The 288,358-nt window shown below is 40.1% G+C and overlaps 1 protein-coding gene across 1 annotated transcript; it reads left to right on the top strand.

Annotated features, from left to right (window-relative positions):
• Window positions 1–67,348: 67,348 nt before the first annotated feature.
• EFHC2 (EF-hand domain containing 2) lies at window positions 67,349–189,289 on the top strand. Its single transcript, XM_057495350.1, has 14 exons — window positions 67,349–67,357; window positions 67,798–67,948; window positions 79,725–79,948; window positions 83,071–83,322; window positions 94,718–94,834; window positions 95,233–95,371; window positions 101,352–101,514; window positions 108,324–108,466; window positions 110,885–111,081; window positions 113,723–113,850; window positions 143,144–143,341; window positions 145,048–145,140; window positions 156,314–156,419; window positions 187,719–189,289. The coding sequence occupies exons 1-14, from the start codon at window positions 67,349–67,351 to the stop codon at window positions 187,818–187,820; spliced, it is 2,022 nt and encodes a 673-aa protein (XP_057351333.1). The 3' UTR covers window positions 187,821–189,289.
• Window positions 189,290–288,358: the final 99,069 nt, after the last annotated feature.

Genomic DNA, 288,358 nt, shown 5'->3' with positions numbered 1-288,358 from the left:
TACCCTGAGTAACTGTGGGATGTCTCAGTAAGGAGGTGTTAGAAAAGACTTACTACACGATTTGGGTTTGTGTTAGCTAATCTTGGGGAGGGCTTGAGGAAGCGGGGTCTTGCTCTGCATTGGATACTATCAGGAAGTGAGGAGGTACCTCTCTGGTGGTATATTTTAATAAATTTCATTTATAGTGAGAGCAGGCTAAGAGAGAGGCTACAGCTGTAATGGGGAGAGAAGCAGGTGTCACTCTTATCAGCTAGGAGAGGGACATGTTTGGCATTTTGTGGTTTGGACAATGTTGATGTTCTGTCTGTGTTCAGATGTGATGGAATGGTCTTGTTTTTGTTTTGATCCATTGCTGTTACAGAGTGGCCTTGTCTGAGGCTAATGTTCTCTGGAAGAGGTCATGTTCCACAGGACACCAAGGCCCAGCTATGGCTGCTAGGCCAGCTGATAGTGCCATGCTGCCTCCTGGATGTCAGGGGCTGCTTTTCTCTTTCTCACCCCATACCAGCCAAAATGTTTAATTTTCCTGCAGGGGTATCAAGAAGTGCTCAAGTACATTTGAGTTTCATATGGTTAGCAAAGAAATACACATGAATACAGATTTGCCCAATGCCAATTAGGAATATTATAAGATACAATCAGTACATAATAATAAAATGCAATTCGATTTTTAAAACTAACTGGAAAATTTGTCTGATTTACCTTTAAGCCATACCCAGAATTGCAAATGAAAAACTTTCCATAGGTTTTTATTATTTTCAGGTTATCTGAATCCTGTTAGAATCATTTCTTAAAAGACACCAACAGGTATGTATAATTGTAACACAATGTAATTACGGTACATTGGAATTTAAACCCCATGTTTTATATCACAAGTACATAAATCTTCAGCTATTTAGTTTTAAAGAAATCAAAAGGCTTGCCTGAAGTAAATATGTCATGCCCCAAATTCTTAACAATATATTCTGTATTTATAAGAACGAGTAAAACACAAAATTGCCTTCTTTAAATTTATGTTAAAGTGATAAAGTTTCTAATTTTATCACACAATATGGGTTTCTCTAATCTTTTGACATTCAAAAGGCATTTAATTTAAAAAGTGCTGAAATTTGGAATAAATGTTTTTGGACTAAAAAGAATGAGATTCACAAATAAATCTCTTACCAAAGAAGAGAGAGTTCTTCTTCCCCTCTTTTCTAAAACCTAGAGTTTAGAAAAAATTTTAAGACCCTTCCCTCAGGCCTAAATTTTTTTTATTAGTAACTAGACTTGTGGCTTAGTCTCATTAGCCCAAAGTTAAAATTGTCGTTTTGAGCTTAAGCTTGAGTAGATACCATGACATGCCCATTAGAATTAGAATGGCCCTAATTTAAAAAGACTGGCAATACCAAGTGGTAGCAAGGATGTGGAAAAACTGGCACTTTCATCCATTCCTGGTAGGGATGTAAAATGATCCTGCCATTTTGGAAGACAGCTTGGCATTTCCTTAAATAGTTAAACATATACTTAGCACATGACTCAGTAATTCCACTCCTGTATATCTTTCTAAGAGAAATTAAATATGTTCACCCCATAACTTGTATGTGAATGATTATAGCATCATTTTACACAATAGCCAAAAACAGGGAACAACCCAAATGGCCGTCAGCTGATGGATGGATAAAAAAAATGTGGACACTATTCAGCAATGAAAAGAAACTATTGATATATATTACAACATGCATGAACCTCAAAAACATACTAAGGGAAAGAAAGCAGATGCAGATGACTTCATATTGTATGATTCTGTCTATCAGAAATCCTAGAAAAGGAAAATACATCAGGGAAAGCAGATCATTAGTTGCCTGGGGCTGGTGATCGGAGAGGGAACTTATGGGGGGTGATGGAAATATTCTAAACTGGATTGTGCTGATGATTACACAGCTCTCTAAATTTACAAAAAGTTGTTGAACTGTACACTTAAGGAGAGCTAAATTTTACGGCATATGTAGTTTAGTATATTGGTTTGCTAGGACTGCCATAACAAAATACCAGAGACCAAGTACCTTAAACCACAGAAATGAATTTTGTCACAGTTCTGGAGGTTGGAAGTCCAAGATCAAGGTGTTAACAGGCTTGCTTCTCTTGAAGGGCTCTTTCCTTTGCTTGCAGATGTCTACCTTCTTGCTGCCTCTTCACATGGTTGTCCTCTGTGCACACTGATTTTTCATTTTTGAACATAAAATCTTTGTCATGGGTAACATTTCAGTTCACAAATTAGGAGCTAATAGGTACTCTTTTGGTTTGTTGACTTGTATTTTAGACTGACTTATTTTTTATTTTATTTTATTTTTTTAGAGGGCATCTCTCATATTTATTGATCAAATGGTTGTTAACAAAAATAAAATTCTATATAGGGGACTCAATGCACAATCATTAATCAACCCCAAGCCTAATTCTTAACAGTCTCCAATCTTCTGAAGCATAACGAACAAGTTCTTACATGGTGAACAAGTTCTTACATAGTGAATAAGTTCTTACATGGTGAACAGTGCAAGGGCAGTCATATCACAGAAACTTTCGGTTTTGATCACGCATCATGAATTATAAACAATCAAGTCAGATATGATTATTTGTTAGATTTTTATACTTGATTTATATGTGAATCCCACATTTCTCCCTTATTATTATTTTTTAAAATAAAGTGCTGAAGTGGTAGGTAGATGCAAGATAAAGGTAGAAAACATAGTTTAGTGCTCTAAGAGGGCAAATGTAGATGATCAGGTGTGTGCCTATAGGCTAAGTATTAATCCAAGCTAGACAAGGGCAACAAAACATCCACGGATGCAGAGATTTCTCTCCAAACAGGGGAGGTGGGGTTCTAAGCCTCCCCTCTGTTGGTCCCCGATTTCTCTCCTGATGGCCCCCCTGCGACTGTGCCTGTCTTAGGTTGTTCCTCCCTTGAGGAATCTTACCCGTCTCTGGCTAACCAGTCATCTTCCGGGGCCATACAGGGAAATGTAAAGTTGGTAAGTGAGAGAGAAGCAATATTGTTTGAAAAGGTTAGCTTTTTACTTCTTTGCAGATTTATGCCCTGTGGCTTCTATGCCCAGCATTTGTCTTGAGGTATCTTTACCACCTGGAAGAATTATGATACTCGGTAATTTTCTATATGAGGCACGAATTCTACTTAGGGGTTGTAATTATGAAGGAAGAAGAAAAGCTATAGAAGTAGCAGACGGAAGAAAACATGGGAAGATTGATTATTTCTTTGACATACCTTCTTGTAGAGTAACTTCAGCATGTATAGGTTTTAAATTACTAATTAAATTGCGTGCACACATTAACATAATAGAAATACAGCTACATAACCAAAGCAGACCTACAATTACCAGCCATATCCAGTGAAACCAAGAAAACCAGTTAGGCAACCTAGGCATTTGTGAAAACTTATTATGATATGATGGATATTGTCTAACTGAATTTGAATAGTTTGAGAAAAATCAGGCAAATTAAAACAACACATTCCTGGGAACTGTTCACATCCCATATGTTCTTTTAACAGTAGGTAGTCTATAGTGGCAAGATCTTGGAGCGCTGCAACTTGCACTTCTCCTAATTCTTGGTTGTGTTCTGACAGTATAGATCCAGTCAAATTTGTTGTTTTACTGTATGCACAGGTCAGCTTAGATATCTCCTTCTTCATTCCAATGGCAAGACCAGGAACCGGTGGGATGAATGCAGCTACGACTGCAGCAGTGCCAGGATCTTTGTTGAAGTTTTTTGATGATCATCTTCTGGAATGACTCTTCCAGAGGATGTTGATGTTGGAAGTTCTTCTTCATATCGTATCTTAATTCGTTTTCTGGGTAGCCAAATTAGGCTTTGATCCTCTGTATAAACACAAACAAACCCTTTGCCCACACTTTGATATGACCTTTATACCATTGTGAAGAACTTATTGGAGTTCACCGCACAGGAACTGCTTTTTTTTTTTAAGAGAAAGGAATATTATCAGAAAAATGTACTTCCATAGCTGATCATCTGACACCCTTTAAATGAACAAAATTAAGGATATTTAAAGCATGCATTAATTGGTGATTTGCAGTTAGTTTTATCCTATGAGGGAGTAATCCCCCTTTTCTTTCTTTCTTTTTTTTTTTTTGTTATCCTTAATCTACAATTACATGAAGAACATTATGTTTACTAGCCTCTCCCCTACAGTAGGTCCCCCCCACAAACCCCCTTATAGTCACTGTCCATCAGCATAGCAAAATGTTGTATAATCACTACTTGTTTTCTCTGTGTTGCACAGCCCTCCCCTTTCTCCCACCCCCCAATTATGCATGCTAATCATAATACCCCCTTTCTTCTTCACCCCCCTTATCCCTCCCTATCCACCTATCCTCCCCAGTCCCTTTCCCTTTGGTAACTGTTAGTCCATTCTTGGGTTCTGTGATTCTGCTGCTGTTTTGTTCCTTCAGTTTTTCCTTTGTTCTTATACTCCACAGATGAGTGAAATCATTTGATACTTGTCTTTCTCCACCTGGCTTATTTCACTGAGCATAATACCCTCTAGCTCCATCCACGTTGTTGCAAATGGTAGGATTTGTTTTCTTCTTAAAGCTGAATAATATTCATTCTGTATATGTACCACGTCTTCTTTATCCATTCATCTACTGATGGACACTTACGTTGCTTCCATTTCTTGGCTGTTATAAATAGTGCTGCGATAAACATAGGGGTGCATCTGTCTTTTTCAAACTGGAGTGCTGCATTCTTAGGGTAGATTCCTAGAAGTGGAATTCCTGGGTCAAATGGTATTTCTATTTTGAGCATTTTGAGGAACCTCCATACTGCTTTCCACAATGGTTGAACTAATTTACATTCCCACCAGCAGTGTAGGAGGGTTCCCCTTTCTCCATAACCTTGCCAACATTTGTTGTTTGTCTTTTGGATGGTAGCCATCCTTACTGGTGTGAGGTGATACCTCATTGTAGTTTTGATTTGCATTTCTCTGATAACTAGCAATGTGGGGCATCTTTTCATGTGTCTGTTGGCCATCTGAATTTCTTTTTTGGAGAACTGTCTGTTCAGTTCCTCTGCCCATTTTTTAATTGGATCATTTGTTTTTTGTTTGTTGAGGTGCGTGAGCTCTTTATATATTTTGGATGTCAACCCTTTATCGGATCTGTCATTTATGAATATATTCTCCCTTATTGTAGGATACCTTTTTGTTCTATTGATGATGTCCATTGCTGTACAGAAGCTTTTCAGATTGATATAGTCCCACTTGTTCATTTTTGCTTTTGTTTTCCTTGCCCGGGGATATATGTTCATGAAGAAGTCGCTAATGTTTATGTCCAAGAGATTTTTGCCCATGTTTTTTTCGAAGTTTTATGGTTTCATGACTTACATTCAGGTCTTTGATCCATTTTGAATTTACTTTTGTGTATGGGGTTATACAGTGATCCAGTTTCATTCTCTTACATGTAGCTGTCCAGTTTTGCCAGCACCATCTGTTGAAGAGACTGTCATTTCCCCATTGTATGTCCATGGCTCCTTTATCGAATATTAATTGACCATATATGTTTGGGTTAATGTCTGGAATCTCTATTCTGTTCCACTGGTCTGTGGCTCTGTTCTTGTGCCAGTACCAAATTGTCTTGATTACTGTGGCTTTGTAGTAGAGGTTGAAGTTGGGGAGTGAGATCCCCCCCCCATTTTATTCTTCTTTCTCAGGATTGCTTCGGCTCTTCGGGGTCTTTGGTGTTTCCATATGAATTTTTGAACTATTCCAGTTCGTTGAAGAATGTTGCTGGTAATTTGATAGGGATTTCATCAAATCTGTATACTGCTTTGGACAGAATGGCCATTTTGACGATATTAATTCTTCCTAGTCAGGAGCATGGGAGGAGTTTCCATTTGTTAGTGACCTCTTTAATTTCTCTTGAGTGTTTTGTAGTTTTCAGGGTATAGGTCTTTCACTTCTTTGGTTAGGTTTATTCCTAGGTATTTTATTCTTTTTGATGCAATTGTGAATGGAATTGTTTTCCTGATTTCTCTTTCTACTGGTTCATTGTTAGTGTATAGGATAGCCACAGATTTCTGTGTGTTAATTTTGTATTTTGCAACTTTGCTGTTTTCTGATGTCAGTTCTAGTAGTTTTGGAGTGGAGTCTTTAGGGTTTTTTATGTACAATATCATGTCATCAGCAAATAGTGGCAGTTTGACATCTTCTTTACCTATCTGGAGTCCTTGAATTTCTTTGTTTTGTCTAATTGCCATTGCTAGGACCTCCAGTACTATGTTGTATAAAGGTGGGGAGAGTGGGCATCCCTGTCTTGTTCCTGATCTTAGAGGAAATGCTTTAAGCTTCTCGCTGTTCAGTATGATGTTGGCTGCGGGTTTGTCATATATGGCCTTTATTATGTTGAGGTACTTACCCTCTATACCCATTTTGCTGAGAGTTTTTATCGTGAATGGATGTTGAATTTTGTTGAATGCTTTTTCAGTGTCTATGGAGATCATGTGGTTTTTGTCTTTTTGTTTATGTGGTGGATGATGTTGATGAGTTTTCGAATGTTGTAACATCCCTGTATCCCTGAGATGAATCCCACCTGATCATGGTGTATGATCCTTTTGATGTACTTTTTTTTTTTTTTTTTTTTTTTATTGAAGGGTAGTTGACAACAGTATTGCATTACATTAGTTTCAGGTGTACAACACAGTGATTCAACATTTATATACATGATAATTCTAGGTACCAGGTATCACCATACCAAGTTGTTACAATATATTGACTATATTCCTTATGCTCTATATTACATCCCGGTTACTTATTTATTTTACCATTGGAAGTGTGTTTATGTATATATATATATATATATATATATATATATATATATATATATATATATATAAATATTTTGTGAGGGCATCTCATATTTATTGATCAAATAGTTGTTAACCACAATAAATTTCTGTATAGGGGGGTCAATACTCAATGCACAATCATTAATCCACCCCAAGCCTAATTTTCGTCAGTCTCCAATCTTCTGATGCATAACGAACAAATTCTTACATGGAGAACAAATTCTTACATAGTGAATAAGTTACATGGTGAACAGTGCAAGGGCAGTCATCACAGAAGCTTTTGGTTTTGTTCATGCATTATGAACTATACACAGTCAGTTCAAATATGAATATTCATTTGATTTTTAAACTTGATTTATATGTGGATACCACATTTCTCTATTATTATTATTTTTAATAAAATGCTGAAGTGGTAGGTAGATACGAGATAAAGATAGAAAACAGAGTTTAGTGTTGTAAGAGAGCAAATGTAGATGATCAGGTGTGTGCCTGTAGACTATGTGTTAATCCGAGCTAGACAAGGGCAATAAACATCCATGTATGCAGAAGATTTCTCTTAGAACATGAGGGGGGAGGTTCTAAGCCTCATCTCTGCTGCTCCCCATTTTCTCACCACATGGCCCCCTGCGACTGTGCCTGTCTTAGTTTGTTCCTCCCTTGAGGAATCTTACCAGTCTCTGGCTAACCAGTCATCTTCCGGGGCCATACAGGGAAATGTTAAGTTGGTAAGTGAGAGAGAAGCCTTATTGTTTGAAAAGGTTAGCTTTTTACTTCTTTGCATATTTATGCCCTGTGGCTTCTATGCCCAGCATTTGTCTTGAGGTGTCTTTACCACTTGGAAGAATTATGATACTCGGTAAATTCGACATGTGGCACGAGTTCTATTTAAAGGTTGTGATTAGGTAGGAAGAAGAAAAGCTATAGAAGTAGCAGGCAGAAGAAAACCTGGGAAGATTGATTATTTCTTTGACATATCTTCTTGTAGAGTAACTTCAGCATGGATAGGTTTTAAACTCCTAATTAAATTGTGCACACACATTAACATAATAGGAATATAGTTACCTAACCAAAGCATACCTGTAATTACCAGCCATCTCCAGTGAAACCAAGAAAACCAGTTAGGCACCTTAGGCATATGTGAAAACTTATCTATGATATGGTGGATATTGTCCGACTGAACTTAAACAGTGTGAGAGAATTCAGATAAACTAGAACAACCCATTCCTGGGGACTGTTCATATCCCATATGTTCTTTTAACAGTAAATAGTCTGTGGTTGTAAGATTTTGGAGTGCTACAATTTGCACTTCTCCTAATTCTTGGTTGAGTTCCAACAGTATAGATCCAGTCCAATTTTTGTTTTACTGTATGCGCAGGCCAGCTTAGATATCTGCTTCATCATTCCCATGGCAAGTCCAGGAACTGCTGGGATGAGTGCATCTACACCTGTGACAGTGCGTGGATCTTTGTTGGAGTTTTTTTTTTTTTTGCTGATCATCTTCTGTCATGAGTCTTCCCGAGAGTGCTGATGTTGGAAGTTCTTTTTCATATCGTATCTTAGTTCATTTTCGGGGTAGCCAAATTAGGCTTTGATCCTCTGTATAAACACAAACAGACCCTTTGCCTACACTTTTATATGCCCTTTATATCATTGTGTAGAACTCATTAGAGGTCACTACATAGGAACTGCTTATTTTTTTTTTTAATCATTAATCTACACGTACATGACGAATACTTTGTTTACTAGGCTCTCCCCTATACCAGGTCCCCCCTATATACTCCTTTACAGTCACTGTCCATCAGCGTAGCAAACTGTTGTAGAATCACTACTTGTCTTCTCTGTGTTGTACAGCCATCCCCTTTCTCCCACCCCGCTATGGATGCTAATCTTAATACCCCTCTTTTTCTGCCCCCCCTTATCCCTCCCTACCCACCCATCCTCACCAGTCCCTTTCCCTTTGGTACCTGTTAGTCCATTCTTGAGTTCTGTGATTCTGTTGCTGTTTTGTTCCTTCAGTTTTTCCTTTGTTCTTATATTCCACAGATGAGTGAAATCATTTGGTATTTCTCTTTCTCTGCTTGGCTTGTTTCACTGAGCATAATACCCTCCAGCTCCATCCATGTTGCTGCAAATGGTTGGATTTGCCCTTTTCTTATGGCTGAGTAGTATTCCATTGTGTATATGTACCACATCTTCTTTATCCATTCTTCTATCGATGGACATTTAGGTTGCTTCCAATTCTTGGCTATTGTAAATAGTGCTGCGATAAACATAGGGGTACATTGGTCTTTCTCATACTTGATTGCTGCATTCTTAGGGTAAATTCCTAGGAGTGCAATTCCTGGGTCAAATGGTATGTCTGTTTTGAGCATTTTGATGTACCTCCATACTGCTTTCCACAATGGTTGAACAAGTTTACATTCCCACCAGCAGTGTAGGAGGGTTCCCCTTTCTCCACAGCCTCGCCAACATTTGTTGTTGTTTGTCTTTTGGAGGGCAGCCATCCTTACTGGTGTGAGGTGATACCTCATTGTAGTTTTAATTTGCATTTCTCTGATAATTAGCGATGTGGAGCATCTTTTCATGTGTCTGTTGGCCACTTTTGATGTACTTTTGAATTCGGTTTGCTATTATTTTGTTGAGTATTTTTGCATCTATGTTCATTAGGGATATTGGTCTGCAATTTTATTTTTTTGTGGGGTCTTTGCCTGGTTTTGGTATTAGGGTGATGTTGGCTTCATAGAATGAGTCTGGAAGTATTCCCTCATCTTCTATTTTTTGGAAAACTTTTTGGAGAATGGGTATTATGTCTTCTCTGTATGTCTGATAAAACACTGTGGTAAATCTGTCTGGCCTCGGGATTTTGCTCTTGGGTAGTTTTTTTATTACTTATTCAGTTTCTTTGCTGGTAATTGGTCTTAGATTTTCTGTTCCTTCCTTGGTCTGTCTTGGAAGGTTGCATTTTTCTAGGAAGTTGCCCATTTCTTCTAGGTTTTCCAGCTTATTAGCATATAGTTTTTGGTAGTATTCTCGAATAATTCTTTGTATTTTTGTCGGGTCCGTCGTGATTTTTCCTTTCTCATTTCTGATTCTGTTGATATGTATAGATTCTTTTTTTCTTTTTATAAGTCTGACTAGTTTTTCTTCTTTTTCCAATTTCAATAATTGTGTCTTTAGACTATTCATTTGGGATTGTTCTTCCTTCTTTAAATATGCCTGGATTGCTATATACTTTCCTCTTACAAATGTTTTGGCTACATCCCACAGATGTTGGGGCTTTGTGTTATTGTTGTCATTTGTTTCCATATATTTTTTGATCCCTTTTTTGATTTGGTCACTGATCCATTGATTATTTAGGAGCATGTTGTTAAGCCTCCATATGTTTGTGAGCCTTTTTGCTTTCTTTGTACAATTTTTTTTTTTTTTTTCTTTTAATAATTATTTTTTATTGAAGGGTAGTTGACACACAGTATTACATTACATGAGTTTCAAGTGTACAACACAGTGGTAGAACATTTATATACATAATTCTAGGTTCCAGCTATCACCCTACCAGGCTGTTACAATATCTTGACTATATTCCTTATGCTATACATTACATCCCGGTTACTAATTTATTTTACCATTGGAAGTCTGTCCTTCTTTTTTTTTTTTTTTTTTTTTTTGTGAGGGCATCTCTCATATTTATTGATCAAATGGTTGTTAACGACAATAAAATTCTGTATAGGGGAGTCAATGCTCAATGCACAATCATTAATCCACCCCAAGCCTAATTTTTGTCAGTCTCCAATCTTCTGAGGTTGTCGTTCGTTTTTCTTTATTCTCCGGTGCCAGCCTCAGGCCTCTGCTCACCGGTCTTTCTGCCCTGTTTCCCTAGTATTGGGGTCCCTGTCCCTTTAAGACTTCCAAAAAGCGCTCGCCAAAACAAAGCAGCAAAAAAGCAAAAAAAAAAAAAAAATGGTCGCGCGCTTTTCTTATGTCCTCTGGCGCCCAGCCTCCAGTGCCTGCTCACTGTTCTTGCTGCCCTGTTTTCCCAGTATCGAGGGCCCTGCACTCTGGCCCGGATGGCTGGGGCTGGGTGTTCGGCAGTCCTGGGCTCCGTCTCCCTCCCGCTCTGCCTGCTCTTCTCCCGCCGGGAGCTGGGGGGAGGGGCGCTCGGCTCCCGCGGGGCCGGGGCTTGTATCTTACCCCCTTCGCGAGGCGCTGGGTTCTCTCAGGTCCGGATGTTGTCTGGATATTGTCCTGTGTCCTCTGGTCTTTATTCTAGGAAGGGTTGTCTTTGTTATATTTTCATAGATATATGTTGTTTTGGGAGGAGATTTCCGCTGCTCTACTCACGCCGCCATCTTCCGCCCCTTCTTTGTACAATTTATTTCTAGTTTTATACCTTTGTGGTCTGAGAAGATCGTTGGTAGAATTTCAATCATTTTGAATTTACTGAGGCTCTTTTTGTGGCCTAGTATGTGGTCTATTTTGTAGAATATTCCATGTGCAGTTGAGAAGAATGTGTATCCTGTTTCTTTTCGGTGTAGAGTTCTATAGGTGTCTGTTATGTCCATCTGTTCTAGTGTGTTGTTCAGTGCCTCTGTGTCCTTATATATTTTCTGTGTGGTAGATCTGTCCTTTGGAGTGAGTGGTGTGTTGAAGTCTCCCAAAATGAATGCATTCCATTCTATTTCCTCCTTTAATTCTGTTAGTATTTGTTTCACATATATTGGTGCTCCTGTATTGGGTGCATATATATTTATAATGGTTTTATCCTCTTGTTGGATTGGCCCCTTTATCATTATATAGTGTCCTTCTTTAACCCTTGTGACTTTGTTTGTTTTGAAGTCTATTTTGTCTGATAGTAGTATGGCAACACCTGCTTTTTTCTCCTTGTTGTTTGCATGGAATATCTTTTTCCATCCCTTGACTTTTAGGCTGTGCATGTCTTTGGGTTCGAGGTGGGTCTTTTGTAAGTAGCATATAGATGGGTCTTGCTTTTTTATCCATTCTATTCCTCTGCGTCTTTTGATTGGTGCATTCAGTCCATTTACATTTAGGTTGATTATTGAAAGATATGTACTTATTGTCATTGCAGGCTTTTGGTTCGTGGTTAGCAAAGGTTCAAGGTTAGCTTCCTTAACTATCTTACTGTCAAACTTAACTCACTTATTGAGCTATTATAAACACAATGTGATGATTCTTTATTTCTCTCCCCCCTTTTTTCTCCTCTTCCATTCTTTTAATGTTAGGTGTTTTTATTGTGTATGTGCTCTTTTGTGCTTCCTTTGAGTGCTTTTGTGAGTTGTTGATTTTATTTTTTGCCTGTAATTAGTATTCGATTGTTCCCCTTTCTTTGATATGATTTTATTTTCTCTGGTGACATCTGTTTACCCTTAGGAGTGCTTCCATCTAGAGCAGTCACTCTGAATCCCCTGTAGAGGTGGTTTGTGGGAGGCAAATTCCCTCAACTTTTGCTTGTCTGGGAATTGTTTAATCCCTCCTTTGTATTTAAATGATAATCGTGCTGGATACAGTATCCTTGGTTCAAGGCCCTTCTGTTTCATTGCATTAAATATATGTTGCCAATGTCTTCTGGCTGTAAGGTTTCTGTTGAGAAGTCTGATAATAACCTGATGGGTTTTCCTTTGTAGGTGACCTATTTTCTCTGTCTGGCTGCCTTTAATACTCTGGTCTTGACTTTGATCTTAACCATTTTAATTATAATGTGTTTTGGTGTTGTCCTCCTTGGGTCCCTTGTGTTGGGAGTTCTGTGTGCCTCTGTGGTCTGAGAGGCTATTTCCTCTTCCAGTTTGCAGAAGTTTTCAGTAATTATTTCTTCAAAGACACTTTCTATCCCCTTTTCTCTCTCTTCTTCTTCTGGTACCCGTATAACGCGGATATTGTTCCATTTTGGTTGGTCACACAGTTCTCTTAATATTTCATTCCTGGGGATCCTTTTGTCTCTCTCTGCATCAGCTTCTCTGCATTCTTGTTGTCTGATTTCTATTCCATTAATGGCCTCTTGGATCTCATCCATTGTGCTTTTAAGTCCTTCCAGAGATTGTTTTATTTCTATATTCTCCCTCCTTCACTTTTGCATATTTCTATGCAAGTTCATCAGCATGGTATGGCTTTTATTTTGAATTCTTTTTCAGGAGCAGGAGGAGTGGTTAAATCTATCTCCCCAGATTCCCTCTCCAGGGAGGATGTCTGGGTTAGTCTGGTCTGTATCAAATTCTTCTTCCTTTTCATGGTGATAGAGGTGGTCGTAGGCAGTTGGTATGTGTGTCAGCTGGGAGAACCAAGTCCCTTTCCACTTGCTCCTGGCCTTCCTTTCCTGGGAGAACAGTGACCCCTAGCAGCTTGTGGTGGGCAGTTTCGCACAGACACAGTCTCTGATTCTTGCCCGGCCGCTGTGGGGTAAGCTCCACGTGGTTGCTGTGGGTGTGTCTGCTTTCAGGCTCCTGCTCTGCTATGGCGGGGCTGCGCCGGAGGGTGATCGGGCAGGAGGCTGTTTATCGCTGTGAGGGGCCTCACAGCTGCACTCCCGCCTAGTGTGTTAGGGCACCCAGATTTCCCTGGGATTCCCAGCAGCTGGGTTGAGTGCGCCAGGATGCTTCTGTCCAGCTGTGAGGTCCCTGTCCCTTTAAGACTTTCAAAAAGTACTCACTTTTCCTTTGTTCCAGGGGCGCCGGCTCTGGAGACCTGCTAGCAGGTTTTACTGTTCTGTTTCCCTAGTATCCAGCACACCACGCACTGTGTGTCTGCGCTCCTGTTTGGATGGCTGGGGCTGGGTGTTTAGCAGTCCTGGGCTCCCTCTCTGTCCCCGCTCCGACTCCTGTCCTTCTGCCAAGAAGCTGGGGTGAGGGGTGCTTGGGTCCTGCCGGGCTGCAGCTTGTATCTTACCCCCTTCGTGAGGTGCTGGGTTCTCGCAGGTGTAGATGTAGCCTGGCTGTTGTCCTGTATCTTCTGGTCTCTCTTTTAGGAATAGTTGTATATGTTGAATTTTCAAAATTATATATGTTTTTGGGAGGAGATTTCCGCTGTCCTACTCATGCCACCATCTTGCCTCCTCCCCACTGTGTTCTTTTTTGAAAAATATTTTTGGAATTAATTTTAGAAGAGATCACAAAAATGGTACAAGACGGTTCCTGTGCCCTCTTTATCTAGCTTTCACCAATGACAACATCTTATAAGTGTAGTATGTGATCAAAACCAGGAAATCAACATTGGTTGAATATTAAAGTTACCGACCTGATTTGAATTTCACCTGTTTTTACATGCACTCATATTTTCCCCTTAGTTTATAGTTCTGTGGGATTTTATCACATCTATAGATTTATATAACGATCACCACAATCAGAATGGAGAATAGCTGTATTCCTTTAGGATTTTATTAATTGACTCCATTTTTATCGACTTTATTGAGGTAAACCTTCAATATTTAAAGTCAGCTTGGTTGAGGCATAATTTATGTACCATAGAATGTTCCCGTTTTACGCATCCAGTTCCCTGAGTTCTGACAGATTTGTTCATCTGTTTCACCACCACCCCAGAGACCATATAGAACATCTCTACCACCTCAGGAAGTTCCCTTATGCTCTCTTCATTCAGCCCTTGTCCATTGCTCTGACCTCCATCACCATAGATGAGTTTTGCCTGTTCTTGAACTTGATATAAATGGAATCTCACAGTGTCTCCTTTCTGGAGTCTAGCTCTGGGATTTAATTTTTGAGGCACAGCTTTGATAATATGCATGTATGTAAACAATGTGCAGCCAATTTTTGTAATAATTCACCATGGTGGATATCCAGGTATTTTTATATCTCTTTTTCATCCTCTAGATTGCTATTCGTTTATTTTTAAACATGCTGCTTTTATTCTTTAAGTAAGTTACTTTCCTAATTCCTTTCAGAGGTTTTTAAACATTTTAAGATGTTAGAATGATCTATATCCTACTTATTTTCATTATGCTCCTCCATTTAAATACGTGTTCCAAATATGAAATTGCTTTTGCTGTTTAGCATGGTAATAGTTCTTTTAATAAAGAAGATTCTCCAAGGACACATGTCATTATCATACACCTTTTATCAGAAGTATAAATGAAGGAGCATGGTGGTTCATTCTAGGACATCAGAAACGGGAAGGCAGTAAGGAGGGTACAAATGCCACATTATTCAGAGGGAAGCAGAAATGCTTTTATACATTCTTTTTTCAGTATTGTCCCATTTCCTTCTTTTTGTCCCGTCTGTCAACCTCCATAGCCTTTTAATTCTTTTGGCCTTTTCTCTATTTTTCATTTGTTGGACCTACATCTGTCTCTTCATCTTCATTCTTTTTACTCTCACCCATTTTTATTCATCTTCCATCATGAGCGCCCTATGATAACCTTCTCTTTTCCTACTTTCTGTTCTGTTTCAGGCCTTGCAGGTGCTGACTTCTCTTAGGAGAGCATGACCATCGTCATTATTATTGCTAGGGTATTTTGTCTTTCCTTTACCCCTAAGGTTGGACTCAGGGTGCATATGGCTCCCCAAATAGAGTGCTGTTTGAAATGAGCTCTATACAGTGGTGGAGTATCTCTTAGGAACATGGTTCCCCCTACAACTACTCCCCACCACCATGGGAGGCTCTTTGGTGTAGTGGAGATAGCAAAGCTTTTCAGTCTGACAGATGGGTTTAGAACCTGGGTTTGCCATTTACTACCTATTTCATTTTGACTGTTTATTTTTAAAATTTTAATCAGAATATAGTTCATATACAATATTGGTTTCAGCTGTGTAACATAAGGACTTGACAATTATATACATTAGTAAATGCTCACTATAGTAAGCATACTTGCCCTATGTCAACAAAGATATTACAATATTATTGACTATATTTCCTATGCTGTACTTTCATCTCCATGACTAGTTTATTTTATAATTGGGTATTTATATCTCTTTATCCCCCTCACCTATTTTGCCCATCCCTCCACACCCTTCCTAATAAAGAGAGTCTATTTCTGTTTTGTTTAGTTTTTTAGATTCTATATATAAGTGAAATCATATGGTATTTGTCTTTCTCGGACTTATTTCACTTACCATAATACCCTCTAGTTCCATCCATGTCACAAATAGCAAGATTTCATCCTTTTTAATGACTGAGTAATATTCCACTTTATGTACCACCTCCTCTTTATCCATTCATCTACTGATGGACACTTAGGTTGCTTCCATATCTTGGCTATTGTAAACAGTGCTGCAGTAAACAAAGGAGTGCATATGTCTTTTCAAATTAGTAATTTTTTTTTGTTTTCTTCAGGTAAATTTCCAGAAGTGGAATTACTGGGTCATATGGTATTTCGATTTTTTGTTTTTTGACAAACCTCCATACTGTTTGCCATAGTCACTGCAACCTTAGCTATGTTTTTAACCTCCTTGGTCTTGATTCCCTAATCTATCAAGTGAGAATAATAAATCCACTTAGAATTTCTGTATCAGATGAGCCATGCATGTCAATACCCAGCTCATAGTAGGTAGTCATGAAGAATTAACTCTTTTCCTTTGCCTAAAATGTAGCTTATTTTCTTATATTGGGTAGGGAGGGCGGTGTTCTAAGGAAAGTGACACATAAGCTGTGACTATCCCAGTTGTCACCTTTACTGCATGATTCTTGTATTTTTCGTCAGCACTAATTCTGGCATATTCCAGAAGAGTAAGTTTGGAGATGCCAGCATTGAGACCAGTGAGTGCTAAAAAGTAACCATTAAGCTATTGATTCATTGCTCTTCCCAATTATTCCCTGGTGTTCCATTTATGCTATGGGCACTAGGATAGTAAAAAAGTCATCTATTATTTAAATAAGAGATTCTTGTCATGTCTCTTCTCTTCTAGCAAATGCACTTAATGGTCTTCTAGGAGGAAAGGTGATAAATAACTACCTTTATTTTTTTTTTCCTTATTTGGAACTAATATCAGTCAGTAATAGGCTACTATAATTGTTTACATTCTGATTATTCTGAACTTGTACTTAAAAGATTTTACACCATCATCATCTAGGTTCTAGAAACTTTATCTTTTTATGTTTAATCAAAATTTACTTCCTTTGCAATCCACCCTGTTCTTTTCCTTTTTAGTTTAAAATATGAAATCTGCTTTGAGTGTGCTTCATTCTCTCTCCCTGGTTCTACTTGAATTTTTTCATCTAGTATTTCAGGGCATTTATTTTTGCATTTGTGTTTGAATACCAAAAATAAAGCTGTATTTTCAATTCTTGTCTAGTTGGCTTTTAGCTTAATGGAAACTTTGTTTCTCACCAATACATAATAGAGATAACATTATTGTGTGTCCCCAGCTGTGTTCTTTTCCCCACGCCCTGCCTGGTGAACAGAAATTTGTCTTTATTCCTCTTTTCCCCCTCCTCTACCTTCTAAGGATTCTTCTGAGTTTTTCAGTCAGATTCTCAGACTTTGGGGTATGTATGAAAGGGAGAGGGACTGGAGAGAGATAGATATCAGAGCTGATGGTGAGGAAATGGGAGACTTGTGAGAATCAAAAAAGGAAGGAAAGGCATTTTTTTGGAAAGTGTAGATATGGTACATAAATTGGATCAACTTTCTAAAATCTCTTCAAAGGTCTAAGATGAGATGGACTTTTCAATTGCTATTGGTTACTGGCCTTTTGTCTGAATATACTTCCATGCTGAAACTGGTTCATGCTGGCTTTTATTTGAGTTTCATTTAAGTGTTAAATCACTCAATTACATACTTCTGTTTTTAAGCAAATAGGAGAACCACTGTTACCCTTTCTCTGTCACCAATCAGTTGACCTAAGTTGTCCGCCTCTGAAATCTCCCTTTCATCAGTCTAGTTATGACATAGCCACTGCTGCTGCCATTGTTTGTTTTACCTAGAGTGTAGCCTCTTCAGTGGCATCCTTGCCTTCAGTCTGATTCCCCTTCTCAACTGCCCCCTCTGCTACAGAGTTAACTTTCTAAAATATTTAGAATCCTCTGACCTAGTTTTGCATAGTGTGGGGACCACCTATCTTTTGGCTCTTGGACCTTGCTAATCTTACCTCCTCTGCTGTCCCTTCCTGACTCAGCCCTCAGCCACAGGGAATGACTTGTAGGACCCCACATCCTATACACTACTGTGCTGCCCCGACTTTGCACATGCTGTTCCCTTCCCCATTTGTCTATGTGTGCAGTTCTTGCACCATCTCTCAGCCTTGAAGACCCATTTCAGATGCCACTTCCACTGTGATGCCTTCTTGATTCTCTCATGTGGGTTGGCACTTCTACTGGATCATTTTCAAATCCTTGTTAGAATAGCTCTGTCACTCTTTTCTGTGTCCTCCACTGAGCTGGGGAACAGTGGGGATTTTGAAGCAGTTTATGAGATATTGGTTAACTTGTGGCCTGAAGTTAGGCAGTTTGAGTTCTAATCTCAGCTGTCCCTTTCTCTTAATTTGAGGTCTTGGGTAAATTACTTAACCTCCCTTGACTTCTATAGAACAAGGATCACAATATTACCTACTTTACAGATGTTTTACAGGAAGTAAATAAGAGTGTAAAATCACTTAACACATTGCCTGACCCATTATAACTACTTAATCAGTGTTGGCTATTTTTGATTTCTCAGAGCCTAGCACAGTACCTGACATATAACAAGAACTTAGCAAAGTATACAGAATAAATTTTAAAAAATACTTTCCAAATGGCTTTTAGCTTTATCTCTAATGCACTGTAATATTTGGAGTACCATACACTGTTTTGTGGTTATTTGCATATAGTTTAATCTTGACTATACAATCCTTGCATCTGTAGAGATTGTCTTATAGAGTGTAGTGCCCTCCACAGAGAGCTTTGAGCTTAGCAGGTGCTCTGTAACTGGGTTGGTCTGTATTACTTTGTTTTGGATAAAGAAGCCTTTCTGTGTTAAGCATCCATTTCATGATCTCAGCTGTTAATGCACTTGTGGGAAATAAATAACATACTTTGAAGCAGGAAGATAATCCAGTGAACTGGGGAGTAGAGTTTATTGGGTAATTACTAGAATTACAGAATAGATTCTTTTTTTTGGAACTAAAATTGCAATTTTATTTAATTCATTTAAATTAACATATAAATAGCTATATGTGGTAATAGCCACTATATTGACCAGTGCAGATGTACAGTATGCAAATCAATAAGAAGCACAGAAAACTGATTTTAAGTGAGCCAAAATCTTAAAAATGTAATTCAAAGAACCTAAAGCTTGAATAGCTTATAAGTAAGAGAGTCTCCAAAAACACTGGTAATCAGAAAAAGAACAAATCAAAGCAAGAAGATACTATTTTATATGGGAATAAAAACTTAGACTAATAATGTTAAATTTTTTTTTTTTTGAGAGGGCATCTCTCATATTTATTGATCAAATGGTTGTTAACAGTTAACAACAATAAAATTCTGTACAGGGGACTCAATGCACAATCATTAATCCACCCCAAGCCTAATTCTCAACAGTCTCCGATCTTCTGAAGCACAACGAACAAGTTCTTACATGGTGAATAAATTCTTACATAGTGAATAAGTTCTCACATGGTGAACAGTACAAGGGCAGTCATCACAGAAACTTTCTGTTTTGATCACACATTATGAACTATAAACAATCAGGTCAAATATGAATATTCGTTTGATTTTTATACTTGATTTATATGTGAATCCCACATTTCTCCCTTATTATTATTACTATTATTATTATTATTTTTAATAAATGCTGAGGTGGTAGGTAGATGCAGGATAAAGGTAAAAAACATAGTTTAGTGCTGTAAGAAAGCAAATGTAGATGATCAGGTGTGTGCCTATAGGCTAAGTATTAATCCAAGCTAGACAAGGGCAACAAAATATCCACAGATGCAGATGATTTCTCTCAAAACAGGCGGGGTGAGGTTCTAAGCCTCACCTCTGTTGATCCCCAATTTCTCACCTGATGGCCCCTCTGTGACTGTGCCTGTCCTAAGTTGTTCCTCCCTTGAGGAATCTTACCCGTCTCTGGCTAACCAGTCATCTTCCGGGGCCATACAGGGAAATGTAAAGTTGGTAAGTGAGAGAGAAGCAATATTGTTTGAAAAGGTTAGCTTTTTACTTCTTTGCAGATTTATGCCCTGTGGGTTTTATGCCCAGCATTTGTCTTGAGGTATCTTTACCACTTGGAAGAATTAAGATACTCAGTAAATTCGATATGAGGCACGAATTCTATTTAAGGGTTGTAATTAGTAAGGAAGAAGAAAAGCTATAGGAGTAGTAGACGGAAGAAAACATGGGAAGATTGGTTATTTCTTTGATATATCTTCTTGTAGAGTAACTTAAGCATGTATAGGTTTTAAACTACTAATTAAATTGCGCACCCACATTAACATAATAGGAATACAGTTACATAACCAAAGCAGACCTACAATTACCAGCCATCTCCAGTGAAACCAAGAAGACCAGTTAGGCACCCTAAGCATTTGTGAAAACTTATCTCTGATATGATGGATATTGTCTAACTGAATTTGAATAGTTTGAGAAAAATCAGACAATTTAAAACAACACATAGAATAGATTCTTTTGATTGGAGAATATAAAAGGCATCTTATCTAAGCACCTATTTCGGGTGGAATCAGCCTTTTGAAATACGATCTCAAAATGCTGGCATGAAGGAGTTTTTTTTTTGGCCTCAGTTCTTATATTATTCCCTCTGAATATATATACACACACATATATGTATATATTTGGTAAATTTCATACACACACACACACACACACACACACACACACACACATACACACATGAGCACCCCCCCAGATATTTTTCCTTTAACTTCTATAGGTATTTTTCTTCATAACTGTAATAATTTTGAATATTTGAGTATTCAGTTTTCTCCATTCATTTTATGAAACTCCCATGATTAGCAATGTGATTTCTGTTGGTTAGGGTAATTTCCTTCCTCTAGTCCTAATTTTTTTAGAAAGTCTGATTTTAAGCAGTGAGTCTGAACCCACATCTCTTAGTAATATCAAGTATTTTTTTAGTTGCCTTTCTCATTAGATTCCGTAAGTGAAAAGACTATTTTAGATGTGGTTTTGACAGTATTTTTAAGCTTCCAGCTTTGTACCCTGCACTGATATATTATTCAGTATTTTTGTACTCATTTCTCTTCAAAGCTCTGTTATATATACATAATTTCTTAATCCTTTGAATAGTGCTACACTTTCCTGTGGATACCAGTTGTTGATTTTCAAATTTTTGCTTAAAGGTTAGCCATTGAACAAGGAGTTTAGGTGGTTTGCACCAGTTACGTGGTTAATCAGTGGTAAAACTACAAGAATAATATTGTCACATTCTAGTCATATCTTTTTTCCCTTTTATGCATCATAAAATAGGTCTTAAGAAGCAGACAAGTAAAAATAAATTTGATGACTGCTTATGCTGTCTATATAGGTGCATTTCATTTTAAGCCCTAGATTTAGTCATGAAAATTTGAGCATAAATTGTAAATAGATTTATGAAAAAAAATTTAATACATTAAATTCTTTGGAAGTCATCTTTCTACAATTTGTATTTTTTGTCATTTTTTCAACTGACCTCTATTGACCATCTCTTACATTCCACAAGCTAAATGAGATCCAGCTTTGGTAAAACTTGAACCTTCTTAAAATAAAAAATACCTATTTAAACATAGTACCCATAGGAACATAAATTTATAAAAATAAAATAATTTGAAGTGAGATTACAGCTTGAGCATTGTTATTTTGAAGAATTTCACCTACACAAAATGACTGCAAAGTTCTAAAATGTAGAGAAAACCATATTAGTGTTGGAGGCCAGAGAGGAGTTACATTTTAATCCTGCAAACCTTGAAGGATTCCCAGTAGAAACAGTGCAGATGGGATTAGACTGAAGAAATACACTAAACCAACTTGCAATTTCACTGCCTAAGAAAGTGACAGGAAATGAGTTGGAGGTTAGGCCACACTGTAGGGGCTTCCACTTGACTTACTTTCACAGTGGTTGATGGATTAAGTGTCACCAGGAGGCCTAGGAATAGTCACACTGAGGGAAATGCTGGTCCTGCATTACGTAGGACATTTTTCTGAGCGACAGGCTGTGTACATGAAGGACTGGTGATGCATTCTCTGCTCCTAGAGTAGAGGTCAGGTCAAATTATAAAATATTTATGTGGAAGTTTTTCCTGCAGGGGACTACCCATGGCCCAGCTCCCTCCCTACTTCCATTAACAGGCTGCATATGGATTTCTGTCAACCAGCCTCCCACTGGAAGGAGGAATCAGAACTTCAGAGTGGATGGTGGAGAAGGGAAAGAGGACGTTACCCTCCATACCTCCCACCCTGCCATTTTGTGGAAAGCACCAGCCTGGATGGACTGCTCTTTGTTAAGAATGAACAAAGAAACCCAACATAAGGTTTCTAAAAAGACTCTGCAACATAAGTGGAGAACATAGGATTTAAGAGGCAGAGGAAGAAAAATATTTTCTATAGGAAAATGAGTAGTTTTGATAACGGTTTGCTTTGTGCTTTCTATCAAGTTCAAGGAGGGAGTAAGAAAAGAAAGGAAGCAGTTAAAGCAAACTCTATGAAGTGAGAGCTAAAAGGACAAAATAGAACAAGAGAGTAAACCAAAAATATACCTGAATAAAACTATAAGGGAAAAGAGCTTGCTGAAGAAGGAAGAAATGTGAGGAAACAAAAAAATGCATTCTATGTTGTAAAGAAAGAAACAAACTGGAGAAAACAGGAAGAGTGATGGAGACGGCAAACTTGAGAAATTCTCCCAAAATGCAGAGGAAAAAGTAAAATACAAGAATGATGAGGCAGATAATAAAAGGCTGGAGGGAAGACAGAGCTCTAGTATACAGACAACTGTTCCTAAAGAATTGGAAGATAATTAAAAACAACCTAAGCAATTTAAGAATACCATAAGAAAATAATAAAAACAAACCCAACAGATTGGATTAAAAATGGCGGCGTGAGAGGAGAGACAGACGCTTCCTCCTAAAAGTGGATACAATTAGAAAATATAGTTGGCACAACTAATCCTGAGAGTGCAACAGGAAAGAGGATGGTGCCAGACTGCATACACCTGGAGAAAAGAGCAGACTTCATGGAACAGGGTAACGTACCAAAGCTGTGGCTCGGAGGGACCCAAGCCCTTCCCCCACCCCAGCTCACCAGTGGGAGGAAGAGAAATGGAGCAGGGAGGGAGTGGAAGGCCTGGGACTGCTGAATACCTAGCTGCGGAGATCTGCTCTGGGAGCATAAACCTACATTTCATGGTGCTTTCATGATACTTGCATGACTACTAGGTAGGAAAGTTAATACAGGCAGAATTCCTGGAGAGACTGAGATTCCAGCCACTTGTGGAAAGCAGGGATCCATATCTGGCTGCTCTGGGACAAAAGCTTATACCTATGTGCTCCGCCCACTGGTTTAGACAGTGGAGACAGGCACAGCAGCCGCAAAGCGGGGAACAGCTCTTTCCTCCCCCTAGGCACCAATACCGCTACCCTGTGACACCAGACATTGCTTCAGGGGCTGAGCAGCTTCAGAGTAGAGTTTCTGGACACTAGAGGGCGCCATATACAAATATGAAATGCCAAAGAAATCTGGTCCAGAGTAAAATTACTAATACAATTCCCGAGAAAGATTTAAATGATATGGACCTTGTGACTCTTCCTGAAAGGGAGTTCAAAATAAAAATCATCAACATGCTAATGAAGGTACAGAAAGATATCCAAGAACTCAGGAATGAATTCAGGTCAGAGATCCAATTGCTGAAGAGGACGACGGAGGGTATTAAAAGGAGGTTGGATACAGTGGAGGAGATGAAAAGTGAAATAGAAACTAGAGAAGAGGAATACAAAGAATCTGAGGCACAGAGAGAAAAAAGGATCTCTAAGAATGAAAGAATATTGAGAGAACTGTGTGACCAATCAAAACGGAACAAATATTCACATTATAGGGATCCCAGAAGAAGAAGAGAAAGAGAAAGGGATAGAAAGTGTCTTTGAGGAGGTAGTTGCTGAAATCTTCCCCAGTCTGGGTAAGGAGATAGTCTCTGAGGCCATGGAGATCCACAGATCTCCAAATACAAGGGACCCAAGGAAGACAACACCAAGACATACAGTAGTAAAATTGGCAAAGACCAAGGATAAGGACAGACTATTAAAAGCAGCCAGAGAAAGAAATAAGATCACATACAAAGGAAAGCCCATCAGGCTAACATCAGACTTCTCAGCAGAAACCTTACAGGCCAGAAGGGAGTGGCATGATGTATTTAATGCAATGAAGCAGAAGGGCCTGGAGCCAAGAATACTTTATCCACAAGATTATCATTTAAATTTGGAGAAGGGATTAAACAATTTCCAGATAAGCAAAAGCTGAGAGAATTTACCTCCCACAAACCATCTCTACAGTCTATTTTTGAGGGAATGATATAGATGGAAGTGGTCCTAAGGTTGAATAACTGTCAACAGAAGAAATAAAACCACAGTAAAGAAAGTAGAACAGCTAATTCCTAAGCAAATGTAAAATTAAATTAACTATCCCCAAAGTCAATCAAAGGATACACAAAGAATACAGAATATGATCCCTAATAGTATATAAATAATGGAGGAGGAAGAAAAAGATGGAGAAAAAGAAAAGAACCTTTAGATTGTGTTTGTAACAGCATATTAAGTGAGTTAAGTTAGACTCTTAGATAGTAAGAGTCTAACCTTGAACCTTTGGTAACCATGAATCTAAAGCCTGCAATGGCAATAAATACATACCTATTGATAATCACCCTAAATGTAAACGGACTGAATGCACCAATCAAAAGACATAGAGTCACTGAATGGATAAAAAAACAAGACCCATCTATATGCTGGCTACAGGAGACTCACTTTAAACCCGAAGACATACACAGACTAAAAGTGAAGGGATGGAAAAAGATATTTCATGCAACTAACAGGGAGAAAAAAGCTGGAGTTGCAATACTTGTATCAGACAAAATAGAATTCAAAATGCAGAAAGTAACAAGAAGAGACAAAGAAGGACATTACATAATGATAATGGGGTCAATCCAACAAGAAGATGTAGCCATTATAAAACTATGCTCCCAACACAGGAGCACCCATGTATGTGAAACAAAAACTAACAGAAATAAAAGGGAAAATAGAATGCAATGCATTCATTCTTGGAGACTTCAACACTCCACTCACTCTGAAGGACCGTTCAACCAGACAGAAGATAAGTAAGGTGAAAGAGGAACTTAACAACACAGTAGAATAGATGGACCTAACAGACATCTACAGAACCCTACACCCAAAAGCAACAGAATACACATTTTTCTCAATTGCACATGGAACATTTTCAAGAATAGATCATATACTAGGCCACAAAAAGAGCTTCAGAAAATTCAAAAAGATTAAAATTGTACCAACCAGTTTCTCAGATCACAAAGGTATGAAACGAGAAATAAATTATGCAAAGAAAATGAAAAATCCCACAAACACATGGAGGCTTCACAACATGCTCCTAAATAACCAATGGGCCAATAACCAAATAAAAACAGAGATCAAGCAATATATGGAGACAAATGACAACAACAATTGAACACCACAAAATCTGTGGGATGGAGCCAAGGCTGTGCTAAGAGGAAAGTATGTTGCAATACAGGCCTACCTCAAGAAAGAAGAACAATCCCATAGAAGCAGTCTAAACTCACAATTAATGAAACTAGAAAAAGAACAACAAATGAAGCCCAAAGTCAGTAGAAGGAGGGACATAATAAAGATTAGAGCAGAAATAAATAAAATTGAGAATAATAAAACAATAGAAAGAATCAATGAAAGCAAGAGCTGGTTCTTCAAGAAAATAAACAATAGATAAACCCCTAGCCAGACTTTTCAAGAAAAAAAGACAGTCTACACACATAAACAGAATCAGAAATGAGAAAGGAAAAATCACTATGGACACCATAGAAATACAAAGAATTATTAGACAATACTATGAAAAATTATATGCTTACAAACTGGATAACCTAGAAGAAATGGACAACTTTCTAGAAAAATCCAACCTTCCAAGGCTGACCAAGAAAGAAACAGAAAATCTAAACAGACCGATTACCAGCAATGAAATTGAACTGATAATCAAAAACCTACCTAAGAACAAAACCCCTGGACCAGATGGCTTCACCGCTGAATTTTATCAAACATTTAGTGAAGACCTAATACCCATTCTCCTTAAAGTTTTCCAAAAAGTAGAAGAGGAGGGAATACTTCCAAACTTATTCTAGGAGGCCAGCATCACCCTAATACCAAAACCAGGCAAAGACACCAGCAAAAAAGAAAATTACAGACCAATATACCTGATGAACATAGATGCAAAAATGCTCAACAAAATATTAGCAAATCGAGTTCAAAAATACATCAAAAAGATCATCCATCCTGATCAAGTTGGATTTACGCCAGGGATGCAAGGATGGTACAGCATTCGAAAATCCATCAACATCATCCACCACATCAACAAAAAGAAAGACACAACCCACTTAATAATCTCCGTAAATGCTGAAAAAGCATTTGACAAAATTCAACATCCATTCATGATAAAAACTCTCAATAAAATGGGTATAGAGGGCAAGTACCTCAACATAATAAAGACCATATATGACAAACCCTTAGCTAATATTATACTTAACAGCGAGAAGCTGAAAGCTTTTCCTTTAAGATCGGGAACAAGACAAGGATGCCCACTCTCCCCACTTATATTCAACATAGAACTGGAGGTCCTAGCCACAGCAAACAGACAACAAAAAGAAATAATAGGCATCCAGATTGGTAACGAAGAAGTTAAAATGTCTCTGTTTGCAGATGACATGATATTGTACATAAAAAACACTAAAGAATTCACTCTAAAACAACTAGATCTAATATCTGAATTCAGCAAAGTTGCAGGATACAAAATTAATACACAGTATTCTGTGGCATTCCTATACACTAGTAATGAACTAGCAGAGAGAGATCATTAAAATAATTCCATTCACAATTGCATAAAAAGAATAAAACACCTAGGAATAAACCTAACCAAGGAAATGAAAGAACTATCCTCTAAAAACTACAAGACACTCATGAGAGAAATTAAAGTAGATACCAATAAATGGAAACACATCCCATGCTCATGGATAGGAAGAATTAATATTGTCAAAATGGCTATCCTGCCTAAAGCAATCTATAGATTCAATGCAATTCCTATCAAAATACCAACAGCATTCTTCAGTGAACTAGAGAAAATCATCCTAAAATTCATATGGAACCACAAAATACCTCGAATAGCCAAAGCAATCCTGAGAAGGAAAAATAAAGCAGGGGAAATTATGTCCCCCACCTTCAAGCTGTACTACAAAGCCACAGTAACCAAGACAATTTGGTACAGGCACAAGAACAGACCCATAGACGAATGGAACAGACTAGAGAGCCCTGATATAAACCCAACCATATATGGTCAATTAATATATGATAAAGGAGCAATGAACATACAATGGGGAAATGAAAGCCTTTTCAACATCTGGTGTTGGCAAAACTGGACAGTTACGTGCAAGAGACTGAAACTGGATTATTGTTTAACCCCACACACAAAGGTAAACTTGAAATGGATTAAAGACTTGAATGTAAGTCATGAAACCATAAAACTCTTAGAAGACTACATAGGCAAACATCTCCTGACTATAAGCATGAGCAACTTCTTCCTGATCCCATCTCGAGAGAAAGGGAAACAAAAGCAAAAATGAACTCATGGACTACATCAAACTAAAAAGTTTTTGTTTGGCAAAGGACATCATCAACAAAACAAAAAGGCATCCTACAGTATGGGAAAATATTTTTGTAAATGACATATCTGACAAGGGGTTAACATCCAAAATATATAAAGAACTTACACACCTCAACACCCAAAAAGCAAACAACCCGATTAACAAATGGGCAGAGGATATGAAGAGACGGTTCTGCAAAGAATAAATTCAGATGGCCAACAAACACATGAAAAGATGTTCCACATCACTAATCATCACGGAAATGCAAATTAAAACTACAATGAGATATCACCTCACACCAATAGGGATGGCCAGCCTCGAAATTACTAAGAACAACAAATGTTGGCAAGGATATGGAGAAAGGGGAACCCTCCTGCACTGCTGGTGGGAATGTAAGCTAGTTCAACCATTGTGGAAAGCAATATGGAGGTTCCTCAAAAAACTAAAAATAGAAATACCATTTGACCCCAGAATCCCACTTCTTGGAATATACCCAAAGAATACAACTTCTCAGATTCAAAAAGACAGATGCATCCCTAAGTTCATCACAGCACTTTTTACAATAGCCAAGATATGGGAGCAACCTAAGTGTCCATCTGTAGAAGAATGGATAAAGAGGAGGTGGTATATACATACAATGGAAACCTATTCAGACATAAGAAAGAAACAAATCCTACCATTTGCAACACTATGAATGCAGCTGGAGGACATTATGCTCATTGAAATAAGCCAGGTGGAGAAAGACAAATGCCAAATGATTTCCCTCATTTGTGTAGTACACCAATGAAGCAAAACTGAAGGAACAAAATGGCAGCAGACTCAGAGACTCCCAGAATGAACTAGTGGTACCAAAGGGGAGGGGTGTGTGGGAGTCCGGGTTGGGAGGGAGGGACAAGGGGACTGAGGGGTATTATGTTTAGTACACATGATGTGGGAGATCACGGGGAGAACAGTGTATCTCACAGAAGGGACATAGTGGATCTCTGACAACTTACTGCACTGATGGACAGTGACTGTATTGGGGTATGGGTGGGGACTTGATAATATGGGTAAATGTAGTAACCACATTGTTTTTTCATGTGAAACCTTTATAAGAGTGTGTGCCAATCATACCTTAATAAAAAATTAAAAGAAAAACCCCCCAAAACCCAACTTTCTACAGAAAGGCATTAGATCTGCATATTGAACACTTACTATGTATCAGAGAGAATCAAAGAAAAGGGACTTAGATATACTTTGGAAAATTTTTTTTTTTTGGCAATCTCTGGCCTTTATTTGTGTGAGTACAGTTTTCCTTGAACATAGCCCCACTCATCTGTTTATATTGTCTATGGCTGCATTCATGGCTACAGTGGCATTGAGTATGTTTGATGGGGACCCTATGGCTTCCAAACGTAAAATCTTTTATTATCTGGCCATTTACAGGAAAAGTTTGCTGACCTCAGCTGTAGATAGTCCTGTTGAAAGTATTTTTAATCCCAATTTTATAGGTGAGAGAAAAGGACACAAGCTATCAAGTAGCAGATCCATGATTGCACACCCCATGGAGTCTCTAAAACCCACTTTTTCTTTTTCTTTTTTTTGAGAGGGCATATCTTATATTTATTGAACAAATGGTTGTTAAAAACAATAAGATTCTGTATAGGGGACTCAATTCACAATCATTAATCAACCCCAAAACTAATTCTCAACAATCTCCAATCTTCTGAATTATAACGAACAAGTTCTTACATGGTGAACAAATTCTTACATAGTGAATAAGTTCTTACATGGTGAACAGTGCAAGGGCAGTCATCACAGAAACTTTCGGTTTTGATCACGCATTATGAACTATAAACAATCAGGTCAAATATGAATATTCATTTGATTTTTATACTTGATTTATATGTAGATCCCACATTTCTCCCTTTATTATTATTATTATTATTATTATTATTATTATTAATAAAATGCTGAAGTGGTAGGTAGATGTAAGATAAAGGTAGAAAACTTAGTTTAGTGTTCTAAGAGAGCAAATGTAGATGATCAGGTGTGTGCCTGTAGACTATGTGTTAATCCAAGTGAGACAAGGGCAAGAAAACATCCACGGATGCAGAAGATTTCTCTCAAAACGGGGGGAGAGGTTCTAAGCCTCACCTCTGTTGATCCCCAATTTCTCACCTGATGGCCCCCCTGCGACTGTGCCTGTCTTAGGTTGTTCCTCCCTTGAGGAATCTTACCCGTCTCTGGCTAACCAGTCATCTTCCGGGGCCATACAGGGAGATGTAAAGTTGGTAAGTGAGAGAGAAGCCATATTGTTTGAAAAGGTTAGCTTTTTACTTCTTTGCATATTTATGCCCTGTGGCTTCTATGCCCAGCATTTGTCTTGAGGTATCTTTAGCACTTGGAAGAATTATGATGCTCGGTAAATTCGATATGAGGTATGAATTCTATTTAAGAGTTGTAATTAGGAAGGAAGAAGAAAAGCTATAGAGGTAACAGACGGAAGAAAACATGGGGAGACTGATTATTTCTTTGATATATCTTCTTGTAGAGTAATTTAAGCATGTATGTGTTTTAAACTACTAATTAAATTGCGCACACACATTAACATAATAGGAATACAGTTACATAACTAAAGCAGATCTATAATTACCAGCTATCTCCAGTGAGGCCAAGAAAACCAGTTAGGCTCCCTAGGCATTTGTGAAAATTTGTCTATGATATGATGGATATTGTCCAACTGTACTTGAACAGTCTGAGAGAAATCAGACAAATTAAAACAGCCCATTCCTGGGAACCATTCACATCACGTATGTTCTTTTAACAGTAGATAGTCTGTAGTTGTAAGATTTTGGAGCGCTACAACTTGCACTTCTCCTAGTTCTTGGTTGAGTTCCAACGGTGTAGATCCAGTCAAATTTGTTGTTTTACTGTATGCACAGGCCAGCTTAGATATCTCCTTCTTCATTCCAATGGCAAGTCCAGGAACCGGTGGGATGAATGCAGCTACAACTGCAGCATCATCTGGATCTTTGTTGAGGTTTTTTGATGATCATCTTCTGGTATGATTCTTCCAGAGAGTGCTGATGTTGGATGTTCTTCTTCATACCGTATCTCAGTTCATTTTCTGGGTAGCCAAATTAGGCTTTGATCCTCTGTATAAACACAAACAGACCCTTTGCCCACACTTTGATCTGCCCTTTATACGATTGTGTAGAACTCATTGGAGGTCACCACACAGGAACTGCTTTTTTTTTTTTTTTTTTAAGAGAAAGGAATATTATCAGAAAACTGTACCTCCATAGCCGATCATCTGACACCCTTTAAGTGATCAAAATTAAGGATATTTAAAGCGTGCATTAATCGTTGATTTACAGTTAGTTTTATCCTATCATGGAGTAACCCCCTTTTCTTTCTTTCTTTTTTTTTTTTTTTTGTTATCTTTAATCTACACTTACATGAAGAATATCATGTTTACTAGGCTCTCCCCTATACCAGGTCCCCACTATAAACCCCTTTACAGTCACTGTCCATCAGCATAGATAAATGTTATAGAATCACTACTTGTCTTCTCTGTGTTGTACAGCCCTCCCCTTTCTCCCCCCCATGCTTAATACCCACTTCTCCCTCCCCCCCCCTTATCCTTCCCTACCCACCCATCCTCCCCAATCCCTTTCCGTTTGGTACCTGTTAGTCCATTCTTGAGTTCTGTGATTCTGCTACTGTTTTGTTCCTTCAGTTTTTCCTTTGTTCTTATACTCCGCAGATGAGTGAAATCATTTGGTATTTCTCTTTCTCTGCTTGGCTTATTTCACTGAGCATAATACCCTCCAGCTCCATCCATGTTGCTGCAAATGGTAGGATTTGCCCTCTTCTTATGGCTGAGTAGTATTCCATTGTGTATATGTACCACATCTTCTTTATCCATTCATCTACCGATGGACATTTAGGTTCTTTCCAATTCTTGGCTATTGTAAATAGTGCTGCCATAAACATAGGGGTGCATTGGTCTTTCTCAAACTTGATTGCTGCGTCCTTAGGGTAAATTCCTCAGAGTGGAATTCCTGGGTCAAATGGTAGGTCTGTTTTGAGCATTTTGATGAACCTCCATACTGCTTTCCACAATGGTTGAACTAACTTACATTCCCACCAGCAGTGTAGGAGGGTTCCCCTTTCTCCACAGCCTCGCCAACCTTTGTTGTTGTTTGTCTTTTGGATGGCAGCCATCCTTACTGGTGTGAGGTGATACCTCATTGTAGTTTTAATTTGCATTTCTCTGATAATTAGCGATGTGGAGCATCTTTTCATGTGTCTGTTGGCCATCTGTATTTCTTTTTTGGAGAACCGTCTGTTCAGTTCCTTTGCCCATTTTTTAATTGGGTTATTTGTTTTTTGTTTGTTGAGGCGTGTGAGCTCTTTATATATTCTGGACGTCAAGCCTTTATCGGATGTGTCATTTTCAAATATATTCTCCCATACTGTAGGGTTCCTTTTTGTTCTATTGATGGTGTCTTTTGCTGTACAGAAGCTTTTCGGCTTAATATAGTCCCACTTGTTCATTTTTGCTGTTGTTTTCCTTGCCCGGGGAGATATGTTCAAGAAGAGGTCACTCATGTTTATGTCTAGGAGGTTTGTGCCTATGTTTTCTTCCAAGAGTTTAATGGTTTCGTGACTTACATTCAGGTCTTTGATCCATTTTGAGTTTACTTTTGTATATGGGGTTAGACAATGGTCCAGTTTCATTCTCCTACATGTAGCTGTCCAGTTTTGCCAGCACCACCTGTTGAAGAGACTGTCATTTCGCCATTGTATGTCCATGGCTCCTTTATCAAATATTAATTGACCATATATGTCTGGGTTAATGTCTTGATTCTCTAGTCTGTTCCATTGGTCTGTGGCTCTGCTCTTGTGCCAGTACCAAATTGTCTTGATTACTATGGCTTTATAGTAGAGCTTGAAGTTGGGGAGTGAGATCCCCCCTACTTTAATCTTCTTTCTCAGGATTGCTTTGGCTATTCGGGGTCTTTGGTGTTTCCATATGAATTTTTGAATTATTTGTTCCAGTTCATTGAAGAATGTTGCTGGTAGTTTCATAGGGATTGCATCAAATCTGTATATTGCTTTGGTCAGGATGGCCATTTTAACGATATTAATTCTTCCTAGCCACGAGCATGGGATGAGTTTCCATCTGTTAGTGTCCCCTTTAATTTCTCTTAAGAGTGACTTGTAGTTTTCAGAGTATAAGTCTTTCACTTCTTTGGTTAGGTTTATTCCTAGGTATTTTATTTTTTTTGATGCAATTGTGAATGGAGTTGTTTTCCTGATTTCTCTCTCTGTTGGTTCATTGTTAGTATATAGGAAAGCCACAGATTTCTGTGTGTTGATTTTGCATCCTGCAACTTTGCTGTATTCCGATATCAGTTCTAGTAATTTTGGGGTGGAGTCTTTAGGGTTTTTTATGTACAGTATCATGTCATCTGCAAATAGTGACAGTTTAACTTCTTCTTTACCAATCTGGATTCCTTGTATTTCTTTATTTTGTCTGATTGCCGTGGATAGGACCTCCAGTACTATGTTAAATAACAGTGGAGAGAGTGGGCATCCCTGTCTAGTTCCCGATCTCAGAGGAAATGCTTTCAGCTTCTCGCTGTTCAATATAATGTTGGCTGTGGGTTTATCATAGATGGCCTTTATTATGTTGAGGTACTTGCCCTCTATTCCCATTTTGCTGAGAGTTTTTAACATGAATGGATGTTGAACTTTGTCAAATGCTTTTTCAGCATCTATGGAGATGATCATGTGGTTTTTGTCTTTCTTTTTGTTGATGTGGTGGATGATCTTGATGGACTTTCGAATGTTGTACCAATCTTGCATCTCTGGAATGAATCCCACTTGGTCATGGTGTATGATCCTTTTGATGTATTTTTGAATTCGGTTTGCTAATATTTTGTTGAGTATTTTTGCATCTACGTTCATCAGGGATATTGGTCTGTAGTTTTCTTTTTTGGTGGGGTCTTTGCCTGGTTTTGGTATTAGGGTGATGTTAGCTTCATAGAATGAGTTTGGGAGTATCCCCTCCTCCTCTATTTTTTGGAAAACTTTAAGGAGAATGGGTATTATGTCTTCCCTGTATGTCTGATAAAATTCCGAGGTAAATCCATCTGGCCCGGGGGTTTTGTTCTTTGGTAGTTTTTTGATTACCTCTTCAATTTCGTTGCTGGTAATTGGTCTGTTTAGATTTTCTGTTTCTTCCTGGGTCAATCTTGGAAGGTTATATTTTTCTAGGAAGTTGTCCATTTCTCCTAGGTTTCCCAGCTTGTTAGCATATAGGTTTTCATAGTATTCTCCAATAATTCTTTGCATTTCCATGGGGTCCGTCGTGATTTTTCCTTTCTCGTTTCTGATACTGTTGATTTGTGTTGATTCTCTTTTCTTCTTAATAAGTCTGGCTAGAGGCTTATCTATTTTGTTTATTTTCTCGAAGAACTAGCTCTTGGTTTCATTGATTTTTGCTATTGTTTTATTCTTCTCAATTTTATTTATTTCTTCTCTGATCTTTATTATGTCCCTCCTTCTGCTGACCTTAGGCCTCATCTGTTCTTCTTTTTCCAATTTCGATAATTGTGACATTAGACCATTCATTTGGGATTGCTCTTCCTTTTTTAAATATGCTTGGATTGCTATATACTTTCCTCTTAAGACTGCTTTTGCTGTGTCCCACAGAAGTTGGGGCTTAGTGTTGTTGCTGTCATTTGTTTCCATATATTGCTGGATCTCCATTTTGATTTGGTCATTGATCCATTGATTATTTAGGAGCGTGTTGTTAAGCCTCCATGTGTTTGTGAGCCTCTTTGCTTTCTTTGTACAGTTTATTTCTAGTTTTATGCCTTTGTGGTCTGAAAAGTTGGTTGGTAGGATTTCAATCTTTTGGAATTTTCTGAGGCTCTTTTTGTGGCCTAGTATGTGGTCTATTCTGGAGAATGTTCCATGTGCACTTGAGAAGAATGTATATCCCGCTGCTTTTGGATGTAGAGTTCTATAGATGTCTATTAGGTCCATCTGCTCTACTGTGTTGTTCAGTGCTTCCGTGTCCTTACTTATTTTCTGCCCAGTGGATCTATCCTTTGGGGTGAGTGGTGTGTTGAAGTCTCCTAGAATGAATGCATTGCAGTCTATATCCCCCTTTAGTTCTGTTAGTATTTGTTTCACATATGCTGGTGCTCCTGTGTTGGGTGCATATATATTTAGAATGGTTATATCGTCTTGTTGGACTGAGCCCTTTATCATTATGTAGTGTCCTTCTTTATCTCTTGTTACTTTCTTTGTTTTGAAGTCTATTTTGTCTGATATTAGTACTGCAACCCCTGCTTTCTTCTCACTGTTGTTTGCTTGAAATATGTTTTTCCATCCCTTGACTTTTAGTCTGTACATGTCTTTGGGTTTGAGGTGAGTTTCTTGTAAGCAGCATATAGATGGGTCTTGCTTTTTTATCCATTCTGTTACTCTGTGTCTTTTGATTGGTGCATTCAACCCATTAACATTTAGGGTGACTATTGAAAGATATGTACTTATTGCCATTGCAGGCTTTAAATTCGTGGTTACCAAAGGTTCAAGGTTAGCCTCTTTAGTATTCTACTGCCTAACTTAGCTCACTTATTGAGCTGTTATATACACTGTCTGGAGATTCTTTTCTTCTCTCCCTTCTTGTTCCTCTTCCTCGATTCTTCATATGTTGGGTGTTTTGTGCTGTGCTCTTTCTAGGAGTGCTCCCATCTAGAGCAGTCCCTGTAAGATGTTCTGTAGAGGTGGTTTGTGGAAAGCAAATTCCCTCAGCTTTTGTTTGTCTGGGAATTGTTCAATCCCACCGTCATATTTGAATGATAGTCGTGCTGGATACAGTATCCTTGGTTCAAGGCCCTTCTGTTTCATTGTATTAAATATATCATGCCATTCTCTTCTGGCCTGTAGGGTTTCTGTTGAGAAATCTGACGTTAGCCCGATGGGTTTCCCTTTATAGGTGACCTTTTTCTCTCTAGCTGCCTTTAACACTCTTTCCTTGTCCTTGATCTTTGCCATTTTAATTATTATGTGTCTTGGTGTTGCCCTTCTTGGATCCTTTCTGTTGGGGGTTCTGTGTATTTCCGTGGTCTGTTTGATTACTTCCTCCCCCAGTGTGGGGAAGTTTTCAGCAATTATTTCTTCTAAGATACTTTCCATCTCTTTGCCTCTCTCTTCTTCTTCTGGGACCCCTATAATACGGATATTGCTCCTTTTAGATTGGTCACACAGTTCTCTTAATATTGTTTCATTCCTGGAGATCCTTTTGTCTCTCTCTCTGTCAGCTTCTATGCGTTCCTGTTCTCTGATTTCAATTCCATCAATGGCCTCTTGCATTCTATCCATTCTGCTTATAAACCCTTCCAGAGTTTGTTTCATTTCTGCGATCTCCTTTCTGGCATCTGTGATCTCTTTCCGGACTTCATCCCATTTTTCTTGCGTATTTCTCTGCATCTCTGTCAGCATGTTTATGATTCTTATTTTGAATTCTTTGTCAGGAAGACTGGTTAGGTCTGTCTCCTTCTCTGGTGTTGTCTCTGTGATCTTTGTCTGCCTGTAGCTTTGCCTTTTCATGGTGATAGGAATAGTCTGCAGAACTGGGACGAGTGACGGCTGGAAGGACTTCCTTTCTTGTTGGTTTGTGGCCCTCCTCTCCTGGGAGAACAGCGGCCTCTAGTGGCTTGTGCTGCGCAGCTGCGTGCAGACAGGGTTTCTGCTTCCTGCCCGGCTGCTATGGAGTTAATCTCCGCTGTTGCTGTGGGCGTGGCCTGGCTCGGGCAGCTACTCCAAAATGGTGGAGTCGCGTTGGAGCAGGAGCTGCTGGGAGGCTATTTATCTCCGTAAGGGGCCTCCCTGCTCTCTGCAGCCCAGGGGTTAGGGTGCCCAGAGATCCCGGATTCCCTACCTCTGGATTAAGTGACCCGCCCTGCCCCTTTAAGACTTCCAAAAAGCACCCGCCAAAACAAAACAACGACCACAAAAAAAAACAAGAAAAAAAATTTTTTTAATTAAAAAAAAAAATTTTTTAATTAAAAAAAAAAAGGTGGTCGTTTGTTTTTCTTTATTATCCGGTGCCGGCCTCAGGCCTCTGCTCACCGGTCTTTCTGCCCTGTTTCCCTAATATTGGGGTCCCTGTCCCTTTAAGACTTCCAAAAAGCGCTCGCCAAAACAAAGCAGCAAAAAAGCAAAAAAAAAAAAAATGGTCGCGCGCTTTTCTTATGTCCTCTGGCGCCCAGCCTCCAGTGCCTGCTCACTGTTCTTGCTGCCCTGTTTTCCCAGTATCGAGGGCCCTGCACTCTGGCCCGGATGGCTGGGGCTGGGTGTTCGGCAGCCCTGGGCTCCGTCTCCCTCCCGCTCTGCCTGCTCTTCTCCCGCCGGGAGCTGGGGGGATGGGCGCTCGGCTCCCGCGGGGCCGGGGCTTGTATCTTACCCCCTTCGCGAGGCGCTGGGTTCTCTCAGGTGTGGATGTGGTCTGGATATTGTCCTGTGTCCTCTGGTCTTTATTCTAGGAAGGGTTGTCTTTGTTATATTTTCATAGATATATGTTGTTTTGGGAGGAGATTTCTGCTGCTCTACTCACGCCGCCATCTTCCGCCCCCTCCTCTTGTTTACTTTCTTTATTTTGAAGTATATTTTGTCTGATACTCGTATTGCAACACCTGCTTTTTTCTCTCTGTTTTTTGCGTGAAATATCTTTCTCTAACCCTTGACTTTTAATCTGTGCATGTCTTTGGGTTTGAGGTGAGTCTCTTGTAAGCAGCATATAGATGGGTTTTGCTTTTTTATCCATTCTATTACTCCGTGTATCTTTTGATTGGTGCATTTATTCCATTTACATTTACGGTGATTATTGAAAGATATGTACTTATTCCGGTTGCAGGCTTTAGATTTGTGGTTACCAAAGGTTCAAGGTTAGCTTGTTTACTACCTTATTGTCTGACCTCACTCGCTTATTGAGTTATTATAAATATAGTCTGATGTTTATTTCTTTCCCTTCTTTTTCGTCCTCATCCATTCTTCATATGTTGGGTGTTTTGTTCTGTGCTCTTTTTAGGAGTGCTCCCATCTAGAGCAGTCCCTCTAAGATACCCTCTATAGGTGGTTTGTGGGAGGCAAATTCCCTCATCTTTTGCTTGTCTGGGAATTGTTTAATCCCTCCTTAATATTTAAATGATAATCGTGCTGGATCAGCATCCTTGGTTCAAGGCTCTTCTGTTTCATTGCATTAAATATGTCATGCCATTCTCTTCTGGCCGGTAAGGTTTCTGTTGAGAAGTCTGATGATAGCTTGATGGGTTTTCCTTTGTAGGTGACCTTTTTACTCTCTCTGGCTGCCTTTAATACTCTGTCCCTGTACTTGATCTTTGCCATTTTAATTGTTATGTGTGTTGGTGTTGACCTCTTTGGATCCCATCTCTTGGGAGTTCTGTGTGTCTCCATAGTCTGAGCAACTATTTCCTCCCCCATTTTTGGGAAGTTCTCAGCAATTATTTTTTCAAAGACACTTTCTATCCCTTTTTCTATCTCTTCTTCCGCTGGTTCCCATATAATATGGATATTGTTCCTTTTGGATTGGTCACACAGTTCTCTTAATATTGTTTCATTCCTGGAGATCCTTTTATCTCTCTCTGCATCAGTTTCTATGCGTTCCTGTTCTCTGGTTTCTGTTCCATCAATGAGCTCTTGCATTTTATCCATTCTGCTTATAAATCCTTCCCGAGTTTGTTTTTCTTCTGTAATCGCCCTCCGGACATCTGTGATCTCCCTCTGGACGTCTGTAATCTTCCTCCGGACTTCATCCCTTAGCGCTTGCATATTTCTTTGCAGCTCTGTCAGCATGTTTATTATTTTTATTTTCAATTCTTTTTCAGGTAGACTGTTTTGGTGTGCCTCTGCAGATCCTTTCTCAGGTGTGACTATCTTAGACTGGACCACATTTTTTTGCCTTTTCATGGTGATTACAGTGGCTGTAGGCAGGTTACGGGTGTGTCAGCTGGGAGATGAAAGTCCTTTCCTTCTTGCTGGATGCCTTGCCCTTCTCAGCTGCCTGTGACGGCTACCTGCACTCCTGGAGTAGCCACCCGGTTAATCTCCTAAGCTGCTCTGGGTGGGGTGTCCGTCAGAGCAGTGCGGAGCCCTGCGCGTAGTGACAGGCTCGCCAGCTGTGCTCCTCTGTGTTAGCGGTGTCCCTGCCGGGCAACTGTGTGGCAGCAGCAGCCTTTGTGTCTGTCCCGGGCGGCTGTGCATTGGGCTGGGATTCCAGTCAGCTCCTGGGAGCATGCCTGCTCCCTCTGGGTACCCTGCCGGTGCACGCACGGCTTTTCCGCTCTGGGTTCTACCAGGCTCTGGCTTCATTGCGTCTGGTGCGTGCGAGCTGCGCCTGGGCTGTTCGGTCACACTGCTGCTGGCTAGCACAAACCTGTCCTGCAGCGCACGGTTCTGCTCTCAATTCCTTCCAGCGCTTCTTCCCCCGGCGTGCACTCCCACTCTCCTGCTACTGGGCCCGTGTGTCAGGGTCCGCGCCAGTTGGAGGAACGACTGGCAGGCTGCCTATTCCTGTGAGGGGCTTCAGAACTGCACTCCCTCCATTTATTGCGCCTAAGTTTCCCCGGTTTTCCCAGCTGCTGGGACAAGTTTGTCCAGCAATGGGGTCCGTGTATCTTTAATACTTGCAGAATGCAGTCACTTTTCTTTTGTCTTAGGGGCACCGGTTGCTGGGACCTGTCCACAGGTTTTGCTTTTCCATTTCTCTAGTATCCAGCACCCCATGCACCTTGTGTCCGTGTTCCGGGTGTGGATTTCTAGAGCTTGTTGTTTAGCAGTCCTGGGCTTTCACTCCCTCCCCGTTCTGACTCCTTTCTTCCTGCCAGGTTTTGGGGTGGGGGAGTGTTCAAGTCCTGCCTAGCCGCAGCTTGTATCTTACCCCCTTCGTGTGGTACTGCGTTCTCGCAGATGTATATGCATCCTTCCTGCTGTACTGCATCCACTGGTGTCTTTTTAAGGAGTAGTTGTATTTATTGTATTTTCGTAAATATATATGTTTTGAGGAGGAGATTTCCTCTGAAGTACTCATGCTGCCATCTTCCCGTGATCCTTGGGGATTGGTTTTTATCACAAACTGTAGTCCCAGGCGATCTTTCTTCCCTGCTCCAGAAGCAACCACACTTGCCTCCCTTTTCTTTTGGCATCAGTTTTTCTATGATACCCTGGACAGCTGTCATACAGACTGATGAACAGCCTTGGCTTTGCTTTCTATACCCCTCTCTCTGGGCCTTTTCTGGGTTTAGTTCCTCACTATTGCCATTTTGACCCTCAGCATTGGCTGCAAATTTACAATTAATGAAGTTATGGAAACTACTAGAATTAGTCTCAAAATTGCAGATATCCTCTGGAGAAGCCATCTTTTTCTAGTAAGGGGTAGGTGGAGTGCAGAGGGGATGGGGCAGAAAAGATTCCAGTCAAAGATAACCCCAAGTGCTCCGAATCAGGCAGTCTTTGGAGGCTGTCCCACCCACACCTGGGCCTGAAGAAAGTGAGGTGCAGGAGGAAAATTTCCCTGGCAGAATGAGCACCAGGAAAACTTTGGCTTAAAGTCGACAAGGTTCACTGCAGTTGCAGCTATAAGCTGGCCAGGTGGAAGGGCCGTATCACTGCCCGCCCAAAGGCATTCGCGTTTATGGGGGACCCTTCCTATGTGCCACTCCTGTGGCCGCTCCGATGGTGTACAGACCTTTCGCCTTTCACACGCCCACCACAGTTCTCAATTTCCCAGAGATGTCAAAGTCCTTCCATTGTGGTTGTAATTCCAAAGCACGTTGGAAAAATCCCAGAGCCGAGATTTACTGGCGGCTCAGTATGGCATCCAAGCCAGCAATGGGCGCAGTTACTACTGTGCACTTTCATTTTTAGATGGAAGTGCTTCTTGTACATAAGGTCAAGAAGCACTTCTGGTACATCAAAGCATTTTGGGTTCTATAAAGCTCTTGTACATGATCCTTTGGAAACGTCGGAGTCCGTGAAAAGACTGCACGGTGCCTTAGAGGATACACAAAAGGCACCCTGGAGATGGGCTTCTGGCCCAGAGGTCCAGGCTGTCAAGGGTGCAGAGGAGGGTAGGACCGAACCCAGCATGGGGGCAGAGCGGGGAGAGCACAGCTCATCCTGCCCATCAGATGCACTCCCCACCCAACATCCCCCCTACCCCCGCTGCCTCCACCTCAGTTTAGTCCTCCCACCAGCCCCCTCCCCCACTTCCCAGAGGCCCACCAAAATCCTGTGGTCCCACCATGTGTTCCTCCTCCCTGCGCAGCTGCCGCCATTGCATGGACTTTCCATTTTTCCCCCCATTGTTTCTCAGAAACAGAGTTTGACTTTTGAAGCATAATTTAAGTATATGTGCTGTTAAAAAACATACTTAAAATTGTAGTACTTTAACCATTTTCAGTCCTGTGTTTTTCTTGCTCAACATTTCTGCATATCCTGAGTATTTTTCTTACCATGCCTTCATAATATGCCAGAGTACATAGATGTGCTGTAATTCACCGAACCTTCTCCTTTTGGTAACTTTCTGTTCCTTTGCTCAATTTTTTTTTTCTGTAAGGAAAATGCTGCAAAGAACATCTTTGCACATATGTTTCTCCATGTTTTGGTTTGTTTCTTTGGGCTACCTGCCCAGAAATGGGGTGCCTGAGAAGTATAGCAATTTAAAAATGGCTCCTGATAAAACTGTATTGCCACAGAATTGTACTGAAATAATTTAATACCATATCCATGATGAATAATCCTACCACTTGCACCTCCCACCCCATGCCTCACTTTTATTTTAATTTGCACTTGTCTGCTAATTTCTTTAGGAAAACTTTTATTTAGTATCCCTCTCATGAATTTTATGGTTTTTTTTTGTTTTTTTTAGTCTTTTAAAAGTTCAAAAAATTATAAAATAAACCTCTCATATTTCTTAACAATTTTATATTAGTGTGTTGTTTTTTATGTTTTAGTCTATTGAAGCTATACTTATTTTTGTAGTTAAATCTTAATTTTTTTTATTTATAATTTTCTCTTTTTCTCCTAAGCCCAGAATGGCCAACCTCCCTTCCACAGTTTTGACATAGATATATTATACATAGAATTTTTTGGAGGGTAAAAGGGATTGATTTGTTATATTTAAGCTGATACTCCATCTGGTACATATTTTGGGCCATAATTTATTTTGGGAGGGGATATATTCTGATACTTTTCTAAGTTAGTACTTTTTTTTACTTACTACTATGTGACTCTTCTTTCATCACACATTAAATTCTTATATGTAATACCAAGTCTATTTTCAGACCATCTATTCTTTTCCATGTACTATTTTGTCTCTTGGTACTGTCGTGTTGCACTATTTTAATAATTGAAGCATTAATGTAAGGTGTAAAATCTGGGAGATTTAGGTCTCCTGTAGTAACCTTTACTTTCCTAATTATTTTTAGTAGGCTGACCTATTTATTTTATCAGGTGGACTTAGACTTATTTTTTTCAGCTCTCTCCAAGAATCAATGAAATGTACACTTGAAAAATGTTATTTTAGTTTGCTTATCCAAATATACATTTACTCAAGTTTGTCTCTATCTTCTAGTAAATATTTTTAGAGTTTTATCTGGGTCTCAGAGTTTTCATTAAAACTATTTTTAAGTGTTTTGTAATTTTTTATTCTATTGCGAAACATACTTTTTTCTTTTATGTATTTTCAGCTAGTTATTGTTAGGATTTCTTTCTTGCTAATATATTTACTTCATACCTTCTTACATTGTCCAGAACTAAAAACAGTATTAAATAATGATGTTGGTAGGGGCATTTGTGTTGTGTTTCTCATTGTAGTGCATGTAGTTTAATTAAGTATAATGCCAGATATTTAGGCTGTTGTTTTAAAGCATATTCTTTTAGAATCTTGGTAAGGAGTTACTCTTGTAATTTAAAATGTATGTGGTAGGAAACCCTAGAGATCATTGTATATTTACTCTTATTTTCTAATTTGGAAGCATCTTTGCATCCATGAGGAAAATGCTTTTTGTTTAGGTGACTTAAAACTGTTACAGACTATTGAATTCTATTTGCTTGTATTTTAGTTAGGATCTTTGCTCCATAAATTGTAAGAAGTGGAATTGCTCTAGAGCAGTAGTTCTCAACCTTGGCTTGCACATTGTAATCTCTTGGGGATCTTTAAAAATCACTGATGGCTGGGCCCATTCTGAGAGATTCTGATTTCATTTTTTGTGTATGTGTATGGGTGGGTATGCATATGTGTGGATATGGAGATGGCCGAAGCATTAGGAGTTTAAAAAGCTCTATAGGTGATTCTAATAAGCAGCCAGGGTGAGAACTATTGCTCTACAATTTACTTCTTTAATGGTATGTTTATCAGGTACTGGAATTCACCTTTGAGGCTTTCCATCTTTTTTTAGTATCCCAGAGGAGTTACATAATGTGGTAATTTTTCCGTGAAAGTTTGAAAGAATCCATTAGTGAATCATCCTCGTCAGAGCCCTTGTTGAGGCAATTCTTCTGTAATTTTTTAACTTTTTGCTTGGATATTAATTTATTCATAATTCATACAGAAAATCACTTATTTAATTGTGATTTTTAAATTTATTTTCATGAAAGTTTGCTAATTTATTAGAATAAGATCATTTGTATTTTATACTTTATTCCATCTATGTCATGCACTATCTTATTTCTGATTTTATTCATCTTTCTTGATTATCTTTGCTAGAATCTTATTTTATTTGAAAAAACTCTTGGATTTCTTTATTGTAATTGTTTTCTCCTTTCAAATTCAACTATATATGCTTTTCATCCTTTTTGCTTTTTAGTTGTTTTCCAATTTTTGCACTTCCAATAATTTTTGTTCATACTGTTGCTCATTAATTCTGTTGGGAGAGGGCGTTGTGTATTTTCCTTGGTTCTTGTCCCCATCGCAACAAGGAATTGAAGGGCAGAGACACAGTAGTGAAGCAGAGTAAAATTTTTATTTAAAGTTTCTCAGAGAAAAAATGCAGGTTTTCTCAGAGAGAGAGAAGCACCCTGAAAAGTTGGGAAAAAGTTATAGTTATGCACTCAGACAGTGCGGGTGACTTCAGAGAGAGGAGCACACTGAAAGGTTGGAAAGAGAGTTTAAAGTTAAAAGGTTATTCACTTAGAAAGTGCGGGCAACCTCAGAGAGATGAGTGCCCTGAAAGGTTAGGGGTTCCCCCTTTTAAGGATTCTTCAGGAATGTGACTAAGTGCTGGGGGTGCAGACTTGTTGAGTGGTCTTTGAATACTTACAATTAACTTAACAGAAAGAACTTCCTGCTCTGATTTCTCCCTGGGATACTGGTGTCTTGGTCTGGGAGCATACCAAACAAGACTGCCTGCCCAGCCCCCAAGGTGGACTGAGTTATTGTCTTTTTGCTAAAGAGTAAGTTAAGAATCTTACTTAACTTCCTGCCTTTTACTGTGTTGTTTACATCTGGGCCTGCATGCTAAGTTAGTTGCCTAGGTTGCAAACTACTTGATTAGGGCTGAAGGAGAAAAAATAAACAGCATTTATTAAAAATAAGCTGGGCCTGCATGATTAACACAATCAAGACTTGGGCTATGCCGAGTTACCCTCCTTTATCTGGGGAATATTCAAACATTCCAGGCCAAGTTGCTCCTGGCTTTTTGAGCTTTAACTGATTAGCTCTGGGTCTTTTTAGTGGCTTTCCTGGCCTTATTCTCTTTCTACTCCACTCATATTTATTTTCCAGCCTAACAATTCAATTCTGCATTTCAGAATTAGTTAGGGAGTTTTTAAAAAATACGAATCCCCCTCTTAACCTGCCCCCAGGGCTCTAATTTAATTTATTTAGGCTTGGGTCTTGTCTTTTTTTTTCTAAGTTCCAAATGTGAAGCCAAGGCTGAGAATCTCTTAGGACATTTAACTGAGCTCTCTTTAACTCCAAAAACTTATGTAATAGTCTAAGCCAATAATTCACCCAAGATTACAGATTTGCCTGTGCCTTGTAGGTTTGTACATCTTTAAATTTTATTTGAGTCTATACTTATTTTTTTGTATTTTAAAATTTATTTTCAGCACAGTAATTATAAGGAATGACAATTTTTGTTTATACCTATATGATATATTTCTAGTTGCATTACATTGTGGTCAATGACTATAACTTGTATAATTTCTGTGTTTTAAGTTTATTACAATTTTCTCTAAATTAGCCTATGTAGGAGAGGAAGAAAATTTTCTTTCTACCCCATAATAAAAGACAGATTAACAGGAAAGAAACAAAGGTTTAATAACATTTACACCTCCTGTATACATAGGAGGGACCCAGGAATACGAGTAATTCCCTGAAATGGTCCAAGCCACTACCTTAAATACCATTTCCAGTTAAAGACGAGAGATGTTGGGAGCAGGGAGCCAGCTATAGGAGGTTATCAGACAAAGCACAGTAAACTAGGGTAAAGTTGTTATGCAGATTGAAGTCCAAGCCTTCTCTATTGATAAGTTTCTAGCTATTTAGTCCTCTTCCTCTTCTTGGTTCCTAGAGGGAGACACCCTTACAAATGGAGATTTCGCTTATACATGTACATGTCTCTTTCAAAAGGGTAACTTCTACTCGGTTTCAGAGCTTCTTCTTTGTTCTTATAATCAGGGTCAAGATAATCCTTATATCAAAGAGGCATATTTTAGGGTGTCATACTCTGCTTTCTTTTACATATGAGAAATTTCCACAAATATGCCATTGTCATGTATAAAAGAGTCATCCTCTGTATACAACCCACAATTGATTGTGTATTTCCTTAATTCTAAACTCCTTAATGAAAAGAGAAACCATTGACTTAATAACAGCTTTCTTCAGAAAGAATAAACAATACCACACTAAATGTACAAACATTTTTGTTGCCTACTAACTAACCTATAATAGTATGCATTTATTTTTACTATTGTGTATTTTCTTCTTCCTTATTACCTCACAATTTAAGTCTCAGTCTTTTTTCTTCATCAAACAGAACCTAAACATTTTAAACTGAGACTTTTGTGATGCTGATCTTTTTATAAAATGTTGAGCCTTATTGAGCATTACTGGTGTTTAACCTCTGTTTCCTAACAGCTTCTCTAGAAATTCAGCCTTAAGTTTTTGACATTTAGATGTTTGGTTCCTGAGTAATCGTCTTTATGACTCATGCACTGGTCACACCAACCTCACTGTTGTGGGGGGATGTTATGTATTTTCCTCAGTTCTTGTCCCCATTGCAACAGAGAATTGAAGGGCAGAGACACAGTAGTGAAGCAGAGTAAAAGTTTTATTTAAAGTTAGAGAGAAAGAGGTGACCTCTGAGAGAGAGGAGCACCCTGAAAGGTTGGGAAAAGTTAAAGTTTCACACTCAGAAATTGCAGGCGACCTCAGAGAGAGGAGCGCACTGAAAGGTTGGGGGTGCCCCCTTTTAAGGATTTTTCAGGAATGACAAAGGGCTGGGGGTGCAGATTTGTTAAGTGGTCTCTGAATATTTAAAATTAACACAGGAAATTTACTGTTCTGGCCCCATCCCGGGATAGCAGCATCCTGGTTTGGGAGCATATCCTTTAAGCCTGCCTGCCCAGCACCCCAAGGTGGGCTGCACTATTGTCTGTTTGCTGAAGAGTTAGTTAAGAATCTTACTTCTTAACTTATGGGGTATTAAAATGCAATCTTGTCTTTAAGATGGAATCCTTCCTGCCTTTTACTATGTTGTTTATGGCTGGGCCTGCATGCTAAATTAGTTGCCCAGGTTGCAAATTACTTGATTAGGGCTGAAGGAGGAAATAAAGAGCATATAGGTAAAGTTAAGAAATAAGCTGGGCCTGCATGATTAACACAGTAAAGACATGGGCTATGCTGAAGTATCCTCCTTTGGGGAATATTCAAACATTTCAGGCCAAGTTACTCCTGGCTTTTTGAGCTTTAACTGATTAACTCATTAATTCTGGGTCTTTTTTAGTGAGCTTTCCTGGCCTTAATCTCTTTCCACCCCGCTTATATCTATTTTCTTGCCTAACATCAACATTTCAAAAAAGTCTATGATTTATTCTGAGAGATTAGGCTTTGCTTTTGACTTAGTATTGCATTGCCTATCCTGCAATGAACAATCTTCTACACACAATTATTTTTTCTGTCAATGTTGTATCAGACAGTAGTCATTTTAAAAACATTTTTTAGTAAAAATTAGGAATCCACATTAATGTTAAGATCCAGCTATTTGGGATACACAATGCAAAGGAATAGCTCAACTAACATGAAAATAGGATGAACTCCTTTCCCACAAGACTAAATTTGTGTCTTATATAAGGTTCCAACTATGTGCTTGCCGCACTAAAATGTACTCTTGACTACTTTGAGTTTCTTTTGGCTTTAATTTTAAGAAGATCCTGATTTCAGAAATACTAACATTAAAAAAACTTTTTTTACAGTGAGTAAATATTGCATATCTACTACTTAAAACTAGTTGATTTCAGATTTTATTTTCTCCAGACGAGTATCAAAAATCCAAATGTCTTGCAGATAAAGCAGGTAACCTGTGATTCCCACTCATCCAATACCAAATGCTATGGTGTCTTTTTTTACATATATGTATAATAACAATAATATTACACATAGCAGTAATAGTAGTATAACTCCATTTGGGTTCCTGGACCTGATTCCAATGTGTGTAAGTATGTGGGAGGTGGCTTTCCACACACACAACACCAAGCAATTCTCAAACACAAGCAGGGTGTCCGAGAACTCAATTGTGATGCTATCTGTCTGGAGACAGCACCAGATTCCCCAGGTTAAGGGCTCCACCATCCTAGGACTTCCCTCAACCCCCACTCCAGACACTGGTCTCAAGCCCCAGGCAAAATTACCTGTGCTTCTGACCTACCAGCTATAGGTTGGAGGTCCCCTCAACCTCCCCCTTTGGTTCAATTAATTTGCTAGAGTGGCTCACAAAACTCAGGAAGACACTTAGGTTTACCAGTTTAATAAAGGATACCATAAAGGATACAAAACAGCCAGATGAAGAGAGGCATAGGTCAAGGCCCCAAATAAAGGAGCTTCTATCCTCGTGGAGCTTGGGGCCTGGCTCAGTGGCACATGGAGACTTTCTGGTTCCCCAAGCATAGAAGCTCTCTCTGACCAAGAAGCAGGATCTAATGTGGAGAGCTGAGAGAGCGCAATAAGCTCTTCACGGGGGTTTTTGTGTAGGCTTCATTGCATAGTCATGATTGACTAAATTATCGGTCATTGGCTGATTCAGCCTCCAGCACCCCCCTTGAGTGGGGGGTCCAAAAGTCTCTCATTAACATGACAAAACACCCATATTATCTTTAAGACTCTGCAGTGTTTTCAGAAACTGTGGCTGAAAACCAAATATACCTGGGAAATACATATTTGGTTGTTTAAATGACCAAATATGTATGTATTATGACTCATTATAGCGTACCTTGAGTGCATTAAGCTAAGTGAAATAAATCAGAGAAAGACAAATATCATATGATCACACTTATATGTGGAAGTTTAAAAAAATAGAAATGAGCTATTGGATACAGAGAACAGATTGGTGTTTGCCAGAGGCAGGGAGGGAGGTGGTAGGTGAAATGGGTAATGGAGGTCCAAAGGTACAAACTTACAGTTACAGAGCAAATAATTCCAGGTACGCCCTGGTGACTACAGGTAATAATACTGATATAGGGCAGGGACCTGAGACAAGCATCATAATTGTTAGGGTCCAGAGTCGACGAACTCTCAAATAGACAGAAGACACTCATGATAATGCAAGTCACACAGTGAGGTTTATTTCCAGCTAGCTGGGGTCCAAGTGTCTGCCCGACGCAGCGGGTTTCAACAAGGACCCAGAGCACTCAAAGCCAAGGGTTTATATAGCATTTTCAAAGCACTTAACTCACAGTAATTTTCCACAGTTACATATTATTTTTGCAAGTCACACATCCTGGGGGTTAAGCAAGAGCAAGATAAGACCACTCCTCAATTAGACAGAGTGGTTTTGCAAGATAAGCTGGCCAGGGTCGTAGCCACCCACAACCCGGTGTCCATGATTAATTTGTTCTTCAAAACCTGTTTATCAAGCCTTACCCAGTTCCTCCTCCCCCGAGTCACGTACTCAGAAAATGGCTTTTCGGCCCTTAAGATGGCCGTTCTCATGCTAACCCATTCTTACAATAATTAGTTTTCCAAGCAAGCTGAGATATAAACAGTATAGTAAGAACAGGAGAGATTCCATCTTAAGGCTAAAATGCTATTTTAAAAGCCAGGAAGTTTGGAAGGTTCTTAACATATTCTTCAACAAACAGACAATAACTCAGCCCACCTCAGGGGTAGGGCAGGTAGTTACTATCCACAGTTAGTCCTCTAGATAATTCTGTAAGATAAACTTAACACATGGAATTTATTGATGTTGTTTCTCTCCAAGATAGTGGCTTCCCTTAAGCACTGGGAACATATCAGTCGAGACTGCTTGCCCTGCCTTAAGATTGGGTGGGTTATTGTCTGATTACCAAAGAATATGTTAGGAATCTTACCTCCTAACTCGCTGGTTTTTAAAATGAAATCTTAGTCTTAAGACAGAGTCCCTCCTGTTCTTACTATTATATTTATATTGGCATTTTTCATCATAGACAGGGAAAGTTAATCAGGATGCTTGGCCTGTGTCCCTGCTGTACTTCAATTCTTCTTTTCTGCTTTTTATAATTTCCTCTCTCTCTTCCTATTCTGTCTTTCCATCTCTACTGCTCTGACTTGTTCTCTCCTTTTTGTGGGGGAGTAAAAATAATTTTCCATCCACCTTTCTAGGTCTTGGCAGAGAACCCCTGTAATAAAAAGACCGATTAACAGGAAAAAAAGTAAAAATTCAATAACATGTATACCTCGTGCATATACATGACAGACCCAGGAAACTAAGCAACTCCCTGAAATAGCCAAAGACCCAACCTTAAATACCATCTTCACCTAAAGACAAAATAGGTTGAAGGAGAGGGAGGCCAGTTACAGGAGGTTATCAGGAAAAGCATAGTAAACCAGGGTAAGATTGTTATTCAGATTTACATTGTTGTCTTCTCCATTGATAAAGAGTTTCTAGAGATTTAAAGTCATCCTTTTCCTGGGGCCAGAAAGATGAACACCCTTACAAATGGAGATATCCTAGTAAATGTAAATATCTCATACAAAGGAGTAACTTATACTTGGTTTCTAGATCTTTCTCTGTGTCTGAAGTTTCTTAATAGTAAGCAGGCTGAAATAATTCTTATGCCAGATAGGCGTATTTTGGTGTGATAAATTCTGTTCCCTTTTAATTTCACTCTGTAATTCAGCAACCCTGTGTTCTCACGGAACCTGAGCATGAAATATCACTCTATCCCTTTTCTAGAAATGTTGAAGCCCAAGCTAAAATATTGTCTTTTTTCTCTCCTTATTTCCATCTAGAATCCTTTATTCTGTTTTAATGCCTCAGTTGATTAATATTAAAGGACTACGTATAGGACAGTGTTGTCAACTGATCTATAACAGTTTGGCCATTCACAAATTTATACCAGTAGCATTCAATTAATAGAGGTAGGTGAGAGCTTTGAATATTTTCTCCACTTCTGGAGCCCCATAGGAATATGAGACTCCCTGGCAGTCAGGTAATTGATGCTTATATACCGTCCTGAGCTATGGAGAAGGGTGTAGAAGTCTGGAGCATGAAAGGGGAGTATAAGTCTGATGAAAGGAAATCCTGGGGCAAAATACCTCTAAAAACCGAAATCAGTCAAAGAGAGAAAGAAAGTTTAAAATTGTTTATTGCTCACCAACTGCAGTCCCGGGCTGTCTCTCTTTCCTGCTCCAGCAGAAGCAAAACGGGCCCTCCCCCTCATCTCTCAGGTACAGATAAGCCATCCTTGCCCAGGTAATCACCCATTGATATGGAGATGAACTTCTCTCCACCCCTGAGGAATGTTGCAAATGCACTAAAGCCATACTTCTTTTCGCCTCTGAATGCCTATTGATATGCAGATATACTAAAGCCAGGTGAGATATTCTGGAAATATTACAGTTTTACCCACAGGGAGGAAGACAGTTAACAGAAAGATGAAAAGAGCAAATGTTTGGTAAACAAATGTTTGCTATGTGATGCAGATAGGTCTTCCTGATATAAGAAGATACCTCTGATAATAGCTCTTTTCCTTCTACAGGCCTCCTGTGTAAATTCTTTTAGGCAGTTAAGGGGGAAGAAAAATGTTCTTCCTAAGTTGGCTGGGCCCCAGTTGTGTTCAACTTGAAATAATCTGCATGCCAAAGTGGCACATTCTGGGGTGACATATTCTTCTCCCCCTCACTACTTTTAATGAAAATTCAATTGAAGGCCCAGCTTTCTTGTCCTTTTAGGTCTTCCAATAACATCTTTTCCCCCTACTTTTTTATTAACTGATATAATTCATTATAACATAAAATTCATCATTTTGACATGTCCAACACAATTCAATGTACATCTTTTTTAAAATTGAGGTAAAATTTACATAACGTAAAATTAACCATTAGACATTTTATTTATTCATTCGTTTAAAAAAATTTTAATGACATATAGTTGACACGAGTTTCAGGTGTATAACATAGTGATCTGACATTTATATGCATTATGAAATGCTTACCATAAGTGTGGATACCATGTCGCCATACAAAATGATTACAATACTATTGACTGTATGCTGTATGTTTATACTTTTCATCCCCTGTGACTACTTATTTTGTAACTGGATGTTTATGTCTCTTAATCCCCTTCATCTATGTCACCTAAACCCCTAGCCCTCTCTCTGCTGGTAACCACCAGTTTGTTTCCTGTATGTATGAGTCTTTTGTGGTTTTTCAGTCTGTTTGTTTTTTGGTTTTAGATTACAAAAGTCAGTGAAATCATGGTATTTGCCTTTCTTTGTATGACTTGTTTCACTTAGCATAATACTGACGACATCTCTCTGTGTTGTCATCAATGGCAAGATTTCATTCATTTTCTTTGTGGCTGACTAGTGCTCCATTGTGTATATTTACCACATATTTATCCATTCATCTACTGATGGACACTTATGTTGCTTCCATATCTTGGCTATTGTAAATAACAATGTAGTAAACATAGGGATGCATATATATTTCCAAATTAGTGTTTTCATTTTCTCTGGATAAATACCCAGCAATTATTGGATTGTATATTTCTATTTTTAATTTTTTGAGGAGCTTCCATTTGGAAACAGCCGTTGTTTTCCATAGTAGCTGCATCAGTTTACATTCTGACCAACATTACACAGGGGTTCATTTTCTCCACATTCTGACCAACACTTATTATTTCTTGTCTTTTTAAAAAATTGAAATATTGTTGATATACAGCATTCTTTTGGTTTCAAATATACAACACAGTGGTTCAACAGTTACCCATATTAATAAATCTTGAACCACTCTAGTGTGGTTATTATCTGTCAATGTAGAAAGATGTTACAGAATAATTGAATATATTCTCCATGCTGTTATTACCGTCCCTGTGACCAACTTATATTGTGATTGCAAATTATTGTGCCCCTTTATCCCCTTCACCTTCCCCTCCCCCCGGCCCCTCCCCCTTGGTAACCACTAGACACTTCTCAGTGTCTATGAGTCTAGTGCTATTTTGTTCCTTCTGTTTTTCTTTGTTTTTATATTCCACAAAGAAGTGAAATCATATGGTATTTGTCTATCTCTGCCTGGCTTATTTCACTGAGGATAATACCCTCTAGGTCCATCCATGTTGTTGCAAATGGGAGGATTTCTTTTCTTTTTATGGCTGAATAATATTCCATTGTGTATATATACAACATCTTTATCCATTACTGATGGACACTTAGGTTGCTCCCATATCTTGACTATTGCACATAGTGCGGCGATAAACATAGATGTTCATGTATTTTTTTGAATCAGGAATTTTGTTTTCTTTGTGTAAGTTACTAGCAGTGGAATGACCTGGTCAAATGGTATTTCTGTTTTTAATTTTTTGAGGACCCTCCATACTGCTTTCCACAGTGGTTGCACCAGTTTGCATTTCTACCAACACTGTAGGAGGGTTCCCATTTCTCCGCATCCTTGTCAGCATTTGTTATTTTTGCTTTTTGGATGTTGGCCACCCTAATTGATGTGAGGTGATATCTCATTGTGGTTTTGATTCGCATTTCTCTGATGATTAGCTATGTGGAACATCTCCTCGTGTGCCTGTTGGCCATTTGTATTTCCTTTGGGAAGTGTCTGTTTGGGTCCTCGGCCCATTTTTTAATTGTGCTAAGGTGTATGAGATCCTTTATATATTTTGGCTGTTAACCCTTCATCAGATTAGTCATTTATGATGGTGTCCTTTGCTGTATGGGAGCTTTTTACTTTGATACAGTCCCACTTGTCTATTTTTTATTTTGTTTCCCATACCCAAGGAGATGCGTCCAGGAAATAGTTGCTCATGTGTATATTCAAGAGACTTTTGCCTGTTTTCTTCTAATAGTTTTATGGTTTCATGACTTACATTCACATATTTGATCCATTTCGAGTTTACTTTTGTGTATGGAGTTAGATAATTATCCAGTTTCATTTTCCTACATGTACCTGTTCAGTTTTGCCAACACCAGTTGTCAAAGAGGCTATCTTCTCCCGATTGTATATCCATGGCTCCTTTATCATATATTAATTGACCATATATGTGTGGGTTATATCTGGGTTCTCTATTCTCTATTCTGTTCCACGGAGCTGTGGGTCTGTTTTTGTGCCAGTACCAAATTGTTTTGATTACTGTGGCTTTGTAATAGAGCTTGAAGTCAGAGAGCATAATCCCCCCAGCTTTGTTCTTCTTTCTCAGGATTGCCTTGGCTCTTTGAGGTCCTTTGTGGTTCCATATGAATTTTAGAACTATTATTAGTTCATTGAAAAATGCTGTTGGCATTTTGACAGGGATTGCATTGCATCTGTAAATTGCTTTGGACAGGGTGGCCATTTAGACGATATTAATTATTCATATTCATGAGCACCGGTTGATTTCTATTTATTGGTGTCTTCTTTAATTTCTGTCATGAGTGTCTTATACTTTTCAGAGGATATGTTTTTCACCTCTTTGGTTAGGTTTATTTCTAGGAATTTTATACTTTTTGATGCAGTTTTAAGTGGAATTGTTTTTCTGATTTGCCTTTCTGCTAGCTTATTGTTAGTGTATAGGAATGCAATGGATTTTCTGTGTATTAATTTTGTATCCTGCAACTATTCTGATAGCTTTTTGGTAGAGTCTTTAGGATTTCCTATGTATAATATCATATCATCTGCAAATAGTGACAATTTAATTTCTTCCTTAACAAGTTAGATGCTTGTATTTCTTTGTATTGTCTGATTGCCGTGGCTAGGACCTCCAGAACTATGTTGAATAAAAGTGGGGAGAGTGGGCATCTTTGTCTTGTTCCTGATCTTAGAGGAAAAGCTTTCAGTTTTTTGCAGTTAAGTATGATGTTGGCTGTGGGTTTGTCATATATGGCCTTTACTATGTTGAGGTACTTGCCCTCTATACCCATTTTGTTGAGAGTTTTTATCATGAATGGATGCTGAAATTTGTCAAATGCTTTTTCAGCATCTATTGAGATGACCATATCCTTTTCATTGATGTGGTTTATGATATTGATTGACTTATGAATATTGTACCATCTTTGCATCCCTGCAATAAATCCCACTTGGTCTTGATGGATGATTTTTTAATGTATTTTTGAATTTGACTTGCTAATACTTTATTGAGGTATTTTTGCATTTAAATTCATCAGGGATATTGATCTATAATCTTCTTTTTTTGCAGTATCTTTGTCTGGTTTTGGTATTAGAGTGATGCTAGCCTTATAGAATGAGTTTGGAAGTATTCCCTACTCTTCTTATTTTTGGAATACTTTAAGAGTGATGGCTACTAGCTCTCCTTTTCAAAATTATTTATTTATTTATTTTATTAAGGTATTATTGATATACACTCTTATGAAGGTTCCACATGAAAAAACAATGTGGTTACTTCATTCACCCTTATTATTGAGTCCCCCCATACTCCACTGCAGTCACTCACTGTCCATCAGTCTAGTAAGATGCCACAGAGTCACTATTTGCCTTCTCTGTGCTATACTGTCTTCCCCCTGATTCCCCACACACCATGTGTGCCAATCATAATACCCTTGAATCCACTTCTCCCTTGCTCCCCACCTGCCCTCACCAACTCTTCCCCTTTGGTAACTGCTAGTCTCTTGGAGTCTGAGTTTGTTGCTGTTTTGTTCCTTCAGTTTTGCTTGGTTGTTATACTCCAAAATGAGGGAAATCATTTGGTACTTGTCTTTTTCTGCCTGGCTTATTTGACTGAGCAAAATATCCTCCAGCTCCATCCATGTTGTTGCAAATTGTAGAATTTGTTTCTTTCTTATGGCTGACTAGTATTCCACTGTGTATGAGTACCACATCTTCTTTATCCATTCATCTACTGATGGACGCTTAGGTTGCTTCCGTATCTTAGCTGTTGTAAATAGTGCTGCAATAAATATAGGGGTACATCATGTTTTCTTGAATCTGAGAAATTATATTCTTTCAGTAAATTCCTAGGAGTGGAATTCCCAGGTCAAATGGTATGTCTATTTTTAGTTTTTTGAGGAACCTCCACATGCTTTCCACAGTGGTTGAATTAGCTTACATTCCCACCAGCAGTGTAGGAGGGCTCCCCTTTCTCCACATCCCCACCAGCATTTGTTGTTCTTAGTCTTTTTGATACTGGCCATCCTAACTGGTATGAGATGTTATCTCACTGTGGTTTTGATTTGTATTTCCCTGAAAATTAGTGATGTGGAGCATCTTTTCATGTGCCTGTTGGCCATCTGAATTTCTTCTTTGTAGAATTGTCGGTTTATATCCTCTGCCCATTTTTAATTGGATTATTTGCTGTTTGGGTGTTGAGGCATGTGAGTTCTTTATATATTTTGTATGTTAACCCCGTGTCAGATATGTTGTTTACAAATATAGTCTCCCATACTGTAGGATGCCTTTTTGTTCTGTTGATGGTGTTCTTTGCTGTACAGAAGCTTTTAAGTGATGTAGTCCCATGTGTTCATTTTTGCTTTTGTTTCCCTTGTTCGAGGATATGCATTCAGAAAAAAGTTGCTCATATTTATATTTAGGAGATTTTTGCCTATGGTGTATCTTCTAAGAGTTTTTTATTTTATTTTATTTTATTTATTTGGGTATCATTAATCTATAATTACATGAGGAACATTATGTTTACTAGACTCCCCCCGTCACCAAGTCCCCCCCACAAACACCATTACAGTCACTGTCCATCAGTGTAGCAAGATGCTGTAGAATCATCACTCATCCCCTCCATGCTGCACAGACCCCCGGTGGCCCCTCCACACACCACACATGCTAATCATAATGCTTCCCCCTATTTCCCCCATCCCTCCCCTCCCACCCATCCTCCCCAAACCCCCTCCCCTTGGCAACTGCCAGTCCATTCCTGGGCTCTGTGATTCCACCACTGCTTTGCTCCCTCAGTTCTCTCCCTGTTCTTATACTCCACATATGAGTGAAATCATTTGGTACTTGTCTTTCTCCTCCTGGCTAACCCCACCGAGCACAACACCCTCTAGCTCCATCCATGCTGCCGCAAATGGCAGGACCTGTTCTCCTCCCATAGCTGAACAATATTCCATTGTGTAATTGTACCACATCCTCTCCATCCATTCATCCACTGATGAATACCTAGGTTGCTTCCATTTCTTGGCTATTGTAAATAGCACTGTGAAAAACACAGGGGTGCCCCTGTCTTCTAAGAGTTTTGTGGTTTCATGACTTACATTCAGGTCTTTGATCCATTTCAAGTTTACTTTTGTGTGTGGGGTTAGACAATGATCCAGTTTCATTCTCTTGCATGTAGCTGTCCAGTTTTGCCAACACCAGTTGTTGGAGAGGCTATTTCCCCATTGTATGTCCATTGCTCCTTTATCATATATTAATTGACCATATATGTTTGGGTTAATGTCTGGAGTCTCTATTCTGTTCCACTGATCTGTGGGTCTGTTCTTGTACCACTACCAAATTGTCTTGATTACTGTGGCTTTGTAGTAGAGCTTGAAGTCCGGGAGTGTAATCCCTCCAGCTTTATTCTTCCTTCTCAGGATTGCTTTGGCTATTTGGAGTCTTTTGCAGTTCCATAGTTTGCTGAAGAATGCTGTTGGTATTTTGATAGGAATTGCACTGAATCTGTAGATTGCTTTAGGTAGCATGACCATTTTGACAATATTAATTCTTCCTATACATGAGCACGGGATGTGTTTCCACTTTTTGGTATCTTCTTTAATTTCTCTCATGAGTGTCATGTAGTTTTCAGTGTATAGGTCTTTTACTTCCTTCATTAGGTTTATTCCTAGGTATTTTATTCTTTTTGATGCATTTGTGAATGGAATTGTTTTCCTGATTTCTCTTTCTGTTAGTTCATCATTAGCATATAGGAGTGCAATAGATTCCTGTGTATTAACTTTGTATCCCACAACGTTGCTGAATTCAGATATTAGATCTAGTAGTTTTGGAGTGGATTCTTTAGATTTTTTCATGTACAATATCATGTCATCTGCAAACACTGACAGTTTAACTTCTTCCTTACCAATCTGGATGCTTTTTCTTTTTGTTGTCTGATCATCGTGGCGAGGATCTCCAGAACTATGTTATATGAAAGTCGGGAGAGTGGGCATCCTTGTCTTGTTCCCGATCTTAAAGGAAAGGCTTTCAGCCTCTTGCTGTTAAGTATGATACTGGCTGTTGGATTGTCATATATGGCCTTTATTATGTTGAGGTACTTGTCCTCTATACCCATTTTGCTGAGAGTTTTTATCATGAATGGATGTTGAATTTTGTCAAATGCTTTTTTGGCATCTATGGAGATGGTCATGTGGTCTTTGTCCTTTTTGTTGATGTGGTGGAAGATGTTGATGGGTTTTCAAATATTGTACCATCCTTGCATCCCTAGAATGAATCCTACTTGATCATGATGGATGATCATTTTTTATGTATTTTTGAATTCGTTTTGCTAATATTTTGTTGAGTATTTTTGCATCTATGTTCATCAGGGATAGTCATCTGTAATTTTCTTTTTTTGTGGTGTCTTTGTCTGGTTTTGGTATTAGAGTGATTCTGGCCTCATAGAATGAATTTGGAAGTATTCCTTCCTCTTCTACTTTTTGGAAAACTTTAAGGAGGATGGGTATTAGATTTTCACTCAATGTTTGATAAAATTCAATAGTGAAGCCATGTGGTCCAGGAGTTTTGTGTTTAGGTAGTTTTTTGATTACCAGTTCCATTTCCTTGGTAGTAATTGGTCTGTTCAGACTTTCTGTTTCTTTCTGGGTTAGCCTTGGAAGATTGTTTTTTTCTAGAAAGTTATCCATTTCCTCTAGGTTATCCAGTTTTGTAGCATATAATTTTTCATAGTATTCTCTAATAATTCTTTGTATTACTGTATTGTCTGTAGTGAATTTTCCTTTCTCATTTCTGATTCTGTTTATGTGTGTAAACTCTCTTTTTTTCCTGATAAGTCTGGCTAGGGGTTTATCTATTTTGTTTATTTTCTTGAAGAACCAACTCCTGCTTTCCTTGATTCTTTGTATTGTTTTATTCTTCTCGATTTTGTTTATTTCTGCTCTAATCTTTATTATGTCCCTCCTTCAACTGACTTTGGGCCTGATTTGTTCTTCTTTTTCTAGTTTCGTTAATTGTGAGTTTAGAGTTTTCATATGAGATTGTTCTTCTTTCCTGAGATAGACCTGTATTGCAATATAGTTCCCTCTTAGCACCACCTTCACTGCATATTGCAGATTTTGCATCGTTGAATTATTGGTGTCATTTGTCTCCATATATTGCTTAATCTCTGTTTTTATTTGGTCCTTGATTCATTGGTTATTTAGGAGCATGTTGTTAAGCCTTCATGTATTTGTAGGCTTTTTTGTTTTCTATGCATAGTTTATTTCCAGTTTTATATCCTTGTGGTTGATACAATTTAAGTCTTTTTAAATTTACTGAGGCTCTTTCTGTGGCCTAGTATATGGTCTATTCTTGAAAATGTTCCATGTGCCCTTGAGAAGAATGTGTATTCTTCTTCTTTTGTTTGTAGAGTTCTGTAAATGTCTGTTAGGTCCGTCTGTTGTAATGTGTTGTTCAGAGCCTCTGTGTCCTTACTTATCTTCTGTCTGGTTGATCTGTCCTTCAGAGTGAGTGGAGTGTTGAAGTCTCCTAGAATGAATGTATTGAATTCTATTTCCCGTTTTACTTCTGTTAGTATTTGTTTCACATATGTAGGTGCTCCTGTTTTTGGTGCATAGATATTTATAATGGTTATATCCTCTTGTTGGATTGACCCCTTTATTATTATGTAATGTCCTTCTTTGTCTCTTGTGACTTTATTTTGAAGTCTATTTTGTCTGATACAATACTGCAACTCCATTTTTCTCCCTATTAGTTGCATGAAATGTCTTTTTCCATCCCTTCACTTTTAGTCTGTGTATGTCTTTGGGTTTGAAGTGTCTTATAGGCAGCATATAGTTTGGCCTTATTTTTTTATCCATTCACTGACTCTGTCTTTTTATTGGTACATTCAGACCATTTACATTTAAGGTGATTATCGATAGGTATGTTCTTATTCCATTGCAGTCTTTAGATTCATGGTTACCAAAGGTTCAAGGGTAAATTCCTTACTATTTATGAGTGTAACTTAACTCACTTAGTATGCTATTACAAGCACAATCTAAAGGTTCTTTTTTTCTCCTCCATTCTTTATATATTAGGTATCATATTCTGTACTCTTTGTCTATCCCTTTTATTACATCTGGTGACAGCTATTTAACCTTAGGAACACTTCCATCTATAGCAGTCCCTGCAACATACACTATTAGAGATGGTTTGTGGGCGCTAAATTCTCTCAGCTTTTGCTTATCTGGAAATTGTTTAATCCCTCCTTCACATTTAAATGATAATCTTGCCGGATAAAGTATTCTTGGTTCGAGGCTCTTCTGCTTCATTGCATTAAATATATCATGCCACTCCCTTCTGGCCTGTAAGGTTTCTGCTGAGAAGTCTGATGATAGCCTGATGGATTTTCCTTTGTATGTGATCTTATTTCTCTCTCTGGTTCCTTTTAGTAGTCTGTCCTTATCCTTGATCTTTGCCATTTTAATTATTACATGTCTTGGTGTTGTCTTCCTTGGGTCCCTTGTGTTGGGAGATCTGTGCACCTACATGGCCTGAGAGACTCTCTCCTTCCCCAGGTTGCGAACATTTTCAGCAATTACTTCCTCAAAGACACTTTCTGTCTCTTTTTCTCTCTTCTTCTTCTTCTGGTACCCCTATAATAAATACGAATATTTTTCAGTTTGGATTCGTCTTGAAGTTCTCTCAATATTCTTTCATTTTTAGAAATCCTTTTTTCTCTCTGTGCCTCAGCTTCTTTGTAGTCCTCTTCCCTAGTTTCTATTTCATTTATTATCTCCTCCACCGTATCTAATCTGCTTTTCATTCCCTCCATTCTGCTCTTCAATGATTGGGTTTCCGTCCTAAATTTGTTCCTGTGTTCTTGAATATTTTTCTGTACCTCTGAGCATTTTTATGATGTTTGTTTTGAAATCTCTTTCAGAAAGATTTATTAATTCAGTCACTCAGTCCTTTCTCTGATGTTGAGATTTTGCTTTGAGCCAGGTTCCTTTGAATGTTTCATATTTGTATGTGGTGCCCTCTGGTGCCCAGAAGCTCTGCTGCCTTTAGCTGCTCAGCCAGTGGAGCGATGTCGGGTGTCGTGCGGGAGTGGTGCTCATGCCTGAGGTTTAGAAGGAGCTGTTTCCTGTCTTCCGGCTGTTATGCCTGTCTCCACTGCCAGCACCAGTGGGCCAAAAACACAGGTGTAAGCCTCTATAGTTTGTGTTTGTAGCTGCCGTACACGGGTCTTCCCTCTGGCTGGCATGACACCAGGGGAGGGGCTGCCAGTTTGCGAGGCAGGTGCAGAGTAGCCAGGAGGAAGACACAGCCAGTTGTGTATCATGGTGGGGTGCTTTGGAGCTGTGTAGCCAGACAGGGGTATGGAGCACCTGAAGATCATTTAAGTTCCCAACCTGCTGGGCAGAGTGCACCTGGACAATTTTGTTTACCTGTTCTTCCCACTGAGCAGTAAGCTCTGTACAATCCTTGCCACTTTAGCAACCTCCTTGCTGTTAGGAAGTCTCTCAGACTGCCCATCCAGCTCAGCCAGATATGAATTCCTGTTTTCCACAAGCACCTGGAATCTCTGTCTCTCCAAGTATTCTGCCTGTCTTAGCTTTCCAACCCTACTAATCACCAGAGCACCATGTAATGTATGTTTGTGCTTCCAGTGCAGATCTCCAGTGCTAAGTGTTTAGCAGTCCAAGGCCTTCACTGCGTCCCTGCTCTTTTTGTCTTTCTCCTGCCAGTGAGGTGGGGTGGGGGAAGCGCTTGAGTACTGCTGGGTCATAGCTTTGGTACGATACCCTGTTCTGAGAGGTCTGCTCTTTTCTCCAGGTGTATGCAGTCTGGTGCAGCCTTCTTTCCTGTTGCTCTTTCAGGATTAATTGTATTAATTACATTTTCATATTATATGTGGTTTTTGGACGAGGTCTCTGTCTTGCCTCTCATGTCATCATCTTTAATCCCTAACTCTTCTTTAAATGTTTGTTAGAATTGAACTGTGAAGACATCTGGATATGGAGTTTTGTTGTGGGGGAGTTTTTCTGTACCAATTTGATTTCATTGCTGGTAATTGGTCTGCTCAGATTTTCTGTTTCTTCTTAGGTCAGTCTTGGAAGGTTGTATTTTTCTAGAAAGTTGTCCATTTCTTCTAGGTTGTCCAATTTATTGGCATATAATTTTTCATAGTATTCTCTAATAATTCTTTTTGTTTCTGTTGTATCCATTGTGATTATTCCTTCTTCATTTCTCATTTTGTTTATGTGTGTACTTTCTCTTTTTCTTGATAAGTCTGGCTAGAGGTTTATCTACATTATTTTGTCAAACAACCAACTCTTAGTTTCATTAATTTGTTAAAGTGTTTTATTCTCCTCTATATGATTTACTTCTACTCAGATCTCTATTATGTCCTCCTGCTAGTAATTTTGGGTTTCATTTGTTCTTTTTCTTGTTTCTTCAATTGTGAGTTTACACTGTTTACTTGGGATTGTTCTTGTTTCTTGAGATAGGTCTGTATTGCTGTGTACTTCCCTCTTAGAAGTATCTTAGCAGTGTCCCACAGATTTTGGGCTTTTGAATTTCTCTTTTCATTAGTCTCCCATGTAATTGATTTCTGCTTTAATTTGTTCACTGATCCATTGATTATTTAGAATCATGTTGCTCAGCCTCCTTGTAATTGTAGACTTTTCTTGTTTTCTTTGTGTAATTTATTTCTAGTTTCATACCACTGTGTTCTGAGAAGGTGCTTGATACAATTCCAATCTCTTTGTATGTATTGAGGCTCTTTTTGTGGCCTAGTATGTGATCTATTCTGGTGAACATTCCATGCACACTTGAGAAAAATGTGTATTGTCCTGCTTTTGGGTGGAATATTCTGTAGATATCTGTTAAGTCCTTCTGATGTAATATATTGTTTAGTGCCTATGTTTCCTGAATTATTTTGTTTCTTGTTGTTCTATTGATATGAGTGGTGTGTTAAAGTCTCCTAAAATGAATGTGTTGCCATTTCTTTCCCTCTTCAATTCTGTTAGTATTTGGTTTATATATTTACATTCTCCTATGTTGGGTGCATAGACATTTATAATGGTTATATCCTCTTGTTGGAGTGACCCCTTTATCGTTATGTAATGTCCTTCTTTGTCTCTTGTTACTTTTTTTGTTTTGAAATATATTTGGTCTGATATAAATACTGCTACTCCTGCTTTTTTCTCCCTATTATTTGCATGAACTATCTCTTTCCATCCCTTCACTTTGAGTCTGTATATCTTTAGGTGTGAAATGAGTCACTTGTAGGCAGCATATAGATGGGGCTTGTTTCTTTATCCACTCTGCTGTTCTGTGTCTTTTGATTGGTACATTCAGTACATTTACATTTAAGGTAATTATTAATAGGTATGTAATTATTGCCATTTTATTAATTGCTTTCTAGTTGTTTTTATAACTCCCCTCTGTTCCTTTCTTCCTCTCTTATGCTCTTCTCTTGTTATTTGATGGTTTTCTTTAGTATTGTAATTAGGTCTCTTTAAATTTTTTTGTGTATGCATTGTAGCCTTTAGTTTTGTGGTTACCAAAGGTTCAAGGATACCTTCCTTACTATATAACAGTCTATATTAAGTTGCCAACTACTCTATTTCAAACACAATCTAAAGGTATTTTTTTCCCCTTCTCTTCCTCCTCCACACTTTATGTATTAGATGTTATAGTATGCACTTTTTGTATATCCCTTGGCTGATTTTGTGTATAGCTGATTTTGCTTCTTTTGTTTTGTTTTAATTTCATATGTGCTTGGTAACTAATTGGTCTACTACCTTTACTGTGTGTTTATTTTCATTGGTGAAAGCTATTTATCCTTAGGAACATTTCCATCTATAGCAGTCCCAGACATATCCTGTTTTGCTGGGTTAGTGTCGGTGAATTCTTTCAACTTTTGTCTATCTGGAAATTGATTAATACCTGCTTAAAAATTAAATGATAATGTTGCTGGTAGAGGATTCTTAGTTGAATTTCTTCTGTTTAAGTACATTAAATACTTCATGCCACTGCCTCTGGCATGTAAAGTTTCTGCTGAGAACTCTGCTGATTGCTTGATGGGGTTTCCTTTGTATGTGGTCTTTTTTTTCTCTCTGGCTGCTTGTAATAGTCTGTTCTTATCCTTGATCTTTGCAATTTTAATTATTATATGTCTTGGCATTGTCTTCCTGGGGTTCCTTTTCTTAGGGGCCCTCTGCATTTCCATAACCTGAGTGTTGTTTCATTCCCCAGATTGGGGAAGTTTTCAACAATTATTTTCTCAAAGAGACTTTCTATCCCTTTGTCTCTTTTTCCTTCTGGTACCACTATTATGCAAATATTGTTTCATTTGGGTTGGTCACACAGCTCTCTACCATTCATTCTTTCTTAGAGGTACTTCCTTTCTTTCCCTCAGCTTCATTGTGTTTCTGTTCTCTAATTTCCATCTCATTGGCTATCTCCTCTACTTGCAGTAATCTACTCTTCAGTCCCTCCATTGTATGTTTCGTTTCAGTTACTTTATTCTTCAGCTCTGAGTGGATCTTTTTCAGCTCTTCAATCTCTTTGTTGTCCTCCCTGGGTTCTTCAATACTTTTTCTGTAGATCTATGAGCATGTTTATGGCTATACTTTGAAACCTTTATCAAGAAGTTTGGTAATCTGTGTTTCATTTAGTCCTCTTTCTGGTGTCTTGTCCTGTAGTTTTATTTGGAGCCTTTTCCTTTGCCTCTTCATTTTGTCAAGGTCTGTCTTTCTTCCTTTGTGTTAGATGACTCTGCTGTGCTTCCTGCCTATGGAGTAATAGTTTTATGAAGGAGGCTTCCTGTGGTTCCCCTTGTGATCAGCGCATAAATCTCTCCTGTATGTGCTGTGGGTGGGGCCACCCTCCTCTCTGTCTTCTTTAGAGGCATGAGTCTGAGCTGGCAGTTTGTTCCACTGATCCCATTGTGATCAGCATAGAAGTCTCTGCTGGAACCGCTGTTGGTGGGGCTACCCTTCGCTTGCCCTACTGCAAAGGCAGGGCTGCAGGGTTAATGGGTAGGCGGGCTGATGTGTGGCCTTGACCAGGCCTGTTGAATAGTACTAGGGTTTGACATCCACTTGGAGGAGGGAGCCCCTGGGACTGGCTCCTGCAGGCCTCTCCCCATTTGGCCTGAAAAAGATTCAAGAAAGGTGGGGAAGTCTCCTTCTTCTTGCCAGGCAGCAAAATCTAATGCTGCTGCTGGCCTGGGTGGGTTTGCTGTTAGTGGGTATAGGGCAGAGCTTCAGGGCTGTGTTGCCAGAGAGGGGATGGAGTGTCTGGGGTTCCGAATAGTTCCCAACCTGTTGGGGCAAGGGAGGGCTGTGGTTGTATCATCCACCTGCCCTTTCTCCTGAAAAGAGAGGTCCATCTGGCCCTTGCCCCTCTGGTATCTTTCCTGCTGCTGGGAAGTCTTTCAAACTGCCTTCTCTGCTTTTTGTCTTGGGGACCGGTGGAGCATGCATGTTCTCCACATGTGGCTGGAATCTCAGCCTACCCTAGTGTTCCAATTGTCCTTGGTGTCCAGCCCTGCTGATTACCAGAACCCAATGTCATGTGGGCTCATGCTCCCAGAGCAGATCTCCAGGGCCAGGTGTTCAGCAAATGGGGCTCCTATTCCTTACCCTCTCTGTTCCTCTTCCACATATACGCTGGGGTGGGGGAAGGGCTCGGGTCCTCCTTGATTGCAACTCTGCCACTTTACTCTTGTTTTTGATGTCTTCCCTTTTTCTCCAGTTGTAGGTAGTCTGTTTTGAAGTCTTCAGTTGTTTTTAAGTTTAGTTGTATTTGCTGTATTTTCTTTTTTTATGTGTTTTTGGGAGCAGGTTTCCACTTTGCCTTCCTACTCTGCCATCTTTTTCTCCACCTCTCTATTTCTTGTCGTTTTGATACTAGCCATTCTGACTTGTATGAGATTTTGATTTGCATTTCCCTGATGAGTAGTGATGTTGAGCATCATTTCATGTGTCTGTTGGCCATCTGTATGTCTTGTTTGGAAAAATGCCTGAATTCAGTTCCTCTGCCCATTTGTTAAGTCAGATAATTGAGTTTTGTGAATTCTTCCAAGACTGAATCAGGAAGAAATAGAAAATCTATACAGACTTATTACTAGTAACAAAATTGAATCAGTAATCAAAAAACTCCCAGCAAACAAAATCTGATACCAGATAGCTTCACAGGTGAATTCTACTAAACATTTAAAGAAAAGTTAATATCTGAACTTCTTAGTATCTGAACTTCTTAAACTATTCCAAAAAACAGAGGATGAAGGCATTCTTCCAAATTCATTCTATGAGGCCGGCATAACCTGATACTAAAATCAGACAAGACACTACAAAAAAAGAAAATTACAGACTAATATCTGTGATGAGCATAGATGCAAAAATCCTCAACAAAATATTAGTGTAAATGAAATAAAAATATATTAAAAGGGTCATTTCCCATGATTAAGTTGGATTTATTCCAGGGATGCAAGGATTGTTTAATGTCTGAAAATCCATCATGTGATACATCACATTAATAAAATGAAGGATAAAACCATATGGTCATCTCAATAGGTGCAGAAAAAGTCTTTTGCAAAATTTAACATCCACTGATGATGACAAAAAAAACCTCTCAACAAAGTGTATATAGAGGGAGCATACCTCAATATAATAAAGGCTATCTATTGACAAACCCATAGCTAGCATCATACTTCATAGTGAAAAGCTAAAAGCTTTCCCTCTAAGATCAGGAACAAGATAAGTATGTCCACTTTCACCACTTTTACTTAACATAGTACTGATAGTCTTAGCCACAGCAATAAGATAATAAAATAAAATGCATCTAAATTGGTAAGGAGGAAATAAAATTGTCACTATTTGCAAATGACATATTATATGTAGAAGACCCTAAAGACTCCACTGATAAACTCCTAGAACATACAACTGAATTAATCAAAGTTGCAGTATAGAAAATCAGTACACAGAAATCTGTTGCATTTCTATACACTAATAATGAACTAGCAGAAGAGAAATTAACAGTTACATAAAAAAAATAAAGTACCTAGAAATTTACAGTTGTACCATAAAAAATAAAATACCTAAGTATAATTTTAACCAAGGAGTTGAAAGATCTGTACTTTGAAAACTGTAAGACATTCATGAAAGTAATTGGAGATGACACAAATAAATGGAAAGATATACTGTGCTTATGGATTGGAAGAATTAATATTATTAAAATGTTTATACTACCCTTAGCCATTTTAAAGTGTACAATTCAGTCTAATCTATTATATTCACAGTCCCTGGTGCCACTGGCTATGAGGTTTGGCTGTGGCTGCTACAGGTGTGCTGGTAAGTGTGGTTGTCCCCCAGTCCATCCAAATGAGAGGCCCAGCTGTGACTGTTGTAGGCATGCTGATGTGTGAGATTGGCCCTCTGGGGTGGGTGTGCTTGGGAGGGCTAGTGTGCCAGTTGAGGATACCTGTCAGGAATGATGGGGCAGGAAACCTTTGTATTATTTTTAATAATGACAAAACCTTTATCTCTTGAGAAAGACTATTTTGTCTGTACAGTAGTTCCCTCTTATATGTGGGGAATACATTCTATGACCCCCAAGTGGATGCTTGAAATAATACATAGTAGAGAACCCTATTTATGCAAGATTTTTTTTCTGTACATACATTACTATGATAAAGTTTAATTTATAAGTTTGGCACAGTAAGAGATTAATAACAATAATAAAATAGAACAATTATATTGTGATAAAAATTTTGTGAATGTGGCCTCTCTCTGTTAAAATATCTTGTACTGTACTCACCCTTCTTTTGTGATAATGTGACATGATAAAATGCCTGCATGATAAGATGAAGTGAGATGAATGAGGTAGCATTGTGATGTAGCATTAGGCTATTGTTGACCTGATGATGTGTCAGAAGAAAATCTGCTTTGGGACTGTGGTTAAATATAGGTAACTGAAACTGTGAATGTAAAACTGTGGATAAGTGGGGGACTATTATAACATACATATAGAATACCACTGTGAAATTCCAAAGACAGATGCTAGTTCAATTTATAGTAGAGCTGAATAATAGATTTATTTCCTGAATATCATTTCCTCATGGTAATCAGTTGTGATGAAAATATAATCTTTATATATTACAATCCAGATTGTATATCTGTTCTCACAGCTGATGTGTAGAATGTCTTCTTGCAAAAATCTCAACTTTTTTCTTTACATTAACAAAAATTAATGCAAGCAGTAGCTTTATTGATTTTAAGTTTGCTGATTTTTTTCATTTCTTAGATTTTAATTATCCCAACAGGTATTATCTTTTGATGCCTATGTAGAAGATGAAGTACCTGATATGAGTGAAGAAAAATATAGAATAAGACACTATAAAATCTACTTCTACCCTGAAGATGACACCATTCAAGTAAATGAACGAGAGTTGAAAAATAGTGGACTGCCTCAAGGTACCTATTCAAAGTGGAGTTATACTTACTTCATTTCTAACTCCTACCTTTATACACTGTCTTTCTCTAGCTTTTTAAAAGACCCCGTGCTACTGCTTGGTATCAAACTTATTGGCGATGGTGAATATAAACATGCTATTAGCTTGTAGTTATTGATGGTGACTTACCAACTTTCTGCCCCCCACACCTCACCTATGGCCATTTCTCTCACTCTTTTGTGGCATACTTGTATCCTTTCAGGTGCTGCTCTAGGATGAGCAAACTCTGTAGTCTTTTTGCTATGACCACATCACTTCTTTCACAACACCCTCAGGGAAAAGGAGAACACCACTGCCACTTCCAAATTGGTGTTCTCTCTTCTTTCTTGAATTCACTGCCATTTGCTTTAACCACCCTCTCCTCATTCTCATACATATTATGTACAGACTTTGATGGTATACATCCATTGAAGGTTATTGCTCTTTCACCCCATGTATGTTAGTCATCTTCAGACAAGAGTCAACTCTGTGATGTGGCCACCAGCAGAACTAATCCTAGCTTGCATTATTAAAAGTATGGTGACTGATTTCTTCTGTTAGTGCTATGAATCCTCCAGTTAGGACAATGTTGAAATCTGGTGAAAGGACTGAAAATGTGTCACATGTAAGGCTGAATAGAGAAAAGGGGTATTTGTCTATAAAGGGAAGACTCAGGTATGCCTGATAAATATCTTGAGGAATCTAAAGGGCGGTTATGTGGAGGAAGGGTGACCTAATTTTCTGTATCCTCAAGAAGAGGACCTAGGGAGTCAGAATTCAGGTCAGTAAGACAAATTTTCTGGCAGAGAGCTGCCAGAAGCTGTGGTGGATGGCTCTAGATGAACATGGAGGTCAAGGTCAGGTGTAGGGGTGGAAGGAAAGGGAGTCACTAATGGGGGCCACCAAGAAGCATGCATGCAGGCTTTCCAGAGGCCACAGAGCAGAAGCCTCATGGACCAAATGAAAATGCATGATGCATTTTAGTTTGGATTACATGATGCATTAAAACAATTTAAAATACACGGTGAAAAGTAAGGGGAAAGGGATAGGGTAGGCTCACACACTTGTTTGGTCCTTGGTATATAGATGGATGGCCCTGGGCAGGCGAGGTTAGGGTTGTTTTTCACTGACAACTTAGGAGAGGTGTAGGAGGGGAGTCATGTGTTTGATGGTTGGTGTAGATGTCCTTCCAAGGGCCCTTTGATCCCTAAGAGCCATGAATTTTAGGTACACTGTTGTCTCTTTGTCTTCTGGAGTATTGCCCACTCTAGTGTCTGTCTTAGGCTATGAAATTGCCTTCTCTGACTACAATCTCTACTACTTCTACTTTCCCTATTTGTTCACATCCAACATCCTTGTTCTTTATTCTCCTAGTGAAAATATCTTGAATCTGTCCACATCTGTCTCTCCCCTTTCCTACCATTCCAACCCAAGTTACCCTCATTTCTTGACTAGAAAAATGGACTAGCTGCCTAATAGGTCTCTCTGCTTCCATTTCTTCTCCTCCTACAATCTCTTCTCTACATAGCAGACAGAGTGTCTGTGATTACCTTGATGCAGTGATGGCCACCAAGAAACATGCATGCAGGCTTTCCAGAGGCCAGAGAGCAGGAGCCTCATGGACCAAATGAAAATGCATGATGCATTTTAATTTGAATCACATGATGCATTAAAACAATTTACATAGTGAGAAGTAAGGGATAAGGAATGAGGTAGGCTCACACACTTAGGACAGGGTACAAGTGGGTGGAAGGATCACCTTGCCTGAATCCTGGGGTGGACAATGGCCCTGTCTCTCTGCTGTGTCAACCTTTACTGTTAATAGTGTGATTTGGAGACTAGCATTGAAGTTCAAGCAAGGAGGGCCACAGACAGAAGGGACCTTAGGCTGATGGAACACACTTACTTTATTGGGGAGATATAGGGACAAGTGGGCCTGGTGAGCTGTACCTCACCAATAATCCTGCTGAACACTCATGGGTTTTATCTGTCTTTATTGGGCAAAGGGCACATGGGGTCTGAGTGGTGTCACCAATGGATGAGTGGCCGAATTATAGCCTCGTGAATATTGAGTACTTGTAAATATTTACTGCCACTTGTATGTGTAGTGTATCATGAATATTTAAAGCCCAGGTGCCTTATGTATATTCAATACATATTGACAGTTATCTCTTGGTCCTTCCATTCCTTTCCTTCTATGTTTAACATATATATGCTCTATCTTCTTACCATTGTTTAACACACCTTATACTTTTCTGCATATGGTGAATGAACTTTTTGCTTACTAACTACTTACCTGGTCCCAGTGCCTCCATATTGATATGCCACAATGAGCTCTATGGGGAGAAACAGGAATTTTGGGACCATAGGCCTCTGAGAATAAGATTGTGATGAGTTAGCTTGCAAGGGACTTCCTTCAATGCTCATGAGAGTGAGGTTTTTCTTAAAGCTTGGCTTTGTTGTCTCTGGGTAATGAATTTAGAGCCAGTCAGCATTGCCAAGAAGTGTCTGTTCAATGCCTTATTCTGTTACAGGCACTATTCTGGGATTTGGGGAAATGGGCAAAAGGAATAAGACCTTTTTATGCCCCTATCTCTTAGAGCTTATAGGCAAATAGTTTGGAGAGGAAAGAGCAAGTGACTAGACCCCCCCAAGAGTTTTGCAGTTGTTGAGGTTAGAAATGTTGAGTGTCCAAACCAGGACAATGATTGTGGGCATAGAAAATAAAGGAAAGATTTTAGAGGCAGATTTACTTAATCTGGTTGGCAGAGTTGATAGACGTTCACCAGCAATTAAGTACAGAGAGTGAGCAAGGGGAATATCTAATGATAGAGTGCCTGTTTTATCATGATCACATTTAATTCCCCCAATGACCATTTAAGGTTGGGCATCCTTAACTTTTATAGAACTGGAAACAGGTTTAGAGAGGTAATTTGCTCCATCTGAATCTTTACGAATTGCCTCTGAGCTCACTCTGTTTGGGAGGGTGGTGATGTGTTCATAAAACCTAGGAGCCATGGAGGAAGGAGCATTATTGGGATTGGAGCTGGGGTATGTTTGGTTTGGAGCATGAAGCCTTTGAAGGTGGGTTGGGACATCTGTCTGGTGGTGCCCACCAGGCAGGTGGAATCTGGGGATGTGTTTTCAGGAAAAAAGCCAAGACTAGAGGAGTGGATTAGGAATCAGAGCTGCCAAGATCACAAACAGAATCAGGCTTATTCTACCATATTAGAAAAGAGCCACTGTCGAGGTAGTAGAAAGAGGTAGAAGATTTGCTTTAGTGTTTGTATTTGGTTTTACAGTGGAGAGAGAAGGTGAGGATTGCTAAAAGGTGGCAATATAAGCTGTCTTCTTTATTCCTTGTGCCCTGATATGCTATCCACCCCCTGGTCTTTTTATTCATTCATTCATTCATTATTTTTTTATTCATTTTATTATCATTAATCTACAATTACATGAAGAACATTATAGTTACTAGACTCCCTCCTTCACCAAGTCCCTCCCCACAAACCCCATTACAGTCACTGTCCATCAGCATAGTAAGATGCTATAGATTCACTACTTGTCTTCTCTGTGTTGCACAATCCTCCCTATGCCCCCCAACATTTTACATGCTAACCATAAGGCCCCCTTTCTTTTTCTCTGCCCTTATCCATCCCTTTCCACCCCTCCTGCCCAGTCCCTTTCCCTTTGGTAACCGTTAGTCCATTCTTGGGTTCTGTGATTCTGCTGCTGTTTTGTTCCTTCAGTTTTTCTTTGTTCTTATACTCCACATATGAGTGAAATCATTTGATACTTGTCTTTCTCCGCCTGGCTTATTTCACTGAGCATAATACCCTCTAGCTCCATCCATGTTGCTGCAAATGGTAGGATTTGTTTTCTTCTTATGGCTGAATAATATTCCATTGTGTATATGTACCACATCTTCTTTATCCATTCATCTACTGATGGACACTTAGGTTGCTTCCATTTCTTGGCTATTGTAAATAGTGCTGCGATAAACATAGGGGTGCATCAGGCTTTTTCAAACTGGAGTGCTGCATTCTTAGGGTAAATTCCTAGAAGTGGAATTCCTGGGTCAAATGGTATTTCTATTTTGAGCTTTTTGAGGAACCTCCATACTGCTTTCCACAATGGTTGAACTAATTTACATTCCCACCAGTAGTGTAGGAGGGTTCCCCTTTCTCCGCAACCTCGCCAACATTTGTTGTTGTTTGTCTTTTGGATGGTGGGGATCCTTACTGGTGTGAGGTGATATCTCATTGTGGTTTTAATTTGCATTTCTCTGATGACAAGCGATGTGGAGCATCTTTTCATGTGTCTGTTGGCCATCTGAATTTCTTTTTTTGGAGAACTGTCTATTCAGCTCCTCTGCCCATTTTTTAATTGGATTATTTGCTTTTTGTTTGTTGAGGTGCATGAGCTCTTTATATATTTTGGATGTCAACCCTTAATTGGATCTGTCATTTACGAATATATTCTCCCATACTGTAGGATACCTTTTTGTTCTATTGATGGTGTCCTTTGCTGTACAGAAGCTTTTCAGCTTGATATAGTCCCACTTGTTCATTTTTGCTTTTGTTTCCCTTGCCCAGGGAGATACGTTCATGAAGAAGTCGCTCATATATATGTCCAATAGATTTTTGCCTATATTTTTTTTGAAGAGTTTTATGGTTTCATGACTTACATTCAGGTCTTTGATCCATTTCGAATTTACTTTTGTGTATGGGGTTAGACAATGATCCAGTTTCATTCTCTTACATGTAGCTGTCCAGTTTTGCCAACACCAGCTGTTGAAGAGGCTGTCATTTCCCCATTGTATGTCCATGGCTCCTTTATAGTATATTAATTGACCATATATGTTTGGGTTAATGTCTGCAGTCTCTGTTCTGTTCCACTGGTCTTGGTCTGTTCTTGTGCCAGTATCAAATTGTCTTGATTACTGTGGCTTTGTAGTAGAGCTTGAAGTTGGGGAGTGAGATCCCCCCCACTTTATTCCTCCTTGTCAGGATTGCTTTGGCTACTCGGGGTCTTTTGTAGTTCCATATGAATTTTTGAACTATTTGTTCCAGTTCGTTGAAGAATGCTGTTGGTATTTTGATAGGGATTGCATTGAATCTGTAGATGGCCATTTTGACAATATTAATTCTTCCTAGCCAAGAGCGTGGGATGAGTTTCCATTTGTTAGTGTCCTCTTTAATTTCTCCTAAGAGTGTCTTATAGTTTTCAGAGTATAGGTTTTTCACTTCCTTGGTTAGGTTTATTCCTAGGTATTTTATTCTTTTCGATGCAATTGCAAATGGAATTATTTTCCTGATTTCTCTTTCTATTCAGAAGGATGTTTTTAATGTTCATGAATCCTTGCTGTCAGAGAGGCTATAAGGGTTACAAGTGAAATTACTGTCATACTTGAAAGTTGCTTTCATTTCTTGCCAGGACATCACTCTCTTTTTGGTTAGGGGTGTCATATTTATGGAATTTGTTGCTATTCTGTTAGAATATAGTTAAGACAGTGTTTTAACACCAAGCCAAAAGTGTCAGAGGTTTATCCCGGTAGTTTTATCTCTAATTGTCTTAACAGAATAATTGCCGAATACTACCAAGTCCAAACTAATATATGTGAAAGTAAGGGTAGTGATTAAAACCATGCCCGCCTCAACACCCAAAAAGCAAATAACCCTATTAAAAAATGGGCAGAGGATATGAACAGACAGTTCTCCAAAGAAGAAATTCAGAGGCTAACAGGCACTTGAAAAGATGCTCCACATCACTAACTATCAGGGAAATGCAAATTAAAACCACAATGAGATATCACCTCGTACCAGTTAGGATGGCCAACATCAAACGGACTAGGAATAACAAATGCTGGCAAGGATGCGGAGAAAGGGGAACCCTCCTACACTGCTGGTGGGAATGTAAAGTAGTTCAGCCATTGTGGAAAGTAATATGGAGGTTCCTCAAAAAATTAAAAATAGAAATTCCGTTTGACTCAGGAACTCCACTCCTAGGAATTTACCCAAAGAAAACAACTTCTCAGATTAAAAAAGACATATGGACCCCTATGTTTATCACAGCACCATTAACAATAGCCAAGATTTGGAAGCAACCTAAGTGTCCATCAGTAGATGAATGGATAAAGAGGAGGTGGTACATATTCACAATGGAATACTATTCATCCATAAGAAAGAAACAAATCCTGCCATTTGCAACAACATGGATGGAGCTAGAGGGTATTATCCTCAGTGACATAAGTCAAGCAGAGAAAGACAAGTGCCAAATGATTTCCCTCATTTGTGGAGTATAACAAAGAAGCAAAACTGAAGGAGCAAATAACAGCAGACTCACAGACTCCAAGAAGGGACTAGTGGTTACCAAAGGGGAGGGGTGGCGGAGGGTAGGTGGGGCATAAGGGAGAAGGAGATTGTGTGGTATCATGATTAGAGCTCATGGTGTGTGTGGGGTCACGGGTAAGACAGTGTAGCTCAGAGAAGACAAATAGGGACTCTGTGGCATCTTACTACACTGATGGACAGTGACTGCAATGGGGTATGGGGGGGACTCAGTAACAGAAGTGAATGTAATAACCACATTTTTTTCTTGTGAAATCTTCATAAGAGTGTATATCAATGATACCTTAATAAAAAATGTCTATGCACCCAACACAGGATCACCTTCATATGTGAAACAAATACTAACAGAATTAAAGGGGGAAATAGAATGCAATGCATTTATTTTAGGAGACTTCAACAACAACAACAACGAAAAACAAGCGATGATTTGCTGGTAGGTCTATGTCAGTTGTTCTCAGTTGAGAGTGATCATCAGAATTTCCTGACTCACCCCAAGAATTTCTGATTCTGGAGGCCTGTGACCAAGACCTGGCTTCCATTGATTGTCAGTGTGTCCTTGATTAATAACATTGATCTGCACTAGTGATGTTTTGGCCCCTTAACAGAGTAGTAATGCACACATGTGTTTTTGATACTGTAAGATAATCTACTTCCATCAAGCAAATGTAATCACAAAATAGAAGTCAGTCATTTCTATGTCATTCATTTATATTGGGCATATACTGTATGTGAGTGCATACTGCATCCCACAAAGTAGAGGAAGGGTGGTGGTAGGGTTACCATATAAAATGCAAGATGCTCACTTGAAGTTGAATTTCAGGTAAGCAAAAGAGGTGTTTTATATAACTGTATCCCAAATAGTGTATGGGACATACTTACACTAAAAATTTTTCATTGTTTATCTGGAATTCAGATTTAACTAGGCATCCTATATTTCCGTTTGCTCAATCTTGCAACTCCAGAATGGAGACCTAGGGGAGGGAAGTGTCGCTGCACAGAGCAGAGTAGAATTTAAGAATAGAAGTCAGTTGCTTGTCTGTGAAGAATGATGCTTAGTGCAAGGTAGCTGCTTGATAAGTAGTTGTTGCAGAGTGAAAGGGAGGGAGGGAGGAAGGAAAAAGGGAAAGGAAACTTGATAGAAAATGCCCATGACACAATACAGGCATCATAAATGGTACCAGGTGCTTTGAGGGGTCAGAAGAGGAAATGCTAGTATCCCCTAGAGAAGAAGACATTTGAGTGGTATCTCAAAAATTTCTCCAGATAAAGATGAAAGGGGAAGGCACATTAGTCAAAAGGAATGGTATGAGATAAAGAGTGGGAAAGTGATGGGGTGAGTAGTTGGAAGGTATCTGGGAGCAGATCATAGAGCGTGTAAGGAAAACGAGGCAAGTAGGTGGTAATACAAGAGGACGTCAGAGCACCTAATATGCTGTCACTGGGGGGCTCATTCACTGGCTGGAGGGAGATGCATAAGATTATTATTTATTTTTCTGATCACAGATGTGGAATTTAAAATTCTGTATTGTTTTGCTATAAGATAGGTGTCAAACTATCTATATGACAAAAGTTACTCTCATGAAACCCAAACTCCAAAGATGGCATTTTGTAACAATAGAAATGGACTAGTCATCTTAGTGAAGGAATATAGTGAACACCAGGGTCGAGAAAGATACTCTATCATGTCTCATCACAGGGAAGGGTCTTAGTATTTGTAGGATGAAAGCTTGGTTGACAGGATGACAAGTGGCAATTCCAGTTGTATATTCACTCACCTAAGAAATACCTGCCCTTCGGTGTGGCCTAGGTCTGCAACATTACTAAAATGACCTAAACATACTAAGATAGAGGTAAGAGGTTAGAGTCTTAATTCTGGAAGGTGAAGTCGTAAAAACTAAATTTAGTGGTGTGAGCAGAGATCTAAAGCAACTCCCAACTGAATGAAATGAAAATGTATTAAACATAAGGATGTGTCATTATTTGGATCTAAACCACAGGGAAATGTTGGGAAGTTCAAGCAGAGTAAAATTAGCAGGGCCTTGAAAAAAGAAGAAGACGTAAACTATGAAGATAAGGAGGAGCTGAAAAGCCTGATGCCTGGGCTTCAGCACAAATTGTCTTGATGGGGCACTTAAGATAAATGTCTAAACGTTTAAAGGGCAGATGCAGTGTTTTCGTTGTTTTTCCATTTTGTAGCATTTTTATTTATGTACCTTGATGATTTCTGGTGCTCTTCAGTGTGTGCCAAAGACATGGCGTCCTATGCATTTCTTTGATACCCCAGAACAAATTCCTGTTGGTGGAGTTTCTGCCATTTGTCATGGAAGACTATAAACACACAAATACCAACAAATAGAAATTTCAGTCATAGAAATTTCAATCCCCAGAGGACATAGTTGAGAGATCCCTCGAATATATTACTGAAAACTCTCATGGGCAACTGTTTATTTTAAATGACCCACATTAATTTTCTGATGAACAGGGAATGGTGACTTTGCATTTCTTGTTATATATTTTATATATTCTTCTTTAGTGTTAGACCTGTCTTCTCTTTCTAACCCAGGGGTGGTCAGGACTCTTTTTTTGTTACCACAAAGAACTTCCCTGGCCTCTTCTGAGAATCATCTAGTGAGAGAAGTGTGGGAGCTAAAATAAGGAAGCATGTGGGGGTCTGGGATATACAGGCCCCTAAGGGAGGGGGGCAGGTAATGCAGTGGTGTTGGCCCTGCAGGGGGATTGCTGCAGCTGGCAAGTGGGCCCTTTCTGGAAGTTTGCCCCTTAGAGAAGGGACAGGCTGTTCTCTTGGCCAGTTTCATCAACCCCCTCTCCTTTTAATGGTAGCTGGCAGCTCTTCTCCCCATTTCTATCCTGTTTTCATATTATACTCCTTCTTCTTCATTTAACGAATTTGTGCTTGCAGTACAGTGAGGTATATACTTCATTGTTGCTGTGGACAGTAATGGTATGTGCTTAGAACTTGAAAACCTGGGTACAAGAGCTTTTTCTGCCATTTGTGAGGGCATTACCTTGGGTATGTCACTTAACCTCTCTGAGCTTTGTTTTTCTTCATCCATAAATTTATATTTCATATATTATCTGCCTCATGTGATTATTGATGATTAAATGAGAAGATGCATATGAAAGCATATCCTAGAGCTATGATGATGGTTATGATTACTATTATTTACAAGTTCAGTGGGTAGGCCAGTTCTTCCCACCTAAAAAATACAAGATTCCTGTTCAAAGTCTTACTAGACAAAACTCAACACTATTTTGCTTCTGTGAATTTTTATAATGCAGTAAAAATGCAAGATAAATGGGATTTCTGAAGAAGCTCCTGGCTGTTGAATAAAGCTTATGTATTTAAAAAACTGTCAAAATATAAGTATTTTTAAAGAGATATATAATGGTTCCTGAAAATACCTGAAATGCCCATGCTTTTATAGATGTTTAAGTATGCAATTTGTTCTAAATGCCTAATCTTGAATGATTAGATAATTTGCATACTGTTTTCAGTGGCATGAATTAAAGGCTAATTGAAGTATAATTTTTTGCAGTAAAATTGTATCATCTTTTATGTACTACTTTTAAAAATATTCTAGGCCAGTTCTAATTTATGGCTTTATTATTTTAATTTAATGTACTAAGCAATTAAAAATTGCTACAAAGAAAAGAAGATGAGAATGATTTTAGTTAATTTCCCTTCAACAGAGTGAAAAGATGATTAGTAGAATAATGGAACAGAGTTCAACACAGTTCCTGGCACAAAAAGATATTCATTAAGTGTTCCTTAATGAATAGGAATGAAAAATTTCTAAGTATTTCTAGACTTTGGGAAAAGATGCCATTCTCAGTGCTATATAAAACATGAAGAGGATTGCTTGACATCTTTATAATAAAGAACTTCTATACAGAGGTTGCACAAGCCAATTTTTCTGGAACCGTTAGACCCCCAGTTTGCTCTTCTTGCATTTTTTCCTTTTCCCTTTTCTCCTGGAGTAGATTATCAGGCCTAAGTAAGTCACAGCTGTTGAGAGACATTTCTCCAAGGGTATCTTGCATTTCTGTAGATCTTACAAGCAGAGGTACTGCTTTTTGTTCTTGACTCTGTCTTCAAGGAAGTTTATATAGCAAACAGCTTTGGAAGACAGTCTCTCCCTCTGGAGCAAAGTGCACGTTTGCTCATAACCTTGGAAGACAGGGGTGGTGTCTCCTTTCAGAACAACGGATGGCATGCTTATTGTCTAGTCTAATCAAGATAATGTCTCCCTCTGAGACAAAAGACAGGAATGCTCATTGTCCATTATAAATGATTTAGGTTCCCTCAACTGAGGGTTCCTCTCCTGTAGTGAAACTTACTATGTGCTCAGAGGTTATTACCTGGACCTTTTGTGTTACCCAGTAGGAATTGTGCCTCAGGAAACAGGTGTAAATAATGCTGCTGTTCTGGCTACTGTTATTTCTAGGAGTAACAAACTGCCTTTTATTTCTAACCAAAAGCATCTTGTGTCTTCTACCAGCATCCATGAAACTGTGGCAGGCTAACTTGTTAGGTTGAAAGGTTAAAAAGCAGTGTCTGAGTAAGTTGGTTGGTGTGGTGTGTTATATAGTTGGTACACTCATCTAGGAAGGGAGCTCTTTCACCTCCAGTGGCTAATGACAATTTTGGGTATACTTGGAGATCCTGGGTCCATAGTTTCAAAAGGAGAAGTGAATGGACATCATAGTTGGAAGTAAAAGATGGGGTGAGATCCAAAACCTTTGGCCAAGAGCCCTGGCTGAAATGATGAAACCTCTGATAACCCTCACTTTGTGGGGCTGGTTGGTTGGAGGTGGACAGAGGCTATAGAGGAAGTAGGAGGGAGAAGAGGTTGGTAGAGGAAAGAAGACTCACAAAGCTTTCAGAGCAGCATGAAGTCATTCATGCTTGTAGAAGCTTTTTGGCATTTGCCATCTTGAAGCTCATTAGCTTATTTTTTGAACCAAGAGTATGCATCTTCATGAGTATTCTCCTCAGGGTCTTAGTGCCCTGTGTAGTGTTCTCACCTTGAGTGCTAGTGGGTGGAAGTGATCCAGCTTGTTCTGGGAAAAGACATGCTGGCAGTGTCTGACACATTATACCCCCTCCTCCATCCTTCCCATCCTAGTCTTTATGGTTTATTAAAGTACTTCCCTAGCACCAGTTAGGCAGCTCTAATAACATGCAAGGCTGGTCAAATAATTCTGGACCTTAGAAGCCTCAGCTCCCTCTGGCACCCTCAGAGTTTAGACATAATGCTCCCTCCAAGAAACAGCCCTTTGTCCACTTGCCTTATGTGGGAAAGCATTCAGGGTTGTTATGGAGATGTGCTGTGACCTCTTCCTTGTTAGTCGCATGATGAAACAATTGCATTTTATTTCACACCACAGGGACTTCAATCCGGCGTCATCGGATTTCTCTCCCACCTCCTGATGAGGATCAGTTTTATACTGTCTATCATTTTAATATCAACATAGACATTGTCTTTTATGGCCGGACATTTAAGATTTATGACTGTGATACGTTCACAAAAAACTTCTTGAAGAAAATAGGGGTCAAATTAAATCCCCCAGGACAGTGTCCAGAAGATCCTTACATGAAGACACGGAGAAAGGTAAGAAATTGATACATACATGAATGAGTTCTTGTCTTCATAATGAGAATCCCTCTGGGGAGTTAGTAAAGGGTATCCATACTCCTGACACAGATGTGAAAGAACTTTTTGGGCCATGGTCAGTGGAGCTGTTCTGTTCTCCTTTGGGCTAAAGGGAAGGCTGGGTGTTGGCCTCAGTGCTAGAAAGTCTCTCTGCCCCTGCCCCCACTTCTCTTTGCCCACGTGGGACAGTTTCTAAGAGTCCATGATTGGCTTTGTGATCACTGACAGTGTAAGAGTTGGGCCCACACTGGCTTGTCTTTTCCCATTTTTGTTGTCCATCTCTGAGAACATCTTTGCTTCTGTTCTACTGATTTACTGAACCAAGCCTTAGGTATACATTTCTTCTTTGTTCCTTGGGAACTCCCATCATGGTGACTTCAGATGCAGAGATTTTTCTGAAGGAGTGAGGAGGACCATGATTCCAGGGTATCCCCATTAGGAAAACATACTTGTCTTCAAAGTCTGACCACAGTCAGTGTAGGAGAATAGAATCAGTGTTAGTAATATTACTGTTGTCTGTCTAAAGTTGTTTTTTTAAAATGATCTAAATAATTTTAAAAGAAAAACTGGCCTAGACTTTGTTTTCCAGAAGAATCTGAACACTTACAGGGCAAGTATCATGTGGAAGGTCATATAACTAGCCAATCTTCTTGCTGGGACTAGAACTCAAATCTCTTGCATCTTACCCTGATTTTTGTTGTTTCCCTTTTCTCTTTTATTTTTGAAGTATGATTACACACAGTAAGATACATGGAAATTAAATGTACAGTAGGATGAGTCTAACAAATGCATACACCCAAATCAAGATATAGAACATTCCTATCCCCACAGAAAGTTCCCTCATGCCTTTTTCAGTCAGTGACTCCAGGGATGACCACTCTCATTTCTATCCCTATAGATTAGTTTAGTCTCACTTTTATTGTTTCTAAAACCTGTAATTCATTTCCTTGCAGAAAGATAATATAAAATTTAGAATAAAATTCTCCTTTGATTCTGCTTTGAGCTCTTGTTAAAAGCTGCAAGTAGGATCATTCATCTACTCCTGCCTCCTACCCCAGCAGAATTATTCTTTAATGTTGTAGGCATACAACCCTTTTGAGAAATATTTGTTGTTGATCCTGGAATATCTACGGTGAAACCCCTGTGGCGTTATACCTATATGTATTGGTGTACAAGATTTATGGTTTGGGTTTCTTTGTTTTTTCCAAATTCCTTAGATGAAAGAGTTTGGATAAATACATGCATTACCACCCTTTGCACATGGCTGCACTCACTCACTAGCAGTTGATATTACATGGTAGTGATTGTGAATGGTGATGCATTATGTGAAATATAGGGAGCACTGCCATTTCATGTGTCAGAAATCAAGAATAAATACCCACAATAGCCAAGAAATATTTTAATTAGTTTCCTTTTAGTTAGGGAAAGTCATTTTAGCATTTATTCCCTCAGGGAGAAAGCTCTTCAAGAAATATAGAAATCTGTGGAAAATTAGGAGTTTAATAAGAGGCTATTATATTGACTTTAATGCAGTTATTTCTCCAGTGTTTGCTGCCTTGAAGTGTAAAGTTAAAATTAAACAATTTAACTTGAACTGAAAGAACCCCAATTGTGTATAATCAATAATGCATTTCTTAAAAGTCTTATCATGCCAAAGCAACATTTTTCAGTTGATGAAAGTAGAGGTCCCATAATTTCATTTAAATATCAAGGAGAAGACTGAAGAGCCTCTGGCAGGCCATGTTGTTTCCCCCCTCTCTTGGGGTAAGTCTGTACTTAGACTTCCCTGGACAGATAAAAAGTTTTGATAATTTACAAATAAGATTACATAACCCAATGTGGGCCTCCATCTCCCTTGCCAGTGAACACTTCCTTATATAACAGTCTTATTTGGCAACATCAGATAGAATGAGGGCAGTTTTGCTCCAAAACAGGGCTGAAAACATGCAAATAGGGGAGTTGTTCAAGGAGACTGCAGAGCTAGTGGTTTCTGAGTTGGGGGATGGAGCCCAGGCAGTGTGGTTCTGTGTTCACTGGGAAGTTCTCCATTTGCTCTGCTCCTTTTCCCATGACCTTTCAGATCCTCCATATTTAAAGCTTTTGAGCAGAATAAAACTTGGTATATTTCTTCTCTTTTACCTTCACAAAAATCTTTGAATGAGTAAGAAGGATATCCTGATATGAATTTTCAATGGAAAGACAAATATTTTGTTGTTGTTGTTGAGATATATTTAACATAGACTCAGATGTACAAATCTTAAGTATACAGATTAACAAGTTTGAAAAATGTGTACAATTTAGGAGCCAACACAAAAATCAAGATATCAATATTTTCATCACCCCAGAAAGTTCCCTTGTCCCCCTTTCTGCTCAGTCCCCTGCCCAGAGGCAATTGCTGTTCTGATTTCTGTCACCATACATTAATTTTGTCTGTTCTTAAATAAGAATTTTAAGTCTTTGAGAAAAGTCAGTGTTGCTCCAGGAGGAGAGGGTTCCTAGTTCCAAGCAAGTTCACTATGAATTCGATGAGACCAGATAATGACAGTGGGGCTGAGAAGGGGCTCATACCACGTTTATTCTCATGGTGGTAGGTCAAGCGCTGGAATCCCATATGCCTCTGCTCTCCTGTCTCCTGCTTCCATCTGCCCCTAGCACCAGGTGGAACTCTTTTCATAGCAATACTGGCAGTAAGGGCTTATTGCCAATGGGTATACACGTATGCGTCTGTGCAGTAGGCTGAGTATTACCTCATTGCAGGTACACAGTGGAAAAGATTAGGATCGGGTGAGGATCCTGGCCAGTGTCAGTTTTCAAAAGCACTAATGAAGTATATTTTGGAGTATCAAAATAACATTTAATAGTAAAAGCATCTGAATAATTGACTTTATTTTTGTGGTTAAAACTAGCTATATGCTCACATACATGTATGGTGTTAGTAAGTTGAAATTTTTAAAATTTTAACACAGAATAGTCTATAGAAAAGCTGTTTTATGTTCTTTGATTGCATCCCAGAAGTGATTATGCAAAAGCTTTAACTAATGTTAACTCTTGGTAAGTGTTGACCTTTTCTCCATTTTCAGATGCTAGAGTGCATGAAGCCCTTACGTCCCTATGAGTCCTTTTACACTCTGAAACAGTTCCTTGAGTATGATAGGAAGGTTTTGCGTTTCTTCTGCCTGTGGGATGACTCAGCCTCATTGCTTGGGGAATGTAGAGAACTCATCCTACATTACTTTCTGTCTGATGACACTATTGAAATCAAAGAAGTTTTGCCAGACAACTCAGGTCGGCATGCTGTGCCATTCTTCCTCCAGAGGAGAAAGCTACCCAAGGTGAGCAGCAGACAAAGAACCACATTCTGAGTTTGCTTGTGGGCTAAAAGACTATAGTCACTCACTGTCTAAAATGTGTGCTATGATTATGTGATGACCATTACCATATATTAGCACAAATGTTAGAAAACTTTCATTTTGTGCCCTCTATTAATATACATCTATGAAACTAACACAGAGGTATTGGGGAAGAAAAGTTTTCTTCTACACTTCAAGGTTCTTCTGTATGGTTTAAGAATCAAATTGATGTGAGACAGATTAACAGGAAAAATCAAATTTAATTTTGTACATAAAAGAACCCCATATGCACAAGAGGTTCAAACACAGAAAGATAGAATAAGTTATATGTGCCACCCTGAGCTAAGGGATAAGAGTGGGGCCTCGGGTCCCAGAGGAGCTGAGGACAATGCACAGGGTGATGAGCAGCAGAGGTCTGATGATTAGATGTCTGCCCTGCCTTACAGATGGGTCACTCAGGTAAATTTATCTCTGGTACAAACTCATTCTGGTAAAGACCCCTGATTTAGGTTCTTCTAGGAAGTAGTGAAGGAAGGAGCAAAAGCTTCTCTTGAGCCTGCAGGGTCTAGATTGCCTTCAGCTCAAAATAGTCCATGTGCCAAAGTGGTATATTTTGTGAAGGTTTACTCTGAACCCCTTCACAAGATATGACAAATTGAAGTTGGAATGTTCTGGGCTTAAGGCAAGTAAAATAAAAAAGTCAAATACAAGAGAACGAACCTATTTGTCATTGAGTTTGCAATTGGTCTTATAGTGGTAAATGACTCCAGTACAAGAGTTGCTTGTGGCCTTGGGTGAGGCCTTGGCCTCTGGCCTCTTTAGCCTGTTGAGATGATCCTATGGTGTTGGTCTGGGTTGTGAATGGACACACACATGCATGCACAGACACACACACATGTATAAACATAGGCACAGGAGTGACTCTTCTGAGAGTAGCCACCAGTTCACCAACTAGCTGCTAACCAGTGGTAATGACAGCTTTTGTGTTTGATTTACTGTTAAAGAAGAGCTGTCAGACTGATTTTTACACATATTATGGCCAGTGTAAGTTGAGTGCAGCAGAAACAGCACAGAGACAGAAGACCTGGCTAGAATTGTGGGTCTGCCACTTAATAGCTTTGTGACCTTGGGCAAGTCACTTAACTTCTCTGAGTGCATTTTCCTGTCTGTAAAATGCAGTTAACAGGCCTCCCTACTGAGATAACTGTTAAGAGTGAGTGAGATAATATAGTAGAAAACACTAAGGACCTATAAGCACCTACAAGGACACATAAAAACAGAAAGGCTTTTCACAGCTCTATGTTATGTTTTATTTCCTATTTGGAGAAAGTATTTTAAACTTAATTCTTAGTGCTACTGAAGAGGTTACTGCAACATTCATTTCAGATGCAAGTAACTGCTGGTTATTTGGTCCTCATGGGGAGCCCTCCCAGTCTCTGAGCCCACCACCTGAAGCCCTGCTGTGTTGCTTGGGGTGGGGAAGGAGGCAGGATTTGCCCTGGAGGGAGTTCTGGGGCAAGCGTAGCAGGTGGCCAGAAAGTACTAGGGAAGCCTGTTTTTAGAATGGCTTTGAAAAATAGGCTAAATATAAAATAATAATGACACACCTGACATTTGCAGTGTGCCTTGACATCAATTGCTTTGTTTATTAATTCATCCAACAAATATTTATTGGTGTCAACTATGTGCCAGCTCTGGGATGACAATGAGAAAGATATGGATGAAGTCCTGCTTCATGGAGCTTATGTTCTCATGGGGGAGAGAAAATAGCAGTGTGTGTTCTCTTGACACTCAAAACATCCTTTAAGAAAGCAAGGAATAAGCACTATTGTTACAGTTAGATGGACAAAACTGAAGTTCTGAGAAGGTGAATACCTGGCCCCAAGTCCTGTAGCTAGAAAGTGATGAAGAGAATTTGCATCCAGATGTATTGTTTTTCTCTGTTCTGTGGCTTATACCCTACATAGCAGAAATTCACACATTTGAATTAATATTTTTTTTTTTTTTTTTTTTTTTTTTTTTTTTTTTTTTTTTAATAATTATTTTTTATTGAAGGGTAGTTGACACACAGTATTACATTACATGAGTTTCAAGTGTACAACACAGTGGTAGAACATTTATATACATAATTCTAGGTTCCAGCTATCACCCTACCAGGCTGTTACAATATCTTGACTATATTCCTTATGCTATACATTACATCCCGGTTACTAATTTATTTTACCATTGGAAGTCTGTCCTTTTTTTTTTTTTTTTTTTTTTTTTGTGAGGGCATCTCTCATATTTATTGATCAAATGGTTGTTAACGACAATAAAATTCTGTATAGGGGAGTCAATGCTCAATGCACAATCATTATTCCACCCCAAGCCTAATTTTTGTCAGTCTCCAATCTTCTGAGGCATAACAAACAAGTTTTTACATGTAGAACAAATTCTTACATAATGAATAAGTTACATAGTGAACAGTACAAGGGCAGTCATCACAGAAACTTTCGGTTTTGCTCATGCATTATGAACTATAAACAGTCAGTTCAAATATGAATACTCATTTGGTTTTTATACTTGATTTATATGTGGATACCACATTTCTCTCTTTATTATTATTATTTTTAATAAAATGCTGAAGTGGTAGGTAGATACAAGATAAAGGTAGAAAACATAGTTTAGTGTTGTAAGAGAGCACATGTAGATGATCAGGTGTGTGCCTGTAGACTATGTGTTAATCCAAGCTAGACCAGGGCAATAAAACATCCACGTATGCAGAAGATTTCTCTCAGAACGGGGGGGTGAGGTTCTAAGCCTCACCTCTGTTGATCCCCAATTTCTCACCTGATGGCCCCCCTGCGACTGTGCCTGTCTTAGGTTGTTCCTCCCTTGAGGAATCTTACCCGTCTCTGGCTAACCAGTCATCTTCCGGGGCCATACAGGGAAATGTGAAGTTGGTAAGTGAGAGAGAAGCCTTATTGTTTGAAAAAGTTAGCTTTTTACTTCTTTGCATATTTATGCCCTGTGGCTTCTATGCCCAGCATTTGTCTTGAGGTATCTTTACCACTTGGAAGAATTATGATACTCGGTAAATTTGATATGAGGCACGAATTCTATTTAAGGGTTGTAATTAGGAGGGAAGAAGAAAAGCTATAGAAGTAGCAGGCGGAAGAAAACATGGGAAGATTGATTATTTCTTTGATATATCTTCTTGTAGAGTAACTTCAGCATGTATAGGTTTTAAGCTACTACTTAAATTGCACACACACATTAACATAATAGGAGTATAGTTACATAACCAAAGCATATCTGTAATTACCAGCCATCTGCAGTGAAACCAAGAAAACCAGTTAGGCACCTTAGGCATTTGTGAAAACTTATCTATGATATGGTGGATATTGTCCAAATGAACTTGAACAGTCTGAGAGAAATCAGACAAATTAAAACAACCCATTCCTGGGGACTGTTCACATGCCATATGTTCTTTTAACAATAAATAGTTTGTAGTTGTAAGACTTTGGAGCGCTACAATTTGCACTTCTCCAAATTCTTGGTTGAGCTCCAACAGTATAGATCCAGTCCAATTTTGTTGTTTTACTGTATGCACAGGCCAGCTTAGATATCTCCTTCCTCATTCCCATGGCAGGTCCAGGAACTGGTGGGATGAGTGCATCTACAGCTGTAGCAGTGCGTGGATCTTTGTTGGGGTTTTTTGATGATCATCTTCTGGCATGAGTCTTCCAGAGGGTGCAGATGTTGGAAGTTCTTTTTCATATCGTATCTTAGTTCATTTTCGGGGTAGCCCAATTAGGCTTTGATCCTCTGTATAAACACAAAAAGACCCTTTGCCTACACTTTTATATGCCCTTTATACCCTTGTGTAGAACTCGTTGGAGGTTACCACACAGGAACTGCCCTTTTTTTTTTTTTTTTTTTTGCTATCACTAATCTACACTTACATGATGAATATTATGTTTACTAGGCTCTCCCCTATACCAGGTCTCCCCTATAAACCCCTTTACAGTCACTGTCCATCAGCATAGCAAAATGTTGTAGAATCACTACTTGCCTTCTCTGTGTTGTACAGCCCTCCCTTTTCTCCTACCCCCCCATGCATGTTAATCTTAATACCCCCCTACTTCTCCCCCCCTTATCCCTCCCTACCCACCCATCCTCCCCAGTCCCTTTCCCTTTGGTACCTGTTAGTCCATTCTTGAGTTCTGTGATTCTGCTGCTGTTTTGTTCCTTCAGTTTTTCCTTTGTTCTTATATTCCACAGATAAGTGAAATCATTTGGTATTTCTCTTTCTCCGCTTGGCTTGTTTCACTGAGCATAATACCCTCCAGCTCCATCCATGTTGCTGCAAATGATTGGATTTGCCCTTTTCTTATAGCTGAGTAGTATTCCATTGTGTATATGTACCACATCTTCTTTATCCATTCATCTATTGATGGACATTTAGGTTGCTTCCAATTCTTGGCTATTGTGAATAGTGCTGCAATAAACATAGGGGTGCATCTGTCTTTCTCAAACTTGATTGCTGCATTCTTAGGGTAAATTCCTAGGAGTGGAATTCCTGGGTCAAATGGTAAGTCTGTTTTGAGCATTTTGATGTACCTCCATACTGCTTTCCACAATGGTTGAACTAACTTACATTCCCACCAGCAGTGTAGGAGGGTTCCCCTTTCTCCACAGCCTCGCCAACATTTGTTGTTGTTTGTCATTTGGATGGCAGCCATCCTTACTGGTGTGAGGTGATACCTCATTGTAGTTTTAATTTGCATTTCTCTGATAATTAGCGATGTGGAGCATCTTTTCATGTGTCTGTTGGCCATCTGTATTTCTTTTTTGGAGAACTGTCTGTTCAGTTCCTCTGCCCATTTTTTAATTGGGTTATTTGTTTTTTGTTTGTTGAGGCGTGAGAGCTCCTTATATATTCTGGACGTCAAGCCTTTATCGGATGTGTCATTTTCAAATATATTCTCCCATACTGTAGGGATCCTTCTTGTTCTATTGATGGTGTCTTTTGCTGTACAGAAGCTTTTCAGCTTAATATAGTCCCACTTACTCATTTTTGCTGTTGTTTTCCTTGCCCGGGGAGATATGTTCAAGAAGAGGTCACTCATGTTTATGTCTAAGAGGTTTTCGCCTATGTTTTCTTCCAGGAGTTTAATGGTTTCCTGGCTTACATTCAGGTCTTTGATCCATTTTGAGTTTACTTTTGTATATGGGGTTAGACAATGGTCCAGTTTCATTCTCCTACATGTAGCTGTCCAGTTTTGCCAGCACCACCTGTTGAAGAGACTGTCATTTCGCCATTGTATGTCCATGGCTCCTTTATCAAATATTAATTGACCATATATGTCTGGGTTAATGTCTGGATTCTCTAGTCTGTTCCATTGGTCTGTGGCTCTGCTCTTGTGCCAGTACCAAATTGTCTTGATTACTATGGCTTTATAGTAGAGCTTGAAGTTGGGGAGTGAGATCCCCCCTACTTTATTCTTCTTTCTCAGGATTGCTTTGGCTATTCGGGGTCTTTGGTGTTTCCATATGAATTTTTGAATTATTTGTTCCAGTTCATTGAAGAATGTTGCTGGTAGTTTCATAGGGATTGCATCAAATCTGTATATTGCTTTGGGCAGGATGGCCATTTTAACGATATTAATTCTTCCTAGCCACGAGCATGGGATGAGTTTCCATCTGTTAGTGTCCCCTTTAATTTCTCTTAAGAGTGACTTGTAGTTTTCAGAGTATAAGTCTTTCACTTCTTTGGTTAGGTTTATTCCTAGGTATTTTATTTTTTTTGATGCAATTGTGAATGGAGTTGTTTTCCTGATTTCTCTCTCTGTTGGTTCATTGTTAGTATATAGGAAAGCCACAGATTTCTGTGTGTTGATTTTGTATCCTGCAACTTTGCTGTATTCCGATATCAGTTCTAGTAGTTTTGGGGTGGAGTCTTTAGGGTTTTTTATGTACAGTATCATGTCATCTGCAAATAGTGACAGTTTAACTTCTTCTTTACCAATCTGGATTCCTTGTATTTCTTTGTTTTGTCTGATTGCCGTGGCTAGGACCTCCAGTACTATGTTAAATAACAGTGGAGAGAGTGGGCATCCCTGTCTAGTTCCCGATCTCAGAGGAAATGCTTTCAGCTTCTCGCTGTTCAATATAATGTTGGCTGTGGGTTTATCATAGATGGCCTTTATTATGTTGAGGTACTTGCCCTCTATTCCCATTTTGCTGAGAGTTTTTAACATGAATGGATGTTGAACTTTGTCAAATGCTTTTTCAGCATCTATGGAGATGATCATGTGGTTTTTGTCTTTCTTTTTGTTGATGTGGTGGATGATGTTGATGGACTTTCGAATGTTGTACCATCCTTGCATCCCTGGAATGAATCCCACTTGGTCATGGTGTATGATCCTTTTGATGTATTTTTGAATTCGGTTTGCTAATATTTTGTTGAGTATTTTTGCATCTACGTTCATCAGGGATATTGGTCTGTAGTTTTCTTTTTTGGTGGGGTCTTTGCCTGGTTTTGGTATTAGGGTGATGTTAGCTTCATAGAATGAGTTTGGGAGTATCCCCTCCTCCTCTATTTTTTGGAAGACTTTAAGGAGAATGGGTATTATGTCTTCCCTGTATGTCTGATAAAATTCCGAGGTAAATCCATCTGGCCCGGGGGTTTTGTTCTTTGGTAGTTTTTTGATTACCTCTTCAATTTCATTGCTGGTAATTGGTCTGTTTAGATTTTCTGTTTCTTCCTGGGTCAATCTTGGAAGGTTATATTTTTCTAGGAAGTTGTCCATTTCTCCTAGGTTTCCCAGCTTGTTAGCATATAGGTTTTCATAGTATTCTCCAATAATTCTTTGCATTTCCGTGGGGTCCGTCGTGATTTTTCCTTTCTCGTTTCTGATACTGTTGATTTGTGTAGACTCTCTTTTCTTCTTAATAAGTCTGGCTAGAGGCTTATCTATTTTGTTTATTTTCTCGAAGAACCAGCTCTTGGTTTCATTGATTTTTGCTATTGTTTTATTCTTCTCAATTTTATTTATTTCTTCTCTGATCTTTATTATGTCCCTCCTTCTGCTGACCTTAGGCCTCATCTGTTCTTCTTTTTCCAATTTCGATAATTGTGACATTAGACCATTCATTTGGGATTGCTCTTCCTTTTTTAAATATGCTTGGATTGCTATATACTTTCCTCTTAAGACTGCTTTTGCTGTGTCCCACAGAAGTTGGGGCTTAGTGTTGTTGTTGTCATTTGTTTCCATATATTGCTGGATCTCCATTTTGATTTGGTCATTGATCCATTGATTATTTAGGAGCGTGTTGTTAAGCCTCCATGTGTTTGTGAGCCTCTTTGCTTTCTTTGTACAGTTTATTTCTAGTTTTATGCCTTTGTGGTCTGAAAAGTTGGTTGGTAGGATTTCAATCTTTTGGAATTTTCTGAGGCTCTTTTTGTGGCCTAGTATGTGGTCTATTCTGGAGAATGTTCCATGTGCACTTGAGAAGAATGTATATCCCGCTGCTTTTGGATGTAGAGTTCTATAGATGTCTATTAGGTCCATCTGCTCTACTGTGTTGTTCAGTGCTTCCGTGTCCTTACTTATTTTCTGCCCAGTGGATCTATCCTTTGGGGTGAGTGGTGTGTTGAAGTCTCCTAGAATGAATGCATTGCAGTCTATATCCCCCTTTAGTTCTGTTAGTATTTGTTTCACATATGCTGATGCTCCTGTGTTGGGTGCATATATATTTAGAATGGTTATATCCTCTTGTTTGACTGAGCCCTTTATCATTATGTAGTGTCCTTCTTTATCTCTTGTTACTTTCTTTGTTTTGAAGTCTATTTTGTCTGATATTAGTACTGCAACCCCTGCTTTCTTCTCACTGTTGTTTGCTTGAAATATGTTTTTCCATCCCTTGACTTTTAGTCTGTACATGTCTTTGGGTTTGAGGTGAGTTTCTTGTAAGCAGCATATAGATGGGTCTTGCTTTTTTATCCATTCTGTTACTCTGTGTCTTTTGATTGGTGCATTCAACCCATTAACATTTAGGGTGACTATTGAAAGATATGTACTTATTGCCATTGCAGGCTTTAAATTCGTAGTTACCAAAGGTTCAAGGTTAGCCTCTTTAGTATCTTACTGCCTAACTTAGCTCGCTTATTGAGCTGTTATATACACTGTCTGGAGATTCTTTTCTTCTCTCCCTTCTTGTTCCTCCTCCTCGATTCTTCATATGTTGGGTGTTTTGTGCTGTGCTCTTTCTAGGAGTGCTCCCATCTAGAGCAGTCCCTGTAAGATGTTCTGTAGAGGTGGTTTGTGGAAAGCAAATTCCCTCAGCTTTTGTTTGTCTGGGACTTGTTTAATCCCACCGTCATATTTGAATGATAGTCGTGCTGGATACAGTATCCTTGGTTCAAGGCCCTTCTGTTTCATTGTATTAAATATATCATGCCATTCTCTTCTGGCCTGTAGGGTTTCTGTTGAGAAATCTGACGTTAGCCTGATGGGTTTCCCTTTATAGGTGACCTTTTTCTCTCTAGCTGCCTTTAACACTCTTTCCTTGTCCTTGATCTTTGCCATTTTAATTATTATGTGTCTTGGTGTTGCCCTTCTTGGATCCTTTCTGTTGGGGGTTCTGTGTATTTCCGTGGTCTGTTTGATTACTTCCTCCCCCAGTGTGGGGAAGTTTTCAGCAATTATTTCTTCTAAGATACTTTCCATCTCTTTGCCTCTCTCTTCTTCTTCTGGGACCCCTATAATACGGATATTGCTCCTTTTAGATTGGTCACACAGTTCTCTTAATATTGTTTCATTCCTGGAGATCCTTTTGTCTCTCTCTATGTCAGCTTCCATGCGTTCCTGTTCTCTGATTTCAATTCCATCAATGGCCTCTTGCATTCTATCCATTCTGCTTATAAACCCTTCCAGAGTTTGTTTCATTTCTGCGATCTCCTTTCTGGCATCTGTGATCTCTTTCCGGACTTCATCCCATTTTTCTTGCGTATTTCTCTGCATCTCTGTCAGCATGTTTATGATTCTTATTTTGAATTCTTTGTCAGGAAGACTGGTTAGGTCTGTCTCCTTCTCTGGTGTTGTCTCTGTGATCTTTGTCTGCCTGTAGCTTTGCCTTTTCATGGTGATAGGAATAGTCTGCAGAACTGGGACGAGTGACGGCTGGAAGGACTTCCTTTCTTGTTGGTTTGTGGCCCTCCTCTCCTGGGAGAACAGCGGCCTCTAGTGGCTTGTGCTGCGCAGCTGCGCGCAGACAGAGTTTCTGCTTCCTGCCCGGCTGCTATGGAGTTAATCTCCGCTGTTGCTGTGGGCGTGGCCTGGCTCGGGCAGCTACTCCAAAATGGTGGAGTCGCGTTGGAGCAGGAGCTGCTGGGAGGCTATTTATCTCCGTAAGGGGCCTCCCTGCTCCCTGCAGCCCAGGGGTTAGGGTGCCCAGAGGTCCCGGATTCCCTACCTCTGGATTAAGTGGCCCGCCCTGCCCCTTTAAGACTTCCAAAAAGCACCCGCCAAAACAAAACAACGACCACAAAAAAAAACAAGAAAAAAAATTTTTTTAATTAAAAAAAAAAAAAAATTTTTTAATTAAAAAAAAAAGGTGGTCGTTCGTTTTTCTTTATTCTCCGGTGCCAGCCTCAGGCCTCTGCTCACCGGTCTTTCTGCCCTGTTTCCCTAATATTGGGGTCCCTGTCCCTTTAAGACTTCCAAACAGCGCTCGCCAAAACAAAGCAGCAAAAAAGCAAAAAAAAAAAAAAATGGTCGCGCGCTTTTCTTATGTCCTCTGTCGCCCAGCCTCCAGTGCCTGCTCACTGTTCTTGCTGCCCTGTTTTCCCAGTATCGAGGGCCCTACACTCTGGCCCGGATGGCTGGGGCTGGGTGTTCGGCAGCCCTGGGCTCCGTCTCCCTCCCGCTCTGCCTGCTCTTCTCCCGCCGGGAGCTGGGGGGAGGGGCGCTCGGCTCCCGCGGGGCCGGGGCTTGTATCTTACCCCCTTCGCGAGGCGCTGGGTTCTCTCAGGTGCGGATGTGGTCTGGATATTGTCCTGTGTCCTCTGGTCTTTATTCTAGGAAGGGTTGTCTTTGTTATATTTTCATAGATATATGTTGTTTTGGGAGGAGATTTCCGCTGCTCTACTCACGCCGCCATCTTCCGCCCCCCTGAATTAATATTTTATGTCACACCCTATCAGGGATGATTCAGATTTCTCATCTGTATGCGATAAACTGATCACTCTCAATGTATATAAATTAAGGTATTTTCTGCAGCTTGCACAACTGCTCAGACTGCCTCCAGTGCGGGTGGAACTGAAGAGTGCCTGGCTTGTTCCAGCCACAGATTGTGTTAGAGGCTGACTTCACTCTAGTGTTCTTACCCCCTCACCACGCTGCCTCTCTCAGCCAGCTAGTGCTTCCTGAGCTCAGGATCAGGCAGGATGCTAATAAGCCAGTAAAGAAAAGAAGACAAGGCATCGTTTTTTCCTCAGGACGGTTTGTAGTTTAGTGAAGAGGAAGGATGACTGCTGATGAAGCAATTAGAGAGCCACAAAAAGTGGTTTAACCCTGCAGTAGGTACTCTGGAGGTTTGGATTGAGGACTAGCCAGTAGGATGGGAGGGTTTTGGGGAAAGATGGGCCTTTATCAGGGCCTTGAAGGATGGGTGGAGTTGAGACCAGCTCGCAGCTGGTGTAGAAGCTAGGGAGACGTGGATGGAGTATGATGGCAGAGAAGACTAGAAGTGGGGGAGGAAAAATAATTTTCCCTCTACCCTTCTAGGTTCTTAGCTGAGAGCCCCCAACCCCCAGTAATAAGATAGATTAACAGGAGAAAAACATTCACAAATTTAATAACATGTCTACCTCCTGTGTACATGGGAGAGACCCAGGAAAACAGTAACTCCCCAAAATGGCCCAAAGCACACCATCTTAAATACTGTCTCCAGTTGAAGATAAAAGAGGTTGGTAGGGGAGGGAGGCCAGTTATAGGAGTTTATCAGCAAAAGTATAGTAAACAGGGGTGAGGCTATTATGGAGATTTAAGACGTTGCCTTCTCCATTGATAAGAGTTTCTAGAGATTGAGTCACCCTCTTCCTGGTACAGAGAGGGGATACCCTTACAAATGGAGACTTCCCTTAGACACATGAATATCTCTTACAAAAGGGTAAATTTTACTCAGTTTTCAGAGCTTTTCCTGTGTCTGCTGTTTCTTAAAAATAACCAGCTCAAAATAATCAATATGCCAACGAGGCATATTTTGGGGTTGTGTGTGTGTTTTGCTCCCCTTCATATACAATGCATATTTCCCACTTGAGTCCCTCAACAGGACCATCTTTGTGTTTACAGTCCATATACCACATCTCGTTTTGATTTTTGTCTTCCAGTATGGCCCACCTGGAGTCTATCAACCAGGCGACGTAACAGACCAAATAGTTCTCAATTTGTGTCGTGGCTCAGTAGAGAACCGAGTTCATAGCTGCTGCCTTTTGGAAAGACACAAGGTGAGGGACCTCACATTTTATTACTGCTTCCTGTGACTTCCCATAGAACCTGAAATGTGAGATGAGTTACATACTCTTTTGTGAGCTAGACTGTGAATAAAATCAGTGAATTTACAACTGTGTGCATTGCACTGCTATATGTCAATAATAAATATGCATAAATGCATATGTAACTATATGCATTATATTGCTATTTGCAAGCACTGCATTGTAAAAGACTGTTCTAAAATATTATATTAACTGGTGGTCTTTTGATTTGATTAAAAAATTTGGTTATAAACGATGTATTTGTGGATCATTTATTGATTGATTGTGATTTCTCTTTTTACTTTGGGAAGGGATGCCTAGTTCCTTGGTTGGTCTGAGGTACCAATGCTTTGTTCCTTTGTTTTTATCAGGCAGGAAAATTAGACCAAGACTTTTACAAAGATAGTGACCTGTCCATAGGAACCATCATCAATGTGTGGGGAAGAAAAGTGCTCCTTTGTGACTGTGATGAATTTACAAAGACGTATTATAAGACTAAATATGGAATTGGTAAGTGATATGTATGACAATTAGAAAATAATATTTAAAACTTAGAATCTTTGTTTTCTAGTCAACATTTTATTTTGGAGTTTCACATGCTAAGCTCATAATAGCTACCATTTATTGAGCATTTGCTGTCTGCCAGGCATTTGTTGTCTTATTTATTCCTAACAGCAAGTCTAGAAGGGTGGGCTAATTATCCCCATTTTAGGGATGAAGAGACTGAGGTTTAAAAGGTGCTTCTTGTGGAAGGTTATGTAGTGAGTAAACGGTGAGCCAAGATTTGAACTTGTCTGCCTGAAACCAGAGGCTTCTGTTTTCCCTTATAGCTTGCCATCTGCTTCACCACAATATGGGACAAATGTTCTGGTCGAGAAGTTGAAATGGAAATCTAAATGCTTTCCTTTTTACCAAATTCTTACTTGCCACAGTGGATATACTACTGATCAAGTTCTCTGGAGAATTCTATCATGTCAGTTTGCTCTGCCTTTCTTGATGAGGCCCAGCCAGGATCTAGCCTCTTGCTTCTTAGATATCAATTCCATCTGGATCAGGTTAATTCAGTTCAGAGTGGAAACCATTGATTTATCAAGCATCTGCTAGGTGCAGGTCATTGCAGTGGAGTTAGTAGCTGTAGTTAGATAAGGAGCTTCAAGACTAGAAGGGGAGCAGAGACCTATAGGATGTTAAACAGTGTTGATGAGAGTCATAGAAGCAGGGGGAGAGTCTGATGTGAAGCTGAAAAACAAACACTCCTTTGTTAAACCTACCAACCAGCTCTGGCCCTTCCTGGGCCTTCCACCCCAGGCTCCAGGTAGCTGCAGTGCCAAGCTAAATAAGGGTAGTGGGAGTTGTCGACCTCCCAATGTGGGGTATAGAGCTGGGGGGTGGTGCTTACTCCTGGGCTCCTCTCTGAACCTTGGAGTGTTCCTATAAGCATATTCCTTGAGGGATAAGATGGAAACCAGAAGCAACCACAGCTTCCTAAGAGACAAGATGCTTTGTTTCTAGGATGAGCCAGGGGCCATCATTTATGTGTCTTGGCGTCCCAATGTGTAGCGTTCCTGGCTTCTGGGAACCTTAATATTGTGGGAGAAAGCACACAGAGTTGCCAAAAGGTCAGAATAAAAAAGACTCAATTTCACTCTTTGGTTCATTGAGGGACTTTGTTCCACTGCATCTGCATGCCAGATTAGTCAAAATGTGGGGCCTCTTATTTTATTTTTTAAAATTGGTAGTCTTTAGTAGACACAGTTAGGCATATATTTGTTTTGGGGACTGTAAGCAAGAGACACCCAGGAATGTGCACATGATGGCTACTGTAGAGGAGCTGCAAGTGACCCTTAGATCACTGGGGAGAATTCCTTCTTTCATAAATGTAGATGTCTGTTTAGAATCAACAAGTCTTCACTGTAGACTTAGAAATTTGAAAATATATATACAAAAGTTGAGTTAATGAAAAATAGTTACATGTGTCCAACTGAAAGATTACCTTACTAGAAAGGATATGGTGAAAGAAGGTTGCCAAACATCCCTTAAATATCAGCATTTGGTTGATGTCTGTCTGTCAGCTTGATTTTGAGAATATAAAGGTTGCATTTGGTAGCACAAATGTAGTGCTGGAGAGACATGATACATAGTCAGTCTTCTAACAGGTTTGCAGGCACCTTTTAGAGGTGGAGTAATTCACTGGTGCACTCCAAATCTAGCCATCCGCGGCAATTGTATCAGCCTCAGTGCCCTTTAGTCCATTTTAACAGAGCCCTAGGGTTTAATTTCTTTCTGCTCACTTGTTTTGTTCAGTCTATAGAATTATGTAGCATGTAGAAAAAAGGTAGGTTGTGCCTTTAAAGTTAATATAACATGAGCATTATGCATTTAAACAAAATTATGCAAATGTAAAGCTATGCATTTTATAGCCACGCTTTTTATATTTCTTGTAACATATGTTAAAATATCCCATTTAGCAGACACTATTATTACAGAACATTTCTTCAGTAACAACAATGTACTTAATGTACCTAATGACTAAAAATTATATCCGGGATGTGGGGTGGTGGGTGGGGGGCTTAGTGAATCAGTATTCTCTGATAATCTTTACATTTGCTTTTCCCAACTGTTGGTAAGGTTAAGTTAACACTTAATGTTACTTAGATAGAGTTACTTCAGACATTGCGATTTTATTTCTAATTCATCTGGTTCTAAAAATCCACAAGACTGACCAAACTTTATCCATTATATTTTGGTATCCTTGAAGCCCAGACCAGAACAAAGCCCTGTCAATAACTGTGGTCACATTTCTTTCCTTGTCAGTAATTGGGGTCAGTAGAATATCTGGTGTCTTCACTCTACAGCGCTGCAGAAGGCACTGACAAGTGCTCAAAACAGTACAGCTAGGGATCTCCTGAAGAGGTAGCCAGGGGGACCGTTCTAATACAGTATGCAGCCCTGGTGCTACCTAATGACAGCACAACATATTTTGGTGGGAGAAAAATGGCAGACACACTAAAAGAAGGAGCTGGTCGCAGTCCCAAAAAAAGTACATGGGTAAGCTTTCAATTTATGTAGAGGCAGAGAGCTTGATAGAATCCCAAGAGGTATTTGTACCCGTGGAAAACACTTTAGACTCCTCAAAAGATGAAATTCTTTCGTGTACTTAAGGATTTTAAGGAGAAAGTGATTGTATCAACTTCTTCCTGAAACAGTCCAGCATGGCTGCCCCACTAGGCAGGTTGGCCATCCCACTGGCCCTGGTTTGCCTGTGGGATGTAGCATGTCACTCCCTCATTATTTCATGTCGATGAACATGGACTCGCAGATGGAAGCCTGTCGAGCTTTCCGGTAGCATAAAGGTCGGAAACCTCCAGGGGCTCCCAGCAGGTATTTCTTTCACTGAAAGGTGGAGAGATTTGAATGCAAACTGTTCTTACCTAGAATTCCTCCTGCCTTGGGTTATTCTTATTTCTTTGTCTATAGGAAGACTTTCTTATCATCCATTCTTAGTGGCTGGGACAGCCAAACTGGGAACAAGCCCACTCATTTCCATTGCTCTTGGACATTAATTAGGCTGTACTGACATTAAGGTTGAGCAAAATTCTTAAAGCGCCTTTAATTTTGTCGTCATTTCTGGCCACCTCTGAACTCCTAGTGCTAGAAGCAGCAAGACATCCGAAGTGACAGTTTAATGATCACTTGAGCAAATCAGCCATCCTGAATTGCAGTGACAGGGGCAGAATTTGCTTCTGGTCTTACCACATAGCCTTGATGGAACAATTTTGCCTCTTTCCTCCTCTATAAACTGAAGTGAGCTGAGGATGAGATGACTCCTAGAGCTAGAAAATTATGTGACATTCTAATTATTTGACTCCAAAATGAATGCCCCGCCAAAATCATTTTACCTGGATAGTGGGTACAAACAGAGGTAGATTTATCTCAAAGTTAATGAAGTGAAGGGAGCTTAAGCTTTAGTGTTCTTCCTTTGCAGGAGCCTCAGTCCAAGGCCACGGGCCTAAGTTTGTCTTAATAATTTGGCATTCTTTGTCTTGAATAGCTTCTCCCAAATTATATAAGCTTCAGGCCTCCCAAAAACCTGGGTCCATGTCTGGGTTACTATAACATACGAGATTTACTTTGAGATAATTGAAGGCTTTGCCCAACAGTGTTTCCAAGTGAGATGGCTAATAGTAAATTATTGTGAAGGAGCATTAAGACTCCTTTTAAAAATATATCATGTCTCTAAATTTATTAGAATTCAATTAGTCATGGATAGGCATTCAGTCTGTAAGCTTTTACAAGTCACTTGGAATTAAAGGAATCAGACCATTTGAAGATAGATGTGTCTCAGGGTGCAGCAGAGTATCAGTTTAAGAAGATATGTGAGGAGATGGTGTGTACAAAAATGTGTATTGTTTCAATTATTAAACATTTTTTAATACCTGAAACGTGCAGGAGGCAGGGATGATGGAAAACCAAAGCCAGGGAACTTATTTAGGCACATGTCCCAAGCTTTGTGGATGTACCCAATTACCCAGAGAAATGAGCTCTTGAGTACCCCAAAAGACGGATGTGGTGTTAACAGAAGTCAGATGTGATGGAGTGACCCAGTTCTTGACTTCTGTACACTAGATGGCACTGTGGGTGCAGAAGAAAGCTCTAAATTGTTTCTTTTGTTACTTCAATCCATGGCAAAAATTATGTACTTGAGAAAACAACACTGTTATAAAACCTGTAATGTGTGTGTGTGGGGGGGTGTAGAATGCATTCTTAATTACCTCACGATTCAATGTATGTCTTCTTTTGGTTACACTGCTGAGATCAGTGTGTAGAGTTGTATGTATATATATGTCCCCTGTTATGCCCCGTTTTCTAATAATGATCATGCCCTAATTTCCTAACAATCAGAGCTCTCCCTGCCATCCCTGTGGTCCTTTCCCTGAAATGCAGGTACCCATCAGTGTTGTCTTTGATATAACAGTTAGCAATGATAGCGTCTGCTGCAGTTCTGCCTAACTCCAAGATTTGAACTTTCCCCTTTGCTACCAAGACTTCTCCTTAATTGCCACACAGATAGCAGTAGGAGAGGCTCATGAGTCACTTCTGTAACCAGTAGTCTGGCTGTCCCCTTTCACTGAGCCAGTGAGAAGTATTTGATAGCATTCTCTTTGCCAGTATGTGCACTTAATGTTAGGATGGAGCAAGACTTCCAGGGGGTTGGGTGTGGTAATGCTTGAGGGGACTTCACCCAAAGGCTGTCAGGGAGTCTAAGGAAATGTCAAAGTTGAAAATGTTTTCAAATCAGAGTTAGATATAGCCTTAAGCTCTTAGCCTTTTGAGCAGTCAGTTAAAAAAAAAATCCCTCCATTTTAAGAGGGAGGTTGCTTTGATGACAAATTGATGTGCATTTTCAGTTGTAGAGGTGTGCACTAAATCTGTACTCTTCCTTCGGTTAGGACTTTGACAGTGGAAACACCTACGAGATATTCAAGCTTGTGGAAGAAGTAGAAATTGTATTCCATGAGTTGTTTTGATTTATGGCTTTGTTTTGTTTTAGGAAAAGTCCTGGCATCGTCTTTGCCATTTACGGTGGGCCAAACACAAGTGACTTGCATTTATCAATTCAATGTGTTGTTTGTTCTGGAGAGCATACTTGTTTCTCAGAGACTGGACAGTCTCACAAATGAGCACCTAAAAGCTCCTAGGTTCTTATAAAATATGTCCCAGCTCTCTCTCCATTTCTCCTTCCTCACAGATGATACGTAAATAAAGAAAAATCAACACTGTTGACCACTTAACACTCTCTTTAAGAGAGTAGGCAGTGGCTACTTTAAAAGTTTTGTTTGCTTTTGTTTTTCTGTTTTGTCACATTTTAGTACAATTGCAGTCTTGGGCAGTAATAAGCAACCCGGAACGGTGTTTGTTGAGAAGTAGCTTTGTTTTGTTTTTCTAACTAGATAATGAAGTGCCTTGGCCTGGAGTTGAGTTGGAGGAAAGGGAGGGGGCTTAAATGCGGGCCCAAGAGGAGAGAACAGTGGATGGAGAAGGTAAAGGCAAAATAGTCCTCTTTGGAAAGGAATTTGGTTAGTGAGTGTTGACTAAAGGTAAGAGAAAGCTAACTTACAGGTTAAAATATGGAATGGGCGGTATAAAGTTCCAAATGTGAATTCTCATACCATTGGAAAAATCAGGAAAGAAAAAAAAATATTCAGAAATGGAGATGTGATGACGAAAGATTAATGTTTCCTTATTTGACATAGTTTCTTTTCTCTTTCTTTCTTCTGAACCAATGGTCATTGTTGAGTGAGTTCTGTGGTTTTTGTAAACATGATTGAAACCTACCCTCACAGGATTTTGCTGTGTTTTGTTTGAAAGAGTTTAAAATAGTCCACAAAGATCTCCATGTTCATCTTGAAAACATAACAAACCTTTCAAAACAGCCATAATCAGGGCAAAAAAAAATATTAATGTTTCATTTGCCTTTGTTTTGTTATAGAGAACTTTACCTCCATTCCATGTAAGGCTCCACCTCCTCCGAAAATAGAAAGGAAATTTCCACCTTATACCAACTTTGGTTCTGAAGAGGATTCTCTCCGCTCCTGCATAGCTCTCATGCCCACACCTCATACGAAGATCAGAAAGTTCATGGAAAAAGACAGGTGCTTGAGGGAACCATGATTTTAGTCTGATCTTTCTCAAATGCATTTGGGGTTTATAATATAGTCTTTATGACAAAAACAGATGACACACAACTCATCTAATTTCATGTCCAGGGATCAGGGTTGTTACAGATTTTTAATGAAGCTGATTAACATGCAAGTATTAATAGGTTTTTACTTGAGTGGTTATTTTATTCGTTTCATTTTTTTCCAGTTTTACTGAGATGCAATTGACAAATAACATGTATAAGTGGACATGGGAGTGCAGATATCACTTTGGGACAGTGGCTTTGTTTCCTTTGGATACATTCTCAGAAGTGGAATTGCTGGATCATATGGTAGACATATGGTGGACAACATAATGATTTGAGATATATGTATATTGAAAAATGATTACCACAGTAAGATTAGTTAACATCCGTCAGCTCACATAGTTACAATTCTTACTTCCTTGCGATGAGAACTTTTAAGATGTTTTCTTAGCAGTTTTTCAAATATACAATGCAGCAGTGTTAGCTATAGTCATCATGTTGTATATGATATCACCAGGACTTACACATCTTACAACTGGAAGCCTGTACCTTTTGACCCCTTTACCCAATTCCCCCACCTCTGCTCTCTGCCTCTGGCAACCACCAGTCTGATCTCTTTTTATGAGTTTGGTTTTTTTTAGAGTTCACATTTAAGCGAGATCATGCTGTATTTGTCTTTCTCTGTCTGACTTATTTTACTTTGCATAATACCCTCAAGTTCCATCCATTTTGTAGCAAATGGCAGAATTTCCTTTCCTATGGTTGAGTAATGTTCTGTTGTCTATATACACCATATTTGCTTTATCCAGTCACCCATTAGTGGACACTTAGGTTGTTCCTGTGTCTTGGCTATTGTAAATAATGCTGCAGTGGACATGGGAGTGCAGATATCTCTTTGGGACAGCGGCTTTGTTTCCTTTGGATACATTCTCAGAAGTGGAATTGCTGGATCATATGGTAGTTCTACTCCTAATTTTTTGAGGAACCTTCATATTGTTTTCTATATTGGCTGCACCAATTCACTCCCACTAACAGTGCACAAGGGTTCCTTTTTCTCCACATCCTTGCCATTGAATGGTTATTTTATTGTGTCATCTGGAAGTCTCTAAAGTCATATTATCCCCAATTTACTTCTACTTTCTATACATATATATATATCTCCTCAAGATGGTCCCTAGGAAATGGTGTAAAGTAGGGGTCAGCAAACTTTCTCTTAAAGGGTCAAATAGTAAATATTTTTGGTTTTGCAGGCCATATGGTCTCTGACACACCCACTAGGCTCTGCTGTTGTGGTGTGAAAGCAGCCAGACAGTCTGTAAACAAATGTGTGACTATATTCCAAGAAAATTGTGCTTAGAGACATTGACATTTGAATTTCACACACGTTTTACATATCACAAAATAATATTCTTTTGGTGTTTTTCAACCATTTAAAAATGTAAAAACCATTCTTAGCTCATAAGCCATACAAAAACAGGTGGCTGGCCATGTTTGGCCCATAGGCTGTAGTTTGCCTACCCCTGGTATAGGGGCCTCAGTGATTTATCAGTGTTTTTCAGAATGTGATCTGGGGATTAATTTTGTTTCAATTTGAGGGGTTTGGTCGAGTTCAGTAAACATAGGCTGCTTACATGGTTGACTATTATAATTTTGAAAGGTAGATTTTCAGAAGTATATCTTTTATACTTCCTAATATATATATATATGAGGAAAAATATGCCCTGAGTCAGCATATAGAATGTGGCTACCGCCCATGGCTACCTTTCTGTAGGGAAAGCAGGCCCTGGAGGAAGAAGTTGGGGGGAAAAGTGGCGGGGAAAATGTCACAGGTGTTTGAGTAGTATGTTAGCTAAACATTGAAGTCCCGAGTGAGGGAAGTAATGGGTCAGGAGAATCTGTGAAGAAAAATGATAAAGGGGACATGTTGTAAGACCAGGAGAAGGAGAAGAAAAAGACAGAATCCTGAATATGATAAAATTTAATGGGGTCAAATGTAGGACATTTTGAGGTAGAACAATAATTTTATTCTAACTGTAAAAATGGCAGAAATATTTTAAGAATTGTACAGAATGTCTAAAAGTCTGCCTGTGCCATGGCATGATGTCCTTTGCCTTTTAAGAAAGAATCCTTTATTTTTAAGGGCTTTAGAGTTTTATTTTTACATTTTAGAATTGTTATTACTCAAAGTGTGGCCCCCATACTAGTTCTTGTGCCTTACTGCAGACCTACTGAGGCAGGAACTCTGGCAATGGGGTCTGGTACTGTGTTCTAACCAGGCTTTCAGGGGTTCTGATGTGCACCAGGGTTTGAGGACCACTGATGTCTATCACATAAGCAAGATACCAACTTACACCACACCCTCCCCTACAGATAGCAGTGTTTACAGAGGTTCTAAGGCAGGACTGATAGATACTTTTTACTAACTTTTGTTTTTAAGGGCAGCCACTCGAAGGAGGTGGGCAGGAAGAATGTCCCTATTGTAAAAGGAGAGGGAATTTTCTTATAAGTAAACAAGATGAAACATGATCCAGGGTGTTGTTTCTGGAACCCAGGGGAAAACTGTTCCTTGTGGGTAGTTGCCTTATTCTCTCTTTCTGTCTACACCACGTCAGCTTGCCCACAGAGCACTGACTGTGGACAGCATTCCATATTCTTGTCATGCAGTCATGGCTAAAGGATGGTAGTAGAGGCACGAATATCTCTAATTTCATTTCTTTCTGTCCACTGCTCATTCTGTGTCCACTGCTTGTTCTGTGCCAGGAATACACTTCTGTCAAGCTCCTCCCACACAGTGACTTTGTTTCCATAGTAACTGGCACATTCAGCTGGAGACTTACACATACATAAGTTTGAATAACCCAGGATTTTAAAACTGTGGGAACCTAAGGAAGATGATCTCACAAAACATACACAACATAGTTGCCTAATGTAAATAAATAAACTGCAGAATGAAATGTGCAATTGTACATGACACAGATTGACTATATATATATTACTATTAAAATTTTACTGGGTGCTAATTGCTGTATGAAGTTAATGGTGATCTACAATGAGTCATTGGAGGAAATAGTTTTAAATTGAAGCATATGAGGTTTTTGCTGGAATGAAGACCTTTATTGTCTGGGTAAAAAAAAAATCACTGTGATGGCCTGCTGGGCAGATTGTCTAGTCTCACTTGGGAGAACCAGAATAATATCTTGCTGCATCACGTTAAATTAGTTACTTATTCTCTGTGTGTGCATAATACTCTGCCGAGCATGCTTCCGATAATAGTATTACTACTAATTATATTATGAATAAAGAGCAATTGGTGGTTACAGTGGCTAACTACTGTAAAATACTTGATCTCATTTTAATCTTCAAAACAACCTCATAAAGTAGATAGCATTATTGTACCCATTCTTTACATGGCAAAACCAAGGCTTGGAGAAGCTATACAGTTTGCCTAAACTCACACAGCTAATCATTAGTTGAGCTGGGATTTGAACACAGGGAAGTCTGACTTCTGGAGTTCGTCTTTCTTGCCACAGAACCTGTACTTATTGCAGTGTGCTGCAGTCACTTGTTTATGTTATTGTGATCTCCCCCTACACCAAGGGCTCTTTGAAGGCAGGGACTGGCTTTATTGTTTTCCTCAGAGTTAAAACAGTGCTGGTTACATCCTTGGGCCTCAATAACTATTTTGTACAATAAAGAAAAGAAATGGATGGTAAGTGAGTAAGCAGAATACATTCACCCTTCCAGTTCTTAATCATGGATAGAAAAGACATATGACTTCTCACCAGGAAGACTATTATCCCAGACTCATACTATTCATAACCATATAGCATCCAGATATCAGTGGTTTAATTGTAATCTCGGACTTGTTTTCAGATATTGTCCATCTGCTGTGCCATCAGTCATTTTTCTCTTTAAAAGTTTTTTCTCATCAATGAAAATAATGTTTCTTTCAACCATAAGACTATAGCTCTAGCTATTTTTGAGGTTTTCAGTAGGTATGTAGCCCTGGGTGAGCCATTCATTTTTCTCAGTCAACAGGTATTTACTAAGCATCTGCCATGTGCCAAGCAGTGACCTAGGGGCTTGGGATAAGTCAGTGAACAAAACAAACTTGGGGTAAGTCAGTGAACAAAACTCCTACCCCCTCATAGAACTTATATTCTAGCTGGGGGAGGCAGACAATAAAGAACAGAGTGCGTAAGCACATTCTGTAGTATATGGAAGGTGTTTAGTACTGTCGAAAATTGGGTGCCACAGATTATGGGTGCTCATCTGGGAGGGCAGCCATAGTCAAGGAGAGCTCTGTTGATTGGGGCCCAGATGGATGGGCAGGATTCTGGGCAGCCACAGGAAAGGGTGGGAGAAGGGATGACCCTAAGGCCTGGAATCAGAAATGAGTACAGCATGGGGCAGTAACTGAAGTGGCTTGAGCAGAAGAGTATTATAGGCAGTCATGCCAAGTAACTGCGTGTGTGTGTGTGTATGTGTGAACTGACTATTAATGGCCCAGAAATCCAGACTGAGCTGTACCAGGTGGTGCAGTAGGAAGCAGGGAAATGCCAACTTCTTTGGAGTGCTGGGGGTATTGTGATAAAAAGAGTGTTAGAGAAGTTTGATAATGAGGTTTTTAGTCAAGGAAGTATCTGAAGATACTTGCAGTGTTTTTCCAAGTGTGCTCTGGGGACCACTTTATCAGAATTTCCTGGGGAGCTTATTAAAAATGCAAGTTTCTGGAGATGCAAGGTAACTGCTGCATCCATCTCTCTGGAGTGGGACTCTGAATTCTGTATATTTAACAAGCTCTCAAGGTGACTTTTTATACACAATAAAGTTTGTGATAAAGTTTGTGATAAAGATCATCTCGATCGATGAGCTTTCCAGCACACTAGAATTAGGTGAAAAAATGGTCTATTACATGTGAAAAACCCACCCTTAATATACACACTTACAAAATTTATGTAAGTTCTAAGAAGGTAAATTTATAGTAGTGTTCATCTGACCTGATGTTAGACCTCATTCTGTTGTTTTAATATTTCAGGCATCTGTAAAAGTTATGGGTCTTTCATGAGAGGGGCTTACCAAGCCGGTTGGTTTCTTTCAAATCCAGTTATATACCAGAGAAGATGGTTATCAAAGTCTAGCTGCACCCTGAACTGTATGAGGTTTGTCTGATGATGGGCAAACCAGGAACTAAGAGAACAGAGCTATGGAATCTGTCTGCTTTTCCCAGGCTGCCCTGGGACTAGCCTTCTGTATTCCTCTCCTGGGAGGCCTCAAACTGGAAATCTCGGCACCACGCTTTTTCAGCCCTGCTTCCTTGGACGATCAGAGATGGGGGCAGAGAAAAGCACTTTCTTCCTCTGCAAACCAGAAATGAGGTTTTTTTGTCTTTTGTGTTTTTTTAAATCACTTGACCACAAGGAAAGAATAAACTTCAGCACAGGAGAATCTGAAAGTGAGGATCTCCCTGCTCAGAGTTGTGGCAGGGAAGTGATGAAGTATATGGTTTATTTTACTCTTTGCCTCCTTGGGGAAATGATTTTGATTATCCAAGACCTCCCCAAGGGTTTAGTATTTGTTACAAAGTCTATCTTTTCCTAGCTGATACCTATAGACATGTTTCTGCTGGCAGACCAAAAATTAATTTCTTCAGTGACCAGGGTCACCTTTGGGAACTTTTGTTTCTAGAATTTGATCTGTTTTTCAGTTTATTAGACCATTCTGTTATACATAGAATTCTAAATGTACATTCCCATCCATGTGGATCTTATAACGACTTGTCCAGAAGTATTCAGTAAGTACTTACCTAAAAAGTGTTAGGTTAGACAGTGGTTAATAAGTCACAGTCCTGGTCCTCAGAAAGCAGACTTGTAATAGCTGCTTACAATATGGGGGATAGGTGCTCTAAAAGGGCAGGTCTATAATATTTCATAGAGAATTTGATAAGGGAAAGATCATTCTCCCCTTGAAGGGAGTTGGGGGATGCTGAGAAACTAGGGGAGAGGGAGGAGAGGATGTAAGGCTGAAGAAAGAAAAGAAATGGGTGTGAGAAAGTGGGAGGTGGCTCCAGACACGGGAAGAGCACACCCTCTGGCAAGCTGGAGCAATGAGGGCGAGGGGCTGCGCTTGCTGACACGGTTGTTGTGAGTTTTGACTGGTCTCATAACTAGGGAACAGCTGTTCAATGCAGCTGGTTTGAGTAGTGTGTTGATAACATTTGTTTTGGGTACCTTTCCCAATGTGTTACCCTGGACATCTAAAGAATAAGATGTTTTAGTAAGTTGAGATAATTCCTCTACCTCTAGCTTTGGAGCCCTAATAAGATGGTTGAACTTTTTCAGCTTCAGAGTTCATGCTACTATCTTAAAACCAGAGCACACCCGGGGGATTGAGGGAGGTTGTGCAATAGGTGAAGGGGGTCAAAAGGTACAAACTGTCAGTTGTAAAATAAGTAAGTCCTGGGATGTATTGTGCAGCATGGTGACTATAGTTAATAATATGGTATTGTGTATTTGGAAGTTGCTAAGAGAGTAGATCTTAAAAGTTCTCATCATAAGAAACAAAGTTTTTGTAACTATGTGTGGTGGTGGATTATAATTTGACATTGTGGTGCTCATTTTACAATATATACAAATATCAAATCATGTTGTACACCTAAAATTAATGTTTTATGTCAATTATAATTTAAAAAACCCATAGCACACCTTTTGTCAATGTTTTTAAACATACATAACTTGTGGAAGATGAGCTATAAACCCTTGTTTCTCTTCCTTTTAGAAATGTCAACATAAGCAGTACACTCCGGTTTTTCGCGAAACTGTTCACATGCAAATGTGCCGACGTGGACAGGATGTTTGTTATTTCATATTTTCTCAGCGATGACACAGTTTCAGTGTTTGAACCTATAGAGAAGAATTCAGGTGAGAGACATACCTTTCATAGCAATTTCCTCAGAACAATTAACTGTCTCTTCAGTTTGAAAGGGAGTGTGATCTGATAGCCTAGATGACCTTAAATAGTGACTTTCCCTTTTTTGTATAACCACGAAAGTTCATTTTACCAAGAAGTCTTAAATGGAAACCCAGACTTACAAAATGATAAAAGAGGAATAGTTTTGGTTGGCTCAGGTCTGGGGAACTTGGGACACCTCCTTTTGGATGCTATCCCCCTTCCTCTGTGGCCTCAGAGGCACCTCTGTGGAATCCAAGGGCCTCAAAATCTGGCTACCACCAATTCTACTCACAGCCACAAGGCAAAAGGAAATCTGTATTCTTGATAGTACCACTTACAGAAGTTTTGCTTAACTCTAAGACAAGAAGCCCAGATTAACAAGTTCACTCTTCAGAGTCCTTCTTCCTCTGGCTTTTCTGTCTGTTGAGGCTGTTGCCAAGATTCCAGCACTCAGGCCACAGAATGCCTTTCCACAGTGTGCTGGCACTATGGGCATTGCCAAGGAGAGCCTTTACTTTTGACTTACCAAATTACATAACTACAGGGCTCCATTCTTTGTCCCAACATATTCAAAACTTTTATCTATGCTGAAGATACACGTTTGGGAAGAAAAATCAGTGGTGTGCTCGTTAGCCAGCTCTCTGAAACAAATTTAAAAGCCCTGCTTTGTACCATTTGCCAGTTTCCATCATGTAAATACCCCAACCATGGTCAGTTTCAAGTAAACACCAGTTAAAACAACTGCTTGCAAAATCCCTGGAAGTATGACATTTAGTCCTTATGAGCTATTATTATGAGCCACTCAGTACACCAAAAAATAATTTGTATAACTAATTCAGGCTCCACAGTGATTTTTAAGATCAAATCTTAGAATATGAAATCAAATAAGAATTAATATAAAGTCATGTTCTTAAAGGTCAAAAGAAAAAAATATATATGCATCTAGAATGGGGAAGATATGGCCAAATTCCAGCATTCAGGGTGATGGCAATCAACAATCAGCTTCTAGTGTAAGAGCACCATGATTGAGTTCCTGCTGTTTTCCTTAAAAAAACCTCATGAGTTAAGTTTTGTGTTAGTCCACATCTTCCCAGAGACAGACCTCAAGAAGGGATTAAATGTGCAGGAGACCTATTAGGAGAAATGCTCATGAGGGGAAATGTGGAAGAATCCAGGAGAGCTGGCAGGCTGCTGTGCATGTCTGACTTGGGTAAAGGACAGAGGGAAGGAGGAAAGGGGGACGTCTTAGACTGTACCAAAATTCTAAGAAAGTTTCAGCAATGCTAATGGGGAGTCCTAGAGCCAAAGTCACTTATTGGAGCAGCCTCCATCTTGCAGGAGCGGGCTTGCCTTAGTTTCCTGCCTGCCTAGCCATTTGTAGGCAGCAGTGTGTGGGAAGCATGACCCCAGCATAAACCCAGGGATACCCTTCAGAACACAGCAGCTGGGGCCTTCTGTCAGCTAGTGAGAGGGGCATTTTCATGGTCCCCCACAAATTTTATTCCCATTTTACCATTGAGAATTGAGAGAAGTTCAGAGAGATTAAATAACTCCTAAAGATCATCCAGTTAGCAAGTGATACAGCCAGGATGGCCTCTAGCTCTGTTTGAAAGCCTATGTCTTTCCACGCTCTGTGGGTTCTGAATGTTGTAGGAGTGTGATGAAGTTGAACCCCAGAGTTTGTCTGGGTTCTGGTTGGATCCAGAGGTCAGAAGACAGTTGAGTACCATTTAGAAGATACTGGAGTCCCACATTCAGCTCTGCTTGCTGCTTTCCAAGAGGTCAAACACTAAATAATGCTCAAAAGAGAACAGATGAAATGGTGAGAATTCTGGAAAGTTAAACATTTGAGGCATTGCTAAAAAGAAGCAAAAGTATTTTGCCTGTAGGAAAAAAGTTAAGGGAACTCCCATAGTTACCTTCTAACAGTTAAGTAAGCCCCTTTCCAGCAGTGGGGCATCTTACGCTTCATCTGCGTGTTCGAGTAAGTATAAGACATCATCTGGGGCAAATAGGTGGAAACAAGCTCAAATGAGGAATTTTCTACCTGCTACTGTTCAAACATGCACTTAGGTATCTTCCTGATGTTCCAATTCTCAGTACCTTCACAGGTACTTGCTCAGTGTTTATTTAAGTGTTTGGACTGGGATGGAAGTAAAGAGAGGAAAGAAAAGGCTGGAATGCCATGCCACTTTTTTCTTTACACACTCATCTAGGAAGGTTCATTTCTTCAGCCAGCCCCATTTTCCCTTTCGGCCTGAGAATAATAGGCATTATGAGTTCACAGCTAAGTTGTGTGGTCTACTGAGCATGAAGCAACTCCAAAGGCAAGTTGTATGGTTCTTTTAAGAATAAAGACTACTCATTCACTTTTCTCATTTCTGTAGGGATTACTGGTGGGAAGTTCTTGAAAAGGAGTCGTGTTAAGAAGCCTGGACAAGAAATCTTTAAAAGTGAACTATCAGAGTATATCAAGGCCGAGGAGCTGTATGTTGGAGCTAAAGTGAATTTAAATGGCTACCTATTTCTTCTGCTCAATGCTGATGAATATACCTTCAACTACATGGAAAAGCATTCAGATAAGGTAAACTTTCTTGACTTGCTTCTCAGCTCTGTGCAGTCTGTGTTTTTCTTTCTCTAGATCATTTCTTCTTCATCTTGCCACCAGTTTTACATTGTGCATTCACACATGTGGGCATGAATAATGGATCCGTGTGACTTGGCCCCAAGTCCCATCACAGAGGCCAGGTCCCAGTCTGCTGTGTTTACATACTGGGTCCTCTGCTGCCCCACATCACAGATGCCAGGCCCAGGCGGGAGGCAGGCCCAGGGTTGAATCAAGTTTCCTGGGTTTTCTGCTGATGCTAACAATGTTTTCAGAAAGCAGTTCAGCAGCTATAGGAAAGGAAGAAAATCTGGTGCCACACACTGTGCTGTCCCAGTTAATTGTCACAGACCTACTGAGAAAGCCAAGACCTGAACAAACAGAAACCCCAAGGGAACCTGATAGTTGTTGGGGTTGCAACTTCCCATAACAGGAGCCACCTGAGGCCTAAATAAGAATTCAAGGGCAAACCTGGCTAAGTGAGCTCATAGAGTTTTTTCATTTGAAATAAGATGGCAGATGGGTACTGTTACTAGGAGATCTACTATGGGTTGCTGTTCAGTAAAAATAACATGTTGATAAAGTCTTGATTTTAAGTGGGTACTAGTTTGGTGTACAAACATGCATGTTCGAAAGTCATTGCCTAGTATTGAAAAAATCTCTCTAGAAACAATGTACTTTAAAAATCTGCCTGTGAGTATTAATATTTGTGGTCCAATTATATGCACACACACACACATATACATGCGCACACACACACTACCAATTCCATTTCATTTACATATAAAATGCTTAGGGGTAAGTTGCTAAGTCTCACTGTGTGTATAACATGATCCATGTGAGTTTGCATCCTCTGAGAAGCGGATGCCAAAAAAAAATTAGACTTGCAAGACATGTGTTGGGGGAAATGCATATGAAGGGTAAGTGGGGAGGGAGCAGGAGTAGGTGGAGAGCTCAAGGTGCAGATCTAACCCGAGAAGGGAAAGGGAAGGAAGGCGGAGGGGGAGGGAAGAGCCTCAGAGGCAGTGCAGCTCTGAGATAGTCTGTTCAGGCTAATGGGGAGCCCCAGACCAAGACTGCCCAGCAGAGAAGTCCCCCAGTCAGTCAGAAGGGCCCAGCTCTGGTGCCCCACACCATGCTGGCATTGGGTAGGAACAGTCTGTGGAGGGGGGAGTGTGGCCTCAGCGGGAACACTGCAGCAATCCCGAAGATACAGCAGCTGGGGGCTGTCTGCTAACAGTGATCTTCCCTGTAAGGACTCTCTTGACAGTAGGCCTGGGCAACACCCTCCAGGCCTGCCACACCATCACTCCATTTGGGGTGCTTGGAATTCAGGTTATTGTACAACAGGAAACTGGTAGCTCTTCAAAAGCCCTGACTTCAGGTGAGAGCCTTATCAATAATAGGCCATTAGATTTCTGCAGACCGGCAGGCTTGGCTGGGAAACCTGACTCTACACTTAATAGCTGAGGGTCCTTAGCCATATATCTTCCCTAAGCTTCATTTCCCTCATCTTTAAAATGGAATAACAGGGCCTATTTCAGAGAGTGACTATGAAGATTAGATGCAGCAATGTGTGTGAAGTGCTTAGCCATCTGTGGTCTATAGCAAACTCAGTGTACAATTTACAATAGCTTTTGTAAGTTTTCAAACATAGGAGAGGCCCATACCTTAGTATAAAATACATATAGCACAAATACATACATTTAAGGTATAAAGGGCTTTTCTCCTTTCAGACAGATGAAAGCAGGGTGGGACATCTGGTATCAGCATCCCAAAGTGAAAGCTGTATTATTTTAAAACTACTCTTAACAAGGACATTTTAAGCAGAAAGAGATGAATGTACTCTTTAATATCAGCCTGAGGAGTCTTTTCAAAAGAGCAAATAGATCCTATTATGGAAATAGATGAAAGGACAGGCAAAAGAGGGAGGGAACTTGGGGCTGCAATGGGTGCTGACCCCCTGGTGGAAGAGAGGGAGCTTTATCTTACATCACCATCACTGTTTTTATTTTCATATCTCATCTGATCATTTTTTATCTCTAAGCTGTAATTATTTACAACCTTGTGCTTTATTGGGTTGAATAACCAGCATTCTTACAAACACCCAATTTCAGGATAGGAGACAGGAGCTGGGGGTCACCTGAGAGGGGATGGCAGGGGTCACAGTGCCTGTGAATCTGACACCCAGCGGTGCTCTGCTCAGTGCATATGGCCTGCTGGCAGACACTTCCAGGGGGCCCCCTCTAAAGATATGGAGTACCCGGTGGTCAGCTTACCCAATTTTGCATCCCCATGCTCTCCTTTAGGGTCTCCAAACATACTGGGCCAATGTCCAAGGGTCAAAGGGAGAAAGCTGAGGAGGAGCCGGGGTTGTTTCCTGATTCCTGTGGCCTGCTGTACCCTAAGCTCATTCTCTCAGATCTGATACTGTTCATTGTCCTAAAGCCTTAAGCAAAGAAATACAAATCTAGTCCTGTCTTCTCTGTGTTGGTCTCAGTGGAAAGACACACCCAGCTAACTTCAGGCTCACAGTGTGAAGTCTGCTAGCCACCAGGAAGATGGGGCTCCTGTGTCTCAGGCATGTTTAAGTATCTTTCCTTTCTTCTTTCTCTTCCAGTTTCCTAAGAGCAGCATCAAACTTGCCCTACAAAAGCTCAAAGAAGAACCCAAGTCCAGAGAGCTCAAGAAGCTGTTTGTAGCTGCTGACTGTAGGCACGCAAAGATGGTGGATTACAATACGTTCCGGTAAGCCATGTTCTACTAAGCAGCCGTCTGCTTTCCCCCCAAGATGTCCAAAGAGCAAAAAACAGTTTGTTTAGTGCTTCCTAATTAATTTGCTGAGTACTTTTTATTAGGAGTTAGCATTTCTTAACTTTTGTGGTGAACTTTTGCTCATCTTTAGTATACTTTATACATTTGCATATAAAAGGAGTTGATAGATAGATAGGCAAGAACAGAGAGACAAAAGCACAGAACTCATGCCATCACACTGCCCTGTGATTCGTGGTGTTGAAGGATCAGGGGACTGCCTGGAAGGGTGCATCTGAGTGAGAAAGGCCAAAAATAAGTATAGTTACAAGCATCCCTCTGAAATCTGGGGAACAAAGGGGGGTCATCTCCCCAGGAATGTGATCCAGTTGGAAAAGTTAGTGAAAACTTTACTGGTTATCAGAGAAAAGGTGGTATGTGGGCATCTGTGTGTATTTATGCTCACATACACCCGCACATTTTGAAAGACAGAAAAATATGGAAATTGAGGGATAAAATATATGACAGAAATTAGAAATAGTATAAAAACTCACGAACAATACAGATTTTCTCTAAAGTAAAGCTGAATGCTGGGACTGTCCAGTGGCTGACCTAGGCAAATTTCCAAACAGTGGAAACACAAGGAAATTCACATTCAGGGTCTAGTACAGTTGTGAGACTTCTTAGCCTGAAAACAAAGTGAATGGAGCATTCAGGAGAATGTAAATTAAATCATGCTTGGAGGACAGAGGGGACTTTTCCTTTAGACTGAGAATTCTTGCTCCTGAAAACAATAGTGGCTGAAAGTGGTATAGGAAAATCCTCTCGCTGCAGTCAAGATGTGGTCGGAGCAATGGGGAAGTGAGCCCAGGAGAGGGTGGTGTGGAGGTCTTTCTGACTTTGTATCTGAAGTCATCTTTTTGCATCAATACATGGTGACCAGAAGCCACCATTAGGTCCAGAGTGTCCTAAAAATCCATTTGTTGTTTTAACAAAGCTCTTTGGTGTCTCTTAAATATTCTTTTGAGAGAAGCACTCAGAGGACACTTTTTTTATTGTTCAGAATCCCCAACCTTCTGGGATCAGTAAGAATTTATAGTTCTTTGTTATTGTCCATAGTAATACACATGTTCATGGCCTTTTGGCAAATAAACAGAGACAGAGTGGAGAGCAAAATCAATGGCTCAGGCCCTGGACTAGTGGAAAGCAGTGGAAAAGAAAACACATTTCCATCAGCAATGAGGGAGTGGTTTCATTTTATTATTGTGTGCCCTTTTACAGAAGTATCCATTCTCCCAATACTCTAGCAAAGTCTACTGCAAACACTTTACTGAGTTTGTAGGGCTTTTTGGGAAGAGCTTGGGCCAGGCGCAAGATCCAAGGAGGAAAAGCTGCTCTTCACCTGGAATCCAGACCCTACCTGCGGTGGAATAAAGGACCCCACCGCATTGTGAGAGTAGAGGAGGGCCTCAAGTTGCTGCGTGCTCAGAAAGAACCGCTCCAGATTGTAGGCCCTCTCCTGGCCAGAAATTCCTTAAGGTGAAATTCAGTTCAGGCCATGCCTGGCTTGAAAAACCCTTCCATGACTGGCCATTATCCTTAAAATAAGATCCAGACATTCTCCTGCAGCCACAGGGCCCTGAGTGATGCGAGTCTGTATTTTTAGTGTCATCACTTCTTTTTCTCCAGCACTGTCCTGTAGCCATGCTGTCTGTCTCTCAGTTTCCCAAACACGTCAGGCTCTTTACCACCTACAAACATAAGCGCACATAGTTCCCTGTGCTTGGAATGCCCACACCACTGTCCTTCCCATGGCAAACTCTAGGACACCTCTTCCACGGTGCTGCCTCAGAGGGGCTTCCTTTCTGACTGTCCTACCTAAAGTAGATCGCTCACTGGTATTCTCAGCCCCTTGTTTCTATTTTGTCCAGCCCTTAGCACAACTTGCAGTTACTTTATTTAGATAACTGTATGTGGTGTGTGTGCCTGCTTATGTGACTTTTCCCGTGAGCTTCCCAAGGGGCAGGGACCTTGACAGTCCTGTTCACTGTCCTATCCCTGGCACCCAGCACTGGGCTCAGTACATACTTAGTTCCTAAGTGGAATAATGATGCTAGAATTCGTGGAGGTTCTCGTTTGGAGGTGATGGCATTCTCTTCAGATGAGAGTGGAGACCAGGAGTCTGGATATCCCAGTCCATGTGGCATGCCTGGTGTCAGGCACTGAGACTTCTATTCATGGCCCACCACTGTGGGTCCCTAGCTCATGGTCTTCAACCCTCTCTTTTGCTCCTCACACCCTTTCCTGAGCAAAGACCAAGGAACTGCTTAGCCAGTTTCTTTTACACCACACCCTAGTTTAATTGTCTACTTGGCACTTTCACTAGCTAATATTTTTCTCTCTTTTATTTATGCATGCATGTATGTGTGCATTTTCTGGCTCTTCTCACAAGAACGTATCCTCTCAGGGCAGGGACCTTCTTGTTTTTATTTTCTTGCCTTAGCCTTTTCACTTTTCACAGTGCCTGGCAGATAAGTAGGAGGTTAATACATATTTGTTGAGTGACTACATCTCACCCAGGCCTCACCATTTTAGTATCACCTGAGGGCTAATTTCTCCATACTAGTTTCTCAAGCTCAGACCTTTCTCCTGAACTACAGGTCTGGAAACATGAGTGCCTCTGGGACAGCTTCCCCTTGGATGTCCCTTAGGCATCCCAAAATAATTTTCCCTAAAATGACCTCACTTTCTTCTCCCATAAAGTTGTAGCTGGGGATTGTGTCTTAGTAAAGGCCACCATACTTGTCCGCAGGGCCTGGGCCGGGTCTGCCCGGTCTCTCTCCTCTCCTCTGTCTTGACATCTCCCACCCATCCCTTGAAATTGCACATCTTAAACTACCTCTCTTCATCCCCAGCTTCTCTGATGCAGCTCAGCTTTTCAACACTGTTTGCTTGGACTCTCTTGAGAGCTGCGTAACAGATTCCTTTTCTTACCTCTCATCCTCCTAAGTTTTGCCAGAGTGATCTTCCTAAAATCCAAGATGTCATTCCTCTGCTCTAATCCCTGCTTCAGATCTTCATGTGTCCAGGGCAGATCCCAGCCTTTCAGTGTTTCATGTGAGGTTTCTCATGGTCTGACCCTTGCCTACCCCTCTCCCTTTATTCTCATCCCACTGGAAGAACACTTTTATAGTTCTTCTAGTCACTTCTAGTCACTGTTTATCAAGTGCTTACTACGGACCAGACATCGTGTTAAGCACTTTTCATCTACTATCCACCGGTAGCCCCTGTTGACTTGTTTATTTCCCTGCTTCCATAATTGGCTCCTCTAAGTACAATAGATGTTTGTTGAATAACTCAATGAATGGCCCTATTTCTCAGAACATTCAGTCTAAAGTTTGCAGCAAACAAATAAATAATTGATGGCTGTGCACTGGGAAGGGCAGTCTGTTTCTGACTGTAGGGGAGGCAGGGAACACAAGGCCCAACCCTCATTAGCCAATTGACTTGGGCAACTCACTTCACCTACCTGTACCTCACTCCTTTGCCCATATAATGGTTGCTAAGTCTCCTTCCTACATTTTAAGAGTAAATTTATAAATAATGCTTGTAAAATGTTCCCTTTTCATTTGTGCTGAAATAGTAGAGTAGGCAGGCAGAGGCAAGATTGTGGCATAGGCCTCTGGGCTTCACCTCCATGGCTCTGACTCACCCCTGCTTCCGTACCTGGCACTCTCAGTGTGTACCTGCGGACTCAGAGCCCAGCCCTGCTGCTCTGGGCAGTGGTCCAAGTCCCAGGCATTTCCCTTCTTCTCAGAGATCTGCACTCTTCTGAGGGAAACCTTGAGGGTGGGTGCCAGAACAGCTCTGCAGAAGGCACCTCGGTTCATAATGGATGAGTGGCTTAATGCCTGGGCCTTTTTGAGATACTTGCTTCAAAACTGACCTAAAGGAAAATAGGGACTGGTGGAAATGGGAGGCAGTTTGGGGAGGAAATGTTTCTCTTCTGCCTTGTGGGGGTCACTAGCTTGGCCTCTAGGCCAGACTTACACCTCTAGGATGCCTTTCTCATGGTCTTTCAGGTTGGCCCATGAGAGCTACTGGCGGTTATCCAAGGGAGTAAAGAGAGCCCCTTCCGGAACCTCGGATCTCTGATGGGCTGGGCAGGGCTAGTGTTCCGCACAGTTGGGAACATGCGCAGGGTGAGCTACTCCATGTGGGCCCTGCAATCTGAACCACAGGCAGCAGCGGCGGCAGTGAGGGCCCCATGCCCGGGAAACCATGGTCAGTTCTTCCCTCTAGCCACCTTGCTCAGCCTAAGCTGCCTCTCGGAGGTGACACCCACCCTGGGCAGTGTTCTCTGTGTGTTTGCCTCTTCTCCCCACCTAGGCAGAGCTCTCCAAGGACATGGTCCATGTCTGGTTCACCCTGTGTCTTTCCCAGATACCTCCCGTCCCCAGTGTCTCAGGTCTCAATGAGCAGAATGAATGATTATACAGCTTTTCTTCAGACCCCCATCATCAGTTGCAAAGTCAGGAGATTCCTTGTGAACATCCACATAATAGATTCCTTCTAAGATTTAGAGCCTCGAGAACATCTTCTCTCTTGTAAAAATAAAATTTCTTCCTGAAAGAGTCCCAATCTGGGACTTGCAGTCCTGAATCCAAATCTCCAACCTGCCATTTGTCAGCTTGGTGGCCTTGAGTAAGCTGCTGAGCAATGTTTTCCTCTATAAAACCAAGTAATACCTGCTACATGGAGCTGTTGTGATGAATAAATCTGATAATGTATGTAAACTTCTTATTGTAGCACACAGCAGTGCATAGCAGACACTAGAAAGTGAAAACCCTTTATCCCAAGAGTTGCAGCTTGTGTCACTGAAAAGAGTAGTAGAAATCTATTTCCTGTTTTTGATATTTCAATAAGTTACATATTTACCCATGATGAGGTCATGGAAAACACTCTAATAAATGAGGTTGGCAGAAACTCTTAAAAAATTTGGAAGGTAGAAAATAAACATCATCATTGGTGGACCAAGGTTGGGAAACATTAATATAATCCATCCCATTACTGTCCTTTACTTCAAGGAATAAGATTATAAATCTAGCGCTTAGAACATTATAATGATCCCATCCTGATTTATCTCAGACAGTTATCTCTCCTTTTACATGGCTTTGCTCTGTCTTTATTTGAACAACTCTGTGTGCCTTGTTCTTGGTGTTTTTATTGTAAGTCTCATGTCTTTTAAGAAAACCACTAGTTTGAATCTATATGAACAAAAGCAAAAATAGATTCCAGAAGTACTCAAACATCTACTCTCATCATGAACCAAATAGACACTTTCACAGTGTTCACAGCATATCTTTGAGATGGGGGCCTCAGCATACATTTTTGGAAACAGCATTTTGAACCTTCCTAAAAGCATTAAATATAAATAATGTGATGCCATAGAAAAAAATGCTGGCCTGGGAATCAAAACGACCAAGATCTTTGATTTGATTCTGTCACTGCCTGATGGTGTTGTTTGTATTGGTAAAGGCTTAGTTTTAAAAAACAGAATCCTCTCTGGCTTGTTTAAGCAGAAAAGGAATTTATTAAAAGGATCCTGCATGGTTCACAGTATCTTTTGAAGGGCTGGAGAAACAAGCTTGAGGCTAAATTCTAGGAACAGTGCCCAGAACTGGGCTGTAGAACTTGTCTGATGAGAAAATGGCTTCTGTTATGAGTGCACCGCCCACAACTCGTTGCTCCATTTGCACTGCTGTCAAGAACTCAGTTTTGCTGCAGCCGTCGCTACCACCCCTTTTGGCAACCTTGTGTGCCCTTTGCCATCCTGGAAAGCTGGACCCCACTGACACCAGACGGGCTTCACACCTAGCTGGTTTTCTCCTATTAATCTCTTCAAAGTCAAACTCTTGTGTAAGCTTTCCTGATGGGTAGAGTCTGAATCATCTGCGTGTTTCTAAGGAAATGTGGGAAACTGAGCTCCGACTTCAGTGTTGGAATGATGGGGACTATAAAGTGGGAATTTCCCTAAGTGATTGTATTATTGTCCATTTTTGCCAAGAGTCTCTGGGCGTTCCAGTTCCTCCACACTTGGTATGGTGAGTCTGTTTAATTTTAGCCATTCTAATAGAATCTTATTATGGTTTTGATTTGAATTTTCCTAACAATTAATGATGCTTTAACATCTTTTCATGAGCTTGCCATTCATAATCTTTGATGAGCTGTCTATTCAAGTCTTTTCCCCATTTTCTTGAGTTGTTGCTTTTCTGGTTCCTAACTTTTGAGAGTTCTTTATATATTCTGAATGTGAGTCCTTTATCAGATATATGATTGACAAAAATTTTCTGTTTGTGGCTTGTGATTTTATTCCTTTTAAAGTGTCTTTTGAAGAGGAAAAGTTTTAAATTCTGATGAAGTCAAATTTATCAGTTTTTGCTTTTATGGATCATGCTTTTGGTATTGTAGCTACAAAATCGTTACCTAATGCAAGGTTGCAGCGGTTTTCTGTTTTCTTCTGGAAGCATTATAGTTTTAGGTTTTACATTCAGGTCTGTGAGCCACTTTGAGTTAATTTTTTGTTTGTGGTGTGTGGTATAAGTTGAAGTTCTGTTTGTTTGCATATAGTTAAGCAATTGTTTTCAGCATCATTTGTTGAAAAAACTATCCTTTTGCCACTGAATTATCTTTGAACTGTTTTTGAAAATCAGTTGTCCCTCTGAGAATGGGCCTATTTCAGGATTCGATTCTGAGCCATTAGTCTGTTTGTCTTATCTTGTTACTAATACCACACTTTCTTGATTACTATATCTTTTTAAGTTTCAAGTTAGTCCTCCAACTTTGTTCTTTTTCAAAGTTATTTTGTCTATATGTGGTCTTTGTATTTCCTTTGAAACTTTGGAATCAGCCTGTCAAATTTCTATAAAAGTCCTCTTGGGATTTTGATTCTGATTGCCTTGAATCTGTTGATAAATGTGTGGACAGTATTGACTCTTCTGACTCAAATATGGTATATGTCTCCATTTACTTGGGATTTATCTCAGAAATGCTTTATAGTTTTCAAGGCACAAGTCTTGCATATCTAATAGCAGATTTATCCCTGAACACTTTATATTTTTGATGTTTTTGTAAATTGTACTGTTTTTAATTTCAGTTTCCAATTATATACTGCTAAGACATAGAAATAGGATTGTTATTTGTGTATTGATCTTATATCCTGTCAATTGTTAAATTTACCTATTAATCCTAGTAGCTTTCTTTTTTATTCCATCAAGTTTTTTACATTGACAGTCATGCCATCTGTCAATAAAGGCAGTTTTACTTCTTTATTCCTAAACTGGAGTCCTTTAATTTCTTTTTCCTTTTTTACTGCACTGGCTAGAAGTGCCAATACAAGGTTGAGTACAGGAGATAGAGAGAATGTTGCTCTCTTGTTCCTGAAATTAAAGGGAAGGCATTTGATCTTTCAACATTAAATGTAATGTTCATTAGATGTAGATGTCTTTTATCAGGTTGAGGAAGTTCCTTTCTGTTCCTACTCTGTTCCTACTCCGTTGAGAATTAGATCTGGTCAGATCTGTTTTCTGCATCTATTGAGATGGTTGTGTTGGTTTTCTATTTTAGTTTGCTACTATAGTGACTTGAATTGGTTTTCTAATGTTAAGCCTTACATTTCTGGGGTAAATCCCATTTGTCATTATGTTATTTTCACTTTTATATATTGTTGTATTTGATCTGCTAAAATTTTGTTCAGAATTTTTGCATCTCTTTTCATGAAGCCTCCTAGAATAACTTGCCTGCCTCTAATGGTGGCCAGATCACTTTACCTGTTGGGATTTCACTGCCTTCTTTGTAAAAGGAAGAGGTTGGGTAAATGATCTATCCATTATTTTCCATTATAATGGAAAATGCTTTTTTCCATTATTCATTTTTATTTTTCCATGATTTATATTTATCTTTGTTTAATCCTTCACAATTATTCTGCATATATTTTATTATATATAAAAGTAAAATAGCATAACTATATTATTATTAAGTGATAAATATGTGTATATTGAGGGTGACTGCTCAAAAGATTTTTATTAAGGGGTGTTTAATCAAAAACTTTTGGAAAACACAGCTGTATATAATTCTCCTGGCCAGCAGGGCTAGGCTTTCTCATAGGCCTCCATCTTTCCTACCTGGGATACTTTGCTATTAGTGTTTGAGGTTATGTTGAACACAACATAAACCTCATTTCATCCTCAGGATAACCCTAAGAGCAGACTCATTAGTTAGCCCAAGGTCACAGAGGTAATTAAAGGCAGAACTGGAATTCAGACCTAAGCCTGTGTGACTCCAAATCTGATATATTCTCTCTTTTAAAACTTAAATGAAATTGTAATTATGGAATTTTTAAATACACCAAAATCTACAGAAACTGAAACATACTATATCCCAACTACCCTGAATTAACAAATGTCAAACATTTTTCTACATTTTTAACCTTGATTTTTAAGAAGTAAATAAGAAGTGGATATACTGCTAAAGCCCCCTCCTTCAACATCTCTTTCCATTACCAGGATCAAGATGTTTATATAATCCCCATGCTTAATTTTTTCCACATATATATGTATCATTAACAATTTATGGTATTGTTTTGTGCACTTAAAAATGTACATAGTGGCCAGGTGGAGAAAGACAAGTACCAAATGATTTCCCTCATTTGTGGAGTATAACTACAAATCAAAACTGAAGAAACAGAAGAGCCAGCAGACTCACAGACTCCAAGAAGGGACTAAAGGTTACCAAAGGGAAGGGCTGGGGGAGGGCTGGTGGGGAGGGAGGGAGAAGGGGACTCAGGGGCATTATGACTGGCACACATGGTGTAGTGGGGATCATGGGGAAGACAGTATAGCACAGAGAAGACAAGTAGTGACTCTGGCATCTTAGTACGCTGATGGACAGTGACTGGTGGGGTGTCGGGGGACTCGATAATATGGGTGAATGTAGTGACCACAGTGTTGCTCATGTGAAACCTTCATAAGATTGTATATCAATGATACCTTAATTTAAAAAATGTACACAGCGGTACAACTCTGTATATATCTTTTTGTGGCTTGCTGTTCTCAGTCAACATACGATTTTGAGATACTACCATGTCAATACATTAGATTAAGTTTTATTCTCATTGTTTTTTAGTATTCCATTTTATGAATAAACTAGTTTATCCATTTCTTACTTACTATAATAGTTGCCTATGATCATCACTGTAACAAATTACCATAAACTAGGTGGCTTAAAACAATAGAAATTTATTCTTTCATAGTTTTGGAGGCCAGAATTCCCAAATCACTATCACTGGGCTGAAAGCAGGATATCAGCAGGGTCATGCTACCCCTGGAGTTTCTATGGCAGAATCTGATCCTTGCTTCCTCCAGTTTCTGGTGGCTGCTGGCATTTCTTTGTTTCTGGCCACATTATTCCAATCTCTGCCTCTGCCTTCACATCATCCCCTCCTACTTTGTGTGTGCATGTATGTGTGTGTGTGTAAGAAAAAGGAGAAATATCTCTCTTGCTTTTGTGTAAGGATACATGTAATGGCAATTAGGGCCCACCTAGATAATCCAGGATAATCTAGTTATAACAGATCTAGTTAAAGATCCATAAATTAATCATAACTGCAAAGGCTCTTTTTCCCAATAAAGGAACATTTGCAAGCTCCACAGATTAACAGTTGATGTCCGTGGGGCTCATTCTTCAGTCTCCTACTCTTACGAACAGTTATTTTGCTGTTGCAGAAGGCTGCCAGGGAACATCCTCGTACATGTCTCTTTGTGAATATGTGCTAGTTTCTCTAGAATAAGAGCCTAGAAGTAGAATCGTTAGTCTATAAGCTGCGAGTATCTTTGATTTTGCTAAATACTGTTAAATTATTCTTCAAAGGGAAACACCAATTTGTATTTTCATACTTTACATATCACTCATTTTTCTCTTGGGATTTAAGTCTTACTGCTTTGTTCTTGATACATTTTGGATGTGAGTCCTCTGTTGATTATGTGCATTGCTGATACATTCTTTGAGCTTGGCTTCTCTTTGCACTTGTTGTATAGTGTCTTCTGCCATATGGAAATTTAAAATTTTAATTGGTAAGTGAATGCATCTACTTTTTTCCCTTATGGTTTATGAATTTTGCATCCTCTTCAAGAAATTATGAATACCATATGAATTGCCAATTGTTCCAGCAACAAGCATTGGGTAAGTCTGTACTTTTCCCAACGTTTTGTGTTGATACATCTGACGTAGTTCGTGGTCCCATACCCAGATGAATTGGTTTCTATGCTCTCTCTTTTGCTAAATTTGTCTACTTGTCTATCCCTAGACCAGTACCACCTGTTTTAATTTGTTGCTCTAGCATCATGATAAGTCGTGATATGTAGCAGGATTCTAATTTTCCTTCTGACTTTGCCTGGGACTTTAATTTTCCTTATCAATTTTATGACCACATTTTCTAGTTCTTTAAAAAGCCAGTTTGTATGTATCTGGAATTGTGTTGAATTTATAGATTAATTGGGGGGTCTAATTGCTGTCACTATTGAAGAAGAGATTTCCCATCTGTGTATATAGTATATCTTGTTTTATAATACTGTATAGTTCTGTTGCTGTTGCAAATACTTTTTAAAGTTCCATTGTCTAATTGGTTATTACTGGTGTATATGAATGCTATCGATTTTTGTAAATGATTTTTTTGTGTTTGATATCATTTTCTCTTTGTGTTCTCAGGGTCTGTAGATCCTCTTGGATTTTATTTATCTAAGCTGAAATAATGGCAACTTGCCTCTTCCCTTTTAATCCTTATGATTTTTTTTCATTTTTTCTTATTATATTGGCTAGGAGCTTCATGCACTATGTAAGATAAGTAGTAATAGCAGATATCCTTATGTTTTCCCTGACTTAAAAAGAAATGTATTTCTAATATTTCACCATTAAGTATGTTGCTTTTCATAGGTTTTTGGTGGATGCAGATATTTTATTAAGGATTTTCACATCTTCATTCATATAGGAAATAGGCCTGTACTTTTACTTTCTCATACTGTTTTTGCCCATCTTAAATATCAATGTTTTATAATGGTCTCATAAAACAAGTTTCAGAACATTCACTCTCTATTTCTTAGACCATTTGTAAAAGGTAGGTATTATTGGTTCTCTGAAGGTTTTATAGAAGTTGCCTGCAAAACCATATAGCCCTGTCTTTTTCTGTGGGTAGATTTTTAACTAACGATTCAATCTCTTAGAGCACAATACATCTCATTCCAGATTTCTACTTCTCCTTGATTTGGTTTTGAAAATTACATATTTTATAGAAACTTTCCATTTCATCTAATTTGAAAAATATATCACCTTTTGAGCCCTATTATTGATTGTGCCTTTTCTCTATTTGAAAAATGGATTTTACTGGAGTCATTTGATTAGTTTTAAAAGTACCAAATTTCAATTTAACCCTCTATTTTTACTTCATTTTATATTTCATTAATTCCTATCTTGTTTTTGTAATGTCATTCTTTCTATTTTCTCTCTGTTTACTTTCTAACTTCCTGAGTTGGACATTTTGTTTCATTGATTATCATTCTTTATTTTCTAAGAAATGTATTTAAGGCTTCAATTTGCCTTCTAAGTACTACTTGGAAGCCAAAGCTTTAATGTGTTTAATGTTTATTGTCTTTCATATGTAAAGATTTAATATTAGCCAATTAATTGTTTTTAAATTTCCAACTGTGTATGAGATTAGCATTTAGGTTTTGATTTTTCTTACTACCTTTAGTTAGAGAATATGGTTTGCGTATACTGATTCTTTGATATTTATTGAGACTTGCTTTGTAACTCTGGGAATTAACTCTTACTTTTCTGATATGTGTGTATTTTTCTCTTACTTTTGAAGTTTAACTGGGTCAGTATTTCTAGATTTATAGTAATTTTCCCTTGACCTTTTGAAGATATTATTCTATTGTCTTCTGCCCTCTGTTGCGGTTGTTGGTGTCTCTTGTTAATATAATTGTTCCTCTGTAGTTGTAAGCCTTTTTCCCCTGTTGTTGCCTTTCTCTTTGTTTTTGGTGTTCTGTAGTTTCATTATAATGTATCTTGGGACTATTTGTAATTCTTCAATTTGAGTATTATTCTGAATTACCTCTTCAAATATCTTCTTCTGCCCATGCTCTCTGCTTTCCCTCTCAAGCTCTCAATGTCTCTTAACTTCTTGTCAGACTTCTCTCTTTTCTCCATGTCTTCTAACCTGTCATTCATTCTTTTCATTTATTTTTCATTCTGTGGTGCATTCTTGGAATTTTCCTTAAGTCTGTCATACAGTTAATTAATCTAGTGATTGTACCTTGCAATTCCTTAAGAGCTATTTAGTTGTGTGTGTCTTAAATATTTGTTCTTTTCCATGTCATCTTGTTCTTATGTTTTCTTTATGTTTTCTTATCTCTTTAATAATTTTAAAGATAATTTTGTGGTTTATTACTGATTTTTGTTTTGTTGTTGCAGATTCATATGGTACTAATCCTTCTGTTATATCTGCTGATTCTCACTCATGGTGGATTATTTTCTTTTATGTTTTCTAAGCTCCTCTTAAATTGGACTTGTCTTCCCCATTGTAGCACTCCTTTATTGCTTGGATTGGCCTTTCAGAGTAGTTTTATGTTTTTGTTTGTTTGTTTTTGTTTTTTATTAAAGTATCATTATGGTTACTAGACAGCCCCCATCATCAAGTCCCCACCACATACCCCTTTATAGTCACTGTCCATCAGCATAGTAAGATGCTATAGAATCACTACTTGTCTTCTCTGTGTTGTACATCCCTCCCCTGCCCCTACACCACATTATGTCTGCTAATCATAATGCCCCTTTTTCCCCCTTGTCCCTCCCTTCCCACCCATCCTTCCCAGTCCCTTTCCCTTTGGTAACTGTTAGTCCATTCTTGGGTTCTGTGAGTCTGCTGCTGTTTTGTTCCTTCAGTTTTTTTCTTTGTTCTTACACTCCACATATGAGTGAAATCATTCGATACTTGTCTTTTTCCGCCTGGCTTATTTCACTGAGCATAATACCCTCTAGCTCCATCCATGTTTTTGCAAATGGTAGGATTTGTTTTCTTCTTATGGCTGAATAATATTCCACTGTGTAGATGTACCACCTCTTCTTTATCTATTCATCTACTGATGAATGTTTTGTTTTAAACCCTTTTATTTTGAACTAATTGTAGATTTACAGAAAAGTTTCCAAAATAGTACAGAGAGTTACCATATGCCCATCACCTAGCTTTTCCTAATGTTCACATCTTATCATAGTGTAATTATCAAAACTAAGAAATCAGGAAATTGACATTGGACAATACTATGAACTAAACATCCTATTTGAATTACACCAAGTTTTTCACTAATGTCCTTTTTCTCTTCCAGGATCCTGTCTAGAATCCCACATTGCATTCATTGTTGTTTCTTCTTAGTTTGCTACAATCTGTAGCAATTCCTCAGTCTTTCCTTGTTTTTCGTGACCTTGATATTTTTGAAGAGTATTGATCAGTTATTTTGTACAATGTCCCTCAGCTTGGGTGTGTCTGATATTTTCACCAGGTTGGACTAAGATTATGCATTTTGGAGAAGAATACTACAGAAATGATGTGTCCTAAGTGTACCATATCAAAGGGCTTATGATATCAATAGGTCTTACTACTAGTGTTACTGACCTTGATCACTTAATTAAGGTGGTGTTTGCCAGATCTCTCCATTGTAAAGTTACTGTTTTTCTTTTTGTAATGAATAAATAAATACCTTAAGAGAGATTCTTTGAGACTATGCAAATTCTGTATTTCCTCAAACTTTTATCCACTAAATTTAGCATCCAGCAGTAGAACTTTCAGAGTAGTCTTGATTTTGCCTCTCCAGGCTGGCTTGTAAATTGGACTTAATTTCACCTTAAGGTTGATGTTAATTTATTGCCTTGGAGCTTTCCAGGTAAGTGGGTAAAAGAAATTTGTACTACAAATTCTTAGTAGGCAAAATATTGACTTTGTGTTCTATCAGATAACTTCTTTTTTTTTTTTTTGTACTCTGACACTCAACCTAGAAAAGGTCTCTGTTGTCGTGTCTCTTGGCCATCAGGTACAGTTTATGAATCCTTTTGCTTCAAGTGCAACCCTTACACTTCTAGCTTTGTGTACAGGTTTCATGTGTAGGGATTCCAAATTGCTACCCTTCTTGGACAGAGGCCTTGTCTGTACCTGAGTGAGCATTAAGATACATGCTCTTACATCTTAGTAATGTTTGATTCCCACCTTTCCCACGTGCCACCCTATTAGCTTGTACACTTCCTCTCTGGCTGTCAGCTATGTCTTTGCCTTTGTACTTAGGAACTTTCCTTCCTTTTTTCACAAGCTCAGCCAGTAGTTGGAGTTTTAATTGCTGCTTTGTCTACCATTTTGCCACACACAACCTCTCCACCATGCCATATGGACTCCCTGAAATTACACTGGAGAAAATGCTGACTAGACACGTTATTATTAGGGAATGTCATGTTATTAATACCTATGCTAAAGTGGACTTGGCTTTGCTTGGATAGGCTTAGTTAAAATCAGCTCCACTATTTAAAAATCTTAATAACTCTCAGGCTTTTCTCTTTCTATTTTTGAAGCATATCCATTCTTATGGCCTTGAGGTTTATGGGATGCTAGAAAAAATTCCTGGCATTTTAGAATAAATAAACCGTATAATTTTCTAACAAAATAGATAGACTATTTCTTATGTTTCTAAAGAGTGGAAAAAGGACCAACTCTTTTTCTGAGGTTTTATATATACATATGTATTTATACTGTTTCTTTTATTTCTTTTTCCATGATTATGGTCTTGTGGGAGTGGGCAAATCATTAACAGTGAAACTACTGTTTCATCTAAACTGTAATGTTCTAATGGTCTCTTTTCTAAATGAAATTTCAGTGATTAAAAGCAAGCAGTTATGCAGCCATCTAGTTGGTACAAAATGACCAGGTTAGTGTCATCCATGCTTTCTTCTTTTTAAACAAAATTAGAGTCCAAATTTTGTTTAAAAAAATGAGAACATTACTCAGTACTAATTTTCAGTTCCTCAGAGAGGGAGAATTATGATGTAAACATTTTGAGGTAAAATGAGAGAATACTACAGAGCAGGAGAGGAGTGACACTTGGGCCACCATAGGGCAGGCCCTACCTGACTGTTCTTCATTCAAGTAAATTTTGCAACCCAAAGTACTGGGTGTGTAGATATGCCTCATAATGTAGCATTTAACCATGTACTTTTATTGCTCATTCATTCATTCATTCATTCATTCATTCATTCATCTATCTATCCATCCGTCCACCCAATGAATGTGTTTTACTCTGTGCCCACAGTGGGTGATGGAGATTCAGAGGTGAGTGAGCTGCCCTTGGAGAACATCAGCCTCATGTCTGAACTTCTGTCACCCACTGTGGGACCTGGTCTTGCTGTTACTGCCCAGTTTAGGTCATTCTCTCCCCATACCATTTTGGAGGGGGTCTCTTCTTGGCTTTCCAGGTTTCTCCTACCCCTGAAGACATGGTCCAAATTATATTTCTTCTTTTAAGATGTTCCTCACCACCCCAGCCCACAGTGATCCTGCTTCTTTGATCTCATTGCATTTATGGCTGGTGCTACTCAGCATATCTTTTTATTCCCTCATGCGTGTGAGTTGAAGAATAAATGAATGAATGAATGCATGCATGAACAAAGGCAGTGTCCTATGTTTGAATTCAGTTTCAATCACTTAGTAGCTACGATACTACTGAAAGGGATTCCTAGACTGAATTTGGCCTTTCTTGATGGGCAGTTCATTATGCTAATAATTGTAATAGTAGCTAATACTGGTATGCTGCCTGCCACATGACGAGTGCCATGCTAAATGCTTTCTATGCATTAACTCAGTTAATCCTCACAGCAGTCCTGAAAAGTGTGAACCGTTATTATTCCCATTTTGCAAAGAAAATTGAGGCACAGAGGTCACCCACTGTGGGACCTGGTCTTGCTGTTTCTGCCCAGTTTGGGGCATTCTCTCCCCATACCATTTTGGAGGGGGTCTCTTCTTGGCTTTCCAGGTTTCTCCTACCCCTGAAGACGTGGTCCAAATTATATTTCTTCTTTTAAGATGTTCCTAAGGAACCTACCCACAATCACATATCAAGTTGTAAAGCTGGGATTTGCACGGGGCAGTCTGGCACTTTCATCATGAGTCAACATTTTGAGTGAAACTAGCTACGGTTGACTTTTTCTTTCTGCCTCTCTAAGGCCTCAGGTTCTTCATTCGTGAAATGAGAATCATTTAGGAGATTCCTGCAGGGATTAAATGACTTAATATATGCTCAACACCAAGCCAGTAAATGCCATGACATTAGTTCCATTCACTTCTCCTCAGTGGCCACATGGAACTTAGATTTTCTGGGTATAGAAAGCATGTGTGTGCCCTTGCAGCTGTCTTGATCAACCTTGTGATCTTTGTTCTCACTGAAATCTTCCTCTTTGATGCTACCCTTTCTGAAAGACTCTCCTCTGGAATGGGGCCAATTGGGGTAGGATTTTAAAAACTTACTGGGTATATACCCCTTCAATTTCTTTCCATTATATGTGGGTTTATACTTATATTTTTCCTTGTTTCAGAAATGGATTTAAGGTGAGTTGCTAAGATGCAAACAATTCTATAACAACATAATATGGATATACAAATAATAAAAATTAGAGAACAAAATAAAAGTAGGGAAGAACTGTGGTTAATGTAGTCTGCATGAGACTTAGGCAGGACATGGCTGTGGCTGTGGCTAGTCACTGTTGCTGCAAATCAACTCCAGGCTGACTGGCCCTGGGAGTGACCATTTTGTGGCCTGGGAGGGACTGTTTCAGCACCTGCCAGAGTGGCTCCCTCCTGTCTGGAGTGAGGAACATGGGTCCTGGACTGGCAGGGAAGTTAGGTTTGTGACTGACAACCAGCTTCCCTATTTTATCTTAACTGATTCCTGCTCATTTTTCCTTTGTTTTTTTTTTAAGTAAAAATGCCAGACTCTTAATAGATGAGCGTATTTACTTTTTGATTTAGTTACTTACACTTTATAGATGAGGATATCAGCATATAGATTTCTTGTATTACTTAAAAGTGCTACTTTTAGGCCAGATGTTCTGTGGTTACATGGTAGGATTCATTATATAATTTAAGTACAGGGTGTTTAAAACAAGGAGCCAGGAACGAGTTCTCATTATATTGTCTGGACTGAAAATGACTTCTCACTGATATTGCAAAGTTTAAAAGTTCTAGCCACTGTCAAAATGCAGCCAGTCTGATTGCCTAGGTTGTGCTTATGAGAAGTGATTTAATCCTCATCCCGGTGCTGCTCTCTCCCAAGCTCAGAATTCTTCGTAGAAAACCAAAACAAATCCAAAAATAGGCCATAACAGTAAAATGTAAGAAATTTCCCTATTTCATATTCTGATAAGGGAGTAAGTCATTATATTCCTTGATGGACTTGTATTTTTTCCTTTTCTGATTTTTTTCCTGGCATAAGAGACCCAGTAGCCTTAATGGCAATCTGTCTGTTGAGCAGAAGAGTCTATCTAGGGGTGTCTGTATGATTGAGTGGTCCTAGAGAAGGGCCACTGTAAGGGTTGTGCAGGTTGTGAACTGCACAACTCTAGGGACACCAAGCATAGAGAGCCTCTTTTGGAGTCCCTCTATCATTGGTTGGGGTATTGGGACAGGGTTTTCAGTTTTTGCTCTGCCACTTTGCCTCTTCTTTCCTCACCAAACATCCACCCTAACTTTGGGTTCTTGATCTCCAAATTAAAAGCTTGTTTTCCTCCCTCCTTCCTTCCATCCCTCCCTCTTTTCCTCTTGACTTGGACACAGTTATTGAGGACAGACATGATTGGATCTCTCTTTTCCTTAATTGTACCCCCCCTCAGTCCCCACACAGATACACATGCCTGTCTGTGGCAGAGCCTGTGGAATTTAGTGAAACACAGCCACACATGGATTCTCAGACTGCTCTAGAGACCTCTTTGTAAGATTGCATGAACAGAGGCAAACTAAACTATGCAGTGTAGAAGAATCCATGTAGATTCTGAAAGTGATTTATTGTATGAAAAGTTGATTTTTGTTTGTTTTTAGAAGTTAGTTATGGTCACAACCATATGTGTGATGGTCTCAGCAAGAGCAAGCCATTTTGAGAAGCAAACAGACCAAAATAGGGAAAGAGTTGTATTGAAATATATAAAACACATATTTTCTGAATTAAAAATTAAACAGGAGGCACTAATAGGAGACTAAACCCTGCAGAAAACTCAGTAGTAAACCAGAGAACTATCTTTAGAAACACCCCGAAACAGAAAAACAAGAAGAGGATTAAAACAATGAGAAAGAAGAGAAGAGATATGGAGGTAGACAGGGAATTGAATGAAGGAACTAAAGTAATAATGAAAGATAATTTTTAAAGAAAAATCCTTTTTCTAAGCAAAAATAAGTCTGGAAATTGAGAGAATTCACTCTGTTCTAAGAAAATATGTGAAAAGAGATCAGTAGATACCCCTTGGTAAAAAATTTAAAGGTCATATATAAGAAAAGGCTCTTCTAAGGATATCAAAGCAAAACATACATAAAGCAAAGCATAAAAACACCACCACCAGCAGTAGAACCAATGACCTAAAAACCAAAAAGCTAATGGCCTCATGTTATGCAACGAGACAATGGGTTAAATCTTCAGTGTTTTGAGAGTAAACAAATTGGGGACAAGGAGTTTTTTGTATACAGGGACAATAGAAACATTTTTAAATCGCCAGGAAAACAAAATAGTTTCTTTAACAAATGACTCAAAGTAATACATTACTTTAGTAAATTACTCCAGAACATGAAGATAAAATGATAATTAAGAACTCAAGGAGGACATCTTATATTAAAAAGCTGGAACACCATTCAACACTAAAAGAGGTTTCTAACACATACACACACATCCACACATGCTTATACATCTAAATTCAAAGGTAAAATATGATTTCAAGACATGAATGACATTGTTAGGAAAACTAAAAAGGAAGATGACATTGTTTATACCACAGATAAAATAGCCAAGGCTCTCAGAGTGGGGAAACCAAGTGCTGAATTCCTCTTATTTCCTCTTGAAAGTAAAATCATATTACATCCTAGTCTTTGGAAATGAGGTAGACACAAGTTTATAATATTTTAGGGCAATTTCAACTTACCCAGGATAGAATTCCAAATAGAATGGCAGAAAATAATAATCATTTCACAATGTATATGTATATCAAATCATCACATTGTACATTTTGAATATATACAATTTTGTCAATTATACCTCAAAATAGCTGGAGAAAAAAAAGAAATTCTGGGGAGTAGGACTAGAGATTGAGGTGAGATTCATTGTATAACTTATACTTTTCAAATTTGTGCCATGATGTATTTGTTCTATAATTTAAAAACCTATTATTGGGAAAAAATAAAACATAGTGCATAGTGTTCCATTTTACAAAATAAAAAATTGCAGAACCCTAAAGCAAACCTAGCATATAGTTTTTATTGCAAAAGACAAGTAGCAGTAGAAGGTAATAGCAACACTACAGGAAAAACTGAAAGCACAACACAAGGTGACCGGGGAAAATATGTCCTAGGAGAAGTCCTGACCATAAATGTAAACTCCTTGATCACCCCTGGAACCATTATGACACATCCCACCTACTGGAGGTTAGAATGTGATCACCTCTCTTTTACTTTCCCATTTAATTCCATAAGCTCCTATGGGCCATATTATCAGGAATTCCTTTTGAGAAATGATCAATATATTCCCCTTGAGACCCCTTTCCTTCCTGTGTCCCCTTAGTTGTTCAGGAATCCCAGGAGGTTTACTTTGTCCAAAGATGGTGTAGCTCCGGGGGAAAAAGCATGTTCTTGGCCCAGGGCAAATAAACTAGTGAAACCGGTGAAGCCAAAATAAGTCAAGGGAAAGGATAAAGTGCGAGAAACCTGTTTATTGCTCACAGGAGGCCTGGCTCCATTCATCCCTCTCTGGCAGCCACACTCACTCCCTGTTTCTCTCCCCTCTTAACTTGTGCCTTCCTCTCCCCTCCCCTTCTGGGAGGAAATCCACAGGTGGAGCCCTAATAACTGACAGGCGCCAGACCAGTTGAGCGGTAGAGGGGAGGAGAGAACAGCTTCTCTCCACCTCTTGTCCCCAGAGGCTGTGGGAAGAAACACCTATTAATATGGAAATAGAATAAGGCCAGGTGAGGGATTCTGGAAATATTGCAGTTTTACCCCAAAGTGGTCAGATCACTGTCAAACACCACTGCTGTGGCTCCTTGCTGTCACAAGGCTGCTGTGAGAGATGGTTTAGCCAGCCTGATGGATCCCACTGCGATGGCTTAGCTGGGCAGGTCAACAACTGGTTTGTGCTGTTGTTTTCAGTTGGGAGAGACGTGAACATGTCTATAAGCTGAAGGGAAGGGACCAATAAGGACCAAGAAATGAAAGGCAGAGCTGACAAATTGGAAAGTTGACAGATAATGATCAGTTAAGGATGAAGAAGCAGTTAAGGATGGATCAAGGCCTAGTTATGCTTTTTCCCACTCCCCTCAATGGATGTTTCAAACTTTCTCACTCTTAAGCTCCTAATCTCACCATTTTCTTCCCAGTCATAAAAGAAAACCTCATCTCAGGTTAGCAGAGAATATAGAGGTCCTGAGATACAACCTCCCTCCTGCCCCTGCATCTACAACTTTGCATTCCTCCTTTCTCACCTCAGTAGAAAAGGTGTCCCCCTGTTGTCCAAAGCTAGTTTCCATGATGGTCCTGTTCCCCAGATACTCAACAAGAGACCTGGCACCTGTCCTTGGCCAAGCACATCCAACCTAGTTGATGTCTCTCAGCTCCATCCTCTTGTTCTATTTTGCAGCCCTCACTGGCATACCTACCCTCACATTGCTTCCTGAATCTTCTGACATCCAACTAGCTGTTCATAGTGATATCTTGCTCAACGTTCTTTAAGAGATTCCCTTCACTGGTGGAAGAAAACCCACTGCACTAGCTAGCATGGCCCCATGTGTGCCTTTCATGATTGGGCTCCACCTGCCAACTGTCTAACTTCTGTCTTGTGTCACCTTTCTATGTTCTAGTTATCCAAAGAATCCTGACCATCTGGGTTCAAATCTTTGCTCCACCACCGACTAGCTGTGTGCCCTTGGGAAATTTGCTGAAAGTCTCTGGGCCTTAGTTCATCATCTGTTAAATGGGAATAATCAAAGTTCTTACTTAAAGGGTTGTTGTGGGATTAAATGGTTTCATACATGTGAAGCAGTTAGATCAGTGTCTGACACACACTAAGCCCGTGAAAAATACTGGCTCCTTTTATTAGTACTTGTATAGCCCCTCAGATGGACCATCCTCTTGCTATCCTTGAATCTTTGAGGATATGGTTCTTTCTCTCATTCTTCCCAACCTCCTTTCCCTCCCTGCCCAATTTTTCTGACTGGCAAATTGTCTTTCATCTTTAAGATCTGCTCCATTATCACCTCTCCTGTGAAGCCTTCCTGGATTTCCCCCTTCATGGATACACATGCCAGACTGGATGGAGGGATACTTTCCCTGAGCTTCTGAACATATCTTTATTGTAGCCTTTTTTCACTTTGTTGACTTGGCTTTCCTTCTAGTCTGTGATTAATCCTAGGGTGCAGGCATTGATGCCTGGGGGTTGAATCTCATCCATTTCTCTCTTATTCTCTATCAGTTTGATGTGGCCTGACATGGAGTATGTACTCAATTAGTGTTTGTTGAATGAGTGAATGAATGGATACCTAGGTAAGAGACATGTGTAGATAGACCCCAATAGAAGGAATACAATTTCTTAGCAAATAAGAGATGTTCAAGTTTATTAGTAATCAATTCATTGTTGATTAAAATGAGACATCATTTCTACCTGTCAAATGAGGAAACACTTTAAAAAATGGTCACATCCATTGCTGTGGGATCTCTCATTGCTGGTGGGAGGGTAAAAGCAACCTAACACCATGTATCAAGATCCTTTAAAATGTCCTTTCCTTTTGCCCACCTAATTGTACTTCTGGGACACTATCCAAAAAGAATAAGTTTAAATAAAGGCAAATGTTTATGCATAAAGATGTTCATTATGACATTATTTATATAAAAATTTGAGGAAAGCCCACAAAATATCCAGTAACAGAAGTATCGTTGAGCAATTTGGTTTCAGAAGAATATGTGATAACATGAAATGTATTAGTTAATGAAAAAAGCAGACTGTAAAATATGTTCCCAACTATTACAGAAAATAAGACCATTAAATCCCCATGCATAAAAAAGTGCCAGCAAAGAAGTATATCAGAATGTTTACTTCATTATATTTGGGTGGTGGGAGCATGTATGGTTTTTCTGCTTTTTCCCCCCCTTGGTTTCATAGATGAACCAAATTCTCTGTTTAGAAATGTGTTCCTTTTATAATGGAATAAAGTCAATAAATTTTATATTTTAAAGTGTGTGTTCAGAAAAGATTAAGAATATGACTATACTTTGCTTGATATGTTTTGATATGAGTAAGTCTTGAGTTACTGAGTTGATTGTAAGCAGCCAGAGGGCACAGACCTAGTCTTGTGTTCAGCCCATTGTGTGATCATACCTGTGAGCTTATATGGGGCCACTCTCCATGTGAGGCCCCCCGCCGCCCCCGATAGTTGCAGGGCTCAGCGTGGCCTCTAAAACATTTGACAACCAAACAAAAAGCGAAACCAGAGGTTTGCTTGGAGTCAGATAATCCCTGAATACAGGGTAGGTGCTAGTGAAAAGGAAGGTCGTAGAAAATGAGAAACTTGGCTTGTAAATGAAATGAATACTCATTCCTTTCTGCCCACAGTGCAAGTTAAGCACCGTCATTCGGACTTCCATTTGCTGCCACAAAAAAATCTTGACATGATTTAAAAAAACCAAAAACCAGGAACACTGTTGTCTTAGTTTGTTTAAATGCGTATTGTACCAAACTGTGTAAAAATTATAGATGAGCGTTTTAAAGGGTTTCTAAAACTCTACCTCTATGGAGGATATTGTTAATAATATACATCGATTGCTCTTAGCTTCGTGAAAAGGCCCCATTTTGTTTGGCCCCAAAGCCGAGCACAGGAAGGCATACTAGATTTCAAAGTAAATAAATCAGAAGTACCTTGTGCATTCCACTCCATGTCAAAACAGGAAGAGCCATAGTATTTGATGTAAAATGAAGATTAGAGCAGTAATAGAGAAAACACTAGAAACTGCTTACATTTAATTGGAATAAGAAAACCGGGTCAGTGAAATTCAATGTACACATACTTCTCTTTGAGAAGATATATCAAAAAACCAATTTGTAAAGCAGATGAATTTGGTACTAATTATGATACTGTTAAAAGATTCTTTCATTTCCAAAGGACCTATTTTAGAGTCTAGTGCACTGGCTTTTCCTTAGAAACTTGACAAATCAGGGGAACTTAAAGCTAAGGTGTCAGGCGCCACTGTCAATTAAAAATGACCAAAATGAAGACAGAGTATCTATATGTAATAGAGAATGAAAGGGCACATCTGATTTGATTGCTGAGAATTAAGCATTTATGCAGCTTCTCAAATATGACCATTATATAAAGGCAGGCACACTTGGAGCTTATTACTTTATCTCTTCAGACTTAACCCTGAATATTACTATTTAAAACAAGCACACCGTTTTCCTTTTACATTCGGCAGATAAAGTCTGGTCTCAGTCATCAAAAACATTTCACATTTTTCCAAGATAAACTTGCTTAAAAGAAGTAACTCTTCTAGTTTAAAACAGCTTGAAACTTTCTTCACTGTGGGATGATGAGAAAATTAAAAATTACCATCATTTATTGAGTACTCAAGAGTTCCAGGAACTATACTAAATGCTTTTCATATCTTGCTAACTTAACTTTCGTTTTTCATTTATTCAGCAAGCTATTGATTATAGAGTATTCACTATATGCCAGGGGTCATTTAAGGTATTGGGGATTCAGCAGTGAACAAAATAGACAGATAACCTCATCCTTTGTGGAGCTTATGTTCTATTAAGGGGATAAGGACGATATACAGAATAAGAACACCAATGATATAGTAGGTGGGTGTATGATGGATGCCACAAAGGGAAAGAAAGCAGAGAAGGGGTTGGGGAATGCCAGACTTGTAGGGGGAATGGTCCCACTTTTGAGAAGGACAGTCAGAGAAGGCCTCACAGAGAAGGTGCCCTATAGGACAGGAAGGGCCCAATTAACTCTCTAGAGGAAGAGCATTCCAGGTAGGAGGAACAGCAAGTACAAAGGCCTTGAAGTTGGAACATGCCTGGCTTGTTAGAGCAAAAGCAAGGAGGGCAGTATGACAGGTACAGAGGGAAAGAGAAGCGAGTCCTAGAGATAGAAGAGAGGAAATACCATGCCTTGTAGGGAATGATGAGGCTTTGGGTTCTACTTTAAGACAGATGGCAAAGTCCTCAACAGGGTTTGGAACAGAGGTGTGACATGATTTGACTTATATTTTAACAGGATCATCCTGCTCACATTCTGTGAAGCAAGTGGTCTTGTCCAATTTCACAGATAAGTAACAGAACCTCAGAGAAGTTAAGTATTTACCAGAGTCCCCACTTATTAGTGAATTCGTGGGGCTGAAATATTAGTCCAGGTCTGTGTAATTCAAAAGCTCACATTTTTTCCCCCATAAACCACACCACCTCCCAATTGCAAACAGGTTTGTGATACAGGATGGAATAGATGATTTTCTTATAGTCTGCAGTGGACCTCTTTTTCCCTTTTCTCTGGAGTTTTCTTGGCTTCTCTGGCAAGGCCACGATTTTGCACAGCTCCAGGGGACACCATTCATACCACCAGTCTATAAATGTACTTCCTAGCAGTGGGCAGTGCCCAGCCAAAATGGCCATACGTAATAGCCTTGTTCTCTGGTGAGATTGAAGACTTTCCTAAATGGTTTGGTACTGTCATTAGGGGTGGCAAAATCTGTTTGGTCAGACATTTGTATTGGTCCCATTTTGATGTATTATTCCATCTCTCCTTCCTATGATCCATATTCTACCAGCTGTTGCTACCACCTTCTGCTCTCTGGCAACATACTAGTCCAATAGTATGTCAAGCTGTGATGCAACTGACAGTAAGGCAGAGTCTCTGGCTCTGCATGGGCATCTTGGGACCACAAGTGTAAGAGAAAGCCTAGCATAGTGTAGGATATGAGCAGGTGTGCCTGGCTTCTGATTAGAGAAAGTGAAACACACTTTTACCTGGTGAATATCAAACTGAAGGAAATGATAAAGGGTGTTAGCCAATTATCATCAAAATTGCTGCTTGGTTTAATTTAGGTTCAACCAGATTTTCTTGTAAAACTTAAGGCCCGTGCTTAGACTCTTGAACCCTGTTTATGTCAAAACTCAGTTTTTAAGTTTGTTTGAAAGACACTGCTTAGACTTTAATGATTCAGTGTATAAGAAAATGTCCTGATTCAGAGCTTTAAGATGAAGTTTTGATTCACCATTGCTTGACTGGGTGACTTTAATGGAATTGTCTTGTAAAAACTGTTTGGCATTTCATGTTTCAGATTTCTGCAGAATTACCTCAGTGCCCTAGAACAGTTTGGCTTTTTTTTTAGTCTTACAACTTAAATCCACACACTGAGAGAAAATTATAGCAGCAGCCCTTGTAACTATTGCTGTGATGATCTGTATCAAATATTAGTGCTAGGAACGTTGTTGAATAAAGGGAAAGGTGATTGCCATTTGAGTGTTTCTGATTAACAGTAATCTCAGGACACCAGATCAATACAATCACAGCTGCTTTTTAAAATGCATTTTTATTTCCCTTAAATGATAGAGCAGGAAGGGCCATGATCAGACTGTGCTTGTAGATTGTATTTTAGGTTCACTCTGAAGGTTTAAGTGAGAAAGGGCTATATTTGATGGCAGTTGGACCTTTGTTTTTTTGGCTGCTTCAGCAAAAATGAAGAAGAGAGTTTGGTAGATCCTCAACAGGTTGAACATAGAAGTCCACTCCTGGGTGTATATGCCCAAAGAACTGAAAACAGTATTTAAACAAAAACTTATACATGAATGTTCATAGCAGCACTATTCACAATAGCCAAAAGGCAGCACATCCCAAATAATCGTCAGTACATGAATGGATAAGCAAAACATGATAAAGTCACAGAATGGAATATTATTCAGCTGTAAAAAGGGATGAAGTATACTGATACATGCTGCAACATGGATGTGGACATGAAAGCACTATGGTGAGTAAGACAATCTTTTGTGTAAATACCGTCCTGTGGGATTCCGTTTTATATGAAGTATCTAGAATTGGCAAATCTTCAGAGATAGAAAGCAGATCAGTGGTTGCTTGGTGGGGAGAAGGGTTGGGGGGAGGGAGGAAGGTGAAGTGACTGCTGCTTTGGGGGGATGAAAATGTGGAATGGACAGAGGTGGTGGTTACACAACATTGTGAACGCACTAAATGCCACTGCTGGTAAATTTTATGTTATGCGTATTTTATCACAATTTAAAAAAATAGGGTGTGCTACTTTTGGAAAGATTCCTCAGTCTTGGTGAAGCCCATTCAAGATTGAGCGGGGGTGGGGGGTGTTGAGTCCTAAGGAAGGGGCATAAGGTAAAAGCATGACTGTGGGACAAGGTTTGCACCTCTTGGTTGGGATCCCTGATGTGGGGACCTGCCTCCTGTGGGTGCACGAATCACATCGGCCACTGCTCCGGGGCCTCTTGGGTACTGTGTGTCTGAGCACAGTTTAAAGGCTGGGCCAGCTTGTTTGAAAAATGCTCACATTAACATATGGAAAGCAGTGGATACTGCGCTGGTTAAAACCCAAGTGTACAGCCACCCAGCAGATATAACTTTTAACTGCACTGAGGCCAGGATAATTTCAGTTTATCCAATGAAAAGGAAAATAAACTTTTATGACCTAGCGGTGCTAGAGTAAATTTAGTTAAAGCTGCGTGGAAAGTTTCTAGTTACTGCAGCACACGTTGTTTTCCCTCTGCCTTGGGAGTGTGCCACTTGTTCTTCTGCACTGTTTTCCATCCTCAAAGGACAAAGCTTTCAAAAATTTTTTTTTCTTACAATGAAAGTAATATTTGATTATTATAGAAATTCAGAAAAAACAGACATTACACATGTATATATAAATATATATCAGGAAATGTGAAGATGGTTTGGCACATATCCTTCTGGTCTTTCTTCCTATAAATAAATATATATAGATACACTGATATCTTCAGTTTCATTGGGATCTCTACTACATTTATCAACATAGCATGGACAGCATCCATACCAGTAAATACCAGTCAACAGTGTGCTTTTCCTGGTTGTATAGTATTCCATTTTGTGCATGTGTCACGACTGCTATTCTATGACCAGTGCTTTAAATAGGGGCTTTCCTTGGAGTGGTTCCTCCATGGTCACTTAGCCCTCTGTCAGGGATGGTTGGTGACTCAAGGTTGCTGAAATTATTTTCTCTGACATACTAATGTTGGCTAGTTATAGTCCTCAAAGCAGAGGTCATGGATAATAAAGGGTATATAGGTCCATAAAAAAATCAGCTCAAACTCACCGCCCTTAGAGGCTTTCCCTGACTGAGCCCCACCCCATCCCATCACAGAACAGTATGCAGGAGGATGGGCTTTGGTTCTAGACCACAGGGGTTTGCATTTGGGCTTTTGTGACACTGGGCATATTAACATTTCTGTGTCTCAGGGTTCTCTTCTGTAAAATTGGGGAAGATACTAGTATTTACCTTCTAGGCCAGATGACATGATTCATGCTAAAGGGTCCTGGCAGCATAGGACCTGGCATCAGCCAGTACTCAACGAATAGCAAGGGTCATCATTATTAGTCACTTCACTGAAGTGGCCCTCCCAGTTTGTGGCTTTGAGAGCTCATTGTATGCTTGGACAGCCTAGATAGATTAAAGACTCTGAAAAGTTCAGATGCCAAAGTGACTGTATAGTGTTTTCCACACAGTGAGCCCCCAGCCAGTATTACTGATTATCTGGCTCCAGACTGACTTGCTGCAATTGTGGGGGCCTCTTGGTTGAATTTGGCCTCCACTTCCCATTAAAAAAAAAAAACAGAGCAAAACAAAACACTCAGAAACCCTGCGAAGTGGATGTAGGTGAAATGCAGTTCCTCTACCTAGGTCAACATTGTAGTTGTGGGCTTTCCTACACTTATCTAAGGAAATTCTTGACTAGGAGAACCCAGAATTCTTAAGTGATAGTGATAATGATAAGAAATATATGAGAGAAATAAAAGCCATTATTCTGAAAGACCACTCTATAGTAGAAGAGCAGATAAAATCTTGTACTCCCTTGTTTATTTGGGATTCTAGGAAACTGAATTATTTCCAGAAAATAGATTTTCTAGAAGCTTATTCATTTAATCACCATAACAGTTTTGATTTTAACCATTTTGATATAATTCTTTCTAGTGCATACTGCATGGTTGATAGCTTTCATATAGAGAATATCTTGAAAACAATTCAGTCAATTTGTTAGGCTTTAAGTCCTCATCATTAATATGTTGTCATTTGTTTTTCTTAGCTCTGCCACATAATCTCAATGCCGTTTGCCTTCTGAAGACAGACAACTGTACCTTTACACAGGTCTTTTCACTTTGAGCTCTTTCATTTTTCTTTCCTCACTGGTACGATGTGTTCAGAAGTGCACTACATAATGTGTCTAATGTACATAATGTGCATAAGCACCACAGAAATGCACATAACTGCTTTCCTTATCTCCAAAACACCTTTCTGGTTTACTGATTCATAAAGTTTATACCCTGGGAAACCAGAACCCCAAGTCTGTTAATATTTTGTGTAAAGTAAGATTAAGAGGCACTGAATGAAATTGTGTATTTAGTGACAGGTATTTTGACCATTCAAGGACTCTAAAAAATTTACTTCCGGGTTGCAGGCTGTTACCTGGTTGAAGTTTGACTCTGGCAAAATGCCATTTTATTTATACACTATGGTGCTTACAGTTTTCCATTCTAGCCCTGGAGCCTTCCTGCTGTTCATAAGTTGAGAAGTTTAAAATAATCACCTGTCCTGTGTGCAGTTAGTAAAAAAGTTCTGTAAAATGGGAGTTGGAGATTTTTAATAGAGAGGTAAAATATTCTTAGATTTAATTTCATGAGTGTTTTCCCATTTTCTTTACAGAGACATATTGATGAGTTTAACTGTTGGGAAACTCACAGACCATGAAGTAATAACAATTGCACGCTACTACCGGGTGCCTGAGGACACATGTCTAGATTCCAGTGTTATCATTGCACAGGTCCATGAACAGCTCAAGAAAAATTATTTTGAGAATTTTGAAAGACTCATTGCTAGATGTGTGTTCCAAGATCGAGAAAAGTAAGCTTTTATTTTATTGATTCTGTTAAAGCATTTACGTTTCTGTGGACCTGAGTAATGCAAGACTTTTTGTCTCATCAGAAAGGGCAAAAAGCATGACATGTCTCATCATGCTGTGCTATTGAGCAAAGCCACCTTAAATCATTTTTGGATAGTATCCGGGTACAAATATTTATAGTGACAGTGAGCTTTGTTTGCTGATGTTGTAGGGGTGTCTCTTGTATCTTCAAAAGAAAAAGATGCCCCTTTGTGCATTTCTGTTTAAGTGGTTTCTAGAAGCTTCCATCTGAAACTTAGTAAATCAAGATGTTAGAAGGTTTAATTCTGAGAAGTCTTCTAACATTATTTTAGTGGTAACTGGGGTTTATCAATATGACTTTGATAAAACAACAGGGAATTTGTCAGGAAACTTCCTACAGAATTTCTTTGAAATTATTCCTTCTTGAAAATAAGCTCAGCAGCATCTATTTCTAATACATTTACCATGTTTGCATTGAGCTGTATTAAGTCATTGTTATAAACAATTGGAACCTCATCTTAATATGCTTTGGTGTTCATCTTACCCACAGACCTGATACAGTGAGAGGTAGGTAATACTCACCTGGAATTAGAAAATGAGTTCTAACTCTATCCTCAAATTTTGTTACTACAAACCACTGCCATTTCTTTTCCCCGTGACACCTTCCCCTTCCCTAAACTCAGCCTGCAGCAAAGCCACAGACCCAGATTGTCTTTGAAGGTCCTATAATTTATCTTAATAATGAACAGGATTTCTTTTTTCATTAATCCATAACATACTTGTTGAGTTTTTATAAAGATGATATTTTTCCATGAGTCTTCAAGCTCTCCTGAGCCTCCGGGAGGACGTGTGGCCTGAGCTTTGCATGACCCTGGGCCTGCCTTTCACCTTGATGGTACCCCTTCCCCAGGGCGAGAAGTGTGGCCCTCCTTCACAAAAGGAACACCTCTTGAGAAAAATGGGACTGCTTGGTCAGACAGCTCTGTGGTTCTTCTAGATCTGATAAGTTTCGATTCTAGATGTAAACATTCTCTCGTCATTTGATAATCTCATTCCTAATAAAGAAGCCCACTTTCTTTCCTGTTGGTTCTAATTTTGCCTGGTGCCTAGAAGAACATTGGCTGAGTAAAAAGATTGGACAAGCATTTTGTGCCCCCAGCAGACTGGGGTAAATGACTGTTGGTCTGTTCTCAAGAAACCATCTGATAAAATTGAGGTGAATGTTAAGGCCCCAGCTGGGGTTTCCAGGTTATAAGGTTTGGGTCCAAGGAAAAGACTAGAAAAACACCCTCAGGCCATGTAATACTTGTGTTGGAGGCTCTAGATGCCTGTCAAATTAAGAGATGTTTTCGAATATCAGAACCACTTTTGACAAGTGGTCAAAAATGCAGATTGATTACTTAGAGCAACACTCATGGCTGGAGCCTTAATAGGCTGTACTATCACCAACCAAGAATCTGAATCATGATGGCAGGGCCTTTGTAAAGACAGCATCATGTGACTTCTGAAATGGAAAAAGTTGGTGAAATGCAATATGACTGTTTTCCTTACTGTGATTTCCAATACCAATTTTCCTACTTATTTCCATGTGCATATTTTTACGACACATCAGTATTTCCTTTGCTATACCATGTAATTGTTGCTTGAGAGACACAAAGTACATAAAAGCCCCTTTATTTTAATGCAGAAAAAAAGTATTACCAAGCAAAGACATCAAACGGCTGTGCAAGTCCTCCAGGTTACCTTTGAATAATGATCTTCTGACATCCTTACTGTCCAGGTGAGCTAGAGCCCCAGCCTGATGGGGTTGTCCTGCATCTTTTTGTTTTAGGGACTACTCCTGGTTTTAAATTTATCTTTAACTACCCTTGATTTACCCTTGACTGTTTTGTTTATATTATTGGTGACACACCTCTGTTCAAGTGTTACAAAAGGAAGAGTTAGTCATATTTTTGAATGTTAGCGTATTATGAAGTATTATTTTATCTTCCTAATCTTAAGGCACACTTACATACACAGAGTTCACTGGGAAAAAATGAAAATTTCAGTGGTTATAGGGGTATGAGATGTATTCAAAACGGTTCCCGACAGCTAAAGATATGAAATCAGAGGGACTAGCATTATCAGCACAGGGTTTGGTTCTATCCTGTTAGAACACCAGATACAAAGTACAGAGGTTGTGATGTTGCAAGAGGAAAGCATAGTGAACTGCTTTCTCAAACACCTCAGTTCTCTTGATATTGAAACTGATTTTGACTCCCTGGCACCACCCTCCTAATCACCCAGACTCTGCTCATCTTTTATCCTTCTTATGGCATCACTCCAGACCCGCCTCTGATTCACTTATCTTGATAATTCTGACATTTTGGGCTGTGTTCCAGGCATTGTTATCATTGCTTTGAATACATTACCTCATTTACTTTGTGAGAACAACTTGGTGAGGTCAGAACCATTATCCTGCTATCTTCCATGAGGATGCAGGGGATTAGAGACATGAATTTTTTTGCCCAAAGTCACACAGTATAGAAGAAGAACTGTGACTTAACCTGTGAACCTTTCCAGTGCACATCTCCAGCTTATAACCATTTTAAATTATTGTCCATAATAGCCAGCAGATTAGAATGTCTTGACAGTTCTACCTCCTTCCTATTGCTTGCATCCACTCTCTCCTCTCCATTCCCACTATCTTCACTCTTGGTCTGACCATGTTTCTTCTTGACTGTTGCAAGGCTTCCATGTTGTTCTTTCTCCCACTGGTCTGTAAGTTTTTAAGTGTATCTTTACATATGGCAGCCTAAGTACCTTCTAAGAACAAAAATGTCTTAGTGTCACTCTTCTACTCACAGACCTCCTCTTGTGTCTCTTCGATTTCTGAGGAAAACAGAAACTCCTTAGCTTTGAACTCCTTCTCCCCTTTTTCCATAATGGGGCTCAGGATTGTCAGTTGGAGCATTGTTCTCAGGCAGGGGCAGGAGTGGGGAGTCTTCATCTGAGACAAAGGAGAATACAAAGGAAGAGTAAAACTAAATCCTATGTGGGAGAACTAGGGTCCCAGGTGTCAGAAGGGGACTCAAGAAGAGGTCCAATCCAGCTGGGTGCGTGTGTGCACTGAATTGACCTGGGGTTATTCTCTAGACTATCGGTTCTGTTTGGTTTCATTTGCTAGCATCAGTGTGAGGGATAAATAGTTCATCCTGGAGTAAAGGACCTGTGATGAAATAAGGAAGCCTAGGAGTCAGGTTTCTCCATAATTATCACATTACCAAAAGTCCCCTTCCCGTTCCCAGTAGTCCAGCCAAATGGGCCATTTAACATTTTAGTATGTCTCCTGCCTTCTCATGTTTTTGCCTTTTCTCCTGCTGTTTCTTCAGTAGGAAATAGCTTCCAATTTTCTTTACCTGCTGAAAGTTTGGTCTTCATTTTTACAACCCATTTCAAATAGCACCATATCCATGAAACCCTCTTGGATTTACTTGGCTGGCAGTGATTATCTCCTCCTAAGGATTCCTGCAGTATTATTTACGTTTCTCTTCTTGTCCTTTACCTTACAGTGAAGATTTGTGATTTGACATTTGATCTACTCACATACAGAGACCTATTTCAAACCTGTTTGATGAACTACCTATAAACAATAATTGGGTTGCACATCTTCACAGTTTTACCCCTACCTCATCTCTTATATTCTTTGAATCCACTTGCTAGCTATGTGATCTTGTGTAAGATTTTTGACCTGCTTGAACCCCAGATTCTTTAACCTCTAGAATGAGATAACGGTACCTACTTTGGGTCGGAGGATGAATTGAGATGATGTATGTAAAGTACACAGCACCTGGTACTAAATATTGACTGCAGAGTGGGAGAGAAGTTTAAGTCAGGGGTCATAGACCACACACTCTGACTTAGAAATGAACTGGTGGAAGAAGCTTGTGTCCTACATAGAGGAAGCCTTGTTTTTAAACAGTTGGATCTGAATGGCTTTCACACATTAAGCTGTCTTCTAGGCAGGAAGCTGTGGATGTTTATTAGATTATCTCTTGATGGCCTCTGGAATGAGTTGTCTTGGAAAGTCCAGTGATGTGGGAGCCTGGCCTCTGGAGGACTTAGATGTTTCTTTTCCAGTACTGAGGCCACCAAGTCATCATCCTCTCGTTTTCTCAGCAGACTGTTTTGTCTTTGCCTTTACGACTTGACATTAAAGGCAGAAAGACTATTCCACAACTTGCTGCGAAGTCGTCTCAGTCTCAGAACACACCCGCCTGGAAGCCCAGCTTAGCTTTGTGGAGGTCGCTTCTCTGAGCTGCTGAGCAGACCATGTTCAGTCTAACTTTGCCTGTAATTGTGCAGTGACCCTTCTCCACACTCAGGGGAAACTTCAGACTAATCAGATTAGAAAATGTCTCATTCCCATTCCCCTCTCCCTCCAATGTGCCCTGCCACGATTTGGGTCACATGCTTGGTGTTTTGCATCATCTCCGCAGATTCCTTTCAAAGACTACCCTAATTCCTAATGGGCCCATCAGCCTGCACTTACATTTATATTCTGCATTCTTATTGTTCCCCACAGACTCCACAGGGCTTTCCAGAGCCTTAACCAGACTTTCTTTCTGTACAGCCCTCCTGTGGCACGCTGAGCCAGAGCCCCTCTCACGTCTGCAGTGTCCTGTGGGAGGCAGCTGTGGAGTTTGTTGATCTGGTTGAGTGCACACTCTGCTCAGGGGCAGTTTTACCTGCCTTGGGATGGAGCTGGGCAGCTGTTGAGCAGCTGTATAGCCCTGCTGTTGTGAATTCAGATCAGGGGATGAACAATATGGCTAAAGATTTGGATGATTTTTTACCCAGTGATTATTACGCATGTATTTCTCTTGATCCTGCGTTTTGGTATTAAGATTTCGCCTCTACTCCATTTATATTTGTGTGTGTGTGATTCAGTTTGGTTTTTTCCTTATTAACACAACTCAAGCTGGGATAGGACTTCAACATCTTTTCACATCTGGTCACCTGAGCCCCTGTCAGTTTCTCTTGTGGTGGCTGGTATGAGGTCACCTTACTTATCAACCAAATTCATTTCACTAATGCACAGAGCATTAGACTTAAATGTTCTCTGTAGTAGTAGCTATTACCCATCAATAACAAGAGTGACGCTCTGTAATGATATCGTGCCAAGGGCCTTAGAATATTTTGTAAATCCTTGAGGATATGAAAAGGCACATTTTAGTTGATGGTAGGCATTATTCCTCATCTCATAAGTGCAGACGTAGAGGTGTACTGAGGCTCTCTCACTGAAGGAGCATGCTTCAGGCCAAGATGAGTCCCTAATGGAATTGGATCAACTCCATAATATACCTTAAACCTTTGTTTCTATCTGAGTTCCAAGGGGTAGGGACTAGGTCTCATTCATGTTTGCAGTGCCAGAGACTTGTCCTGTGGTAGTTCACTGGGCAGCGGGGAGAACAACACGAGAACAACCGTGATATCCACCAGGCCTGCCTCTGAAGTCCAACTCCACTGCCTCCTGCCTATGTGATCCTTATAAACTGCCTCAAGCCCTTTGAGCCTTCACCTATCCAATGTTTCTTTAGTACCAAATAGCAAGAAATTCACAATTAAGAAGTAAAGAGTATGCTGAGGCCATTGCATTCTGTGTGCCTTGTGGGACTGGGGAATAAAGAGGTAGCCTCCTCCCCTAATTGTGACCTTCTGAATCAAGACTTAGAATAACTGGAAATTCAAGTGCAACTCTTACCCCAGCAGCTCTGCCCCAAACTGGCCTTTTACAGGCTGGCTTGGGGCTCCATGGAATGCCTTAGAACTGGCCTCCCAAGAGAGCTGGTGCCTCATCCAGAAATATCAGTGAAAATGGAAAAAGTTAACGGGTCTTTAAAATCATTTCATTGTACTCTACCCAGCCTCACTCTCTGTCCCCCTCCCAGCAGCATGGTTTGGGCTCAGGTGATTTTACCCAGCAATACCTGGCAGTGAGGCTGAAGGACGAGGATTGAGCCATGTGGTTGCCATTGATGCAGTGTTTGGTACACAGTGTTTGCTACACAGACAGGAGCACCTCTCTCTGTCTGTCTCACTCTCTCACACATACGCACACATACCTTGGATGCTTTCTACCTTTTCAAATATAAGGTGCTTTGTAGTTTGAAAAAAAATGCAAAACCATGTAGACCCACAGGAGTACTGACTGTGTGTATGGACTGTTCTGGGCAGCTGTGACCCGTGTCTCTGGGGAGATCTATACTGGGGTGAGAACTGGAATTCAGAGGCCTGGCAATTTTGAGATGATAACTGGAGTTACTCATTGGCAACTTGGGAAGTGCCATCTTACCAACTCTTGAAGTTTTTATGACCAACCAAGGCAGTGGCCCAGAGTGCCGCTTTTTCTCAAGCGTCTGGTCTTGAAGCATTTCACCAGGTATCTCAGTGGGCACTCCTGGGTTTGCCGGCTAATGACCTGAAACCAAACAGAACTGGGTGAGTCGAAAATGTGTCTTCACTGCCCTCCTCCCTTCCAGCCCTGGTCACGTGGCTCAGCCCATTCCCCAGGTTATAAGATGGCCTTTGCAGCAGAGGGGAACCCCTGTCACTCTAGCAAAATACAGCTGCCGCTGCACCTTTTACTCCACAGATGGTGGAAAGAAAGCACATCAGTGTTATTCCCTGTGGCAAGGAGATGGATGGCTTCTGCGGTTTTCCAGCCATTCATCATTTTTGGGGAGGGGGAGCAAGGACACCCATCAAATGACACATTAGCCTCACTAATAAGAACTCCCACCTTAGCAAAGCAGCAGGAGGCCTGCTTGGGGGTCTTTAGCATCTAGAGGGGAACCAGAGAAATTGCCTTCCCTCCCTCTTCTTCTAACAAACATGTCCCTTCGTTTGTGTAGGGAAGGACATGGTGGCTTGCTCAAGTATGAAAGGGAAAGAAGAATTTATGGAGCTTTTAGGAAAACACTTCAGCACTGTGAGAGTGGACTTTACAGGAAGGAGGCTGACTTTTTAACAAGCGTAGAAACACTGAAAAGGCAGAATTAGTGCTGCCCTTTAGGGCAGTCACCCTGGAAGGCTGCACACTGATTGCAACAATGTTGCCATAGCAAGTTCTTCAGGATTGCCTTCCCAGCCTTTTCAAAGGCATTTCCTCCAGACTGGCAAATCTTTGTCTTTGACTGCAGATCAGAGTCTTAGGAGAGCCAAACATCATCTGAAGAAGAGCAAAGTAGGGGATTCAGATGGAGAATTGTTATGCTAACATTTTTCATCAGAAGCACAGCATGACCCTGAAGGAAGGAGAGTCACTTCCTATGCGATTCCTAGAATATTCCAAAGTATTTGGAAAGGATGGACAGGATTTAGCCAATGATGACCTGTAGTTGCAAGGCAGGGAGGACTCCATGACAGGTGACTGTGGTGGTAGTATTTAGGGGTGAAAGTGGGCACTGACCTACTTGTTCCCACCCCCCAGGTAGTCAAGCCATTATCTCTGAACTGCTTCCCCTAGTCTCCTTCTCCTTTAACCTGGACAGTTTTAGAACCTGAGCTATCCTTTCAGTTCTAGCCTCCTCTCTCTTCCAAGCTTGTCTAACAATAATGTATATTTGGTAGAGTGTATATTATAATAGCAAACAAGGGCAGGAAGAATCCCCTCCTCCTAGCGGTCCAGGGAGGAGGCTCTGTGCAGGACTTGGGAGCCGAGAGAAAGACTGGGAGACCACTTCCTCCTCAGCATGCTCCCAGCTAGAGGCACCCCTTCCTTTCCAAGTCTGACCTGTACAACTTTTTACTACCTTAAAAAGCATGTTTCAAGATCTTTCATCTGCATTTTGCTCTGTTTAAATTTTTATTTATCTCGAACTGATACATGCTCATAGTAAAATATAATCAATTTTAGAAAGCGTATTCCAACAGCAGTGATTTCCAGCTATATCTCTCCCCACCTCCCAGACCTATTCACGTGAAGCAGCCACTTGCAGCCCTTCCAGCTGTTTCTGCAGATATTTAAATAGCGTGTGCATACTGCTGTTTCTGTATTTTCTCATTTTTAGATACTGCTACTAACTTCCTGTTATGATGTTTGAGAATTTAGCATAATATTGATTCCCATTATTATTGTCCTTTCTGGATGCTCTTAGGATCTTCTCTTTCTTCCTGATGTCCTGGAGTTTCATCAGGGAGCCTTGCGAGGGGGTGGAGGGGCTATATATAAATTCATTGTGCTTAACACTTTATGGGACCTCCTGGTCTGGAGGCTCTGTCCCTTGGTCCTGAGAAATTTTCCATTAATTTAAAATTATTTCCTCCCCTCTATTTTCATTTTTCCCTTGTGAGAACTCCTGTCATTAAGATTTTGGATCTCCTGAACTTGGGTCTTTTCTCTCCCAAATTTTCTCTTTGTCCTTATGATGTGCTTACTAAGGGATTTGCTCAACTATATATTTTACTGCATCTATTACTACTGTCAGGAGCACATTTTTCATCTGAATGGTCTTTTTATAGTCTTCTGTTCTTAGGCTCTTATCCCACATCATTCCCTCTGCTATCTGAATTGTCTTTGTTTCTTTGATTCCTTTTTAATTTTTTAATTTTTTTTTCCCCTGTGGCTATTTTGGCTTCTGTCCTTAATGTTGGATACTTTAGGGGTAGATCTGGTTCACTTGTGAGCTTCACTGTTCTAGCAGGTCATGTTCTAACCTCATTTTCTTTACATGATCCCCAAGAGTGGGAATCTGGAAATCTTTCTGGGACCATTCCAAGTATGAAGAGAAGAATTCTATCTTCTCCTCCTGGAATAGTAGGGTGGAAGAGACAGGGGAAAGGGAGAGAATTTAAGCATGGCTGCTACAGTTCTAGTAGCAGGAAAAAGGAAGGAAGGGGTTAAGAGGTCCAAGTTCTATGTGGAACGCTCTCCTCTGCTCTTCATTACACTGAATCTCCCCAAGATGAAAGTTTCCTTAGTTGAATTTCTCTGGAGAACAAACCTCATTACCAGCAGAGAAGACTGTGGTGTAGAGGGAGATACTTAGGGCTCTAGCTGCTCTTGGTTTATTTGGGCCTTCAGACAGTCTTTGTTTTTAGTCCCACATCTTGTCCTTGTCTTTATTGGCCCCTGGAGTCTGCAATCGCAGAGCCTCTCAGGAGTTTTGTGGGCCACATTGGCTAATCTCTTAGTGCCCCCTGCCTCTACCCTGTACATTGAGAGCTCAGCTTCCTTTCCTTGGCTCTGCCAAGTCCGTTAGCAATCCTCAGTCTGCTTTCCATCTTGCAAAAGATTTTGAAATCTCTTTTCCACTGTTGTCTTTTTTCCAGCTATCTTTGTCATTGTGAGTTATTATATATTTTTATTCCTTCATTGTCATTTTGTTGAGATTTTGGTGGGAAAAGGAGATAAATATTTGTGATCAATCCATCATGATATATACTGTACCTCTCTGCACTTCCCAAGAGCAAAGAATCCTTCCAAAAAGTACTGGCTAGTTTTATCCCTTCTCATGAAAGATTCTTTGTTCTTTTCTCCCTTGTTCCTTTTGGGGAGATTCACGTATCCATTGAGATCCTCTAAGACAGAACTGAAAAGAAAAACTTGGAGTATCATACCACATTAGCTCAACTCTTCCCTCAGGCCTGGCTCTAGGACTTTGGAAAGATAAAGCCTTCCAAGCACTTGTCCTCAAAAAGATTTTAAACATCATTTCTGAACTGTGTTTTCTTTCATTTATAGCTTTTGATCATTCTTGAATGTCATTTGATTCAGAAATATCCTTCCCAAGTTATCCTTTGAAATGGTTAAATGATTAGATATGTGGAATATGGCATATCATGAATTGTGAGGGAAGAAGGCCAGGGGCCTTGGGGGTAACAGGTAAGCGTGAGTGAATATCAGACTTACTGGTGACAAGGTTAGGTAAGAGGAACTTCAGGAAAGCCTTTCCGAGGGAGTGACATTTGAATTGAGACTTTCCAGACAGAGGGAACAGAGGTGCAAAGGCCTTGTCTTTCTTGGAACAGTCTTGGTATGCTCAGAGAACAAAAAAGGGCTAGTGTACCTGGAATGCTGTGAATGGGGAGAGAGTTTTCAGATGAGACCGGAGAGGTCAGCAGTGGCCAGACTGCGTAGGGTCTTAACCAGCTCTGGAGTTCGGCTTGTATCCTAATGGGTTGGCAAACCACTGGACAGTTGCAAGCAAAAAAGTTATTGATCTGGTCTATGTTTCAGAGAGATCATTCTTGTGGAGGATGGCCCGCAGGTGGGTTAGAGCAGAAGCAGCAAACCAAGATACAAAGCTATTGCTGTAATCTGGGAGAGAGGTGATGGTAACTGGCAATTAGTGAATAGCAGTGGAGATGGAGAAGAGGAGGCTATGATGGTAGAACCCACAGGACTGGTTGGTGGATTGTATATGAGGGGTGAAGTCTGATGTGATCCTACATTTGTTTGGTAATCTTTTGACTGGTTGCAAGATTACTAGGATATGACTAAAACCTCTAGGATTAAAGAAGTGTCTTCCATAATTGATGCAATAGGAATTTACCAACAAGTAAGTTCTGTACTGTACAGATAGAGAAACTTAGCTCATTGGTGATCTCATCCATTCTGGAGTCTGGTGGCTTTAAATACCATCTATACGCTAATGACTCCCACATTTCTATCTTTAACTCAAACCTCTTCCCTAAATTCATATACCCATGCAGACTTATATACCCAACTGCTTACTTTCCATCAAAACGTAACATGTCCAAAACCAAACTCCTGATGTTTTCTCCTAACCTGCAGCCCCTCTGGTCGTTCCTGTCTCAATTAGGACACCTCTATTTTTCCAGTTGTAAAAGCAGAACCCTTGCAGTTGTCCTGCATCCACACATTCTCTCTGTCTCTGTCTCTGTCTCTTTCTCTGTCTCTGTCTCTCTCTCTCTCTCTCTCACACACACACACACACACACACACACACACACATAATCCTTCAGGAATCCTACACTCAAAATATATTCAGAGTTGACTACCCCTCACTGCCACAAGTGGCGTCTAAGCCGCCATTAGCTCTTCTCTGGATTACTGGATTACTGCAGAAGCCTGCAAACTGCCCTTGCCACTTTGGCCTTGCCCCCTACATTCTGTTCTCACTATATCAGCCAGAGTGATCTTTAGGAGACAGAACTTAGATCTTGTAGCAGCTCTGTACAATATGCTGCTGTGGCTCTTAGTTTTCCTCAGTATGAAAGTCAGATGCCCTACATGATCTCATTCTCTGACCTCAGCTCCTACTCAAGAATGTTAGGCTCCATGCTAAAGGAAAGTTTCTTACCAAACATCTTTAATTAATTGAGTTTTAGTTCTTCTCCCAAAACACACACAAATAAAAGACACAATGGTCTAGCATTTTGGCTACAAATATTTCCATAAACAGAGCATGTCCTTTCAGGGAGTTCAAATGACAAGTATGATGTGAGAGCCAAAATTCAGAGGATAAACAGTGGTCGGGGGCAGCATATTGGCGCTGTACCCCAGAATCTTTGGCCAAAGAAAATGTACACAAAAGAATTGCTGAGCTCCCCCTCCCCTCTTCTGATCACTGTTTATTCTGCTTTGTTTAGATTGATGAGTCAATATGATGACTTCTTATAACATTTCATTTATTGCTGCTAATTTTTATTACTGTATAAATATGAGCTATTCTTTTCTTAATGCTATGAGAAAAAAAGTCTTTTGAATGATTACAAGTATATTGTTTTCCTACTTTTTTATCACTGAGTTCTCTTATCATTATCCTCTGTTCATCCTCACAGTGGTAACTTGTGCCCTTTACTTGCTGGTTAAGGAGGCATCCTGAGAGAAGGGCAGGAGCCTGGGGCAGGGAACTTGGAACCATGCCTGAGTGACCACCTTTGTCTTTTCCTTCAAAAAAAAATGGTGTTACATGACCAGTATATATTTAGCCTTAAAAACTTGCAGAATATAGTCAGATTTGGAATAGGGTGGCATTGAGGTATTACACTAAGAAGTATTTTGTTTGTGGTTAGATCATTGTAGCAATTGTGTTGAATCTCAGTGGCCAAAACTCTATTATGGTTAAGGATAAATTTATGCCAATACCCACATTTAGGAAATAGTAGCCAAATAGATTCATTATTTTTGACCTACAGTTTTATGATGTAGGATAATCTTTTTTTTTTCCAAAATGCAAATAGGCTTAATTCTTTTTGACCATGAACTTAAAACAATTCAGATGACACAGAAAAATCTAAAGAAAGCAAAAATCATAATCTCTCTTCCTGGAGATAGCTGTTCTTAATACGTCAGTGTATTGTTACTAGACTTTTTTTCTATGCATTTTCATATAAATGTAAACCTAAAGTGAAATCTATCTCTACATACTATTTTATAACCTCCTTTCCACTCAACAATATATCATGAACATATTTACATGACAGTATATATGGACCTAAATAACCCCTTTTAATGGCTACATAATAAATGATAAAAGATACCTTTTATTTTTCCTAAAAATACAATAGTAGACAAAGTGAAGCTAGGCTTGCCTTAAAGATTTTAAAGGAATGCAATTTAAGAAATACAAGTATATTTTATTTACTGACATATAGTAGCAACCCTATTAAGTGAAAAAGGTCTTCAAATACTCTTAACAAAATACAGCAGTGGTTTTAGTTGCTGAGTAAACTAATTTGTTTCTGTGCTGCAACGAATATTAACTGAACCCCTACTAAGTGGCATCACTGATCTAGGTACAAGGGATACTTTGGTGAGATAGATGCATGCTCTACTCACAGAATTTACATTATGGATGGTTGGAAACAGATAACCAACTAATAAGAAATAAGAGAAATATTAGGTATTGACGCATATCTGATTTACGTTTTCATTGTAGCATTTAAGCTGACATTTTGGTCCTGAATTCTGCAGACTGAGTCAAATCACATAATTACGTTTTCAGGTTTGAAGACAGTGAAGAACAAATAAATTATGAGTCATTTTTCTGTGCCCTGAACTGGAGAATACATCCAATGCCCGCATTGGAAGCAGTGTCATATGATAAAGAGGTAAAATTAACACCAATTTTATAAGCCATCAGTAGCTACCTCCCTTGCATTTTTAATATTCTTTATCTTTCAATTATTTTTCAATGTAAAATACTAACATCAGTGCTTTTAGAAAGATCATTTACATATTTTTGGGTGTTTATGTTAAAGGCTAATTCACTTTTCATCCTGAATGAACAACTGTTCTATAAGCACATGACTTTTCTTATGCAGCTGAATTTTTTTTTAACGTCAGTCACATCCAACTATATGGAAATTCGGATAATAGGTTACAGTTATAAATAGATAATAAACACTGTTTTCAAGGGATTCTGGTGACATCATCATGAGCCACAAGAGCAAATCTCAGATGGTGCCTATGTCAAGAATGCCCAGTGTATCTGTGGCTGTTCACACCTGTTGGCCTTGGGTGGACCAATAATATAGTATGAGGATGTGCATTTCACAGGGGATCCAAATTTAATATAAATATTCAGTAGAAAAATGCTTGGTAGGGAAAACAAAGTTCATGTGATCAAATGGTGCTCTCAGCATTGTGGAATTGTCTGAATTCTCTAAGATCTCTTTGGACCAATTGTCTTTAAGGAGTGGGTGGGTGGGTAGTGGTTTGTTTATATTTTAACATGCTCTAGAAGTGGATTTTCTTGGGAAAGTCCCTTGATAAAGCAGATGTCATGTGGTTACTCCCAGAAAGGAGGCATTTATTCCTCCCGGTCTCTGCTGCCCAGCACATTCTGGCCTGAACTGGTCTCGTGCCCCTGGGGAGTTCCCTCAGGCATACCCCGATTCTGGAGTGTCATGCAGCTGTAGAACTTCCAGATGGTTGGGAGACAGTGGTGGCCTTTGGAGTCAGACAGACCTCGGGTTGAATTCTGCCTTTTCACATACTTAGCTGAGTGCTTTTGAGCCAGTTACTTAACTTGTTCATTTATAAATTTAATTCTCAAGACAAATGATTAAGTATCCACTCTCAGCAGTTCTTATAGTCTGTGCTGGGATCCAGAGACAAAGGTCATTATTGCTACCTTTGAGGGGCCCACTGCTGTTGGGACAATCAGTATACTCATGATGTGCAGTATGGTGTGATACAGCCTGCATGGGATGTAATGGGATGAGGAGGAAGCTGCTTTTCAATCAGATGTCGGGGAGTGGGGAGGGACAGCAAGTCTTCTCAGGGGAGGTGACACTTGAAATTGCAGTGACGAATCGTAAGAGCAAGGTAGGAAAGTGTCATGGTATGGAAAAGGCCTTCTCAACAGAGGCTCTGGGACCGGAATGCACTTGTGCAGAACCAGAAGTAATTGGTGTGGCTGGAATAAAGGCTCAAGGGAGGAGCAGTAAAGGATGAGGCTGGAGATAACCTTGCAAGGGTGAGGTTCAAATATGTTCAGCAAGGTCTGGAGACATGGACAAATTTCAAGGAAGAGAGCGACAAGATCAGGTGTGCCCTTTAAAGGGAGCTTCCTCTGGCTGGGTGGTGGGTAGATTGGAGGGGGAGCATGGGACAGGTAGACTCATTAGGATGCTCTTGACTTCCTTTCTTCACCATAATAACAGCAAACCATCAAAGCATTTACATTTACGATGTGCCAAACGGTGTTCTAAGACCTCAGAATCTATCAGCTCATTTAGTCCTCATAGCAGCCCTATGAGGTGGGGATTTTTATCATTCCCATTTTAGAGATGAGGAAGTTAGAGGATCAGCAAGTATACGGTGGAGTCAGAATGTTAGCCCTGTTTTACTGCAAAGAATAAAAAGGGAAAAATCTTTTTAATTTAATTATTATTGAAGATATTGTATTTAACTAAATAATTAATTAAATAAAATCCAAAAGACCATCACATGAATGGATAAAGAGGAGGTGGTACATATACACAATGGAATATTATTCAGCCATAAAAAGAAAACAAATCCTACCATTTGCAACAACATGGATGGATCTAGAGAGTATTATGCTCAGTGAAATAAGCAACGTGGAGAAAGACAAATACCAAATGATTTCACTCATCTGTGGAGTATAACAACAAAGCAAAACAGAAGGAACAAAACACAGCACTAGACTCATAGACACAGAGAAGTGACTAGTGGTTACCAAGGGGGAGGGAAGTGGGTGGGGGTGATCTGTTGAACCACTGTGATGTACATTTGATTAAAAAAAGAAAGACCATCACAAAAACAAATCAGTACTGTCATTTGGTAGCCTTTTAATTCTTACCCATATACATATTTAATTTTTACATATAAAAATGATAGATGGTGTTTAGATTCTATCTTTCATTTAATGTTATAGTATTCTGTGTTGGCTTTCATCCATTTGTCCCATTAGAACTTTTCTCTAGCCCCCTCTACCTGCTCTGAGTTCTGGGCAGCTGACCTCTGTGGGCTGCATCAGTGGGTCCCCTAGCCCTCTGGCCTCCAGTTGGCTTGGCCAGTGGGGTGCACCAGCAAGAGAGTAGAGGGAAATCGTCTCTCGCTGCCATTCACCATAGATTGCCTGCCTCCTCCTACCAAGGGCCATAGCACCTGTCTGGAGGTCCTCTCTGTATAACTGACCCCTGCAGGTGCTGGTAACTATTCTCACACACCCCTTCAGCCCCACATGGTGGTAATGGCGCCCTGCTGCCATAGTCCTGAGGAAGTACAGGATCACTTATTAGGTTTCCTATACTCTTCCCACAACTTTGCATGTAGTCTGTTTATTGACTTACAGTTTGCCTATGCCCTGTTATTTCCTATGGAATCCTGAATGATGCACATACTTATTTTTGCAGGTTAGCAGCTGCCTTTGTTCTTCTCCTTACTTTCTACTTCTCTATGTTTTACCACCCCAAAGTATTTTACCTGTATGTTGGGGTTTCATCATTATTGTACACAAATAAAATCATACCACTTGCATTTATCCACAGTATGTTTTTCTTACTTAATAGTACATCATGGGAAGTTTCTCTACTTTAATACACACAGACCTCAGCCATTCATTAATAGCTGTAGTATGATAAAAAATAGTTTATGCATCCATTCCTCTATTGATGGACTTTCAAGTTATTTTTATATTTTTGCCTCTGAAAACATGTGGTATCTTATTATTTTAATTTTTTATTTTCCTGATGACTGTTGAGTTTGAGTGAAATTAAATTACCTGTTGGCACTACAACCCACAGTAAGAAAGACATTTTCTCAGAGCAGTGCAACATGCACATATACAATGGAACTAAAGTTTCATGGAACAATACTATTCTAACTACATGTGGTGCAGTATGATCTTTTCTGTCTTTCCTTTATCTTTTCTCTCTTCCCTGCACCCCCATTCTTCCTTTCTTTTGAATGTAGTTCATGACACATTAAGTTGATTTAAGAGCCTACTAAAAGATCACCACCCACACTGGTGAAGCTGCTGGGTGGGAAGGCCAAAGAGCTGCTCTCCCTGTAGCCACTCCTCTCCCCCATTTCATCTTTCACCTATTCTGGCAGCTGGGACAGTTACTAAGCTGTGAACTTCAGGGCCTTTAGAGAGGCAGTGTAGAGCAGGACATCTGGAATTACATGAACCCGAGTTCAAATCCTTATCTCTACTGTTGACTAACTGGGTGACTTTATGCAAGTTATTCAACCTTTCAGGTTTCCTCACCTCAAAAATACAGCTAAGAATGGTGCTTTCGTCAGGATGGTTGTGAGGACTGAGTTGGTACACATGAGACACTTCTCACAATACCCATACCACAGTAAGGGCTTAAATGTTAGCTATTATTATTGTTTGTAAAATGAAGATGCCATAGTTCCCCAAGTCAGGGGACTGGGCCATGAACATTCAACTTCAAAGGCTAAGATGAGTGATTCTGTCCTTAAAGGTAAGAGAACAGTGGCAGAACAGGAATGTAGTATCACAAAGGGCCTGTGCCTCACCAGTAGGCTCTTCCAATTGTTACTCACGGTGAGAAGAACTTTACTCTTAAGGTCTCTTAGCAGTTCTGCTGACCAACGCTAGAAGTGGTTCAGTCTGTGGGAGACATTTAGAAAGAGCCATTCCTTTTCAGCCAGTTGAAAAAAAAAAAAAGCATCGGTATAAAATGGAACCTGATCAGTTTGACCAATAATGAGAACTGAACTGGATTCCAGAGTGTACACCACTCTGGTTATTGTTTGAGAAACAGACATAAGATAGCTTGGGAATATTACCAGTGAATCTGTAGTCTCATAAATATGTAGTCTGAATGGGTTGAGCATAATATTCATAATTCATACAGTAGAATCAGTAGTGAAAAGTATAGTATCTCCTGAACCATGTAAGTGTGCTTAGATGTTGTATCTAATAATGACCTGAGACATTCTGGGACAGAGCCTGTCCCATGTTGGGTTCTTCAGGAAGCAAATGGAGTTTAATGTACAGGATGTTTATCTGAAACTGTCCTTAGTATCAACACCTGTAGAAGGTACTCTCTGCAGAGTAGGGGGAGAGAGAAGGTGAGCTGCCATGCAGGTCCAAAGACAGCCTTGGCTGGCCCACAGGGAGCTTTGGAGCTAGAATGTCCTTCCAGAGCTGTCCTGAGTTGGACCAAAATGATCTGGCCTATATCCCTATGGGTTGGTTTTGGAAGAGGTATGACCTTGGGTAACATGGCTCTTTTCAGTCAAGACAGCTCAGTAGCTAAGGTGATCTCTAGAGGGGAGTCCTGGCATCTGAGAAACTAAGTCCTTCCTCAGTGGGATTCTGAATGGTACATCAGAGCTTGGCATCTTGAAGCCCTTGCTGATTGTTTTTGGTATCAATGGCACAGCCTCCTCCCCTCCCCTGCTCCTTGTTACTGTCTGATCTTCTACCCGTGGCAGGGAACTGATGTGAGTGGTTAAGCTGGAAGAGGCCATGAAGAACTTGGACTTGATGTGTAGGTCTGTAGGGCCCAGCTGGGCAAAGAAAACCTCTCACTAGAGCTTTGGGGATCACTAACATTTTGAGAGTCTACACAGCCAAAAAGTCCCATGTGGGACTTCAGGAAAGATCCCTCAGGTTGTGAAAGTGACCCAGCCCTGAGTGTGACATGGCAGATTAAAGCTCTGTTGAGATCAAGGAACGGCAGGCTGAGCTCCTTTGTGGGAACATGGCCCAGGAATGCCAAGGGCTGGGGGACTACATGCTTCCTCCAGTGTGTGAGCTGTATAGGCTGGCTCTATCTGAAGTTCCAGAGATGCCAAGAACAGCTCTCTAGAAGTTACCAGCACCAACCACACTGGGAACCTGGATGTCTGCACTCTTGGGCTGAACTGGGGATCAGCCTCACTCAACAGGACCTCTTCCCTGAACTGGGCATCTTGCTGAGAAATGAGAAGGGACTTATTGGCTGATGAAAGCTGAGCAAGCCTCAGTACAAGATTCAACACCAATTCTGTTTGCCTCAGGGTTAATGGAGGGGATGGAAAATAGGGGTGGGGATTTGGGACCTCCCCAGTCAAGCCTGATTAACTGCATTGCATGGGGTGAGCAAGGAGGGGCCAAAAAAGGAACAGGGCCATGTGCTTCAGCCAACTAGAGGCTGAGAAGGGGGTGATCTGGTACACAAGACATGGGACTGGCAGGGCAGAGCATCAGGGAGCTCCAGCAGGGTATCTCCAAAACAGAGAACGCAGTGGTGGGGAATCTCAAAGTTAGCACCTCAGCAATTAGAGGGAGCCAGTCAGCAGGCTTGAAGCAAGCCTTCAGCCTCACCACAGGGGACAGAGCGGGCTAAGTCCTGATACCAGTGAGGGTCCAGCAGGCAGGAAACACACACATACTCAGCACCCTCAGAGGGGTCAAGGCTACAGACGTCATTAAAGGCTCTTGACAGAGAAGTGGGTAGGGGTTAAGGGAAACAGTCAAGGCAGTGGAGTGCCGAGACCAGCAGGAGTGGAAAGGCTTTACCACCCCGGTCTGGAAGAAGCAGGGAGGGACTGGTATTTCAGAGCCCCATGGAGGAGCTAGAGCAGTGGCAGCAGGTAAAGTCTAGCCATCGCCAAACCCTGGCCGGGCAGGGAGGGAGCAGGGGGCAGGAAAGTGGAGTCAATACCCTGCTGCCTTGCTGCCTCCCATTGGCTGGACCCACCCAGAAGCCAGGGAGCAAAGAAGCTCAGGGAGTGATGCAGGCCACAGAGGTTTGCCTCCGAGAGCAGAGAGCTCAGTAGAAAAGGCAGAAAATGCATCCCAAGGGGCAAATGGAGAATGACCTAGCATAGTCTGTCCCCAGAGTATAGCTTTGATTCTTAGTCCTGCTGCCCTTTGGTGAGATGTTTTCCTGCATGGATGGGTGTAAGCTGACCTTCACCCACCAGGACTATTTGGCCTGTAGCCTGGATTCTCAGGTGCTCCCTTGGCCAGGCCTCTGCCTGGCCCCCACAGCAGCACATGGTGAGCCACTGGGGCTATAATTTAACTGTCACTCCATTATGTGACTATCTGTGGTCTCAGTGTGTCACCCTAGTGCGGTCAAGGCCTGGAGACCCCTTTTTCATTCTGTTGTGCTTGCTCACAGATGGTAGCTGTAAAACTGGTAAAACAGATCCTGCTATTTAGAGCCTGTCTGGTTAATCTCAGAAGTCACGTTTTAAAAAATAACACTGAATCGGTGTTCATATGCACTTTATAACTTGCGCTGTGTGACTGGCCTCCTTATCTTTTGACGTTTCTCAGAAAAATTGGATGTGGCTTCATTTTATGAGCACTAGAGCTGCAGAAGCATTAGCAGTTGGCTTTAAAGCTCTCTCTTGTCCCAACAGGATGCTATATAGCCTTGGCAGTGGCGAGTAGGGGGAAAGTTGGGTGCACCTTGGGATACCCCACTTGTGGTGGGCCTCCTTTTGGTATTTAGGGAGTGGAATACCCTGTGACATTTTATTGTCCCAACAACCTTATGAGAAGCATCACTTCCAACCTATAGATAGGAAGCTGAGACTCAAAGGCATTCCTAAAGGTAAGAGTTCTATAGTTAGTACCAACTCTTTAAATAAGCAAAATTATTTCTAATATTTGAGATTGAATTTAACAGTTGAAATAAAATATTATTAATCATTCTCATTAGATTTAAAAAATAACCGGTAAACACATTCCAATTACTTAACACAAAGCATAGCCTAGTAGGAATCAGTGCTGCCAGAGTCTGCTTTGATTTAATGTGATGGGTGATGTCTACTTGAATTATATGCATAAGCCTATTGCCAAAACTCAAAAAAATCTGTGTCTCCTTGAAAACTTTACTTGCCCTGTAATGCACTTTAAAGAAAAGTTTGCTTATTTAAAAGCTACATCAGTGTTTAGCTACTTTCACACAGATGACAATTCTATTGAAGCTTTGTCTAGGGCAAAAAGAAGCAATTGTGAAATATTGGCATCATAGTAAAGATAGAAATGGATAGGAAGATGAGAAAATCTCCTGGTTTAATATATGAACTTCCTTATGTCATCAAAATGCTCTTGATTATCTCAAGTATTTGTAAAATTTCTTCCCATAATTAATCTCAGTTTGATTTATTGAAACTTAATTGTTTTTATGATTTTGTCAACTTAATTTGATTATTTCTGAGGTCATGTCAACCTATTAGCAGGAAGAAAATCCAAGGAAACCACATTTTTTCAATTCCTTACACACTATGGATTTTTCTCCAAGTTAACATGTATTTCCCATAGAAATGTCCCCTTCTGAGTGAGTGAGGGGAGTAACAGGGTGAAATCATGAATGTGATTCTATCAGCCTTACATTTGGGAGGAATAAAAATAACCTTGTTTCAGTGAAGCATGGAATTTAATTGGCTCCCAGTCTTTTCTCCTCATGCATCTGGTGACCAGTACTACAGTAGAAATTTTTAAACAAGGAGAGATAATCCGATTAAATTTCCTTTTAAAAATGTCAAAGCAAATAAATCCAGGACCCATGAGCTCACACGCAGCTTTGCTATTCTCCCTGGGCAGCTGCTGTTTTACTGAGTTTCCATCCAGTGCCGTCTTTGCTTTCAAGGGTCTGTGATTTTACAGATCAGCAGCTGTTTTTTTCACCATTGATGAACAAGTAATTTATTGCCAACTTGTTCAATATCTTAAGGAGCTCTAATGACAGCCAGCTTGGAAGATATCACGGAGCTCTCTTGCAAACAATGATTCCCAGCCATGTTGGAGTCATGATTTTGTACCTTCGTTAAATTTCATTCTGTATTTCATTGTTCTTCCTTCTTCCAGAAAATGCTATGTGGCATGTATTGCTTCTGCTCCAGATTAAATTGACTTTTTTCTTGAGATTTAGATACTGTCTCTTAAGTTATCTGGAAGTCACATTGGAGACTCTGGATACATCCAGTTTGTCAGGCAGTTGCTTTGTTCCAAGGTGTGCTGTGACTTTCATAGACATTTTATTAATTCTGATAAATGCAAAATTGCATAGTGTCTTTATTTGACTTTCTCTAGAAGAAGACTTGGAGACAAGGACTTGAGGGTAAAAAGTTTTGAGGGAGAAGTGAAAGAAACACTAGTAAGTGAATGGGGAAATGAGAAATGGAAGAGAAATGTCTAATATTATCAAACCAGTAAAAAATATGGCCGATAGGAGCTTAATCCCTTTGGGAAACAGGGATCCAGTGGCCGATATGTTCCTGAGTTATCCCTCCCAAAGTGCAAGGGAGCTGTGTTATTTATCCATCAACTCCTGTCAGTCATTGTTTGAGGGCTGCTCTTGAAATGGGGGAAAAGAATTAATTCCTAGGCATTAGTGGCATGTCACAGGGGTAGCCAAAGCCAGCCTCAGAGGCCAAAGAAAACCTCTCAGACAAAGGAATGCAGGTGCTAATTGTTAGAAGTCAGACCCAGTGAGTGCCAGAGTGGAAAGGGTGAAGACATCGGGAGGGGCACTGGCAGAGCCTGCTATACACAGACATTTAAGATTCCTAACATGTATCATCAAGGGAGCTGTTTTACAGAAGCACTGTCAGTCTTGTCTTCATCTGGAATGGGAGGAATCAACTGCTGTAGATGGGTTCTCCTGTTGTAACATTACCATGCAAACTGTTTCCGCTTAAAACCTATGTGCACTGCTGGTAAAACAATGTGATCTGGAGTTTTCTTCGCATTCTGTAGTGTAGGGTAAATAAAAGGTCAACAAAAACAAAGAATATTTTAACTCACTGCCCAGATTTTCATAAATATTCTGTAATGTTTAGAACATTTGTGGGTTTGTTAGAACAATCAGGCAGTGATAATATAGGGGATTTTCTCATGTAACCAAAATACCTCTTTATTTTACAAAGAGGTTGAATATGTGATTTCTTTAGATATACTCAATTACAGGTAAACTTGTGAAGATACCTTTTCCCTCTACTTTATTGATGCCTACTTTCCCCTTAGTTTTTAAATGTTATCTTCTGCTTCCTACTGTCCTTTGGGTCCCAATTTGATTCCTGTTGCTCCATTTAAACTAGTACCTGTGAAAATCTCCCTAAAATTGGGGGTTGGCTACAATTCTGGTACCAATTCCAATATGTGGGTTTTCCCCACACCAAGCAATTCCTGACACCAGCTGGGTATCCTACAGTTCAACTCAACTGTGACACTATCAACCTGGAGGTAGTCTCAGATCTCACAGGTTAAGTACTTGTGCCCACAAGACTGCTCCCCTCCCCTAAAGATGCTGCCCCTATGTCCAGGTTGTCACCTGTGCTTCTGACCAACTGGCTTTAGACCAGCAGTTCTCACAGAACTCACAGAAATATTTTACTTACTAGATTGTTGGTTTATTATAAAAGCATATACCTCAGGAGCAGCCAGATGGAAGAGATGCATGGGGCAAGGCACAGGGAAGGGGCACAGAGCTTCCATGCTCTCTCTGGGTATACCACTCTCCCCACATCTCCAGGTGTTCACCAACCCAAAAGCTCTTTGAACCCACTCTTTGGGTTTTTATGGAGGCTTCATTACATAGGCACAAGTGATGAACTCATTGACCATTGGTGATTAATCTCAATCTCCAGTCCCTCTCCCCTCCCTCGAGCTTGAGGGTGAAGGCAGGGGTGGAAGGGCTGAAAATTCCTACCCTCCAATCACTTGGTTGTCTCCACTGGCAACCAGCCCCCATCCGCTTTATAAAAATGTCTCATTAACATAACAAAAGACATCTTATCTTTTCCATCACTTAGAAAATTCCAAGAGCTTTAGGAGCTCTGTGCCAGAAACAGGACAAAGAACAAGTGTGTATTTCTTAATGTAAATCACAGTACCATATTGGCAATGTACGGATCTTGGGTTTCTCAAGCACTGCAAATATTCCTATGGTATTTAACAGGTATTTGAGCATAAAAAGTCAGTCCCACGCAGAACCTTGAGAATAATGATAAAGGGCAATAAAATCAAGGAAAGTGATATTGATGATAGAGCATAATGGTCCTGGAACAGTCGGGAAAGCATTGTTCAAGCCACAGGGTTTAAAGTGAGCAAGATTTAAAGAAATGGACTGTTGTTATGTTTTCATATTAAATTATCGTTAATTTCAAATCTGAAGGTATATACTTGAGTTTCATTTTGCCGAAGTCTGGCTTTTTGCTAATAAATTTAATTCTTCAAAAATTTTTAGTTGTCATTATTTCAGTATCAGTTATTCTATTTCTTTCTCTTTTATTGTTAGGATTTAAGTCATGATTTCTTTCTCAAAACAACAATAACAAAAAAAGAAATGAAAGTTATTTGCTGCTTAGTAAGCTGTGAGGAAAGATCTTCTACTAGTGACTTGTTTCATAAGAGAATCCATTCCCCAAATAATTTCATCATAATGATATGGGTTATACAATGTGTTTTATTATTTTGTATTGAAAACTTTTATTTTTAAAAAAACCTATCAGGGAATAGTGATTTTGAATGCATACATTTGCTCCTCTATAACATGGCCAAATTTAAAAATACTGCTAAAGAACAAAAATTGCTTAAAGTTTTATAATGAAATTTTTTAGGACATGTTGACTAGGTGAATGAAATTTTTACCAAGCAGTGGATTGTGGAATTCCTCAGGTCTTGTCTTCTCAAAGGAAAAAATTTAGTTGAGAGATTCAAGAGTTAAAGTCACAGGAGGCTTTTATTTAGCACACCTTAATGGCTGGAGTGGCAGTCCAAGTCATAGCATCAAATATGTTTCAGGTCAAGTTTGTTCTTTTTCCTGGTGAAACAAAGAATTGAAAGGCAAAGACACAATAGGGAAGCACAGCGAAAGCTTTATTTGAATACACTCCAAGGGTGGAGTGGGCCAGAATCCAGGTAGACACAAAAGCCTCATTCTTTCAGGGAAGGATTTATTTATCATGTCCTAGCTGGGAGGCACCTCTTTGATTGACAGGATGAGATCTTTTGATAGACAGTTCTAGTTATACAGCCATTTCTTTTGGTGCACATGTCTTTTCCCTAAATGCACACAGAAAAGCTAGCAGGGTTTGGAGAAGAGAACAGAACCACAATTTTATTTTAATGAGGTATGATGAGGTGTGGTTTGGGTGGGGTTTTTGCCTTGAACCTTATCTTCCCCTTCCCTGGCTGCTCATTCTGTCTTTCTACCTATCAAAATGACTACTTATCTCAGTCATCACTGATTAAAGTGTGGAATATATCTGTTATATATATATATCTATTGTAGGGGCAGGAAACTTTTCCTGTTTTCCTTCTAGGTTCTTTGGCCAGTCTAATAATTTAATTGAGGTAAGATGGATTAACAGGAGAAAAACAAGTTTAATAACATGTCTATGTCCTGTATATATGGGAGGCACCCAGAAGACTGAATAGCATCCCAAAAATGGGCCAAGCTACCACCTTAAATACCATCTTCAGCTAAAGAGAAAAGGTGTTGGAGGTGGGGAGTCAGTTATAGGAGGTGACAGGAAAAGCACAGTAATCAAGGGTAAGATGTTTGATGCAGATTTAGGTTGTAGGGACCAAGGGCAGGCTGCCCCAAGATGTGCCATTATTGTGACATGCAGATTATTTTGGGCTGAAAACCATCAAGGCCCAAAGGACTCAGGAACATATTTGAGAACCATCCCCCTCAACTGCATAAAATGAACTTGGAGGAACTACTCCAGGAGGAGAGCTGTCACCATAGATAGCTATATTATAATGCAAACTAGATGTGGTAGACAGGGAGAGATGTGGCTAGGTCTGTTAAAATGTGTTACTGTGCCCCATTGTTTCAGTGTCCCATCAAACATTTGTTTATCAAACATTTACTGTCTTCATATTCCTGCGAATTACTTTCCTTTTACTCTGGAGTCCTAGACCCTTACCCACTTCTCCTTGGTTCAGGATGACATACACACCTCATTGTCCCTGACTGTCTTTGGAATCCATGTCTATGGCTTCCCTGTACATATGTAATTAAACTTTGTTTTTTCTCTCCTGTCAATCTGTCTCATATCAATTTGATTCTTAGACCAGTTAGAAGAACCTTGAGGAGTAAAGGAGATTTATTCCTCCCCAACAAGATCATTGCCTTCTCCATTGTTAAGTTTCTAGATAGAGATTGAGCCATCTCCCTCTTTCTGGGACAGCACAGGAAATGCCATTACAAATGGAGAGTTCCCTTAAAAATGTAAATGTCTCCTACAAAAGGGTAACTTCTATTTGATTTTTACTGCTTCTTCTGTGTTTGCAGTTTCTTAAAAATACCAGCTTAAAATAATCAATGTGCCAAAGAGGGATACCTTGAGATGGCAAAATTTGTTCACCTTCAGTCTTGCTTTTGAGGCTTCAAATTAGCTTCATAATCCAGAAGCTGAGTTGCTTCATATTTCATGGAACCAGTCTCACCTCAGTCTTGAAACAGCTGTGTGTCATTTCAGGAAACGGTCTTGCAGGGAGGCTCCCATAGTTAGATCTATAGTGTGCTATCAATCAGGTAATTAATAAGAGGCATTTCTATGGAAACAAAAGAAAAACAAAGGTTAATGGTTGGAGCAAACTATAAACTAGTTTTTGAGCCCAGGGGCAGCCAGTCAGGATTTCTAGATGTCCGGGTTGAAGCAGTAGCTCTCTCACAGATATTATTGGTTTGTAGTTTGAGTGTCTCTTTCTGAGTGTACCACACAGTAACAGGCACAAAAATTATCTTAACATGGGCTATTGTGGCCATATATCTGACATTTATATTGTCATCTAGCTTCACATCTCAGGACTTTAGGAAAATGGGCAGTTTTAGTTCTTAGTGATACCAAGTTAAAAAGATGGGAAAAAATTGGGAATGTTGGTTTGGAGAGTCATAGCCAGATATTTGAGGAAACCAGAATTCAAGATCCAGCCCAGTTTATAGGCACAAAACAAACCCTTAAAGACAATAGATCAGAAGTAGAATCTCATATCCACAAAGATATGTTACTAAAGCAGAATTTTTCTTTCTAAAATCACCCTCATTTGCAAAGATAGCTAAGTTAAGACTATAATTTGCTTATAAATTAAGCGTAGTTTTAATAAACTTGGACTGATTACTTACATAAGAGCAGTAAGAATAGCTGTTGACCATGTAGGCTCTTTTTTTTCTTTTGTATCAATCTGCAATTACATGAGGAACATTATGTTTACTAGACTTCCCCCATCACCAAGTCCCCCCAACAAACCCCATTACAGTCACTGTCCATCAGCGTAGTAAGATGCTATAGAGTTACTACTTGTCTTCTCTGTATTGCACAGCCCACCCTGTGCCCCCTCCACATTACACATGCTGATCATAATGCCCCCTTTCTTTTTTTTCCCCCACCATATCCCTCCCTTCCCACCCATCCTCCCCAGTCCCTTTCCCTTTGGTAACTGTTAGTCCATTCTTGGGTTCTGTGATTTTGCTGCTGTTTTGTTCCTTCAGTTTTTCTTTGTTCTTATGCCCCACAGGTGAGTGAAATCATTTGGTACTTGTCTTTCTCCACCTGGCTTATTTCACTGAGCATAATACCCTCTAGCTCCATCCATGTTGTTGCAAATGGTAGGATCTGTTTTTTTCTTATACCTGAGAAATATTCCATTGTGTATATGTACCACATCTTCTTTATACATTCATCTACTTGGACACTTAGGCTGCTTCCATTTCTTGGCTGTTGTAAATACTGCTGTGATAAACATAGGGGTACATCAGTCTTTTTCAAACTGGGCTGCTGCATTCTTAGGGTAAATTCCTAGAAGTGGAATTCCTGGGTCAAATGGTATTTCTATTTTGAGCTTTTTGAGGAACCTCCATACTGCTTTCCACAGTGGTTGAACTAGTTTATATTCCCACCAGCAGTGTTGGAGGGTTCCCCTTTCTCCACAACCTCACCAACATTTGTTGTTGTTTGTCTTTTGGATGGTGGTGATCCTTACTGGTGTGAGGTGATATCTCATTGTGCTTTTAATTTTCATTTCTCTGATGATTAGCGATGTGGAGCATTTTTTCATGTGTCTGTTGGCCATCTGAATTTCTTCTTTGGAGAACTGTCTCTTCAGCTCCTCTGCCCATTTTTTTATTGGATTCTTTGCTTTTTGTTTGTTGAGGTGTGTGAGCTCTTTATATATTTTGGATGTCAACCCTTAATCGAATCTGTCATTTATGAATATATTCTCCCATACTGTAGGATTCCTTCTTGTTCTATTGGTGGTGTCCTTTGCTGTACAGAAGCTTTTCAGCTTGATATAGTCCCACTTGTTCATTTTTGCTTTTGTTTCCCTTGCCCAGGGAGATATGTTCATGAAGAAGTCACTCATGTTTATGTCCAAGAGATTTTTGCCTATGTTTTTTTCTTAGAGTTTAATGGTTTCATGACTTACATTCAGGTCTTTGATCCATTTCAAATTTACTTTTGTGTATGGGGTCAGGCAGTGATTCAGTTTCATTCTCTTACATGTAGCTGTCCAGTTTTGCCAACACCAGCTGTTGAAGAGACTGTCATTTCCCCATTGTATGTCCATGGCTCCTTTATCATATATTAACTGACCGCATATATTTTTCGGTTAATATCTGGACTCTCTATTCTGTTCCACTGGTCTATGGCTCTGTTCTTGTGCCAGTACCAAATTGTTTTGATTACTGTGGCTTTGTAGTAGAGCTTGAAGTTGGGAAGCGAGATGCCCCCTGCTTTATTCTTCCTTCTCAGGATTGTTTTGGCTATTCGTGGTCTTCGGTGGTTCCATATGAATTTTAAAACTACTTGTTCCAGTTCGTTGAAGAATGTTTTTGGTATTTTGATAGGGATTGCACTGAATCTGTAGATTGCTTTAGGCAGGATGGCCATTTTGACAATATTAATTCTTCCTAGTCGAGAGCATGGAATGAGTTTCCATTTGTTAGTGTCCTTTTTAATTTCTCTTAAGAGTGTCTTGTAGTTTTCAGGGTATAGGTCTTTCACTTCCTTGGTTAGGTTTATTCGTAGGTATTTTATTCTTTTTTATGCAATTGTGAATGGAATTGTTTTCCTGATTTCTCTTTCTGCTAGTTCATTGTTAGTGTATAGGAATGTGACAGATTTCTGTGTATTAATTTTGTATCTTGCAACTTTGCTGAATTCGGATATTGGTTCTAGTAGTTTTGGAATGGAGTCTTTAGGGTTTTTTTATGTACAATATCATGTCATCTGCAAATAGTGACAGTTTGACTTTGTCTTTACCTATCTGGATACCTTGTATTTCTTGGTTTTGCCTGTTTACCATGGTGAGGACCTCTAGTAGTATGTTGAATAGCAGTGGGGAGAGTGGGCATCCCTGTCTTGTTCCCGATCTCAGAGGAAAAGCTTTCAGCTTCTCGCTGTTAAGTATGATGTTGGCTGTGGGTTTGTCATATATGGCCTTTATTATATTGAGGTACTTGCCCTCTATACCCATTTTGTTGAGAGTTTTTATCATGAATGGATGTTGAATTTTGTTGAATGCTTTTTAAGCATCTATGGAGATGATCATGTGGTTTTTGTCCTTTTTGTTGATATGGTGGATGATGTAGATAGATTTTCGAATGTTGTACCATCCTTGCATCTGTGAGATGAATCTCACTTGATCATGGTGTATGATCCTCTTGATGTACTTTTGAAATTGGTTTGCTAATATTTTGTTGAGTATTTTTGCTTGTACATTCATCAGGGGTATTGGTCTGTAATTTTCTTTTTTGATGGGGTCTTTGCCTGGTTTTGGTATTAGGGTGATACTGGCTTCATAGAACGAGTTTGGGAGTATTCCCTCCTCTTCTACTGTTTGGAGATCTTAAAGAAGAATGCATATTATGTCTTCTCTATATGTGTGATAAAATTCAGCGGTGAATCCATCTGGACCAGGGTTTTTTTCTTGGGTAGTTTTTTGATTACCAATTCAATTTCTTTGCTGGTAATTGGTCTGTTTAGATTTTCTGTTTCTTCCTTGGTCAGTCTTGGAAGGTTGTATTTTTCTAGAAAGTTGTCTATTTCTTCTAGTTTTTCCAGCTTGTTAGCATATGGATTTTCATAGTATTCTCTAATAATTTTTTTTGTTTCTGTGGGGTCCGTTGTAAGTTTTCTTTTCTCATTTCTGATTCTGTTAATGTGTGTAGATTCTCTTTTTCTCATAATAAGTCTTGCTAGGGGCTTATCTATTTTGTTTATTTTTTCAAAGAACCAGTTCATGGTTTCATTGATTTTTTTTCTATTGTTTTTTATTATTATCAATGTTACTTATTTCTTCTCTGATCTTTATTATGTGCCTGCTTCTGCTGACTTTGGGCCTCATTTGTTCTTCTTCTTCCAGTTTCAATAATTGTGACTTTAGACTATTCATTTGGGATTTTTCTTCTTTCTTTAAGTAGGCCTGCATTGCTATGTACTTTCCTCTTAGAACTGCCTTCACTGTGTCCCACAGAAGTTGGGACTTCATGCTGTCATTGCCATTTGTCTCCATATATTGCTTGATCTCTGTTTTCATTTGGTCATTAATCCATTGATTATTTAGAAGCATGTTGTTAAGCCTCCATGTGTTTGTGAGTCCTTTTGTTTCCTTTGTACAATTTATTTCTAGTTTTATACCTTTGTGGTCTGAAAAGTTGGTTGGTAGGATTTCAATCTTTTGGAATTTACTGAGGCTCTTTTTGTGGCCTAGTATGTGGTCTACTCTGGAAAATGTTCCATGTGCACTTGAGAAGAATGTGTATCCTGTTGCTTTTGGATGTAGAGTGCTATAGATGTCTGTTAGGTCCATCTGTTCTAGTGTGTTGTTCAGTACCTCTGTGTCCTTCCTTATTTTCTGTCTGGTAGATCTGTCCTTTGGAGTGAGTGGTGTTTTGAAGTCTCCTAGAATGAATGCTTTGCATTCTATTTCCTCCTTTAATTCTGTTAGTATTTGTTTCACATATGTTGGTGCTACTTTATTGGGTGCATAGATATTTATAATGTTATATCCTCTTGTTGGACTGAGCCCTTTATCATTATGTAATGTCCTTCTTTATCTCTTGTTACTTTCTTTGTTTTGAAGTCTATTTTGTCTGACACTAGTACTGCAACAGCTGCTTTTTTCTCCCTATTGTTTGCATGAAATGTCTTTTCCCATCCCTTGACTTTTAGTCTGTGTATGTCTTTGGGTTTGAGGTGAGTCTCTTGTAAGCAGCATATAGATGGGGTCTTGCTTTTTTATCCGTTCTGTTACTCTGTGTCTTTTGATTGGTGCATTCAGTCCATTTACATTTAGGGTGATTATTGAAAGATATATACTTATTGCCATTGCAGGCTTTAGATTTGTGGTTACCAATGGTTCATGGGTAGCTTCTTTACTATCTTACTGTCTAACTTAACTCACTTATTAAGCTACTGTATACACAGTCTGATGATTCTTTATTTCTCTCCCTTCTTATTCCTCCTCCTCCATTCTTTATATGTTAGATGTTTTATTTTGTACTCTTTTGTGTTTCCTTTGACTGTTTTTGTCCATAGTTGATTTTATTTTTTGCCTTTAGTTAATATTTGGTTGGTCTGCTTTATTTGGTGTGATTTTATTTTCTCTGGTGACATCTATTTAGCCTTAGGAGTGCTTCCATCTAGTGCAGTCCTTTTAAAATATCCTATAGAGGTAGTTTGTGGGAGGCAAATTCCCTCAACGTCTGTTTGTCTGGGAATTGTTTAATCCCTCCTTCATATTTAAATGATAATTGTGCTAGATACAGTATTCTTGGTTCAAGGCCCTTCTGTTTCGTTGCATTAAATATATCATGCCATTCTCTTCTTGCCTGTAAGGTTTCTGTTGAGACGTCTGATGATAGCCTGATGGGTTTTCCTTTGTAGGTGACCTTTTTTCTCTCTCTGGCTGCCTTAAATACTTTGTCCTTGTCTTTGATTTTTGCCATTTTAATTATTATGTGTCTTGGTGTTGTCCTCCTTGGGTCCCTTGTATTGGGAGTTCTGTAGGCCTCCATGCTCTGAGAGACTATTACCTCTCCCAGTTTGGAGAAGTTTTCAGCAATTATTTCTTCAAGGACACTTTCTTTCCTTTTTTCTCTCTCTTCTTCTTCTGGTACTCCTATAATGCGAATATTGTTCCATCTGTATTGCTCACACAGTTCTCTTAATATCTTTTGTTCCTGGAGATCCTTTATCTCTCTCTGCCTCAGCTTCTCTGTATTCCTGTTCTCTGATTTCTTTTCCATTAACGGCCTCTTGCACCTCATCCAGTCTGTTCTTAAGCCCTTCCAGAGATTGTTTTATTTCTGTATTCTCCCTCCCTACTTGCTCCTTTAGCTCTTGCTTATTTTTCTGCAGGTCAATCAGCATGGTTATGACCTTTATTTTGAATTCCTTTTTGGGGAGATTGGTGAAATATATCTCCCCAGGCCCTGTCTCAGGGGTTGTGAGGGTAATTCTGGACTGGACCAAATTTTTCTGCCTTTTCATGGTGATAGAGATAGCTGTAGGCAGGTAGCGCATGTGTCAGCTGGGAGAACAAAGTCCTTTCCTGTTTGCTGGTCACCTTGCCCTTCTCTGATGCTTGTGTTGGTTACCCGCACTCCTGGAGCAGCCTCTGGATTAATCCCCTAAGCTGCCGTGTGCGGGGTCACCATCAGGGTAGCCCAGAGACTTGCAGGGAGTGGCAGGCACATTGGGTGTGCTCTCCTGTGAGGGCGGCCACCCTTTGTGCCTTGCCCTGGTTTCTTCTCCCTGCACCAGGCATCTGCGTGCTGGCAGCAGCCGTTGGGTCTCGCCTGGATGGCTGTGTGCCGGGAGGATGTTCTGGGTGTTTGCTGGGGGCGCCATGTCTCCCAGGCTGCTCCGCCACTGCCGTACGCATGCTCAACCACTCCCTGTTTCTTGCACTGCTGCCGCAGGCACGTGCAGCTGCTCCGCCACCACCGCCATTCTGAGGCTACTGGGCCACTGTGTCGAGGGCTGTGCTGGCCAGTGGAATGACTGGCAGGCTGCTTATTGCCTTGAGAGGCTTCAGTGGTGCGCTGCTGCCCAGGGCGTTAGGGCGTCTGGAGTTCCCCGGAATTCCCAGCAGCTGTGCTGTGTGTGCCGGGATGATTTCCTCCAGCTGTGTGTTCCCTGTCCCTTTAAGACTTTCAAGAAGCACTCGCTTTTCTTTTGTCCCTTTGGAGCCGGTTGCGGTTACATGCTCGCAGATTTTGCTTTTCCGTTTCTCTGTTATCCAGCACACTGTGCACTGTGTGTCTGTTCTCCTGGTGCGGATTACTAGAGCTGGTTGTTTAGCAGTCCTTGGCTTTCACTCCCTCCCTGCTTCTACTCCTTTTCTCCCGCCAGGGAGCTTGGGTGGAGGTTGCTCTTGGGTCCCGCTGGGCCACGGCTTGTACCTTACCCCTTTCGTGAGATGCTGAGTTCTCACAGATGTAGATGTAGCCTGGCTGTTGTACTGTGTCCACTGGTCTCTCTTTTAGGTATAGTTGTATTTGTTGTATTTGCAAAATATATATGGTTTTGGGAGATTTCCGCTGCCCTACTCACACCGCCATCTTGGCTCCTCCCCATGTAGGCTCTTTTAAGTCCACTTTGCTGGGACTTTTCATGTGAAATCTAAGATTTAACTTTTGAAAACTTCTCAAGCCCAAATAACTGAGCCAAGGACTTGCTGTCAGACTTGCCTGCAATATCTATAGATTTGGGTGAATTCCTCTCTTCTTGAGGTCACCAAAATATCCTGAAGTTCCTGCACCTGCTAGGAAGTAATGTTCCTTACTCACTTGGTAAGGCTGGGAACCCTGTAAGCAAGATACCAGGATGTTTTTCCAAGGGTCTTTATTGGATCCAAAAAGTCAACCTTAGTTACTTAAAGCTGTCTACTCATATCTGAGTCTATATGTGCCTTTTTTATGTGACATTCCAGTCAAAGCATTGGTGGTAATAACCAATATTTCCCATTATGTACTCTTAAGAGAACAGATTCTTACTGAACTTACATAAATAAACGTATTGATAAGAACATAGAACAATACTCATTAAGAGTTTCCAAATTCTGGAGGGATCAAATAGGGAGAAAAAGATAAACAGTTCAATTTGTTTACAAAAGTGTATTTTTTCAAATTTGTTTTAAGTCATAGTTAGCTTAAGAGAAGAATTTTCCTTAAGTTCAAGTTTTCTTACAACAAAACATTAAAACAACCGAGCAATGTCTTAAAGAAAAAAGTCATAAAAATTATAATCATCCTACTGAGTTCATTCAGTCCCATGATATTGATTCTTGTTCTGCTTGAATCCAGTTTTCCACTCTTCTGGAAATTCCTACCCAGTTCAGTTTTATGATCTTAAGGTTTCATAAACCTGTATTATTCAGAAGTCCTTTCCATGAAGGTGAAACACATTTGCAGAAGCACTAGAGTGAAACAATAGCTGACTGTAAGTGACAAGACTTTAAAATGCCTATGGTTAAACATGTAATGAGAGTTCATTACAATGCAGTTGACAAGGAATTTGGTTATTTCTGTGACACAACATGTCAGGACAATAATTAGGATTATTAGTGAAAATATACCAGGACATACCAGATTTCTCGGCATTTCTTAAAATTTCTAGGACACTTATTTTAATAACATGTATCTACATAAATATAATCACTTTCCATGTAATTTAACGTACCAAATAAATAAGCCTAATTTTAACAAATCTTTTGAGATGTTTCAGGGACCCTCTGGAATATCCCTAAGTTTCTTCTAGATCAAAAAGACTTCGTGTAGAATTTGGTTTTAGGAAGTTTGTCAAAAATATCAAAAGGTTTGAACATTTGATTAAGTAGGACTACAGATCATCATGAACCAATTCATAACTTTCTATTCAACCAAAGTGACAATAAAAGGTTTTAAAGGCAAATACATAAGGTTACATGGTTGTTAGCAAAACTTAGCTCTTTTAATATTAAGAAGACTAAGTAATAACAAACCTGACGACAAAGATAACTGAAGCACAGTGAATTTTTTTTGAGAAAGCACAAAATCTTTTATTTCTAACTAGATTACCTAAAAGGCAAAGAAAAAAAACCTTTGTAATAATCTCCCATAGGAAGAGACCAGTAGTCCAAGAAAACTTTGTCCTTTTAGCAGATGAACGAAAATTAAGTTTTAGTTTTACATACACACATTACTGATATTTAAGCTTAATTTTAACACCCTTATCATATCAATTCAATTTTAGCTAGCTTGTTTACACAAGGTAAAATTCACTCTCTCCCATTGTGAAATGAGGACAAAATTACTTTTTTTTCTTAAACAAAATCACATTTCCATACCTCATGCCTTTTCTAAATGAAACACATCCTATTTCCTTGTATACAGAATTTGTTTATTATTTACTGTAGTCTTAATTACATTTATTAGAATTCTTTTAGAAACCTCACTTGCAAGTGAAAACTAAGAAGCAAGCAGTTGCAAAGTGTCTGTTATACCACCATCGTTTACATTGGCAAATTTATTAATAACATTTCATAACTTCTAGAAGCACATGCCTTTTTCAGTTTTCCAATGTAGCACTAATACATCCAGATATTTTTCATTTCCTTGTAATAAGAAACCAACAGTAAATAAACCTATGTTCAGTAATTAATGTTTCAGTATTTTATCCTATTTTGAAATGATCTAGATATTCAGCAAATATCCATTGTTTAACTTAGCAAAACTCTTATAAAATTTCAAGTTACCAAAAAGATTTTGGAATTTCTATTCAAGTACACATACCATGACACATGATTATTGCTAAAAAGTTCATCTAAAAACTTTTTACTCTACTTCCATCTGTTGAATTTACTTGTTCTTAATAATTATTTAGATTACCCATGAAAACTTCATGAGACATTCAACATCATCCCAAACTATTATTTTTCTTGCTGACAAATTTATTAACAGAGAAAATGTAAATTTATTTGACATTTAATAAGCCTAAATTAGAATAAAAGTATCATATTTAATGCTGATAATTCTAATGACATGTCTATTTTAATTAAACCAAGAAACTTAAACTAGCTTAATACTGAGTATTTTCCCAGATCACATGTACCTGAAAAGCATTTGGGTTAGTTTTTGTTATGTTTCTGAGAACTTTAGGAATACTTAATTTATAAGCACTTAATTTGAAAAAAATTTTATTGAAGTACAGTTGACATACAATATCATATTAGTTTCAGGTGTACAACATAGTGATTCAACATTTATATACATAACAAAATGCTCACCATAATAAGTGTAGTTACCATCTGTAACTATACAAAGTTATTACAATATTATTTACTACATTCCCTATACTGTACTTTTCATCCCTGTGACATTTATTTTATAAGTGAAAGTTTGTATCCTTTTTCCCCTTCACCTATTTTGCTCACCTCCCCACCCCCCCATGACAACCACCTATGTTTACGAATCTGTTTCTGTTTTATTTGTTCATTTGTTTTGTTTTTTAGATTCCACATATAAGTGAAATCAAATGATATTTGTCTTTGTCTGACTTATTTCATATAGCATAATACCTTCTAGGTCTATCCATATTGTCACAAATGGCAAAATTTCATTTTTTATGGCTGAGTAAAATTCCATTGTATAACAATAACATATTTATAGGTACCATTTTATTTAAGGCAGCATTATTTACAGTAGCCATGATATGGGAGCAGCTTACATGTCCATTTATTTAAGCACTTACTTTTTTTTTAATGATATATTTTTTAAAATTTTTTATGAAGGTATGATTGATATACACTCTTATGAAGGTTTCACATGAAAAAACAGTGTGGTTACTACATTTACCCATATTATCCAGTCCCCACCCATACCCCAATGCAGTCATTGTCCATCAGTGTAGTAAGATGCAACAGATCCACTATGTATAAGCACTTACTTTTAAGCCAATTAAATAGAGCTCTTTACAAAATGAATTTTGGCAGTAACGTCCAGAGGTAGAAAAATATCACCTATCAATAACATGCATGTATAGATACATGCAAACCTACAGACAAATGCAAACAGAAACCTCATAGTTACCAATATATGTAGAGTTTTCATTTGCCCAATTACCAAATATTATCACCTTTTTTTTCCTTTGATGAGAAACATCTTCCTAAAGTTTACATTTCAAAGAATGGCTCTTAGGGCCAAGAGAAGATGAGGGTAGAAGATCTACATCACAAAGGCATAGAAGAAGTATCCAAGTTTTTTCCAAGGTGGAGTTTTGGGGGCATATTTGCCTATTATCAGATGTCCACAGTGGTATAAATTTTTCCCTGTTTTACTTAACTGCAGGACAGTTCTGTTTCTAACATCCCCATATTTATAAGCATTTTGAGATGAATAGGTGAGATCTGGGGGTTGGTAAAGATAGGTGGTATTTAAATTGCTTCTAGTATCACAATTCTGACTGTGTAGAGATTTTCAAGATAAAAACAACTTTTTTTCCAATTCCCCCAAAGAACTGGATTATAGCCTAAATATCAAGAATGGACCCACCTCTCCAACTCAACTTGATTCTTTACATCAGAGAGATTCCCAACTAAGATGGGAATCAAAGACTTATGCCTCTGTAAAGTTTGTATGAAGCATTTTGACAAAAGACTTCTTTCTGAGTATACAATTTAACCTTGGCCTCTATCAGCTCCTGAACATGGGCCTTCAGCTGATTATTTGTAGGAGGGCCTAGGAGAAATTTTAGTCATCTGTTCCCTCTGTGAGGGGTATTGTGAATGGCCACTAATTTTTCTAATTCCCCTTTAAATTTGGTAGGATCTTTGAAGTGGGGGTAAAACGGCTTTATAATTTGAAAGACCTGCTGCTGTCTGTAGGACATGAATTTTTTGGTGGGGGGCCTAGGATATATCTACAGAGGACATTGCACAGGAAGGGCTAAAGCTGGCAGAGGCTGATTACAGAGCCCTGGAAAGTAGGAGGAGGAATTGTAAGGGACAGGAAATCAAACCCTATCACCCATCTTAGGTGCTTCTGCTAAATTCACTTCCTGGCTTTCGGCATTTACATGAGTAACTTTGGGCCTAGAGATAAGCCCAGAGTGCTGTCTATAAATCTTGTAGGGAAAGGGAAGCTGAAATAGGCAGGTGGGGCCAGATCTTGAGAAGGAGAATTTATGTTGGATGTGGAGATTAATTTTTGTCTTAAGTATAATTTCTGTTCTTTTATCTTGTCAAAGGAGTCCCTAAGGCTAGCCCTTATACTTCTTTTTAATTTGGTCTTTCCATAGGTACCAATAAGAAAATTGCTTATGATGGGGGCTCTCTAAAATAACTTTTTTCAGTCTAGAAGCTTTTTCAATTCAAAGGATCCATTGTATGGCCATTGATGAGTAGGACCTATTAATCTTGTACAGCTTAAACAGGGATGCAAGAGATGTCCCCAAAAGGGATGCAAGAAATGCAGCCCTCACAAGATCCAGGAAGTTGACTCCAAAAGACAGTCTCAGAAATCAAAGGCCTTTATTACATAGGTGGTCAGGATGGTGTGAAAACAGTGTCTCTGGTTTCCCATGAGAGCATACATAGGACATTTCCAGTACAGATGTACTAATCTTTTGACACTGGACAGTCGCTACTGGAATGAGACTTTTCCAGCACTAACAAGACAATGAAAGTTCAAACAGCAAAGGGTCCTATGGACCAGAACCTCCTATGAAAAACTCCCTGGGAGCTGGCTTAGTCAAAGGGTGCTGCTTTTGTGTCTTGGAGCTCCAGTTTATTTCTTACGGGTTGTTTACTCTCCTTGGTTCTTGTCCCCTCTGAAACAAAGAATTGAAAGGCAGAGACACAATTGCAAACAGCAAAATTTTTATTTGAATACACTCCAAAGGAGGAGTGGGCCAGAGTCAAGGTAGACAAAAGCCCCGATCTTTTGGGGTGGGGGGTTATTTATCATATTCTAGCTGGGAGGCGCCTTTTTCATGATATGGTGAGGTCATTTGATTGACAGTTCTAGTAATATACCCATTTCTCCTAGTGCACAAGTCTTTCCCCAAAATGCACACCAAAAAAAACCCCATGGTGTGGGGGAACAAAACAGCAATTTTATTTTAATGATATTATGATGAGGTGTGGATTGAATTTGCACATGAGATTGTGAAGAGGTTCTTAGTTCTGTTCCATTGCACCTGCATTGTGATCTGCTTGGGATCAGTTTGGCCTGGTCCTAATAGGCAAGGAAGTTATCTCCCTGCAAAGCCTTTGTTGTCTTCAGGTGGGACTCCCTACCTGGGTATTTCTTTTCTTGAACCTTATCTTCCCCTCCCCTGGCTGCTCATGTCCATCTTTCTACCTAACATTCCCCTCTCCAGCAGTTGGTGCCCAGTTCTTTGGGCACTGGGGCAGCAGCCACTCTGGATCTTCCTGCTGATGGTGGGGTGGTGTACGTGGACTGGGTCCCAGTGCTTGCTCTCTGTCAGTCAGGGTTTTGCATTTATGACTAGCTGCTTAAGTCCTGTGGGGCCTGGGATCTGGGACACAATGCCCACATAAAGGTTCTGTTTGATCCAGAGGTCCCATGTAGATGGGGTAAGGATGTCTGAACTTGCTGATAGCCATCTTGAATTATCATTTGTTGATAGAGAGCCTGAAGCCATGAAGAGAGAAATAAAATAAAGAGGTTAAGTCAGGGGGGTTCAGTGGCAAGGACTATGACTAGTAAAACTAGGGGAAATGTCAAGGGTAGAAGGAGGGACGTTAGCCATGATTTCTAGCTTGATGCTGCCATGCCCAAAGTTTGAATCTTATCTGTAGAGTCTAGGATCCTATGTTTGTCTTCCTGTACTTGGCTTGACTGATTTAGAAGAAGCATACTTCCCTTAGGTATGGACAGGTTCCTCCTTCACTCATAGTGAGGAGGTCTAATGCTGTGTGGTTTTGCAGTCACCCAAGCAGGTGAGTCTGATTGGCTCTGAAGCCCTATCAAGGCAGCAGCCATTTGCCAAATTCTCAGCTATTTCCTGGGATAATTGAGATTGAATCCCTAGGGAGTAACCTCCAGTGGCTGCCCCTATAGTTACTAGGAGATCTGTGAGCACGACTGCTAGTGGGAGAAGGGAGGGATATATTAGCCATAGCTGAGGACATGTCTATTACTATAAAACCCAAAGAGCAGCATCCGGTTCACACGGGAGGGAGCTTAAAATAGGCTCTATGTCCACACACTGAATATAGTCCCCAAAGGGGGACAGGTGGGCGGTGAAAGAGGTAATGAACAGGGAGTTGTGGTGCAGGTGCTTCCTTGTCCATTTGTAAATTTCTGCCCTGGAAGCTGAGTCTGGGCAGCTAACATTTGCTAAATTGGAGGGAAGGAACTGGGTGGGGGCTTATGTTTTGATTAGGTTGGCCCATGGGTCTGGAAAAGAGGGTGCCTCTGGCTGGGTTCCAGAGTAACTGGTAGCCTGCTCGTGTGAGCAAGATGGAAAAGTTAGTGGATGACTGATTTAGGAGCAGACTGACACATGTGTGGGCGGTGGGCTGCCCTTTATGAAAACCAGCCTGGTAGGTGGTAACTTAGTAGGGTCCTTTAGTTCAGTTCTCACAGGGAGGCTGTAATGGCTGTCCTGGGGATGCCTTGGTCCTAGATGTTAGGGTTGATAGCATTTTCTGAAGTCTCTGGGCTCTGTCCTGGGAGATCCTTGTCAGCCAGCACAAGCATTTGTTGGGGAGTCTGATGGGAGGGCGATTCTCCCAGAGTGATGCGAGTTCCCAGGTTTTGTAGAATATTCTGTCCTAACAACAGGCTGGGACATTCAGGCATTGCCAGGAAGCTGTGGGGAAAGGTACTGCTTTCCCACAGACAGCACAAAGGGGGAGTAAATGTCAGAGAAGTCAGCTTACCAGTAAGTCCCAAGACAGTGCAGGCTCTTGAGGTGAGGGGTCTGGAGAAGGAAGTCAGAACAGAGTAGGTGGCCCCAGTATCCAAAAGGAAAGTTCCTGTCCTCCCTGCTGCATCCTTTGGTTCCCTTGGCTCCAGTCCAGTGATGGTGATCTCCTGTGTGTGTGGTGGGGCCGCCTGGAGGGGCCGCATCAGTCCTGTTGAGCAGCTGCAGGCCTGGGGCTGCCTCAGACCCCCAGTCCCTTCAGTTTGAGCAGCAGAAGGCGGCCCAGTGCCCTCCCTGCCTTTCCACATTTTGGGTAGACAAGTGACAGGTAGCCTGTCCCTTCAGTGACATTCTTTGGCCCAATGTCCTGCTTGGTGGCAGATAGAGCACCTCGTGGAGCCACCCTTGTATGTGGCTGGGTACCAGTGGGCTGCCCTCGGCCATGTAGGGGTGCCATCTTCTGGGCATGCCCAGCCTCTCTTTTTGCATTCCTCCTCCTTCCTGGTGCCTCACCTCACTCTTCCTTTCCTTCTCCTGAGCCCTAGTCTCCACCCCCTGCTCTCTGCTATAAAAGCCTGAGGTTGCTGTGGTAATCATTTCATCTCTTGTGACCTTGCCCTCACATGAGTGCAGGTCTAGATTGGTATGTTTAATGAGTGCCTCTTTAAGCCTTTCCAGAAAGGTAGCTGGGTTCTCAGCAAGCTCTTGGGTCACAGCAGAGACTTTTGTGCCGCTGATGACTTATCTGCCAGCCTGAGGCCCAGCCTTTATGCAAACCAAATAATGGTCCTCAAACCAGCATTGGTCAGTCTTATTATAGTGGGATTGCTGTGTTCCCTGTGGGATAATTAGGATCTATTGGGTGTAGGCGGTTTGCAAATTTCTTTACCTCTGGAGTCACTCTCTCTAGTTCTTGTCCCCACCCAAACAAAGAATAAAAAAGCAAAGACATAATAGCGAAGAGTGAAAGTTTATTTGAATACACTCCACGGGAGGAGTGGGCCAGAGTCAAGGGAAACAAAGGCCCCGAGTCTTTTAGGGGAAGGTCTATTTATCATGTCCTAGCCAGGCAGTGCCTCTTTGATTGACAGGGTGAGGTCATTTTATTAACAGTTCTAGTTACACACCCATTCCTCTTGGTGTGCATGTCTTTTCCCAAAATGCATACTGAAATGCCCATGGGGATGGGGGAGCAAAACCACAATTTTATTTTAATGAGATTATGATGAAGGGAGGTTTGGGTGGTTCTTAGTTTTGTTTGATTGTGCCTGAGTTGTGATCTGGCTGGGACCAGTTTGGCCTGATCCCAGTAGACAAGGAAGTGATTTCCCTGCAAAAGCCTTTGTTGTCTTCTTGTGGGACCCTCTAACTGGGTGTTGTTTTTTTTTTTCTTTGAACCTTATCTTCCCCTTCCCTGGCTGCTCATTTCTATCTTTCTACCTAACATACTCATGTGGCCAACAAGGTACACGGATTTACACATGGCAGAGACCAGAGAAAACATCTTACTGGTCACAAAATCAAGCTCTCAGGACATTGAAGAAGATGACAAATGACACAATAGAGATAAAGAAAAACAATGGCCATCTTTGGAAGTTAAATGATCAGTAAAAGCCAAGAGTGCTCATTACCAAATACTCAAGGAGCTAGTTCCATGAATATTTTCTCCTGCTAATCTAAATTCAGATAAAGAAAGGGACTCTCACCACTGTCATTTCCATCAGACCCCACAGGCAAAGATCCTGGAGATTAATGTGGTAAGAATTCTTACCTCTGGAGGTAAGTCCCAGGATCTCTCATTTGCAGCAGTGTCAGTTAAAGTTCGTCCCTTTATGACCACCATCTGTAGGGGTGGAAAAGCTTTCCTTCTTTCCTTTAAGGTTGTTTGGCTGGTCTAATAATTAAATTGATAAAGGACAGATTAGCAAGAGAAAAAAAACAAAAGTTTAATAACATATATACATGGAAGAGACCTAGGATCTGAGGAACTCTCCACAATGGCCCAAGCCACCACCTTAATAACATCTCCAGCTAAAGACAAATGAAGTTGGGGCTGGGGAGTCAGTTAAGGGAAGTATGGGGAAAAGCAGAGTAAAACAAGGTATGGTTGTTACACAGATTTAATTCATTGTCTTCTCCATCAATAAGAGTTTCTAGAGATTGAGTCATCTCCCTCTTCCTGGTACAGCAAGGGAAGTTCCCTAATAACATATAAATGTCTCTTACAAAAGGGTAACCTCTACTTGGTTTTTAGTGCTTCTCCTGTGTTTGCAGTTTCTTTAAAACAACGAGTATGCCAAAAAGGGGATATCTGGGAGTGGTAAAATTTGCTCCCTTTTAGTATATACACACACATTTTGTATGTGTACACACACACGCTGATTTAGTGCATTGTCCTAGAGGAAGGACATTTCACTGAGTTCCACGTGATATGAATTGCACAAAATAAACCCCAGGAGCTGGTTTAGCCATCATCCATCTGAATGGTCATTTGCTTCCTTACACAGCAGTTTGGCAGTTTGGGTTCAACCTCTAACTTCCAACGGGAGACATTCTTGAAAGAGAAGAGTAGTGTCACTTCAAGAACCACATTATTTTCTACTGAAAATGATAGGATCAAATGCAGCCATGCAGGGTGCAAGCCAGCTGCTTCTGAATAGGCCTACCCCTCTGGATAGGTTTGAGAGGGTAGCCAGCAGATCAGCAGAGCTCTGGAGATGCACTGCTGAGGTTATGATCCAGGCTTCTCCACTTACTGGTAGTCTGAGTTTAAAATAACATAGAGCAACCCTTCTATGCCTCAGTTTCTTTTTCTGTAAGTATCATTAACTGCTTACAGTTTTCTGTAAAGATTAAATAATACATGTATAACAAAAGAGTACCTGTCACGTAGTAAATATCCAATAAACTCAGTATGATTGTTATTACTATCATTACTAGGTAATTAGAAAGTTCCTATAATTCTGCAAAAGTCTGAAACCAGACATCATCATCATAAATCATCTCAATTGAAGGCTCTATGCCTTAGTTAGAGATGTTAGTAGTTGGTGCTCTTCTGATTCTGCATCATTGTTATTAATTCCATAGTTTTACATATCATCCATATTTCAGTGACTTCCATACCTTTGCACAACTCTGAACTCTGCTCTCTGCTACATAGAACCTGATTTCCAGATATTTACCAGTATCTTCACCTTGAGACCTATGGGTACCTCAAATAGAAAGTGTCCAAAATGGAACTTAGTTTCCCCCTCTGACTCTTATTTCCCCACTTAAAAAAAAGTATAAAACTCCTCTTCTTCCTGCTTTCCTTATTTTACATATAACATTGCCCTGGGTTCAGTGTTGCCCCCGCAAAATTCACGTCTACCTGGAACTTCAGAATGTGAACTTGTTTCGAAATGGGGTCTTTGTAAATGTGATTAAAACATCTGCTATAAATTCAAATGAGGTCATACTGGGTTAGGGTGGGCCCTGTATTGAGTAATTGGTGTTCTTATAAGAAAGCCATTAGAAGGCAGAGACCCATTGTAGGGAACAAGACAGAGACAGAGATTAGAGTGATGTGTCTATAAGCAGAGGAACTCCAAGGGTTGCTGTCAACCACTAAAAGTGAGCAGAGAGGCATGGAACAGATTTTCCCTAAGAGCCTCCAGAAATAACCAACCCTGTCAATTCCTGGATTTTGGACCTCTGGCCTCCAGTACAGTGACTGAATACACTTCTGTTGCTTTAAGCCTGTCAATCAGTGGGTACACCTGCTAACGTTATGCTAAGCCAAAGCCAAGCATGGGGCTAAGCCCATATTAAAAGGACAGGGAAATCAACTCCATAGGGAGTTTTGCAAAGTCACATGGCAAAGGTCATGGATATATAACTCTAAACAGAGAAGGACAAAGAATCAAGCGCAAGAATCCAATCTACCCACACAGTGCTTAGGATCTGAAAATCGATGGTGGAAATATCTGCTTTGAAAATAAGCTATATAATAACAAGGAACAATTTGATGTCTCATTTACAAAACTGCACTTTGAAATGTGGTTTTAATTATATCCATCTTTGTTTTTTTCCTCTAGAAATGTGAAGATGTGTGGCTCGGGATGCCGTCACCTATTCCTGTGAAATACATTAACTATTTAAACCTTTTTAAGGACATGTTTGGCTTAGAGGAGGAGTAACTGTGCCAGTTTCGGTCAACTTTGATTCCCTTCCTAACTTTGCCAACTTTATTTCAGTAGATAAAATTTCCTTAAAACAAAAAGAAGCAAGGTTCATGTAGACCAAAATTAATCTCCTTTTGTCACTTAATTTTTTCAGAACATCATACTGCTGATACACGTGCACTATTAAAAATGCCATTTAAAGAAACATTGAACATGTTTATTATGTGTATGACTTATTAATACCAAATAATCATATGGTAATTTTCCATTCAACATAATTTAAAAACACAAAAAGAAAATTACTTTTGAAAGCTAAACATGACAATATAAAAGCAAATTATATCAGAGCAATAAGTTGTGATTGTATTAAACATATTTTGAAATCTTTCTGACTCATTTACTTACATAATTAAACTTTGTAGCAACCCACATTATCAAAATAACCCTTAAACCTCTCTAGAGAAAAGGTATTTTCTGTAAGTAGCAAAGCTGTGAGAAGAAAAGCACCCCCTTCCAACATACTCACACATAGAAACACACACATGCGCAAAAATTAGAAATCGAAACTTTGCATGTTTATATTTTGAATGCCCTTTTTATATCTGAACTTAGTTTGTTAACATAGGAATATATGCAAGTGTATATAATTATAGTATGACCAAAAATGTATTACATCTAAAATATTTAGGGATGTGAATATTGAAGATTTTGAGTGATCTTTTTTTGGTTCATTCTCCACACACACACACACCACCCACTGCAGGGGTTTAAATATTCTAAGACTTCAGCGTGCTTCCTTCCTACAGTTCTCTGATTCTGTTTTTATTTTTCTCCTTGGCCTATACATTATGAGTCCAAGCAAACTCATACATTTTGTCAGGTAGTGTATATTTGATTAAAACTTGTAACCATGGACCATTGGAGATTCATCATGAGGAGTTTGCCCAAGGCTACCCCATTCTTCAGTGTTGAGTGCCACGTGTCATAAATCCCATTGTCTGGTGTTCTTAGAAACAGAGGAAGCCTATGGCGAAGGGCCTGCTACATTTACCTTTGAAGGACTGCTCTGAAGAAAGGAAGAGGAATGGATGACATCTCAAGGGCCGCTTCTATCTCAGTCTTTCACTCCACATTTGCAGTGTCTTGCCTGGAATGAGCTGGGCACTCAGATGTACCAATTGGCTTAATAACAATAGCTCTTTCATGTTTTAAAATTGAAGTTAATAAACCTATTTCTATATATAAACCTAGGATAGTTTTACGTGTGCCACTGTTAGACTAGACCCCATTGGACTTTCCAATAAACTAGAATACTCAATTTCTATACTAGAACCATTTACCCATAAAATCTAATTTTGACTGCTTGATTTTTGTCCCAGGTTTTTAGAATTTTTCTTTTTTCTTTTTTTCTTTTTTTAAGACAACTGACAGTGCCAAGCCATTTTGTCACTTTAAGATTTTCTGTTCCCCAGAGAGCAAGCTTTTAGAAGGATGACACTCTCCTGGAACTTTTCAGGCTGACACTTTTGTCACTTACCTATTCAACTCTTCAGTCAGTTGTCTTTCCCTTAAGATTTTAAATATGTGGATAATTTAGCCTGTGTACAGGTTTGTAATATAGTTCATTTGAAAAGTGGGAAGAGAAAAGGAAAGGAAGCAAACCAGTGATATGTGCCTGAGTTTGTGGCATGACCATTGCCCATCCTGCTGCATAGATGTGTTCTCTGCCCTGGTTATTCGCGGTTCAAGCCCACAATTAGCAATTAAATGGCCATTATAGGAATCATGCCGATAAACATGATACATTGCAGCCATACAGGCACTTTAAATAATTATTCTTTTTATAATTAAGCCACATACTGAAGGAGATTTATAATTTAGAGATAATACCCCATTAGTAAAGTTTATGACCCAATAAACAGCTCCCACTAGTTAATAAATGCCAAAGCCATAAAAACAAAGACTTAATGTAATAGAATTTCTGTACCTCCCTCTTTTGCTGGTGGTCTCAAGGCACTGAAAGGAAATGCTATCTTAGGAAAAACATTTATTCTCTTTATGTAAATATCAATGAATTGTCTTACAATCCATCTGGAAATCTCCCTGCCCTGCCTTGGTCCCAGGTGGTCCCAAAGTGCTGATGCTTTCTGCTTAGATTTCAAGCAGTAGATAATTCTCCTTCTTAGCACAAATAAACCCTTTGACTCAAAACTTTGAGGGAGGTGGGGAAGATGGCTAGAGTTTCTGCCTCTTCTCTTCCTTCTGTAAAAGAGAAATTCCAACTATTGTCATTGTAGAGTAGTAACTTAAAAAATTTTCATGACTTTTGCATACATCTAAGTGTTTAGCTGCCTCATCTCTTTCCTCTGAGAAAGAATTCCCAACTTACTGTTCTGGGGTAATAATTTTTAAGGACATTTCACAACCTTTGCACATTGTTGCATTTTTAGCTGCTAACATTTTCTCATTCTGATGGAAAAGCAAGTGCTGCCTGTGGGTGTCTGAGTGAGTTGAAGGTTAATATAGGCAAACCTTTTGTACTAAGAACTGTTTTTTAGTGTTCCTGGAACCTTGGGAATGATTGATAGTCATTTGAAAGCCGAAATCAAATCATATCTTTTCATAAAAAACTGATTAAAAGATTTTGAAGTTCACATTAAATGGTTTGCTGAGTAATGTAAAGTATGGGTGTTGTCAGCAGATGACTTAATTTCCAGTCTTTATTTGCCTTTTTTTCCTTTTTACCTGTTTGAACCATTTGGACCTTGCCATTTGAAAAGTAATGTGGATACGTCTATTGGTTCACTTTATTGCTTACTTAAAAAGTTAATATTTTAGGCAGTAGAGAAGATGTAAAGAACAGTAACTTTCAACTATTATGATCATTTAAACTTTTTACCTATTGTAGTGTTATAAGTTGAGATCATTCTCCTCTGTCCTTGTTGCCACCACAACAAAGAATTGAAAGGCAGAGACACAACAGTGAAGCAGAGTGAAAGTTTTGTTTGAATACACTCTGAGGAGGCCAGAGTCAAGGCAGACAAAGGCCTCAATGTGTTAGCAGGGAGGCCTATGTATTGCATTCTGGCTAGGAGGCACCTCTTTCGTTAACAAGGTGGGGTTATTTGATTGACGGGTCCACCTGAAAAGCCATCCCTCTCAGTGCGCATTGTCCTTTCCCAAGATGAGGGGTAGATTCTGCAGTTCTTAGTTTTGTTCCATTGCACCTGCATTGAGACCTCATTGGGACCAGTTTGGCCTGGTTCCCATAAGCAAGTTATCTCCCTGCAAAGCCTTTGTTGTCTTCACGTGGGACCCCCTACCTGGACAGAGTTTGGGCAGTTTTCTCCTTGAACCTTATCTTCCCCTCCCCAAGCTGTGCATGTCTATCTTTCTACCTAACAGTAGTCTATGGATTACAATTAATCTCATCCAATTAATGTCAAACATGCCATTCTTAGTCTTTGTTTTTTTCTTTTGCTATTATATGCTATTTGAAGTTGTTTTTGGGGGGTTGTAGAGCTTCCAGGTTTTATGGACACCTTAGTCATGAATTTAGAATACTTAAACTGCCCTTCCTTCTTTCAAATAGCAGGGAATTATTGGTGAACAAAATGAAATCTCTCCAAAGGAAAAGCAAACAGACTTAACTCTTGCCTTTCTAACTTGAATTTATCGTAATTTGAATGAACAGTGCTTCCTTCCTAGCCTTTCCCACTTCTTGCTCATTCCCCTGTCCCATTCTTCCATATGTTATGATTTTGCCGTAAGTTAAGCAGTCAGAGTCCTTTTTTTTAAAGATATCACTGATACACACTCTTATGAAGGTTGCACATGAAAAACACTGTAGTTACTACATTCCCCCATATTACCAAGTCCCCCCATACCCCACAGCAGTTACTGTCCATCAGTGTAGTAAGATGCCACACAGTCACTACTTGTTTTCTGTGTGCTACACTGTCTTTCCCATGACCCTCCACACCATGTGTACCAATCATAATACCCCTCAATTCCTTTCCCTCTCCCCACCCACCCTCCCACAACCCTCTCCTTTGGTAACCACTAGTCCTTTCTTGGAGTTTCTGAGTCTGCTGCTGTTTTGTTCCTTCAGTTTTGCTTCACTGTTACATTCCACAAATGAGGGAAACCATTTGGTACTTGTCTTTCTCTGCCTGGCATATTTCACTGAGCATAATACCCTCTAGCTGCATCCATGTTGTCGCAAATGGTAGGATTTGTTTTCTTCTTATGGCTAAATAGTATTCCATTGTGTATATGTACCATCTGTTCTTTATCCATTAATTTACTGATGGACACTTAGGTTGCTTCCATATCTTGGCTATTGTAAATAGTGCTGCGATAAACATAGGGGTGCATATGTCTTCTTGAGTCAGAGAACTTGTTTTCTTTGGGTAAATTTCTAGGAGTGGAATTCTTGGGTCAAATGGTATTTGTATTTTTAGTTTTTTGAGGAACCTCCATATTGCTTTCCACAATGGTTGAACTAGTTTACATTCCCACCAGCAGTGTAGGATTCTCCTTTTTCTGCATCCTCACCAGCATTTGTTGTTCTTAGGCTTTTTGATGCTGGCCATCCTTACTGGTGTGAGGTGATATCTCACTGTGGTTTTAATTTGCATTTCCCTGATTAGTGATGTGGAGCATCTTTTCATGTCTGTTGGCCATCTGAATTTCTTTGGAGAAGTGTCTCTTCATATCCTCTGCCCATTTGTTAATCGGGTTATTTGCTTTTTGGGTGTTGAGGTGTGTAAGTTTTTTTATATATTTTGGATGTTAACCCCTTGTTGGAAATGTCATTTACAAATATATTCTCCCATACTGTAGGATGCCTTTTTGTTTTGTTGATGATATCCTTTGCCGTACAAGAACTTTTTCATTTGATATAGTCCCATGAGTTCATTTTTGCATTCGTTTCCCTTTCTCGAGGAGATGGTTTCAGGATGAAGTTGCTCATGCTTATATTCAAGACATGTTTGCCTATGTTTTCTTCTAAGAGTTTTATGGTTTCATGACTTACATTCAGGTCTTTGATCCATTTTGAGTTAACTGTTATGTGTGGATTTAGACAATGATCCAGTTTCATTTTCTTACATGTAGTTGTCCAGTTTTGCCAGAACCAGCTGTTGAAGAGGCTGTCATTTCCCCATTGTATATCCATGGCTCCTTTATCGTATATTAATTGACCATATATGTTTGGGTTAATATCTGGACTCTCTATCCTGTTCCATTGACCTATGGGTCTGTTCTTGTGCCAGCACCAAATTGTCTTGAGTACTGTGTCTTTGTAGTAGAGCTTGAAGTTGGGGAGCATAATCCCTCCAGCTTTATTCTTCCTTCTTAGGATTGCTTTGGCTATTCAGGGTCTTTTTGTGGTTCCATATGAATTTTAGAACTATTTATTATAGTTCATTGAAGAATGCTGTTGGTGTTTTGATAGGCATTGCATTGAATCTGTAGGTTGCTTTAGGCAGGATGGCCATTTTGACAATATTAATTCTAACTATCCATGAGCATGAGATGTGTTTTCATTTATTGGTTTCTTCCTTAATTTCTCTCATGAGTGTCTTGTAGTTTTCAGGGTATAGGTCTTTCACTTCCTTGTTTAGGTTTATACCTAGGTATTCTTTTTGATGTAATTGTGAATGGAATTGTTTTCTTGATTTCTCTTTCTGCTAGTTCATCTTAAGTATATACGAATACAACAGGTTTATGTGCATTCATTTTGTATCCTGCAACTTTGCTGAATTCAGTTATTCTAGTAGTTTTGTGGTGGATTCTTTGTAGTTTTCTATGTACAATATCATGTCATCAACAAACAGTGACAGTTTAACCTGTTCCTTACCAGTCTGGATGTCTTTTATTTCTTTGTGTTGTCTGATCACCGTGGCTGGGACCTCCAGAACTATGTTGAATGAAAGTGGGGAGAGTGAGCATCCTTGTCTTGTTCTTGACCTGAAATGAAAAGCTATCAGCTTCTCTCTGTTAAATGTGATGCTGGCTGTGGGTTTGTCATCTATGGCCCTTATTATATTGAGGTACTTGCCCTCTATATCCATTTTGTTGAGAGTTATTATCATGAGTGGATGTTGAATTTTGTTGAAAGCTTTTTCAGCATCTTTGGAGATGATCATGTGATTTTTGTCCTTTTTGTTGATGTGCTTTATGATGTTGATGGATTTTCGAATATAGTACCATCTGTGCATCCCTGAATAAATACCACTTGATCATGATGGATGACCTTTTTTATGTATTTTTGAATTTGATTTGCTAAAATTTTGTTGAGTGTTTTTGCATTTATGTTCATCAGGGATATTGGTCAGTAATTTTCTTTATTTGTGGTGTCTTTGCCTGGTTGGTATTAGAGTGATGCTGGCCTCAGAGAGTGATTTTGGGAGTATTCCCTCCTCTTCTACTTTTTGGAAAACTTTAAGGAGGGTGGGTATTAGGTCTTCACTAAATGACTGATAAAATTCAGCGGTGAAACCATCTGGTTCAAGAGTTTTGTTCTTAGGTAGTTTTTGATTACCAGTTCAATTTCATTGCTGGTAATTGGTCCATTTAGATCTTCTGTTTCTTCCTTGGTCAGCCTTGGAAGGTTTTTTTCTAGAAAGTTGTTCATTTCTTCTAGGTTATCCAGTTTGTTAGTATATAATTTTTCATAGTATTGTCTCATAATTCTTTGTATTTCTGTGGTGTCCGTAGTGATTTTTCCTTTCTCATTTCTGATTCTGTTTATGTGCGTAGACTGTCTTTTTTTCTTGGTAAGTCTGGCCTGGGGTTCATCGATTTTGTTTATTTCCTTGAAGAACCAGCTCCTGTTTTCATTGATTCTATTGTTTTATTCTTTATTTCATTTATTACTGCTCTAATCTTTATTATGTCCCTCCTTCTACTGACTTTGGGACTCATTTATTCTTCTTTTTCTAGTTTCATTAATTTTGAATTTAGACTGTTCATATGGGATTGTTCTTTCCTCAGGTAATCCTTTATTGGAATATACCTCCCTCTCAGCACAGCCTTTGCTGCATCCTACAGATTTTGCAGTGTTGAGTTATTGTTGTCATTTGTCTCCATATATTGCTTGATCTCTCATTTTATTTGGTCATTGATTATTTAGGAGCATTTTGTTAAGCCTCCAGTTGTTTGTGGGCTTTTTCATTTTCTTTGTATTATTTCTTTCTAGTTTCATGCATTTGTGGTCTGAGAAGCTGGTTGGTGCAATTTCAATCATTTTGAATTTACTGAGGCTTTTTTTTGGCCTAGTATATGATCTATTCTTGAAAGTGTTCCATGTGTACTTGAGAAGAATGTGTATCCTGCTGCTTTTTGGGTGCAGTGTTCTGTAGTTGTCTGTTAGATCCATCTGTTCTAATGTGCTGTTCAGTGCCTGCCTCCTTACTTATTTTCTTTCTGGTGGTCTGTTCTTTGGAGTGAGTGGTGTGTAAAGTCTTCTAAAATGAATGCATTGCTTTATATTTCCCCCTTTAATTCTGTTAGTATTTGTTTCACATGTGTTAGGTGCTCCTGTATCGGGTGCATACATATTCATTATGGTTATATCCTCTTGTTGGACTGACCCCCTTATCATTGTGTAGTGTCCTTCTTTATCTCTTGTTACTTTCTTTGTTTTAAATACTATTTTGTCTGATACAAGTACTGCAACACCTGCTTTTTTCTCCCTATTAGTTGCATGAAATATCTTTTTCCATGCCTTCACTTTTAGTCTGTGTATGTCTTTGGGTTTGAAGTGAGTCTGTTGTAGGGAGCATATAGTGTTGTCTTGTTTTTTATCCATTCAGTGATTCTATGTCTTTTGATTGGTGCATTCAGACTGTTTACATTTTTGGGTGATTATCGATAGGTATGTACTTATTGCCATTGCAGGCTTTAGATTCGTGGTTACTAAAGGTTCAGGAGTAATTCCCTTACTATCTAATAGTCTAATTTAACTCAGTATACTATTACAAACACAATCTAAAATTTCTTTTTTTTCCTCCTTTTTCTCCCCCCTCCATTCTTTGTATATGTGGTGTCATGTTCTATACTCTTTGTCTGTCCCTTAATTGACTTTGGGTGTGGTTGATTTGATTTTGCATCTGCTTACTAATTAAGTGGTCTACTTTCTTTACTGTGGTTTTATTTCTTCTGGTGAAACTATTTAGCCTTCCATCTATAGCAGTACCTCCAAAATACACTGTAAAGAACGTTTGTGTGAGGTAAATCCTCTCAGCTTTTGCTTATCTGGAAATTGTTTAATCCCTCCTTCAAATGTAAATGGTAATCTTAACAGGTACAGTATTCTTGATTCAAGGCCCTTTTGCTTCATTGCATTAAATATATCATGCCACTCCCTTCCGGCCTGTAAGGTTTCTGTTGAGAAGTCTGATGATAGCCTGATGGGCTTTCCTTTGTATGTGATCTTTTTTCTCTCCCTGGCTGCTTTTAATATTCTGTCCTTATCCTTGATCTTTGCCATTTTAATTATTATATATCTTGGTGTTTTCTTCCTTGGGTCCCTTGTGTTGGGAGATCTGTGCACCTCCATGGCCTGAGAGACTATCTCCTTCCCCTTATTGTGGACGTTTTCAGCAATTACCTCCTCAAAGACACTTTCTATCCCTTTTGCTCTCTTCTTCTTCTCGTTCCTCTATAATGTGAATATTGTTCTGTTTTGATTGGTTACACAGTTCTCTCAATATTCTTTCATTCCTAGAGATCATTTTTCTCTCTGTGCCTCAGCTTCTTTCTATTCCTGTTCTCTAATTTCTATTTCATTTACTATCTCCTCTAGTTCATTGAATGTTTTTAAATCTGTCTGTTGTATGTTTCATTTCATATACTGTATTCTTGAACATTTGTATCTCATTCCTGAATTCATCCCTAAGTTCTTGAATATTTTTCTCTAGCTCTGTCAGCATGTTTATGATTTTTATTTTGAAATGTCTTTCAGTAAGTTGATGAGTTCAGTTTCACTTGGCCGCCTTTCTGGTGTTTGTAGGATTTTGGTTTGACCCAAGTTCCGTTGATGTTTCATATTTGTAGGCGGTGCCCTCTAGTGCCTAGATTCTCTACTTTCTGGAGCTGCTCAGTCCCTGGAGTGATGACAGGGTTCACAAGGGAGCAGTGCTAGTGCCTGTCAGGAGGAAAGAGGTCTTTCCTGCTTCCCGCTGCATTGTCTGTCTCCACTGCCAGGGCCAGTTGGCTGAGCATGCAGGAAGAAGCCTCTATGCTTTGCACTTGTAGCTGCCATTGGTGGGGCTGCCCTCTGGCTGACCTGGTGCAGTGGTGAGGGCAGCCAGTTTGCAAGCTGGTGACTGCTGGGAGGAAGGTGCCACTGGCTGCATATCACGGTGGGGGCCCTGGAGCTGCGTAACCAGCCAGGGTGATGGAGCACCTGAAGTTCCTAAATGTTCCCAACCTCCTGGGCACAGTGTGACTGGACAATTTTTTCTACCTGTCCTTTCTCCTGAGCAGCAAACTCTGTGCAATCCTTGCCCCTTTAGCAGCCCTCTTGCTGTTAGGACGTGTATCAGACTGCCCGCCTTTCTTTGGTCCCAGAGTGGCCAGATGTGGATCCCTTTTTTCCACAAGTGGCTGGAATATCAGTCTCTCCAAGTATTCCACCTGTCTTAGTTTTCCAACCCTACTAATCTCCAGAGCACCATGTAATGTAGGTTTGTGCTCCCGGAGCACATCTCCAGGGTTGGGTGTTCAGCAGTCCTATGCCTCCACCCCCTCCCAACCCCATTTCTATTCCTCCCTCTGGTGAGCTGGGGTGGGGGAAGGGCTTGGGTCCCTCCAGATCATCGCTTTGGTATGTTACCCTTTTCCTTGAGGTCTGCTTTTTTCCCCAGGTGTAGACAGTCTGCTGCAGCCTCCTTTCCTGTTGCTCTTCCAGGGTTTGATGTATTTGTTATATTTTCTTATTACATGTGGTTTTGGGAGAAGGTTTCTGTCTTACTTCTCAAGCCACTATCTTTAATCCCACCATCATTCAGTTGGAGTCTTCTTAAACAGCTTAATGAAGTAGGGTTTTCCACAAAACATTTATTATGTCTAATAATGCAGAATCCATTGAATTAGGAATTATTCTCAATCACATATGTATATATTTAGTTAAAAATATAGATTCCTAAACTTTGAGGAGCCTTCAGAATTGGTCTGTACGTGATCTTTTAGACAGACCACTTCTGAGCAATTATTAAACATATCCTCAAGTGATGAGTCTCTGCCCTAATATTTGGGCAAAGTTTGAATTACTTCAAGGTGAAGGCATATTAAGACCTATTCAAAAATGAGTCATTTCAGCTTGACTGAGCATTGTCACAGACACAATCCTTTTCAATTCCCAAGAGAATGTAAGGTGCAAAAATTTAAAACCCACTGAGGCAAGATCAATGAAGCTGTTTAGCAAATATACCTGGAGTGATAATGGAGCAAACATCATTATTACAAAGAGTAGCACTGACTATGCGAGCAGTTTAAGAAAAATTGTATTTCAGTCTGCCTCAACTTCTACCAGGCTACATATTGGTTTAGAGAAACATTTTCATTCAAGGTCAATTAAGTTCTCTAAAACTAAGAGTTCTAAGGCTAGAATGTGCATCTTCTTTGTGTTTTTACCTGGGCCCCAGCAAAATTCCTTCCAAGGGGACTTTGGAGCGTATTACATGTCTGGTGTGTGGCGCACGAACACAAGGGCGATCACCTGCTGCTCAGGAGCAACTGGTACCACTGAAAAGTGTGGCTGCTGAAAAACTCCACAGAGGCTCTGCAAGTAGAGAATTAATGACTGGCTGGAATCAGTAGGAGCCTTTACTTCTAAATACTCATCAGTTTAAGCAGTGAGGCCTGATGTTATACAAGTTAGAAAGAGAAAAGAGGTCCACCCCTCCCCACTGTCTATTTTGAACAGAATATGCACATTTAACTCAAAGTGGTGAATGCTTGAAATACATCAAACCAACTATTCATGGATCTCCCAGCTTCCTGAGCACCGCTTTTCATGTGTGTAAAGCCCACAGTAGGGGAAATGCTTGTTATGACCCCAATGTAATATTAACATTCACCCAGAGGGGCTGATTGCTTGGTGAAAAACAATGTATTCCTATTTAGAAATAATTCCACCAAAGTCATTTTTGTCTCCTTTTTTCTACACTGCCTATGCAAGAACATCTGACTGAAAGAGGAACTTGATAAAATTCCTTTTGCCTGCTTTTTTCTCCCTTGCTACCACTGCTCTTCAGTACTGCTGTGAGGCCCCTCATTGAATACAGAACAGGAGCTGAAAAGCCTTCAGATTGCTGCAGATATTTTCCCCAGATTTAACTATGACTGGAGCATGGAGAGTGAGAAAAGAAGTGGCAGGAGATGACAACTGTGGAGGGGCATTGGCACAAGAATGGGACCACCTCTTGTGTGTACTTCACATTACAGAGTTTGAGCTTCATCCTAAGGGCATGAGAAGTTACAGAAAGATTTTCATAGGGAGAATTAAAAGATCATGTCTGTTGCTCTTCAGCAACAAGACGGCGGGGGGACAAGCAGGACCAGCCTGTTATCCCCAGGGCTGAGTGAGAGGGCAAGTGTCCGCGGCTTGGACACCCTCCCCTGAGATCCAGGGAAAAACAAAACCACACCAAGCTGGGAGGTGTGTCTGCCTCAAGGGCGCAGCAAAACTCAGCTTTATTCCATCAGAGGCTTAGTTATATAGGGGAAGATAAGGAAGTAACAGAAACCAATGGGAATTGATTATCTCATCTGTCACTAGGGTCTTTAGGCAGGTTTCAGGTTAGGTGGGGAGGCGGAAATAGGGCCAAGAGCGCGCGCGTGGGAAGCTAGTTAGGCCACGAACGCGGAAGTAACGAGGGAGGATGGAAACCTCCAGTCTGCAGCTGTCACAGGCCTAAAAGAGGCAAAAGGTCCCAACAATTCCCCCTTTTTGTTTTATAAATGCTCTGGGATGTCCTGGCAGGCAAGGCCCCTGTCTTAGGTTGTCCCCCTCTGGTGATCTTACCCGTCACTGGGTACCTTGCAGCTCTTCGGTTGTCCCAAGCTTACTCATCCTCCGTGGCCTGTCTTAGGTTGTCTCCACCTTGGAGATCTTACCCGTCATGGGCGTGCGGGGAGATAGTTAGGGGGAATTAATGGACACGGCCTCATCATAAGGTTCACAGCGATTGTAGGGGTCACTGGCTTCCATGGCAACTCTCTGGTAATTTACCTGCATGCACATCAACTGAATTGATTCAATTCTTTTTTGGACAAACTGGATAATCTTGTTAATAATGCAGGGCCCAAAAGTGAAAAGTAGGAGCAAAAGAAGGATAGGACCAAGGAAGGGCAGAATATAGGGCAACTACCCATGTAACTCAGTCCAAAGAAAATTGGCTTGTAATTCTTTTCGGCGTCTCTTGAGGTCTTCTTGAAGTTGCTTGACCTTACTTTGGACTATGCCGGAGCAGTTCGCATAAAAGCAGCACTCTTCCTGTAAAAAGAGACATAAGCCTCCCTTTTCAGCTGTGAGGAGATCAAGCCCCCTACGGTTCTGTAGGACTACTGTCGCGAGGGAATCCAATTGTGCTTGGAGGTCAAGAATTGTGCTGGCTACAGCTTGTGTATCATCGATCATCTGTTGAGAAAGGGCTTTATAATAATGCAGAGAGGTCCCCAATCCTGCTGCCCCAGTGGCAGCTCTGGTGGCCACCTCAAGGCCTATAAGCAGAGGGATAACTTGGATGACCCTTTTTGATCTACCTCCAATGTGGTCTAAAGCAGGAATAGGGAGGCTCTGATTATTAGGGACCACTCCAATGTCAGGGAAAATTACAGCTGGAGCACAAAGCCCCGTCCAGTCTGTCAGGAGAAAGCCAAACGCGTCTTCCCCACAAATGAAGACTGTTCCATTGGGGGACAGAGAAAGGTATTGTTCACAGTAATATTTTGTTGGCAAAAAGAATAGTGGATTCAACCTACATCTATCCTACTAGTATTATCAGTACAGGGGTCAGCTTTGAAGCATGGGCCTTTAGGGGAAAGAGGGTCTAGATAGACTCTAGAACTTGGGGGTAACAGCTGGCACTGGGGCTCGGTCTGTGACAGGTTAACAAGAAGAGCATTGGCTTGTAATGGTCCTGGCCTCAAGCACAGCCAGCAATCCTTGGCTAAATCAGGATTGGTTCTATTGAGTAAGGTAAACACAGCCTGTATGATTGATTGTGTCTCAGGATCAAGAAGCAATTCTCCCCTGATCTCCGGGAGGCTAAGAGGGTGGTAAATCGGGGGATTTTGGTCTTCAATCAGCCTGTCTAACAGTTTTTTAATTTTGATTCTGTCGAGCCTGATCTTGGACTCCGCTCCCATCAGAGGCACCTATAGGGGCAAATTTATTCCAGCAGACGTTCTCTCCCCTATTCTTTCGACAGTCAGCATATTCATCCTTGCCTTTTATCAGAGTTGCATACCAGTATGTTTTGTTCCAGTGAGTGCAGGGGATAACCTCCTGATAGCATTGAGCATGAACGGAGGCAAGAAAAGTGGTGCAAGGACACTCAGAGGGGGATTTCCCTTGGGCAGGTGAAGATATTTTGGGGCCTGGCCAACAATGGTGAGAGAGAACTCTCCCAGGGCATCCATTTTCTGTCCCTTGCATAAGTGTAACTGCCTATTGCCCATTAGGGCAGGTTTTGGTAGAAGTATAACAGTGTGCGGGGGGAGGGGCCTTGGAGTGAGCGCAGGCTGTGCAGGGGTCTCTGATGGTTTTTCGTAATATGGCTCTTGCTTGACCGGGATCTCCAAATCCTGTCCTAGCTAATGGGAGATTTATTGCCATTAACAGGAAGACCAGCATCATTGGGTTCATTGCAGACCCTGAAAGAGAGAAAGAAGAGAGATATCCTCAGGAGGCGGGGGGCCTTCTGGGTCATTATTGACATCAGTGAACTCCCCCTCCTTAGGGGGGTAATACTTGAGATCCCTTGCGGGGACCCAGATTGGACTTTTTTCATTGGTCGGAAAGACACAGCTGAATCCCCTTCCAGCTGTAATGAGGGGGTCTGGGACCCTCCATTCTCCAGTAAGGGGGTCCTTCCATCGGGCTCTAATCATCTGATAAGTAACGGTTGTTGTCCAGTGCTTTTGGAAGGGCGAGAAGTGTTCGCCTTTGGCAAAATTTAAAATATTTAGAGTAAATAATGCCATCTTTAGTTGATCATGGGGAGGGAGTGTTCGCCCCTTTTTTTTTTATTAATTGACCTTTGAGGATATGATTGTGTTTTTCTACGACTGCTTGTCCTTTAGGGTTATAAGGAATTCCAGTGGTATGGGAAATTTGCCATTTACTGAAGAATTCCGTGAAAGATTTACTAATAAAGCAGGGACCATTATCGGTTTTGATTTGATCTGGCAGGCCAAGAAGGGCGAAGCACTGGAGAAAATGGCTTATGGCATGTTTAGATTTTTCTCCCATATGGGCTGTAGCCCAACAAGCATGGGAGAAGGTATCAACTGTTAGAAATATGTATTTAAGCTTCCCAAAAGGGGCAAAATGTGTGACATCAGTCTGCCAAAGGTTATTGGGCCTCAGGCCCGGAGGGTTCACTCCGCCCTTTTGAAGCGGAGGAACTTGTAGAAAAGGCTGGCATGACGTACATGTCCTAATGATCTTTTTTAAGTCTCTGACAGGGAACTGAGGGAACCAATGGTGTAGTCCCCTCCAATTAGCATGTGTAAGTTGATGAAAAGAGGTGGCCTCCTGTACTGTGTAGGCTGAAGCTAGTCGGTCAGCAAGAGCATTGCCTCTTGACAAAAAGCTTGGCAAATCTTGATGTCCCCTTAGATGTTGTACAAAAAGGGGAACTAGTCTCTGTTTTAACAAATTGCGGGCTTGAATCATCAAAGGAGTGATGGGATTATTGTCAAGTCTGATGTGTGTGCCCACAAGGTTGGGCAGTAGATTGACAACATAAAGGCTATCTGAAAACAGATTAAGAGGGCCTTGGATCTCAGATAGAGCTAAAACAACAGCATAAAGCTCTTTAAACTGGGCAGAGCCCTGTACCTCATGAAAGAGGGTTATGGCCGGAGGGCACTCACCTGTGCCTGGGGGGAACATTACCATAGAGGCTCCCCATTTACCCCTGTCGGTAAAAACAGAGGGGAAAGAGGGGTCTGCCTCAGTGAGGAACATTTTTGGTGGCTGCCATGCCAACTGGCTAAAAGAACTCATCCACTTATAGGGACCATAGTGACAGTCTACTATCCCCAGAAAGCTTTCCATGGCCATTGCCAATCTGGAATTATTTCTCTGTAGCCACGAGAAATCATTGACCCGAAAAGGGACCATCAAAGAGTGGGGTTCACACCCAAAAAGACGGACAGAAAGATCTCATCCCTTGACAATGCAGTCAGCCATTTGATCCACCATAGAGTACACTCAGGGTGCTCCTCCCACAGATAGATGTATCCAATGTACGGGATCCCCCTTCTGAGCCAAAAGGGCAGTGACGAGGGTCTCTCCCGCCATAATATAGAGGACCAGTGGCAAGTTTGGATCATATCTTTTTAAGGCAGCATTATCAATGGCATGTTGAACTTTTGTTAATGTATCTCTATGTACAGGGTTTAAAGTCACTGTTGAAGCTAGATCAAGGCCTTTTAATAGGTCTAAAAGAGGGATAAGATCAGCTGTGGTTATAGGAATCCAGGGCCTCATCCAATTGATTTCTCCCAGCAATTTCTGGAGCTGTGGTAGCATATATGCGTCCTGAATACATAACTAGGGCTTAACAGGGGAGACAACATCTAATGTTAAAGTAGTCCCCAAAATTTTAAAAGGAGCTACCTGTTGAACTTTATCTGGGGCAATCTGAAAGTTATAGTTTTTGAGCAGGAAAGGCACCTTTTAAAGAGGTCATCTAATTTGTGGGAACAAGTGGCCCCCAAGATAATATCATCCATATATATGTAAAAGAGTATGTCAGATTCCTCTCAGCTTGTTGCTGGCATTCCTCTTTATACAAAGCACACTACTTAATATAAAGGGGGCCAGGGAGAACCGCCCATGCAAGAGCCCTCCAATCTGTGGCGGTGCACGGATGGTGAGCAAGTCTCTGGAGAATGGTCTCAGTCCAAGGAGCATTGGGGCCGTCCTCAAGAACGGCCTTCTTTAATTCCTTAAGGTCACCTGGCTCCCAATGGTACCAGGGGGCAGGGCGGTTACCTCCAGGACTAACATTGACCAGAAATAGCTGACATGGCCCTGGGTTAGGTTGTGGGTGGAACAATGGATTCTCTTGGGGTTGGCAGCCAATGGGAGAGCATGAGTCCTTATATGGGAAAGGAGCTGGAACCTCTGCCCGTTGGTATGGAGGAGGGGGGACTGATGATGATTTGAAAGGGTTAGAAGAGGAACTAGTACCAGGAAGTGGTGGGTACAAAGGAGCCATGGATTTGGGAGGCCAGGGGGTGGCATCAAAAGGGTCGAGGGCACCATTGCCACTATTCTCATCTGGCTCTTTATGGCTTTCTTGTCCTGCCGGCGTGGACTCAGCCTGAGGAAGGGGATCAGAGTCTCCCCGGGAAGGGGCTCCCAACCCAGTGGTTTCCCTGTCTATGAAGTTCTTGGCAGCTGGCTTTGATGGCCAAGGAGGGAAACAACTCTTAAGGGCTGCTAAAGTGGGGAAGGTCCCCAGAGGGGGGATATCACCCTGATTAACTTGGGCTTTGCGTATGAGTTGCTCCACCCTGTCCCAAGTTTCCCAGTCAAACAAATTACTTGCAGGCAGCCACGGGGCGACCTTAACTAAGGTCTCCCAGGTTTTGATAGCTTGGCTGTCAGAGAGCTCTAGGCCTCTACTTCGGAGGAGGACCCTAAGGGATTCAAGAGAGGGATCAGGCTTGGAAGAAGAATGTCCCATATTTTATGGGATTCCACTTACCCCTAGTCCGATTAGCTCATCAGCGAAGTTCCTCGTTCCTCACACGGGGCACCAGTTGTTGCTCTTCAGCAATAAGATGGCGGGGGGACAAGCAGGACCAGCCTGTTATCCCCAGGGCTGAGCAAGAGGGCAAGTGTCAGCGGCTTGGACACCCTCCCCTGAGATCCAGGGAAAAACAAAACCACACCAAGCTGGGAGGTGTGTCAGTCTCAAGGGCGCAGCAAAACTCAGCTTTATTCCAACAGAGGCTTAGTTATATAGGGGAAGATAAGAAAGTAACAGAAACCAATGGGAATTGATTATCTCATCTGTCACTAGGGTCTTTAGGCCGGTTTCAGGTTAGGTGGGGAGGTGGAGTTAGGGCCAAGAGCGTAAGCCCGGGAAGCTAGTTAGTCCACGAATGCGGAAGTAACGAGGGAGGATGGAAAACTCCAGTCTGCAGCTGTCACAGGCCTAAAAGAGGCAAAAGGTCCCAACAATGTCTATAGTTTAAAATCTCTGGCTGCTTTGTGTGTGTGAACTACAAGAGTGAGTTTGCTGGCAAGAAGGTGGACTGCGGGGCTGTTGCCAGAGAAGTGATGGGTGGTTTGAGTTAATGTCATGTCAGTGAGATTGTGGAGCTAGAGAGAAGTGAGTAGTGTCACAACACATTCAGGGTGTTGGAGATGAGGAAGAAGCAGAAATCAAAATTAGGATTGGTTCCTTCCAGCAGCTGGGTAAATGCTGTGGCCATTCCTTGTGCCAGACACACCATAGAAAAATCAGATTTGTGGGGAAATATCAAGAATTCTTCCTTGGTATGCTAAAGGGGGCTTCCTGTGGAACAGATAAATGGAGATGTTGATAAGACAACTGGAATAACAGGTCTGAATCTCAGCAGAAGGGCCTGGGTTGAAGAGGCGTATTTTGAGAGTCATCAGAGTATATAGACGGTTACGTGTGAGATAAGATTGCCCAGAGAGAGCAAGTTGTCTGAGAACCGTAGTGCCTGGAATAACTAACCATAATGTATATACAATGACCTGCACATACTAAAGTATGCAGTTTGATAAGTTGGCATATGTATATCACCCCATTTAAGGTATTGAACATATTCCCCCCAAATTTCCTCACTGCCCTTTGAGATCTCTCCCACATATCCCCATTGTAGGGGAGGAAAAACACTTTTCCCTCTGCCCTTCTGAGTTCTTAGCTGAGACCCTCTGTAAGAAAAGGCAAATAAGATGGTCACATTAAAGATGGCGGTGTGGGAGGAGAGATAGAGGCTTCCTCCTAAAACTGGATACAATTAGAAAATTTAATTGGCGCAACTAATCCTGAGAGAGCAACAGGAAAGAGGACACGTCAGACTGCACACACCTGGAGAAAAGAGCAGACCTCAGCGAATGGGGTAACGTACCAGAGCTGAGGCTCTGTGGAACCCGAGCCCCTCCTCCACCCCAGCACACTGGCGGGAGGAAGAGAAACGGGGCAGGGAGGGAGTGGAAGGCTTGGGACTGCTGAATACCTAGCTCCGGAGATCTGCACTGGGAGCACAAACCTACATTTCATGGTGCTTTCATGAGACTCGCATGACTACCGGGTTGGAAACAATACAGGCAGAGTTCCTGTGGAGACTGGACTTCTGGCTGCTTGTGGAAAGCAGGGATCCATATCTGGCTGCTCTGGGACAAAAACTTATACCTGTGTGCCTGGCCCACTGGCTCAGGCAGTGGAGATAGGCACAGGAGCCAGGAGTCGAGGAACAGCTCTTTCCTACCCCCAGTACCGCTCCCCTGCAACCCCTGACATTGCTTCAGGGGCTCAGCAGCTCCAGAATAGAGCTTCTGGACACTAGAGGGCGCCATATACAAACATGAAACGCCAAAGGAACCTTGTCCAGAGTAAAATTGTTAATACAACTCCTGAGAAAGATTTAAATGATATGAACCTCGTGACTCTTCCTGAAAGGGAGTTCGAAATAAAAATAATCAACATCCTAATGGAGGTACGGAAAGACATCCAAGAACTCAGGAATGAATTCAGGTCAGAGATCCAATCATTAAAGAACACGATGGAGGGTATTAAAAGCTGGTTGGATATGGTGGAGGAGACAATAAATGAAATAGTAACTAGAGAAGAGGAATACAAAGAAGCTGAGGCACAGAGAGAAAAAAGGATCTCTAAAAATGAAAGAATATTGAGAGAAATGTGTGACCAATCCAAGCAGAACAATATTCGCATTATAGGGATACAAGAAGAAGAAGAAGAAGAGAGAGAAAGGGATAGAAAGTGTCTTTGAGGAGGTGCCTGCTGAACACTTCCCCAATCTGGGGAAGGAGATAGTCTCTCAGGCCATGGAGATCCACAGATCTCCCAACACAAGGGACCCAAGGAAGACAACACCAAGACACATAGTAATTAAAATGGCAAAGATCAAGAATAAGGACAGACTATTAAAAGCAGCCAATGAGAGAAATATTATCACATACAAAGGAAAGCCCATCAGGCTATCATCAGACTTCTCAGCAGAAACTTTACAGACCAGAAGGGAGTGGCATTATATATTTAATGCCATGAAGCAGAAGGGCCTGGAACCAAGATTACTTTATCCGGTGAGATTATCATTTAAATTTGAAGGAGGGATTAAACAATTTCCAGATAAGCAAAAGCTGAGAGAGTTTACCTCCCACAAACCATCCTGCAGTCTATTTTGGAGGGACTGCTATAGATGGAAGTGTTCCTAGGGTTGGGTAGCTGTCACCAGAGGTAGTAAAATCATGGTAGGGAGGGTGGAGCAGCTGATTGCGAGGCAATTTGCAAAATTAAATTGACTATCCCAAAGCCAATCAAGGGATAGAGAAAAAGTATAGAATCTGATTCCTAATAAATAAAGAATGAAGGAGGAAGAAAAAGGAGGAGAAATAGAAAAGAACCTTTAGATTGTGTTTGTAACAGCATACTAAGTGAGTTAAGTTAGACTCTTAGATAGTAAGGAAAGTAACCTGGAACCTTTGGTAATCACAAATCTAAAGCCTGAAATGGCAGTAAGTACATACCTATCGATAATAACCCTAAATGTAAATGGACTGAATGCACCAATCAAAAGACATAGAGTCACTGAATGGATAAAAAACAAGACCCATCTATGTGCTGCTTACAAGAGACTCACCTCAAACCCAAAGACCTGCACAGACTAAAAGTCAAGGGATGGAAAAAGATATTTCATGCAAGCAATAGGGAGAAAAAAGCAGGAGTTGCAGTACTAGTATAAGACAACATAGACTTCAAAACAAAGAAAGTAACAAAAGATAATGATAAAGGGCTCAGTCCAACAAGAGGATATAACCATTATAAATATATATGCACCCAACACAGGAGCACAAGCATATGTGAAATAAATACTAACAGAAGTAAAGGAGGAAATAGAATGCAATGCATTCATTTTAGGAGACTTCAACACAACATTCACTCCAAAGGACAGATCCACCAGACAGAAAATAAGGACACAGAGACACTGAACAACACACTAGAACAGATGGACCTAATAGACATCTATAGAACTCTACACCCAAAAGCAACAGGATACACATTCTTCTCAAGTGCACATGGAACATTCTCCAGAATAGACCACATACTAGGCCACAAAAAGAGCCTCAGTAAATTCCAAAAGATTGAAATCCTACCAACCAACTTTTCAGACCACAAAGGTATAAAACTAGAAATAAATTGTACCAAGAAAGCAAAAAGGCTCACAAACACATGGAGGCTTAACAACACGCTTCTAAATAGTCAATGGATCAATGACCAAATAAAAATGGAGATCCAGCAATATATGGAAATAAATGACAACAACACAAAGCCCCAACTTCTGTGGGACGCAGCAAAAGCAGTCTTACGAGGAAAGTATATAGCAATCCAGGCATATTTAAAGAAAGAAGAACAAACCCAAATGAATAGTCTAACATCACAGTTATCAAAATTGGAAAAAGAAGAACAAATGAGGCCTAAAGTCAGCAGAAGGAGGGACATAATAAAGATCAGAGAGAAATAAACAAAATTGAGAAGAATAAAACAATAGAAAAATCCAATGAAACCAAGAGCTGGTTCTTTGAGAAAATAAACAAAATAGATAAGCCTCTAGCCAGACTTACTAAGAGAAAAAGAGAATCAACACACATCAACAGAATCAGAAATGAGAAAGGAAAAATCACGACACACCCCACAGAAATACAAAGAATTATTAGAGAATACTATGAAAACCTATATGCTAAGAAGCTGGAAAACCTAGAAGAAATGGACAACTTCCTAGAAAAATAAACCTTCCAAGACTTACTAAGGAAGAAACACAAAATCTAAACAAACCAATTACCAGAAAAGAAATTAAAGCAGTAATCAAAAAACTACCCAAGAGCAAAATCCCTGGGCTGGATGAATTTACCTCAGAATTTTATCAGACACACAGAGAAGATATAATACACATTCTCCTTAAAGTTTTCCAAAAAATAGAAGAGGAGAGAATACTCCCAAACTCATTCTATGAAGCCAACATCACCCTAATACCAAACCAGGCAAAGACCCACCAAAAAAGAAAAGTACAGACCAATATCCCTGATGAACGTAGATGCAAAAATACTCAATAAAATATTAGCAAACCGAATTCAAAAATATATCAAAAGGATCATACACCATGACCAAGTCGGATTCATCCCAGGGATGCAAGGATGGTACAACATTTGAAAATCCATCAACATCATCCACCACATCAACAAAAAGAAACACAAAAACCACATGATCATCTCCATAGATACTGAAAAGGCATTCGACAAAATTCAACATCCATTCATGATGAAAACTCCCAACAAAATGGGTATAGAGGGCAAGTACCTCAACATAATGAAGGCCAGGTACGATAAACCCACAGCCAACATCATACTTAACAGCGAGAAACTGAAAGCTTTTCCTCTGAGATCGGGAACAAGACAGGGATGCCCACTCTCCCCACTGTAATTTAACATAGTACTGGAGGTCCTAGCCATGGCAATTAGACAAAACAAAGAAATACAAGGAATCCAGATTGGTAAAGAAGAAGTTAAACTGTCACTGTCACTATTTGCAGATGACATGATATTGTATATAAAAAACCCTAAAGACTCCACACCAAAACTACTAGAACTGATATCGGAATACAGCAAAGTTGCAGGATACAAAATCAACACACAGAAATCTGTGGCTTTCCTATACACTAACAATGAGCCAATAGAAAGAAATCAGGAAAACAATTCCATTCACAATTGCATCAAAAAGAATAAAATACCTAGGAATAAACCTAACCAAAGAAGTGAAAGACCTATACCCTGAAAACTACAAGACACTCTTAAGAGAAATTAAAGAGGTCACTAACAAATGGAAACTCATCCCATGCTCCTGGCTAGGAAGAATTAAAATCGTCAAAATGGCCATCCTGCCCAAAACAATATACAGGTTTGATGCAATCCCTATCAAATTACCAACAGCATTCTTCAATGAACTGGAACAAATAGTTCAAAAATTCATATGGAACCATCAAAGACCCTGAATAGCCAATGCAATCCTGAGAAAGAAGAATAAAGTGGCAGGGATCTCGCTCCCCAACTTCAAGCTCTACTACAAAGCCACAGTAATCAAGACAATTTGGTACTGGCACAAGAACAGAGCCAAAGACCAGTGGAACATAATAGAGACTCCAGATGTTAATCCAAACATATATGGCCAATTAATATATGATAAAGGAGCCATGGACATTCAATGGGGAAATGACAGTCTCTTCAACAGATTGTGCTGGCAAAACTGGACAGCTACATGTAAGAGAATGATACTGTATCACTGTCTAACCCCATACACAAATGTAAACTCCAAATGGATCAAAGACCTGAATGTAAGTCATGAAACCATAAAACTCTTAGAAAAAAACATAGGCAAAAATCTCATGGACATAAACATGAGTGACTTCTTCATGAACATATCTCCCCGGGCAAGGGAAACAAAGGCAAAAATGAACAAGTGGGACTATATCAAGCTAAAAAGCTTCTGTACAGCAAAGGACACCATCAATAGAACAAAAAGGTATCCTACAGTATGGGAGAACATATTCATAAATGACAGATCCGATAAAGATTGACATCTAAAATATATAAAGAGCTCACACACCTCAACAAACAAAAAGCAAAGAATCCAATTAAAAAATGGGCAGAGGAGCTGAATAGACAGTTCTCTAAAGAAGAAATCCAGATGGCCAACAGGCACATGAAAAGATGCTCCACATCGCTAATCATCAGAGAAATGCAAATTAAAACCACAATGAGATATCACCTCACACCAGTAAGGATCGCCATCATTGAAAAGACAAACAACAACAAATGTTGGCGAGGTTGTGGAGAAAGGGGAACCCTCCTACACTGCTGGTGGGAATGTAAATTAGTTCAACCATTGTGGAAAGCAGTATGGAGGTTCCTCAGAATGCTCAAAATAGAAATACCATTTGACCCAGGAATTCCACTTCTAGGAATTTACCCTAAGAATGCAGCACTCCAGTTTGAAAAAGACAGATGCACCCCTATGTTTATCGCTGCACTGTTTACAGTATCCAAGATATGGAAGCAACCTAAATATCCAGCAGTAGATGAATGGATAAAGAAGATGTGGTACATATACACAGTGGAATATTACGCAGCCATAAGAAAAAAACAGATCCTACCATTCGCAACAACATGGATGGACCTAGAGGGTATTATGCTCAGTGAAATAAGCCAAGCGGAGAAGGACAAGTACCAAATGATTTCACTCATATGTGGAGTATAAGAACAAAGGAAAACTGAAGGAACAAAACAGCAGCAGAATCACAGAACCCAAGAATGGACTAGTAGTTACCAAAGGGAAAGGAAGTTTGGAGGATGGGTGGGAAGGGAGGAATAAGGGTGGGGAAAAAGAAAGAGGGCATTACGATTAGCATGTATAGTGCGTGGGCGGCACGGGGATGGCTGTGCAACACAGAGAAGACAAGTAGTGATTTTACAGCATCTTACTATGCAGATGGACAGTGACTGTGAAGGGGTATGTCGGCGGGACTTGATGAAGGGGGGAACCTAGTAAACAATGTTGTTTCTGTAATTGTATATCAATGATACCAAAAAAAAAGATTAATAGCACAGTGCCTGCATGTAATATGCATTCAAATATTTTATTCAGTAAGTATGTTATGGGCTCCAACTATGTTCTAGGCACTGAAGTAAGTCTCTGGGGTAGAAAATATGAATCATAAGTACTTGCTTTCTTGCAGGCTTGAAGCAATGTGATCTAGGTGTATTCATTGCTAAGAGATTGCATGTTCTTTCCACTGTTTATTAAGTTACATTTATGTTTATAAAGAAAATGGCAAACTGATTTCCTTATTGGTTGGAAAGGAGCATAAGAGAGATTTCCAGAATAATGGAAATGTTGCATATCATGATTTGAGGGCTGTTACACAGGTAATGCTTTTGTTAAAATTCACTGAACTGTGTACTTGAAATATGTGCATTTTATTGCACATATTTATGTTCTTTTCACTCCAAATTATAACACATGCTCTTACAGAGAGGAAATTGGAAAGAGGAAATCTATTTTTAAAATAAAAAATTAATAATTGTGATTAATAAGATTTGTGATTTGATTTAGATTGAGAAATTAAGATCTGTAAAATTTTAATAATAAACTGTGCCGAGATTTTTATGATCCATATAAAAATTTGTGCAAATCAGCCAAATAAACTCTTTAATACTTGTAAAAAAAAAAGAAAAAGGAAAAGGCAAATGAGAAAAGCAAACAAGTTATATGTAACCCTCATGTATACATGGGAAAGACCCAGGAAATATGAGTAACCCTCCAAGGTGACCTTAAGTCATCACCTTAAATACCATCTTCAGCTAAAGAGGAAAGAAAGGTGTGTGTTAGGAGAGGTCAGTGTGTGTGTGGTGGGGGAGGTAGCAGTATGGGAGGTGACCAGGAAAAGCCATGCAAGTTAGGGTAAGGTTTATTGAGATTTGTCTGTGCAAATCTGTTCATTGATTGGAGTTTCTTTTGACCGAGTTGTCCTCTCGTGCTGGCACACCTTTACAAATGCAGAGTTCCTTATAAATGTAAAGGTCTCTTATGAAAGGATGACTTTTACTGTTGTCAGAATTATTACTGTGTTTGCGGTTTCTCAAAATAACCAGCTCAAAATAATCCTTATGCCAAAGATGGATATTTTGCGGTGGCATATTGTGCTCCACTTCCTATACCCCATACCCAGGCAACCACTGAGCTTCTTTCTGTCGCTGTAGAAAAGTTAGTGTTCTCTAGAATTTTGCATAAATGAAATTGCACAGCATTTACTTTTTTTTGGTATGGTTTCTTTCACTTAGCATAATTATTTTGAGATTCATCCATGTTATTGTGGGTACCAATATTTCACTCCCTTTTATTGCTGAGTAGTGTTACATTGTATGAATACACTGTTACGGGTCAAATTTATTCTCCTCAGTTCTTGTCCCTGCCAGAACAAAGAATTGAAATGCAGAGACACAATAGCGAAGAGTGAAAGTTTTATTTGAATACACTGCAAGGGAGGAGTGGGTCAGAGTCAAGGTAGACAAAGGCCCTGATCTTTTAGGGGTGGATCAATTTATTATGTTCTAGCCTGATAGGGGCCTCTTTGACTGACAGGGTGAGGTCATTTGATTGACAGCTGTAGTTATACACCCATTCCTTTTAGTGCACAAGTCTTTTCCCAAAATGCATGCTAAAAAGCCCATGGGGGGAGGGAGAGCAAAACTGCAATATTATTTTAATGAGATTACAATGAGGTGCAGTTTGGGAAGTTTTTAGTTTTGTTCAGTTGCACCTGAGTTGTGATTTGGTGGTACCAGTTTGGCCTGATCCCAAAAGGCAAGGAAGTTATCTCCCTGTAAAGCCTTTGTTGTCTTTAAGTGGGACCCACCTAACTGGGCAATTTTTTCCTTGAACCTACCTTCCCCTTTCTCGGCTGCTCATGTCTATCTTTCTACCTAACATTCCCCTCTCAAGCAGTGGGTTCCCAGTTCTTTGGGTATTGTGACAACAACTGCTGTGGCTGCTGACGGAGGGGCAGTATACATGGACTTGGTCCCAGTGCTTGTTCTCTGTCAGTAGGGATTTTGGGGTTTATGACTGGCTGGTTAAGTCCTTTGGGGTGTGGGATTTATGGGACCACACCCAGATGAAGGTTCTGGTCCATCCAGAGGTCCCAAATAGATGGAGGGTAAGATTGTCTCAACTGGCTGGTAGCCATCTTGAATCATCATTTTTAGATGCAGAGCCTGAAGTCAGGAAGAGAGAAATCGAATAAAGAGGTTAAGGGGGTTCAGCAAGGACTACAAGTAATAAAACTAGGGGGAATGGCAAGGGTAGAAGGAAGGACATTAGCCATGATTTCTAGTTTGAGGCTGCTGTGCCCAATGTTTGAGTCTTAGCTGCAAAGTCTAGGATCCAGTGGATATCTTCCTGTACTTGGTCTGACTGACTGATGTAGAAACAACATTCCTCCCTTAGGTATAGGCAGGTTCCTCCCTCACTCACAGGAGGTCTAATGCTCTGTGGTCTTGAAGAGCCACCCCAGCAAGTGAGTCTGATTGGCTCTGAAGTCCTGTCAAGGCAGCAGCCATTTGCTGGAAATTCTCAGCTATTTCCTGTGAAAATTGGGATTGAATCCCTAGGGAGGAACCTCCAGTGACTGTCCCCACATTTCCCAGGAGAACTGTGAGCCCCACTACTACTGGGAGCTGGGGTCCCACCAGTTTGGTCAACTTAGGTGATAACACTGGATAAGGGAAGGATGGATTGGTCATAGCCAAGGACATGTCTGTTGCTATAAAACCAAAGAGCAGCATCCGGTTCACACGGGAGGGAGCTTAAAATAGGCTCTATGTCCACACACTGAATATAGTCCCCAAAGGGGGACAGGTGGGCGGTGAAAGAGGTAATGAACAGGGAGTTGTGGTGCAGGTGCTTCCTTGTCCATTTGTAAATTTCTGCCCTGGAAGCTGAGTCTGGGCAGCTAACATTTGCTAAATTGGAGGGAAGGAACTGGGTGGGGGCTTATGTTTTGATTAGGTTGGCCCATGGGTCTGGAAAAGAGGGTGCCTCTGGCTGGGTTCCAGAGTAACTGGTAGCCTGCTCGTGTGAGCAAGATGGAAAAGTTAGTGGATGACTGATTTAGGAGCAGACTGACACATGTGTGGGCGGTGGGCTGCCCTTTATGAAAACCAGCCTGGTAGGTGGTAACTTAGTAGGGTCCTTTAGTTCAGTTCTCACAGGGAGGCTGTAATGGCTGTCCTGGGGATGCCTTGGTCCTAGATGTTAGGGTTGATAGCATTTTCTGAAGTCTCTGGGCTCTGTCCTGGGAGATCCTTGTCAGCCAGCACAAGCATTTGTTGGGGAGTCTGATGGGAGGGCGATTCTCCCAGAGTGATGCGAGTTCCCAGGTTTTGTAGAATATTCTGTCCTAACAACAGGCTGGGACATTCAGGCATTGCCAGGAAGCTGTGGGGAAAGGTACTGCCTTCCCACAGACAGCACAAAGGGGGAGTAAATGTCAGAGAAGTCAGCTTACCAGTAAGTCCCAAGACAGTGCAGGCTCTTGAGGTGAGGGGTCTGGAGAAGGAAGTCAGAACAGAGTAGGTGGCCCCAGTATCCAAAAGGAAAGTTCCTGTCCTCCCTGCTGCATCCTTTGGTTCCCTTGGCTCCAGTCCAGTGATGGTGATCTCCTGTGTGTGTGGTGGGGCCGCCTGGAGGGGCCGCATCAGTCCTGTTGAGCAGCTGCAGGCCTGGGGCTGCCTCAGACCCCCAGTCCCTTCAGTTTGAGCAGCAGAAGGCGGCCCAGTGCCCTCCCTGCCTTTCCACATTTTGGGTAGACAAGTGACAGGTAGCCTGTCCCTTCAGTGACATTCTTTGGCCCAATGTCCTGCTTGGTGGCAGATAGAGCACCTCGTGGAGCCACCCTTGTATGTGGCTGGGTACCAGTGGGCTGCCCTCGGCCATGTAGGGGTGCCATCTTCTGGGCATGCCCAGCCTCTCTTTTTGCATTCCTCCTCCTTCCTGGTGCCTCACCTCACTCTTCCTTTCCTTCTCCTGAGCCCTAGTCTCCACCCCCTGCTCTCTGCTGTAAAAGCCTGAGGTTGCTGTGGTAATCATTTCATCTCTCATGGCCTCTGAGTCCTGAACCACCTTTTGGGCTTTTCTCCTACTTTCTGGTGCTGACATGGTCAGAAATCTGTCTTTCAGCGTGACTTTGCCCTCACATGAGTGCAGGTCCAGATTGGTATGTTTGATGAGTGCCTCTTTAAGGGGCAGGGATGCAGCCATTCCAGTTGTATGCAAAGTAAATGGGCAAACAGGATTCTATGGGAGCAATCCTCAAGGTAACTTTGGTCTTGATACCTGCTGAGTCTCCACTGGTCCTGGTTTTGGCAGCAGCTTCAGGTGCTGGGGTAAAGGAGCAAAGAGAGGAGGGAGGCAGCTTGTAGCTAGGCCTACAGAGTCAACAAAGGTATAAAGGGAGGTTTCTGGCTAGGCAAACCTCCTGGAGAGCTGAGAGCCTCGTCATGGGCCAAGAGGAAGAAGCCTGAGTCAAGGTTTGGACCCAGAGAGATTGACAAATTTGTTGGGAAAGATCATGTTGGGTTGCCCAATGGCCTAAGGCAGCCACGAGGAAAAAGTTACTGTGATGGGGAAGAGGATTTCACCATGGTCTGTGTTGCTCCCACAGATGCCTGCTTAGGCAGGAGAGGCAGGTTCGTGATAGGAGGTTGGGCTTAAGTTGGACCTGCAGATGCCATCAAGAGTAACAGTCTCTGTTCCCCTTTAAATGGAAAATAGAGCAAACGTAACAATAGAAAGAGTGCAAAAGGAATGCAAAAGAGACACCAGGTCATAGAATCAAGGTGAGGCCGGAGGCTTTTATTTCCTGTGGGGAGCTGTTAGTGAAGGAGAGAGTAAAGGGAAAAATCTCAGGCCACTCTGAGTGACATTCCTGAGGACCTGATCATGACCCACCTTCTAGGAAAGGGTTCCCTGCAAAGTGAGCCCAAGTGGGTACTACCTCCAGCAGGATCTAGTGGACATCTCATGGGCAAGGGGATCATGAGATGAGTGTCTCTGGGGCATCACTCCAGAACAGGTCAGAAGGAAACTTGTCATGGGAATCTTAAGATTGGTGGCTGTCCTGCTGACTCTTAACTGGCCATCCCATGCCTGAATGTTTGATAGCGATGATAAGGGTCTGATTAGCTGACCTACAAATAACAACATAGAAATCAAAAGAAAAAGAGAAATGCGGTGAGTAGGAGAATTTTGAGAACACAGAAATGGAAGTCTCATGCATGGACTTACTAGTAATACTGCTTGGGGATTTGCTGTGGGGTTGAAAGTGGATGTTTTTTACAGTGTACCTCCATTGCACAGATGTTGTCTTACAGTCAGCAGGTACCTAATGCAATCTTTCCCAGTCTGCAGCTGACATCCTGTCACAGGAGTCTTCTTGCAGTGAGTGTCCTGACAGCATTTAAGTGCTCTACCCATGCCCACAGGTTGCGGCTGTTTTTGTTCATGAGAGACAGAGGAGGGGAAGGATCCCCAGAGGATAGGTAAGTAATGCCTCCAGCCAGGCGGTGAGGCGCATGCAGCTTGCCTGGAGTAGTGATCCAAGTCATGCCACCAAATATGTTGTGGATTGAGTATGTTCTCCTTGGTTCTCATCCCCACCTAAATGAATAATAAAAAGGCAGAGACATAGTAACAAAGCAGAGCAAAAGTTTTATTTGAATACACTCAAAGGGGGAAGTGGGGCAGAGTCAAGGTAGAAAAAGGCCCTGATAATTTAGGGGAGGGTCTATTGATCATGTCCTAGGCAGGAGGTGCCTTTTTGTTTTGACGGCTCTATTTATACACCCATTCCTCTTGGTGCACATGTCTTTTCCCAGAATGCACACAGACAAGCCCAGTGAGCCAGGGAGAAGCAAAGGCACAATTTTATTTTAATAAAATTGATGGGGTGTGGTTTGGGTGGTTCTTAGTTTTGTTCAATTGCACCTGCATTGTGATCTGGTTGGGACCAGTTTGGCTTAGTTCCGATTATCAAGGAAGTTATCTCCCTGCAAAGCCTTTGTTGTCATCAAGTGGGGCCCCATAACTGGGTGGTTTTTCCTTGAACCTCATCTTCTGTTTCCCTGGCTGCTCTTGTCTGTCTTTCTACCTAACATTACCATGGTTTAATCCATTCACATGTTGATAAACATTTGGGTTGTTTTTATTTAGTAAGTATTACAAATAAAGCTGCTATGGACATTCATGTGCAAGTCTGAATATATACTTTCATTTCTCTTAGGTAAATACCTAGAAGTGGAATGGCTGAATCCTATGGTTGATATATGTTTAACTTTTTGAGTAACTGCTTGTGGGGGAGGAAGAATAATTTTCCCTCTGCCTTCTGGTTCTTGACTGAGACACCCCTCTCATAAAAAGACAGATTAACAGAAGAAAAATAGAAGTTTAGTAACATGTATACCTCTTGTATACATGGGAAAGACCTGGGAAAAGTGAGTAACTCCCTGAAATGGCTCAAGACACCACCTTAATACCATCTCCAGCTAAAGACAAAACATGGGGAGTTGGGAGTATGGAGGTGCAGTATTTGCCACCCCAAAATATGTCTCTGGCATAGGGATTATTTGAGCTGGTTATTTTTAAGAAACTGCAAACAGGAGAAGCTCTGAAAACTAAGTAGAACTTACCCTTTTATAAGAGACATTTACATGTATAAGGGAACTCTCCATTTGTAAGGTGTCTCCCTCATTGTATCAGGAAAAGGTGGATGACTCAATCTCTAGAAACTCTTATTACCAGGGAAGGTAAGACTTAGATCTACATAGTAACCATACTCATTATGGGGCTTCTGGCCCCCTCCCATACTAGCTCCTCCCACCTCCCAAACTCTTTTGTGTTAAGTTGGAGATGGCATTCAAGGGGGTGATGGACCATTTTAGGGCATTACTCAGTTTCCTGGGTGTCTTCCGTGTATACAGGAGGTAGACATGTCACTAAGCTTCTGTCTGATTTTCTTCTGTTAATCTCTCTTGTATCAGTTGAATTATTAGACCAACCAAAGTACCTAGAAAGGAAGAAGAAAAACTGCCCCTCCAGGGGGGTTACCAGGTAAAAGCACAGGAAAACAAGGTAAGGCTGTTCCACAGATTCAAGCCATTGACTTCTGCATTGATAAGCGTTTCTAGAGATTTGGAATCATTCTTTGCTTCCCGAGAGGGAGACACCCCTGCAAACGGAGATTTCCCTTATAAGTGTAAATGTTTCTTATAAAAGGGTAGCTTTTGATCAGTGTCTTGAGCTTCTTTGTCTACTGGTTTTTAAAAAATATAACCAGATTAATATTTGGGGGTGGCAAATTCTGCTTCCTTTCACTACCAAGCTGTTTTCAGTGATTGTACCATTATACCTCCCTTCCAACATTGTATGACATCTGAGTTCCTCCACAACTTTGCCAATTGGTATGGTCAATCTTTTTAATTTTAGCCATTCTAATAGATGTGCCCTGGTACTGCATTATGGTTGTTTATTTTCTTATTATTGAAGTTTGAGAGTTCTTTATACCTTCTAGATACAAGTCCTTTATCAGATACGTGTTTTCTCAATATTTCCTGCCAAACTATGGTGTTTTTTCACTATCTTAACAGGGTCTTTGCAAGGCAAACCTTTTAAATTCCAGTTGAGTCTATTTTTATCAATTTATACTTTTATGGATTGTGCTCTTTGGTGTTATGGTTAGTATATCTTTATCTATACCATGGCCACAAAGTTTTCTCATATGCTTTCTTTTAGAAGTTTTATAGTTTTAGATTTTTAATTTAGGTCTGTAGCCCATTTCTAGTTAATTTTTGTTATGGTGTAAGTTTATTTGTTTGCTTATGGATATTGTCCAATTGTTATGGCACCATTTGTTGAAAAGACTAATTTTTCCCCTCAGAGCTGCCCTTGTACCTTTGCTGAAAGTCAGCTGATATGTATGTAGATCTATTTCTAGATTTTCTCATTCTGTTCCATTTATTTATGTATCTGTCTGTATACAAATACCACACTGTCTTGATTATTATAGCTCTATAATAAGTATTGAAATTAGTGGTGTTAATTCTCCAATTTCACTTTTCTTTGCACAGTAGTCTTCAGTATTCTAGATCTTTTTCATTTCCATATGAATTTTAGACTAAGCTTGTCAATTCTAAAATTCTGCTAGGTTTTTGATTGAGATTGCACTAAATCTGCACATCAATTTGAGGAGAATTGACATCTTAATGATATTGAGTCTCTGACCTCTGAACACAGGTATCACTACATTTATTTAAGGTTTCTTTAATTTGTCTCAGCAATGTTTTGTAGTTTTTAGTGTACAGGTATTGCACATATTTGAGATTGTTCCGTAAGTATTTCATATTTGTTAATGCTAATATAAATGATAGTTTTTAAAATTTTCAACTTCTGATTTCTAAAAGGTAGAAATAAAACTGACTTTTGTATGTTGATCTTGTATCCTTCAAACTTAATGAACATATTTATTAGTCTTGTTGGTTTTTTGCAGATGTCATCAGATTTTTTTGCATAGACAAACCATAAAGATCACAGATGATCAGATTTTCCACATAGATGATACTAGCCTATGAATAAATAAAATTTTACTTCTTAATTTCCATTCTGGATACCTTCTATTGCCTTTTCTTATCTTAACTGCACTGTCTAGAACCTCTAGCATGATGCTGAATAAAAGTGGTGGAGATGGACATCCCTTCCTTTTACTGAACTTTGGGGGAAAACATTTAGTTTTTTTTTTTTTTTTTTTTTTTAGATAATTATTTTTTATTGAAGGGTAGTTGACACACAGTATTACATTACATTAGTTTCAGGTGTACAACACAGTGATTCAACATTTATATACATGATAATTCTAAGTACCAGCTATCACCATACCAAGTTGTTACAATATTTTGACTATATTCCTTATGCTATACATTACATCCCGGTTGCTTATTTATTTTACAATTGGAAGTGTGTACTTTTTCTTGGTTGTTGTTGTTAGGGCATCTCTCATATTTATTGATCAAATGGTTGTTAACAACAATAAAATTCTGTATAGGGGAGTCAATGCTCAATGCACAATCATTAATCCACCCCAAGCCTAATTTTCGTCAGTCTCCAATCTTCTGAAGCATAACGAACAAGTTCTTACATGGAGAACAAATTCTTACATAGTGAATAAGTTACATGGTGAACAGTACAAGGGCAGTCATCACAGAAACTTTTGGTTTTGCTCATGCATTATGAACTATAAACAGTCAGTTCAAATATGAATACACATTTGATTTTTATACTTGATTTATATGTGGATACCACATTTCTCTCTTTATTATTTTTAATAAGATGCTGAAGTGGTAGGTAGATACAACATAAAGGTAGAAAACATAGTTTAGTGTTGTAAGAGAGCAAATGTAGATGATCAGGTGTGTGCCTGTAGACTATGTGTTAATCCAAGCTAGACAAGGGCAATAAAACATCCACATATGCAGAAGATTTCTCTCAGAACAGGGGGGGTGAGGTTCTAAGCCTCACCTCTGTTGATCCCCAATTTCTCACCTGATGACCCCCCTGCGACTGTGCCTGTCTTAAGTTGTTCCTCCCTTGAGGAATCTTACCCGTCTCTGGCTAACCAGTCATCTTCCGGGGCCATACAGGGAAATGTTAAGTTGGTAAGTGAGAGAGAAGCCTTATTGTTTGAAATGGTTAGCTTTTTATTTCTTTGCATATTTATGCCCTGTGGCTTCTATGCCCAGCATTTGTCTTGAGGTATCTTTACCACTTGGAGGAGTTATGATACTCGGTAAATTTGATATGAGGCACGAATTCTATTTAAGAATTCGTTGTAATTAGGAAGGAAGAAGAAAAGCTATAGAAGTAGCAGGCGGGAGAAAACATGGGAAGATTGATTATTTCTTTGACATATCTTCTTGTAGAGTAACTTCAGCAAAAACATTTAGTTTTTCACCATTAAACATGATGTTAGCTGTAGTGTTTTGGTGGACACCTTTTATCACATTTAAGAAGCTCCCTTCTGTTCCTACTATGCTGAGAGATTTTGTCAGGAATTGGTATTGGATTTTGTCAGATGCTTTTACTGGATCTATTAAGATAATCATACAATTTTTATTTCTTAATTTTGTTAAAATAGTAAATGACATAAATGTTTTATATGAAGGTGAAATTCAGTGACAGTATATTCACAGTGTTTTGCAACTACAACCTTTATTTAGTTGCAAAAGTTTTCAGCACCCCAAAAGGAAACCCCATACCTATTAAAACAGTCATTCCCCATTACTTCTTGACTCTAGTCCCTGGTAAATACCAATCTGCTTTCTGTCTCTACCTATTCTAAATATTTCATATAAATGGAGTCATACAATATGCGATCTTTTGTATCTGACTTCTTTCACTTAGCATAATATTTTTGGGGTTCATACATGTTGTATTGTGTACTTTCCTTTTTATGGCTGAATAGCAGTCCATTATATAGATATACTACCATGTGTCTATCCATTGATGGGCATTTGGGTTGTTTACACTTTTTGGCTCTTGTGAATAATGCTATGAACATAATGTATGTGTATTTGTTTGAGTACAAGTTTTCATTTCTTTTGAGTATATTCCCAAGAGTGAGATTGCTGGGTCATATGGTAATTCTATGTTTACCTTTTTAGAAAACTGCCAAATTTTTCTACATCCTTGTCAACACTTGTTAATTTCTTCCCCCCTCCTCCTGCATATTATAGCTATCCCAGTGGGTGTGAACTGGTACTTCATTGTGGTTTTATTTGTATTTCCCTAATAATGTTGAGCATCTTTTCATGTTCTTGTCAGCCTTTTGTATATTTTCTTTGGAGAAATATCTACTCAAATCCTTTGCCCATTTTAAAATTGGAAATGACATTGATTTTTTCATGCTAAGCTAACTTTGCATTACTTGAATAAACTTTAGCAAGTCATGATGTCATCTTCTTCTTATCTATTTCTAGGTTCAATTTGCTGAAATTTTGTTTGGATTTTTCTCCTGTGTTCATGAAGGTTATTGAAGGTAGTTTTTTGTCTTTGTCTGGTTTTTAGTTACATGGTAATAACTGGCCTTACAGAATGAGTTGGGAAATGTTCCTTCCTTTTCAATTTTATTAATTTTATTAAATCAAAGAAGTAGCTTGCCATTTCATAAACTTTCTGTAGTGTTTTTCTCTTTTCTATTTCATTGATTTCCTTTCTTCTTTGGATTTAGTTTGTTCTTCTTTTTCTAATTTCTTAGTTTGGAACCTCAAGTCAGTAATTTGAGGGCTTTCTTCTTTTCTAATGTAGGCTTTCAGTGCTATAAAATCCTACTAAAGACTGCTTGAATGGCATGAATTTTGATACGTTGTGTCTCATTTTCATTCACTTTTGTATTTCTCTTTGATTTTTTTGTTTGATCTACAGGTTATTTAGGAGTGTTTTATTTACTTTCAAATATATGGGCATTTTCCAAAGATCCCTTTGATGATCTAATTTAATTCCCTATGGTCTGAGAGTATACATATATAACTTGTGTCCTTTTAAATTCATTGAGATTAATTTTATGGCTCAGAATATAGTCTATCTTGGTAAATGCATCATGTGCACTTGAAAACAATGTGTATTCTACACTTCTTTGGTGGAGTGTTCTATAAATGTCAATTAGGTCAAGTTGTTCAAATCTTTGATAGCCTTACTGATTTCCTGTCTACTGGAAATTCTAACAATTATTAAGAGGAGGGTACTCAAATTTCTGCCCATACTGTGATTTTGTCTATTTTTTCTTATAGCTTAATTAGTTTTTGCTTCATGTATTTCAGAACTTTGTACCTGTATAAACATTTAGGACTGTTATATCCTCTTGATGAATTGATCCCTTTATCATTATCAGGAAGTGAATTTCCTTATCCCTGGCAATATTCTTTGCTCTGAAATCTACATTGTCTGAAAATAAGTCCACTTCAGCTTCCTGTTCATTGGTGTTAACATGGTATATTTTCTTCTGCCTTTTTCTATTCTTAACCTGAGTATGTTTTTATATTTTGTATATTTTATAGGCAGCATTTAGTTGGGTCTTGCTTTTTTATCCAGTTTGACATTTATAGTCTTTTAATTCATTTATTTAGGTTACTTGCATTTAATGTAATAGTTGACATGATTAGATTTGAATCTGTCATCTTGCTACTTGTTTCCTATTGTATTTTTTCTTTATTTCTTCCTTCTTTTGGGTTAATCAATTTTTTATTCCATTTAATCATATTTGTTTTATTAGTAGCTATTGTCAAGGAAGAAGAACTTTTCTTCTCCACTCTTCAGTTTTAGTTTTGAGGACCTGCAAATTAAAATGAAAAAGACAGATTAGCAAGGGAAAAAACAGATTTAATTAGACTCACACAAAGACATGTGACTGAAGTTGGTGTTTAGAATTCAGGGCTTATATACTATCTTAATAGTGATTGTGGAAGGGCAGAGGGGCACTTCTGGGAAAACAAATGATTTCTTAGAAGAGGTGAGAAAGGACACTTACAGAAAAACAAATGACTTTTTGGAAAGGTACATAGGGCTGTAGAAAAATAGGTGGGAGATAGGATGGTTTTGTGAAAATGTTTGGTGTGGTGCTATGATTTCCACTCATCTGACACCAAATGCAATGGTGTATTTTTTCCTTACATATGTGTACAACAATAGTAATATTATACACAGCAGCAATAGTAGTATGACTTCATTTGGGTTCCTGGACTTGATTCCAATGTGTGTAAGTATATGGGAGGGGGTCTTCCCACACATACTTGCACCAAGCAATTCTCAAACACCAGCAGGTTGTTGGAGAATGCAACTCAATTCTGATGCTATCTGGAGACAGCACCAGATTCCCCAGGTTAAGGGCTCTTTCCTACAGAGCTGCCCTCCACCCCTGACTGCAGACCCCAGTTGCAAGCCCCAGGCGGCTACCTGTGCTTCTGACCTACCAGCTGCAGATGAGAGGTTTACACGACCTCCCCCTTAGGTTCCATTAATTTGCTCGAGCGACTCACAAAACTGAAGAAACACTTACGTTTACCAGTTTAATAAAGGCTACCATAAAGGATACAAGTTAACAGCCAGATGGAGACATAGGGCAAAGTCCCAAATAAAGGAGCTTCTACCCTTGTGAGGCTTGGGGCCTGGCTTGGTGGCATGTGGAGGTGTTCTGGTTCCCCAAGCACAGAAGCTCTCTTTGACCAAGAAGCAGGACCCAACTGAGCAGAGCAGGCAAAGCAGAGCAGAGACAGAGCAGAAAGCTCTTAGGGGTTTTTGTGAGGTCTCACTGCATAGTCATGATTGACTAAATTATTGGCCATTGGCTGATTCAGCCTCCAGCCTCCGCCCTTTGGTGGGGGTCCAAAAGTCTCTCATTAACACGACAAAACATCCTTTTCACCTTTAAGACTCTGCAGTGTTTTCAGGAACTGTGGATGAAGACCAAATATACCTAGGAAATATGTATTTGGTCATATGAATGACCAAATATGTATTTCTTATAACTCATTAATATCACAGTTGTTGACTTCACTCTGAAAAGATAAGATTAGAGTTGCTCCCTGGGAGGGGATTTATAACAGCTGAGATCTTTTGGGAGGCTTTGCTATCAGGCAAATAAGGGATTTCAGAAATTCAAATGCAGCTCAAAATGATTTTTTGCTACAATGGTTTGTTATGGACCATTATACTATAACCCCTCAATTTCTCATTTTATTGGTTATTTAGGGTTTACAGTATGTAGGGTTTCCTTTGACTTAGTACAATCTACCTTCCAGTGATGGTATAGTATCATATAGTACAACAATCTTAAAATAGTATACTTCCTCTTCTCCCCTACTAAGCATTGTGCTATTGTTATATACTTTACTTTTACATTTATTATAAACTCCACACTATATTGCTGAAATGTATTTTGCCTTCATTTTATCTTTTTTCTTTTTTTAAATTTTGGTATCATTAATCTACAATTACAGAAAGAACATCATGTTTACTAGGCTCCCCCCTTCACCAAGTCCCCCCCACATACCCCTTCACAGTCACTGTCCATCTGTATAGTAAGATGCTGTAAAATCACTACTTGTCTTCTCTGTGTTGCACAGCCCTCCCCGTGCCCCCCAAACACTATACACGCTAATCGTAATGGCCTCTTTCTTTTTCCCCGCCCTTATCCCTCCCTTCCCACCCATCCTCCCCAGTCCCTTTCCTTTTGGTAACTGTTAGTCCATTCTTGGGTTCTGTGATTCTGCTGCTGTTTTGTTCCTTCAGTTTTCCTTTGTTCTTATAATCCACATATGAGTAAAATCATTTGGTACTTGTCTTTCTCCACCTGGCTTATTTCCCTGAGCATAATACCCTCTAACTTCATCCATGTTGTTGTGAATAGTAGGGTCTGTTTTGTTCTTATGGCTGAGTAATATTCCATTGTGTATATGTACCATATCCTCTTTATCCATTCATCTACTGATGGACCCTTAGGTTGCTTCCATATCTTGGATATTGTAAATATTGCTGTGATAAACATAGGGGTGCATCTGTCTTTTTCAAACTGGGGTGCTGCATTCTTAGGGTAAATTCCTAGGAGTGGAATTCCTGGGTCAAATGGTATTTCTATTTTGAGCATTCTGAGGAACCTCCATACTGCTTTTCACAATGGTTGAACTAATTTACATTCCCACCAGCAGTGTAGGAGGGTTCCCCTTTCTCCACAACCTCACCAACATTTGTTGTTGTTTGTATTTTCGATGATGGCGATCCTTACTGGTGTGAGGTGATATCTCATTGTGGTTTTAATTTGCATTTCTCTGATGATTAACGATGTGGAGCATCTTTTCATGTGCCTGTTGGCCATCTGGATTTCTTCTATAGAGAACTGTCTCTTCAGCTCCTCTGCCCATTTTTTAATTGGATTATTTGCTTTTTGTTTGTTGAGGTGTGTGAGCTCTTTATATATTTTGGATGTCAACCCTTTATCGGATCTGTCATTTATGAATATATTCTCCCATACTGTAGGATACCTTTTTGTTCTATTGATGGTGTCCTTTGCTGTACAGAAGCTTTTTAGCTTGATATAGTCCCACTTGTTCATTTTTGCCTTTGTTTCCCTTGCCCAGGGAGATATGTTTATGAAGAAGTCACTCATGTTTATGTCCATGAGATTTTTGCCTGTGTTTTTTTCTAAGAGTTTTATGGTTTCATTACTTACATTCAGGTCTTTGATCCATTTCGAATTTACTTTTGTGTATGGGGTTAGACAGTGATCCAGTTTCATTCTCTTACATGTAGCTGTCCAGTTTTGCCAGCACAATCTGTTGAAGAGACTGTCATTTCCCCATTGTATGTCCATGGCTCCTTTATCATATATTAATTGACCATATATGTTTGGGTTAATGTCTGGAGTCTCTATTCTGTTCCTCTGGTCTGTGGCTCTGTTCTTGTGCCAGTACCAAATTGTCTTGATTACTGTGGCTTTGTAGTAGAGCTTGAAGTTGGGGAGCGAGATCCCCCCCACTTTATTCTTCCTTCTCAGGATTGCTTTGGCTATTCAGGGTCTTTGGTGGTTCCATATGAATTTTTGAACTATTTGTTCCAGTTCATTGAAGAATGCTGTTGGTAATTTGATAGGGATTGCATCAAATCTGTATATTGCTTTAGGCAGGATGGCCATTTTGATGATATTAATTCTTCCTAGCCAGGAGCATGGGATGAGTTTCCATTTGTTAGTGACCTCCTTAATTTCTCTTAAGAGTGTCTTGTAGTTTTCAGGGTATAGGTCTTTCACTTCCTTGGTTAGGTTTATTCCTAGGTGTTTTATTCTTTTTGATGCTATTGTGAATGGAATTGTTTTCCTGATTTCTCTTTCTATTAGTTCATTGTTAGTGTGTAGGAAAGCCACAGATTTCTGTGTGTTAATTTTGTATCCTGCAACTTTGGTGAATTCCAATATTAGATCTAGTAGTTTTGGAGTGGAGGCTTTGGGGTTTTTTATGTACAATATCATGTCACCTGCAAATAGTGACAGTTTAATTTCTTCTTTACCAATCTGGATTCCTTGTATTTCTTTGTTTTGTCTAATTGCCATTACTAGGACCTCCAGTACTATGTTGAATAACAGTGGGGAGAGTGGGCATCCCTGTCTTGTTCCCGATCTCAGAGGAAAAGCTTTCAGCCTCTCACTCTTCAGTATGATATTAACTGTGGGTTTATCATATATGGCCTTTATTATGTTGAGGTACTTGCCCTCTATGCCCATTTTGTTGAGAGTTTTTATCATGAATGGATGTTGAATTTTGTCAAATGCTTTTTCAGCATCTATGGAGATGATCATGTGGTTTTTGTCCTTCTTTTTGTTGATGTGGTGGATGATGTTGATGGATTTTTCGAATGTTGTACCATCCTTGCATCCCTGGGATGAATCCCACTTGGTCATGATGTATGATCCTTTTCATGTATTTTTGAATTCGGTTTGCTAATATTTTGTTAAGTATTTTTGCATCTATGTTCATCAGGGATATTGGTCTGTAGTTTTCTTTTTTGGTGGGTCTTTGCCTCATTTTGGTATTAGGGTGATGTTGGCTTCATAGAATGAGTCTGGGAGTATTCCCTCCTCTTCTATTTTTTGGAAAACTTTAAGGAGAATGGGTGTTATGTCTTCTCTGTATGTCTGATAAAATTCCGAGGGAAGTCCATCTGGCCTGGGGGTTTTGTTCTTTGGTAGTTTTTTGATTACCGCTTCAATTTCATTGCTGGTAATTGGTCTGTTTAGACTTTCTGTTTCTTTCTGGGTCAGTCTTGGAAGTTTGTATTTTTCTAGGGAGTTGTCCATTTCTCCTAGGTTTTCTAGCTTGTTAGCATATAGGTTTCCATAGTATTCTCTAATAATTCTTTTTATTTCTGTGGCATCTGTCATGATTTTTCCTTTCTCATTTCTGATTCTGTTGATGTGTGTTGACTCTCTTTTTCTCTTAATAAGTCTGGCTAGAGGCTTATTTATTTTGTTTATTTTCTCGGAGAACCAGCTCTTGGTTTCATTGATTTTTTTCTATTGTTTAATTCTTCTCAATTTTATTCATTTCTTCTCTGATATTTATTATGTCTCTCCATCTGCTGACCTTCAGCCTCATTTGTTCTTCTTTTTCCAATTTCGATAATTGTGACATTAGATCATTCATTTGGGATTGTTCTTCCTTCTTTAAATATGCCTGGATTGCTATATACTTTCCTCTTAAGACTGCTTTTGCTGCGTCCCACAGAAGTTGGGGCTTAGTGTTGTTGTTGTCATTTGTTTCCATATATTGCTTAATCTCCATTTTAATTTGGTCATTGATCCATTGATTATTTAGGAGCATGTTGTTAAGCCTCCATGTGTTTGTAAGCCTTTTTGCTTTCTTTGTACAATTTATTTCTAGTTTTATACCTTTGTGATCTGTAAAGTTGGTTGTTAGGATTTCAATCTTTTGGAATTTACTGAGGCTCTTTTTGTAGCCTAGTATGTCGTCTATTCTGGAGAATGTTCCATGTGCACTTGAGAAGAATGTGTATCCTGTTGCTTTGGATGTAGAGTTCTGTAGGTGTCTATTAGGTCCATCTGTTCTAGTGTGTTGTTCAGTGCCTCTGTGTCCTTACTTATTTTCTGTCTGGTGGATCTGTCCTTTGGGGTGAGTGGTGTGTTAAAGTCTCCCAAAATGAATGCATTGCATTCTATTTCCTCCTTTAATTCTGTTAGTATTTGTTTCACTTCTGTTGGTGCTCCTGTATTGGGTGCATATATGTTTATAATGGTTATATCCTCCTTTTGGACTGACCCCTTTATCATTATGTAAAGTCCTTCTTTATCTCTTGTTACTTTCTTTGTTTTGAAGTCTATTTTGTCTGATACTAGTATTGCAACACCTGCTTTTTTCTCCCTCTTGTTTGCATGAAATTTTTTCCATCCCTTGACTTTTAATCTGTGCATGTCTTTGGGCTTGAGGTGAGTCTCTTGTAAGGAGCATATAGATGGGTCTTGCTTTTTTATCCATTCTATTACTCTGTGTATTTTGACTGGTGCATTCAGTCCATTTACATTTAGGGTGGTTATTGAAAGATATGTACTTATTGCCATTGCAGGCTTTAGATTCGTGGTTACCAAAGGTTCAAGGTTTGCTTCTTTACTACCTTACTGTCTAACTTAACTCGCTTATTGAGCTATTATAAACACTGCCTGATGATTATTTCTCTCCCTTCTTATTCCTCCTCCTCCATTCTTCATATGTTGGGTGTTTTGTTCTGTGCTCTTTTTAGGAGTGCTCCTATCTAGAGCAGTCCCTCTAAAATACGCTGTAGAGGTGGTTTGTGGGAAGCAAATTCCCTCAACTTTTGCTTTTCTGGGAATTGTTTAATCCCTCCTTCATATTTAAATGATAATTGTGCTGGATATAGTATCCTTGGTTCAAGGCCCTTCTGTTTCATTGCATTAAATATATCATGCCATTCTCTTCTGGCCTGCAAGGTTTCTGTTGAGAAGTCTGATGATAGCCTGATGGGTTTTCCTTTGTAGGTGACCTTTTTTCTCTCTCTGGCTGCCTTTAATACTCTGCTCTTGTCCTTGATCTTTGGCATTTTAATTATTATGTGTCTTGGTGTTGTCCTCTTTGGGTCCCTTCTGTTGGGAGTTCTGTGTGCTTCCATAGTCTGAGGAACTATTTCCTCCCCCATTTTGGGGAAGTTCTCAGCAATTATTTCTTCAAGACACTTTCTATCTCTTTTTCTCTGTCTTCTTCTTCTGGTACCCCTATAATGCGAATATTGTTCCTTCTGGATTGGTCACACAGTCCTCTTAATATTGTTTCATTCCTGGAGATCCTTTTATCTCTCTGTGTATCAGCTTCTATGCGTTCCTGTTCTCTGGTTTCTATTCCATCAATGAGCTCTTGCATATTATCCATTCTGCTTATAAATCCTTCCAGAGATTGTTTCGTTTATATAATCTCCCTCCGGATGTCATCCCTTAGCTCTTGTATATCTCTCTGCAGCTCTGTCAGCATGTTTATAATTTTTATTTTGAATGCTTTTTCAGGGAGTCTGGTTAGGTCTGTCTCTGCAGATCCTCTCTCAGGGGTTGTCTTAACTATTTTGGACAGGTCTAAATTTTTTTTCCTTTTCATGGTGATAGCGGTGGCTATAGGGAGGTTGTGGGCATGTCAGCTGGGAGAAGAAAGTCCTTTCCTGCTTGCTGGATGCCTTGCCCTTCTCCACTGCCTGTGGTGGTTACCTGCACTCCTGGCACAGGCACTGGTTTAATCCCCTAAGCTGCTGTGGGCAGGGTCTCCATCAGAGCAGTGCGGAGCCCTGCAGGGAGTGGCAGGCACACCAGCTGCACTCCTCCACAATAGCGGTGACCCTGCCGGGCAGCTGTATGCCAGCAGTGGCCTTTGGGTCTGGCCCAGGTGGCTGTGCATTGGGCTGGTATTCCAATCGGCTGCTGGGAGCGTGGCTGCTCCCTCTGGCACTGCTGTAGGTGCGGGCGGGCCTCTCCCATGCGGACCTCTCCAGGGCTCCTCTGGTGCCAGTGCTGCTGGTGCACACGGGCCACTCCCAGGCTGTTCAGTCACCGCTGCAGTGGGCTTGCACGAGCCGCTCCTGGTCCCCTCTGGCGCCACCGCCCCCGGCGTGCGCTGCCACTCTCCCACGACTGGGCCGGTGTGTCGGGGTCCACGCCAGTTGGGGGAACGACTGTCAGGCTGCTTAGTGCCATGAGGGGCTTCAGAGCTGCGCTGCCTCCCAGGGATTTAGGACGCCTAAAGTTCCCCAGGATTCCCAGCTGCTGGCTAAGTGTGCCAGGACGACTTCGTCCAGCTGTGGGGTCCCTGTCTCTTTAAGACTTGCAAAAAGCACTCGCTTTTCTTTTGTCTCAGGAGCGCCAGTTGCGGGGACCCGCCCTCAGGTTTTGCTTTTCCATTTCTCTAATATCCAGCACCCCGTGCACCTTGTTTCTGTGCTCCAGGTGCAGATTTCTAGAGCTGGTTGTTTAGCAGTCCTGGGCTTTCACTCCCTCCCAGTTCCGACTCCTTTCTTCCCGCCGGGTTCTGGGGTGGGGGAGCTTTCGGGTCCCACCTGGCCGTGGCTTGTCTCTCACCCCCTTTGTGTGATGTTGGGTTCTTGCAGATGTAGATGTATCCTGGCTGTTGTACTGCATCCACTGGTGTCTCTTTTAGGAATAGTTGTATTTATTGTATTTTCATAAATATATATGTTTTTGAGAGGAGATTTCCACTGAACTACTCACACCACCATCTTCCTGTGATTGATTAACTGTATTCTTATAAATGGTCTTGAACTTCTGTGGTATGATTAGATTACTTGGAAATGATTTAGTCATTTCAGATCATGGTTTTAAGATTGGTTAGGAGAAAAGTGGCCTTTAGGGCTAATTTTTGTGCAATACTGAGGCAAAAAACCTTATGAGTATTCTACCCAATTCCCTTTCATTAATGAAGTCCTATACTCTGGTGGGAAAAAGAATGTGGTAAGCAGAATTCTAAGATGACCCCCAATGACCCACACCTTTATATAATTGCCTCCCCATTGAGTATGGATAAAAAGATAGGATAGTCGCTCCCACAATGAAGTGATATTATCAGCAGAGTTGACGTTAAGAGAGACTGATTACCTTGGGTGAGTCTGACCTAATCAAATGAACCCTTAAAAAGAACTAGGTTCTTCCTGATGAAAGAAATTTGATGCATGAAAAGGGTTCAACATGAGAGATAGTTTTGAAGATGGAGAGGGCTACATGCCAGGGACCTGAGATCAGCCTCCAGCATGAGAGCAGTCCTTGCCAATGTCCAGGGAAAAAATGGCGCCACAGTCCAAAAATCACAGGGATGTAAATTCTGGCAGCAACAAATGAGCTTGTAAGTCGATTCTGCCCAGAGGCTCCAGAAATGAACCCAGCCCATCCAATGCTCTGGCATCAACCTGTGAGACATTGAGCAGAAAACCCAGCTAACCCACATTCAGACATAACACCCAAAGAACTGTGAACTAGTAAATGTATATTATTTTAAGCCACCAAGTGTGTGACAGTTTGTTACAAGCAAATGAAAATTAATATATAGAACTATTCTTGGCCTTGTGTGACCTCTGAGAATTTTTTTCATATTCTTTTCCTGGCCTCAAGTATTTCTCTCATGTGCATACATACTCAGTGGAAAACTCACGCAGGACCTTCTACAGATGTTTGGAGTTCTAGTTTGTGTACTTTTCCTTTCCAGCACTCTGATTGAGAACTCTAGTCTTGACCTCTCTGAACTCCAGGCTCTGTCTACTCAACTGAGGAAGGCTCCTAACCTCTGCCTGAGATACTTTTTTCCCTACACTTCTGAAATTATCTCCAACTGTAAATGGAAAAAATAGGGTTTATCTCATTTGTTTCCTGTCTCTCAGAGATCAGTGCCTTTTGTTGATTGATACCCAATGTCTTAGAAACTATGGTTTGACATATTTCTCTTTGTCTTATTGTTGTTTCAAGGTAAAAGTAGAAGTAGCTTTCTTAGTAGTGTTCTATAGTTACATAATTTTTCATTGGTAGGGTTCTAATTTTGTATTTTAAAGATAAGCATCCTGCTAAGCATTTTTCTTTTTGGTTCCATATGCATCATACTTGCTGCTATGTTCCACCATTTAGCATGATGCCTTACATGTCATAAGCACTCAATAAATGCTTGAATTGATTTTTTAATTTAATTTTTAAAATGTTCATCAGTTTTTTTGCAGCAAACTTTCAGAAATACTGTGGGTCCTATTACCTGATTTCACATTAGTTTTCACTAGTGTCACTGAATGACTGTCAAAACTGGTTATTATAATATGTCAATATATACATGTACATGTAAATATATGCTCTATTGCCTTAGACTGGCTCCCCCTAAGAGCATATCCTAAGATTAAGTCTTGTAAGTAGGTAGTTTATTCAGAAATGTGATTCCAAAAAGGAGATGTGCACAAAAAGGAAGTGGAACAGAGGAGGTTGAAAAGGATTGGCTCTACTATAGAAGACTGGTGCTCAATCCAACTAAGATTATCTATAAAATGTTAAGAAATGAGTCTCTAAACTGTCTGTACAAGGATCAAAAGAGAAATCATTTATCTGTTGTCTCTTGTTCCCCACTGGTCAAGAGTGGCTCCATGTATATGAAACTCCACATTTTCTGGTTGTCCCTATGTGAATGTAGCGGGGGTTCCTACTGATGCAATCAGAGAAACCTCAGGGAAGGAGGTGGAATATGCATGACACCAGCCAAGGGGAGAAACTGTCCAATTGCACCTTTGTGAAGCCAGAGCAAGTCTGAATGCAACTGGTCACTGCAGCAGTGGCTGGAGTAAGAGGAGAGGCCAAGAGGATTTTGGAATGGTGTGCAGGGTTTGTGCAATATACATAAAATTCTTCAAGTTATTATAGAAATATAGTACTAGTTCCTAACAGTCTGTTAAATTAGCATCCATGCAATTTTGAGTAGCCTTAAGCTGCAGAACACTAAGAATATCCAGGAAATGATAAGAAGGAGCCATTGAAGATGAATGCACCCAAATCAGTAATAGTATTTTTGGAATAATAATTTTTTTACAATTTTACTGAAGATATAATTGGCATGTAACAGTGTGTAAGTCTAAGGTGCTAATTTGATACACTTATATATTGGAAAATGTTATTAGCATTGACACCTCTACCACTCAATAATTACCATTTCTTTTTTGTGTGAGAACATTTAAGATCTACTCACAGTAACTTTTGAGTATATAATGCAATATTTTTAACTACAGTCACTATGCTGTGCATCACATCCCTGGAACTTATTTATCTTACAACTTGGGAGTTGGTGCCTTTTGACCAACCTCTCCCCATTTCCTCCACCCCTCAGCCTCTGGTAACTACTATGCTGCTGTTTCTGTGAGTTTGGCTTTTAAAATTCCACATGTGAGATCATACAGTATTTGTCTTTCTCTGTCTGACTTCATGTAGCCAAGCACCCTCCAGATTCATTTATATTGTTGCAAATGGCAGGATTTTCATCTCTTTCACAGCTGAATAACATTCCATTGTGTGTATATGTATATATATGTGTAGGTGTGTGTATGTACCTTTATCCATTCATCCACTGATGGACACTTAGGTTGTTGCCATATCTTGGCTATTTTATAAACATGACATCAGAGTGCAGACATCTCTCTGAGATGCTTTTATTTTGGAATAATAAATCATTACTCTTAAGAGTTCTGCTTCTGTCCAAGGTATAGTAACAGGATCAAGATACACCTTCCTGCCTGAAGCAACTGAAAAAAGGCAAGATATATGAAACAGTGCTTTTTAAGACACTATATTTCAGGCAACGAAGGGGAGTGATCCATGAGAGACAGGAAACAAATGTGGTGAACTCGCTATTGCCCCAGATTACTGTCTCAAGAAAGTTTCTGGCCTATGCACAGGAAGGGGAAACCAAGTAGAATATACTGGACTCCTGATTATATTTTTTAAAACTAAGAAAACACGTAATCCCTTAGGTTTTCTGTATCAGGCCTTGTTCTATGCCTCGGATATATATTAGCTAATTTAACCCTCTAATACGCTTTTCATCAAATTTTGCAGTTGAGGAAATTAAGGTACAGGGAGGTTAAGCAACTTGCCCACGTGACCCAGCTAGCTAGTGGTGAATCAGGGACTAAATCTAGGTAGTCTGGTTCTAGAGTTTGTGCCCCTCACTACCACAGTAAAGAGAAGCTGCTTTAGCTGTGTTTGCTAAAACTGCATAACATTCATTCCATAATGGGCAAAAATTGTGTGAAAAGGAAAACGATACTCAATATCACACACATAAATATACATGAAAATATCTTAAATAATTGTAAACTCAAATCCAACAGTGTATTAAAAGAGTTACTTGTTCTAACCAAGTAAGTTACATCACAGCAATAAAAAACAGTAAAATTATAGAAGTCAGTTAACATTGTATCTTTAGACGGCTTAGTCGGCTTGGGTTGCTATAACAAAATACCACAGACTTGGGTGCTAAAATAACAGAAATAAATTTTCTCACGGTTCTGGAAGTTAGAAGTCCCAGATCAAGGTCTGTCAGGGTCGGTTTCAGTGAGACCTCTTTTCAAGGCTTGCAGAAAGCCAGTCTCACTGTGTCCACACATGGTGAAGAGAGAGAGAGAGTGAATTCTCTGGTATCTCCTCCTAGAAGAACACTAATCATATCAGATTAGGTCCAACCCTTAAGACCTCATTTAATCTTAATTACTTCCTAAAGGCCCTATCTCTAAACAGAGTTACACTGAAGGTTAAGGTTTCAAGATATAAATTTATGGGGACATAATTCAGTCCATACCATTAAGCATATGGTCTTCACGTTAAATGCTAATATTATATTAGGTAAACTCCACTCATTTCTTATGAAATATTCAAAAGTTAGCAATATGTGAACAGTTTCTTAGCAAGACAGATACATCTATTTCAAACAGGTAACATTTTTGAAAGGTGCTCATGTTAAATCTTAAATGAAACAAGGATGACCAATGGTGGTGTTATTTGCTATTATTTAGAATATATAGCAAATATCATAAAATATGGAACAAAAATGAGAAGTAGTACTACCAGATAGGATAATTCTCTTAGTTTTCTTTTAAAAAGACAGTTTATTCTGGAATTCTTATATGAAACATTATTTAGCTACTACTTTATAGAGATGATTCTGCAATTGAGCACAATCTTTGAATTTTGATTTCTTGCTCTGAACATTCAAATAAAGGGTGTGACTTATAAAATAACTGTTGGATTTTAAAAGTCTTTATAATATACAGTGACAAGTGGAGAGAATCTATTGAACTTTGGTGAGTCAGAGTGCCACAATTACTTTTTGCTGAAAATAAGTAATTTTCTGAGGAATTTGGTCTTGTTTTATAATTTTCCTTCATGGAAGAACCACATTTTTCTGTGTGTATATATGGCAAAAAACACAAGACAAAAATTTACCATCTTAAAAACTTTTAAGTGACAAAACAAAAAAATACAAGAAATCCAGATTGGTAAAGAAGAAATTAAACTGTCACTATTTGCAGATGACATGATACTGTACATAAAAAACCCTAAAGACTCCACCCCAAAACTACTAGAACTGATATCGGAATACAGCAAAGTTGCAGGATACAAAATCAACACACAGAAATCTGTGGCTTTCCTATACACTAACAATGAACCAACAGAAAGAGAAATCAGGAAAACAACTCCATTCACAATTGCATCAAAAAAAATAAAATACCTAGGAATAAACCTAACCAAAGAAGTGAAAGACTTATACTCTGAAAACTACAAGTCACTCTTAAAAGAAATTAAAGGGGACACTAACAGATGGAAACTCATCCTATGCTCGTGGCTAGGAAGAATTAATATCTCCAAAATGGCCATCCTGCCCAAAGCAATATACAGATTTGATGCAATCCCTAAGAAACTACCAGCAACATTCTTCAATGAACTGGAACAAATAATTCAAAAATTGATATGGAAACACCAAAGACCCCAAATAGCCAAAGCAATCCTGAGAAAGAAGAATAAAGTAGGGGGGATCTCACTCCCCAACTTCAAGCTCTACTATAAAGCCATAGTAATCAAGACAATTTGGTACTGGCACAAGAGCAGAGCCACAGACCAGTGGAACAGACTAGACAATCCAGACATTAACCCAGACATATATGGTCAATTAATATTTGATAAAGGAGCCATGGACATACAATGGCGAAATGACAGTCTCTTCAACAGATGGTGCTGGCAAAACTGGACAGCTACATGTAGGAGAATGAAACTGGACCATTGTCTAACCCCATATACAAAAGTAAACTCAAAATGGATCAAAGACCTGAATGTAAGTCATGAAACCATTAAACTCTTGGAAGAAAGCATAGGCAAAAACCTCTTAGACATAAACATGAGTGACATCTTCTTGAACATATCTCCCCGGACAAGGAAAACAACAGCAAAAATGAACAAGTGGGACTATATTAAGCTGAAAAGCTTCTGTACAGCAAAAGACACCATCAATAGAACAAAAAGGAACCCTACAGTATGGGAGAATATATTTGAAAATGACAGATCCGATAAAGACTTGACGTCCAGAATATATAAAGAGCTCACACGCCTCAACAAACAAAAAACAAATAACCCAATTAAAAAATGGGCAGAGGAACTGAACAGACAGTTCTCCAATAAAGAAATACAGATGGCCAACAGACACATGAAAAGATGCTCCACATTGCTAATTATCAGAGAAATGCAAATTAAAACTACAATGAGGTATCACCTCACACCAGTAAGGATGGCTGCCATCCAAAAGACAAACAACAACAAATGTTGGCGAGGTTGTGGAGAAAGGGGAACCCTCGTACACTGCTGGTGGGAATGTAAATTCGTTCTACCATTGTGGAAAGCAGTATGGAGGTACATCAAAATGCTCAAAACAGACTTACCATTTGACCCAGGAATTGCACTCCTAGGAATTTACCCTAAGAATGCAGCAATCAAGTATGAGAAAGACCAATGCACCCCTATGTTTATCGCAGCACTATTTACAATAGCCAAGAATTGGAAGCAACCTAAATGTCCATCGATAGATGAATGGATAAAGAAGAGGTGGTACATATACACAATGGAATACTACTCAGCCATAAGAAAAGGGCAAATCCAACCATTTGCAGCAACATGGATGGAGCTGGAAGGTATTATGCTCAGTGAAACAAGCCAAGTGGAGAAAGAGAAATACCAAATGATTTCACTCATCTGTGGAATATAAGAACAAAGGAAAAACTGAAGGAACAAAACAGCAGCAGAATCACAGAACTCAAGAATGGACTAACAGGTACCAAAGGGAAAGGGACTGGGGAGGATGGGTGGGTAGGGAGGGAACGGGGGGGAATAAGAAGGGGGGTATTAAGATTAGCATGCATGGGGGGGTGGGAGAAAGAGGAGGGCTGTACAACACAGAGAAGGCAAGTAGTGATTCTACAACATTTTGCTATGCTGATGGACAGTGACTGTAAAGGGGCTTATGGGGGGACCTGGTATAGGGGAGAGCCTAGTAAACATAATATTCGTCATGTAAGTGTAGATTAATGATACCAAAAAAAAAAAAAAGGGCAGTTCCTGTGTGGTGACCTCCAATGAGTTCTACACAAGGGTATAAACGGCATATAAAAGTGTAGGCAAAGGGTCTGTTTGTGTTTATAAAGAGGATCAAAGCCTAATTGGGCTACCCCGAAAATGAACTAAGATACGATATGAAAGAGAACTTCCAACATCAGCACTCTCTGGAAGACTCATGCCAGAAGATGATCATCAAAAAACCCCAACAAAGATCCACACACTGCTACAGCTGTAGATGCACTCATCCCAGCAGCTCCTGGACTTGCCATGGGAATGAAGGAGATATCTAAGCTGGCCTGTGCATACAGTAAAACAACAAATTTGACTGGATCTATACTGTTGGAACTCAACCAAGAATTAGGAGAAGTGCAAATTGTAGTGCTCCAAAATCTTACAACTACAGACTATTTACTGTTAAAAGAACATATGGGATGTGAACATTCCCCGGGAATGGGTTGTTTTAATTTGTCTGATTTCTCTCAGACTGTTCAAGTTCAGTTGGACAATATCCACCATATCATAGATAAGTTTTCACAAATGCCTAAGGTGCCTAACTGGTTTTCTTGTTTTCCCTGGAGATGGATGGTAATTACAGGTATGCTTTGGTTACGTAACTATACTCCTATTATGTTAATGTGTGTGTGCAATTTAATTAGTAGTTTAAAACCTATGCATGATGAAGTTAATCTACAAGAAGATATGTCAAAGAAATAATCAATCTTCCCATGTTTTCTTCCACCTGCTACTTCTATAGCTTTTCTTCTCCCTTCCTAATTACAACCCTTAAATAGAATTCGTGCCTCATGTCAAATTTACCGAGTATCATAATTCTTCCAAGTGGTAAAGATACCTCAAGACAAATGCTGGGCATAGAAGCCACAGGGCATAAATATGCAAAGAAGTAAAAAGCTAAGCTTTTCAAACAATAAGGCTTCTCTCTCACTTACCAACTTTACATTTCCCTGTATGGCTCCAGAAGATGACTGGTTAGCCAGAGACGGGTAAGATTCCTCAAGGGAGGAACAACCTAAGACAGGCACAGTCGCAGGGGTGTCATCAGGTGAGAAATTGGGGATCAACAGAGGTGAGGCTTAGAACCTCACCCCTCCTGTTTTGAGAGAAATCTTCTGCATCCGTGGATGTTTTATTGCCCTTGTCTAGCTTGGATTAACACATAGTCTACAGGCACACACCTGATCATCTACATTTGCTCTCTTACAACACTAAACTATGTTTTCTACCTTTATCTTGTATCTACCTACCACTTCAGCATTTTATTAAAAATAATAATAATAAAGAGAGAAATGTGGTATCCACATATAAATCAAATATAAAAATCAAATTAGTATTCATATTTGAACTGTTTATAGTTCATAATGCATGAGCAAAACTGAAAGTTTCTGTGATGACTGCCCTTGTACTGTTCACCATGTAACTTATTCACTATGTAAGAATTGTTCTCCATGTAAGAACTTGTTCGTTATGCTTCAGAAGATTGAAGACTGACGAAAATTTGCCTTGGGGTGGATTAATGATTGTGCATTGAGCATTGACTCCCCTATACAGAATTTTATTGTTGTTAACAACCATTTGATCAATAAATATGAGAGATGCCCTCACAGAAGAAGAAAAAAAAAAGTACACGCTTCCAATTGTGAAATAAATAAGTAACCGGGATGTAATGTATAGCATAAGGAATATAGTCAAAATATTGTAACAACTTGGTATGGTGATAGCTGGTACCTAGAATTATCATGTATATAAATGTTGAATCACTGTGTTGTACACCTGAAACTAATGTAATACTGTGTGTCAACTACCCTTCAATAAAAAATAGTTATCTACAAAAAAAAACACTTTTAAGTGTACAGTACAGCAGGGTTGACTATATACATACTGTTATGCAACAAATCTTTAGAACTTTTTCATCTTGCAAAATATAAACTCTGTACCTACTGAGCAGTAACTCCCCATTTCCTACTCCAGCGCCTGGTAACCACATTCTATTTTCTGTTTCTGTGAGATTGACTAGATTCCCCATATAAGTAAAATCATGCAATATTTACCTTTTTGTGACTTTTTCACTTAATGTAATGTTCTCAGATTTCATCTATATTTAGCATGTGATAGGATTTCATTCCTTTTTAATACTAAATAATATTCTGTATGTGTGTACACATTTTCTTTATCCATTCATCTTTTGATAGACATATAGGTTGCTTCCACTTCTTGACTATTGTGAATAATGCTGCAGTGAACATGGGTGTGTAAATATCTCTTCAAGATCCTGTTTTCAGTTGTGCTGGATATATACCAAGAAGTGGGAATGGTGAATCATACGGTAATTCTGTTTTTTAATTTTTGAAGAACCTCCATACTGTTTTCTCTAGCAGCTGCACCATTTTACATTTCTACTACCAGTCCACAAGTGTTCCAGTTTCTCCACAACATCAGCAGCACTTTTTATTTTCTAGTGTGTTTTGTTCTTTGTTTAGTCACCATCCAAATGGGTGTGAGGTGATAAGTCATTGTGCTTTGGTTTGCATTTCCCTGATGATTAGCGACATTGAGCATTTTTTCACATGCTTGTTGAGCATTTGTAGATTTTCTTTGGAGAAGTGTCTATTCGTGTCCTTTGCCATTTTTCAAATGGGATTTTTGTTGTTATTGCATTGTAAAATTCTTTATATATTCTGGATATTAATCTATTATTACGTATATGTTTGAAAATATTTTCTCCCATTCTGTAGGTTTTTCTTTTCACTCTTTTGGTTGTTTCCTTTGCTGCAGAAATTAAGTTTGATGTAGTGCTGTTTGTCTATTTTTGTTTTGTTGCGTGTGCTTTTGATGTCATATCCAAGAAATCATTGCCAAATCCAATGTCATGAAGCTTCTATTGTTTTCTTCTAGTAGTTTAACAGTTTCAGGTCTTACATGTAGGTCTGAAGACCATTTTGAGTTCATTTTTGTATTTGGTGCAAGGTAAGGATTCAATTTCATCTTTTGCATATGGATAAGATAAGAAATTCCTGTTTTCAGATAAGATAGTCTACCTAGAAAACCCAGGAAAGTAATTTTTAAAGACCATTTTGGAATTAATGAGATGATTTAGAATAGTATAAAATAAATATATATAAACCAACAGTTTTCTGGAAAACAAGCAATAACCATTTAGAAAGCACAATGGAAAAAAATCACTTTCATAATGACAGTGATTATATATATTTATGATAAAATAAAATCTCTTAAAAGATCCAGGAATAACTTTAAATTGAAAAATGGAATTACCATTTGAAGTAAACTAAAATTTAGCAGTAAATAAAAAGGAAGACATAGTGAAAAATACTGTGTTCCTGAATAGGAAGTTTGAATATGGTTAAGATGTCAGTTTTTCCCAAATTAAATTTCAGGCTTAACATAATATAAATAAAAATCCCAATGGGGTTTAAGGAGAGAATTTAACAAAATGATTATGATGTATTTGGAAATATAAATATATGGAAATAGTTTTAAAACATTGAAAATATTATTAAACAAAAACTCTCCCCAGATTTTAAAATTATAATAATTGAAGCAGCATGACAGTAACATAAAAATAAATTGCAGATCTGTGAAACAAACAACAAACGTGTGTGTGTGTGTGTGTGTGTGTGTGTGTCCATAAAGGAAACATTAACAATTAGTAAGAGGACTTCACTTTCTCTGGTGATTATGGAGTAACAGGGCCCAAATTTACCCTCCTACCTTAAAGAACTAAAAAAACTCAAAAGCAAAATTATGAAACAATGGTTTTCAGATATTGGTCAATAAGCAGGGCAGGACTTATTCCTGAGAATAAGGAATCAAGGTAAGTGTGCCCTATGATTGTCCCAGGATACTATATAGAGGCAGTTTCTATGCCATAGTTGAGGGAGGGGGAATCCAAAGAGACCCTGGTGATCTCACCAAGTTGAGAAGACAAGGTTTGGAATTCAGGAAAGCCAAGGAGTCTGAAGCTTGTGGGGAAGAGTCTTGAAATGAGGGAGCTGCAAGAGAGAGCTCTGGCTATCTGCAAAGGGATCATTTGTAGTCTTTGGGTTTGACTGAATACTGATCTTCTGATGGGTAAGAAAAAATCACCCAAGTCTGGGAAATAAACAGTGGACAGAAGTAGCCCCCAAAATTCCTATAGCTCATCAAGGACTGGAAATAATTTGTGTTCCCTCTAGCCAGAGTAGAAAAACCTTGTCATAGGTGAAGGGCTTGGGTAGAGTCCTCAGGAGACTATTGCTTTATTAGTAAGGCTAAATTACCCCTGGACTAAAGATTGTTCTAGATCTGCACTTACAAAGCTTAAAAGCAAGTCTCAAAAGGATGCAGCTGACTCCAAGTAACTTAATGGTATACTGGAACAAAGTTCAATATTATTTAAAGAAATGCAAAAAAAAAAAATACAACACTCAGCAAAGTAAAATTGTAAATGTCCAGCATCTAATCAAAATTTAACAGGCATGCAAGGAGGCAAGAAAATAAGACCAGTAACCAGGAGAAAATTAAATCAATACAACTGAAGCCAGAAATGATAATGATGATGGAACTGAGAAACAAGAATTTTAAAACAGCTAATAAAAATATGTCTATATGTTCAAGAAGGTAGAAGAAAACATGGACATGATGAGGAGAGAGGAAGATGTTAAAAAGTTCAAAATGGGACTCCTAGAAGGGAAAAATACAATACCTGAAAGGAGAAACACTTTGAATAGGATAATAGCAGATGAGACACTGCAGGAGAAAAGATTAGTGAATATGAAACAAAGAATTGATTAATTGAATTTGATCAAAATGTAAAACTTGTTCTTCAAAAGATGTAGTTAAGAAAATCAAAAGAGAAGCCAAAGATTAGGAGAAAACTTATTTGTAAATTGCATATCGAAGGACTTCAATCTACAATATATAAAGAACTTTCAAAACTCAACATTAAGGAAGCAACCCAATTTTTAAAATGGCTCAAATACATGAAGAGACACTTCACCAAATAAAGTATCTGGGTAGTACATAAGACACCAAAGCGAGTTCAACATTAGTCACTGTTAAGAGAATGCAAATTAAAGCCACAATGTGTCACCATTACACACCTATTAGAATGGTTAAAGTAAAATTAATACCAAGGCTGATTAGGATGCAGAGCAACTGGTGGGAATGTGCAGTGGTCCAGCCACTTTGGAAAATGGTTTGGGAATCTCTTATAAAGTTGAATGTACATAAACATATGACCCAGGGATCCCAAGCCTATGTATATACCCAAGAAAAATGAAAACATATGTCCACACAAAGACTTCCACTCAAATATTCATAGCAGCTTTGTTAATAATAGCCCCAGATTGAAAAGAATCCAAATGTCAATCAACTGGTGAATGGATAAAGAAACTGAGATACACCCATACAATTGAGTACTAGTCACCAATAAAAAGGAATAAACTATTGATACATGCAATGACATGAATGAACCTTAAAAGCGTCATGTTAGGTGAAAAAACTGATGAGAAGTCTCCATGATCTATTCATATGATATTCTAGATAAGGCAAACTATAGTAATAGAATACAGATCAGTGGATGCCAGGGGTATGGGCAGGGAACTGATTGCAAAGGGCCACATGGGAGCCTTTTGAGTTGTTGCAGATGTTCTAAATCATGTAACTCAGTTACATCGCTATATGTTTGCCAATATTCATCTAATTTTACATTAAAATTGTCAAATTTTAGTGCATGGAAAGTCTACTGCAATTAAGCTGATCTTAAAAATATCAGTAAGAGTCTTCCCATGTAATGACCTGAGAAAGGCACAACATCCCTATGAAGTTTTTCCAACAAAAATATTTAACAGGATCTACTCTTAAATAAATTCTCAGGCTAATAAGATGGAGGCATTTTACAAGACAGCTGGCCTGAAATACTAAAAAACTGTCAGTATCATGAAAGACAAAGATTAAAGGGCCACAATAACTAAACAAAATGTGTAATCCTTGATTGGATTCTACATTAGGAAAAATAAAACTCTAAAGGATATAACTGGAACCATTGGGGAATTTTTAGTATGGACAGTTTATTAGATAACAGTATTGTATTAGAGTGTTGTTTCCCAAATATTTTGTTTATGTAAGAAGAATGCTCTTGTTTTTAGGAGGTACATGGCAAAGATTTTTGGGTGAGGTGCAAGTGTCAAAAAGACCATCTATCAAGTGGTTCAGGAAGAAAAAAACAAGACAAAAAACAAAGAGGTGGAGGGAGAAAAGACAGAGCTAAGGAAATGTGCCAAAATATTAACAATTGGAATATTAGGTGAAGAATGTGTGGGTATTCACTGTATTATTCTCTCAATTTTTCTGTAATTTTAAATTTTTTCAAAATGAAAAATTGAGAAATAATAAAGTAAAACTGCTTGAAGACTGTAAGATAGCTTATTGCAAATTTTAAATCAAGATTTAAAAAAATGATTGATAGTCATATGCTGTCATTAGAAATATTAATACATTTTTAAAGAGCAAAGTGTTTTTGTACCTTTAACAAACAAAAATTTTCACTGTAAAAAAATTCAGTAGAAGAAGATATATATTATTCAATACATTATTGAATAGAAAACCAGCTCTTCAGAAAAGAAACCTATATAGCCTAACTGAAAATTTATTATAAGTGGATTAAAGTTCACTATCAAAATTCAAACCATAACAATTGAACATTTACTGACAAAGTATACTGTGAATGGAGAAGAACTTTCCAAGTGTAAAATAAATTGAAGGCAGCAGAAAAAATAGATTTGATAGTGAAATTAATACTTTGCAAAATCTAGAACATAAAATCAGACAAATATTTTAAACAGAAACAAGAAATGATGGCTTATCAGATTTATCTTCAATATGTAAAAAGTGTCATACACATTTGTTATGGAATATTCTAGGACTAACGGAAAATGACTAAAGAACTCAGTCACAAAGCAAATAAAAATGGTTTACAAACCTAAAATTGAATGTAATCAAAGAAATATAAATGGAATACTGTAAGGTTCTATTTTTATGAAATCAATGTCATAAAGTTTAAGAAGTAATTTATTGCTGAGGAAAATGGGGAATCTGTACTTTCTGGTGGCACAACTTTTCTGAAAAGCAATGGGGGAATATCTATTTAGAGCCCTTAAAACATCCCTACTCTAGTAAAGCATCCTAAAGAAATAAGCAGAGATGCAAACCAACATTTATGCACTAAATTAATCTTTGTAACATGTAAAATGGTGAAGACTTGGAAATAGCAGAAATGGCCTACAATTAGGGCTTCACTAAATCCTTTTCAATACATACAAGGAAAGAATATGATGCAGCTATTAAAAAAGCATGAAACGTTTTTTAATGACAGGAGAATTACTTAAGATATAAATACTAGGGGAAAAAATCAGAGTTCCAAATTTTATATCCAGCAAATTTCCACTATTTAAAAAGATAATCTTAGAATGTGTTTAAAGGAAATAGTCTAAAATATTCACAATAGTCATCTCTGGGTAATGGGATTTAATTGACTTTCACTTTTCCTTTACATTTTTATAAATTCATATTTTCTTCAGAACATTTCTTACCTGTATTCGGAACATTGATGACCTTATTAATAAGAATGAGATGTGGTCTCTGCGCTCAGCTGGAGAAAGAAAGATGGTACTTAAACTTTGCTGGATAGGCCCTGGGAACATCTTTTCCAACTGGTCCCATTCAGGATTCCCTCCTGTGATACCTCTGCTCAGTAGTTCCTCATCTGCACCAGCACTTCCAGGGCTAGGGGAGGTGGAGCATGCACAGGTATTTGGAGGCAACCCATTTACTGCATAGATTATTCTGATTGGAAGTCCCTCTGTATTGAGCTGAAATTGAAATCTAAATGTAATAGAGCTCCCTCTCACTGCCCTTGGGCCAACTAAAGGTGAATGTACTCACCTCCAAATATCCAAGCCAGTCACATAGGTCCCCACCTCAACTATTCTTCCTGTGTCGCAGTTTCAGACCCTTAAGGATCATGGGTACCCTAACCACGCTACTCAAAGTGTGGTCTGTGGTCTAGCAGCATGGTTATCACCTTGGGAGCTTGTAGGAATTTAGCATCCTGAATATATTCTGCATTTGAAGAAGATCTCCAGGTGGTTTGTGTGTACATTAGAGTTTAAGAAGCACTGGCACATTCTGTTTTGTCAGCATTTCATTTATTAGGTGCTCTCCAGACTGAAGAATATTCCAGTATTGTGGTATACAAAGCGATTGTTAGCACTTCTGATATATCCATTCATCATGGAAACAAATATTTACAGAGCTTGTTGCTTTATGCAAGCCATTACTGTCAGGCACTGTTAAATGGAAGACAAATGTGAAAAATTAAGTCACTGTGAAGGTCTAAGAGGTTCAGGCCACAGTGGAAGAGTTGCCCTAAGACATAGTGATAAATTGGCAAAAGGATTATAGACAATGACGGCTACTGGGGCTAAGAAGAGGAAGAGATCATCTGAGTACAGGGAGATTACAGAGGAATAAGCTTGTATCTAGGCTTGTAATGATTAAATGCCTCTGGTACCAGCCAAGCTGTGCCTGGCTCATCCTTGGATATGGTTATGGTGGACTGGTGGGCTAGAACAGGGCTTCTCAAACTTTAAGGAGCATCGGTATCACCTGGAGGGCTTATTGAGACACAAATTGCTGAGCTTTTGAAATTGTATGAACTGTTCCTAAGTTACCTTTACACCAAGTGTCCTTTTTGGAGAAGCTGGAGGTGCCCCTTCCATTCCATTGGCACAGATTGATTAGTGTCTTGTGTGTGGCTGTGCTGGTCATCTTTTACTGTCATGACAATTCATAGTGCCTGGCTGTGAGTCAAAACAAAGACATCTTAAGGCTTACAGAGACCAAGTACCATTCCAGGTACACTGCCTAAAGGAATGATGTCAGAAATGGAAACTAGAACTTACATTCCACCCTGGAAAGATAAAAATCTATCTCTAATTTTTTAGACCTTAAAATTCTAAGGCAATTCCCTTAGATTTTTTATTTTTGAGAAATTCAAACCACCTGTATATTTGGAAGAATGTGAATGTAGACCTTTCTCCTTTTTCTGTCTAAAATGGAGATCCTCTAATTTCAACACCATGGACAAAATGATTTGGCAACTGAACCTGTTCATCCCCATCTTGACTTCTTTGGGAACTTCTGGAATCCTTAAACCATTGAGATATTCTTATTTGGGTACCCTTATTCACTTCAGTTTTACTATTCACATTAACAGGATCCATTAAGAAAAATGACCTTCCTATGTGATACCCAGATTGAAATGGGAGACTAATGGAATCTCCTTGTACCATTAGTCCTTGACTCTTTATGGGAATATGTTTTTTAGATTCTAGTTGATAGCTAATTAATCACAGAGCAAACTTTTGAAGATTAAGATACAGAACAAGTATGTTTTGGTTGATGTGGAGGAAATAAAGGATTGTTCTGTGGCAGGAGTCATTGCCCAGTTGAGTTTGGGATACTTTGGGGTCATCCTTAGGACAGTGGACATCTGAGGGAAGGACATGAAGCAGGAGAATGAGGTACGAAAGGGGAAAAGATTTTCCCACTCTTCATTCACTTAAGGTTTCTAAACTAGACTTATGGCCTAGTCTTGTTTCTTTACCCTCAATAGCTGAACTTTAACAGAGAAAACATGGCACCTCCCAGATTATGTGTCTTTACTGGCTCCACTGGTTGCTTTCTGGATCAAATTTAAACTGCCTATTTCAAGAGCAGCCATTATCCCTTCACTCCAGTGATGCATTGTATAAATAGCCATCATGGGCAATTAGTGTCTCAGATTTTCTTCTTTCTAAATAATGTGGTTGAGTGATGTTTAATATATTTCAGTTTTTCTCTCCCCAAATCATGTCAAGTAAATTATGTTTTCTTATGCCTTGCAAAGTTCATGTGTATATCACTTCAACTGTGATTAAAAAGGATAAGGGGATTAAAAAAGAAGGATGTGAACCAGCCACTCACTAACATTTTGTGAGCATAAGACTATTTTGGTAAGAAGATCTCCTTAGGAAAAAGTTTGACTTTCTTTTAGAGAAGACATTTTATTTTTTATATAATGAATAATAAGTTACTGTGTAATATTAAATAGGAATTTTTTGTTTATTATTCTTGTCTTGACCACCCACCCACGGCAAGGTTATACACTGGTTACTCTGAATCACTTTAAGCTATCTATAAATGTGTATTCTCATAATATCCATGGAAGAAAAGAAAGTCTGTCTGAAAATTGAAGGAGAGAATGTTCTCAACTTGTTGGGTTCTCAAGGAATTAGCAATTTCTGAAGCTCAGTGCCTGAGACAAAGACTGACACAAAAGGAGGGGGTTCTTACAAAACTTGGGAGGGGGCACCAGCACTTCACCTAAATGCCAGGGTACAGTCACAGAGACCACACCCATGAGTGATGTGCAGGCCCTGCTCATCCAGCTTATGCTCTACAAGACTTCCCATTTGGCAACAGAATATTATTCATCTGTTAGAAAGGAGGCTATCTTGTCATTTGTGACATCATGGATGGACCCTGAGCATATTAATGCGAAGTGAAACAAGTCAGACAGAGTAGGATGAGTACTGTATGATCTCACTTGTAGATTGAAAAAAATTCAAAGTTGTAAAAAGTAGAGTAAAATGGTGGGTATCGGGGTAGCATGGGGGATAAAATTGATGCTGCTAAGGGTACAAACTTGCAATGAGATGTAAACAAGCCATAAAGATCTAATACACAGTATAATTAATATAGAAAACAATATAGAACTATAATTATGTAATATGATAAATATCGATACAACAGATCATAGGACAATATATCAATGCATCAAAGTAACACATCATACACCTTAAATTTATACAATATTGTATGTCAAATACATTCAGTTAAAAAAGGCTTACCATTCTGGCAATAGGATGATCTAATTCCATTATTTTCTTTCAGTTCTATTATATTTCATAATCACTGCACGGCAGGTGACCACCATTGGCCTAAAGAAGGCAAAAAGGCTCAGAATTTGTCCCAAGGATGACTTTGAAAGATTGTGCCTGCAGACCCCTCCCTAGCAACTTTGTCAGCCCCACATGTCACCACCCTACCCTGCAGCATCTTTCTCTAGTACTCATGGTCCTCTTGGAGCTGCTGTTTCTACTCACCACCTGCCCCTGGGGTTCTTAACTTCATCTGGTCATACAAACTTCTATGTGTTGAACCAAGGGTCACTGAGGCTGCTGCCCACCCAATCCCCAAAGAATCACCTCAGCCTAGTCCAAAGCTGTGTCTTCCAGAAGCCAGAGCAGAAGGTAGGCTTGGGCCCATCCATGTGGAAGAGCAGATGTGTGAAAGACCTGCGCCTTAGGAGGATGGGTTGGGTTTATAGAGGAGAAGCTAATGGTGCCCCATCAAAGAGCCCTCAGCACTCAACATTCTCATATACTCTGACTTGATGGACTCCTGCTTTGATTCCTACTCAAGTACCTAGGACTTTGCCTGAGGGCTTTCTCTGGCCTCTGGAGTGAGCTAGACTTGTATACGGGTAGGCTAGAAGTGATGGGCAGTTAATGGGTCTAGAAGTAGCCCTCAACCAGTGACTGAAAGAAATCGATAAATAATACCCCAGGGCCCTCAGCCTTTAGGCAGGATGACTCGAGTATGCTCTGTGCAGTCCTCTAGAGGCTCCAGTGAGATTGAGCTCCAGTTACCCACAGCAGTAAATGTCTCCTTAACAGCCTATGTTGGTTTCCTTTCCTTTGCTGTCTCACTGCTGTCCATACCATTGCTTCCTCCCATTACCCCTTGTAGCTCTGGGAGAAGAGCATTCCCACCCCAGGCAAGTTCTCTATGAATTGGGTGAGACCAAAGGAAGGCAAGGGCTCAGAAGTTGGGAATGAAAGGGTTTATTCTCAAGGCTCCGTCTCTCCTCCCTCTGATCCCAGGCTGCTCAGCAATCTCCCTCTACTGGTACTCAGCCTGGCTACCCTGCATGGAGGAACTCTGTGGGTGGGTCCCTGGTGACTGGCAGGCATGTGACCAATTATGTACCAGGAACAGACAGGAGGAGAGAATGTGTGCTTCCTCTCCACCCCTACCCTGGTCCAGCAATCAAGTGACTGACCAGCGGCTCTGCTGTGGGCAAACATCCCATAAAGATGCAAGCATGCTCTTATTATAAGGCCAGAGGGGAATCCTGGTCAGAAAGTTCCATTTTCCCCACACCCTTGAAATCCTTGTCTCAGGGTTTGCTGCTGAGGGAACCCAATGTTAAGATCTAGAACATGGGATGTGTAAGACTGTAGCTGCACACATCAACTGGGACCACATTGTGAAGGCCTTAAATGTCATGTTGAGGTGAGACTTTTTTGCTTGGTGACTGGGTGGTAAGTACTTGATCAGACTCCTATTCTAGAGGATCATTCTGGAAACAGAAGAATTGAAAAGAACAGTGGTTCTCCAAGTGTGATCCTTGGAATGTGAACATAAGAATCATCTGGCAACTTTTTAATAGTGCAAATTCTTGCCTCCATCCCAGACCTACTATATCAGATAACCTGAAGGCAGGGCTCCAAAACCTGTGTTTTAAGGATAAGCCCTCCATGAATCTGATGCCCATTAAATTTTGAGAACCACTGGAGTAGAGAGTGGAGGAGAAGTTGGCAGCATGGAGACCACCATCAGGCTAAAGTGGCAGCCCTAGAGGGACACTGGAAAGACCCGAGCTATCAGTTTTGATTCCCTTCTCCTCATTTTTTTCACCTTGGATTGTGTTCTGCCTGCAGAGTGTGCTTCATAAATATTTTGGCTTGATGTCTCCCATCCCATTGTCAAGGAAATGGGAATGGTAATGGGAGGGGCAGGGATGGAGAGAGGTGGGGTCATGTAACTTGGCTTATATGAAGCTCAGCCATCGCTGACAACATGGCATTTTGAGCATTATTCATTTCTCAGTTCCAGGGATGAACTCTTCGCCTAAAGAGTTAAGGCATTGGCCACTTCTGACATCATCTTCAGGAGACATCAGCAGCTACTTCCGCTTCAGAAATCAGGATCCCATGGCTTATGCGTTTGGAGCCTGAGAGGTATTATAAATCTGAGAATGAAATCCCCATAAACTGGGCAATAAAAACTGTTTAACAAAAATTACTTCCTGAGAAAGGGAACAGTGTGGACAAAGGGGAGGGGTAAAGTCTGGGAAGATGGACAGGAGGTCTCCTGCTAAGTGGTCTAAAATCCTAAATTAGTTTGTGTAGTTCAAGACCTAATCCATATTATTATTTGCTGTTGCTTGAAAACTTGTTTCTTTTCAGAGTCAGCTTGACCAGGGTCTTTAAAAATCATGGGTTTCAGAACCCCATAATTATGCCATGCAACCTGTCCAATGACATCCTAGACCCTCAGTGCCTGCTTATGGGGCTGTGGGAACTCAGAGTCCCCTGACTGTCCCCAGGGGTAGGGTGGGTGAGGGAGATGTAGTTGGCAATGGCCCATCCCATTGGGGTACGAGCTCCCAGAACAACAAGGTCTTTGAGGCTTTTGCTGGAAACTGGATGACATTCTCTAGGCTAAAAGGAGTGATTGGAAAGGTAGTTTTGTGGGTTGGCTTCCAAGCGAGAGTTGAAACTGGGCTGCAGCAAGTCTGAAAGAAACCTGGCAGAGAAGGAAAAGGCCCTCCCTGTGCCAGGAACTGCATAAATCCATGACCAATCAAACAGAACCAGTGTGGTGAGGAAATATTTCTGACTGGCAAAGATGGCCCCACCACCTAGTGATTTACTGTAAGTGGTGACGGCCAGTGTCCTGCCTGATGGAGTGTAGCCTTTTGAAGGAGAGCCTGGCTGAAATGATTGCTGTGTTATTTATCTTTGATTTAGAAAAAAGTATGCCTTTTCATGAAGAACTGAAGAGGGGAAATTTCTTGTGATTGCAAAATCTTAAAAGGCATTGTATGCCCTTAATCAGATTGAGTTATTGCTTGAGCTATGTTGCATAAAATTAAAGAAAATAAAGATGTACATGGACAAGAATTTACTAGGCACATAGATTTCATAAACAAAGAATATAATTAGCTTGAAGAGTGGAATATGGTTGGCTACACCAAGGGACTCTTCAAGTCAAACAGGGTTGCTTTGTAGATTAAATACAAAGCTGTCGTAAAATGATTAAGCACAAAACCTTGGATCAGATAGAATGATGAATGGTGCCAGTGTTGGCCCTGGGCTGGAGAGAACAAATCCACAGGGCCAGCTCTGCTCCTTTAAGGCTTCCATAGCAGAGGGGCCTCTGGTAGTGTCCATTTCTCTCCACCGAGTTCATGGTTTTTGCAGCAGTGTTTCTGGTTGTCATAACAACCAGCTGTGGAATGATCAGTCTAGACACTGAATGGCCTACTCAGTTTAGTCATTAAAAATGAACATAGATTTTAACTATTTCAGTGAGTTTCATGATTGATGGTAACAAATCTGGCAGCAATTGGCTTGATTGTTTAGTTATCAACCTAAGGGTAGTCAAAGAATCAGGGAAGGGGCCCCAGAAATTGCCCCATCCAATTTCTTTTTCCTGGCCCAGGGGGAAAAGTAACACCTAAGTCACCTGGAAAGAGACTGCAAAGCCAGAGTTCTCTACCTCTCCCTACTGTTTAGTCAACCAACAGCACCTGCTCTTCATTCACAGAAGAAAACCAAAGGTAGTTTAAAAAATTCTGCTTTTTCTCAACAGAAGTTAATCCCCCAAAGACATATCTTAATTAAGGGAGCAAGAGAAAAACAGCAGCAATAACTATAAAAATAATGCAAGATAAATACAAGCATTCTTTGCAGCTTAATTTATTTTGACTTTAAAAGGGTTGTGAGAGCTTGCCTTGCTTCTGTGAACCATAGTACATTTTTGCAATTCCCTGCAGTTATAAATTAATATAGGCCATTAGGGATGAGGCTAATGGTGGATGAAGTCTACCTCATGGGGAATACTCAGCACCTGAGAAAATGAACAGCTGTGGTATATGGACCCCCAACCAGTCCTACAAATGACACAACTTGTCACAAAACTAGTCCCTGCAGAGGCATGTTAATTTCTAATAAATAAACCCAGCCACTTAAAAAAAATTGCTTTCTCTATAAGCACGTTGCCATGTTGCTCAATCCAGGAGAGTTTTGGGATACGGATCAAGGAGCTGTGTATTCCCATCTTCAGCCAGCCTGCATGAATGCTCTCTGCTGACACTTGGCACTTCCCTCTTGGGAAGTCTAACTTCACAGCTGAATTTATGTTCTATGAGAAGAAAAGTTAACATATTTGCAGGGTGGTTAGCCATCATCAGTATATGCAAAAGTTTCACTTTCAGAAATATAAGAAAGCCTCAGAATCTTTCTAATTCCCAGTGCAACAAAGTAAAATCTAGGGAGCTTTAGGAACAGTAGGGATTAGATAAAATAATGCATCTGAAAAAATTTTTCCCCTCATGCAGTCATCGGAGGTTGCTGGGAGAAGATTGAGGGAGTTAGCAACTCACTGGGAGAGGCTTGAGACAAAAATACAAACCTTACATCCATAAAGATTTCTGGTTAGAAATGTAGTCACTTTGACGCTGAAAAACCAAGGCCAAGTCTTAGACTTACAATGGCCTTACGGACTCAGAAAAGCAAGGTGGTATTTCTGAGGACTGAGAATGTGTGCTGTTTTCCTACAGACTAGTCAATCTCTAGGCAAGCCAAACATGGGGTGGTTGGGGGTGCAGCTGAATTTATAGCCCCCACCCCAGCTTGGCTTCACTTTTCCTTAATACTTTTGTTCAGAGATTTAAATGTAGAATTCTGCCTTTCCTGACCCAGAAAAATAAATGTAGCCTCTCTTTGTGTGAATAATAATAATAAAGCCCTGCAATAAATTAATGCAAAAGGATAAGCATGCATCTGGTGTTGGAGATTTTGATTTATTGCAGCAGCCCTGGGCTCTCAAACAACCCTGGCTGCCTACATGCTCAATCTCTCTCTCTTTCTCTCACACACACATATGCACACACTGCCAAACAGAAGTGCTAAATGATTGGAGGTATTGGAGGCGGATAAACCCTTGCAGAACAACATTGTGCCAGCTGGGCAGCTGTGCCTATCACTTCATACTAGCTGATTGGGCTGCTGTAGCTCTGGGGGGTGTGTGTGGGGGGAATATGTTCCTAGCCCCGGGGCAAATTACCTTTGAAGCCAAAATCAGTCAAAGGTAGAAATAAAGTGGGAGAAACCCATTTACTGCTTATAAGCAGTTGTCCACTTCTGCTCCCCATGTCTCTTGCAACCTGGCTGCAAAAAAACGGACCCCACCCAACCTCTCCGGTCCAGATACGCCCTCACTCCCCTTTGTAATCACCTATTGACATGGAGATGACTACTTCTCTCCACCCTTTGGAAACACTGATTGATACAGAGATGCACTAAGGCCAGGTGACAGATTCTGGAAATTTTGCAGTTTTACCCACAGCTGCCAGGGTCTCTGAGCATAAAGAAAATCACCATTTGGAATACCTTTCACTGAATGGAAGATTAATTTGATTTTTCTCACTTTATTTCAGTAAGGGAACAATTGTCCAGGTAACCAACTCATGCCAAATCACAGTAATAGCTGAGATACCCAATTACAATCCTATCCATAGGTGACGCTGATGTAGGACAGAAATAAACAGTTTGTTTACCATAAATTAATTTTTCCCTAAGTAAGGTCAATGTCTCCCTGAAGGACTCTCCCTCTTATTAGAATAACTGTGGCACAACTTTCAGAAAATGGAAGCAGGATATAAGTAAGTTAGCAAGTCACCATTTGTGACCTCCAAGAAACATGGGGTGGTGTCTTTCAGGGATAATTCTACATGGAATGTGCTTTTCTCCAAGTGAGGGGAAGAATAGGTAAGAAGGAGTCTGTTCCTTCAAATTCACTGCAATTTTGCATTGGTTATAGGAGGCTGGTTATAGGAGCAATAGTTGAAATAGGAAATAATCTTGACAGATTGTTGATTTCCCTATATTATTTGAGAGGATACAATTTCTGGAATTTTAGGGGAGGGAAAATAAATTTCCCTCTTTTACGTTCTTGGCTAAGACCCATCTTTAATAAAAGACAAATTAACAGGAGAAAAACAAACAGAAGTTAATAACATGTATAACTCCTGTGCTCATGGGAGAGACCCAGGAAAACTGAGTAACTGTCTGAAATGGCCCAAGCTACCACCTTAAATACCATCTGCAGCTAAAGACAAAAGAAGATGTTGGGGATTGGGGAGCCAGTTATGGGAGGTGACCAGGAAAAGCACAGTGAACAAGGGTCAGGTTGTTATGCAGATTTAGGTCCTTGTCTTCTCCAGTGAGAAGAGTTTATAGATACTGGGTTATCCTTCTCTTCCTGGTACAGAGAGGGAAGCACCTTTACAAATGGAGAGTTGCCTTACACCTGTAAATGTCTCTTACAAAAGTGTAACTTCTGCTCATTTTTCAGAGCGTCTCCTGTGTTTGCTCTTTTTAAAAAAATAACCAGCTCAAAATAATCGTTTTGCCAAAGAGGCATATTTTGAAGTTGAAAATTCTGTTTCCCTTCAGAATTCAATATACCCATGGGGTATCCCCAGAACTACTGCAATTTTGTAGTTTTTTTTTTTCTCTGTTCCAAGTGTCTTTTCCAGTACCAAGCACACAGGAGACTTTGATGAATGTATGTTGAATGAATGGGTCTTTGGGTTGAAAGGGAGATCAGAGGTCACCCACCTAGGCCCCTGCTTCCTTATTTCAGAGGAGACCAAGCTGCGTTATGGGGGGAGCGGTTTATTGACGCAGTCAAAGCCACCCACGTGGTAATGGGCAAAACTGAAGGCAGAACCAGTTTGCCTGACCTTCTACCCATTGTTCATTCCATCACCCCATGGTGCATTAGCCACCAACTTCTGTTATCGCTTTCAGACTTGCTTGCTTTAGCTTTGCTGAAATTAGTTAATTCTCTATTACTTTGTTTACTTTATGTCTTCTGTTTCCTTACTATCTCAAATTTCATAGCTTGTAACTGTCACCATCAAAACAAAATTCAAGTTTTCCTTGGATGGCAGATGCATACCTCGATAGGAATATCTTCCATTTCAGATATTCTTTGATATGGCTCAGACATGCTAAGCATGCCTCATGACTTGCTCCCTGCAAACCAGCAGCACAGCTGTGTATTTGTAACAGAATACAATTCGATCTCTGGGTTGGAAGATACTACTTATGCCAGTCAAGTACTTGCGGAACCCATTAACATGCTTAGTGCCTTAGGGAACAAAAGGCACACTGAAGCATAAGCCCTGCCTTCAAGAAGCTTATTAATTATTGGTAAGATAGGACTAGCATGCGTGAAACTGCTAAGCTATGCAGAAGGAAAGAGGAGAAAGAACCACTGTGTGCTGAGCCCAAAGGTTTTACATGTTTGATCTCATTTATTCCTCATGACAATGCAGATGAGGTGGTTGTGTTTATCCTGATTTTAAAGATGAGGCTTGGAGAGGTGAAATAACTTCACCCACTAGTAAGTGGTACAGCTGGAATTCAAGTGCAGGTACTGTCATTCAGAAATCTAGGCAAGCTTTGCCATACCACACTGCCTTCTGTAGCTTTGCAGCACAGGCCTTGTGAGTCAGGGGATCCCAGAAAGGAAGGGGGTCCCTGAGATTTAGAGTAGTGTACCCAGGAAAGGTTTCAGAGAACAGGTAGGCTCCAAGTTGGTTCCCAGGATGGGTAACCGGAGGAGAGAATACCGGGTAAAGAAACAAAATGCCCAGGGCAGGGATGAGGGACACTACAGAGCTTCATGATGCTTTCTACTGGCACACTCACTGAGCTGTTCTACACCACTCACTTGGCTCCTCCACAACCATTGGAATTACCCAAAGGCAAATTCTCAGCCTTCATATTACTTATTGGCAGCATTCGACCCAGTGGGTGATGCCCTTCTCCTTGAAACACTCTGCTTGGTATCTAGGACACTTTGCTCTCTGAGTTTTCTTCCAAGCCATGGTCATTCCTTTTCACCTTCCTCACCTCCCTGACTTCTGATTATTGGAGTGCCCCAGGCCTCAGTTCTTGGGCCTCTTCTCTTTTCTGTCTAAACCCACTCCTTTGGTGATCTCATTTAATCTGAATAATTGTTTCAATATCATAACTATCCAATTTAAATGGTTGAAATATCATGCATGCACACACACATGAGTAAAATTCCCAGAACTTCCAGGGCCATCCAAGGTGGGGTAAGTTCACTTAGTCCATGTCGCCCACTGATTACAACAGAAACTCTACATAGAATACACAAAGCAACTATCTGAGAACCCTGGGAAGTAAGCAATAGCAGGTGAACATGGGAGGGCAGTCACAGTTTAAAAAGTGACCAGTACCAGTGAGATTCCTGTTTCTTTTTTGGCTCTTGTATCTCCTGACTTGATGTGAGGCTGACCCAGAGGTCTGAGTCATAGACCTTTGATATAGGGGTGTACCTCCAAAGCTCCAAAAGAAATCCCACTCTTTCTGGACAGAGGACTGCAGAAAGGGATCCCTGAGAGCCAGAGAGTATGGAGGAATCCTCATATTGCTTTCCTTCCATCTTTTTCTTTTTTTTCTCTCTCCTGGCTTTGTCCTGAGACCAGCCCCAGTGGTGGATCTGCACTGCTTTGTGATAATGTCAGTGGTGGTGCAGGCACCCAAACCTTCTCCCTCTAGCTAGTGGAATGGGGGAAAAGGGACCCCTATGCATGAAGAGTGTGGGAGGAATCCCTATTAGTTTTTTTTGTTGTTGATGTTCCACCTTAAGGGTGGCTCCAGTGACACAGAACTATATGACAGTGTAGTGGGAGGAAGGAAGAGGGAAGACTAAACGTCTAAGGAAAATCCATTTTTCTGGCCAAAGGAATTGGTAAAGAGGACCTTGGAGCCAGAGAATGTGGAGAAAATCCTAGAGAAAAGAGAGTTGAAAAAGGGAATCCCTATAATTCTGTATATGAACTGACACAAGTCCTGGGCACACCCCCAAGCTGTGTATGACCCAAGGAAGCTGAGGAAAATCTTTGAGAACTGAGCTATGATATAAACCAAACACATTCCTGAGTATTACATATAGTGGGACAATACAAACAATGGCACTGAATCCTGAAATGACATTTAAACCACTGCTCACAGAGAGTGGGACAAAACTTGTGTTCTTAGCCTAATTATGTTGATTTCTTACTAAAACAACAGCAAAATCTATGAACCTTCCACTCTCAAGAGGATTTTAACAGAACCCAGTCTCATACCATACTAGTTAATATGTACAGAATGAAATCTAAAATTATTCAACATACAAAGAACCAGGAAAATCTAACCAGTTCTCAAGGGAAAGGAGAAGAACCAGATACCAATACTACAGTGATCCAGGCATTGGCATTAGCAAAGACTTTAAAGCAGTTATCATAACCATGTTCCATGAAGTAAGGGTGAACATTCTTGAGATGAATGGGAAGATAGAAACTCTCAAGAGAAAAATAGAAACTAAAGAAAGAAATCAAAATGTTAGGACTGAAAAATACGACATCCCAAAAAAAAGTCACTGGATGAGTTAAATGGCAGAATGGAGATTATAGAGAAAAAAGTAAGTGATCTTGAAAATAGATAATTAGAAATGATGCAATCTGAAGAATTTATAGAGAAAAAAGGATTAAAATTAAAAAAAAAAGAGCAAAATAAAAGGACAAAACTACAGTGAGATATTATTACACACCTATAGGAATGGTTAGAAAAATACATTTAAAAATAATTAAAAATTTGAATTTGCTGGTGGAAACACAAAATGGTGCAGCTGCTTTGGAAAACAGTTTGGCAGTTTCTTGTAAAGTTAAGCATACAAAAAAGAAATTTAAGCATACACTTACTGTATTACCCAGCAATCCTACTCCTTGTTATATACCCAAGAAAACTGAACTTTTGTTCCCACACAAAAAACCATGAGTGTTTATACCAGCTTTATTATAACTGCCGATAAGGGAAGACAACCCAGATGTCCTTCAATCGGTCAACAGGTGAACAAACGATGGTACATCCATGCAGTAGAATACTACTCAGCAATAAAAAATAATGACTATAGATAAACACAACATGGATGAATCTCAAATGCATTATGCTGAGCAAAAGAAACCATATTCAAAATTCCACATACTGTGTGATTTTATTTATATGACAATCTGGAGAAGGCAGAGCTCTTGGATGGAGGAGATGAGTAGTCTCCAAGGGCTGAGGATGAAGGTCGCGTTTGACTACAAAGGGGTGACATGGGGGAACTTTTTAAGATGATGGAGTGGTTCTGTATCTTGATTGAGGTGGTATTACATGACTGTGCATTTTTCAAAACTCATAAAGGTGAATAACAAACATGAAGAATTTATTGTAAGTTAAAAAATAAATTTAAAAGTTCTTCCAAATGTACAGCTCCAGATCAGTCATATCTCCCCATCTGTCATATATCTAACTATCTGGTATCCGCATTTGGATGTTTCATAAGCTTCTTAAACTGTACCTGTCCTACACCAAACTCTTGGTCTTTTCCTCTAAACCTGTCTTATCTACAGCCTTCCCCATTTCAGTTGATGGCAGCTCCATTCTTCTAGTTTCTCAGGCCAAAATGCTTAGAACCATTCTTGACCTCCCTCTTTATCTTATATGCCACATCCAATCTACCATAAATCCAGTTGTCTGTATCTCTCAAGAACATATTCAGAATCTCATTACCTCCACTCCCATCAACCTGGTCCAAGCTGTCATTGTTTTGCAATGACATCCTCACTAGATTCACTGCTTGTGTTGGGCACAGGATGTGCCATCCATGTGCCTTTTCCAGGAAGGACTTGCTGCCCACCTGTGGGGAGTGTCATCAGCAGAGAGCCTTTAGCTATTAACTCCTTTGGAGTGTGCTTCAGCTGCAGAGAGCCCCATCACCCCCTCCAAACACACAGGCCTCCCTGCTTTTTCCCAAGCAGACAGACAAAAGGTTGCCTCTGAGCCTTTGCACCTGCTGATCTCTCTGCTCAACCACTCTTTCCTTAGATACCCTCTGTATTGGTTTCCAAGGGCTGCCATGAAAAACAGCACAAGCTTGGTAGCTTAAAACAAGATAAATTGATTCCTTCATCATTCTGGGGGCCAGAAGTCTGAAACCCAGGTGTCACAGGGCCATGCTCCCTCTGAAGGCCCTAGGAAAGAATCCTGCCGTACCTCTTCCTGCTTCTGGTGGCTTCAGGTGCTTCTTGGTTTATGGCTGCATCACTCCAATCCCTGTCTCCATCATCACATGGCCTTCTCCTCTGTGTCTCTCCTCTCAATTATGTTATAAAGATACCTGCCATTAGATTTAGGGCCCACCCAGGTAATCCAGGATGATCTCATCTCAAGATCTTTAATCAGATCTGCAAAGACCCTTTTTCCAAATAAAGTCACTGACATTAATAGGTTCCAGGGATTAGAAAATGGACATAACCTTTGGGTGGCCACCACTCAACCCACTACACCTCTAAGCTCACTCCTTAGCTTCCTTCAAATCTTTCCTCAGAAGATGCCATTTCAGTGTGCTATCTTCTCCTACTACTCTACTTAAAATGGAAACTTCCCCCTGTCCCCATTCCTGCCCAATTTATCTTCATAACACTTATCACCATCTGACATACTGTATGTTTTGATTATTTATTCCTTATTATTACAATAAACCTGCCTCCCCCACTAGAATCAGCATGGTTTTGTGTCTGTTGTGTTCTTGGCTGTATCCCATCTCCTAGAACAATGCCTAAGCTGGTAGTAGTGTTGAAGGACTGATTATCCCCATTTTATGAATGCTTAAGCAGGCATAGAGAAGTCAAGGAATTTTCCCAAGCTGGCATTCAGAGCAAGGTTTCTCACACCAAAACCCATGCTCAGAACATTATGACAAAGCATCATGGACCAGGACAATTCCTTGGGGTAGCAATGACCCCTAGCAACTTCTGTGGTCTCAGGGTTGAGGAAACATTGAATTGACTTCTTAGCTTAAGCTATTTAGAACACATGAGAGACCTCCTGCATCTCAAGGTCTTCCCTGCTCTCACTTTTCACTTGATAACATTCCCTGTGGAAAGTTTTCTTTTCTAACCAGCCTAAATCTCTTGTGCTGCAGTGGAGGTTCATTTCTTCTTCCGCCCTGAGAAGGAAGAGAGAGCAGATGCTCTCCAGTCCCTTTACATTTGGAGATTATTATCAAGTTGCCTTATGGGCATTGCTGGTCCAGACAAAACACGTGAAAGTTCCTTTAGCTTTTTCCAGAAACCTTATTTTATTGTTCTCCTCCCTCTTCTTTCTCCCCTTCCCTGCAATGGGTTTCTGGTAAAATGCATGATGAGATTTTTGGCTTGTAGCATGCACTGCTCTTAGGTGATGTTCTATATATAAATAATGAATGGACCAGAACAACATTTTTTAAAAATGCATGTTTTGGCACAAATTCAATTAGTAGTGTTGGCACTTGCTAACCTAGTAAATAAATGCATTTTCCCTGGCAAACAATGCCAGGCTTTCGCTCTTAATGCCTATTTTCTGGGAGTCCTAGTTACAAACTGCACTTTCATAAACAGCAGCAAATGCTCAGAAGAGGGAGAGGGGAGTGGCAAGTAAGAGTCTCACCCAATTAACAGGTAGAGAGACTGACGTGGGAAGGGGCTGTTCCTCTCTAGGATGGACAGACAGCATGGGGCTTCCCATACTGGGAAACACTGATTCATAGAACTCCAGAGGCCAAAGGCATTTGCTCATTCCATCATGCAAGCTGCTGTGGAAAGCAAGGCCAGATAAAATCCAAGCTAATGTTTGGATGGACATTATTCTGTGCTGGCAGCCAGATTCTCAGCCTATGAAGCTTTGTGGCAATGTGCATGGAGCCGCCTCCTCTCAGGCTAGTTGATGGGAATGTCTATAAAGGGGAGCTGAAGCCAAATTCTCAACCAATATAACTGTGAATTCCCATAGAATTACGTAAGTTGAGAATCTGGCCTGTGTGTACATGCATGTACATAACTCTCATTATTTTATGAGGTCAATCATGAAGATGACCGTAAAAGTAGAGATAACCATAAAAGTCTCTCCATTACATTAGTATTTTTTTTTAGAAGGGTCATGATCTTAGACTGGGATTCCATAGTGGAATAAATAAGAATTACATGTATTTCTGTGTATGTGTGTGTATATATATATATATATATATATGTATAGGTATAGGTATATACACACATACGTATATATATATATACTAGATTCTGTACAAGAACAAGAAATGTTCAAACCCAAATGTTACTCATATCTGCTGGGTGTCGTTGTGATTTTGTTTTATTTTGTTTTGCCTCTGTCTTTCCAGGAAGTCTTGTTTTCCTCCATTGCTTGTTTGACTGAAGTAGGTGACCCCTTTTTGGACAGTTCTAATCAACCCTGGACAGATGAGCTCTTTAAATTGTTTGGGAAGTGCTTGAGAATTCCATTCAGGAAGTTCCAACTGCTACAGCAACTTTAGAGTTGGCGGTTGGTGCCTGTCCCAGTGCATGTGGCTTTTATCTCTGTTATGGACTGTTCAGTGAAATATTTTGGTCATTTGAGTTTATTTTTGGTGTAACATTTAAACCTGAAAAGAATAAATCCCATATGTGCAAGACGGAATAACAGCAGAAAAGGAGACATGGAAACTTTCACCTTCTCCCTGAAGCCATTGGTTCAGGGCCAGCCATGTCTGCATTGGCAGAATAGATCAGCCTTTCAGTGAATGCCATTTCTTGTGCTGTGGGAAAAAGGCTGGTGGTCTTGGTCTGGTGGGTCTCTGTGGGGAACTGCCTACATTATTGGCCTGAGGCCAACAGCATGGACTCCATGGCACAAAAGCTGAAGTGTGGTTGGCCTCAATGGAGAGCATCTCTTATGTCCCTGGGTCAAGGCTGACCTGAAGCATTCTTAGTCTTGGCTGACTCTTCACCACCTCCTCTCCTCTGACTGTATAGACTGGTTTTCTTTGGGGGATGTGGGTGTCATCTCTCCTCTATGGTCTCATGCTTCTCTCACGTTTCAAAGGCATTCAATTCAGCGAATTCCTGAGCAGATTCTACAACCTCCAGGTCTCTGGTTGGGCTCTAATCTGACAGAGTCCAAGCCTTAAGGAGCTCACAGCCTGACACGGAAGGGAAAGGCCAAGGGCATGCCAAGCTCATGGCTTCCTGGAGCTGAGCAGCAGTGAGGTGCCATGAACTATGGCTTGGGAGGCAGGGAGGGGACCTAGCTGAGAGAGGATACCCAGGGATTAAGACCTTGAAAGAAGAGTAAGATTTTGTCAACAAGTGGGAGTATCAGTTGGGGAGAATATTCCAGGCTGAGGAATCCCCATGTGTAAAAAGCGCAGACTAATCAGACATATCCATGGTTTTGGGAATCCCTTTGATGGCTCTCCTTAGCCATTATGCTAAAGGACAAACACCACAGCTTGCCTACAAAGCCCTCCATTTGGCTGGCATCTCTGCCTCTGAGATTCTTCTTTCATTGTTTCCCTTCCTTTACCTTCTCTCCAAATTTTAATTCCACGAGAGCCAAGCCTTCCCTTCTTTCTGCATATTGGCATTTGCTAACTTAATCACCCCTTTTCTGCTCCTTTTCCTGGCTAACTCTCTTTCCTTTTAGAACTCCTCCTAAGCTTTTCCAAGATTCCCTCCCTGGTTCCTCCCATCCCCTGCTCCCTGAGAGGTGACATTTGATGTCACTTGTGGTATTTTCATGGCCTCTTGCTCACAGCTTTACAATATTGTCATTGTTGAGCCCCTTGTGGCAGAGACTGGGCCTCTCAGCTCTGTGTCTAAAGCACCTAATACTACCTGTGTTGGAGAGGAAAAACTTTTCCTCTACTCTCTTAGGTTCAGTAATTGGGGTCCTGCAAATTAAAATGACAAAAGACAGATTAGCAAGAGAAAAAAACATACTTAATGAAATACTTATGCTCAGGAGTTCACAAAGAAATAAGACTCAAAGAGGTAGTTAGAATGTTTACATGCTACCTTAATAGGAGGGGAAGAGGGGCAATTCTGTGAGAACAAATGACTTTTAGGAAAAACAAATGGGCACATAGAAGAATAGATGGGAGATATGGTAGTTTAATGACAATGTCTGTTTAAGTGATTTCTTATCCAGAGTCTGACTTGTGTGGACTTCTCTTCAGTGATAAGAGTTAGTCTTCCCTGGTTGTGAAAGTCCTGAGAGGGGATTTATGACAGTTAAATTATCTGGGGAGGCTTTGGTTTTAGGAAGAGGGAGTTTAGAAAAGGTACCTTCCTGCAGCTATTGACTCTCAAATGTCTTCGTCTCAAAATAATCCATGTGTTACTGTGGCATATTCTAAACCCCTAAATACATCTGGTGAACAAATAAAGCATTCCAAACCTGCTTCTTTTCCAGTGTTCTCCCTCTTGGTAAAAGGCACCATCATTGGCTTGTTGCCCAAACTATAAACCTAAGAATCAGCCTTGATTTCTTTCTTGTGCCCCATCCAGCCCATTAGCCATTCTTATCAGCTGTGCCTTCAAAACATATCATGCGTCTATCCAGTCCTCCATCTCCACTACCATCCCCTCCTCTCAGGAACCATCATCTTTTGCCTGGACAACTGCAAGAACCCCTTAATGTGTCTCTCCCGACTTCCACACTTGTCCCTGAATAATCAGCCACCCACACAGAAGCCAGAGTGACCTTTTTAAAGGGCAAATCTGCATATGTCTGTCTTCACCCCAGATTCCCCCAGAAAATAGAGTCTGTGGTAAAGCTCACGTGGTAGTATGGCATTAGTATGTGCAATCCCAGGAGCTGGAGTGAGCGCCAAAGGAAGTGAGGCAGGGAAGGATGCCAAGCCAGTTGAGGGTGTGTTACTGAGCTGGCCACTCTTGTATCAAGTGAAACTGCTCAAGCTGATGGGCTGGCTTCCAGGAAGCCATGTAAGGACTGCATTTCAAGACAGTTCATCCAAGGAGAGGAAGGGGGATGGGTCTACCAACTCCTATTTCCTGTGGATCGAAAGATGTCAACTCCCCATAAGATGTTAGCCCCCTGCGGTTAGGAGTTGCACATGTATACGCTCTGTACAGGCTTTCTTGTCAGTGGGCAAAATGCTGGGGGTGGGGTGGGAGGAGGTGAGAGGCGCATGGAGGAGGCCTGAGGTGAAGTGATGTTTGTGTGCACATGAAGTTAATCACAGAGCTCATACAGAGCTGGTCACCACTGTAGACAGGCCAGACAGACTTGCCGGAGCTGAATGAGGCTGAGAAGATTTTCAGTGATCTCTGAGAGGTGTTGGATATAATGTTGCTCTCCTACCTCCAACTCTGCAGTGGCTCCCTATTCATTTAATCTAATATGCCTGGCCTACAGGGCTCGCACTTATTCCCCAATTTGTCTCCTTCTATATCTCTTTTTCAGACATGGTCTTTAGCCACACTGAACTGCTTGCTGTTTCTTGAATATACCAACCTTGTTTTCCCTCTGGGGCTTCACGGTTACTTCCCCTCCCTGCAAAACTCTCCTCTCAGATTCACATAGCCGCTGTCTACTTGCCATGGAGGTTGCACTCCAAAATTCCCCTCCTCCCAGAGCCCTTCCCTGAAACCTATCTGTACCCAGTCACTCTCTACCAGATCACGTGGTTTTATTTTCCCCATAGCACTTATCTCCATCTGTAATGACCCCAGCCATTCCTTTGCTTGCATGTTGTCTTTCTCCCATGACTAGAATGTAAATGCCACACAGGCTTAGAGCTGGCTGCTGAAAGTTATGAATGCTGGGCTCAGGAGCAAAATGGGCCTGGTCTTATCTCACCTCAGGACCAGGCCTCCTGAGGCTTCCAGGAGACAATTGGCAACTCAGATATAGTCATGGGAGATAAAGAAAGAGCTAGAAGAAATGGCAACTTTAGTTCCATTAATAATAATAGTAATTTCTGATTCCGGTTCCCCTTCCTTTCTGTTGCCTCCAGGATAAATTCCCCAACCCTCAGGATTTTGTAGAAGATGCTCCTTGATCTGAGCTCCAGTAGCCTAGTCGCTGAGCACTTCATCTCCCTGCCTTCTTCCCGACTTGTTCTTTCAAAGGACTGCTCAAGATGGATGAGCAGTTTGTGCATGGCACCATCCTAGAGAGTTCCATCATCATCTTTGTGAGTGGCATCCCCTTGAGCTTTGAGTGCACGACCTGAACCAGGGAGCCCTGCCCTGCCTTCATCAGCAGCTCTCCAAAACACCCTGCTCCTCTTGTCCCCAGGACCCCTGTGCGTCCTGTTTGTTCTGTCTGGAAAGCAGAGTTCACAATGTTTGCCTACCTAAAACCTATCACGTCCTCCAGGAAGCCTTCCCCCTCCTCCTTGCCTTCATAGTATCCCGTGGTATTCTGATCGCAGCACTGGCCCAGCTGGGCTGTAACTGGGTCCTTGGTCACTGTCCTCCTCTAGTGTGGTAGATTGTGTCCCACAGGGCTGCACCACCTGGTCTATCCATACAGTGGAATATTTACTCAGCCTTAGAAAGGAAAGGAATTCGAACACATGCTACAACATGGATGAGCCTTGAGGACATTATGCTAAGTGAAATCAGCCAGTTACAAAAGGACAAATACCTCATGGTTCCACTTATAGGAGGTCCCTAGAATGGTCAGATTCACAGAGACAGAGAGGAGAATGGTGGTTGCCAGAGGCTAACAGGAAGAGGAACGGGGGGTTAGTGTCTAACTGGTACACAATTTCAGTTTTGCAAGATGAAAAATGTTCTGGAGATTGGTCACATAATGATGTGAATGTAATTAGTGCCACTGAACTCTACACTTAAAAATGGTTAAGATAGTAAATTTTATATTACATGTATTTTACTGCAATTAAAAAAAAATGTTTCACAGCTACAGTATATTGTATGCCCATATGTTCTTGTCAATCCACCGTCAAGTGATGGAGTCTGTTTCTTTCCCTGCTGAATCTGGGACGGCCTTGGTAGGAAGTTCGGCTACCTGGAGGCCACATGGAGAGACCACATACAGATAGGGAGAGATGCCTAAGGAGCAACAACTGTCCCAACTCCAGCTGTTTGAGTCCCTCCAGCATCAACCGCCGGATGTGTGAGTGAGTGAGCCTGGGATGTTTCCAGCTCCCAGCCTTCCAGGCTTCCCACTAATGAGGAGAGCAGATATGAGTTGTCTCTGAGCCCTACCCGTGCTGCAGATTTGTGTCAAAATAAATGTTGTTAGGATTAGTGGTTTGTCCCTGCTTGCCTGGGTGTTTCCTGGTTTTAGCACTGGAAGTCCTGCACCCCAGGAATACCCTCAGTCCCCAGCAAATCAGGATGGTTGGTGTTTCAAGCTGAGTTGTGTCCCCCCAAATTTGTATGTTGAAGCCCTAACCCCTAGGACTTCAGAATGTGACTGTATTTGGTGCTGGGACACTTACAGAGGTGATTGAGGTGAAATTAGGTCACAGGCATGGGTCTTAATCCAATCTGATTCGTGTCCTTGTAAGAAGAGATTAGGACACAGGCACCAGGCAGGCTGACGGTGACCATGTGAGGACACAGCAAGAAGGCAGCCATCTGCCAGCAAGAACAGAGGTTCGGAAGAAACCAATGCTGCCCACACCTTGATTTCAGATTTCTAGTCTCCACAGTTACGAAAAAATACATTTCTGTTGTTTAAACCCCCTAGCCTGTGGTACTTGTTACGGCAGCTCAAGCAAATTTACACAGTTTCAGACTATTATGGACTGTTTGGGTCACTCTGCCAATTCTTATGTGGAATCCATAACCCTAACATGATGGTGTTTGGAGGTGGGGCCTTTGGGAAGTCATTAGATTTAGATGAGGTCACGAGGGTGGGACACTCACGGTGGGATTAGTCCCCTTGTAAGAAGAGGAAGAGGGAGCAATGTCTCTTTTTGGGCACACACGGAGGAAAAGCCAGTAAGAGGTCTCTCACCAGGAACCAAATGCGCTGGCACCTTGATTGGTCTTCCAGCTTCCAGAACTGTGAGAAATAAACATCTGTTGTTTTTAAGTCACCCAGTTTATGAAATTTGTTATAGCAGCCCAAGCACACTAGGGCAGCCACTCTGGTGGTTGTTACATTGAAGCCCTCAGTTTCGGAGGAGGGGGTGGTTTCTTCTGTAGCCAGCCATCTCACTGATGGAGGGCAGGGGGTCGCATCTTTCACTATTATATTCCCAGGACTTCACGTCATATATAAATTTTTTTTTTTTCAAATGTCAGAATGACTAGCTGAACTACGAATACATTGGGGTGAGGGATAGTAACTGTCCTAGATGAGCAGCACCATAGGTGAATCATACAACTGGGTCTTAGAATGTCTGAGCACATAAAGCCGTGTGACAAAACCATTTGCCTTTAGCAGCTTAAACCTATCAATTTCCTCCTGGCAAGCACAGGCAAGTTGATTGCTATTACCTCTACGATTGCTCAGTGGCCCAAATGTGGTTATCAATCAGACCTGTCTTTTACTTCATCTCCCACCTGGCAGAGGCTATCAGAACCTATAAAAATCATTGTGGCTTACATCTGCTTTCCCAGTATTCACTGGCTGGGATTTGGGACCATTATCTATCTGTAATGATTTCTCTCATCTCTCAATAGTGCCCAGATTTACTGAATTGGAAGGTCTTGGATCCTTCTTGCTAAGGACGAACCTCCCGGGTTTACAACTCCTCACGCAGGTCTCAGTTCAGAGTCACCAGCAGCTGTTCAGCCTGCACTCTGCAGGCAGCAGGTGTACTCTGCTAGTAAAATCAACACCCAATTCATGTGTGTGTGTGATCCAGAATATCACCCAGATGTTGAGGAGAATACAGTGGTATCATCCGTGGGAAAAACACATTAGCTGCTGCAATGGGCAGAGGCCTTTGACAGAGATGATGTGCAGCCTGGAGTGTGACATGCCAGGTGGTGAGTGCCGAAAGGCCACACTAGTGGATCCCACCCTCAGGCCACAGCCTGACTCTGTCATTGCTGCAAGATTGTTGATTTAGAGATAAACAATCTAGATTAAAAGAAAAAAATCCCACAGCTCTCTGCACAGTTTGGAGCTGGACTCTGTTTGTGGTCTCAGGAGGTCGATAATCAGTAGAATTGTCTTAGTCTCAGCAGACAGGCCGTGGGACACCAAGTCCCCTCACTTCTGTGCTGTCTGCTTCTCTTGCATGACCATCCAAGCAGATGGTGACAGTGGTAGGACAATGACAAGGACCAGAGTGGCCTTCTGGGACTTGCCCACATCCTGACTCAGCCCTGTCATGTCAAGGCCCTCAGTCTCCCAGTTTGGGAGTGAGGAGGGAGCAGCTGAGAAAGAAAAGATAATTTTTGTTTTAAATATTTTATTGAACTATAATAGACAAGCAGAAAAGTACATAAATTATAATTGTTCAGCTCAATAAATTTTCTCAAACTGAACACACTCATAACCAATCCCTAGATCAAGAAACAAAGCATAACTGGCAACATTCCAGAAGCCCCCTCATACTCCCCACATGCTACTCTTGTCCTCAAGGGTGACCTCTATCTTGACATCTAACAATATCAATAAATTTTGCCTGTTTGGAGGAGCTTATATAAATTAACTTATCAATGTCTGCCCTTTATTTGGTCTGGTTTCTATTGCTCACCATTATATCTGTGAAACTCATCAGTGGTTTGTGTGACATTATAGACTTTTCATTTTCATGGTTGTGTGGTATTCCTTTGAATGAATACACTACACTCTATATGTCCAGCCTAGTTTTGACTATTATGGAGAGTGTTGCTATGAACATTCTAGAATTTACCTTTTGGCACCATCAATAAACATTTCTGTTGAATGTAGAGCTAAAAGTGTAGACTTGCTGGATCAGGAGGCATGGGGCAGCCGATTGTGGATGTTCTGATTCATTCAGAAGTTTGGTTGGAAGAAGTGGGAGCATGGATGCTCGTTATTTTGGCATTTTGCCACCCCAGGGCCAGTTTGGGAAATTCCAAGAGGAGAAGGGGAGGTAGGTATGGCTCATCCCCTTTGCTTTACTTCTGGGGCTTTCTCCTGAACACACACCCAGGCATGCACCACAGGGCCCTCACTCTCACAAGAAGGGCTGTGGGGAGAAGCCTTCTTGAGGTATTTTGAGGGACTGTCACAAAGATCCCTTGCCCCCAAATATGTTTCCCTTTGACCTATTGTCAATGTCTGAATTTCCTTGGTAAGACATGATAGACGAATGGCAAAAACTTATGGAAAAGGTAATGTTCTAACTTGAAAGACCAAGCCAGTTAAGCCAGGTGGATGCCAACACCAAGCCAGTTAAGCCAGGTGGATGCAGGCTGTGTAATTATAAGGTGAGTGGCATTGAACATCCAATCTGAGTGGGGGTCCCTGTCAGAGTCACAATTGGCAGTCAAATCTGAGATCAACCCTAGCACACATTAGGAAGTGTTTAGAAATCCTGACATGACAGCTGCACTCACACCAATCAAATCGGACATTCTGGGGACAAGTCGCAGGCACCAGTACTTTCTAAAGCCTACCCCGGGGATTCCAGTGTGCAGCCAAGAGGTGATTTTGCTTCCCAGGATAAATTGTGACCCCTGGGGACATTTGGCAATGTCTGGAAACATTTTTTGGTTGTCACAACTAGGGGAAGGTGCCCCTGGCATCTAGTAGGTTGAGGACAGCGATGTTGCTAAATTTGCTACAGTATAGGGCAGCCCCTCACAACACACAATGATCCAGCCCCAAATGGCAAATGTGCCTGCGTTGAAAAACCCTGCTCCAGACAAATTCTCATGGAGCGTGGGACCCTGCATGATCACTTCAACAGTCTGAGGCTTCATTCTAGTAGGATCCCTTGATCAGGATAACTGGATGATAAATTATAATTCTGAGCAAGGCAATTTCTCCTCTGTCCTGCCTTCTGGAGAGAACATGGCATCTTTTTTCCTCTTGACTTCCCAACAGAAGTAACCTGCATGAAAAGAACCAGGGGAAATGAGATGTAAAAATTGACTTCACTACCTACGTTAGAGCCTGGGAATAGAAACTGGGTGACATGCCATTGTCCTTGTCCCTGAGTTTGGGCCGGTCCCCACAGTGTGGACAACGAAGCATAATCCCCTTGATTCAAAAACCCCTTTCAAATGAAATTTGAAAAGTTACAAAAATTTATTTTCTCACTGCACCAGAGGGCTCATTGATGGCCTACTGTTGGACTTCAGTGTGATTATATCCTAGCTGAAGAGAGAGTGAACAAAGTCTTCACATAGCAGAATGACATGCCTTGCAAATGACCTGGCCCATCTTGGACAGCTTGACTCCTCTGCCCCAGATTTTTATAGCACACACTCTCTGAATCACTCACTTAATTGAGATGTCGGTTTGTAATAACTTTTAAATTTTATATACATATATAAAATATGTATCACATATTTACATTTTATACCCCAAGGAAAATGCTCTTAAGGGCAGGACTCTGCCTCTTTTTTTTATAACACCCACCCCCTTCCCCAAGACACACACATGTACATCCATTATGTCCATGTCTAGCTGAGTGCTGTGCACATTTTAGGGGCTCAGGAAATGATTGTAAAAATAAAGAGAAAGAAAAGGATGAAGACAGGGAAAGAAAGAAAGAAAGAAGGGCCAGAGGGAGGGAGCCTTGACGTGGGCCCTGATATCTGAATCATGTAACTATACTGACAGAATGATATTCTACAAGGTGTCTGAACATCCAGGAAACATGAGATAAATTTATTACCAAGCAGCATGTTGGCTAGAATGTTTCTAGATCTCCTAGACACTCGGGAGTATATTTATTTATAAACTCAGAAATGTGTATTTGTAAATACACTCTTTTCTCTGTATTTCCAGACATTTTAGGCATTCTGTAATATAGTTATGATTATATATTTAATGTATTACATGTAAATTTTTTTCAATTAACTATTGGACCCATTGCCTTAAGTTGAGGGGTAGTTCACCTTAGAAGATGTGTGGTATTTGAAGGCAAAAGCAGTGAGCCTATTGTTTAAATAGAAACTAACACTGTTGAAGTAGACATTTATCCCAAAGGGTCTTGAATTTGGGGATACTCTGTATTAAAGAATTAGAAGAAAAAAAAAGCCCATCCGTTTATTTGCATCATCAGTGGTGCCTTCAAGATTTAGTTGTCGCTGGTTTTAAGGAGACCATCTGCCGTAACAAAGCTTCTATGGACCCCCTGCATTAGAGCTACCTGGGGAGGCTTATTACAAGACCAGGTTTCTGGGCGCTCCTCCAGACTAGGTAAAGCAGAGCCTTAGAATTCCCATTGTAAGCAAGCTTCCCTGGTGATTCAGTGCTCCCGAGATTCACTGTGTTAAAACCAACAGCTTTTATAAGTCCCCAGTGCCACTGCATGATATGTGCACATGTGTGGTGAGTAGCAACCGCAGTAAGTCCCCTTGTAACTAAGGCCAACAAATAAAATGAGCCAAGTGCGGAGAATTGCCATGGACACTGGCAACAGCCAACTCAGAGCCAGGAGCATCCATTTGGGGCTGCTTTTATGAGAAGGGGGAATATGCAGTTTGGTTCCTGGAGAAATTGCCTTGTAATAATAACAGTAGTGGTAGTAGTAGCAATAAAATAGCCGGCAGCCACTAAGTGCCTACTAAACGTTAAATGGTGTATACTGAGCACATTACATGTACATGTATCTAATCTTCCCAATGACTCTGAAAGGTAGGTACAATTATTATCTTCATATTGCAGATGACAGATGGTGGCACGGAAGGAGCAGAGCTGGAGCTTCACATTCAGGCAAGTCCATGGGTGTGACCACGGAGCCTGCACCAGACCGTGTTTGTTCTTCTGAACCAAATGAAGAGAATTTGGACTTTCAAAGATAGGAATTGAGAAGCTTTGCTTACAGTGGTCCACTTATAAATAGGTAATGTGAAATAATTGAGTTCCTACTACATGCCAGGTGCTGTTTTAGGCCCTGGGTATGTAGAAATGAACAAAGTAGTGGATCTCTGACCTCAAGTTTGTCACAGTTCTTGAGGAAGGCATGAGACACATCACGACATGCATTCGTGTGAACATGTAGCTCCCATTTATGCTACTCTGAGCAGGTGTGAAGCATGAAGTCTGGCCTGGACAGGGAAGGCCAAGAGTTTGGACAGAGCATGGAGGGAATAGCTTTCTCTACTCCCCGATGTCTGGGGCTACAGCTGGGACAGCTTGAAGGCTGGGGCTAGAGTCATCTGGAGATTTCTTCCCTCTCCCTGCTGGAGCCTGGGCTGGGATGCCATGGAGGCAGGGCTCAGCAGGCTCTATTAACTGAAGTCCCTGCATGTGGCTTCTCCATGTGGCTAAGGCCTATCAAAAACAGGGAAGCTGAATTTCAAGAGGGAACATACCAAGACAGTCATTAAAGAGTGAATGTTTCAGGAGAACTAAGCAGAAGCTGCATGGCCTTTTTATTTACTTATTTATTTATTTTCTCATATCATTAATCTACAGTTACATGAGGAACATTATGTTTACTAGACTCCCCCCATCACCAAGTGCCCCCCACAAACCCCATTACAGTCACTGTCCATCAGTGTAGTAAGATGTTGTAAAGTCACTACTTGTCTTCTCTGTGTTGCACAGCCCTCCCCATGCACCCCGCACATTATACATGCTAATTGTAATGCCCCCTTTCTTTTTTTGTCCCCCTTATACCTCCCTTCCCACCCATCCTCCCCAGTTCCTTTCCCTTTGGTAACTGTTAGTCCATTCTTGGGTTCTGTGAGTCTGCTGCTGTTTCGTTCCTTCAGTTTTTTTTCTTTGTTCTTATACTCCACAGATGAGTGAAATCATTTGATACCTGTGTTTCTCCTCCTGGCGTATATCACTGAGCATAATACCCTGAAGCTCCATCCATGTTTTTACAAATGGTAGGATTTGTTTTCTCCTATGGCTGAATAATAATATTCCATTGTGTTTATGTACCACATCTTCTTTATCCATTCATCTACTGATGGACACTTAAGTTGCTTCCATTTCTTAGCTATTGTAAACACTGCTGCAATAAACATAGAGGTGCATTGTCTTTTTCAAACTGGGACCCAGCATTCTTACCGTAAATTCCTACACGTTGAATTCCTGGGTCAAATGGTATTTCTATTTTGAGTTTTTTGAGGAACCTCCATACTGCTTTCCACAATGGTTGAACTAATTTACATTCCCACCAGCAGCATAGGAGGGTTCCCCTTTCTCCACAACCTCGCCAACATTTGTTGTTGTTTGTCATTTGGATGGTGGCAATCCTTACTGGTGGGAGGTGATATCTCACTGTAGTTTTAATTTGCATTTCTCTGATGACTAACAACATGGAGCATCTTTTCATGTGTCTGTTGGCCATCTGAATTTCTTCTTTGGAGAACTGTCTGTTCAGCTCCTCTGCCCGTTTTTTTATTGGATTATTTGCTTTTTGTTTGTTGAGGTGTGTGAGCTCTTTATATATTTTGGATATCAACCCTTTATCAGATCTGTCATTTATGAATATATTCTCCCATACTGTAGGATGCCTTTTTGTTCTATTGATGGTATCCTTTGCTGTACAGAAGCTTTTCAGCTTGATATAGTCCCACTTGTTCATTTTTGCTTTTGTTTCCCTTGCCCGGGGAGATATGTTCATGAAGAAGTCGCTCATGTTTATGTCCAAGAGATTTTTGCCTATGTTTTTTTCTTAGAGTTTTATGGTTTCATGACTTACATTCAGGTCTTTGATCCATTTCAAATTTACTTTTGTGTATGGGGTTAGACAGTGATCCAGTTTCATTCTCTTACATGCAGCTGTCCAGTTTTGCCAATGCCACCTGTTGAGAGGCTGTCATTTCCGCATTGTATGTCCATGGCTCCTTTATCTTATGTTAATTGACCATATATGTTTGGGTTAATATCTAGATTCTGTATTCTGTTCCACTGGTCTGTGGGTCTGTTTTTGTGCCAGTACCAAATTGTCTTAATTACTGTGGCTTTGTAGGAGAGCTTGAAGTTGGGAAGCGCAATGCCCCCTGCTTTATTCTTCCTTCTCAGGATTGCTTTGGCTATTCGGGGTCTTTGGTGGTTCCATATGAATTTTTGAACTATTTGTTCCAGTTCGTTGAAGAATGCTGTTGGTATTTTGATAGGGATTGCACTGAATCTGTAGATTGCTTTAGGCAGGATGGCCATTTTGACAATATTAATTCTTCCTAGCCAAGAGCATGGGATGAGTTTCCATTTGTTAGTGTCCTCTTTAATTTTTCTTAAGAGTGTCTTGTAGTTTTCAGGGTATAGGTCTTTCACTTCCTTGGTTAGGTTTATTCCTAGGTGTTTAATTCTTTTTGATGCAATTGTGAATGGAATTGTTTTCCTGATTTCTCTTTCTGCTAGTTCATTGTCAGTGTATAGGAATGCAACAGATTTCTGTGTATTATTTTTGTGTATAGGAATGCAACAGATTTCTGTGTATTATTTTTGTGTATAGGAATGCAACAGATTTCTGTGTATTATTTTTGTATCCTGCAACTTTGCTGAATTCGGATATTAGTTCTAGTAGTTTTGGAATGGAATCTTTAGGGTTTTTTATGTACAATATCATGTCATCTGCAAATAGTGACAGTTTGACTTCTTCTTTACCAATCTGGATGCCTTGTATTTCTTTGTTTTGTCTAATTGCCGTGGTTAGGACCTCCAGTACTATGTTGAATAGCAGTGGGGAGAATGGGCATCCCTGTCTTGTTTCCGATCTTAGAGGAAAACCTTTCAGCTTCTCCCTGAATATTATGATGTTGGTTGTGGGTTTATCATATATGACCTTTATTATGTTGAGGTACTTGTCCTCTATACCCATTTTGTTGAGAGTTTTTATCATGAATGGATGTTGAATTTTGTCGAATGCTTTTTCAGCATCTGTGGAGATGATCATGTGGTTTTTGTCCTTCTTTTTGTTGATGTGGTGGATGATGTTGATGGATTTTTGAATGTTGTACCATCCTTGCATCCTGCTTGATCATGATGGATGATCTTTTTGATGTACTTTTGAATTTGTTTTGCTAAAATTTTGTTGAGTATTTTTGCATCTTTGTTCATCAGGAATAATGGTCTGTATTTTCTTTTTTGGTGGGGTCTTTGCCTGGTTTTGGTATTAGTGCTGGTGATGCTGGCTTCTTAGAATGAGTTTGGAAGTATTCCCTCCTCTTCTGTTTTTTGGAAAACTTTAAGGAGAATGGGTATTATGTCTTCTCTATATGTCTGATAAAATTCAGCAGTGAATCCATCTGGCCCGGAGGTTTTGCTCTTGGGTAGTTTTTTGATTACCAATTCAATTTCTTTGCTGGTAGTTAGCCTGTTTAGATTTTCTGTTTCTTCCTTGGTCAGTCTTGGAAGGTTGTATTTTTCTAGGAAGTTGTCCATTTCTTCTAGGTTTTCCAGCTTGTTAGCATATAGATTTGCATAGTATTCTCTAATAATTCTTTGTATTTCTGTGGGGTTTGTCATGATTTTTCCTTTCCCATTTCTGATTCTGTTGATGTGTGTTGACTCTCTTTTTCTCTTAATAAGTCTGGCTAGAGGCTTATCTATTTTGTTTATTTTCTCAGAGAACCAGCTCTTGGTTTCATTGGTTTTTTTCTATTGTTTTATTCTAGTCAATTTTATTTATTTCTTCTCTGATCTTTATTATGTGTCTTCTTCTGCTGACTTTGGGCCTCATTTGTTCTTCTTTTTCCAGTTTCAATAATTGTGACTTTAGACTATTCATTTGGGATTGATCTTCTTTCTTTAAATAAGTCTGGATTGCCATATACTTTCCTCTTAGAACTGCCTTCGCTGCATCCCACAGAAGTTGGGGCTTTGTGCTGTTGCTCTCATTTGTCACCATCTATTGCTTGATCTCTATTTTAATTTAGTCATTGATCCATTGATTATTTAGGAGCATGTTGTTAAGCCTCCATGTGTTTGTGAGCCCTTTTGTTTTCTCTGTACAATTTATTTCTAGTTTTATACCTTTGTGGTCTGAGAAGTTGGTTGGTAGAATTTCAATGTTTTTGAATTTACTGAGGCTCTTTTTGTGGCCTAGTATGTGGAAAATGTTCCATGTGCACTTGAGAAGAATGTGTATCCTTCTGCTTTTGGGTGTCAAGTTCTGTAGATGTCTGTTAGGTCCATCTGTTCTAGTGTGTTGTTCAGTGCCTCTGTATCCTTACCTATTTTCTGTGGTGGATCTGTCCTTTGAAGTGAGTGGTGTGTTAAAGTCTCCTAGAACGAATGCATTCCATTCTATTTCCTCCTTTAATTCTGTTAGTATTTGTTTCACTTCTGTTGGTGCTCCTGTGTTGGGTGCATATATATTTATAATGGTTATATCCTCTTGTTGGACTGACCCCTTTATCATTATGTAATGTCCTTCTTTATCTCTTGTTACTTTCTTTGTTTTGAAGTCTATTTTGTCTGATACTAGTACTGCAACAGCTGCTTTTTTCTCCCTATTGCTTGCATGAAATATCTTTTTCCATCCCTTGACTTTTAGTCTGTGTATGTCTTTGTGTTTGAGGTGAGTCTCTTGTAAGCAGCAAATAGATGAGTCTTGCTTTTTTATCCATTCTATTACACTGTGTCTTTTGATTGGTGCATTTAGTCCATTTACATTTAGGGTGATTATTGAAATATATGTCCTTATTGCCATTGCAGGCTTTAGATTCGTAATTACCAAAGGTTCAAGGGCAGCTTTTTTACTATCTAACTGTCTAACTCAACTCACTTATTGAGCTATTATAAACACAGTCTGATGATCCTTTATTTCTCTCCCTTTCTTATTCCTCCTCCTCCATTCTTTATATGTTAGGCGTTTTATTCTGTACTCTTTTGTGTTTCCTTTGACTGCTTTTGTGTGTAGTTGATTTCATTTTTTGCCTTTAGTTAATATTTGTTTGGTCTGCTTTCTTTGGTGTGATTTTATTTTCTCTGGTGACATCTATTTAGCCTTAGGAGTGCTTCCATCTAGAGCAGTCCCTTTAAAATATCCTGTAGAGATGATTTGTGGGAGGCAAATTCCGTCAACTTTTGCTTGTCTGGGAATTCTGTAATCCCTCTTTCATATTTAAATGATAATCGTGCTGAAGACAGTATTCTTGGTCAAGACCCTTCTGTTTCATTGCATTAAATATGTTATGCCGTTCTCTTCTGGCCTGTAAGGTTTCTGTTCAGAAGTCTGATGATAGCCTGATGGGTTTTCCTTTGTAGGTGACCTTTTTTCTCTCTCTGGCTGCCTTTAGTACTCTGTCCTTGTCTTTGATCTTTGCCATTTTAATTATTATATGTCTTGGTGTTGTCCTCCTTGGGTCCCTTGTGTTGGGAGGTCTGTGGGCTTCCATGGTCCAAGAGACTATTTCCTCCACCGGTTTGGGGAAGTTTTCAGCAATTATTTCTTCAAAAACGCTTTCTATCCCTTTTTCTCTCTCTTCTTCTTCTGATACCCCTATAATTCGAATATTGTTGTGTTTGGATTGGTCTCACAGTTCTCTTAATATTCTTTCATTCCTGGAGATCCTTTTATCTCTCTTTGCCTCAGCTTCTGTGTATTCTTGTTCTCCAATTTCTATTCCATTAACGATCTCTTGCACTTCATTCAGTCTGTTCTTAATTCCTTCCAGAGATTGTTTTATTTCTGTATTCTCCCTCCTGACTTGATCCTTAGCTCTTGCATATTTCTCTGCAGGTCCATCTGCATGGTTATGACCTTTAATTTGAATTTTTTTTCAGGAGCATTGGTTATATCTATCCCCCCAGGCTGTCTCTCAGGGATTGTCTGGGTAATTCTGGACTGGACCATGTTCTTCTGCCTTTTCATAGTGAAAGAGGTAGTTGCAGGCAGATGGCATGTGTATCAGCTGGGAGAGCAAGTCCCTTCCTGCTTGCTGGTCTCCTTGCCCTACTTCACTGCCTGTGTCCATTACCTGCACCCCGGGAGCAGTGTCTGGGTTAATCCCCTGAGCCACTGTGGGTGGGGCAGCTGTCAGGGTAGCCCAGAGCCCTGCAGGGAGAGGCAGGTGCACCGGGTGTGCTGTCCCACGAGAACGGCGACACTTCACACCTTACCCTGGCTTCCTCTGCCTGTGTTGGAAAGCTGCGTGCCAGCATCGGCCTCTGGGTCTGGCCCGGGCGGCTGTGTGTGGGGAGGAGACTCTGGGCATTTTCTGTGGGCACGGCCGCTCTCCAGCTGCTCCGCCCTTGTGGTGGGGCTGCGCTGGCCAGGGGAAAGACTGGCGGGCTGGTTATCACCGTGAGGGGCTTCAGAGCTGCATCGCCACCCAGGGGGCTGGGGTGCTTGAAGTTCCTCAGGATTCCCAGCCTGCTGGGCTGAGTGTGCTGGGATGATTCCATCCACCTGTGAAGCCCCTGTCCCTTTAGGACTTTCAAAAAGCACCCGCTTTTCTTTTGTCCCAGGGGAGCCGGCTGTGGGGACCTGCTTGCAGATTTTACTTTTCCATTTCTCTAATATCCAGCACACTGTACAATGTGTGTTTGCGCTCCAGGTACAGATTTCTAGCACTGGTTATTTAGCAGTCCCGCACTTCCACTCCCTCCCTACTCCAACTCCTTTCCTCCTGCTGGTGAGCTGTGGTGGGAGGAGTGCTCAGGTCCTGCTGGGTTGTGGATTGTATCTTACCCCCTTTGTGAGATGCTGAGTTCTTGAAGCTGTAGATGTAGCTTGGTTGTTGTACTGTATCCTCTGGTCTCTTTTAGGAATAGTTGTATTTGCTGTATTTTCAAAAATATGTATGGTTTTGGGGAGGAGATTTCTGCTGCCCTACTCATGCCACCATCTTGGCTCCTCCCAGATGCATGGCCTTTTTTGACTCAGAGTCAAAAATTACCCAGTCTTATTTCCACTTAGTCCATTGGTCCAGTCATTAGCTTATCCTGACTTGAGGGGAGGGGACATAGATATCACACCTTAGTGACTTAAGTGCTATGAATATTCATAGTTTAAAGGGGGATTTTGTTAACCAAGGGGAATGACTCTTTAACTCTGGGCACTTATTTGCTAAAGTTGGTAGAGGAGTTTTTGGAGTGTCTCATGTCATATCCATCAGCCGCTTTCCTTTGTCCAATGGGCTTGACTGGTGGAAGCTGGGAAAACATCTCAAGACTTGCATCACATCCTCAAGGGAATCAGAACTCTGGAGTGGGGCTGAGAAAAGTGTATTTCAACAAGGCCTCCAGGTAATTTTTATGTGAGCCAGAGTTTGAGAACCACCTTATGCTGTTACAGCATAGAAGTTCAGAAAGGCTGAGGAATTGAAGATCCCACTTGCTAAATCACGAGACCTCTGACTCCTTTCTCTAGCCTACTGCAAGAAATGGGTTTATGCTTCTCTGGCCTTCCAACTCTTTCCTACCTTTGCCTTTTGGGGAGAATATTGGAAGGTTCTTTCTTGGGAAACTGAGTGATCCCAGAGCAACATTCTTTAGATTAGTGGGTTCCCCAGTGAAACAGCTTGGTTTTGCCAGTTTCCCTAAAACGAAGGTCACCGGTTGACAAGTGTTGCCTTCATAGCATAGGACCTCCAGTCAGTTCTACAATCACTCATTCTTAAATAAGAGTGGACAGCCTATGAGCAGCAGACATTTGGAGAAAACCACCGCACAAAAGACAGAGATCAAACAAGTAGACTTGTGGAATGCAGGGACTGACAGAAAATTCAGGGGACTTAAGAAAACTTCAACAATAACAACAATGATGAAAAGGCCCAATAATAATTAAGGCTCCTAAATGTATAAAAGATAGTGGATTCATGAAACAAGAATATGACATAATAAAATAGAACAAATGGAGGATAAGTACAAGTCTTTGGAAATTAAAAGAGGGTGCTTAAAACTTTTAGTAGAGGGTTGCAAGATAAAGCTGAAAATAATTTTCCAGAAAATACAATAAAAAGACTAAAAAATGAAACATGGGGGAGAAAAATAAGAAAATCATATGGTAGGCACGTTTCACCAGCCTCGTCACTTTCCCCCAATTCAGGCCTGGCATCTAGCAAACACTAAGGTAGCTGTCACCTAGCTGAATACCTTTATGTCTCATGCATCAAACTTTGTACCATGTGTATCTGATTGACATAGGACTCAGTGCAGTGATCTGAACCACTCATATGGAAATCCCTGAGAGTGAGGGATTGTGTTTCCTTAGAAGAACATATTGAATAGTCAAAGGGATGTCAAGACTCAGGTCCAAGGTGGGCTCCCAAAAGTGAGGTCAGTTTCAAGGGAGGGCTAAAAAGATCTGAGTGAGGGGATATGAGGGGGGTTGGGTTTTGTTTTATTGCTCCCTCTCACCCACCCAAGAAGAAGGGAAGAGACAGACAGACAGAGAGGTAGAGAAAGGCCAAAAGAGGGCTAAGTCACATATTTGACAACTGGAGTTGTAGCTTACAAAAATGGCTATGGGGTGTCACATATTCAATTTTAAGTATGTGAATTGCTGCGAAGTAAACCTCCTCTTTCTCCCCAGACCATGAGTAATAAAATCTGCTACACGCGCATGATCTTGTGTGAGTGGGTTGAGTTTTGGATGTATGTGAATACTTTGCAAAGAACAGGTCCGACCTATGTGGCCCACACAGTGGGGGATCTGGAACAGGGCCAGTTCAGGAAGAGAAAGAGCTTGTGGCCAGCCAGCACTGGGACAAACATAAACCACCCCCATCTCTCTACCCCGATTCCCGTGGAAGTCCCCAGAGAGACTGGGAGTGATTTGGGGTCCTCTGCACACACTGGATGCAGTTTGAACAAATGTCATTTGAAACTCTAGGGCAGGGTTACCTTAGCTGACATTGTTCTTACATAAACACGATTTCATTTAAATTTGTGACCAATCTGCAAGTTGGTCATTGTTGTCATGATTTTATGGAAGAGGAAACTTAGTGATTTTGAAATGGAGGTGAGGTAAGTGCCCCCCAGGTGTTCCAGTTTTAAGTGGCTCAGCTGGGACTCAGCCAGGCCTCACTGGTTCCAAAGCTTGTGCTTCTCCCTTTACACCAGGTCCCACAGCAAGGAATGATATGCCAAATTCAAGCTTTCAGACCCTTCTCACTGCACTTCTGAGCTGCTGGCTTTGATATGGCTGAAAAACCTTTAGAGTACAGTAGCTTTTGGTCAAAGGGTAGGTGTTCAGCTCTATAAGATTTCCTGATCAGTTGAGGCTTTTTCTTCCTCCTCCTCCTCCTTTTTCTCATCCTCCGCCTCCTCTTCCTCCTCCTCCTCCTCCTTCATTTCCAAAATCTATTCTGTCTCCTTGCATAAGCAAGCAAGCATGAGATATAGACAGACTCATTTATTTGAGCAATAAATGAAGAGCCCTGGGAAGTTAATCAGACTGCCAGGAATCTGGAATTTACTGATGAATGGACATTTGGCTGAGAATAGTAAATTCTCAGCTAACTGAAAGCAGATAACAAGAGTAATGCATCCACCTTGAAAAACATCACATTCCTAATAAATAATTGGAAATGGCAATCTTTTGACATATGAACTGAGGGGATAAAGTCTTAAATAAATTCTGGACTAATTCCTGTCACATATATTATACTGTATTTAGTAGTTGTGCTACATGAGAAGATTAAAAGCTGTAAATCTCTTTGCAACACCATCTATGGCTGTTTTAAACCCTGGGTAAATAGGAGTGGGGTTCTTAGAATGCCTCACAGACTTCTGTGGTTTTAATGTTGTGTGCATGTGTGTGTATGTGTGTGTTGGGTGGTGGTGGTGGGGGTAGTTGTTATTTCCCTTTCTCTTCATCAAGCCCAGAGTCAGAGGAAACAGATATTTAAAGAGATCCAGGGCACCTGACTGCTGACACAAAGTGCATCTTCTAGGAGGTTCTTGCTAACTAGTGTGATCTAGGGACCCAAACAACAAGGGTATCACTTGGGAGCTTGTTAGGAATGCCGAATCTCAGGCCTCATTCCAGACCCACTGAATCAGAATCCACATTTTTAACTGGATCCCCAGACGATTCATGCATGCATTTACCTATAAGAAGTATTGCTCCAGTTCTCAATCCAGGACAATTCTAGATAACTTGAATGGTAGCAGAACCAACTGGATTCATCCAGGATTGATTTCACCCCAGGCTCTGGGATAAGCCTAATGCTCAGGTGATATACTCCAACAGACCTTTATTTTCCTCCTGCCTTGTCCTAGAGCTGCACACTGCCTCCTGCCCAGGCACAGCCTTGATGCTCAGATCCAGAAGCCAGGGCCTTGCCCTGCCCCCTTACTCCTACTCGGCAGTTCAATTTCCCTCTGGGACCCCAAGCTGGGGCCCATTTCATCTGGACTGGGAATCCCTCTGCAGCTGGGCCCCTCCTCAGCCTCCTGGGACTGCAGCCCTGTGAGGGCTGCCTGACGCCCGTGCATCTTTGGGTCCTTGCCTGCAGCCAGCTTCCGTGAATGGCACCCACCTGCCTGCTTGGTCAGGCCAGCATGCTGCAATGGTGGGGAGCCCACAAGCAGCCACTGAAGGAGGGAGCGGGAAATCCCTACCATCTGTCCTTGCCCTGGAATCCTCTTGGATTTCTGCATGATACAGACTTATTAAGATTTCTGAGGTTAGTTCATTTAAAGAAAGGTGTTTTAGCCATCATTTCTTGAACACCTCCTGTGTGTTTACTCCACCAGAAGGCACTTTCCTCGTACTATTCATCCTCACAAGAGCCCAATAGGAAAGGCATTTTATAGAAAAATATTCTACAGTAATATGCACCAGTCTTAAGTGTGTAGTTGGATGATTCTTGATTTACATCTACACCCTTGTAACCCATACCACAGTCAAGATGCAAACCTTTTGCATCACTACAGAGCTTTCCCTGATGCCCCCTTTCAGTCAATTCTTTGCCTTCTGGAGGCCACTGCTATTCCCATTTCTATCTCTAGAGATTAATTTTGGCTGTTCAGAAAGTTCATATGAATGGAATCATATGGTGATACTGTTTTGTGTCTGGCTTTCTTTACTCCACATGAGGTCTGTGAGAGGTATTCGTGCTGTGCGGATCAGCAGCTCCCGGTGAGACATTTTAATCCCCATGTGAGTAAATGGAAGATTGGCACAAATAGCTAACTTGCCCTGGTCATGCGAGAAGGGCCAGAACTGCTATTAGACTCCAGCTCAGTCTGACTTCGAAGCCACTTCCAACTCCCCCTCAGGTTGCACCACACCAAATATCTTAGATTGTATTTTTCTTAATGAATCCCATTCTCTTCATCTCTGCATTTGGAGGTTCTCTAATTCTCACTGATGGCTGCCCTGTCCTGCTTTTGTTAATGAGTTCTGTTTTTACCTGGCTAGGTCTGTGGTATCCAGCACTGAACTGCATTTTCAGAGGGGATTTCACACAGGCCTCCTTGGGAGGAAATGTACTGAGGCGACCACAGGGGTTGAGCCTGGGTCAGAGCAAAGGTAGCGTGCTTCAGAGGTGGAAACTGCCCTCTTGAGGTGAGATTAGGGGATGTGATGCTTAATGTCATATGTCAATTTGAGTGGATCACAGGGTGCCCAGAGATTTGGCTGAGTAGTATTTCTGAGTGTGTCTGTGAGGGTGTTTCTGGAAGACATTAGTCTTTGAATCTACAGACTGAGTAAAGCAGATGGCCCTCCCCAGTGTGGTCGGGCCTCATCTAGTCCATTGAGGGCCCAAGTAGAACAAACATGTGGAGGAAAGGAGCGCAGGCTCCTTCTGCCTGCCTGAGCTGAGACTGGGACTCACCCGATTGGCTCTCCTGGGTCTCTAGCTTGCTAACTGTAGATCTTGGGACTTCTTAGCCTCCATAATCTCAGGAGCCAATTCCATATAATAAATCTTTCTTATTTTGTATATCTATACACATCTTATCTATGTATATTTTATACATACTTATATCTATCTATCTCCTATTTCCTATTGCTTCAGTTTCCTTGGAGAACACTGACTAATAATACAGGGGACATTTCAATGTCCTGTTAGCTTTGCCCCAACCATCTTGTCAACATTTCCCGGGAAGAGAGTGCCTTTTATCTGCCACAAGAGAACCCAAATTCCCACACCATCTCCCTGATTGTGGGCTAATTAAATGGGACAAGAATGCAAAAATGATTTATAAACTGTAAAGTGCTTTACTAAGCTAAACTGTTGTTGCGGTTCCTCACTCTTTGATTCCCAGTTACTTCAAAGGGCATTGTAAGCCAAAGGGACAAATTCAAGCCAATTCCCCATCTGGCAGTGCTGGTGCTGTGTGATTTGTTGTTCACTCTTGGGCCTGCTTTTTACGAAGAGAAACATCTACATTTTTTGCTTTTAACTCCTACAGGACTTTCCCCCCAAGATACTCCAGCCCATCAGTTTGTTTCAGTTTTTCTTTGACCATTTAAAATGCAGAGGATAGAATTCTATTAAAGTAATTATTTCATTATACGTTAGCATTTGCTTCCCCACACCATTCCAGGGAAAGAAAAGAATAAGAAAATCTGGAATTTGGGTTGAGTAGAAGAAAAAACTTCCTGATGGAATGATTTAATTAGAATGGATTAATATTAGGAGCTAAGTTGGCAAATGTTTGTAATTCACAACAGTTGATCATCTCCAATAAGAGTAAGCCTGTAATTTCCTTCAATACCTTGAGGAAATTATTCCTATTTTTCTTTTCGGCTATTGCAAAAATCCTGGTTTCTTTTGCTTTCCTTCATAGACTTTTTAGTTAGACTGTTCAATCATCTCTACAGCTTTTCTTGCAGACTTTCTGAATTTTTAAATGGCAGAAATCAGGACTGATACTCTACCATGAAAGGATTCTTTTAGATCCTGTGTACAAGATTCTTGAATTAGATAGTCTCTCTGGAATTTCAATTAAATGATAGAGCCTTACTTAGGTAACATGTTTAGGAGTTAACTCTGCAGGTGTTTTAGTCATATATGGACATGGGAGTATTGAATTTTATTGTATTGAATCCTACTGATTACCTTTGCTGATCTCTGTCTTGCTTTCTGGATGTTTCCTGAGTTTTACTAGGGGTTTTGGATACTACAGTCCTCAGCTTCTAGGGCAGCTTCTTCCCTGGAGATCCCCATGCCCAGAATGCCATTATCTGTAAACATGTTGCACAGACCTATTGTTCCATCCTCTAGGTCACTGATGGAAAGACTAAAACATAACAGATCTAAGACTGACCTTCAGGGTCATGTTAAAGTGAATGGTTTCATGCTACCTTCCCACTGGTAGTACAGTACAGCTGTTATGAGTATTGTGTTTATTTGTTGAGCTTTGGGCAAGCTATATGGTGGCTCTTGGGCAGTTTTGATGAAGATGCTCTATAAATGTCATGTCCTCATGCTGTTTCCAGAATGCCATAAGGCAGAGTAATATAAAGGTTTGGACAGACAGACATAGGGTTTAAACGTAGACTCTGCCACTTATTAGCTTAATGATCTTGGGCAGCCATTTAGTTTCTCTGAGCTTCAATCTCCTCATCAATAAAATGGAGATAATAATAGCAACTTCACAAAGCTGTCAGGATTAATGGAGTTTGTAAAGTGCTTGACTATCCAACAGACCACTATTTGGTGACCACTCCATTCATAATGAGCCTCTGAATATGAGCTTTAAGTTTGTGTCCTTCCCAAAAGCTTTGTGGTTTGGACCACATGGATTTTTCCAGTTTGCTAATGAATCTGTTATTCCAAACAAAATCAAAGGGTCTTTAAAGTCAAGAGCAGTTACATGTATTGTCTAGAAGTGATTTACGACAGGAAATTCTGTGGAATTAATCCCTTACAAGGCTATGAAACTTACTTTTGTATATCCATTTTCTTCTTAGAACTTAATGGTTTAACTTGCTCCAGTTTTATTCCTATCTTATCTGAAAAACAGGAATATCATGTGTAGTTGTACAATCCTGGGGCCATCCTTCTTCAGTTCTGCTATGTAAGATTTGCACAGGCATTTTTATTATTCCCACATACTTTTTTCAGTCCAGACCTCCTCCCAAGTGGTCAGAGGAGCTGAACAGACAGTTCTCCAAAGAAGAAATTCAGATGGCCAATAGACACATGTAAAGATGCT

The sequence above is a fragment of the Manis pentadactyla genome, chromosome X, assembly GCF_030020395.1.
Source record: "Manis pentadactyla isolate mManPen7 chromosome X, mManPen7.hap1, whole genome shotgun sequence".
Classification (NCBI taxonomy): Eukaryota; Metazoa; Chordata; class Mammalia; order Pholidota; family Manidae; genus Manis; species Manis pentadactyla.
Note: the sequence above shows the minus strand (reverse complement) of the source record. Positions and strands in the feature narration are given on the sequence as shown.

Coding starts and splice junctions, on each gene's coding strand:
- EFHC2 (XM_057495350.1), top strand. Junction 95,372..101,351: donor TAAGACTAAATATGGAATTG/GTAAGTGATATG, acceptor GTTTTGTTATAG/AGAACTTTACCTCCATTCCA. Junction 156,420..187,718: donor CAGTGTCATATGATAAAGAG/GTAAAATTAACA, acceptor TTTTTCCTCTAG/AAATGTGAAGATGTGTGGCT.